Below are 288,358 nucleotides of genomic sequence, written 5' to 3' on the forward strand. Positions count from 1 at the left end.
AACAAGTAAGCTATTCATGCAGTGCGGTGTGTATGATGTAGGGATCATGAAGAAATTAATTTTCTTTCTGACTGTGAATATGTTAATAGTTTAATACATAGTCAACTTATACTACATTTTTTGGGGTAACTGATGACACTACTAGATGTATCTCCAATTCGTAACTAAAAATCTACGTGTATGCGACAGAAAAAATAATTATGTCTGAAATTTATTCATATATTTAGTGCTGTAAGCATTTAGCAAAACGTAACTTGTAATTCTGTCAGAGAAAGAGAATTTCCCTACCCCTTCATGTAGCGGAAGAGTTTTGCCACGATTTCCACGAAGCATCACACGTTTGCATTCACCACATGGCAATATGTAAACATTCTGTTGCAGCAGGCACTGAGGCAATTAATAGTTACTGATTCAAATAAACTTTCAAAACTCGGACGAGGAAGCTCAAGCTCAAATCTAGGCGTGTCCATGTGTAGTTCAGATGGTTCAAATGGTTCTAAGCACTATGGGACTTAACATCTGAAGTCATCAATCCCCTTGACTTAGAACTACTTAAACTTAACTAACCTAAGGACATCACACACATCCATGCGCAGGATTCGAACCTGCGACAGTAGCAACAGCGCGGTTCCGGACTGAGGGGCCTAGAACCGCTCGGCATAAGCGGCCAGCCCATATGTAGTTCAAATTAATACATGTTCCAACTAAAACGTAGTAAACGTACAAAAACAAGACCATTAAATGACGGGTATAAAAGAAGAAATCATACGATACCGAAATAGGGCCGTAACCAATGCTCGACTGCGAAATGATAGTTAAGTCGCAGTTACTGAAATTAATTTTTTATGCCAATATCTACAGCTTATTAAATATACGAAATTTTAAGTAGAAGATTTTAATTATCAAATATCCAGTAAGTTTTTAAGCAAACGAATTAAGAGGGCTTGCCGATAAGTAATGCCTCCACATTTCTTACGTGAAAACTCTTAAGGCCTTTTAAATAAGACAAACGTTACTAACGTTTTACAGCTTTATTCTTCACGTCTTCATATAGTTAAGGCTAACTGGCCATTGACCTTCTTCGTCTGTGCGGATGCACACGTATTGCCCGAACTCTTACGGGACTCGGTAAGATTGTCTGCCGCGGCCGGCCGTGGTGGCCAAGCGGTTAAAGGCGCTACAGTCTGGAACCGCGCGACCGCTACGGTCGCAGGTTCGAATCCTGCCTCGGGCATGGATGTGTGTGATGTCCTTAGGTTAGTTAGGTTTAAGTAGTTCTAAGTTCTAGGGGATTGATGACCTTAGAAATTAAGTCCCATAGTGCTCAGAGCCATTTGAACCATTTGTCTGCCGCGAGTAATGAGTGTAATGGGCAGGGGCACTACGAATGTAATGTGTGGACTTTTAGTTGGGAATGTGGGTCTCAAGGGGAGCGTGCAGGGGAATGTCCCTTCAGTCGCACTATCCTCTGTGTCCTCGGTGGCTCAGATGGATGCCATGTAAGCAGGAGATATCGGGTTCGAGTCCCTGTCGGGGCACACATGTTCAGTTGTCCCCGTTGATGTATATCAACTCCTGTCGGCAGCGTAGGGTCTTGATTTAATTATCATTTCATTCATATTTGCCACCCTCTTCCGCCAGAGGGCTCCGTATTGTTGCCTGTAACATGGCGGTGTGTAATATAACTATGTCGGTGAGTGAGAATCAGCGTGCTGTAAACGAGTTTCGAATTCGAAGAGTTCGTCCACACATGGAGCACCCTCACCTTCAGCATGACAATACCAGACCACACACGAGCACTGTCGTCTATCACCCTCCACATTATCCAGACTAGGCCCCATCCGATTTTCGTCTCTTTTCAAGATTTAAAGAACATCTTAGACGACTTCGTTTTGGTAGTGATGAAGCGGTGCAAGCAGAGATGAGGTGGAGGCTCCGTCAACAGAGTCAGATAGTCTATAACGACGGTATCAACAAACTGCTCTCTTTGTCTGGAGAAATGTGTTCGTCGCAAGGATGTTCAAATGGTTCAAATGGCTCTAAGCACTATGGGACTTAACATCTGAGGTCACCAGTCCCCTAGACTTAGAAGTACTTAAACCTATGGATATCACACACATCCATGCCCGAGGTAGGATTCGAACCTGCGACCGTAGCAGCAGCGTGGTTCTGGACTGAAGCGCCTAGAACCGCTCGTACACAGCGGCCGGCTCAAGGATGTCTATGTTGAAATAAATATATAGACATAAAGAATAAAGATGTAGAATGTGAATAACGTTTGTGTTATTTAAAAAGCTTTAAGTGCTTTCACATAAAAATTTCAGAGGGATACTTTTCAGCACGCCCTAATATTAAACCTCATTCAAAGAGGTTGTGGTGCTTGCACTAGAATCCATAATTTGAACATGAGTTATCAAACAGTTTTCTGTGAGCAGTTCTTGATAACTTCATCTCATGGTATTGGCTTATCGCCTTACAAAAGACACGTCACATTGTCCCACAAAATACAAACTAAGAAAGAGAACGATATTGTGAAACAACTCCTACCCCCATATTTTATTGTCTAATTGTCTAACAGGAGACAATCATAGATCTCTGAAGCTACGAAGCGTTGCATTTGATTGCACGAAGAGACAGGTTGTCCCAGTTCGTTGCAGAACCAAACAAGCAGCTACTTTGCAGTAGTAATCAAAACGGATTCCGCAAGGACTGACCGCGTGTCCACCATATCGTTCTTGTTCGTCTCGATATGAAAAAGGGTAAAGATGGTGAATGTCGGGTGTCTTCCGTATTTCCAGACACTCGGAAAACCTTAGATACGACTCTGTGTTGCAAAAAATAAATAAAAAAAATATCCGAACGGCTACTTCTCACCACTCACCAAACGGAGCACATTATGTCTTTTAGTGGGGAGACATTGTAGGTTCACCACTCATGCCTCAGGAAAGATTAAGAGAGTTGTTATTACTCGTCATATATACAGTATATCACTAGTAAGATAACTTCAGTAGCTTTCCCTATGTAACTGTTCGTTGACGATGCGCTCAGTTATAGAAATATTGCAGCATTAGAGAATCTGCAGATAATCAGCTCTTCTACTAAAGACTACCAGCTGACCCTCAGCACAAGCAACTTCATTCCAATCTAAATGGAACCGAACTGGCTATTGCTTGTTTGATTTTGAAAATTAGCCACAGAATTTGACTTTTCTCTATTAAATCAGAAGTAAAGTAAGGTCAACGAAATAGTGTATTTATAATTAACGTGACAATTATGGATGCTTGAAGAAATGAAACGACGTCAACTCCACTGGTTTATAAACTACTTACAGGTGCTAACACACCGATCTGTGCAATCAGAGTGTCGTAGATTGGATACGTTCATTCGCATTTCGCTCGTGCCCGACTGCGTTTGTTGACCTTAGCTGACCAAAACGAGCGCAGAGGTAGGTACTGGCTTGTTGGGCCATGGCTATACTCTTTAAGAATCATTCCCTAGTAGAGCAGAAGGTTGTAGTGAGTTCTATGTCTTCTGTTACACAGGCTAACGTATTAAACTAACTACAAACGTCTTACAAGCATCTCTCATACCTTACAAAAGCATTACTGCAATACTTAGTTTGTAATAAGTCATAACGTTTCGAAGTTGGACTGACACACAAAATCCTATAAGAATACATAGGAAAATTGTCTCTCTTGGACACACGTATTCAACTTATCTAGCTGGTAAATCAGAGATAGATGAATTTGTGGAAACTAAAACCATTCTAGCTTTTGTGTGTCCATCCTTCTGACTGAACGTTAGAGGGGCTTCGGCCTTTCACTTAGGTAATAAAATGGAACACCTTCAACAGTCCTTACGACGTTATTTATTATGTGACCACCAGTTTCGGTGCTTCAGTATGTCATATTCAAGCCTTAAATGTCGCATAGGGGTTAACTCAGTTTGTAGTTGATAGTTGGAAACGTGCTACATGTAGTCTGCGAAACCGATTCATAGATGTTGGCCGCTGATGAAATCGTATATATGATTTGAGATAAGCCCCTAGGCGTCAGTTAAGGCCTGAAGACTGTATACTGAAGCACAGAAACCGGTAGCCACATAATAAATAATATCGTAAGGACGGCTGTAGGTGTTCCATTTTATTACAAAACTATTCTATGTCATTTTTGTGGTGTTCAGTCCTTAAACTGATTTGGTGTATCTTTCGACGCCAGTCTGCTCTGTGACGCCTCTTCGCCTCTGAGTAACGATTCAAACATACATCCGTTTGAACCTGCTTACTTTATTCATCCTTTAGTATTCCTCTAAAATCTGCACCCATCACACTTCCCTCCATTACCAAATAGACGATTTCTTGATAATCCCGTATGCGTCCTAAGAACCGAACACTTCTTTTCCAAAATAAACGTCGTTATATCGATGAATCACAATTTGAAACTTCCTGGCAGATTAAAACTGTGTACCCGACCAAGACTCGAACTCGGGACCTTTGCCTTTCGCGGGCAAGTGCTCTACCAACTGAGCTACCGAAGCACGACTCACGCCCGCTACTCACAGCTTTATTTCTGCCCGCGAAAGGCAACGGTCCCGAGTTCGAGTCTCGGTCGGGCACACAGTTTTAATCTGCCAGGAAGTTTCATATCAGCGCACACTCCGCTGCAGAGTGAAAATCTCATTCTGGACTCACAATTTGTTATGAAAAATGTAGGCAGTAGCACTAGGTAGAATAATAGGAAATTAACGATTACAGTTAGTGAAGGGGTGGACGTCCTTAAGCCCCCACCCCTTCACTAACTATATTAGTTAATTTCCTGTTTTCCTGCCTCCCTTCATGCAAGTGCTTAAATTTTTCATGATTTGAATTGCTGGTTACATCCATTGCTGAGGGTACAAGAACAAATTGTCGGTTCTCACAGCAACATCAGTATTAAATTATTAGAGACAATCAGTAAGGTCTGTCGATACCTGTTTTTCACACCGTTGTTGTATGGACTGGGTACTAAAACGTACGTTCATAATTTTAAAATACTTCGACTAATTTTTCGATAGGTCATATCAAAATATACTGACATAAGTAGCAGCCTCAAGGCGTGGTGGACGATTGTCGTTAAAATTCAGGAAGTTTTTGACATATGGTTCCCAGGAACTGATATTTTATTATCACACGGAGAAAAAATCACCATATTTTAAATTATTCGAACGGAAAACAGACAAAAAGCGTCCTTGGATGTATCACATTCTGGATCGTGTACAAAAACTGATTGCTCTTTTCATAACTATTAAACTGCTCTCCAAAGTGTCTGTCTGCTAGTAAACTAACTTTGTAGTTGACTTTTCAGCGAGTCGTGTGGTAGCAGCCAGTTGCCAGCCAATAGCCGTTCTTTCACGAGTGCCGTGTGATCACTGTGTCGTCTGTTTTATATGTACATGCTGAGCCTTGTTCACCGTACCTATCTACACACCGATAGCAGTGCCCCCAGCACTGAAACCTGTTGCTTGAAAATTTATTTTATTCGAGCTAAAGCATTGAAATGCGAAAGCTGGTTGAATATCCTCAGAAGTATTTTCAGTCTATATTATAGCAATTGAGAACAAACTTTTCCGTTGTACATGCTGAGCCTTGTTCACCGTACCTATCTACACACCGATAGCAGTGCCCCCAGCACTGAAACCTGTTGCTTGAAAATTTATTTTATTCGAGCTAAAGCATTGAAATGCGAAAGCTGGTTGAATATCCTCAGAAGTATTTTCAGTCTATATTATAGCAATTGAGAACAAACTTTTCCGTTCACGAAGGAGATGAGTCAAGAAATCTGGTGGTGTCACTGTGCGAACTTCATGTAGACCGTTGTTCACGCATCTTGGAATCCTAACGCTTTTCACCTTATAGACACATTATTCCCTCATACAATTTGTGGTTAATAACATTGGCTCCTTCAGAACGAGGTGGAGCATTCATTAAGTGGACGTTGTTCAGAAAACCGTGTATTACTTCGATAAAAGACCCTCTCACCCATTGTACAGATGGGTGTGAACTCTTTTGCAGGTTCAATGTTAAGTAGCCTTTTGATGATAGATTCTAATTTTTACATCTATACTGAATACCAGACAACGGCCTTGCCGCAGTGGTAACACCGGTTCGCGTCAAATCACCGAAGTGAAGCGCTGTGGGCTTACCTAGCACTTGGATGAGTCACCGTCCGGGTCTTCCGAGTGCTGTTGGCAAGTGGGGTGCACTCAGCCCTTGTGAGACCAATTGAAGAGCCACTTGACTGAGAAGCAGCTGCACCGATCGCGAATACTGACAACAGCCAGTAGAGTGCTGAGCTGACCCCATGCCATCCGCATCCGGTAACACCTAAAGGCTGAGGGTGACGTGGCGACCGGTCGGTACACAGTGTTCGTTTATATGTTGAATACCTTTTTTCTAACAAACTCCTTTCACTTTGCTTGGGAGTTCTTCACAACAGTTTATCAGTGTACTGCGTTCAAAAAGGTTATGAAATTGCACTCGAAATCGGGAGGAGTGGTATTCATATAAATGTCTGGGCATCCAGATCTAGGTTTTCCTTAGTTTACCTAAATCGATTAATTCGATTTTCAGGATGATTCCTTTGTAGAAGACACGGCCAACTTTCTTCCCCATCCTTATCTCACTCGATTTTGCACTCTCCTGTTTCGTGTGACTTATGCAGGGGTTTTAAAATATATGTCGCATATTCCTACAGAAAAACTGGCCAAAACTAGAAGAAAAGTTCTTGTAATGATATGTTCGGAAACCAATTCCGGTTGAGATATCGTCCATCGAGGGTCCGCTGTTCACAGCCCGCACTTTATTTAGAAAGTAGCATAGTACTCGGCGTTGCCCGGTTATGTATTTGTTTCAGCATTATATTAGTTCGTCTCCACTTCCCCCCTCTATCTGTCCATCTCCTTCTCTTCCTCTCTCGGTTCATCTCCTCTTCCCTTTCTGTCCATTTCCTCGTCCCCGTTGGCTCTCCATCTCCTCACCCTCCCTATGTGTCTCCGTCTCTGGATCTCCCTCTCTGTCCATCTCCTCCTACCCCCCTTCTCTCTCCACATTGTAACCCCATTCCAATTGGAGGTTGCAAGACCTTACCCCCGCAGTATTTCTTTCTAGGATGAAAGTAATATGTTTAGCAAGTTTGGGTGAAATAGAGTCAGAGCTTTAAGAGGAGCATTTTACCCCTGGTTTTGCCCACGTATGCACGTGTCACGTATGTTGACCATATTTCGCACGTATTTCTACAAATAGTTCACCTGTTTCTCTGGCGAATTTCGGCCAGCAATTACATTTTCCCACATCTTAGTATTTATCACGTCATATCTACTGAACTATGTGTCGTAAAGTGATATATTTTTGCGTGGATACTGATTGAGAAATGCGTTCTAGGATGAAAGTAATATGTTTAGCAAGTTTGGGTGAAATAGAGTCAGAGCTTTAAGAGGAGCATTTTACCCGTGGTTTTGCCCACGTATGCACGTGTCACGTATGTTGACCATATTTCGCACGTATTTCTACAAATAGTTCACCTGTTTCTCTGGCGAATTTCGGCCAGCAATTACATTTTCCCACATCTTAGTATTTATCACGTCATATCTACTGAACTATGTGTCGTAAAGTGATATATTTTTGCGTGGATACTGATTGAGAAATGCGTTCCGAATAGAGTTAGCAGCAACGAAATAATAAATGTAGACGTCATGGACGATGCGACAGCTTTTCAAGCATCTTAGTATTTATTACATCATATCTTCTGAACGATGTGTCGTACAATGATATATTTTTGGAAGTATATTCGGTGGTATATGTGAATACTGTATAAAAATTGTGTGGCAAATAGAGTTTGTAGCAAAATACTACTAAATTGGAAGGTCATGCCTGATGCGGCGGTTTTACAACATGAACAGCGAAAATGTAGTAAACGATAAAATTTTACGCATTCACGATTTTTTAGGTTGTGTCAGCACAAATAATTCTCGAAAAGGTTAGAAATTATGTGTAAAGTCACTAAGTGCTCTCCTTCTCATATACTGGGTGAATAGATTCTGGATGTTTGAGCGCTGTGAGACGCGCTCACGTTTTCGCCACTAACCTCACCACTTCGAGAGATAGGAGGTCGCTACGCCTACTATGGTTCTTTCCAGACAAAAAGTGATATGTATACCAAGTTTCGTATAAAACGATCCAGTGCTTTAGGAGGAGATGTGGAACATACATACATACATACATTTTTATAATACTAACTTATCGAAAATTTAGTTTCGCTAAAGGAGCATGTGACCAATGTAAATGACGCTGTCCAAATAGAGCCAGCTGTATTGGAAAAGACTGTGATTCAGTGTAAAGAAGTGCTACGTAAACTCACACTGTTGCTGTGGTTGTTAGAGACTGCAAATCCTGAAGCTGTCGTATTTGAAAAGATAGGGAGGTAATTGGGTGTTACAAACGAACATTTTGTAATAATTGAGTATAATTTGTCTGTTTTAAAGGAGTAAATTAATTTCAAATTATACATGCAATTCTTGGTTATTATTAGTCAGTTCCGTCGAGAAGCATGTGGTCAGCAGTTAGGCTGCTGGAAACGGAAGCGACTGCTCCATCGGCCCTGAGAAGTTGTGACAGCGTAAACCAAAAACTTTTGCTCATGCAACGTTTCCAAATTGGTTCTAATAAATTTCTTATGTGACCTGTACCCAACCAAATTATTTAAAGCATACTAGACAAAAAAATGGTTCAAATGGCTCTGAGCACTACGGGACTTAACATCTAAGGTCATCAGTCCCCTAGAACTTAGAACTACTTAAACCTAACTAACCTAAGGACATCAGACACATCCATGCCCGAGGCAGGATTCGAACCTGCGACCGTAGTGGTCACGCGGTTCTAGACTGAAGCGCCTAGAACCGCACGGCCGCATCGGCCGGCCATACGAGACAGCTAAGATTTAAGAGTCGTTGCTGTAATGGCTTTTTGTTGTCTCCTAAATTTCGTATCATTTCTGCCCTCTTATTGGAAATACATGTTAATATTTTGATTTACTATGCCTGAGAGTTCTCCGTCTAGATGACTAAATGTTAATCCAGTCAGTCAACATAATGAGGTAACGTAACAGAGATGAGGTCGGCTGTAAATTACTTAGTATATATACAATTAAATTTGATAATACTTCTGATCCAGTACCGAAACATAAATGAAACAAATAGTCGAATACAATTCTGTTACGTTCTCTAGTTATTTTGAATAACGGAAGAAGATATCATTTTTCTGGATGTAAAACTCCCAAAAATTGCATCTCAAATTAATTAACATGTATTTCCTATTAGAGAGTAGAAATTATATCCAATGTACAATAAATGTACAACAAAAATGGTAGAAGACGAACTAGAATATATTGCTAGCATTGAAAGTTGAGGCAAAGAGTAGAAAAATCGTTGTGAATAAAGATATGTACAGTTACGGCTACATTTTTATCTTTCATTAACATTTAAGTTATGGTATTTTTCTGCTTAAAGTCAGAGGGAATGAATGGTGTTAACAATAAGTACACATGTTGTTAAGATACGAATAGTGTTCCACAAATAAAAAATAAATAAAAATTAAAAAAAATTGTAAAACTGCTTGTACTCCCATTTCTTTTCTCTGCTAGCCTTCGCGATTGTAAGATTCTTACAAAATTGACGGTTATAAACTTCGGCTAGTAACCGCATGCGTCTCAGATACAATCCGCCAATCGATTTCGGTAACAGAGCAGTTATTGATCAAGGAAAATCACTCGTTGACGTAGACGGTTGCGTCTACTGCATAGTGATTGGTCAAATAACTTCCTGGTTTCCGTCATAGCCTCGGTCAGTAAGAGAACGTAGGTATGTGTTTTCAGCCCGAACCAGACACTGAAAGCGATACTTGACGTATAGATGCAGACTGTGAATTCCCAGAGCACTTTTACCCGAATGATTGGATACGTTACTAATGATATTAACCAGGATCGAACTGTCACAGTGTACACAAAATGAACTTATAATCGAGAGGAACGCAGATCAAATCAGATCCTACTGAATCCGTTTTTCATGGTTTTCTCTAAATCATTTATGGTTCCTTACCTAGAACACAGCACTTTTCTACCACTGAGCAACTGCATCCGACGTAATATCCCGTCTCTGATGAGAACAACTTCACAACTTTAAAATGTTAATCTGATTTTTTTTCTAAAAAAAGCGAACTCTAAAAACTTGAATGACAGCTTAGTGGACCTCTACGCCACCTTGAGATATACTACTCTGAAACGTCAGCACCTGATTTCCAAAGAGACAACTCTCCATCACTAAACTTAAATGAAACGCCTCCGACCCAGCTTTGCACTGTTTTCATTTAGAGACGCACTGAAGCTTCCATTTGTCGATGAAACGTGAGCGGAAGTACTTAATGCCGTCGGAAAACTAGACAGGCTTTCGAAATGATGTTCTCTAGCAGTGTATGATTTACATTAGCGCACTGTAACACAAGATCTATCAGATTTCTTCACCTCGAATCATAAAGTGAAGTATATTAACAATGGGGGCCGTAGGAAGATTTTGTTCGTGAATGTGTGACGCACTAATAATGTATTATGATGCTGGTAGTGAGTATCTTTCTGATAAACTGTTTTATTACCAAAGTCGTACATCGCCACTGAAAGCGCGACATATTCACACATTGATCTCATTCTTTACTACGATTTAACTTATATTCTCAGTTAACAGATAATGTGTGTCATTTCAGTTGAATTGTGTAAGAGTACACTCCATTCACTTTTTTTCATGTATGTTTTTCATTTTTTTCTTATGTTATTGAGACGTATAAAGTAGCTCTTTCTCGTTAATGAGCAGTTATTACTTCCTGTCTAAGTCCTTTTCAGTAGTTTATTCTTTCCGAGTTATCAGCCTTCCCCTACAAAAATAGGTGTGGATATGATCTAATACCTGACAGGACCCCACAGCCATTAAATAGGGCCCTACAATCACAAGTAATGTGCAACAACGAAAACGCATAGGAAAGTGGTGCAAGTTACATATATAACAGACAAGAATAGACGCCTAAATTATATGCAGGATGTTTCTGACAACATGAGATAAGTTTAACATCAATAATATAGTCTACGTTCTTTATCCTGATCTTGATTCATTGCGCAGTGTTGACTGCAAGGATCTAGTACACAGGTATGTTTAGTTATGAATGAAATACTGTTGAGCTCTACATGGGTTTTTGGTTCACTGTATTGTTATGTGCTTGGTTTTACAGGTATATGAGAAAGGATCTCATACACTGAAATTTTCTCTAGCTACCATAGTTTCTATTCGTTGACCAATGTTTTGTAGACAAAATGTACGTACCCGAAACATATAATTACGGAGCTCCAAGTCCACTGAACTAGATGACCGTGTGATTCGACTTCCTCCTCCGGTTCGACGTCCAGCATATGTACTCTCTTACTACGTAAATAAAAAAGAAAGTGATGCAGGACGTTTTAAATATCGTACTAACCAGAGGTAGATCTAGCTTCTTGTTGCAGAGTGCCTGTTGATCTTCGTTACGGATTTAGCATATCAGAGCTCCTTTACGTTGTTAGATATTTTCTCTGTGTTCCAGACCTTATATGATGTATGCGTTATTTCAGTATGCAGTAAAACTCCTCCCCTCCTAGCCCCCTTCCTCCTTTACTTTCATCAGTTCTGCCACAACTTCATACTCTCCAGGAATCTTGTTTGTCGGCCTGTTGTTGATCATCATGTCTTCTATAGCGAATGCTAATGCCTCATCTCACGTCTCTCCTTCAATTTTCTCGTTTTATCCAACCAATTCTAGTACATCTTCACTAATTTCCTAAGTGCGAAATTATTCTGCTCGTTTTTTAAATATTTTCTCATGTACCCTGACTGTTAGTCCGTCTGTTAGGACCTCTTTCTCTTAGGAACCGGTAGTAGTATCAAGTTGAAATTTGTGTCAAATTCTAAGATCTAAGTCCCTTGGTGGTACAAAAACATAAGCTTCTAAATCAATGCATTCGATAGATACAGCTATTTATGTCACACTTACTGATACCGGCGAACTCACTCAAGAAAACGTATAGCTTCCTTTCCGTTGACGCAGGGTCATAAAATTTGGCAAGACGTAACGTTTTCACAGCACAAGTAGAGGAAAAATTTAAAAACTGTTAATTTTTAATTACATCACTCAAAGCATTTTTTGACATTTGTTGTTCTTCTTCTGTCTGTCCGTCTGTTAAGACCCCTTCTTCGTAAAGAGTAGTGGTATCACGTTGATATTTATGCCACATATTGAGGTCTACCGTCCCTTAGCCGTGTAGAAAATGTGAGCTTCGAAGTCAATGCAATCGAAATATAAGGCCATTTACGTCACATACGATGATACTCGCAAACTCACTAACCTATGGATGAATTTTCTATAGACATAATTGCGTTTGTACGAACCCTGAGAATGCGAGCACTCCTCCCACGTGTTCGTGTTTATTTATTTATTTTTCCTAAATAGCACTTCTTGAGTTTTAGATTGATCGAAAGAATTCTTTCGGTTCGTTGGATTGATTATCGTGAACCAACATTTGCAAGAAGCTGCCACAATCTTCCTCTTTTTCCATAAGTAATAACCTATAGACTTCCTTTACGGGCTCCAGGAAGCATTCTTTCATGTTGACATTCGTTACGTTGGCTAATCGTTTCTCCCTCTTCCCCCTCCTAACTCCAATCTGTATTTTGGTACACTTTTCAGATTTTCGCCCTGTAATGTAAGTTTTATATGTTGTCTTATGCCATTTTTAATCATGGCATTTACTTTTTATGAGCTGCATTGTTTTTCTTGCGGAAAGCAGTTTACAAGTTAACTACATTTTGGATGTGAAGCTTCCAGAAACTAAGAAATATTTCCATGTTCAAGACAGGTAAAATCATTAAGCCATTAAAGAAGGTCAGTTCATCTGCATGTATCACAAGTCCACAGTAAAAATACCTTTTTCTGTTTCAAGGTACAAGATGGTTCACGACCGACAGAGTATGGCGTAACTGTCTACGTATTATATAAATAATTCTAAAATATACAGTATTTTACTCACCATAAAATTGTGTACTGGAAGGATTAACAGTATATTTCACATAGATTTAATATATTATATAGTGCTTAAATGTGTAGAACGCAAAATAATTACAGATGCTGCGCAAAACACGTCAACAAAAACTGTTAAAAATGGCGGGAACTGCTTATGGTGGTCTGTAGAGTGCGTTATTCATGTGATTCTAAAACCAGTCACTAGACTAATATACCGACAATAAATATCGTGTGTTCCTATGTACACTACCCTCTAAGTGCAACACTCTCCCGTCCCCCCTCCATCATTAAATAGACTATTGGCCTTGTGTTTCGTTTTTCCCCAGTACTAATGTTTTGAAAACACGTAGTCACAGAAACAGGTCCACGGGCAAAAAAGAAGAAAAATAAATTGTTTACGTTAAACGTAGACCTTTAATTGCCTCATTAGCCAAGCTCAGGGAGCGAGCTCTCCTCTCATGGGAATACGATTCCCTACTGCAGTCACTTCTTGTATTTTTCTTAACAACCGATTCATTTCCAAAACAGTAATACCTCCCGGTAAAACTTTTCATTGTGATGACTATTTAATTAGCTACTGTCTCCCAGTAAGAACATAAAATACCTATCTGAAGTCTACAGGCGTCCGTTTATAAGAGTCAATAGGCGGCGAGACTGCGCTTAAATTCACAGTGCGTCTTTCGGTAATATCCACTGCACTTTCTCCGAATATAAGTACTGCTACTGCTAAATAATCCAGATAAATTGCTTCTCATAAATTACGTAAATTATGTCCTACACTTCATAAGGCAGCAAAAAGCTATTTGTAGAACGTGCAAACGAGATCGCAGGCAACAGGGTAAAATGTTTTTAGTGTCCCACACACAAATAAGTGAACTTTCTTTTGTTTTAGCACTTTCACCATAGTCACTTCATTCGACTACATAAGCAAAAACTTTACGAAAAGAAGGGGGGGGGGGGAGGAGGGACGAGGATTTGGGTAGAGGACAAATGACGATCACGAAAATGTATAACTGTATTATGACACAAGGTATTTTTAAGAAATACATTATTTGGTGAAGTCATATCCTAGACAGCACATACCAAGTTAGAGAACCAAACGATAGACTTTTTCATATAAAATCTAAAATATATCCTGTTGTCTCCTTACAAGCATGTATGTACATTTCCCTTTCGAGGAGGTCGTCTTTGTATCTTGCAAAGGACACGTCGGTGAGAGCCGCACACAGGTCAGTATACATCATGTACTGCTAGATGCTTTCATATGTAACGTCTGACAGACAGATGGTCAGCTCAGCAGACACTGCGTTCGCAAGGATTCGCTGATGCAATTTTAAATTGCGCTGTGGAAGCAGCAAAATGATGAGACGTTTCTAGAAGCACTCAACATTCGACAGTATTACAGACACATGGAGTTGTATATACGACTTGTTAATTCTTTCTTTTATGGTCAAATTCTCACGTCTGAGAAGTAGTCTTGTATTACACACAGCCTTAATTCGTCTTGTAACGCAGCAAACACACTTTGTAATTAACTGGAGGCCCATAGAAATTTCACAACAACAAAAATATTATATCTTCCACAATATATAATAATGCACTGATAATATACGAGGATCTTTATCCGTTCATCTGCGATTTAAACTGATTGTTATTTATCATTCCATAAAGATAGTGATCTGTAGCAAAATAAGAGCCATTCAAATTTGACGACTTTTTTGTGGGCAGTTTCAGACCACGCTATGTTGTTAGGGATGTAGTAGGCTTGAATTCCAGAACGCTGCAGCTAAAATCGAATGCTCTTGCTCATCTTCATGCCGAAGAATGCCGGTTTTCCACTGTCATATTTACTTGTTTAGCTTACTGCTGATTCAGTCCATAGATGTCTCACAACTCGATGGGCACTTTCAGAAATTTTATGCTTTATCTTGGTAGAAAAGAACGCATTATATGTTATTTTCGACGACTAGTCCTCAGATCACATTATCACTTTCATTATATGGTCTCCCGATATTAGTGTAATCAATGACAAAGAAAAGCTATAACGCATTTTTAGAAGAGTCAAAGTTTCTTAGGAGCCAACAGGACGTCTTACCATTACGACATAGTGTTTCATTTCTTAGGCTGATTCACTAACACCAAATCGACTGCACATAAAATTATAACCACGAAAAATCAGCAGATCATTTACAAATTAGAAATTTATCAGGAACTAGAATTAATTATTCTTAGGGACAGTCATTCGTATCGGTTCTATAGGCATAATAAAGTGTATCTCTAATAATGCAGGCCAATAACGAAATTATTAACACGGCAAAGCAAAATAAATACTGATGCAATTTACATGATCGACCTGTCACTGAGAATCACGTTGCTGGTACCGGTAGTTAACATAGCGCAGATAAATTACTCCTGGTGCGGAAAAATGTTCTCTTTCGGATACTGGTTGTTTTGCACTGTCAGATGTTACAGACGTAACTTCTCCTCCACTGCTATCAAATCATGCCGTTTCAATTGTAGCACACTTTACTTTATCTAGTGAAGATTGTGCACTGTCGGTCGATGTCGCAAACGTTGTAACATCTAGTGTTGAACAGTACATTATCACTGTTTTGTCAGAAGCTGTCCTCTCTGGTGGCAATGAATTTAGGCGCTGCAACGAAACTTATTCTACCTTTTCTAGTACTTACGGCCCCAGATGTTGCATACTCCTTGGCTTAGTGATACACAGCTTGTATTTCGTGGCGCTGCGCACTTGAGCTTAGCGTCATTTCGGATATGGGTGGGAGTGTCGGATATAGTTATGTAATAATTTACAAATGAATTTCCATTGAAACTAATCTTCAAGCAGCTTGAGTTAACTGAATAGCTGAGTAGCCGAATAACCAATTAAAAGACATTTCTAGCGCTCTCTGAGGTAATAGAGTTTATGTTATCTTGTTCAAAATACTTATGCTGTAGCGTTAACGTACTTGCGTCTGTTAAAAAATTACGCTGTTTGTTCTCAGAAAATTTGTCCTCTCTAGTGTCGCGGTGAACTGTATCAGAACGCTTGAAATCATAAATTTCCACTTGAGGGGAAACAGCGGAATCACTAACCCAGAGTGACAGAGCGTCCGAAAAGGACCTTGCCCACATCCCATCTCAGTTAGCAAGAGGTAAAGTAAACCCAATCTTTCGTGAGATTCTTCAAAGTAATGTGGGCTTCATTTATTCAACAAGGGTATAGGTGACAGCTTTCCTTGTATTTGCCCAACTAAGTTACGACTGCGAGTCGAATGACTTCGACGACAACAACACGTTCTGCGTACATTTTTTGTCAATAGTAGTCCTAAGAAAAATGCAGGTTAAATATCTTTTTAGCTTATTCTGATCTGAGTTTAACAGATACGTTAAGTTTCTTCATGTCCCCACCATTTAATTTGGTTCCTTACATATTATAGTGTAATGACAATTCTTTTTCAATAAAAGCATTTCTCTTACTGACCGCAATCACGTTTATTCAGTATAGAATACTTATATTAAGCTTCTGTCGCAATATTTTTCTTTGAGAAATATGTTTTCAGATACTATCGCCAATTGTTTCGTGATGGTGTCGTTCTAATAACCACCGGAAAAAGTGCAACCGTGGCTCAGGTAGTGGACTCATGGTTGGGACCACCCTGTTTAGTTATATTGGTCAGAGAACAGTACAAAACACGTTCCTCTCTTTCGATCACATTTAAGATGTACTAAAAAATGATTGAGTACAACTGGTTTCCCCAATGAAATGAAGTGAATGGTTTATTGACTCCAAACTTATGGAAATAATGACATGATTTTCGCAGCTTAATTGTTTCATTACTACATAAAGGGGATATGTGGACTCCTCCACAATCTTCCGTTGATTGGCGCTATGGTGCTCATGTTCATAATTGAAACAGTCTAAATGGACCCTTGCACCACACTGAATACCATGAAGGTAGTCTTATCGTCTGTTCTCCTTTCTATTCCATCTATTGAAGTACGCGAATGTTTATTGCCAGTACGCTGCTATGTGTCTCCTGAATTCTCTAAGACACACAAACCGACTAATAATCAACCGAATTAGATACGCGTGTTATTAGCTGTGATAGTAGCGTAGGCTCCTAAAGACAGATTAAGGGCGTGGATACGTTCTGATCCACGGCAGCTCAACAGCGGTACTCAGATGTGATCCAGATGACGGTGCATAGCTGCTGCGATCCATTTCAGGCGTGTTCAGTAGCACACAGTTCAGCTGACGTCGAAGACCTAGCGTGCCTCTCTCGTCCGTAGAACGTCCCATAGAACCGCTGATTCAATTAAGGTGTACCACACGAGTTACAGGAGTGCCTGAGTGCCTGAGCCAATCCTAATCCGGTCAGCCTGAAACTGTTTCAGTAGAATGTCGAGGCGATTCGTTCAGTGCGTCAGTGATTGGTTTCGGCCCCATCGTCGCCCATTTGGGCTTATATTCCGTCTGTAATGTTATGATTGGGTGGTTCGATTTTTACTGAATGTATATGTCAACAGGATATTACAAATAAGCAAACCGATACGTATAGCATCATAGCCGACATCGATTCGTTTGTCTGTACTACATGTCAGGAAAAGTACCGAGACTCTCAATTCATTCCATGGCAATATTCCAGCACAACCATGAACTTGAGCTTCACCCTGCAATGTTCCGATCAATAAGGGCCTGTACCAACGTGCACTGCACCTCATCAGTCCAGGAGATCTTCTTCAGAGTTTCTCGAGTATCCAGTGCCGGAATACAATATCTATGCAAATGTGTCTTGCCACTTTTGATGAGGATAGATACATGTTAACCGATGGTTTCGAACTCAGCACCATGAATGTTCCGAGTGCTATGACTGCTGATATATTGCTATTGTTCATTGCAGCCTACACTCCGCTCAAGAGAAGAAAAATGTCATCTCAGTAACATCTCTGAGACTGTAGTTGTTAGGAGCTCTCATATTAATTTTTTTTCAGAGGTGTTAGTCTATCAGCATAGCAGGAAGTCTCTTTGGAGCTCTTAAGTCTGTCTGAGGAGCTTGCGTCGATAGACCATTTGGTAGCGTACTACTCAGGAATAAGAATCAGGATCGTGTCCCGATATGATTCACACTTTTAACTTCTCACGAATGTTCCCACATATGCTAGATAATGTTTAGCACCCCACTGGCAAGTCATCTTCAGCAATGTGGTCAATGTGTCTATTAATACAATCTGTGCTAATCACCAGTGCCCTCTAGCTCCTATAAATTGTTAACATTTCCACTGCCAAGTGAAGTACTCACGGGAAGTGAGGCATTCTTAGCCATTGAAGTACTCATAGAAAAACCTTTGACACGGTCGGCCATAAGAAATATTTGTGTCTGCAGGATTTCAGACATCGATTTCTCCATCAACCTGACAGGAGTAATGTGGCAGCAATCAATCGTGCGTGGATTTAGTGCCTCACCTATCCAGCCCACAGCTGTCATTTGCTAAGGAAACACATGTACTGTCCTGAAAACTTAATAATAAGACCGGTCTAATATCTTTCCAAGAGTTTTTACTATGACAATGTACATTTTGAGTTCACAGTTTAATAATCAGACCTTCAGTTCTTTCGAAGTTGTGGTGCAATATAATACAGAACTGCAACACAACATGTGTATAGATTTTTGTTAAAAATCATTGTACACCTACGATTTTTATTCATTTCTTTTTTACATAACATCACAATGAAGTAACTCCGATACCTTTTTACACAGTTATTATCAACGTACACGGTTTTCAAAGGTGGTATTAAATACGAATATTAGTGTTACAGGAGCTATAAAACATCGGTGTGTTATTTAACAATAATGTGGCTTTCATATAGGAATAAACGCTAGTGTATTGTACGATAGCAAATTCTACAAAGTTTTTATACAATATGCAATAACCGTTCATTAATATGACAAATTAACGGAGTTTATTAACAGTAAATTTAAGTCTAACCAGATTGAGCTTTATGAGAGATACTGACTTGACTTTCTTTGGTGGTAGGGAAGAGCAAAAGGTTGGGAGAGAATAGAGATGAAATGAAACGCTATTGAAAACACAGTAGGCGATATATTAGTATTAAGTTTTCCATTTATTTCACTGTGTCGCTTTTTCCAAGAATAGTCCATATGACGATGATGATGAAGATGATGACGATGACAGAAGTCGAAAAACGAGAAGATAATCATGACAACGATGATGTCTTCTGCCCATTAGACTTGTTCATCATTGCAAGCCCAGCATTCTCCAGTCCTTCCAGTTTTCCGCCATCCTTTCCTTATCTTGATGTTGTCAATTAGATGATATCTTTTCCTTTCTCTGGTCCTCTTCCCAATCAGCATTGCTTCTAGTGCATCCCTTATTATGCAGTGTCTCCTCATCCAGCGTTCTACCCAATTTTTTCTCCTCCGCTTAACTGTTTCCAGAATTTGTGTTTTCTCATTAACCTTTTGCAACACAGATTTCTGTCTTTATTTTATCTGTCCATTTCACATCTTCCATTCTCATCCTCATTCACATCTGAAAAAATCTTTAAACATTTCTACTCTGTCCGCTGCCATGTCCATATTTCGGCACCATACGGGGCAAGACTCCACAAATCCACTTCAGTAGCCTTTTCCTTAATTGTTTACTTAATGGGCCACAGAAACTACTACTTCTTTTGTAAAACATTTCATTTGCAGTAGCCATCATAATTTTTATTTATTGATTACATGTCATCTTACGAGCAATGTTGTGTCATAGGTACCAGAACTTGATCCATTAACTCATGAAAAATTCTCATTTTTATCTTCCTTGATCTTGATTGCTTTATATATATATATATATATATATATATATATATATATATATATATATATATATGTGTGTGTGTGTGTGTGTGTGTGTGTGTGTGTGTGTGTTTGGATCACATGATCACATTGAAAACTCTTTAGAAATTCTCCATAAAAATGGAAAAGGAGGACCGTTTGATTATTTAGAAGAGATCGAAATTTATAGAGCATTAGGTTTCAGATATATATTTTAACGGTTTTTGTGATGATATTTACTATATAAGTGACTTATTAGTGGTTTCTTCATTCACCTTTGCCTTTCTTGTGTTGTGACCTGATATTTGTGAGTGTTTCGTATCGAGCAACTTAACCTCTTACCCGTGTTTACATTCCACGCTGACCAGTTGCAGCTGTAGCGGCGTATCGAAATTTAAGTTCTAATTAATTGTTTGTGTGTAGTAGTGTATTTAGGAACTTTAGTAGTCTTCAACCGGTGTTCTTGGTGTTTTCCGGTGAAATAATTTCAGAAGAAATTTTTGCGAACTGCTTTCAGTTTCGTTACTGTCATTAGACGTTTGATTTTCTTTCTGTGTTAGTATTTTGTTATATTCTCATTTGTTGTTGATTAATACTGTCAATAATAGTAGTTACCTCCCTTGTAGATCAAGTTTGTGATTATTGTAGTCAGTTTATAACATCTTCTTATTGTAGTAGCGGAACTTAGATAAAGTTGTTTTCTTGTTTCAATAACTGTAAAATTTTACCATGAGTGAGAAGTGTTGGCTTTGCCGTAGGTTCGTGAGTAGTGGATTGCGGTGTGAGACTTGTTCGAAGTATTTTCACTGGGGGGAATGCAGTGGGGAAGCCAGTGGGCATTCTGGTGAGATCCTCTCCTGGAACTGCAGGTTATGTAGCAAGAGTAAGTTGATAGAGGAGCAGGAGCGTAAGATCTGTGTCCTTCAGGTGCAGTTGAAAAACGCACAGGAGGAGCTAGATAGGACGAGGAGGGAGAAGGGGGTTGGGGAATGGGAGCTGGCTGTTGGCAAGAGATCTGCTAGGAGAAGGAGATTTTCAGATAGTTTTACTATTGGTGTTTGTAATAGATATGACCAACTGTCAGAGTCTAGTGGAGAGGAATCTCTAGTAGCTGTAGATGTAGGAAGTATGCAGCAGACCTCAGCAGTTACGGTGGCTAGGACAGTTGCAAAGTCGAAGAGAAAGAAGAAGGTTCTGCTGTTAGGTAGTTCTCATGGTAGAGGTGTAGGCCAGCAGTTGCAGGAAATTTTGGGGAGTGAGTACCAGGTCACCAGCATTGTGAATCCTAATGCAGGATTGGCTCAGGTGACTTTTAACATTGGGGGGTTATGTAGGGATTTTACTAAAGAGGATCAGGTAGTGATTGTGGGTGGGGCTGGTAATAGTATTGATAGGGATGGGGAGTATGACATAGATGATGACCTGGAAAAGATAGCCACTCAGACTGGCAACACGAATGTGCATTTCGTGGAACTGTTTCAGCGTCACGATCGGCCTCATCTTAATACAGCCGTCAGGCGTAATAACATGAGACTTGGGGGTGCGCTGATGACAGAAGGCATGAGTCACATTTCAGTGGTGTCGGTGGAGTCTATCAGCAGGACGGGTTTCACTAGACATGGCCTGCACCTCAACAGGTATGGAAAGGGGAGGTTGGCAAAGCTTATAGGTGACAGAATAGGTGGTGGTGGTGGGATCACTCATGGGAAAATTCCGGTAGTTGTGGGTGTTAGAGCTGTACCTTTTTTAGATTGAAGTCAGCTGACAGGTATTCCTGCTTAAGGGAAGTCTCTCTAACAAAGAAACCACTTTCGACAAAGCTTAGGTGTCCGATTAATGAGGGAATTAGTATATTTCTTCAAAATATACAAGGCATTAGAGATAAAGTTAGTAAACTGCTTATAGATGTTGACTCTGAAATTATTGGTATATCTGAACACTTCTTAAATAAGGAAATAATTCAGAGGCTTCCTTTACCAGGATACAGGTTGGCTGGCAGCTTTTCTAGGAGCTCTTTGCGGTGTGGGGGAGTAGCCATGTATGTGAAAAACGGTATCCCATTTGAGTCAATTGATGTTTCAAAGTACTGCACTGAAAAGGTGTTTGAATGTTGTGCAGGTGTGGTTAAATTTAGTGGAGCTAAACTTCTTACTGTTGTTATTTATAGATCCCCAGACTCAGATTTCACAATATTTTTGCTAAAGCTAGAGGAGGTTCTTGGTTCACTTTATAGGAAATACAAAAAGTTAGTTATATGTGGTGACTTCAATATAAATTGTATAAGTGATTGTGCAAGGAAAAGGATGCTGGTAGACCTCCTTAATTCATATAATCTTATGCAAACCGTATTCTTTCCCACGAGAGTGCAAGGGAACAGTAGAACAACCATAGACAATATTTTTGTTCATTCGTCATTACTAGAAGGGCATTCTGTTAGCAAAAAGGTGAATGGCCTTTCAGATCATGATGCACAAATTTTAAGTCTAAAAGATTTTTGTGCTGCAACACATGTTAAACATAGTTACCAATTTTTTAGGAAACCTGATCCAGTTGCTGTAGAGACTTTTGTAAACCTTATCAAGGAACAAGAGTGGCAAGATGTTTATAGTGCTGATACAGTAGACGATAAATATAATGCTTTCCTCAAGATTTTTCTCGTGCTCTTTGAAAGTTGCTTTCCGTTAGAACGTTCAAAACAGGGTACTAGCACAAACAGGCAGCCTGAGTGGCTGACTAAAGGGATAAGAATATCTTGTAGAACAAAGTGGCAATTATATCAAAACGTTAGAAACAGTCACAATCTAAATGCAGTAGCCCATTACAAACAGTATTGTAAGGTACTTAAAAAAGTTATTAGGAAGGCAAAAAGTATGTGGTATGCAGATAGAATAGCTAAGTCTCAGGATAAAATTAAAACCATATGGTCAGTCGTAAAGGAAGTGGCTGGTCTGCAGAGACAGGTCGAGGATATAGAATCAGTGCGTAGTGGGAATGTCCGTGTTACTGATAAGTCGCATATATGTACAGTATTTAATAATAACTTTCTGAATATAGCAGGTGAACTAAATAGAAACCTAGTCCCAATAGGGAATCATATAGCGCTCGTAGAAAAAAGTGTTCCGAGACTGTTACCTGAAATGCTCCTCCATGATACTGACAAGAGGGAGATTGAGTTAATAATTAAATCACTAAAGACCAAGAACTCTCATGGATATGACGGGGTATCTAGCAGAATACTGAAGTATTGTTCCATGTATGTTAGCCCAGTACTTAGCCATATCTGTAACTTTTCCTTTAGGAGTGGTCGGTTTCCTGACCGATTAAAGTACTCGGTAGTGAAGCCACTTTATAAAAAGGGAGACAGGGATAATGTTGACAATTATAGACCTATTTGTATGCCATCGGTGTTTGCTAAAGTTATCGAGAGGGTTGTATATACAAGGTTACTGCAGCATTTAAATTCACATAATTTGCAGTCAAATGTACAGTTTGGTTTTAGAAATGGCTTAACAACTGAAAATGCTATTGTCTCTTTTCTCTGTGAGGTTTTGGACGGATTAAATAAAAGGTTGCGAACGTTAGGTGTTTTCTTTGATTTAACGAAGGCTTTTGACTGTGTTGACCACAAAATATTACTGCAGAAGTTGGAACATTATGGAGTAAGGGGAGTAGCTTACAACTGGTTCGCCTCTTACTTTAAGAACGGAAAGCAGAAGGTAATTCTCCGCAATATTGAGAGTGGTAATGATGTTCAATCCCAATGGAGCACTGTTAAATGGGGCGTTCCCCAAGGGTCGGTGCTGGGGCCACTGCTGTTTCTTATTTATATAAATGATATGCCTTCCAGTATTACAGGTGATTCAAAAATATTTCTGTTTGCTGATGACACCAGCTTGGTAGTGAAGGATCTTGTGTGTAATATTGAAACATTATCAAATAATGTAGTTCATGAAATAAGTTCGTGGCTTGTGGAAAATAATTTGATGCTAAATGACAGTAAAACTCAGTTTTTACAGTCTCTAACTCACAATTCAACAAGAACTGATATTTTAATCAGACAGAATGGGCATGTTATAAGCGAGACGGAACAGTTCAAGTTCCTAGGCGTACGGATAGATAGTAAGCTGTTGTGGAAAGCCCATGTTCAGGATCTTGTTCAGAAACTAAATGCCGCTATATTTACCATTAGAACAGTATCTGAAATAAGTGACATTTCAACACGAAAAGTAGTCTACTTCGCATATTTTCATACGCTTATGTCACATGGTATTATTTTTTGGGGTAATTCTTCTGATTCAAAAAGGGTATTTTTGGCTAAAAAACGGGCTGTTCGAGCTATGTGTGGTGTAAGTTCGAAAACCTCTTGTCGACCCCTATTCAATAGTCTGGGAATTTTGACATTGCCCTCACAGTATACATTTTCTTTAATGTCGTTTGTTGTTAGCAATATTAGCTTATTCCCAAGAGTTAGCAGCTTTCACTCAGTTAATACTGGGCAGAAATCAAATCTGCATGTGGAATGCACTTCCTTGACTCTTGTGCAGAAAGGAGTGCAGTATTCTGCTGCATCCATTTTCAATAAGCTACCACAAGAACTCAAAAATCTTAGCAGTAGCCCAAACACTTTTAAGTCTAAACTGAAGAGTTTCCTCATGGCTCACTCCTTCTATTCTGTCGAGGAGCTCCTGGAAGAGCTAAAAATTTAAGCAAATTCCAGTGTTACATTCTTGATTTTCTTTATTTAAACTAACGACTTGTCGCCTGAATATGTTTCTTATATTTCATTTTATCTGTTTCTACAATCTACAACTGAATATGTTTCTTATATTTCATGTTATCTGTTTCTACAATCGTGTTATAATTTCATGTATTGACTCGTTCCAAGTCCATGGAGACTTCTCCTTAATGTGGTCCCACGGAACAATAAATAAATAAATAAAGCATTTCGAGACCAGCCAGAATACATTTTTAATGACAAGACTGACCTTAAATATACGCAGTTTCTGGGCTGCTTGAGGAACATCTTACAATCCAGTTAATCCTGGCAAATATTGTGGACCATGCTACACTAGTAACTATTTCATACCTTTCCTACATTTATGCATTCTTATGCTTGTTTTACATATGTGAACCGCTACTGTGATCCATATCTGACGTTTTAGACCCTGTCCTACATTTGTTTTATTTTGACCTGAAAGTAACTTCATCTTTTTATCTAATTTTAATCACTATTCTCAGTATCATTTGTAGATTCCGTTTATATTTCACATATATTTCTGTCACTTTTCTACGCGTACATCTCATAAACCACATGATATCGACTTCATATATTAGCATCTTTAGACTCCACAGCTCATACTCTGTGTATGTCTACATCTTTTCCACTTCTGTGATCCAATTACCACGCCTACTACATGAAATTTAAACTTCAGTGTTAACATCATTATTTCACCCGCTCTATAATGTGTATAGTATATGGAGTAGCTGATAAATGTACAACGCCCCACGCAACTGATTTTACACGGCATGTCACAGTTTTATATTATTGTATGGGTTACAACATCACACGTAAATAGCTTCAAAAATTTCACTTTCACTGTTTGTCAGTTTCATAATTACGTGTACTATATTTACGACTGATTGTTTTCAGAATGCTTTAAAATGACAAGAAATTGCAATCACAATAAATAATGTTTTAACAGACAAAAGCGTAACTGATTTCATTTAAAAATTTCACAAAGCTTGTGGAGCCAGTTATCATCAAATTTCCTTCGTATGAGGTCACGGACTGAGGTCGAGCTCTTACATTCTCAACCGTATACTGACCTCAGCGGGAGCACTTCACTGTTGCTGAGAGGGAGTCGTGATCTTCTGGAGCGTATCTCGTACGTCGTTGTTGATTACAACTAGCACTCGCTAACGGATGTGGTATCGATTCGCGTTGATGACTTTGCTGTGTCACTACGATCTCTGGACGATACCACAGACTTTCTTTCCAACATTGCAGGTATGCGTTACTCAGTATCCCGTAAGTATACACTGAGGTGACGCAAGTCATGGCATACCTCTTTTTATCGTGTCGGACCTCCCTTTGCCCGGTGTAGTACAGCATCTCTACGTGTTATGGACTCAACAAGTCGCTGGAAGTCCCGTGCAGGAATATTGAGCTATGCTACCTCTGTAACCTGGCACAATTGCGGAAATTTTCCGGTTCAGGATTTTGTGTAACAACTGAACTCTCCATTACGTCCCAAAAATGTTCTAAAGCTTTCATGTCGGACGATCTTGGTGGCCAAATCATTCGCTCGAATTCTCCAGAATGTTCTTCAAACCTGTGGCACAGAATTTTGGCCCAATGGCATGGCGCATTGTCAACCATAAACATTTAATTGTTCTTTTGGAACATGAAGTCCATAAATGGCTGCGAATGGTCTCCATGTAGCCGAATACAACCATGTCCAGTCAACAATCGGTTCAGTTTAACTAGATCATCCAGTCCATCCCATGTAAACACAACCCACACCATTATGGATCCACTACCAGATTGCACAGTGTCTTATTGACAGCTGGGTCCGTCGCTTCGTGGAGTATGTTCCACTCTCGAACCCTACCATCAGCTCTTAGCAACTGAAATCGGGACTTATTTGACCAGGCCACGGTTTCCAGTCGTCAAGGGTCCAACCGATATGGTCACGAGCCCAGGAGAGACGCTGCAGGCAATGTGCTGTTAGCAAAGGCACTCGAGGCAGTCGTCTGCTGCCATAGCCCAATAACGATAAGTTTCGACGCATTATCCTAACAGATATGTTCCTCGTACGTCCCACATTGATTTCTGCAGTTATTTCACACAAAGATGTTTGTTCAAAACTGGTTCAGATGGCTCTGAGCACTATGGGACTTAACATCTGAGGTCATCAGTCCCCTAGAACTTAGAACTACTTAAACCTAACTAACCTAAGGACATCACACACATCCATGCCCGAGGCAGGATTCGAACATGCGACCGTAGCGGTCACGTGGTTCCAGACTGAAGCGCCTAGAACCACACGGCCACACCGGCCGGCTTGCATTATTTTGCGAGCATGTCTGTGCACTGTGCTGTGCTTTATTCGGAGAATTTAATAGTACAGAGCTCGTCTGCGGATGTTGTGTACTGCATTATTTAAGAGCAGTTTGCTATTGTGTGGTGAAATTATGAGTTGTTTACGTGTTTGTGGCCTGTGTCATATGACCACAGTCGGATCAGTGCGGGTGTTTTGTGACAAATATACTCCACGACTAAATAAAAGGGCTCGAAATAAATAGAGTGCAGTCCTTCCTTACTTCCCTGAGCAACACAGCGCAGTCTGAGCGGTTTTTGCGCAAAAATGGCAATCTGGTCAGACTGTGAGTGAGTCAACAAATTACTGGACAAATTTATCTGTAGAGGAGTTACAGGTCTGGACTGGAATGAATATCATCAATATATTAGACGACTAACTCGTTTCAGCGTGAACGTAAATACTCGAAATTATTACGACACAAACAAAAACTCCCAAACAGATTGTATGGCCTCACTTGTAAGGAAATTTAAAAAGCCAAACAAGCTTTAAAGTGAAAGTCTACTCGAAAAATCAGGAAAGTGTTGTGGGACGTAACTGTACCTCGATATAGTTCTTAGCAGCAACTCCACCGAAAAAATTCGGAGATTGGCCAAGGATAATTTCTGAGTATTTTGGTATAAGTGAGTTGTGGCCTCCGCTGCCTTCTTATAGAGTAATTTGACTTGTTCAAATGGCTCTGAGCACTATGGGACTTAACTGCTGAGGTCATCAGTCCCCTAGAACTTAGAACTACTTAAACCTAACTAATCTAAGGACATCACACACATCCGTGCCCGAGGCAGGATTCGAACCTGCGACCGTAGCAGTCGCGCCGTTCGAGACTGAAGCGCCTAGAAACGCTCGGCCACACTGGCCGGCAATGACGTTTGTCTGCAAGCACTGAAAACACTACGGAAACGCCGCTGCTCTCGGTCGTTAAGTGAAGGCCGTCGGCCACTGCGTTGTCCGTGGTGAGCGGTAATATCTAAAATCTGGTTGACATTCTGGGTCTCAGAATAGTGAATTCCCTAACGATTTCCTAAATGGAATGTCCCACGTGCGTAGCTTCAACTACCATTACGCGTTAAAAGTCTGTTAATTCCCTTGGTACGGAAACCTTTTCACACGAATCACCTGAGTACAAATGACAGCTTTGCCAATGAATTGCCCTTCTATGCCTTATGTGCGCGATACTACCGCGATTTGTACATGTGCATGTCGCTCTCCCTCGACTTTTGTCACCTCAGTGCAGAATGGCTAAGAAAAAGGCTGATAGGGAAAGAGACGATAAACAGTAAGGGCAGAAGTAGTGTCGATGCAGCGTTCTACCGGGACGCCAAACACAGGACGACGACGGCGTGCGTAGCATCCGGCACCCACCCTCGAATCCGTCCGACGCCGAGTGTAGATTCGCCGGCGAAGAAAGGGCTGCGGACGTAGGTGCAAAAAGCAACCTGAATAGCGGCGGCGAGAGGATGGCACGGCTGCGGAGCGCGCCGGCCGGCGTGCGATGGCGGGTGGGGGGCGAGCTATAAGAGGCAGCGCAGCGCGCGCCGCGCTAGTGCTACGACCCGACGCCACGCAGCCAACATGGGCAAAGCCACAGGTGAGTCCGCGCCGACGCCACTCCCACTGCCCCCTGCTCGCGCTCCCATTGTTGCCAACGTCCTCTTCTTCACCACGTATGACCGACTGAATTTCTTCATTCCTTCTCAAGAGATACTCTGTCCGTACCGACACGCTACATCACAAATAAATTAAGAGCCTTCTGTAACTCTCGTACGATATATCTCAGTTATGACGTTCTTTGTTACTCATCATTTGTTACGCGGACAATTTCCGTAGTCAGCACAAAATTGTCACAAACCACGACTTATCTCACATGAAAGATACAAGGTGAACCAGCAAGCCACAGACAAAATTACGGACATCATTTAGGAGTATTTTGCGGTAGATTGATATAAGAGTCGCGTGGACCCCGGTGGCTTCTTACAGAGTAACGACTCATTCGGTTTATTACCCAAATTACCTTTGTTTCTGCTACAAGTACGCCGGCCGTGGTGCCCGAGCGGTTCTAGGCGCTACAGTCTGGAACCGCGCGACCGCTACGGTCGCAGGTTCGAATCCTGCCTCGGGTATGGATGTGTGTGATGTCCTTAGATTAGTTAGATTTATGTAGTTCTAAGTTCTAGGGGACTGATGACCTTAGAAGTTAAGTCCCATAGAGCTCAGAGCCATTTGAACCATTTTTTGTTACAAGTACCTCCACAACAGTGAAAAAACCTGCAATATCCAATCGCCAAAACGTCCAACACAAAACAGTTTTCCGAAGTCAGCACAAAATTGTCACAAACCACGACTTATCTCACATGAAAGATACAAGGTGAACCAGCAAGCCACAGACAAAATTACGGACGTTATTTAGGAGTATTTTGCGGTAGATTGATATAAGAGTCGCGTAGGCCCCGGTGGCTTCTTACAGAGTAACGACTCATTCGGTTTATTACCCAAATTACCTTTGTTTCTGTTACAAGTACGCCTGCCGGGGTGCCCGAGCGGTTCTAGGCGCTACAGTCTGGAACCGCGCGACCGCTACGGTCGCAGGTTCGAATCCTGCCTCGGACATGGATGTGTGTGATGTCCTTAGGTTAGTTAGGTTTATGTAGCTCTAGGTTCTAGGGGACTGATGAGCTTAGAAGTTGAGTACCGTAGAGCTCAGAGCCATTTGAACCATTTTTTTTTTTTTTTTTTTGGTACGTGTACCTTCACAACAGTGAAAAAAACTGCAATACCCAATCACCAAAACGTCCAACACAAAACACATAGCAATACTAGAAGAGTCAGATGCAAAAGTATCGCGATGTGGTTGCCGTCGCTGCGGTAACAGCTCAAAATAGCGCCATTGTTAGGCTCCTCCTCTGCATTCAGTCAACCCATACACGGACGCATATTGCTCGGATCTTCACCAGTAAACCTGTCTATATCGCTGCGATCAAAGTTGACATAAGTCTAACACTCCTGAAAAAAGAAAGCTGAGACAGAACCGAGCAGTGCTCTTTGCAGACTTGAAGTGACTATTACTGTTGTCGCCGGCCGTGGTGGCCGAGCGGTTCTAGGCGCTACAGTCAGGAACCGCGCGACCGCTACGGTCGCAGTTTCGAATCCTGCCTCGGGTATGGATGTGTGTGATGTCCTTAGGTTGGTTAGGTTTAAGTAGTTCTAAGTTCTAGGGGACTGATGACCTCAGAAGTTAACTCCCATAGTGTTCAGAGCCATTTGAACCATTACTGTTGTCAACAACATGTGTATGGAGCAAGTCTGATTTCATCCAAGACACAAAGTATGTTCTGACGTTATTTACACTGTTGTGCACATATTTTCAGGCCAATACAGATACAAACTTTAATTGTGGTAACAAGTCAAAATACTCTATAACAAGACAGCGGAGGCCGCAACTCACTTATACCAAAATACTCAGAAATTATCCTTGGCCAATCTCCGAATTTTTTCGGTGGAGTTGCTGCTAAGAACTATATCGAAGTACCCTTACGTCCCACAACAGTTTCCTTATTTTTCGAGTAGACTTTCACTTCAAAGCTTGTTTTTCTTTATGAATTTCCTTACAAGTGAGGCCATACAATCAGTCTGGGATTTTTTGTTTGTGTCGTAATAATTTCGAGTATTTACGTTCACGTTAAAACGAGTTAGTCGTTTAATATATTCATGATGGCGAATTCATACTTTTAAATGCGGCACGAAGCTAAGTAAATGTTGCCATGTTTGATATCATCTGATTTTCATAAGCACAATCATTTATAAGAAGAAAACATTGGTGCTGCCTATAGTTGTAGTATCTAAACTTTAATGACTCACAAATTTACAAATTTGTGTATATGTAACATCTATATTTCATTTTTCTCGTCGGAGTCACAATGAAACGTAATAAATCTTGTCTTAGTGCTCTCAATAGTCAAATTTACGTTTGTAGTGCAAAAATGGAAATTTCTATCGTCATCTCGTAAAATGTACACGTAATAAGTCAGGTAATTTCTAACTGCCTACCTTGTTTTATTATTAAGCCAAATCCCTAAAAATATTATCAACGATAATGTATAGTAAAAAATATGAAAAATATCAAAAACTTTGTTGGATGATAAAGTACCTATTTGGACTTTACTGATTTCAGACTCTAGTGACACACTGTTCCACGCTGAATGAACTTCTTTTTCTTTGCTTTTCTCGAGCCCCTTGGACACATGATGGCTATAACTGGGAAGTTGAACTATAAAAACGAGATAGACACAATTAACCAGTTAACATAGCACACTGATATCTTGAAGTTAAGTAATTTTGCGATTATAATGAATTTAAGTATCTCTCTTCTGTATCACCTGGACGTATTGTCAGCTTCTAATCTGTTTCACACCGTATCGCGTTTCAGCGTGAGCGAAGCAGGCGTAAGCACCCCTGCGTGTAAGATAACAGAACCGGCTCCAGGCAGCGGGTCCTGCGACGCTGAGGCTGCTACCAGCGTTTTATCAGTTCCCGTACCGCGCAATGCATACGCCTCTTCACTGCGTAAACACGACCGCTCACGTAACTGCTGCCTCTATTTGCAGTGTACGGTAGCTAATGGTCTGCGTGCTATAGTACGTGTTACGGCCGCCAGTGTCGAAATTATGAGAGGACTACTTAGCGTAGTGAATGAAAGATTTAGGTAGAGCTAGAAACCCAATATTTTCTAAGCAAACATCTCGCAGTACCGGCCATCTGTTTCGCTGCCATACTTCGAGAGGCTGCAAGTTATTAGTGGTGGAACCATCTATACGTACGGTTCATTATTTTCGCGTCCAAATGATCCTAAATTTCCTTAAAAGACAAGTAGTTTATCTAGACAGTAAGTGAGACTGCATTTCGGATACATCTTCCGACACGAAATCGTTTGATAATGTTTCGCTGCAAGTTGTGATCAACTGAACACGCTACATTAATAATCACGTAGCTTCATTGCAACCGCAACGTATACTTCAAAGTAGACACATGAAAAAAACTGAGCCATAGTAAACGTTTAGAGCACGTTATAATGTTTCACTGGCGAACCTAGAGACCGGCTTAAGACATTGAAAAAGGAATAAGAGGAGGTCTCGTCAACATCGAGGTCATTAGAGATGGAACACATTCTTGGTTTGGCGAAAGGAGAGGAAACAAATGAACCGTTGCATAATTTTAAGAAGTTTCTTACCACGTCTGGATGAGGACTCTGACAACGTTTGCCCGAATACGAGCCCAGTGATTCATCTCACTCGAAGAGATATAGATTCGTATTTTGAAGGATCGGGTTGAAACCTTGTGAGAGCATACACATTTAGTTGTTCCATAGTTTCCCTAAGACAGTTGTAGAGCATGTCGGGACGGATCTTCCGACAAATCCAAAGCCAATTGCCACCTACCACTTTGTCTCCGACCCTAATGATCTACACTTACAGACGAAGTTAAATTCTAGCCTCCCGATATTTTTTGTAGGGCTGTTGGTATTGTGGAATTACTGGAGCTCTGTCGTTCTAGGACAACGGCAAGAGAGGTGATTACCTCGGGCGTTAATCTGCATGTAAAAAAAACAACCTTTTGTTCGGAAATGAGAACTTGCTGGTGCTTAAAAATAAAATGACTCAGACAGAAAAATTTCGTTTCTTAACGTGTAAATAATCGTCGACGTCAATAGAGACGTTCAGTTCTGACAGACTTCATCACAACGCCACCTCTCTCGGTAGTCTCTTTCGAAGTTGCCAAAAATAAGAACCTATATTTACCAAGCGATAACACGTCGTCATGAGAGGCTGGTAGTATGACTGAAGAATTGAGTTTTTATAAACAATAAACCTACTGAGATCTTATTGAATATCGTTGTGAACAAATTAACGTCGTTCTTGTTTTCCAGAATCTAGCCGGAAGTGCTCCAGATTGTAAAAATACATCCATCACACTCTATCGATGAATCCTGAGAACATTTTCTTCCTGATCTGGTAGTGACAGTTGTAGTAAAATCGGCAGCATGCTGACGATGACGAACGTATAAAGCGCTCTAACAGATCAAAACCACTTTTCCAACCTGGATTCGAAACCAGAGCGCTGCTTTCGCGGCCAAAACATGGAAAGAAAAATTGGCAGACGAAATCTCTAAGATGTGCTTAGATTGTTTAGTTGTTAGGAACATTACTTGCGAAATGTTAGGTACGGGTCTAAGGCAATATTAATATTTCAGGGAATTTCATAAGTGGGAATACTCCTCTACATGTTGAGTTATTTGGTTCAAACAAGATGTAGTTCATAACAAGATTCGGGGGAATAGTCCCGGTTCTTGCATTTGTTTTGGCGTAGGCTATTCATCAAGATATAAGACTTTCATTCATCTCGCTAGCAGACTCCATCAATGATAATTAATGTTAGATTAATCTATAAGTAATTGTCTAGTTATAATGGAAAGTTCAATGGTCAACAGACACTGAGTAGCAATGAGAAAATTAGTATGAACGGCCACATACTCTAGCACCAAAGCGAAGTCAGTAAGAGAACGACATATTCAGTCTTGCCAAAGTGAACATGGCCTCATAGGAACATTGCCTCATTCATAAAACCAAGAAAGTGCATGTCGTCTCTGTAAAATAAAATTAACACATTTCCTCATTCAACATGCATCAGAGTATTACTTTCATATATATTTATTAATTTGCAGATATGAAGGTAAGCAGAGATGAAATTGCGTCTTAAATCTTAGTAAGATATAATGAAGAAATAATTCAAAAATTTACTCACAGAAACAAAACTGCAGTCTAAAAATTTGGTTCGAGTACGACAGAAATGTAACTGAAACTGACTGGAGTACTCGAAACTGGAATTTGAATCGCATTTTTGGGTGCTAAAATTAATGTTTTCCATGTTTATGAACAGTCTTTTTTGTCAGTGTACATGATTTGTCAGGGGTACATGATTCTGGATTAAAATTCTCGAGATTCAATCTTTCATTTGTTCCTTGAGACGCAACTCTTACCATGAATATACTCAAGAAAATAAAAAAATTGTAAGGTGTTCAGGGTATAGCTTACAGATTATGACGCAGGACGGGTCACCTTCTCTACTGACCTGGATGTCTCTTCGAAACTTAACGTTCCTCGTTTCCTGATTACAACGTACTTCTTACGCTCGCAATACAGATGGTAAGGCTAACCTGCTGAATAATACTTAAGATTCGGTGTTTCTCCTTGAAATATTTCATAGAGTACTTTATTGACAGAAATGTTAGCTACAGAGACGAGATGGGTACATTTGAGATTGTTAGACGAGTATACAGCGAGATGTAAGGGTGATTTTGATAATCCTTCTGGACGTTAAGGACAAAAATAATTGTACGATGCAGAAATTTCGAACTGATAGTTACGTAAGATTTTTTTTGCCGTTTGTACAATAAAGGCATCAATAACAATTAACAGCTGTAACGATATGAAATATACTGATTCCGTCAATGCTTTTCATTTGATTTGTGGCTTCTAGTCCATACAGTCAGCACATCAGTGTTGAAATCTCTGTCTTATCGCAAATCGCAACTGTTTATTTTATACACACGACCATACTCAGTAACGTACATGTAATATATAGTTTCATGCCCGATGTTACTCCGAGACTACTCAGATCGTACCCAAACGAGAGTATGTTCAAACACTGCAAATTTCGTTCGACAAAACAGGAACAGGAAAGCGATAAGACACAAACTGGATAAATGAAGTGGTATCGCTAAGATTAGCCATACAATGAACCTCATGGAAATGTATGCAGTTTCTGGAAGGGAAACGTCGAGCTACCGCATATCAGCCTTTGCATTGAGCTAAGTTTCTTAATTTAGTTAACTTCTACTGTACTACTTCTCATATGCGAAAATATTGTAATATATTTCTTTTCTCAGTTTTTACTATATTGGTGTGTATGTCGACAGCCACTTAAAGCATTTAGCAGTAGTAAAATAACCAGTATAACTTGTTATTTTTTCTTCCTATAATCGCGCAAGGTCAAGTTGTTCTTGCTCAAAAATGGAAAAAAATATTTTCATATTTTATGTCGCAATATTTGATATAACGATGGTGGATATTTGATCTATTTGTTCTGTATCTCAGGATTATAAAGCAGTTTTAATGAATTTTCTGACGTTTGGCCCTCTCGTCGTCTGCAAGCATTGCTCAGCTATGAAACTTTGGTGCTATTATTTTCCTACTGTCATAATAACAGCTAGATCGTGAAAAGTACGTTATTGTTGAGCTACGATTCTGCAACAGCTGTGTGCGACAGTACACGCCGCGAAAGGTAACGCTTTGAAATACATTCACCTGCTGCCCCTTTAACTGCCGAATGTCATCTTACGCAATGCGTGTTGTTGAACTTAAGGAGCACGGGAACGTCGAACCGCGTGCAAGCTGAACAAAGAAACACCAGCTCGTTAAACAGGAAAGTGTGCACCTTATTATAACTTGCTGTATTCTCCCCTCGCCGGTATATGTCATCATTCCGTTCGAAAGTTAGTTATAACTGCAGCAGGAAAACTCGTATCAGGGACTGCCCTGCAGAAAACGAAATTAGGCTTGAAATTTGTTAAGGTCACTGACTGGAACAAAAAGGTAGGATTTTTTTCTTTTTAATTTGGCCTAGATATTTTTCAGTTCTTCGTTTACTATATTCGTTATTGGAAGAAGGAGACTATATTGATAACAAATGCATACGTATAAGAAAACATCCATTATTTTCAATGAATTTGTATGATCCCACATAAGTGAATGACGGCGTTGACTGATGCCGGCGTGCGCCTACTACAGCTAGTCATCTGAAATTAATTTTTTTCTGTTTTATTTTGTGTGCAATATCATAAAACTGTGCTTGCAATATATTTAAATTCAACGATAAGATAGTTTTCTACGTGATTTCAAGTAACGTATCTAGACTCACTTCTGCATTTTTTATGCTGACACGATTCAGAAGGGGACGCTGCATCCTTTTCAAAGCTTGTTACATAAGTATTTCTTTTCCCTAGCATTTATCCATCCTAGTACGCGATCTGCTTTATCAGGATCTGGCAAATTTTATTTGCATCTGACTATGTGCCTGGATGCCTTTCCTGACATATAGTCATCAACGTAATCTAAGGGAAGCAAGTCGTGTGCGGCATCTGTTCTGTGAATCGTGCAAACTTTGTTCTGTGTGTCAAACTATTGTAACTGCTTGGGCTTCATGTTATCTGAAGCGAAATTTGTGGATCAGACTAGCATTTGACTAAACGAGTGTGAAAAACCACCTAACAACCACAGTCAGACTGGCCAGAGTATCAGACCCTCACTCGCAGGCTAGCGTGCCGCGCGTCACGCAGTACGAACAGATTGCTTATTACATAATAATCCTTCAAACGTAGTTTTTTCGGATGCAGTCTAATGAAAACTTGGGGAAGACAGGTATTTTGAAAAAGGATGTCCACTCGACACCGAGGAACGAACAATGGCGAGGAAGGGAATCGGTTTTGCTTAAAAAGTTATCTCGCCATTCGCTTCCAGTGATTTACGAAACCAACATACAACCTAAATCAGGAAAATTGATCCTACTGAATACAAGGCATATTCTTGAATCGATGCGCAACTTCTCTGGCTATTACATTTTTTGTAATTACGCGTTTGTTATCTTTCGTACATCACGTCGTCATTTAGAGCGTGTCGATTAACTTACGATTACATTGTGAGAAAGTCTCTTGTTCTGTATCGTCTGTGATCTCTTCTGTTCCTCGTTTTTATTCTCTGTGGGTGTTCTTTGTATTTGGAAAAAGGGACCGATGACCGTAGCAGTCTGGTCCCTTTAATCCCCCAAACCAACCAACCAACCATTGTGAGAAAAATTTTACGCAGCAATACAATTTTACTTAGTATGACACAGGAGTAAGTCGTCTATAGCTTGAGATACCATTTTCAAACATAGCGCAGCAAGAAAACCGAGAAAAATTTTTCAAAGATTGCCGTCGTGGAAAGCCGCAACCGCAATTTCCGCTTCTTTCCTTATAACCTACGGCAGTCTGAACCAAGCTAGATAGTCCAGTGGCCATGGTATTGGTCTCGCATAAGGGGAGGCTTTCAAAACTTCAGCTGGTCATCAAGATCTATTTTCTCGGTGTTTTATCTAAATCTTTTAGGGGTGATGTCGAGATGGTTCCTTTGAAAACAGTATGACCAATTTCCTTTCCCTATTCTTGTCCTACGAGCGTTTGCGGTCCGCCTCTAATGACTTCCTTCTACAAGGAATTCAAGCCCTAATCTTATTCCGCTATCATCTGGAATATCACTAAATTAAATTCAGTAGTTTTCAATACATATCTAAGCGCGAGATTATACATGACGTTGAAACACACATTTGTTTTCAATAAGGTAGTACCGTAGGTTCTAGATCTCATGATCGAAACAAATGGGGCTCGCTGTCCCAGACACGCGGGCTACTTATGGCTAGATATGTTGCCGTATTACTGAACGAGTATTGTACCAGGTTCGTATTTTATCCAAAACGTAATACTTACGTACAATTTCTTTCTCTGATTTTCTTTCCTACTAGGTTAATCAGTTGTGATCGCAAAAACAAGTAACGGCAACCGAAAGATGGCGGGCTCAGTTTACCAATTTCGAAATACCTTTCTTCTCGTAGCAGGTGCCTGTTATACTTGTATTATAATTGTGCACATGGGGTCTCAGTATGGCATTATTGCCCTGTGTTGTCATCAAGCGAGGTGACACAGTGGTGAGACACTGGACACGTATTTGGGAGGTGTAGAGTTCGAATTCCGATATTTACGTTATACATGTCTACCCTAAATACCTTCAGACAAATGCAGGGATAGTAAAAAAAAAAAGCACTCCGTCTTCAGGCGAAGAGTGTCCTCCCGGGACCGGCCGACCGCCGTGTCATCCTCAGTGAAGGATGCGGATAGGAGGGGCGTGGGGTCAGCACACCGCTCTCCTGGTCGTTATGATGGTATTCTTGACCGTAGCCGCTGCTATTCGTCGAGTAGCTCCTCAATTGGCATCACTAGGCTGAGTGCACCCCGAAAAATTGCAACAGCGCATGGCGGCCTGGATGGTCACCCATCCAAGTGCCGACCACAAACGACAGCGCTTAACTTCGGTGATCTCACGGGAACCGGTGTATCCACTATCCACTGCGGCAAGGCCGTTGCCTAATGTAGGGATAATGCTTTCAAATATTCTCAGTCGATTTTCTGCCACTGCATTGTACACTTTGAGATAGTGCTGCATCTCTCATGTCCTCACAGTCCATAGAGCGTTAAAAACTGTCATGTTTATTCTCTTACACGTGGCTCTGAGCGCTATCGAACTTAACATCTGAGGTCATCAGTCCCCTAGAACTTAGAACTACTTAAACCTAACTAACCTAAGGACATCACACACATCCATACCCAAGGCAGAATTCGAACCTGCGACCGTAGCGGTCGCACGGTTCCAGACTGAAGCACCTAGAACCGCTCGGCCACTGCGGCCGGCCTTATTCTCTTACAGTCTGCTCGCCAAACCCGATCAGTTACCTCACGAGAGATGAGAGCATACTGCAAAAATTTTCTTACTGAACTCTCAATATGTGGATTTTTGTCAACCACGCTTTATATTTAAGTCATCTATTTGCAGGTACGGAACAAGTTTGACATATTGCAACAAAAAAATAGAAACATTTTACGGTGTTTGTTAAAGCATCATCTGACCAACCGCTTTGTGCACGTCAGATACATCACACTAGGCAATAAAATTCGACAAAAATCTGAATGGGAAATTGACGGAAAGTATGCGTTTGACGAGACGTAGAGATTTTACTTTTATAGTTCGGCGCTGTTTAGATGCTTAATATATTGAGCTAACGCGGAAGTTACGAGAGTGTGCTGAGAATAATGCCTTCATTATGCTACTGTCAATATCTATTGACGTATTACGTGTTATACATATTACTCGGTCGGCTTTCCCTCTACGCCGGCGCAAGTTGCGATCCTCTGATACTAGAGGGCACCCTGACGTAGTGTGTAAGGTGGTGGTGTGTAATGTAACTGTGTTGGTGCTTGAGGTAGCCCTTAGAAAACTGAAAGCACGAATTCGAAGGGCTCGTCCACACGTGGAGCACCCTCTTCTTCAGCGTGACAATGCCAGACCACACACGAGCGCTGCGAAATTTGCAACAACCCGATGCCTTGGGTTCAGTGTCATCGATCATCTACCATACAGTCCCAACTTGGCCACATCCGATTTTCATCTGTTTCCAACACTTAAAGAACACCTTCGATGTCTTCACTTTGATAATGATGAAGCGGTGCAAGCAGAGATGAGTCTGAGACTTTGTCAACAAATTTGAACATTTTACAGGGTATCAACAAACCAGTCTCTCGTTGGGAGAAATGCGTTCGTCTCCATGCTGGTTATTTTAGGAAACAAATATGTAAACATCAATAGTAAATATGTATAATGTTAATAAAGTTTGTTTCATTTAAAAAGCTTTAAGACTTTCCAGAATGAAATTTTCACTCTGCAGCGGAGTGTGCGCTGTTATGAAACTTCCTGGCAGAGCACTAAAGGCAAAGGTTGGCTCTGAGCACTATGGGACTTAACATCTGAGGTCATCAGTCCCCTAGAACTGAGAACTACTTAAACCTAACTAACCTAAGGACATCACACACATCCATTCCCGAGGCAGGATTCGAACCTGCGAACGTAGCAGTCGCGCCGTTCCGGACTGAAGCGCCTAGAACCGCTCGGCTACTGCGGCCGGCAAAGGCAAAGGTCCCGAGTTCGAGTCTCGGTCCGGCACACAGTTTTAATCTGCCAGTAAGTATCATAACAGCACAAACTTCGCTGCAGAGTGAAAATTTCATTTTGGTAATATCCTCCAGGCTTGGCAAAGCTATGTCTCCGCAATATCCTACTTCTTCAAGTTTTGCAGGAGAGCTTCTGTGAAGTTTGGAAGGTAGGAGACGAGGTACTGACGGAATTGAAGCTAAGAGGACGGGTCGTGAGTCGTGCTTGGGTAGCTCAGTCGGTAGAGCACTTGCTTGCGAAAGGCAAATGTCCCGAATCCCAGTCTCGGTCCGGCACACAGTTTTAATCTGCCAGCAAGTTTCAGCTTTAAGGCTTTCCACATAAAAAATTCTGACGCATTACTTTTCACCACGACGTCGCATATTTTTCTTGGCGCACAGAAATTTTTAATCGAAGTTCTGTAGAAATTTAAATGCATACCTTTTCTAGTTTTGAAGGTAAAGGTTGGTTGGTTGATTTTGGGGAGGGTACCAAACAGCGATCTCATCGGTCCCATCGGGTTACGGAAGGATGGGTAAGGAACTCGGCCGTGCCCTTTCAAGGGAACCATCCCAGAATTTGCCTGAAACGATTTAGGGCAATCACGGAAAAACTAAATCAGGACGGCCGGTCGCGGGTTTGAGCCGTCGTCCTCCCGTGAAGGTAAATGGAAACTGTTTACCCAAGAATAAAATTTACTATTTTTTTATTTAAATTCTTCTGTGGTATGCAGCCCGGTATAATCGTTAAAACAGCACGAACTTACGGCAACGAGACTTGCTACCGTCTTCTAGTGACATTTATTGCCTAAAGTATTTCGAATCCGTCTTTATAACTAGTAAAACATGCGATGACGAACATCTTGGCCACACAAATGAAGGAGTTTGTTACATATTCGCCACGAAAATGTCCGAATGCAAATAAAGCTTACTCTATTTGAACGTTAAGAAAACCAAAAAAACAGAAGGCATTTGAGTGGTAATGCTTGTGTTCGAAGGCAATGCGATGTTCTTGGGTGCGTAACAATTTGTGTAGTCAGGAAATCGTTAGGGATAATGTTACTAGGTCTAGGGTATGCTGCTGTATTTCACTCAAACTATGGGTCCATTCTTCCTTGAAAGAACTGCAACAGTTGAACAGCTCTATATTGTGTTCCAAGGAAGTATTGTGTCAGATGTTGACCAACTCTTTCAAAATGAAGATTCTTTTTTCCGTAAGTCACTGCACCACTACATTACTACTGAAATGCACAGCCATTCATGGATGAAATATTTCTAGATAGTTAGGTGAACGACGGAGGTTACGTTTTTGTCAGTGTGTACTTGAAAGGCGATGAAAAAGTCAAGCATCTACGAGGACCGGATGGTAAGAGAACGGGATTGTGACTTACAGTAAATAGATTCTCGGAGCCATTATTTATCTATTTCTGACCTACACTTGCACACTGTGTATTTATGCTGCTGATGGCTATTTTGATAATTTATCACTGTAGTGGTTGTGAAACTGGGGGTACGTCTTTTACCATTATTTATGATCAAAATACAAATACTAATTTGTTGTTCCGCTGCTTCAGTTGATGGGTCGTTGCTTATGTCAGTTCAGATCAGGCACCAGTACACTGTGATCCGTGTAATGCCCGAATAAAGAACTCCACGATACTTCAGCGCCAGCGTTTAATAATTCAATTCTCAAGATAATTCATGTACCTAGTTTCATCGACTACCTGATCAAAAGTATCACAGCACCTGTTAGTTGACATTAATAAGAGGCGTGTCCATGCTTCGCCGTTATGACGGCTTGAACTGTGCTAGGGCCCTTGTAGTGAGATGTCTGAATGTCTGTAAAATAATGGCAAAAATCAAATGTGTGTGAAATCTTATGGGACTTAACTGCTAAGGTCATCAGTCTCTAAGCTTACACACTACTTAACCTTGCCCGAGGGAGGACTCGAACCTCCGCCGGGATCAGCCACACAGTCCATGACGAAGGAATGGCACCCCTTCCCAGAGAAGGCAGCGATATTCGACGCTCGGTATGGAGCGAAGTCGACGTTCTAACTCGTTGTTGTTGTTGGTTGATTTGGGGAAAGGGGCCAAACAGGGAGGTCATCGGTCTCGTCGGATTTAGGGAAGGATGGGAAAAGAAGTCGACCGTGCCCTTTCAAAGGAACCATCCCGGTATTTGCCTGAAGTCATTTAAGGAAATCACGGAAAACAAGGTGGCCGGACGCGGGTTTGAACCGTCGTCCTCCCGAAAGGGAGTCCGGGGTGTTAACCACCTCGCTCGGTCGTTCTAACTCGTTCCAAACGTGTCCAGTTGGGTTCAGCTGTGAACTCAGGGCGAGCCAATCCACTTCAGGAATGTTATTGTCCACAGACCATGGTCTCGCAGATGTTGCTTTATCGCAGAATGCATTGTTACGCTGATACAAAAAAAAAAAAAAATCTTCACCTACGAACTGTTCCTCTACTGTACACAGTACAGAATGCTGTACCATGCGTTCAAATCCTTCCACATTTAGTGAATTTTTTTTTTAGCGCAATAAGGGAACCACTACCTAACCACGAAAACACCCCTACACTGTAACACCACCTCCTCCATATTTCACTGTTGACACAACACAAGCCGGCCGAAGTGGCCGCGCGGTTCTGGCGCTGCAGTCTGGAACCGTGAGACCGCTACGGTCGCAGGTTCGAATCCTGCCTCGGGCATGGATGTGTGTGATGTCCTTAGGTTAGTTAGGTTTAACTAGTTCTAAGTTCTAGGGGACTAATGACCTCAGCAGTTGAGTCCCATAGTGCTCAGAGCCATTTTTTTGACACAACACATGATGCCATGTATTGTTCGCCGGTCGGAGTGGCCGAGCGGTCCTAGGCGCTTCAGTCTGGAACCGTGCGACCTCTACGGTCGCAGGTTCGAATCCTGCCTGGGGCATGGATGTGTGTGATGTCCTTAGATTAGTTAGGTTTAAGTAGTTCTAAGTTCTAGGTGACTGATGACCTCAGCTGTTAAATCCCATAGTGCTCAGAGCCATTTGAGCCAGATAATGTTCTCCACGCTTTCGCCAAACCCAAACATTTCCACCGGATTGCCACAGGGCATATCCCCGGGTTCCCGGGTTCGATTCCCGGCTGGATCAGGGATTTTCTCTGCCTCGTGATGGCTGGGTGTTGTGTGCTGTCGTTAGGTTAGTTAGGTTTAAGTAGTTCTAAGTTCTAGGGGACTTATGACCACAGCAGTTGAGTCCCATAGTGCTCAGAGCCATTTGAACCACAGGGCATATCGCGATTCATCACTTCAAATTACTCGTTTCTAGTCATTCACTGTCCAGTGGCAGCGCTCTTTAGCTCTTAGCGCTGGCTATAGAAATGTGTGGTCCTTGAGAAGCTGCTCGACCATTTCACCCCATTCTTTTTAACTACTTACTCACTGTTATTGTCCTACCTGACTGCTGGTACCACTTTGAAGCTCACGAGTGATTCCTTCCGCCGATTGTGTGTAATTTTTTGCGACCACCTTCCACGTTTCTCGACGGTCGTTTTCCGTCGGTTCATGAGGGCTGCCTGGTCTCGGTTTAACTGTGGTTCTTTCTTGCGTTTTCACTTCACAATCGCCAGAAATCGACCTAGGCAGCTTCTGAAGGGTTAAGATGCCCTTGACGAATTTGCTCAGGTGGCATCCAGAGACGAGTCCACTTTGACCAACCCATTCTGCTTTTATTCCTCCTCCACCGCCTCCTTTTATATTGGCTAGATCGCCCGTCGTGACAACTAGTGGTCAGTTCCGTATTACACAGAGGCAGTGCTGTTTTTCTGAGGGAATGCTGGGGGATGCGTACCCCTAAACTTTTTCGTCGACAAATTAATTTTTTTACAACGTTGAGATCTTGGATTTATTTCACGGACGTAAATTTTTTGTTTCATCTTCTCGTGTTGGTAATTGCAATATGAACGATGCCAGTGCAGTTTTTGGTGGTAAAAGCGATGTCATTGACTATTTCAAGCATTTCAAAGCTGCGGCAACCGCTGACAACTGAATCGCTGGCAGCCAGTTCGACAAGCATGTAGTGCGCTTGCCGGCTAATAGTGGGCGATGGTAGTGCTAAACGGATATGCGTACGCTCAAACGCCGAGATACCCATACATGTCTCTACGGTCCCGCTACCATGATACTTTGCCATTCATTGCCATCTTAGTTTTGTTGTTCTTTATTCGTTTGCGTTTGCTGTTCCGTTCTTGTCGGTTGTGCCAAATTTTACAGTGTGACCTGTCTTTCATTGCAACTTGTAAGTTAAGTTGGAGGTGAGAGATGAGCAGAAAACTAACAAACTATTTTACTTGTTTTCCTGCATCTGAAAACCAAAAACTGTCAATATTTCCTGTGCAAGTGAAAAGCCAGGAAGTTCAACATCAGTGGATGACGAAAGTGAAACTGTAAACCTGAGCCTGAACCTTCGAGTGAATATGCAGTGAACAAACGTGTGCATGATAGAAAATTAAATGATCATCCAGAGCCGGCCGGAGTGGCCGTGCGGTTCTAGGCGCTGCAGCCTGGAAACGAGCGACCGCTGCGGTCGCAGGTTCGAATCCTGCCTCGGGCATGGATGTGTGTGATGTCCTTAGGTTAGTTAGGTTTAATTAGTTCTAAGTTCTAGGCAACTGATGACCTCAGAAGTTAAGTGGCATCGTGCTCAGAGCCATTTGAACCATTTGATCGTCCAGAATGTTGGACTTTGCAACAAGAAATCGCATTTTTTGAGAAAAATGACTAGTTGATCGTTTCAAACAAAAAACTTGGCGGCAGAATTTGCGAGGAAGTAGGAAGTTTCGTTTAGGTGGTATCCCGTGCTTCAGTTATAATTAATTTTCGCTGCATTATATCCAGTGTCGAAGTATCCTCAAACTTTTTTTTAAAAAAAAAGCACTGCATAGAGGTGTCTGGATACTATTGGTCAGATGGTCCGTATTTAATGGTAATCGTTCGACTCTTGGAATTAAGCCGTGAAAATCATAAAGATCTGAATTACAAATTGACTATAAACTCACGTGGATCACATACAACAACAGGCCAACAATGCTGAACGGAATACAAGACGTTGAAAGACCAAAATTACGCATGAAACATTTACTTATACAGAATCTTCATTAATGGAGGTAGATCGCTAATTTAAGATACCGGGTGATCAAAATGTCAGTATAAATTTGAAAACTTAATAAACCACCGAATAATGTAGATAGAGAGGTAAAAATTGACACACATGCTTGGAATGACATGGGGTTTTATTAGAACCAAAATGCAGGATGGCGCTCCACCCCATATTGCTAGACGCGTCAAAGATCTCTTGCGCGCGTCGTTTGGTAATTAGCGTGTGCTCAGCCGCCACTTTCGTCATGCTTGGCCTCCCAGGTCCCCAGACCTCAGTCCGTGCGATTATTGGCTTTGGGGTTACCTGAAATCGCAAGTGTATCGTTATCGACCGACATCTCTAGGGATGCTGAAAGACAACATCCGACGCCAATGCCTCACCATAACTCCGGACATGCTTTACAGTGTTGTTCACAACATTATTCCTCGACTACAGCTATTGTTGAGGAATGGTGATGGACATATTGAACATTTCCTGTAAATAACATCATCTTTGCTTTGTCTTACTTTGTTATGCTAATTATTGCTATTCTGATCAGATGAAGCGCCATCTGTCGGACATTTTTTTAACTTTTGTATTTTTTTGTTCTAATAAAACCTCCTGTCATTTCAGGCATGTGTGTCAATTTGTACCTCTCTATATACGTTATTCCGTGATTTATTCAGTTTTCAAATTTATACTGACTTTTTGGTCACCCGGTATAAACAAGTGTGAGATGTAAAACCTTGAAAAACTATTGTTTCAGTCTCCACAAGCATTATAAGAAAATCTGTGACAGATTATAGAAGACTCAGCGGAATTTTTAAGGCCACTTTATCGGAATACACAATTCCAGACTGACTTTCCCTCTGAAATAAAAGTTAATAACATCTTTTTACATAAAGTAAGGAGATTTTTCAGAAAATAGATATGACAGGAAAAATGATACGGAACAAAATTGTATTCTAAATTTTATTAGATACTTAACGACATATCGAAAAACCAAGTTTCAGATCTTTTCTTTACAAGAACGTAGGGTCGTTTTCAGCCAGAAAATGAGCAGGTTTTGGAACCATAATGGATTCTAAGTATATTAATTAATTACGTTATTTGCGGTCCTCAGTTGGCTAAAAACTCCAAAATTAAAAAGATACGATAAAAGGTATTCTCGTATCGTACGACACAGAATTGATAATTTCCTTATGTTACTTGCTGGGTGTGCTGGCGAAATGTGTAAAGTCATGTGTGCTCCTGTGAAGAGTGTAAAACACGGACGTTTATCACCTTGCTGGCATCGTTTAGTGGGCGCTAATGCAACGTTATATCTTGTCACGGCACTGTCAAGCAGAGCGGACCCGAGTGGGTGTATTCACCTGCAGCCGGCAGTGGCTCAATATTCGTTTTATGAGAAGTTATTATAACGCGAGCAGACAAATGGGCGGCATTACTTGTCACCGGCGGATTGTCGCTCGACAGCCGTAACGGTCGGGACGGGACAGGCTTCAAACGCGGAAAGAATGAGCAACGTGCCGTACCTGGCCGCTGGCGGCTGGCTGTTGGCCTAAAAATGGCCACTCTCTGTGTTGCGCATGCGCCTTAAGTGCGCCATTTATCGGAAAGGGGAAACGCGACGTGACTTGATTCGAATCTGGAGCGAGCCGGCTACTAAAGAGCTGGTCGTTGTGCGAGCCTCTTTTAAGCGGTTTTTCACATTTACGGGAGCAATTTCGCGAATTATTCAGAGCTGCTGTAACGAAAACATATTTTTTCATAATGCCTCGACAAGCACATATTTTAAAATCATTAATAGGAGCGGATGTGGCGAAGCGCAAGCGGAAAGCATCTTACATACCCTGAAATGAAGGAAGAGCGTACTGTAGACTTACAGCTGATTCACACCAAGTCACTGATTTAGTCCTGTACCGAATAATTTAAAATATTTATGAAATGAGGAAACTGCAAGCAGGGAAGAGTGTTTTCAGATGTGGTTTTGTTGATGGTCTAGTGTCGATTGATGTGAAGTGTGCACCGCAAGTTGATCTGGAAACGGTGTGTGGGTCGTAGTTGAGGACTTTGTACACCTCTGTCACTGCGTGCCGCTGAACAACTTTAAAAGACTTCTTTCTGCTGGGGCAGTCGGATGTTTCTGTATTTAGAGTTTAATCCATTCGCCCTTAACCATTTCCCATTCAACCGATTACGGGCACCTTGACTGTTTTTTATTACAGAACAGACATCCCACATTCCACAAGCACGAAAGCTGCAAGTAAACAATAACTAATTTCACCGTCGTGGTATCACTTCTATCAATAATGTTACCAATACCCAACAAATGGATGCGACTGATGTGAGAGAGCGGAATGATGATCCACTTCTAATGAACGCTACAGAAGTGACGGTAATCACACTTATCAAATGACGTATCATTGGAAAGTGAGTTGGAATGGGGGATACCACCCGATCATCTACGTTTCATGAAACCATTTTAATAAGCTACCTGGTTGAATAATTCTGGTCGACCACATTTAGTTACTACATCATTCTCCACAGGGCTAAATTAGTGACATAGCGTAAGCACCCCTTAGTTCAAACGGTAACTATACTTATCCAATGATGTGTCATTAGAAAGTGAGCTGCAATGGGGATACCATCCTATCGCCTACTTTTCATTGAACCATTTTAATGGTCTACCTGGTTAAAAAAATTCTGTCGGTTACATTTAGTTGCTAAACCATTCCCCACAGGGCTAAAATACTGACATAACGTAAGCACCCCTAAGTTCTGACAAATATCGCACCTTTCCAAGTCGCTGACTTCTAAAGCGCCAGTATTCAATTTTGTGCTCCTCACTCGGAGAGGAAGGAAGTAACCAAGGACAAAACTATTTTCCGTCATTTCTTTTCCATTTCCATAAATAATGACCCTTCTCTCGAAGAACATCGAAGCTTTGCGATCGAAATCTTTCCGGCAAACGGCTTGCAGTAAACTGCTCAAGTATCATACAGGGTGTGAATGGCAAAATGACTCGACGTTTCGGCGGCAAGCCGAGGCGCCATCATCAGGTGATATGATGTACTGATGTGCTATCTCGTTATTTACGCAATATCTTCATCCTCCCTCCGAAAGAGGAACCAATGACTAATATAAAAATCACTGCTATGTTGATAGCAATGACTCTCACATTTTCTTATAGTTGGAAAGTGCACAGCATTAGAAACAACAGGAAAAAAATCATCCGTTTTTGTTAACAAGTATGGAAAGACTATCGGTTATGATTGGATCTTTATATTCCACGCGAGAATATAATCATGGAAAGAATTGAATGATGTTTAGAAGAGTAATGGAAAGCGACAACAGACAGCTTCCGAATTAGTATTCTTGTGATTATTTTCTGTTTACTTGCGTCCACAATGCTGCAGTATTTTACGAACGACAACATATGTCCGCCTGGACTGTTATTAATTTTCTGTTTTTGCGATCGCGATTTTTACTATTGTGCCTTTCCCAAGTAACAGCCTATTATAAAGGGCTTCAATGCATATTCACTACTGTTAAGAGGACATCGTCCTTGTGGGCCCGTATTTACATATTTCCCTTCATATGCATACGAAAACAGGATTTCTCGTCATCTACATAAAAGAACTTAGTGTTTCATATAATAACTCCTATCAAATTTATGTATATACGCACGCTTATTTATCACTGTGCGAGGACCAGTAGTGGCATGTGACAAATCTTAAGAGTAATGAATATGCATTGGCTCACTCGGTGGTGAACTATTACCTGAGAAACGGACAATACTCAGAAACGATATCGTAAATAAGTAAACCAATTCTTCATCCTACCCCCGCCAACCACCCAACGCCTAGTGCAGATAGGCGAGATACCACGGCACCATCCATTCCTCCGGCCAACCCCTTACGAGATCATTTCGTACATATTATCATGATTCAACGATTAATGATGGCTTTGGCCATTTTGTTGAGTAAGTCCCTTAAAAATTCATCTTTTATGAAAATGTTAATGCACAATATATATTAAACGAATGGATGTTAGAGAGATGCTTAGTACTGACGTAATTCATTCCACCACTTTAACAGCGCATTGTTATACATTTACACTGAATACAACATCGATCCTACCATTATAGGTTACCAGAGGTACACGACTTCAAATTTTTACAAAATTCATTTCCAGTTATGGCTTGGAAATTGTAGCAATTCCCCCCATTTTATTATAACGACCTTCAAGGAATATATCATCCAGGTACTGATGATACAATCACAGCACAAGGCTTTCCCTGTAGTTGTCTGACAGTGTACAAGAGTCGTCAGGTTCATTTTGCTCTACGGTTTCTTTGTATATTTGCAGTTTCCTTTTTTGCACTTTTTACCCACAGTTTACTCAAACAAGAACTGCTCATCAAGTCTTTCATGCAATGCCTAGTGTCGGCAGAAAGTTCTGTTTTTCCCCAGTATATACCAAATGATTTGTACATGCTCATTTGATAGTGCTTTATTCGTTTAATCTATGTGTATTGTCAGGGACATTAAAATCCAGACACCTACCAATAACAGTAGCACTATTTTAATGATAGGAGATACATGTTCTTCTTCCGAAAAGTGGAATGTTATTATCATACCATTACCCTGGCATACTTTCTTCCATCGCAATACCTGTGCTGTAGGCATTTTTACATCAGTTGTACTATATTTAAATGAGTAATGATTGCTATGCCATTTTGATTCTGATAGTACACTGCTATAAGTAATTCAACTTTTCTCAACACAACTAATGTGCAATGTGTGTTAAACAATGTTCCTCAGTACAGAACTTCAGAGCACTTCGAAGATACAGGCCCCAGTTAGTCTAGTGCGATATTCGTTCACTCGATGTGCATAACCAGGGACATTAAAATCTGTACCAAGCACCATATATATATATATATATATATATATATATATATATATATATATATATATATATATATATATATGGCAGAGCATTTTTTGTATTTTTGCAGGGACAGTTTATGATACTTTTTACTAACACCTATGGGATAACATGATGTAGTGTCCAGTCCACCACATGCTGATGCGATGTAGCCATCCATTTTTTAAGCAAATAGATGTTTTGTAATATTCTCAATAGCATTTCTATACTACAAACAGATAATCTATAATACCCCTTCTCACCTCCATTTTAGAATATTGTTGTGTGGTACCACTTTTCCTATTATTCCTACCATTAACAAATGTTCCTTTAAAATTACAGTCTTCTGTATACAGCATTTGCATCTCCAACATCCAGCTCCCTGATTCTGAAATGCAATTTGCGTATTGCATCCCCAACTTCCATCTTCCTGATTTTGAAATGCAACCTGTTTATTCTCTTCATGTAGTTTTTACATTGTAATAATTTGGCAATCATCGAACAGTGTTTTAATTTGTCGTTGTTTTTTCTATACCTGTAAACTCATTCCACAAATAGTAAATTGGCTGTTCCTGTGATTGTGCATGACAGTGAAGAGCCGTTATATGTTGCAAAATGTCATTCGCACATGATGCTATCTCCAAAGTACTGGCGTCCCCGGTAACAGATTTAGGGTAGAGCGCTGCATATGTTCTCTCATACAGACAGTGCATATGGACATAGAGGCACTTATTTTAGAAAGAAAACACTTGTTTCCGAAGACAGAAGCAAATTCTGGTTTAGAACTTTTGAGTGACATGTGGATGGGACTCATGTGGTGTACACACAGGTCGTAAATCCATACATGGAGTTCTCAGTCAGGTTCTTAGTTGAATGAAGTTTCTTTAAATTTGTCCAAAAGTGTTTTGAGAAAAATATGCCATTCTTTCTTAGAATGGTGGCATACTAACATAACATGATCATAGCAGAGCTATTGAAGCTTCTGACACTACCTACCCAGTGCATAATTTATGTTGAAGCAGCTGCTTAGCATGTCAGCCACAACCAACCATGTAACACGATTTTATCAGTAGTAGTGTTTTGTAACCGACTTCTTTCTTGGGTTGATTATCTTCCTTAGGACTCCTGCAAATAAATCTGAGTTTGAAATATGCTTTTGCTCTGTGGATCCTGCTTTTGATCGCTCCAGATGATTACGCCTAGATATTTTACTGTAGTTAATGTTTTCTACGACAGTGCCATTACATAGTAGAGGACTCTAGGACGATTAATGTACAGTAGTTACATTTATTTACGTTCACGTCATCTGACAGTCCTTGCACCAGAAATGATCGATCCCCCCAAAGGTCTTCCTGCCTCTACTGCTTTCTTATAGACAACTGCATAATGTGCAAACATTCTACAACCAAACAAATACCCTGCAAGCTGCTGTATATTGCATGGTGAAGGGTACACCGCAGGAGCAGTTGGAACAAAAGAATATTCGGCGCATGGTCTGGCCTGACGATACCCCCGACGTAAATCCCATCGAGTATGTGTGGGACGCGTTGGGGGTACGTATCGCAGTACGTCCACACACTCCGGTGACCAGCGAGCAGTTATCAACCGCGATGGTGGAAGATTTAACCGTCCTACCACAACGACTCATTACCAGTCTTCTGGCCAGCATGGTAACACGTTTCCATCCGTGGTGATTACACAGCCTGTGCCTTTCGTTATGTTCAGCCTATGCCTTTTGTAATGTCCAGTGGATCATCATGAATCGCTGTGACTTCAGTGTAACTATTGTCTTTGAATGAAACTTTCATTTCTGTTCCTCTCTTTGCGTATTACTACAAGTTAGCTTCTGTACTATATTGTATCAGTTCTTTTTATGTATGGTCAAAGCATCATCGAACTATGCTACTTGGCAGTGACACAGACTGCGTAAGTTACTTTTGTCTATAAGTTTTCACACCAGCGTATATTGACATGTGGCAGTTTGTAGACTTACTGGTGAAAAAGTTTTCTCCTTCTATACGTTCATCCAGTCGCACGGGGCCCTCTGCTTTCATTATTTGGCTTTTCTTTTATCTCTGAGGCCGGATCCCCTTCCTATCACCACAGTCTTCAGCTAGCCTAACGGATGACAGTCGTATTTTCGAGTGTAGAATTTCCGAAAAAGCACGCTCTGGGTGCCCTCTATTCGGGACCAACAGTCGGTTATTCCCCCTCGCGAATTCGATCCAGGTCAAGATCATATCCGTGTCTCGATAGCTAGCGCGCTGCGACATATGCTGCTTCCGCAAATCTGTTGGTGACAAAATTTCAATGCAGTGATTGAAGTATTAGTTCATAGTGCAGTTAAGTAATACACTACTGGCCATTAAAATTGCTACACCAAGAAGAAATGCAGATGATATACGGGTATTCATTGGACAAATACACTCCCGTGAATTCATTGTCCCAGGAAGGGGAAACTTTATTGACACATCCCTGGGGTCAGATACATCACATGATCACACTGACAGAACCACAGGCACATAGACACAGGCAACAGAGCATGCACAATGTCGGCACTAGTGCAGTATATATCCACCTTTCGCAGCAATGCAGGCTGCTATTCTCCCATGGAGACGATCGTAGAGATGCTGGATGTAGTCCTGTGGAGCGGCTTGCCATGCCATTTCCACCTGGCGCCTCAGTTGGACCAGCGTTCGTGCTGGACGTGCAGACCGCGTGAGACGACGCTTCATCCAGTCCCAAACATGCTCAATGGGGGACAGATCCGGAGATCTTGCTGGCCAGGGTAGTTGACTTACACCTTCTAGAGCACGTTGGGTGGCACGGGATACATGCGGACGTGCATTGTCCTGTTGGAACAGCAAGTTCCCTTGCCGGTCTAGGAATGGTAGAACGATGGGTTCGATGACGGTTTGGATGTACCGTGCACTATTCAGTGTCCCCTCGACGATCACCAGTGGTGTACGGCCAGTGCAGGAGATCGCTCCCCACACCATGATGCCGGGTGTTGGCCCTGTGTGCCTCGGTCGTATGCAGTCCTGATTGTGGCGCTCACCTGCACGGCGCCAAACACGCATACGACCATCATTGGCACCAAGGAAGAAGCGACTCTCATCGCTGAAGACGACACGTCTCCATTCGTCCCTCCATTCACGCCTGTCGCGACACCACTGGAGGCGGGCTGCACGATGTTGGGGCGTGAGCGAAGACGGCCTAACGGTGTGCGGGACCGTAGCCCAGCTTCATGGAGACGGTTGCGAATGGTCCTCGCCGATACCCCAGGAGCAACAGTGTCCCTAATTTGCTGGGAAGTGGCGGTGCGGTCCCCTACGGCACTGCGTAGGATCCTACGGTCTTGGCGTGCACCCGTGCGTCGCTGCGGTCCGGTCCCAGGTCGACGGGCACGTGCACCTTCCGCCGACCACTGGCGACAACATCGATGTACTATGGAGACTTCACGCCCCACGTGTTGAGCAATTCGGCGGTACGTCCACCCGGCCTCCCGCATGCCCACTATACGCCCTCGCTCAAAGTCCGTCAACTGCACATACGGTTCACGTCCACGCTGTCGCGGCATGCTGCCAGTGTTAAAGACTGCGATGGAGCTCCGTATGCCACGGCAAACTGGCTGACACTGACGGCGGCGGTGCACAAATGCTGCGCAGCTAGCGCCATTCGACGGCCAACACCGCGGTTCCTGGTGTGTCCGCTGTGCCGTGCGTGTGATCATTGCTTGTACAGCCCTCTCGCAGTGTCCGGAGCAAGTATGGTGGGTCTGACACACCGGTGTCAATGTGTTCTTTTTCCCATTTCCAGGAGTGTATATTATACTAGAACTGACATGTGATTACATTTCCACGCAATTAGGGTGCATAGATCCTGAGAAATCATTACCCATAACAACCACCTCTGGCCGTAATAACGGCCTTGATACGCCTGGGCATTGAGTCAAACAGAGCTTGGATGGCGTGTACAGGTACAGCTGCCCATGCAGCTTCAACACGATACCACAGTTCATCAAGAGTAGTGACTGGCGTATTGTGACGAGCCAGTTGCTCGCCCACCATTAACCAGACGTTTTCAATTGGTGACAGATCTGGAGAATGTGCTGGCCAGGTCAGCAATCGAACATTTTCTGTATTCAGAAAGGCCCATACAGGACCTGCAACATGCGGTCGAGCTTAATCCTGCTGAAACGTAGGGTTTCGCAGGGATCGAATGAAGGGTAGAGGCACAGGTCGTAACACATCTGAAATGTAACGTCCACTGTTCAAAGTGCCGTCAATGCAAACAAGATGTGACCGCGACTTGTAACCAATGGCACCCCACACCATCACGCTGGGTGATATGCCAGTATGGCGATGACGAATACACGCTTCCAATGTGCGTTAACTGCGATGTCGCCAAACACGGATGCGACCATCATGATGCTGTAAACAGAACCTGGATTCACCCGAAAAAATGACGTTTTGCCATTCGTGCACCCAGGTTCGTCGTTGGGTACACCATCGCAGGCGCTCCTGTCTGTGATGCAGCGTCAAGGGTAACCGCAGCCATGGTCTCCGAGCTGATAGTCCATGCTGCTGCAAACGTCGTCAAACTGTTCGTGCAGATGGTTGTTGTCTTGCAAACGTTCCCATCTGTTGACTCAGGGATCGAGAGGTGGCTGCAGGATCCGTTACAGCCATGCGGATAAGATACCAGTCATCTCGACTGCTAGTGATACGGGGCCCTTGGGATCCAGCACGGCGTTCCGTATTACCCTCCTGAACCCACCGATTCGATATTCTGCTAACAGTCATTGGATCTCGACCAACGCGAGCAGCAATGTCGTGATACGATAAACCGCAATCGCGATAGGCTACAATCCGACCTTTATCAAAGTCGGAAACGTGATGGTACGCATTCCTCCTCCTTACACGAGGCATCACAACAACGTTTCATCAGGCAAGGCCGGTGAACTGCTGTTTGTGTATGAGAAATCGATTGCGAACTTTCTTCACGTCAGCACGTTGTAGGTTTCGCCACCGGCGCCAACATTGTGTGAATGCTCTGAAAAGCTAATCATTTGCATATCACAGCACCTTCTTCGTGTCGGTTAAATTTCGCATATGTAGCACGTCATCGTCGTGGTGTAGCTATTTTAATGGCCAGTAGTGTAGTTGTTCTTGTTGACAGAGATGCTGTGTGGAAGCAGTTACGTACGCTCCAGTTTCAGAAACAAGAACCAAATGTCTAAAAATAACCTAATGAGACTCGTCGACCGTAATTCTAGTGGTACTGCATAACTACTTCAAAACGATCCTGGAGCACGCTTTCGCATTCAGGTAAAGAGTAGTCCCGAAAGCGCGTCCGTCGACCCTGATTTAGTCTTACCATAGTGAACTAAAATTTTTTCCACCTCTTCCTGCCCCCATCGATCTCCTAATGAGATGGTGTTGCGTTGCTAATGACTTTGATGTCGAGGAGACATTTAACTCAAAATTTCCTTCCTTTTTCCACTTTCAGACGGAGGCCGATATGTGATCGAGCTACTTTTTCTGAAGGTGTGCGTGTGGTTTTTGCAGGTGCTAAGGCGATTATCGGACTTCACGAGGTGACGGACACGCGGACCATCTGGCGGCAACTGGCTGCCGAATTCGTGGGAACTTTCTTCCTGGTGCTCCTGGGTTGCGGCTCGACGACAGCGAAGTGGACGGACGGCTACGCGCCCACCACGGTGCAGATCGCGCTCACGTTCGGCCTGGCAGTCGCCACGATCGCACAGGTGAGCCCCGTCACTCCACGTCTCGCCACATCGCACTGGCCACCGGGTTTCCTCGCGTCATTTCAACCGCCTACTTCTAATTTAAACTCCATCTCACTTCAGTAATTTTTTCCTGGTTGAGAGACAAATGGTATATCGCTCTCAGCCTCCGCTCTTGAGAGATCTCGACATTTCCTGCACACTTCTTATAGACGGGGTGCACCGGTCTCCGGAAAATCGAGCACCTGCCATCATTGACTCGGTCCGTCGTAAGAAGGCCATACAGCCGGGTATCAAAACAGCGAGAGCACTTATCTACGTGAGCTCATCAACTCTACAAGATAACAACGCCGATCAAATGTGCTCTGAAACTGTCCTTTATTTTTCTTGCGATGACACGTTAGCCTGCAGTGGGCATGACGTACATTTGATATTAGTCCGTGCAAGTAGCCAGTTCAAAGGATATGACAGACCCCTCTGATTTTGACAAGCATAAATTGTTGGAACATTTATTTCGAAGACAAGGAGCTCTGGTATTGAGTGCAACATTGTCCGTTGTGGTAACGTTATACACGAATTAGGAAACTTTACCATAGTTGATCACAGGTCCCGAACCATCCCTTGCCGGCCGCGGTGGTCTAGCGGTTCTAGGCGCTCAGTCCGGAACCGCGCGACTGCTACGGTCGCAGGTTCGAATCCTGCCTCGGGCATGGATGTGTGTGATGTCCTTAGGTTAGTTAGGTTTAAGTAGTTCTAAGTTCTAGGGGACTGATGACCACAGATGTTAAGTCCCATAGTGCTCAGAGCCATTTGAACCATCCCTTATGTGGGACTCTAAACTCGGAGGTAATCAGGTGATGTAACAAATTTTAGCCGCCAGTAATTACCGGAAGTGAAGGGGATGAGGGAGCTAACATCATGTTTCACTCTCACCCTTCCTTTCACCCATTATAAAATAGAAACAGCATCACAATGAAATGAAATTATATGGTTCCAGGGAGCTTTCCAAGTCTCAAACGTCTATGATGTTTATATCCTGACTGAAGCGATTGAAGCTGGAGAGCCTATGCAATGCTGTTCCAGTTTAGGGGGAATACCAGGTGGTTCAAATGGTTCAAATGGCTCTGAGCACTATGGGACTTAACTTCTGAGGTCATCAGTCTCCTAGAACTTGGAACTTCTTAAACCTAACTAACCTAAGGACATCACACACATCCATGCCCAAGGCAGGATTCGAACCAGCGGCCGTAGCGAATACCAAGTGGGCTGAAGCGTGAGCGGTAACTTGGATTTGAATTGAGGAGGGAGGCATGCTAGGGTAGTCCGTGCAGTTGAACAAAGCCACTGTGCCAGAGTGGCGTAGTGCTGAGCATATGTTCCTAATGAGCAATAGACCCAAGTTGGAATACTGGCCATGACACAAGTTTTCATTCGTCTCTTCAGTTTGCATATATACATCATCGACGTTTGAGACTTGAAAAGATCTCTGGAACGATATATTTTCATCTGATTAAAGCACCTACGCCTGGATTTCAGGCAGGATCCCCCATTTCGTTCGTTTTTGAGATGCTATTCCCAAACAACTGGAGAACCTCTGCAATGCCGTTCGAATTACTTAGTGGGCTGAGGCGTGAATGGGAATTTGGATTGGGGAGGTATCCGTGGTTGCAGCTTTGCAACGGCACTGTGCCACGGTGGCGTAGTGGTGAATGCATGTGGCTAGTGAACAGGAGACTTGAGTTCGAATCCCGACCTTGGTGCAAATTTTCGTTTTTCACTGCAGTCTTCATTTATATGACACTGCAATGCACAAACATTCAGTAACGAACAAAGGTACATTCATGACACTTCATAACAGGTTAGGTGATGATGATGTCCATTAGGACGTCTTCCCTCAACACTCATTTCCTCAGTATGTTACTAACTATAGCTTCCGAATAGCCAGCTGAATCAAGTTCAGAATATCCGTCGATACTCACTGGTCGCTGCTTCATCCTCAGCGTAAAGTGTCATTTTATTACAATATCTCAGCGTTCGAGGCCGAAAATCAAAAACTTCCTCGGCATCTGGATTGACCTACCTACGAAACTGCAGTCCGCCGCGAGTTTCGCAACTGAAGTTTAATTATCTTTGAACCTCTGATGATCGCCAGCTTTAGCTCGACAAATGGGGACCATCAGGTGAGAGAGGGAGGTACGAATCAATGTGCCACTCATGTCCCTGTTCTCGATATCAACATGATTTATGCATGGGAGAGGTTCAAAGAAGCTTAGGCGTCGCCTTCACAACATTATTTCCTAACGTAGTGAGGTGTGCCGTTCACAGGCCTCGATTTCGTGGTTCAGCGTCACAGGGTTGGTCGAAAGGTGTATCAATTATGTTTGTCCACGTTTCTGTATCCGTTCGAAATGCGTTCTGGCGAGAACTGCTATTGGGTATTAGCGAATTTCAAGTGACTAATATTTAAGGACTTTCTCTTGAACTTTTGAAGACCACTAAGATCGCTGCCCATCACTCAGAGTTGACTTTATTTCGAGTGGCTAAGACAACCATTTAATGTCAGTTTGGGTACCGTTCAGACAAACAGAACTTCCTGCTTGATTTTACCTCATGGAAATATGACGCCGGCCGCGGTGGTCTCGCGGTTCTAGGCGCGCAGTCAGGAACCGTGCGACTGCTACGGTCGCAGGTTCGAATCCTGCCTCGGGCATGGATGTGTGTGATGTCCTTAGGTTAGTTAGGTTTAAGTAGTTCTAAGTTCTAGGGGACTAATGACCACAGCAGTTGAGTCCCATAGTGCTCAGAGCCATTTGAACCATTTTTGAAATATGACGTCATCAAAAGTACTATGACTCATAAAGACTGACCACACGTTTCTGTTGTTGCACACTTTTAATGTATTTGTTATCTGTAGCTAGTATGATATTGGAATATTCTCAAACCGTTATCAAAACTTACATGATGGCTCAAATTTAATTTAAGATAATTTGCTATCAGTTTCGCTTTACCGTAAATGAAAACTTTCTTCTCGCGCTGAGTCCTACGATTTCTAACGACCTTTTCAGCTGTACCTTGGTTTTCCTTAGGTTTTCAAATGTGTCGAAACTTCGTCATTTTCGCATTCTCATCATCGTTCAAGACACAACCCAGTACCTGTCTTGTAATTATCAACAAGGCCTAACGAAAAAGGTTACAAAACGAACACATACGTTTCATCGTCTCGCAGCGCCATCCTTAATCTCATCTCGTCCGAATCTGTTCTTTCTGTTCATGTCGAGAAGAACTTAAGAAGTTTTCGTCTGTGGGGTGGTGATGGAGCAGTTGTAAGTCGAAAATGTGGCGAGCAAGCTTTTCTTGGTTCTAGTAAAACGAACAAATAATAAACAAAAATGTTGATATGTCGCTAGTTGCATTCAAAGTATTCCAATATTGTTCACAAGGACAGACAGTCCTCTGGAAATTCAACCAAGCGAGCTGTAACAGTTTGTAGGACAATTTACTTTTATTCGGGAGAAAGAGTATTTAGTTCCTCATTCTTATTAAACCGAGATGGGTATCGCAGTGGTTAGTACACTGAACTCACATTCGGGTGGACGACTGTTCAAACCCACGTCCTCCCATCCTCATTTAGGTTTTCCGTGATTTCCCTTAATCACTTACGGCAAATTGCGGGGTGATTCCTTCGAAAGGGCACGGCTGATTTCCTTTTCCGTCCTTCCCTAATACGAGCTTGTGCTCCGACTCTAATGACCTCGTTGTCGACGGGACGTTAAACACTAATCTCCTCCTCCTCCTCAACCTGATTAAAACTTTCCCTGGCTTCCGTCAGTAACTTGAGGAAAATGCCGAGCTGTTTTCTTCAGCAAGGCCACGGCCACTTCCGTCATCCCCCCCCCCCCCCCCTTCCGGGCCGGTTGTATTGCGTCTCTAATGATCTCTATGACGACAGGAGGTTACAGTGCAAGCTTCGCGCCTTCTATGTTCCATATCTATTACTCAGATCGCGTTTGATAATTGCATCATGATTTATTTGCAGCATAAGAGCTCATTACTGAAGAGACTAGCACTAAGATATGTCAGTGCAACCAGAACTCTGGCAGTTCCGAACTGTTCTTATGTGATCGTAGAGCCCATAATTCGTAAATTCAGGCACTGGACACGTAATAGGGCACTGTATGGGTTAATCTTTTGTGTGGAAGCAGTCCGTGGTGCATTGATTTAAGGCCACGAGTTGACCGTAGCAGTAGTTATAAGTTACGCTGTTTCTCAAACTTGTGAACATTAACAGGTCTTGATATATTTCTCTTCTTAAAGCGACAACAAATGCGTGGCGTCCTCATGAGTGAAGGTGAAAGAACAGAATTTCTTTGTTTCTCTTTACAGAAGGTAGACGTTACTGCTGCCTATATGCCAGGAAGTGTCCTTGACATTGTTCGAGACGTAGATACACGTGCGTGTCTGGCTTACGAAGTACACATTAGGACAACGAAGTGTATGTTATTATGCTCAGCGGGTCGTGTGGACAGCTCAGTGTGGACTTGCCACTTCCCTGATGTATTTGTCACTCCTTGTAAGTCTAGAGGCCAAAACAGCTACATCCGACAGCGGAAGCTCACGGTCCTCACAATGTGAGGTCATCGAAGAGGCAATTAGAGTAAATTTTATCAAGTATGGCACTCCGACTTCACCTGCAATCCCCAACTAAGGTGCATTTAAAATCATAATGTTCAGTACTGAGCAAAATCTAGGATACCATAAGTAATAGGGAAAGAAACGACTGAAACTGCTATTCAAAGTGCTCCATCTGCTACCAACTCCTTCACCATTCAGGTGCTTCTTTGTATGACATGAGGCTTCCCAAAAGAGCTATACAGTTACTTAAAAGAAGCGAAACGGATCTCCAAATGCATAAAATGACTGCAAACCAGAGGTATGTTGTCGACAGCTGTTGTACTATCCTGAATGCATTTAGTACTTGAACCGGAACTGAATGTTTGATTGACGATTGAGTCAAAATTACACAAGTTAGTCAGCTAAAGTCTTTGGACAACGAAAAATAAATTTACATAGAAAACCTTACCACTTAAATTGACAAATTACTAATCGTACAAAGATAAGTTAGGATTTAGCGTCCCGATGACGACGAGGTGATAAGGAACCAGCATTACTCTTTCGCCAGTACAAACTATCTGTGCGACATAAGGAACATTACGCGCCAGCTGGAGTGGCCGAGCGGTTCTATGCGCTACAGCCTGGAACCGTGCCACCGCTACGGTCGCAGGTTCGAATTCTGGTTCGGGCATGGATGTATGTGATGTCCTCAGGTTAGTTAGGTTTAAGTAGTTCTAAGTTCTAGGGGACTGATGACCTCAGATGTTAAGTCCCATAGTGCACAGAGCCATTTTTGAACATTACACTCGCCATGACGAGAACGTAATAAACGTAAATGACGCGACCTTCATTTTCAAATTGCATTCTGTTGCATAAAATCAGTCGAGTGAACGACAGTACCTATCTATGCTTCTCCATGCGACAAAGACTCCTGTACACGTTTAACGGAACGTGCCACTGCAGTTCTGTACCACGACGGACGTCTATTTTGCTTTCGGCGAACGGTATGTCTCATAATACGAGATTTACGAGGCTTACTGGCACCATAAGCTATGTCCTTATTTCAACACTAAGCCATAGCAAAATATAAATTACGATTCAAACCGGGTGAACAATAAAATTTTTGGAACACAAAACTGTGTCAGTTATGGAAACGACAGATATTAAACACACAATAGTGGTTGAAAACGGAAAGAGCACTACATATTATTAAAATGATTCGTGCACGTTTGCTCTGTGTATTCATCATAACATACATAATTCTTTTTCTACGGGTGAACCAAATTTAATGAAAAACCTAAGTTAAGCGTGTTACTGAAAAAATTGTTCATGAATGGCCTTAAATTTCGGTGAGAAATTAAAGCTGGCTTTTGGAACCATGCACAAACCCAAATTTCCGTCTTTCAGAGTACTAGTCCACCGACTCATCTATTCGGAAAGGCTTTATAGATCGGCACAAAACATACGGACCACAGTGACCCCCTCACTGATCAATATCCCATAGCCTGACTACAGTGTAAGGGTTATTTCAAGTGACACTTCTGGTATACATTGTAAGTGATGTTTCGATACTTAAACACGGCAAATTTAGTGTCTGATGAAACAAGTATTGTACGGTAATTTAATATTTTCGCAGGTGTGAGAGTGTATGAGTGAAATAAATACGAAAACTAGAGTTTTGGACAACCAATGATAGCGTCACAAGTCAAATTTGAGGAAATACTACATTGCCCTTTCAAAATTAAATCTGGCGTCAAACAGGCAGATCCACTTAACTTATGTGGCTCAGTAGGTGATATGAGAGCAACATCAAGAAAACGAAGAATAAGGCAAATACAGTTGGGCTATGCACGATTACTAACAGATTGAAGTGACATGTCGTAGATTTTTAGTGGAATATACGCAGCGATGAATACTTGTGACACCTTAAAAGTTTGTGCCGAACTGGACCTATAAACTGGATTCCTAGCATTTGTGATCAGTGTGTTACAGGTTGATCAATCCGTGCACACCTCACGGAGCGATACGAAGCTTCTGCATGTCACTAGATTCTGTCCATACCTTCCGTGCTCCATCGAGCATGCTGCAGATTATTGAAATGGAAACACTATTGGAAAGACTGCGAACAGAGGAAAAGAAAGAGATAAGAATTAAGATGATGAAAACTAAAGACAGAACCTATATGGCTCCAACGATGTGCTTTGTAATAGTCTCAAACCGTAAAATGGTGACGTCGAAGAAGGAGGAGAAGGAGGAGGAGGAGAAGGATTTGGGGCGGGTGTGGGGGGGGGGGGGGGGAGGGGAGAGAGAAAGAAATACAGGAATCCGAAGATGAACCGTCACTCCATTTGCACAAATACCACATATGCCCAACTGCTGACATAGATCAAGCCACTGTTACCTAGATACGTCAAAAATTCCTCGTTAGCACATATACTTTTGTACGTTAGCGCAATTATTGCTAGTCCGTCTTGATACAATTGTGAACCTCATAGTATATTTAAAAAAACGTTCCCTCTATTTCCATTAACACAAAAAGCGATTTTTAATTAAAGGGAAGGAAACGAATCAAACAGTTTAATGAGATACAACTTTTTTAGCTAGTAACAACATTCGACAAGAGAGCTAGTGCTCTGAACATGATTCTGGACTTGCCTGTCAGAGAAATTTGACATAAGTCACCGTGCGGCCATTAAGATTTAAGTTTTCCACAGTTGCAATAAACCGTTCCAGGAGAAGACCAGCATGGTGCCTTCGAGAAGGCAATGTCAGATTCCTTCCCCATTCTTATTCGGCTGAAGCTACGCTCCTTTTGTTATCACGTCGGTGTCGACATACACTGCTGGCCACCGTATTATGCAACACCAAGAAAGACAAGAGGTAGCACAACAAAATTTATTTTGTAAATAACATGTTGACCAAGTATCAAATGATTACGTTTACAGACGTCTGTGACATGTGGTTCCTGCCAGAATCAGTAGCCAGAGTAGCCGCCATTGTTGGAGATCACCGCTGCCACACGTCTCGGCGTTGAGTCAAAGAGACGTTGGATGTGTTCCTGGGGTACAGCAGCCCAAGCAGCTTCCACACGTTTCCAAAGATCATCTGGTGTGGCAGCTGGGGAATTTAATCTGGGTCACTCGTTGAGCAACCATGGACCACATGTTTTCTATCGGCGAAAGATCCGGAAAGCGAGCCGGCCAGGGAAGCAATTCAATCTGGTTATTGACGAAGAACCTTTGGACAATGCGTGCCACATGTGGTCTCGCATTATCCTGTTGAAATATGGCTGTGGCCGAGCCCTGAAGGTAAGGAAGGAGAACTGGCTCCAGCACCTCGGATATGTAGCGCCGGCTATTTAAAGTACCGGCAATGCGTACTAGAGGCGTGCGAGAGTAATATCCAATACCGCACCATACCATAATACCTGGTGCAAGACCAGTGTGGCGCTGCATAATGCAGCTGTCCAGCATCCTCTCTCCACGGTGTCTCCACACTCGAATCCGACCATCGTGGTGCTGCAGACAGAAGCGTGCCTCGTCAGTAAAGACAACGTCATTCCATTCTGCCGTCCACATCCGTCTGTCATCACACCATTGGCGACGGAGACGTCTGTGGTTCTGCGTCAATGGTACACGAAGCAATGGACGTCTTGCGGACAGACCACTCTGCTGTAAACGGCGTCGAATGGTACGCGCAGACACTGGATGATGCGTTACAGACGCAATGTGCTGTGCTATGGTTCGGGATGTCACTGAGCGATCCGTCACTGCCATGCGCACAATTTGTCTATCAGCACGTGCAGTGGTGCACCGAGGTGAATGCGATCGACCACGTCGGTCCGTCGTACCCTCCTGCACCCAACGGTCACATATCCGCATTACAGTTGTTTGGTTTCGTCCAACACGACTAGCGATTTCTCTGTATGATAATCCACAATCTCGGTAAGCCACTATCCTTCCTCTGTCGAACTCGGATACTTGATCAAACGATGTTCGCTGTTGTCTACGAGGCATAACTGATCGTCTTGTGAAACAACCACAAGGTAAACACACGTGCCGAAAGTACACTCGTCGAAATCGCCAAGCCTTAAATGGCGCTATGAGGTGGCGCCACAGGCGCGCGTGATGTGCGTCTGCGCTGAAATTCTAATCAGTTGCATATCTCATCGCTGCAAACCCATGGTGTAAATTTCACTCGATTCGGATGCTTCCTTCAGGGTGTTGCATTTACGGTGGCCAGCAGTGTAGTATTGAACTCTAACCTCCCTTCATTTGTAGTAGAGTTGACTCCGGGTTTAAGCATACTGATTTTCCACAAAATAGCAGCTTACTTTTATACAAAATTTACAAACATTAGAGTTTCACACAAATATGTATTCATTTCTCTGTATTGGGTACTAGAAATTCGTCGCGTCTGCGAAGTGTGCATTTACCTAATTCAAAAAAGCATCCCTCACCAAAGCAAATGTTTCGGGATTTCACTTGATTTTACGATGTCGAGGACACGCGCAGCACCAACCTTTACAAAGCTCTTGGCAGGAAATTTATGTTCAGTTTCATCTGTGCTGCCACATAAATGTCGACTTGGCGTTAGGCGTTGCCCGTAAATACGCCTTACGTTACTTCAAAACTGCAAACTGTGACGCCGACAGCGAGGTTCTTGAAGAAACTGCTTAGCTGCTATGAGAAGCATTCAACAGCGTTTGTAACTGATATCTGTACAGCAACTAACTAGAAGCTGAGAGAAATTTTGTAAACAGACGGTGCAAGAAATTCGTTAAACGTGTGTTTCATGCAGACAAGCATTTTCTTGCAGCTATGTGCTGTAAGTCGTCTTACGCTTTGCTAGAGATAAGATTCAGTTTCAAGAATCATGTCCAGGTCCTACGCGAAACGTTAAATGACGGTCTTGTTAAAGTCATATCGGCATCTCCGCGGAAAATAGTACATTGTTACTTCAAACGTGTGTGAGTTATAGATGATTATACTGTTAAATTACAATCAGATTCAAAAGTTCTCAGTTGGTGTTAAATTGAAACCTTATAATAAGGATTACAATACGAATCGGAGAAAATGTGGGTAACTTTTTACGTACTCAGTTCCCCGACAGCGAGAGTAAACTGCGAAAACGTTAATCATACATAAATTAGTAAACTGCGCCAATGAACCGAAGAAATATGATCTGGCAGAAAACTTGTAGCTATAATACGAAACAGTAATGAATGTACCGTATCTAACTTACTCAACTCTCGCTGCTAACCGGTTGCACCACAGCGCACTTGCAGTTGCTTTCTGAAATTATACGACAATTACAGACAAGCTAATACGCGACCACCTATTCCATTGCCGTTTGGCACTCTTTTATGTAGTTGTGATTATACTACTGGGAATCTAAAACTGTAGATTACGTCGTTAACTTGTGAATAACAGAGCATCGAGTCGCATTCAGGAATTTCCCATTAACGCAATCGATTCGACATCGTTAAAAGTTTACCGCTGTGTAACACTAATTGCAGAATTACGTAGATGATCAAATGAATCTTACTTACTGAGGATATGAATTAAGATTATTAAATAAACTGAACATCACTAGCGTATACGAAAACATTATACACAAAAGCGATGTATTTTCTTGTGTTATTCGGCGCTGCTAACGAAGTGAAGCCGGCATTAAATTAAATTGGTATTCTCAAGAAGTTTACGATCATCGTTCATGTTTTTAGCACCTACGAGAGGTCATTTATTCCTTAAAATTCATGACGGAATATAGTTCGTTACCAGACATGGTACAGTAGTTGTAAAAGCATTGCTTAGCATATTGCATTGTTGTTTTAAGAAATGTTGATTACTTTGGCGCAAAATGTCCAATATGAAACTCTACACAATAACAAAATTTATGAGAGATTATGCAGAACGTGTACTGTTGTCTGATGATGAATGTTTCACATTAGAAACCGGAAACAGGTTTGCTGCCCTAAAATAAGTGAACTGTAACCGCCAACTTTTGTTTCATTTCAGTAATACGTTATCTGCAAATTCACAACTATCAGTACCTACACTGTCGATGATAGTAGCGGCAGACAATATAATCGGGCGACAAAAACATACCATCTCTGACAATATATGTATGATTAGTTATCCCGCTTGTTTCGTTTTCTCATCCTTTTTCTCATTTAAAACTGATTTAATATTAATGGTATTATAGACGACTTGTTTTTTTAATATCGTGTGAGTTTCACGTTCCTATCATTTTAAGCACCCAATGATTCACGAGTTCTTACAAGACCTCCTTTAATCCGGCCATGGTTTCATACGTACTCTAGGACATACGAAATACCTGATGGTCCTCATCCTCTCAACTGCCACTCCACACTACAGACAGATTTAAAGAAACTAAAGGAAGTGGAGCCTTTGTACGCCCACGCTTACATGGTGACCATCATCAGAAGTTCTACTGTTACCTCTGGAAAGGAGTTTGCTATCTTGGATTCACAGTTTGTGAATCGTCGATGTTGTCCACACGTTTAGTCGCATCTGAGGAACAGTGGACAGAAGCTATTGAAAGGTAACGGTTTAGAGCAGAAGGAAAATAGTATCATGGCAAGTAGTGAGAAGAATCGACAGTTACTGCTAAGATCCAGAAACTTGTTAGATATAGGGAAGTTCCCATTATTTCTGAGCACCGAAGATGCCTCTTAGGCCACGTGAAGCGCCCTCCGTCCTATAACATGCCAAAATAATAATAATAATAATCATCATCAGAGAGGCCAATCTGATTGTAAAATCGAGCACTCCCTGTAGACTATCGTGCGGGTTTTGTTTGTGATTTGCGTATTGTCAACTTAGCTGTGGCAGCGTGATGTTAGGCTGATGGAGCCAGTTTTGTTGAAATACGGAGACTCGCTGACGTAATTGTGTCTGCGTTTTTGGGTTTGAACTTGTCATAGGTGAACAGCTTTCACAATGAAATAGTATTTTTGATCAATTATGTTTCCATCTGTGGTTGTGACCGTAATTTCCCAGATACAGGATGAAGGGGTTATTCGAATGTATCTTTAAACAAGCTGGTGACAGCACATGATATAAAAGCTACAGCGGCAAAGAAGTAGAACATAGCCAACCGTAATAACTCTGTCATTTACTGACATTATAAATAAATAAGTCCAAGTGCAATAGTCCTGAAACAATGAAATGTAAACGAAAATTTTGATGTTGGCAAATAATAGTTGTTCGAAGTGTGTCAAAGATTTCGTTCAGCTCCGACTGGTGTCGTGTCAGAGAAAAAAGTGACAGATTCAGATCACAGTTTATTCTTGTATTCTGTGAAGCGGAGATTGAGGAGACACACATTGTTAAATTGAGAAATGGAAGTAGATTTCAGATATTGTGCGCAGCATGTGACTTATTTTATGCAAGCAAAGTTGATTGTTACGAGGCAGTCCCGAAGCCTGCAGGCGGGATTCAACAGGAGATAAACTATGGGGTCAGAACGCGTCCCCTCAGGGAGACGCAGCCACTAGGCGCTGCGCAGCTTCTTTCAACAAATGTCAAGGCCTGTTTTCTATTGTCCTCAGCAACTGAGCATCTCTTCTACTTCTGGTAGAAAGTGTAGTCGCCTGAGCGACGCCCAAAAGCCGAGCAGCACATTAGTTACACAGAATCAATTGAGAAATAAATTTTCTATAAACACAAACAACTGAAGATGTACCTCGAAAACCACACCTTATTTTGAAACTGTAATTCAAACATTTTTGCAGTTTTGCATCCTCATCTACGCATATACTCCCCAAGCCACTGTACAGTGCATGGCGGGGAGCGTAGCTTACCAATATTATTGATTCTCTTTCCATAGGCGTTTTCAGCGAGGGAAATTAACAATCTTTGTATGCCTATCTACGTGCTCGAATCGCTCCTATCTTATTCTTATGAGCCTACGCGGCGTATGCGATGTTGGGGGCATAATGGTTTGCACAATCTTCCTGGAAGACAGATTCCATAAACTCACCCTGAAGGATTTCGCGAGAACTACGCCATGTTTCTACATTTAAGTTCCCCGAGCATTTCTGTTATACTTTCGTATGAGCTATACAGACCTATTGCGATCCTTGCCTCCTGTTTCTGAACTAGTTCTAGGGCATAAAATACTCGAGTAACTGGTCTCACTGGCGTCTTAAATGCGTTTTCATGTACAGATTCATTACTTTTGCATTGAAACCCTCCAATATATCTAAGTCTTCCATTACCCGACCCTAACACTGATTTTACATGATCGTCCCATTTTATACCGCTTCTCAATATACCCAAATGTTTCAATCGTATGCTATTAATCTCCTAATCGCATACTAAAGCCATCGTGTTATATTTACCAATAGTTTTCAGTGACAGTACTTTCACCAGGATGACCACAGTGAAGGAGAGTCTGTCAATTTTGGTTTATTTTCTTCCGATAGTCTGTGAATCAACATTCACGCATTAAAACTGAATCTTGAAACTGTAGTTTTGTTTCTCGAATATTTTCTCACCTGCAGTAGAATTTAAGAGATTTAAAGGCTCCAATTTTTATATTAAAATTGGGTTAATGTGACACTATGAAATACCACACTACAATCTAGGTATGGAAGGACTAATGAAATGTTAAAAACTAATTACGACATTACACAATATCAGAAAGAATTGACAACATAATCTCTCTCCCCACGGTAAACGTGTCCCAGCAGTGAGCATAGTTTTATCTGAAGAACAAATGGTTCAAATGGCTCTGAGCACTATGCGACTTAACTTCTGAGGTCATCAGTCGCCTACAACTTAGAACTAATTAAACCTAACTAACCTAAGGACATCACCCACATCCATGCCCGAGGCAGTGTTCGAACCTGCGACCGCAGCAGCAGCGCGGTTCCGGACTGAAGCGCCTAGAACCGCTCGGCCACAGCGGCCGGCGACTGAACAAATGTAGTTTGCATATCATACCTGACTTTTGTGATGAAGAGTTTTCTTCGATGAAACATGCATTCTGGTGATCAAATCTTAACCGGCCGTGGTGGCCAAGCGGTTAAAGGCGCTACAGTCTGGAACCGCGGGACCGCTACGGTCGCAGGTTCGAATCCTGCCTCGGGCATGGATGTGTGTGATGTCCTTAGGTTAGTTAGGTTTAAGTAGTTCTAAGTTCTAGGGGACTGATGACCTTAGACGTTAAGTCCCATAGTGCTCAGAGCCATTTGAACCATTTGATCAAATCTTACAGTGAGGGCGGATAAGGTCTGAGGTTCCGTGTGCGACGATATCATTAATGATGGAGAGAACAGGAATACGAAGGAAGGCAGCATCGTCGGTTTCTAAGGATACAAGTACATCCCAGCATTCCCCACATCGACTTAGGGAAACAATGGAAAACCTAAACACGATGGCCGGACGGGCATTTGAACTGTCGGAGGCGAACCCTTATTATACCACTAACATATGCTTAGTTTCTCCTCCTTAGGACATAATTTTAATTACGAAAGAGGAAAGTGTTGAACAGTAAGAAAAAGTAAGAAATCAGATTACTTAACATCAAAATTTAGAGAAGGTAAAAATTTACTTTCGAGTGAAGTAAGCATTTAGGAATTCAATTCCAGCAACCCCTATTTTTCTTTCCTGTTGTTACCATAAGTGAGTTAAGACGCTGCAGGGACGGTCTCAACAATACTACCCCGATTTCATTATCTGTCCTTGTCCAAACGAGCTAGAGCTCCTGAGTCTAAAACAACGATGTAGAAGGGGCGTTAACTTCAATCAATGCTTCCTTCCTAGAAAGCGAAAAATCACGTCATGGTCAAAAAATTGTGATACGGAATCAGACTAACGCAGGCGAAGGAAAAGAACCCTACGTGTACAAAAATTAAGTTGTAATTGGGTAAGATGCTTCTGAGACAGCATACCTGAAGCTTAATAGCGCCTGGAAGTGTAGCGAAGAGAATGAGCAACTGTATGCGTCAGAAAGTGTTATGAAAAATAATTGGAAAGCGAAAAAATGAAATGAAAAGTTACTAAATAAGCGAGGATTGCAGCCTATGAAAAACCTTTAGCAAAAGAATGCAAATAGCAGTTCGACATGTGCTAAGAAATACAACAATAATTACCTCAGATTCGAGGAAACTAGAACAGGGGAAAACTTCAGGGCCAGGAAAAGGTTGGAATATTCCAACAGACGCTTCTTATATTGTACGTAACCACAAAAATTGGCTAAAAAATGAAAAAATCACGATGTGTCGTATAGATCCTACGTTGCAGTTACAGTATCTACGTGCGCGCAGTGGCATTTCATAAGAAAGTGTTCGAAGTCTTCTCATACTTCTCGAAGAGGATATCACGTTAGACGAGAAATGATTGAACATCACGGAGCGCCTTAGGATACCTCGAGATTACGTATTCCAAGAAATCAGAAGTTTAGAGAAATGAGAGCACATTCGTGTCAGCCTCACAGGCGCCTGACAGGAGAAAAGAATAGGATGGAGGTGCGGTAGAGGCGGGATTACCGACGGGGAGAATTTGACCCCGTTCCATTCAGTTTGTTGGGACCATGAGCTACTTCTCAGGGCACGGGCTTTGTTGCGCAGCCTATTCGTTTTAGCCGCAGGCGAGCTGCCAGCTGGAGTCGACGAAAGCGTTGTCGCCGGTCATTGGCTCTAATCACACGTCGAACTGTGCTAAATACTCTCAGCTCTATTCTAACTGCTTACCAGCATGACACTCAAATACAGAGCAACTGGAACCTGTTCTTGCCATTTCAGCACATACAGTCTGACAAATGGCAACTGTTCACTGTGCAAATCTGCGGGTTGCGCTAGAACGTCAAGAATTAAATTTATAAATCTTTTATGAAATCGGTGTATGAAAACGAGAACAAAACTTCTTACAGTCTGGTAAGTATAAAATATGTATTTTCGTGTAAATGTACATATTTTTCATATATTATTTGCTTTTAGGTCATTGTACGTTCTCCAGCATTTACTCATTGAGTCGGTTCCATCCCTGTAGTGCCACCCTGGAGGGTCTGTAAAATATCCACCTACTACTGTCATGCCTCTCCCCGATGTTATTCAATCTATATATTGAGCAAGCAGTAAAGGAAACAAAAGAAAAATTCGGAGTAGGTATTAAAATCCATGGAGAAGAAATAAAAACTTTGAGGTTCGCCGATGACATTGTAATTCTATCAGAGACAGCAAAGGGCTTGGAAGAGCAGTTGAACGGAATGGACAGTGTCTTGAAAGGAGGATATAAGATGAACATCAACAAAAGCAAAACGAGGATAATGGAATGTAGTCGAATTAAGTCGGGTGACGCTGAGGGAATTAGATTAGGAAATGAGACACTTAAAGTAGTAAAGGAGTTTTGCTATTTGGGGAGCAAAACAACTGATGATGGTCGAAGTAGAGAAGATGTAATATGTAGACTGGCAATGGAAAGGAAATCGTTTCTGAAGAAGAGAAATTTGTTAACATCGAGTATAGATTTAAGTGTCAGGAAGTCGTTTCTGAAAGTATTTGTATGGAGTGTAGCCATGTATGGAAGTGAAACATGGACGATAAATAGTTCGTACAAGAAGAGAATAGAAGCTTTCTAAATGTGGTGCTACAGAAGAATGCTGAAGATTAGATGGGTAGATCACATAACTAATGATGAAGCATTGAATACAATTGGGGAGAAGAGGAGTATGTGGCACAACTTGACAAAAAGAAGGGACCGGTTAGTAGGACATGTTCTGAGGCATCAAGGGATCACAAATTTAGCATTGGAGGGCAGTGTGGAGGGTAAAAATCGTAGAGGGAGACTAAGAGACACTAAGTAGATCCAGAAGGATGTGGGTTGCAGTAAGTACTGGGAGATGAAGAAGTTTGCACAGGATAGAGTAGCATGGAGAACTGCATCAAACCAGTCTCGGGACTGAAGACCACAACAACAACAACAACACTACTGTCATTATCTCTTCCTTTTTCCAGTCACAAATATCTTCAAATTGGACACGTCGTTGCATGCTTATACTGTTAAGAAGAACGACTCGATGTTCCTTCTGAAATACATGAAATGTATTCGCAGTTGCGAATGCGAGCAACCATCAGCTGTATGAGGGTATGACGACAATGAAAATTTGCGCCACACCGGAAGTCGGGCCCGGATTTGCCGCTTTACGCGAACGCTAGCCTTAATTGCTTTGGCTATCCGAGCACGACTCACGGCCAGACCAAAAGTTCCATATTCGTTGTTCGTGCGTCACAGCCTGTACGTCTACACATATTATGTAATTCTCATACAGGGGTGGATATTCTAATCGAAAGTTGCTGCCTGGTAGAGGTGGATAAAAACGATATTTCTGTGCCTGTGCTGTTAAGAATAACGATGCAATGTTCCTTCGGACGTGCATGCATGCTGCTTATACAGCAGATGGTTGTTCGTATTCGCAACTGCGAATACATTTCATGTGTCTTTAAACTGGGAGGTTTACAGAGTGTTTCAGTAAGAGCGTGTAAACATTTAACAGGACGTAGAGGATGCTCCACTGAACAATTTGAGATGGAGAACCTGAGGTCGGCGAAGCCAGCTCAAGGAGATAAAAGGATTAAAAAGACACGACTGTGAATGTTTTTATTGATGTTAGTTACAGTTAACTGCAAATACCATCACTGACACAATGAACGTACCATTTGTACTGTATCTTACAAAATGTGCTGAAACTGACGGCCATCAACCTCAATTCAAACATGACATCGGCGAGCCAGATTATGACGCACCCTGAAAAATATCCCTGGTTTGTTTCATCACATCACAGGCAGCTACAATTCTGGCAACTAATACTATGTCCATATATATTCGGGTCTCATACACAAGCGATTTTAGATATCCCCATAGGAAATAATCAAAGGGATTCAGGTCAGGTGACTTCGCAGACCATGGAATAGAATCTCCCCTTCCAATCCAGCGACCAGGAACTACAGCACTGAGATGGTTGCAGACATCCACAGTGAAGTGAGGCGGTGCACCGTCATGTTGTATCCATATCCTCTTCGAACAGCAAAGACTACGTTCCCCGACAACTCAGGTTCTCTTCGCACGAATCTCAAGTACAGGTGGCCATTGAGGCGGTCTCCTGTGTCATGACTTCCTAATAATCAGGCTCTTCCTCCCTGTTTCCTTGCAGGAAATAAGGAATGCACATGTAAATAAACAGCACAGTACGTGTTAACTTGTACGCGTGTTAGTTGTAAGTACACTGGAAAACAGCGATGCTAGACAAATCGGTAAACAAGTTTACTTCCATGTCTCCATAAGCTGGCACCTCGGACCCCAGGTTCCCGACCTTAAATTGTGCAGTGGAGCATTCTCTGTGTCCTGTTACATTTTGGCACGCTCTTACGGAAACACCCTGTCTGTAAATCTCAGCCGGCCGGTGTGACCGAGCGGTTCTAGGCGCTTCAGTCTGGAACCGCGCGACCGCTACGGTTGCAGGTTCGAATCCTGGCCTCGGGCATGGATGTGTGTGATGTCCTTAGGTTAGTTAGGTTTAAGTAGTTCTAAGTTCTAGGGGACTGATGACCTCAGATGTTAAGTCCCATAGTTCTCAGAGCAATTTGAACCATTCGTAAATTTAAGGCTGACATTTGTGTCCAATAGTGTGTGTGCGTCGGTGGGGAGGGGGGAGGGGCATCCAATTATGTGTACTTCAAAGGCGCCAATTTTTCTATTGCCAAGCTCATTTGTGGACAGGTGAATTGTCGTAATGAAGCGAGACTCATTCATTATACACACTAAGGAGACAAAACGTTATAATCATTGACCACTGAGAGAATGAATGCCGCCTCGCGGGCATGTGTGTTTGTATACACGTGATGCGATAAGGAAAGTATATAAGCAGAGCAGAGATAATGGGGAATCGTTCCACTGGTGATACAGTCTGGAAATAGGACATCCACGGTTGGTTGGTTTGGGGGGAGGGGACCAAACAGCGAGATCATCGGATTGGGGAAGGATGGGGAAGGAAATCGGCCGTGCCCTTTCAAAGGAACCGTCCCGGCATTTGCCTGAAGCGATTTAGGGAAATCACGGGAAACCTAAATCAGGATTGCCGGACGAGAGTTTGAACCGTCGTCTTCCCGAACGCGAGATCAGTGTGCTAACCACTGCGCCACCTCGCCCGGTGGATCCACTGACATAAGCGTCCTTGATATGAGCGACCTTGACAAAGCGCAGATTGTTATGGACCGGCGTCTGGGAGTGGTAAGGCTGATCGGGTGTTCACGTGCTATTGTTTGAGCTTCATGGTAAGTGGTTGAAGGATGGTGAAACCATGAGTAGACAACGTGCTGGGTATTGACACCTCATTCCAGAAGGTGAAGGTCGTCGGCATGCCCACTCTGTAAAGCAGAAAAGATGGCTGCCTGTGGGAGATCTGACGGCAGAGTACAATTATGGCGCCGGCACAATTATTTCGGACCATTACGTTCCACGTACATTGTTGAACATGGTGCTCCGCAGCAGATGGCAATAGCGTGTTCTCATGTTGACCCAACGACAACGTCAATCACGATCGCTGTGTGCACGTGATCATCTTGATTGAACCGTGGGTCATTGGGTGTAGCCTGGTTAGTTGAGTCACTTCTGGTTACATTAGGTCAATGGTCGTGCCCGGACACGCTGTCATATAGGCGAACGGCTGCTCGGAACATGCATCGCAAGGAAGCAACCAGTGGGGGTAGTATGATGCAATGGGGGACATTCACTTGGGTTTCCATGGGACCGGTGGTGGTAGTCGAAGGCACCACGGTAGCTGTGGACTACGTGAACATTTTAGCGGACCATTTGTATCCCAGCGCGTTTGATGTATTCCACAATGGAGATAGCATCTTTCAGCAGGCTAACTATCCATGCCTCTAAGCAAGAGTACGACATTGAACGCACGTAGATGTCTTGGCAAACAGAATCGCCTGATCTGAACGCGGCGGAGTACGTCTGGGACGCTATTGGGCCCAGCACTGATTTGTGTTTGTGTGTGCGTATTCATTTCAGCAGTCTTCCTAAGTATACTTCCCACCTATCTGGTGCAGAAGACTTTCGTGGAATTTTCGAGGAAATCATTGGGCAGAATCCCTTTTACATCCCAGAAAAAGCTGCTCATAGTCTACCTGGCAAACGAAAGCAGCTTCTCTTTCTTGCTGCTAGACAAATCCTGAAAAGATATCTCTGTCCACATTCCAATAGTTGGTTTGAACATCACAGTGCTCTACCTGCCATATCCTGCTGGAAGTGGTATGCCGTTTCCTTCCCTCAAATTACGACGTGATGTATCCAGCCAGGTACAAAAAATGGTTCAAATGGCTCTGAGCACTATGGGACTTAACATCTGTGGTCATCAGTCCCCTAGAACTTAGAACTACTTAAACCTAACTAACCTAAGGACATCACACAACACCCAGTCATCAGCCAGTTACAGGGTAGTATACAGTTTACTATAGACTCAGAACCAAAGTGCTATTCGGCATTTTACGCACTTAAGAGGTGAAAGAAGCAATAAGAGACAGAAACAGTCCTTCAACATAACAAGGATTGAATTCTGCACCTTTAGATTTGTTGTCTGAGACATACCCACTGAGCAGCCGTACCAGAACATTGAAATACACACAATGAGCTAAAAAGCCAGGCAAATATACCGTAACCTTTATTCTGACATGCCTATGACATCAGCTAGCTAAGCGTTCAATACCCTATTGGGCACTTTCTCGATGTTTTCAGCCGTGGTTGCAGTTTTATAAGATCATTCTCTCTGATCAGCCACTTTCGACTTCAGCAGCCCATTACTTAACTCTTGGAAATACAGAATAATGCTCACGGGCCTTTCCACATCTGGTTGAATTTCCTTCCATTGTATAAAAAAAAAGCTGTTCAAAATATGACAAACTCCGTCACTATTTCACAGTGACACTTTACCCGTTTCAAACAAACACGCATAACACAGCAAAACTGTTCCGAAGATTAAGTTGACACTCGTTTTTCTGCAAAACGTACCAAGGATTAAAATACTGTGCCTGACAAAAACGTGAAGGACCCAGAAGATATGGTCGACGTCAACGTAACTTCGTACACGTGTCAACCATCGCAGGCATGTAAAGGAATAAGAGCTGCAGGTGGATCAGCCGAGGTAGTGCATTAGCGTTCGTCAGGTTTAGTGTCGTTACCAGGCCTGGTAAGCAATATAAGGGACGTGTACAGCGTCAGATGTGTTGAGTGATCACTGTCAAGGATACGGAGATGCCTTGAACTCTTGTGCTACATCGTTATCAGCACTTGTCTAGTTTTGAAAGGGGCCTCATTTTAGATCTCCCATTTCGACGGCTAGTCAAATCGTGCAATATCCAGATTTGGCGGCATTCGGATGTGAAAATGGCTATATGTTCAACTACAAGAGAACGTGAGAGCAGGCATACTCGTCGCCGAGGTTCCAGTCGACCAGGTCTGACCATGACATGGAAGGATCGCCGTATTGTTCACCAAGCTCACTGTAATCCCTTCACATCTTCGCTTGCCACCCGAGAAGAAATAATGGACTTCCAGCAACAGTTTGTGTCATCCCGCACCACCTGCTCGGAGACAAACAGCAACCAGAGTAGGAAATTACCACCCCATGCGTAGGCTGCCGTTAACACCACAACACAAAAAGCTATATCTGGAAGGATGCGCCGGCCAGAGTGGCCGAGCGGTTCTAGGCGCTACAGTCTGGAACCGCGCGACCGCTACGGTCGCAAGTTCGAATCCTGCCTCGGGCTTGGGTGTTTGTGATGTCCTTAGGTTAGTTAGGTTTAAGTAGTTCTAAGTTCTAGCGGACTGATGACCTCAGAAGTTAAGTCCCATAGTGCTCAGAGCCATTTGAACCATTTTTTGGAGGGATGCCATGACCGTGCAGTTCGGACTGGTCATGGCATTGTGTACGGGGATGAATGGCGGTTACAGTGGGACCATCGTCGGCGAGTATGGTGGTGACTGGGGATAGATCCCATTTTTCCAATGTTTTGGAACGGCTCAGTGATGTTTCTCCTGGCGTCGCAGTGTGGGGTTCCATCGGGTATGGTTTTAGGTCACGGCTTGTAATCATTGAGGGGTCTTCCGCAGCAGAAGGGTACGCCACGAACACCATACGTCCTCATGCGTTACCTGTCATGCGACAGTATCGTGGTGCTATTTTTGAACAAGACAATATTTGTTGACACATGGAGCTTGTCTCTATGAACCGTTTGCGTGATATTGAGGTACTCTAGTGGCCAGCAAAATCCCTCGATAAAACATGTATAGGCCCAGTCAGGTCATCACCTCCCAATAACCAAGCACTAGTTACAAACGTTGCCGGCCGCGTTGGTCTCGCGGTTCTAGGCGCGCAGTCCGGAACCGTGGGACTGCTACGGTCGCAGGTTCGAATCCTGCCTCGGGCATGGATGTGTGTGATGTCCTTAGGTTAGTTAGGTTTAAGTAGTTCTAAGTTCTAGGGGACTGATAACCACAGCAGTTGAGTCCCATAGTGCTCAGAGCCATTTGAACCATTTTTTTACAAACGTTGTTTGCCGGATTGCCTCAGGAATAGATAAAAATGGCTCTAAGCACTATGGGACTTAACATCTGAGGTCATCAGTCCCCTAAACTTAGAACTACTTAAATCTAACTAACTTAAGGACATCACACACATCCATGCCCGAGGCAGGATTCGAACCTGCGACCGTAGCAGCCACACTGTTCAAGAATGGATACAACGGCTTTAAGACACCCTTACCAATCGAATCACTGCATGCATCCGAGATGGAGGGGGTACAGAGCTATAGTAATATGTGGACTCGTACTGCCAAGTTCTTTGTAAATCTGACTGGGCTTTATAATCATTGAAATAACATCACATACTCTCTCAACCCGTGAAGTTACATTTCACGTCTCCCTTTCTGGGTTCTTCACTTTTTAGTCAGGCTGTGCACATACTAAATATAATTAATATCACCACTATTTCTGTGCGACGCTGGGAAATTTTATGGTTGCCAATATCTACTTTTGAAAAATGAACTTCCCGTATAACTGTATCTATGTTACAGTTATATAAAAAAAATTGGATGATCCTTTAAAGTGATGTGTTCATTTAATAACTAGCATCATACAGGTGAAACTGTTTTAAACTGTTCCACTGTTACACCGGAGGTTAATTATTTTAGCCAATCTTTCTCGGAATCAGTTGCATTGCAGAGAAAATACAAAGTTGTACATATATCAACACTCATTTTATTTCCCTTTACCACTCGGCATTCAAGTGTCCTTTGGTACGAGGTACATTGCAGTCTCTAAAAGGAATATCTCCTCGAAACGTTTTCACGCCGCTTTAGCATACCATACGTGCACCTTGCCTCTGCATCCGTTTGTGGTGCATGGTGGCCGTTATGAAAGGCGTGGTTCTTTTTTTTTTTTTTTTTTTTTTTTTTTTTTTTTTTTTTTTGCCGAGCTTTGGCAGATGAAAGAAATGAGGTTGCTGCATAATTCCAGTCAACGTTAAACTGTTGGTCTCCCTAAGCTTTCTAGATGTTTCTGTTGTCAAATTAGGAGACAATGGCACACCCCTTCCAACAGGGCCATACGAGTGTACTGTTTTTCTGAAACCAATCTTCAGATGGAGAAGAGCATTATTTTACTACAGCAGCAACTCACACATTGTACAAACGCCACGAACTACCCATATTGACATTATAAACAAAAGCTGTTAATAACCATATAAGATCGGTAAAACCTTTGCAGTATTGATTCTGCGTCAATCAAATGGCACACAGGTGTAGCCCATTATAATTTGCAGCTCAGACCACGACGTCTTTCTCTCACAGAAATTGGAAATTCGAAAGAAAGCGTGAGAATGAAACAACGCCAATAAGAGAAATAAAAAGGAAGACAAAACATTAGGATCAAGAAGTTATAATTAAGTCTGCAGATTTGAGTGCAGTTCTTACACACAAGTGAAAACCACAGCTGTAGTAGGAGATATAGAGTACTTCAGTTGTTCCAGTGACATTATGTTGCTTTTTTGTAACTATCTCGCCACTGATTTTTCAACGTGTATTTCTGCCTTAAAACTCACGCGTAATAACCGGGACTTAAAACATGCGTGTTAGTTTTATAATGGATGGAGCCAGATGTTAATAGCAATGAAATTCTAAATTCTGATTGGAATGTATATCGCAAAGATGGCTTGAACATTGGTGATGAGGTATGTTTATAGCCATAGAAAAATATGATAATTTCAAGTCAGATATTCCGAATGCGAAAAAAATTGGGCGAAATATGGATCACACGTGGTCATCGCATGTTTCTACAGACCCCGTGGCTTAGGGGCAGATGTCTGCCTATTACACATTACGACCCTCTTCAACTGTCGGTGGTCTCTGTCAGTCAACAGGCGAGGTCGGCCTGTAAGCTTTTGTGATGTTCGTGCGGTTCTAGATGCTTCAGTCTGGAACCGCGTGACCGCTACGGTCGCAGGTTCGAATCCTGCCTCGGGCATGAATGTGTGTGATGTCCTTAGGTTAGTTAAGTTTAAGTAGTTCTAAGTTCTAGGGGACTGATGACCACAGATGTTAAGTCCCACAGTGCTCAGAGCCATTTGAACCATTCTTTCTGCTGTTCGTGTCCCTTCACGTTTCCATTTCACTATCATATCGGAAATAGTGGACCTAGGGATGTTTCGGAGTGTGGAAATCTCGCGTACAGACGTATGACACAAATTAAACCCAATCACCTGACCACGTTCGAAGTCCGTGAGTTCCGCGAAGCGCCCCATTCTGCTCTCTCACGATGTTTAATGACTACTGAGGTCTCTGATATGGAGTACCTGGAAGTAGGTGACAGGGCAATGCACCTAATATGAAAAACGTGTGTTTTTGGGGATGTCCGGATACTTTTTATCACATTGTGTAACTGCAGAACAAAAGCTGTTGTAATACGTGACATACCTTTGGAAAATGAAACTTTTGGAATGTTAGTACAGGCCTCATTATGTTAAATAAACTGTGGCTCACGTGTACGTGGATACAGTTACTGTGAACCTGTAACGAGTTACGAATTGAAATTCGATGTATAGTTTCTCCCACACCTACATTTTCCGGTGTGGAGCATGTTTGCATAAGCAAGATAGCATTCTTTCAGAAATTGAACGGATTTCTAGATGACACAGTTCACCGCTTAGCTGCATTTGTCCGTACGTAAGAGCACCGGTTTCGACATGTAACCAGTTTCGTTGTGAAACATGTCAGGGCCGCAGCGCTGAAGTGAATCACTCGAGTCGGTCTCTCGGCGCACGCGTCTTCCAATGGGCGCCCCGGGCGTCGGTGAACGTCCCGTGTGAGTGAGTAGCCGCCAGCCACCTTGAGGCAACCACTCTGCGCGCGCCGTACGGCGAATTAGCTTGCGGGTTACTTCACTCATTTGAGGCCGATAGCTGCACACTTCAGAGGCGCTCTTTCTAGAGGTTCGAGCTGGGGAAGAAGTGACTGTGTTAAGCCTTTTCTAAGTCTGTGACGACCGCTAGTTCTGTATTTGTGTCTTTGGATCAGGTTTCACCTTAAGTCTACAACGAGGCTGCGAGCAGCGAAAGGTGAAAAGTGAAAAGCTTGGCGGTGAAAGAGTGGGCTTTCAGGTAAAGAAAACTACACATCTCTTTCGACACAGCCCCTTATAGGTCAAAGTAGTCTCTACAACGTTTTTCCACGAATAGATCCCGTCCCTGGGGCTGCTGTTCAATAAGGGTGGTAAAATACCCGTCTTCAGATGTTGTAATCCCTTCAGTGGACTCAGAGCATCATTAAACAACAAATGTTCTAGGCACTTCAGTCCGGAACCGCACTACTGCTACGGTCGCAGGTTCGAATCCTGCCTCGGGCACGGCTGTGTGTGATGTCCTTAGGTTAGTTAGGTTTAAGTAGCTCTAAGTCTAGGGGACTGATGACCTCAGATGTTAAGTCCCATAGTGCTTAGAGCCATTTCAACCATTCAGCCACAAATGTCTGTAACTGGATCAGTAAGTGGAAGTCACAGAGTATCAAATCTAACGCTCACTATAAACTCTTGGGCACATCAGAAATACTTCGAATTGTTAGGTCAAAGACCAGTAGCTTCCACCGGCGTCTCATTAAAAATTATAAACCGGCGAAAAAATCAGCTGAAATCTTTCTAAAACGATCCTAACATCGTCGAGAAATTCGTTCTCACATTTATTGTTGGTTAACATTCACAAATGCTGGATCCACATTGCACGAAGTGTGGTTATAGCTAATTCTTTACGTAAAGTGCACTGTACTCTCTCTTCTGACAGTACTATGAGTTAAGCTATTCCACACACCTTTCATGCGGATCATGCTCACTATATGTACATATTTAAAATTCAGTCATTCATTTCTTAACCACAGAACATGTAGGAACAGACTCCTCCTAAACATTTAACTGCTTCGAATGACAAGGCGTTCAAAATAAATGAATTATGGTGACACAATGTACCACATGTTATATGGCAACGAAACGCACACAACACTAGGCAACTACTCTAAAAAAAAGCCATATAAACAGAATTAGCACTGAGATTACTTTAGTGCTTTGAGCTGGCCGGGGTGGCCGAGCGGTTCTAGGCGCTACAGTCTGGAACCGCGCGACCGCTACGGTCGCAGGTTCGAATCCTGCCCCGGGCATGGATGTGTGTGATGTCCTTAGGTTCGTTAGGTTTAAGTAGTTCTAAGTTCTAGAGAACTGTTGACCACAGCAGTTAAGTCCCATAGTGCTCAGAGCCATTTGAACCATTTAGTGCTTTGTTTACATTATGGCGCAATATGTACCACTACAACAAAAACAACATTTCATTCATATCATACACATCACTGTGGCCAGAGCATGACTTTTTATCTTCCCCTCATACGACGCAGACATTACAGTCTCTCTACAGGTTGTGTTATACACTAGCTCGCGCAGTGTTTCCTATAGCCTCTCCTGAGAGATGGCCGTCTCTACTACAGAGCCTCCGGTATAAGGCCAGTGAATATATGTAAGCCAGGATTCTGACTACGTGATCTCGTCTGGCCAGCTATACCCATGAGCTGGGTTGGACATCTAAATCCTATCCACTTTTAAATTGTCAAGAATATTGGTGCAAAATCGAAATTAACGTTCGGGTAACCCCTAATTTAAAACATTCCGAGTTTCTTCTTAAATCCGTACGAGACAGATGACGTAATACTTAGAGCTAATTTCGTTTTCTGAAGGATCGGGATACAAATTCTCGTCCAGCCATAAATGGTTAGATTTCCTGTAGTTTCCATACATCGGCAGGTAACATTTCTTAACAGGACATAACTAGTATCACGCACATAGCGATCTCAACCCAATCAGAGAGCAGTATGTTCCATAGGAAGAGAGGGTATTCCTGTATATCTGTTTTTTAACAGTAACAAGAAAAGGGGGGGGGGTGACAAACAGGAGTTGAATATAACGATCTGCCCGTTTCCGTAAGAAATGCCTCAACCTTATCAGAATTTGGTAAAGCAAAAGATAAATAAATAAAATTGGCAAAAGTCGTAATAATGACCAATCAAAGAAGCTAGAAGTAAAGTATGATAAGCACTACCTTTATCTATAAATTTATTAATTTAATTTATAGTTATTAATTTATAATCACTGTGATTGGTTTATGCATCTGTTACATTATTCATAAGATAAACATATACATAAAAACAAATACTATATTTGATTGTAAATGGACCTGCTACTACACTGAAGAAGGACTGAATCATATGGTCAAAATGAGGAATATTAAATTAAGGAAAGTCGACTGTGGTGCAAGGCTCGACGTCTATTCCCAGTCTGACCTGTATTCTGTACTAAAGAATTTTAAATCGACATTCGGCCATTCATAATTATGTTTTACGTAGTTTCTATTAATTTCTTACGCCAAATGCTGAGATGGTTCCTTTGAAAAGGACACTGTCGATTTCCTTCCCCAGTAGGAGCTTGACCTCCGTCTCCAATGATCTCCTTGTCGAAGTGACGTTATATCTTAATCTTCCGAAACGGATTTGTATCGACAGATAGGGAGGGGATTAAGTCAAAATTCTTCAACTCACATCCGTCTGTCACTTTTCCCTGTTGGGCATTTGCATAGACGGTGAGACACTTCCTCTTACTCGACAGTAACGCATAATGCTTTTATTCATAAATATCTTTCAACTGCCTAACCCGCCAGGTTAGCTGAGGGCGCTTATGCGCTGCTTCCTGGACTAGTGTAGGCGCGTCGGCACCGAATGCAATCCGCCTGGCGGATTGCCGATGAGGGCCGGTGTGCCGGCCAGCCTGGATGTCTTTTTTAGACGGTTTTCCACATCCCACTCGGTGAATACCAGGCTGGTCCCCACGTCCCTCCTCAGTTACACGACTCGAAGACATCTGAAAACGTTCGCACTTTTTCATGGCTTACACTAGACGCAGACAACTGGGGTACACTAATTCAGTTCCGGGGGTGGGGGGGTGGGGGTACGGGATGGCGACAGGGAAGGGCATCCGGCCACCCTCTGAAACTAGCATCCATAGTAATAAGGTAGACCCCGCGTTTAAGTGGAACGAAGGCCCAAAGAAAATTATGATGATCTTTCAACTGCCTCGATTATATAGTTGTGCTGGAAATACTGATTTTTTACAACCTGCAGAGTTTTCTGGTTCATATTACATACTGTTAAATTTACGAAATGCCATAGCTACTAGACAATGGTGTCGAAGTTGATAAAGAAAAATAACAAATAAAATGGTCTCATTTCACTTCATTCGTATGCTGCAATTGTTCTTGTAATATTGTCTCCTTCCTGTATCATCGTTTTTCACGTAAGGAAGTGCTCCGTCTCTACTGAACCCTACACCGACGACATTTTGAACTCTTAATCATCCTCCCGCTCTCGTAGATATCTGGAGACAGCACTATAGATTGATAGAACACCCCATACTTCTAAAACATACGCCCTTGTTACAATCCACAACATATTTCATCCTCAATTATTACCAACCCCTTTTGTCTGACACTGTCAAACGAGAAAGTTACTAGAGCAAAGGACACCCGAAATGTCTATTATATTGACCTACAATTGTTATCTTACACATAAAAAAATTGAACCTGAATTTTCAGTGTTATCGACAGAACAACGTGCATTTTTTCCATAATGGCTTAAGAAATACCAAGACTATTTTCTATGTTGTAGCTACGAGAAATATAACCATTTCATTAAATTTCTTAATCACTTCCGCGCCCCAAACAGTCCATTAACACAAGCCTTCACAGCACTGATTCTCTAATTTCCCAGTCTCCGAAAACATCCCAAGTTTGACAGTGAATGTCTGGTGCACGATCAAAAACACACTCGCACCTCAGTGTCAAATGTGGAGATAATTTTGATTGTGTTTACCTATTAAAAAACCTCTCAGCTTTTTCACATAGACATAACTACATGAACAAAGTGTATTCTAGCTGAGACCATGCCATGTCAAAATATTATCTGATCCGCAGTTTTCCTATAATTTATCAACGAAATTTACACTGATCAGCGCCCGCATCTCGTGGTCGTGCGGTAGCGTTCTCGCTTCCCACGCCCGGGTTCCCGGGTTCGATTCCCGGCGGGGTCAGGGATTTTCTCTGCCTCGTGATGGCTGGGTGTTGTGTGATGTCCTTAGGTTAGTTAGGTTTAAGTAGTTCTAAGTTCTAGGGGACTGATGACCATAGATGTTAAGTCCCATAGTGCTCAGAGCCATATGAACCATTTGAACCAGTGATCAGCCAGAACATTGTGACCATGTATCTAATAGCCGGTATGTCCACTTTCGGCACGGACAACAGCGGCAACGCGTCATGATGTTGAAGGAATGAGGCCTTGGTAAGTCGCTGGAAGGAGTTGGCACCACTCTGGACACCACGTTCAATTACATTCCAGATGTGTTCGATTGAGTTCAGATCTGGCGGGTTGGAGCCCAGCACATCAATCGTAACTCACCACTGTGTCCCTCGAACCACTTCACCACGCTCCTGGGCTTGTAATATGGTGCATTATCTTGCTGAAAAATGCCACACCCATCGGGAAACATGATGGTCCTGAAGGAGTGTACGTGGTCTAGAACCAGTGTACGATACTCCTCGGTCGTCATGATGCCTTGTACGAGATACAATGGACCCATAGATGCCCATGTGAATGTTGCCCAGAGCATAATGGAGCCACCACCAGATTGTCTCCGTCCCGCCAGTATATGTGTCAAGGGGTTGTTCCCCTGGAAGACGACGGATTCACGCCCTCCCATCGGCATGATGAAGAAGGTATCGGGATTCATCAGACCATGAAACGCTCTGCCACTGCTCCAACGTCCAGTGCCGATGGTCACTTGCCCATTTAAGTTGTAGTTGCCGATGTCGTGGTGGTAAAATTGGAACATACATGGGTAGTCGGCTGCGAAGGCCTATCGTTGGTAGTGTTCGGTGCACTGTGTGTGCAGACACACTTGTACTCCGCCCAAATTTAAAGTCTGCTGTTTGTTCCGCCACAGTTCGCCGTCTGTCCTGTTTTACCAGTTTGCCCACCGTACGACGTCCGACGTCTGTAATGAGGGGTGGCCGCCCACACTCACGACGTCTGGACGTGGTTTCACCACGTGTTTTAAACATTCACCACAGCACTCCTCGAACACCCTACAAGTCGTGCAGTTTCCGAAATGCTCGTGCCGGGCCTCCGGTTCATCCCAATCTACACTCGGTCAAACTGCGATAGATCGCGCACCTTCCTCACTTTACATACGGACAGCACACTCACTGATACTACATGTACCGTTCGTATGTCTGACTAGCAGTCATTTCCCGGCATATGACGCTGCTGTCGTCTGGACGGATGTATGTCGATAGTAGGTCGGTGGTCACAATATTCTGGCTGATCAGTGTGGTTTCTGGATGGTGAATCATAGTTAAGCCGAGTCACGGTACTGTGCACTCGGCACCACGCTTTATACAGGTTATCCCAGGAGGTATGGTCAGTCTTCGGAGACAAGACAGGAACACTGATTTGAAGCAGAGAACTTCATATGGGCACATGCGCTATTCCGAATGGTTTACGAGATAGAACACATTTAATGTACATTTGTTTTTGGGCTAGCAGCGCCCACTTGTGTGTCTTACGCTAATCGCTGGACTCGTCGCAGTAGCGCAATTGTCTGGCCACCAAGATCGCTAGACCTTACGCCACTAGATTTTTATTTGTTGGGTTGGATGAAGTCTGAGGTGTAAAAACGAAAAGTGAATACGCGAGATCAATTGCTTGGTCGTATCATGGACGCTGGTGCCCTCATTGGGAAACGTGCAGAGGCACTCATACAAGCAAACAACATGTTCTCCTAGGAGTGCACAAATGTACTGAAGTTGATGGTGGGATATTCGAACATTTATTGTGAACTGTAAAACATCTGTAATGTGACGCGCATGATAATGCTTAGAGGAAAATATGTTAAAAGGACGTATTTTTCTATTGGTAGTTTGTAAAACGCATGTCGTAATGTTTGCTGCTGTGGATGTGTAAATGTGTAAGCCTGAAAAGTATTGAATAATACATAAAATAAATAACAATATAAATTAAATGTGTTCTATCTCGGAAGCTCTTCAGAATAAGGCATATGTCCATATGAAGGATTTTACTTCAGATGATATTTTCTGTCATATCCCTGAATATTAACCATCCTCCTTGGTTACCCTGTAAACTTGCTTAAATTTGAAATTTTGCACAATTTTAACTTACAAGGTGCAAAAAAAAAAGTTCTCAGTAATCACGAATGCTTCCCAGTACAACGTTAAACACTGATCACCAGTTGGAAGTGTGGTTCAAAGACCTTTCTCTGATGCACAGCCCCTCCTCTCCTTTACTGTAATTTATTAGAAGCTATGCGGCTTACAAACAGTACACCATGAAGGAAAACTCGCAATGGGCAGTTAATGTCAGCCAGTGCACTTTAGTACCTAGTACTCTCATACTCTACGTACTAGCTAGACTGCTTTTGATTCGGGCGATTATTTTACACGGCAAACGGAACAACGGTACACCAGGCATTTGTCGGCGTTTCACTTATGTCGTTACTTAACATCAACCTGTTTCACGTTATTGACTCATCACCTAGGTAGTTTGCATACAAAGACCTACAGCAAAAGCGGCTGGACTACTCCGAACAAAAGGCTGTCGTGTTTACGACATTCGATTATTTGTGCGCAGGCAACGCGTTCGGCAGAGAATGCAGTATATGTATAAATAATGTGACGGTACTTAATTCCTCACATTCGCTCTAAATCAAGATTTCTGCCATTACCAAGCTCAGCTTGTCGTACCCCTATCTCTCATAATCTATCGCTGTTCGAAGACGTAGGTAAGACCGGTACATAATCAGATCAGTAGTAAATGGAAAGCGTATCGCTTGTACCTTAGGGCAAGATATAATTTCCCACCTCGGCCATCTTTTCTTTTCTCCACCTATATTACCTATATCTTCTCATATTAGAAGCATATGTCAGTGTTGCGCTTAATGAAGCCAGACGCTGGTTAGCTGCACGAATCTATCAACTTCTCGCGGGAATCATTCATCTCTTACAATCTCAACGGCGAAAGAACATTAAGCTTCAAAGACGCCGCCATTGCCATTACACCAATGAGTATCCTCAGCGTTTTCGTTGCAGCGAAAGCTCGCCGCCAAAACCGGTCCATTCGGCTGCCGCCACTTATATCTGCTGAAACATGCACACGGAACATTGACTGATGACCTGGTAATGAATGCCGTAACGAACTGTTCATGCAGCAGTCGGCACTTGTTGGTGCTAAAAAGAGCCGTATATTAGCAAAGACTTCAGGTGTTTTCCAAACGGGAACACTACTTCGCCGTTGTCGTTATAATACTCACGTGCTAAGCAAGAAATTTATCTGGGAAAAAGTACAAGGACCTTTACAAATTTAGAGCGATATTAACTGATCCTTAGATCCACCTAATTTGTGTCAGTGGCTAAGTGGGTAAGCATCAAATTTTGGGATTCAACTCTCAATGGTTCCGAGAATTCATCTCTATCTCTTAATACTCTTTCAATGTGTCAGTGGTTTCTTATGTGAAAAATACCAAGATGTGGCGTGAGACGAAGCCGTCACTGAATTGTAGTCCCCCTAGTAACTGACTGTTCAAGACAATTCAAAGATCGGAGGCAGGTCATCTTTAGATTCATGCTTAGTAAAACGCTGCGGTATCAGACTAACGTTCGGATTCCTGACTGTTTGCTATTGTCTTTACTTTAATATGATAACCAGAACGTTGTAGGAAGTCTAAAATGACGTACCGCAATTCTTCGATAGACTTATAATCATTTAAAACCCGTATGATCATATAGTATAGAATCCTATTACACTGGCATAGGAAATGTCGTAGTTTTTTGTATTGTTTATAGTGCTGAAGATGAAAATAAATGGAAACGCCCTATTAACATCAGAGTGTAGGTAGCTAAATTTGATCTCTCAATCCGACACACATCCATTCAGACACACACACACACACACACACACACACACACACACACACACACACACACACAACCTCCGAACTATGTAGAATTAAGACGAGTGTACCGATATCTACTGAACGGTTCTACGTGAATTTGCTGATTACAAGAGTTTCCGTGAGGCCACGAATCATCGCTTGTTTTCGGATAGTAGTTCACGGCCCCCTGGAAACTCTTGCAGTCAGCAAAAGCAATGAGAACTGTTTGGTACATAACGGGACATTCGACTGTATTCTACGTAACTCTCTCTCTCTCTCTCTCTCTCTCTCTCTCTGTGTGTGTGTGTGTGTGTGTGTGTGTGTGTGTGTGTGTGTGTGTGTATGGGTGTGTGGTTGGACTGAGAGATCGTTTTCCACAATTTACGATTGAGATAGCGTAGTCGTGAGAATATTCAACTCGTAGTAACTGTGATGAGGATTCTAAACCCATTCCGACACTTAGTTTCAACACGATATTCAGTAATAATTTTAGGTGAACACTAGAGTACTTCATTCAAGACTCCGGCAATTCTCTTACCCTCCATATCCAACCGACGCAAGACCCGATACCTATGATCTGGAGGCAACATTGGGAGGTAACAAATATGTTCTTGGGCTAATAAAGGAATTAAGTATATGATGTAACGCACATTTATTAGCTGCAGCTACTGCCTAAGTTTTATTACTTACGGTATCTTCGAGGTACTAGTTACAATAAAAAACAGTTTCCTCAAAATGTTTCATAATTTAGCAGAATAACAGATGAAATTGCAGGCTGAAAGATCATCGCTTACAATACTATAATATTCAAAGACTGGCTCCACAAACTTCCACTCTAGGAATTTTTTGTGTGGGTGGAGAAAGTGGAAGAGGTGCGTCGTGAATGAGAAATCTGGTTAGCAGTTCGGAAGGCCATCTGCACCCTTTCATTAGAAATATGGTTACCGAAGCCGTGCGCATACTCGTTCTGTTATGTTGGCAAGAAACACAGAACTGATTAGTAGGTTAACGTTAATAGTGGTACATATGAGGAATCGGCACCACTCTCATTTTATTGGCACAAGTAAGTTACCGCGCTGCAGATGCAAGAACTCCAGTTATTTCGCCAGCCACATTGGAGTACAAAAACTACTGTCCTATACTAAACGCGAAATATGTGTGACTTCCGCACGAAAACACATTTAACTTATATATTTTATTCTTCATTTACTTTATATATTTTTTTCGAGATATTGGTATCAAAACTCGAAACAGTTGTATTGTCTCGTAAAACGCAAACGTTCTCGGCCGGAAATGTTGAAATCAATAAAATTTGCCGCGCCATTATGTAGCTTTCCCTTCGACGTACGGCCATTACACACTGTAGCGAGCTACAGTTCACTTGATATTTTTTGTAATTTTTTTTAATAATTTTCTTTGAATGCGTCAAGCATACTGGCTCTGCCGAATTGTGTTGAGAATCCCTCTATCTCTTATTCGCGAGGAGAGCGCTACCGGTCGCATTACCCGCTGACTGACTCATAACTTGAGCTTGACACAAACGCTCTTCCAAACTCTACGGACCGCCTCTCTCAAGATACTTTGGGACTAAGATCAACATGCAAATGACTTTACGAAGAGTTTGGCTTCTCAAATATATAAGAGTTAATACTATTAAAACAGTTTCTCAGGTGGGAACATCAGTGAAGGTGAAAGTTTGAGCCAGGCTTGGAAGCATCCTTAGATAGACTAATGGTTAAAGCGATTGTTCACAATAAGCAGGTAAACTACGATAGAGTCCCAGTCTATTCACTTTTCACTACTTATTCATTACACTACAGGCTGAGCATACCTTTATAGTCTGAACTAATAGCGTAACAATACGTTTTAATACGTCTATATTGATTTCAGCCCCATCGAGCCACCCATTTCAGAGCATTTATTTTATGGCATAGTCCTTTAAAGAGACCAGAAATTCCATCTCACTTTGAGATGCCGGCTATAATGTCTCAGCAACTGATAGAGATGGTGTTGATATGCGTGAGATTTCGTTTTTGTCAATTTGGTACATGTGGCACAATAACGCAAGTAGAGTATACACTTGACCAGGGGAATAGTTTTGTTTATAAGGCTTATTAAACTATTCTCGTAGTTCGTGTTTCATTCAAATAGCTAAACCCCAATATCCTGTCGTCATTAAATTGTTAGTTTCGGACGATTTATCGCTGACGTAATTTTCTTCAATTTTTGTGCAAAAAAGACGAAGATAATTTTACCTACTGGAATGTTTACACCTGTATCTTTTGACAAACAAAAGGAATCATAGTTATTGATTATCTTAAAAATGCTAAAACATTGATTGTCAAACACTAAAAAAGTCTTTTGAACCAACTGATTAGCTAAATACGTACAAAAGGAAAATGTTATTTTCCAGTAGACAAAGGTGCCCGTAAGGTGCTGCGGCAATAGTACACTGATGGATTTAATGCATGAATTGTTGTAATGTCGACCCTGTCATTAAATTTTGCCCGCTCTTGTATCCATATCCAAGTGTTCACACACTTTGTGGCTGTAAGCTATTTTGAATCTAATGGGAAGGTTACAGAAGCCATAGAGGAGTGTTTCGTATATCCGACACAATCGCACTTTATGAATAGAATCGTCTTACTGGGAAAACGTAGCACAAAGATCACTCTCCTTGTGTGGATCTTGCGTTATCTTGCTGGATTATGTCGAAAGTAAGGAATCGTTAGAAATCTGAGGTTGTAGAGCAACCAGACTCCTAGCTTTATCTATTTCTCCGCAGGATATGTCTGTGATTACTTCTGTAGGTGGTCATGGGGTAGCAAATATAATGACGAAAATGAAAAAATTATACCGTGAAGGACCAGTCCGATTTTTATAACAGAATGTGCAGATGTTCATCATATAATAGGTATTAAAACATTAAGCTTTCTTTTCATTCGGGACTACTGCCCACCGTCAACTTCAATATGGGGTGTGACCCTCACGGACACGAACACACAATTGTATTCGCGTGGCATGAAAACAAGGAGCCCCCGAGAATCATCTTGAGGAATTTATTGCTATGCCTGAAGCGATGATGTGTCAGTTCATGAATATTGGTGGCAGCAGTCTGGTATGGAAATATACGTCTTCACATCGCAAAACAGGCATATTTCTTGGGGGAAAAATCAAGGGACTGGGCAGCTCAGTCAAGAATCCGTTCATTCGTCAAGATGTCTGTGGTCGGAACAGAAGTGTGGATCTTGCGTTATCTTGGTGGAGTATGCTATTTTGTGCCCTGGTCATGAAACGTATGACAACAAGTTTTATCATTCTTGCCACATACTTGCGAGCACCCAGTATCCCTTCAACAATAACGAAATCAGTCCTGTTGTCATAAGACATCCTCCTCTAGCATTACTCTTCCTCAACAGTAGTTGGTGATACTAGTATTATTTTTCGAATTTTAGACTGGTCATTATTATCTCAGCTGCTTTTCTGACACTTTCATATAATTTTATACGCAGTATGTTATATTTCAACCTAAATTTTATGAAAAGGAATTACTTTATTTTGTTTATTTTGGACGTTGTAATCGATAAGTACTAGTTCTGAATGTACAGCTAAAATTACTTTTTTAGAAACATTTGAAATTACGAATTATTTGGCACACTTAATATTTCTATTATTAATTAGGCAATTTAGTACTGTTTACTATGTTTATTTCTGGATTCATTTATGAAATAGTAATCGAAACTAATAGAAATTTATTTGATAAGGAAAACTGTAAACCCTTTGGAATACTGTTTTTTCCACGGAGTGAGATAGTAAGCATGCCTTGGATGTGATCTGACGAATTTTTGTATTTTGTGCGAACAATGTAATTTCGTCTTTGTTAATGTGAAAAATCAAAAGACTGTATGATATACTAAAATGTGACAAAATATACTAACGTAACAACAAAAATTCTGCAACAAAAATCTTCAAATTTATTTAGATCATTTCAACCATGAGGACTTAAAATGCGAGAATTTCAGGTTCAAGAATCAGACCCCTAGACAAGAAGAACTGGAGCCAACTCTGAGTGAAAAGATAAGCAAACTAGAAAGTTTATTGTAATCTACGCTCTTCTCAAATCTTCATAAAAGACTGATGTAGACAATAGCTGCAAGTAGGAAGGAGGGGCAGATTAAAAGAGGAATGGGTCTCGAGAATCATTGCTTTTCATTGCTTTCGATGATGTATCACCAGGTCGTCTACGAACAAGTCGGCGTCGATCTGATCTACTCAAAAAGAAGCAAGAGAGAACACAAAATTACACTCAAAGTTCCAAATGACGCTGGTTCTACACCGTGCCTGTGGTATGGCGTCAGTTGTAAAAGACGTCTGACAACTCGAGATCTCAACTCAGCTTCCGGTAATCCGTTGCCGACATTTCGTGATGACACTCTGCCTGTAAACTCTGTGCAATCGACGGTGAGTACTCACCAGAGACAAGGGTATCGCCAGGAGCGCCACAGGGAAGTGTGATAAGACCGCTGCTATTTTCTATGTACATAAATGATCTGGAGGACAGGGTGAGCAGCAGTCTGTGGTTGTTTGCTGATGATGCTGTGGTGTACGGTAAGGTGTCGAAGTTGAGTGCTGTAGGAAGATACAAGATGATTTAGATTGGTTGCTTGGTTTGTGGGGATGAAGGCACCAGACTACAAAGGCCATCGGTCCCGATGATTTAGACAAAATATCTAATTGGTGTTATGGACGATAACTGGCTCTAAATTTAGAAAAGTGAAAGTTAGTGCGGTTGGGTGCGAAAAACAAACCCTTAGTGTTCAGATACAGCGTTAGTAGTGTCCTGGTTCACATATCACGTTGTTTAAATATCTGATTGTAACGTTGCAAAGCGATACGAAATCGAACGAGCATGTGAGAATTGTGGTAGGAAAGTTGAATGGTGAACTCCAGTTTATCCAGAGGATTTGTGGAAAGTTGGTTCATCTGTAAAAAAGACCGCGTGTAGAACGCCAGCGTGACCTATTCTTGTGTACTGCTACAGTGTTTGGGATCCGTACCAGTTCGGATTAGAGGAAGATATGAAGGAACTTCATAGGCGGGCCGCTGGACTTCTTACTGGTAGGCTCGAACAACACGCACGTGTTAGGAGATGGTTCGACAACTCAAATGGGAATCCCTGGAGGGAAGCTGACGTTCTTTTCGAGAAACGCTATTGATAAAATTTAGAGAATCGGTTCTTGAAGCTGACTGCAGAACGATTCTACTGCCACCAACATACATTTTGCGTAAGGATGACGACGATAAAATACGAGAAATTAGGGTTCATACGGAGACATATAGACAGTCATTACTCCCTCGCATGTTTTGTGAGTATAACAAGAAAAGAAATGAGTAGTAGTGATACAAGGTCCCCTCCGCCACTCACCGTACGGTGGCTTGCTGAGTATATATGTAGACGTAGATTTCAACTGCTGTCATCTGTCTATTCGTCAGAGCCAGTGGAACAATCCTGCTCCTCTTGCCACACTATTGTCCTGGGTCCATCTGTTCATCACACGTTCTGCAATATCGCACCGCAGCCATCTGTGTGACCTGCCCATATGATTCTCCCAAGTCTCTCATGCCCAATATTCGACCTTTCTCAAAGTCCGAAAAAAATGGTTCAAATGGCTCTGAGCAATATGGGACTTAACTTCTGAGGTCATCAGTCCCCTAGAACTTACAACTACTTAAACCTAACTAACCTAAGAACATCACACACATCCATGCCCAAGACAGGATTCGAACCCGCGACCGTAGCGGTAGCGCGGTTCCAGATTGTAGCGCCTAGAACCGCTCGGGCACTTCGGCCGGCTCAGAGTCCGAAAGATGGCGATAAGCTGCACGTGTCATGCTGTGTTGCGATCTCCACCTGAAAGGTTCCATTAAGGTTAGACACCCCCTTTAGCCATCATGTACTCACACCACTGTACACCTGTAGGAATTGCTTTTTTCTTTTGCTGAAAACAGTGAAAATAAGCTCGCACAACGGTGAAGTTTTAACCAACGTATTCCAAAGGCATAGAGAAACTGGAGTACCAGTTTGGTGGCGTTCGGTCAAGGTGTTAATGGTACAACGATCTGCAATTTCGTCAGTGTAATTAGTGCTAAGTAAATCTTCATTCTGCTGGCTAGAGGAGCAGGGCCTTAAAATTGTTGGACACACAGCGATGGCGGTCCTGTGCCATTGAACCGTTTCTAAGTGGCAGATAATCTGAAGAGGCACAGCCGACTGATAATGTGAAGTGGCGAGGTCCGGCTACCGTGGCGGCCGCGTTGAGAGTTCGCCCTGCGTGCGGCGAGCAGCCGGCGAGCATGGCTCGGAGCGCCGGCAGTAAAATGTCGACACACTTCGCCCAATTGCGTGAAGGGAGGCAAGAAACTGCGCACGCCAAGATGCGCGTGCCTGACAGAGCGATGCTCGACACGGTATTACGACAACGCTATTCGCATACAGCAAAGCTCCTACACTCACAAGCGACACACTCTGCTAGATACGGCTGTAAAGGAACCGACAGTGACACGCTTTCGCAATAACGAGTATTATAATATGGGGCCGTTCCCACGAAAGACTAAACTTCTGCGTGTTTGCCGGGTACAATAACTGCAAGGAAGACGTCTCCAGTTACCAACAGGTTAAGGAGGAACTGTTATCTATAGGAGAGTCAGTTGTTAGCGTGCAGTAGAGTTACGTGACTTCTGGTGATCAGTCAATTGAAATATCAAAAGGAGAAATTTCCTTGGACCGCAGTCCAGCCATAGGTTCCTTCTTATGTTGTCTTGTATACACTATCTGATCAAAAGTATCCGGACAGCTATTAGTTAATATAAATATGGGATGTGTCCAGCCTTTACGAAGGCTTCACCTCTGCTGGGAACTCTTTCAGTGAGGTGTCTGTATGCGTGTGGCAGAATGGCCTACTCAAGAACCAAAAAATGGTTCAAATGGCTCTAATCATTATGAGACTTAACATCTGATGTCATCAGTCCCCTAGACTTAGAACTGCTTAAATATAACTAACCTAATGACATCACACACATCCATGACCGAGGCAGGATCCGAGCCTGCGACCGCAGCAGCAGCGCGGTTCCGGACTGAAGCGCCTAGAACCGCTCGGCCACAGCGGCCGGCCCTCAAGAACCGAAACGAGAGAAGGCACTGTTGGAGGCTGTTAGATAGTGGGGCCTGGAGAGAAATCTACATTCTAACTCATCCCAAAGGTATCCGATTGGGTTCGGATCGGGGAATGTGTCCAAGGCAGTTCATTTCAAGAAAGCTACTGTCCACAGCCCATTGCCTTGCACATTCTTCTTTACGGCAGGGTGCATTTCATGCTAATACAAACAGTCACTGTCTCCGAACTGTTCCTCTACTGTAGGCAGTACACAGTTTTCTCATATCCTTCCGCATTTAACATTTTCTTAAGTGCAACAAGGAGACCAAACCATAAACACAAAAAATACTTCCATATCGTAACATGAGCACGTTCGTACTTCATTGTTTGCACTATACATGATGGCAAGTAACGTTCTCCAGGCATTAGCCAAACGCGAACCATTCCATCGGGTTGACACAAGTTACAGGATGATTCATCAATCCATATCACTTGTTTACAGTCATCCACTGTCTATTGGTGGCGCTCTTTACACAACCTTAAGCGACGCTTAGCACTGACTGCACAAATCTGTGGCTAATGAGGTGCTCGACTTCTGTACCACATTCTTTTTAACTCCATACTCGCAGTCATTGTGCTACTGCAATGCTGATATCACTCTGGAACACACGAGTTATTCCTTCCGCTGATTTCATGCGATATTTATATTTACTCTCGGCATTGTTCGACGGTCCCTGACGTCAGTACATGAGGTCTGCCTGGTTTCGGTTTAGCTGTGATTATCTTCTTTCTCTTATCTGCTTCACAGTTATATCACCAACAGTCCACTTGGCAGCTATAGACGGACTGAAATATCCCTGATGGATTTGTTACTCGGATGACATCACCGAGAGAGAGGCGCAGTGATTAGCACACTGGACTCGCATACGGGAAGACGACGGTTCAAATCAGCGTCTGGCCATCCTGAGTATCTTCTGGTAAACCTTCCGGGATGTAAGGTCGTGGTCCATGAAACTCTTCAGCTCCTAACGTTTCGTCCAGAGCTGCGCTGGACATCTTCAGAGGGGTATTTCTCCTCCGGTGAGTCTTGCCGACGTTAGGAGCCGAAGAGTTTCATGGACCACGACCTTACATCCCGGAAGGTTTACCAGAAGATATGTCATCCGGTCGTGAAAGCCTTCATCCTGAGTATATTTTCCGTGATTTCTCTAAACCGTTTCAGGCAAATACCAAGATGGTTCCTTTGAAAGGTCACTGCCGAATTCATTCGCCATCCTCCCTTGATCCAAGCTTGTGATTCGTCTGTAATGACCTCGTTATCGACGGTATGCTAAATACTCTTCCAACCTCCCTTCCTTCAGGAGATATCCAATGGCTGGTTCACGTTCGAGGTCGCTGAACTCTTCTGACTTACTCATTTCGCTTACTGCTTTTCTACTGACAACCCAATACGCCCCGCCTCATTTTATACTGACGTGCAGTGTTTCATGACATCTCATGGTCAGTTACGCATTACATAGGCGTTTAGGATACTTTTCATCAGTGTATATGACCTCAGAAGTATGTTTAGTTTCAAAATTTATTAAGACCATAACCTGTGTCTTAGAAACCAGTGTTACAGCGCATTATTGCTGATATTGAGACCCTGTTCGGTGACCTTCACGTTTAAATTACAACACTTCTAGCCCGCTTTGGGTTTGAGGGGGATATAAGGAGAAGTGAAAAATAAGTTGCTCACTTAGTTCTGGTGCTGTAGACGTCATTAGAGACCGAATAATAGCTCAGTTGTACGAGAATGGGAGACAAGGAAAAAGTCGTGATCTTACTGAAGGAGCAATCGTACAATTCGCCTCATATGACTACAGCAAACCACAGAAAATCTAAATCAGTGAAAATCTCATTCTGGAAACATCCCCCAGACTGTGGCCAATCCATGTCTTCGCAATGTCCTTTCTTCCAGGAGTGTTAGTTCTTCAAGGTTCGCAGAAGAGCTCCTGTGAAGTTTGGAGGGTAGGAGACGAGGCACTGGCAGAATTGAAGCTGTGAGGGCGGGTCGTCAGTCGTGCTTGGGTAGCTCAGATGGTAGAGCACTTGCCTGCGAAAGGCAAAGGTCCCGAGTTCGAGTCTCGGTCCGGCACACAGTTTTGATCTGCCAGGAAGTTAAACATTAGTGCTCAATAAATTTTGTACTACCTGCATATCTGCCGAATATGTACGAGCTTAGATTGAATAGCGAATGAAAGAATAAGTCTTACGAAATTAATAAAATAGCATTACGTTGAAATAAACAGTAAACAATAACCAGAATAAAAACCAGTATATGTTGGAACGTTCACATCTTTACCCATCTGTGAAGTCGAAATCTGCTGCTGGGTAACATGCAATACCGTGTTGCTGCGCCTCGAGCTCAGAACGCGCTTGGATCCTCCTCGGCAAACTGTCCACAAGGTATTCAAAATGTCGCTGATCAATCCTCCCTACTATTCGACGGTGGCCCATTTGAAGTCATTGGGGTGTGAGGGGTGAAGATGTCCTGCAGTGACACACTACAAGTTTCATCTGTTCCCTGTCGTGCTCAGTCGGGTTCATATTAGCAGAGACTGCAAGCCATTGCAATCGACTGATTCCCACCTCCTGCAGAAAGGTATTTGCGAGATGGATGCGGTGCGCTCGTGTATTATCCTCTTCAAAATCTAACTTATCTTTGGAATATTCATTATAGGGCTGGACAATAGATTGGAGGATCATGTCCCGATAACGCACAACTCTCAAATTACTCGTAACAGCTATGTGAGGTGTCCGACATTCGTACATCGTATCTACTCAAAATATGACAGACCCTCCTCCGTGCTGGGACTACATGTCAGAGACTTCCATTGATAGCTGGCCTGCTCCACACTGTTCTACGGAGATCATATAGTGTCAACAAGTACTTATAAGTGAAGAGATCAGTACGTCACTGGCCAGGTTTGATTACAGGTGTTTCCTAGTCCGCCTTCTTCGTGGACACTGGTGCAGGGAGCTTTGTACTATTGCTCGTCACCGATACCCAGAGGCCAAATTGATCCTGTGGGGATGGTTGTCTACTATCTGAATCGACACAGCCTTCCAAGTTGCCTTCAAAAGCTCAGCGCGATATTCTGTTCCATTCTCCTACGAGTACCGATAAACAATAATCTTTAGGTTGTGGTCATCAGCTGATGTCTTTGAGCGCGGGCAATCACATGTTTTGTGTCTCACGATAATGGTTGCATATTCCAATGGTGTGGTTGTGATGTACGCCAATTAGGAGGGCAACTTCCCCTGATGAAGACTCCGTACACGAGACATTCATCTACACCCATGGTAAAGTTTCGGACACGTATTTCCGCCTGTGGTTTCTTTTTTTCCTGTATACCGAGCCCGCATCTCGTGGTCGTGCGGTAGCGTTCTCGCTTCCCACGCCCGGATTCCCGGGTTCGATTCCCGGCGGGGTCAGGGATTTTCTCTGCCTCGTGATGGCTGGGTGTTGTGTGCTGTCCTTAGGTTAGTTAGGTTTAAGTAGTTCTAAGTTCTAGGGGACTTATGACAACAGCAGTTGAGTCCCATAGTGCTCAGAGCCATTTGAACCTGTATACCGAAAAACATTGTAGATTTTAGAGAGTTCCAAGAGATAAAACTACGGATAGAAACCCGTGTCTGAAACCATGATCCACCGAGGCAATAGAGCATTGCATTCATAGGAGACAAGGCCTTTCTATGCACCGGCGGCTATCTCCAGCTTCTCCATTTACTTCACGTAAATAACGAGCCGCTGACTTGCGTGTGCGGTAATGGCGTCCGATACGACCCAGATGGGTTTCATAGGATTTACATCAGGCGAATTTGGCCACCGAGACATCCATGTGAGTTCGCTATAATGCTCCCCAAACCACTGTAGCACGGTTCTGTCTCCAGCACACGGGTAGTTATGTTGCTGAAAGATGACATCGTCGTCAGGGAAGAAATCAAGCATAAAGGGATGCAGGTGGTTCGCAACTGTCAGCGTGTCTTCGATTACCACCACAGGTCCCATGCAAGTGCAGGAGATGTCTGCCATTGCATAACACTAATCCATCCAACCTGCGCCCGTGGCGCGCTGCTCGTTCCTCCGTCCGCCTCGATGACGGCGTCTATGGAGACGACCATCTACATCTACGTAGATACTCCGCAAGCCGCCATACGGTGCGTGGCGGAGGGTACCCTGTACCGCTACTTGTCCTTTTCTAACCTGACCTAATGTATCCAAAATGTGGTTCACCCGAAGAGCCGACACGTTTCCATTGATCGACGGTCGAATCCTGATGGCCCCTTGCTCATTGCAATCGTTATTGACGATGTCGCTGGTTTAAATATTGAAAACCTAGTGGTGGTCTGCTATTGAGCTCCACGTTCAACAATGTACGATGAACGGTGTGCTCCGAAATACTTGTTTGTGCACCAGCATTTTGCTCATTCGGTAGAGATTCCACAGATCACCCTGTGTCCTACTTTACAGTACAGACAAGCCTCCGAACCCCACGTTCTGTGAAGAGTCGTAGACGTCCAACCATTTAGCGCCTAGTGGTACTTTCACTGTGCTTCTGCCTCTTTGCGGAGGAGATGATTACGACAGTAGCACGTGTACATTCGATCAGCCTCACCGTTTTCGAGGTACTCATCACAGGCTCTACGTAATAATTGTCTGCCCTGTGTTAAAGTCGCTTATCTCAATAGATTTTCCTATTTGCAGCTCATATCTGCGATAGGGTGACCCCAGTCCGAGTCCACTCCGCTTACATAATTTTGCTACCGCGTCATGTGCCTGCAACGCCACCAGGTAGCATCCAACGTCGTGGTGGGCTGTGGTCATGATGTTTTGGCTTATCAGTGAGTGTGTGTGTGTGTGTGTGTGTGTGTGTTAGAGGGGGGGCAGAGAGAGAGTGAGAGAGAGAGAGAGAGAGAGAGAGAGTAGGAAATATATAATAGGAGAGTGTATCATCATTAATTCCGTCAGAGTTTTCCTGTAGTATGTTGCCCTCGTATGGTGGTACTTCATGCCAGACACAGCGGGTAACGACGGGCACTTTCCACAACTAACTTTATCACACTAGATAACGCTCAAATGATTCAAATGGCTCTGACCACTATGGGACTTAACTTCTAAGGTCATCAGTCCCCTAGAACTTAGAACTACTTAAACCTAACTAACCTAAGGACATCACACACATCCATGCCCGAGGCAGGATTCGAACCTGCGACCGTAGCGGTCGCGCGGTTCCAGACTGTAGCGCCTTTAACCGCTTGGCCACCCCGGCCGGCAGATAACGCTCCACGTGCTGTTAAAACAAGGGGATAATCTGTGGTGTCACTGCCAGACACCACACTTGCTAGGTGGTAGCTTAAATCGGCCGCGGTCCATTAGTACATGTCGGACCCGCGTGTCGCCACTGTGTGATCGCAGACCGAGCGCCACCACACGGCAGGTCTCGAGAGACGTACGAGAACTCGCCCCAGTTGTACGACGACGTTGCTAGCGACTATACAGACGAAGCCTTTGCTCTCATTTGCCGAGAGACAGTGAGAATAGCCTTCAGCTAAGTTAATGGCTACGACTTAGCAAGGCGCCAATTGTATCAGTGCATGTATCTTACGAGTCTCATTTGTATAGTCAAGAGAGATGTATCACAAGGATTGATTAAAAGTTAAGTATATTCCAAATATACGTATTTTCTTTATAGTATTCAATACGTATCCTGTTCCAGACTTGACGCCAGTCGGCGTGTGTGTACATCTACATCTACATCTATACTCCGCGAGCCACCTTACGGTGTGTGGCGGAGGGTACTTATTGTACCACTATCTGATCCCCCCTTCCCTGTTCCATTCACGAATTGTGCGTGGGAAGAACGACTGCTTGTAAGTCTCCGTATTTGCTCTAATTTCTCGGAATTTTTCGTTGTGATCATTACGCGAGATATATGTGGGCGGTAGTAATATGTTGCCCATCTCTTCCCGGAATGTGCTCTCTCGTAATTTCGATAATAAACCTCTCCGTATTGCGTAACGCCTTTCTTGAAGTGTCCGCCACTGGAGCTTGTTCAGCATCTCCGTAACGCTCTCGCGCTGACTAAATGTCCCCATGACGAATCGCGCTGCTTTTCGCTGGATCATGTCTATCTCTTCTATTAATCCAACCTGGTAAGGGTCCCATACTGATGAGCAATACTCAAGAATCGGACGAACAAGCGTTTTGTAAGCTACTTCTTTCGTCGATGAGTCACATTTTCTTAGAATTCTTCCTATGAATCTCACCCTGGCGCCTGCTTTTCCCACTATTTGTTTTATGTGATCATTCCACTTCAGATCGCTCCGGATAGTAACTCCTAAGTATTTTACGGTCGTTACCGCTTCCAATGATTTACCACCTATGGCATAATCGTACTGGAATGGATTTCTGCCCCTATGTATGCGCATTATATTACATTTATCTACGTTTAGGGAAAGCTGCCAGCTGTCGCACCATTCATTAATCCTCTGCAGGTCTTCCTGGAGTACGTACGAGTCTTCTGATGTTGCTACTTTCTTGTAGACAACCGTGTCATCTGCAAACAGCCTCACGGAGCTACCGATGTTGTCAACTAAGTCATTTATGTATATTGTAAACAATAAAGGTCCTATCACGCTTCCTTGCGGTACTCCCGAAATTACCTCTACATCTGCAGATTTTGAACCGTTAAGAATGACATGTTGTGTTCTTTCTTCTAGGAAATCCTGAATCCAATCACAAACCTGGTCCGATATTCCATAAGCTCGTATTTTTTTCACTAAACGTAAGTGCGGAACCGTATCAAATGCCTTCCTGAAGTCCAGGAATACGGCATCAATCTGCTCGCCAGTGTCTACGGCACTGTGAATTTCTTGGACAAATAGGGCGAGCTGAGTTTCACATGATCTCTGTTTGCGGAATCCATGTTGGTTATGATGAAGGAGATTTGTATTATCTAAGAACGTCATAATACGAGAACATAAAACATGTTCCATTATTCTACAACAGATTGACGTAAGCGAAATAGGCCTATAATTATTCGCATCTGATTTATGACCCTTCTTGAAAATGGGAACGACCTGCGCTTTCTTCCAGTCGCTAGGTACTTTACGTTCTTCCAGAGATCTACGATAAATTGCTGATAGAAAGGGGGCAAGTTCTTTAGCATAATCACTGTAGAATCTTACGGGTATCTCGTCTGGTCCGGATGCTTTTCCGCTACTAAGTGATAGCAGTTGTTTTTCAATTCCGATATCGTTTATTTCAATATTTTCCATTTTGGCGTCCGTGCGACGGCTGAAGTCAGGGACCGTGTTACGATTTTCCGCAGTGAAACAGTTTCGGAACACTGAATTCAGTATTTCTGCCTTTCTTCGGTCGTCCTCTGTTTCGGTGCCATCGTGGTCAACGAGTGACTGAATAGGGGATTTAGATCCGCTTACCGATTTTACATATGACCAAAACTTTTTAGGGTTCTTGTTTAGATTGTTTGCCAATGTTTTATGTTCGAATTCGTTGAATGCTTCTCTCATTGCTCTCTTTACGCTCTTTTTCGCTTCGTTCAGCTTTTCCTTATCAGCTATGATTCGACCACTCTTAAACCTATGATGAAGCTTTCTTTGTTTCCGTAGTACCTTTCGTACATGATTGTTATACCACGGTGGATCTTTCCCCTCGCTTTGGACCTTAGTCGGTACGAACTTATCTAAGGCGTACTGGACGATGTTTCTGAATTTTTTCCATTTTTGTTCCACATCCTCTTCCTCAGAAATGAACGTTTGATGGTGGTCACTCAGATATTCTGCGATTTGTGCCCTATCACTCTTGTTAAGCAAATATATTTTCCTTCCTTTCTTGGCATTTCTTATTACACTTGTAGTCATTGATGCAACCACTGACTTATGATCACTGATACCCTCTTCTACATTCACGGAGTCGAAAAGTTCCGGTCTATTTGTTGCTATGAGGTCTAAAACGTTAGCTTCACGAGTTGGTTCTCTAACTATCTGCTCGAAGTAATTCTCGGATAAGGCAGTCAGGATAATGTCACAAGAGTCTCTGTCCCTGGCTCCAGTTCTGATTGTGTGACTATCCCATTCTATACCTGGTAGATTGAAGTCTCCCCCTATTACAATAGTATGATCACGAAACTTCTTCACGACGTTCTGCAGGTTCTCTCTGAGGCGCTCAACTACTACGGTTGCTGATGCAGGTGGTCTATAGAAGCATCCGACTATCATATCTGACCCACCTTTGATACTTAACTTAACCCAGATTATTTCACATTCGCATTCGCTAATAACTTCACTGGATATTATTGAATTCTTTACTGCTATAAATACTCCTCCACCATTGGCGTTTATCCTATCCTTGCGGTATATATTCCATTCTGTGTCTAGGATTTCGTTACTGTTCACTTCCGGTTTTAACCAACTTTCCATTCCTAATACTATATGCGCACTATTTCCTTCAATAAGCGATACTAATTCAGGAACCTTGCCCTGGATACTCCTGCAGTTTACCAATATTACGTTAACTTTTCCTGTTTTTGGTCTCTGAGGACGGACGTTCTTTATCAACGATGCTGATGTTCTCTCTGGTAAGCCGTCAGGTATTTTATCGTTTCGCCCAAGGGGGGGTCCCTCTAACCTAAAAAACCCCCGTGTGCACGCCACACGTACTCTGCTACCCTAGTAGCTGCTTCCGGTGTGTAGTGCACGCCTGACCTGTCTAGGGGGGCCCTACAGTTCTCCACCCAATAACGGAGGTCGATGAATTTGCAACCATTATAGTCGCAGAGTCGTCTGAGCCTCTGGTTTAGACCCTCCACACGGCTCCAAACCAGAGGACCGCGATCGACTCTGGGCACTATGCTGCAGATATTAAGCTCAGCTTGCACTCCGCGTGCGATGCTGGTTGTCTTCACCAAATCAGCCAGCCGCCGGAAGGAACCAAGGATGGCCTCAGAACCCAAGCGGCAGGCGTCATTCGTTCCGACATGTGCTACTATCTGCAGCCGGTCACACCCAGTGCGTTCAATAGCTGCCGGAAGGGCCTCCTCCACATTACGGACGAGACCCCCCGGCAAGCACACCGAGTGCACACTGGCATTCTTCCCCGACCTACCCGCTATTTTCCTGAGGGGCTCCATAACCCGCCTAACGTTGGAGCTCCCTATAACTAATAGGCCCGCCCTCTGTGACTGTCGGGACCTTGCCGGAGAATCGGCCACTGGCCCAACAGGCGAGGCATCCTGTGGTGGCTCGGAAACGATGTCATCACCACTAGGAAGCACCCCGTACCTGTTGGAAAGGGGTAAGGCAGCTGCCACGCGGCCAGATCCCACCTTCGCCTTTCGGCCAGGCACACGCGAGCCCACCACTGTCCGCCATTCACCCTGGAGTGATGGCTGACCGGTAAGATGCTCACTGCCGGAAGACGCAGCGACATCTGGGGTTCCATGTGATTCCAAGGCCACCGAAGTAGGCATAGGTCTCACCACAGTTGCCCCAACGCCACTACGAGCCGACGCCTGCGCCTCGAGCTCGATGAGCCTAACAGACAAAGCCTCCACCTGCCCCCGAAGAGTGGCCAATTCTCCTTGCGTCCGCTCACAACAACCACAGTCCCTACACATGACTATGTTTACCCTACTCTATACGGTGACAAATTCCCAAGATAATCTTCTGATGAGCTACTCTGATAATCAAGAAACACTCACTGAAATACGAGACGCGAAAACTACGCTAGGTTTTCCCAGAAAAACTATTTAAAAGCTAAGCGCAGCAAATAAGTACAAAATAAATTTCTCTCCTAACGATCAAGAACTGTTAGTTTCTATGCAGAGCAGATAAACACAAATAGAATCCCTTCCTTAGTGGAAGGTCGTAAACAAAATGCAAAATAAACGCTTTATACAAACAGTACTCGCTGCTGCTGGTGCTCTCGCTCTGGCTGTCACAAGACAACTGCCTTTCGGCTTCCTCCTCAGTGTGGCGTGACAAGCTTGTTACGCCACAACATAATCAATATCGCAAGGTATTCTTGACTCTTCAGCAACAGCTCAAGTATCATTTCTGCGCAATAAGTGACACTTCCATCACTAAACAGGCTCAGTCGTCTAACATTCTTAAAGCGGTAGTGAATAGCAACCTGCTTATAAGTTCTGATTCGTCAATAGTGAATTCACTGGCTTTTATTCTTCACCGGCAACAATTCAGTCAATGAGCCATAGGAAGTAGCTTAGCACTGGTGCAGTTGTGCCTTCGCTGTAAACGCCCCGAGATTATACAGGATGTCCCAGAAGGAAGATTCATTCTTCAAGGATATGACAGAAACTTATTATTTTAAGCGAAAAGCAGCATATGGACATATATGCATGTATGCATTACGTCGCTCTTCTTAACAACACAGGCACTGCCTTATCGTACTTATTCGGCGATACCAGGTAGCGACTTTCAATTAAAAATGCCGTCCTCTATACGGGAATTTCACAATGTGTGTACGAGTATGGGTTGTGACGCACGAACGACAACAGAGGGAAGTTTGGACCTGGCCGTCAATCATGCACGGATAATCAAAGCGGTTAAGGCCACCGCCCGCATAGAGCGGGAAACTGGGATTCGATTCCCGGTCCAGCACAAATTTTCAGTGTCATCACGCATGCATGTCCGAAGGGTACTGTATCGTTCTACGTAACACCACAGGCTCCGCAATGTCGTAAAATATTCAGAGACGTTACTTCCCAGCACGCCCTCGTTATTTAGTCGATTTCCAGGATCACATAGTGCCTATTTTTCAGACTCACAATCCATTTCTACATCTAAAAACTCATACGGAGTCATTCAGTTATCTGAAATATGGCTTCACCATATCTCTTCCACAATCTTGCTGGTAGCGCTCCCCCGAGGTTAAGACAATGCAGTCCTATTGACTAGGGATTCAAATATTTGTACACTCCTGGAAATTGAAATAAGAACACCGTGAATTCATTGTCCCAGGAAGGGGAAACTTTATTGACACATTCCTGGGGTCAGATACATCACATGATCACACTGACAGAACCACAGGCACATAGACACAGGCAACAGAGCATGCACAATGTCGGCACTAGTACAGTGTATATCCACCTTTCGCAGCAATGCAGGCTGCTATTCTCCCATGGAGACGATCGTAGAGATGCTGGATGTAGTCCTGTGGAACGGCTTGCCATGCCATTTCCACCTGGCGCCTCAGTTGGACCAGCGTTCGTGCTGGACGTGCAGACCGCGTGAGACGACGCTTCATCCAGTCCCAAACATGCTCAATGGGGGACAGATCCGGAGATCTTGCTGGCCAGGGTAGTTGACTTACACCTTCTAGAGCACGTTGGGTGGCACGGGATACATGCGGACGTGCATTGTCCTGTTGGAACAGCAAGTTCCCTTGCCGGTCTAGGAATGGTAGAACGATGGGTTCGATGACGGTTTGGATGTACCGTGCACTATTCAGTGTCCCCTCGACGATCACCAGTGGTGTACGGCCAGTGTAGGAGATCGCTCCCCACACCATGATGCCGGGTGTTGGCCCTGTGTGCCTCGGTCGTAGGCAGTCCTGATTGTGGCGCTCACCTGCACGGCGCCAAACACGCATATGACCATCATTGGCACCAAGGCAGAAGCGACTCTCATCGCTGAAGACGACACGTCTCCATTCGTCCCTCCATTCACGCCTGTCGCGACACCACTGGAGGCGGGCTGCACGATGTTGGGGCGTGAGCGGAAGACGGCCTAACGGTGTGCGGGACCGTAGCCCAGCTTCATGGAGACGGTTGCGAATGGTCCTCGCCGATACCCCAGGAGCAACAGTGTCCCTAATTTGCTGGGAAGTGGCGGTGCGGTCCCCTACGGCACTGCGTAGGATCCTACGGTCTTGGCGTGCATCCGTGCGTCGCTGCGGTCCGGTCCCAGGTCGACGGGCACGTGCACCTTCCGCCGACCACTGGCGACAACATCGATGTACTGTGGAGACCTCACGCCCCACGTGTTGAGCAATTCGGCGGTACGTCCACCCGGCCTCCCGCATGCCCACTATACGCCCTCGCTCAAAGTCCGTCAACTGCACATACGGATCACGTCCACGCTGTCGCGGCATGCTACCAGTGTTAAAGACTGCGATGGAGCTCCGTATGCCACGGCAAACTGGCTGACACTGACGGCGGCGCGGCGGTGCACTAATGCTGCGCAGCTAGCGCCATTCGACGGCTAACACCGCGGTTCCTGGTGTGTCCGCTGTGCCGTGCGTGTGATCATTGCTTGTACAGCCCTCTCGCAGTGTCCGGAGCAAGTATGGTGGGTCTGACACACCGGTGTCAATGTGTTCTTTTTTCCATTTCCAGGAGTGTATTTTGTCTAAATTTAGGTTTCTTTTTTAATTTCTGGAATCACTTTGAGCGAATTCGAGGACAGTTCGTTAAAATGGCTTCCTTGTCCAACATTCTCTGAGTGCCGGTGCTTCCACATATGGTCCAAGGTTTCATTAGCCTAATAACGTAACCAGTCAGCCCTATCCTGCACTGATAATCTGGTACTTTTATAAAGACTACGATAGATGCTTTTGATGGAGTTGAGGGCCACCTTGCTAGTGTCAAAATTTCTGGCATCCATTCTGATTTATCACGTATATTTAAAATTAAGAAAGATTAGGACAGGACACCCGACTAATCACTAGGTCATAGGAGATGGAGTACACTCGCTGATATTATATGGTTGTGACTTTTGGGAAAGAACGATCGTGGAATTTGCTCAAATAATTTAAGGAATTCCCGGGAAACCTAAAAGCTAAAACTCGACGGTCAGAAAGGGATTCGAACCGTGGTCCTCCGGAATGCGAGTCCTCTTCCTTGGCTATTGCGCTACTTCGTTTCGATACTCTAGTGCACGTCTTATCTGTCACGTAATTCATCAAAACATTGTCATCTTATAATTTACTGATTGATATTTCGTACTTCTCCGGTCAATTTCAATAATATTTGTTTTACTATAGATTTAACCAGACCACCACTCTCTTCGGGAATTTAGGCCAAGGGATCGTATGGCTGGACATGTCCTGCACACTTGTGTTAGGTAAAGACGTAGCCTCGTGTGTGTGTGTGCCACAATGTTACCCGGCGCGTGTGTATCCCGCAAATGAAACGCAGACAGAAGACCAGCAAGCCAAGAGCTTTAATGAAACAGGTTTTCGGAACACTTTGGGATAGTAATGTAAATCACTCGAGTCGCTTTCTGACCGTCCAGAAAGCTATTAGATGACATTCTTTCAAAAGTCGGTTCAGTTGCATGGAACTATTTATTCTCATTTTGAGTATTTCTTTCCTGTTGATTCAGAGCAGAGTCTATTTCGAACTGGCAAAACCCGAAGTTGACAATGACGTGAGCACATGAGGTCGACTATTGTTATGTTACCTTTTGTTTATTTTGTGTCATATTTTATGTCGTGGTGAGTTCTGATATCCATAGAGCCCAGTGTTCAAAGTGAAATTCGTCTGAAATAACAGATTTCTCTATACCGCACGGAATATTTACGTTTAGATGGAAAATCCTTGGGTAGAAACTTTGTCCACTTCAGTTAGAAGATGTCACGAAAACTACACTGACATCCAGTTAGTATCTCTGAGACACTCAGGAGGAGATCAATAACTTATTAAAAAAGACAGTCGTACAACATTAATCTGATCATCAGGTCAGTATTTCATTGGATAAGTGTGGAAAACTGAATGTGACACTTAGCCACGCCGGTATACAAGAGCACTGTGTATCTCTCATCGCAAAGACTTGGAGTTAATCTATACGAAGTAAAACCATAGTCCTGAAGTCAAGAACCCCTAGCTACATGCCAGTGATAAGCGAATGACTAACGAATACGGGTACAGTTGTCGGAAGATCGTCGCTTGAAGGCAACATTCGAGTCAGCTACGGCCCTTTACATGGATCCCTCCTTTTTGACAGATACACCACAGATCTACACTTTCTTACAGTTGGGATATTATTTTTGTTTAATCACAGTATCATTGGAGACATATATGTCCGAAACAGATGAGAATGAATTAAAAACTCTCTTGTCACCTTTCTGAAGGATACAAGCAGCAGTAAAGAGGAGGAATTATGGCATGGTTGTAAAAATAAAATCAGGATAGCTTTACCAGAATTGTACACTATTTCTTCCAACCACACGTTCAATTTTTTCCACTTCTCCTTATACAGTATATGTGATGTGAAATGGAGATTAGCCCCTCACCAAACGCTGCCACATGTTTCCAATTTCGTCAACTCCCGTCTGGTTAGTTAGATACTAAATTATATAATTACTTCCCTGTCACATTGATAAACCTCTTGATGTGTCAGCTGGACGGAATTTATGAGCACAAATAATGTAAATATAAAGGTACATTCCCACCCTTTAGAGATCTGTAATTGTTTACTTATTTTTGTTTCAGATTTTCGCTACTGTTTAAAAGAAATTATTCGGAAGAAAAGATGTAATCTCCATTTGAAAACATCTCTGCTGACCGGCAGATATTCTGTTTTTGTTCACAGAAAGTCAAAAAGTTAAATTTACAAGGGTGGGACGGAGGGGATGTTTGGATACATTTTTACTTCTAGTGTTATATTTGTAAATACCTCTAGTAATATCAAACTCAAAGAAATCTTTGACAACGAATTTCAGCAGCAAATAAATGTATTGTCGTTCTGAGGCTAATACTGAAAACTGCTTGAACAGGAACCTGCAAGGTGTACGCGTATGAATGGAATGATGAAGCCGCCGCTGGAATTTCTGCAATGTCATACAGCATGTAGTGCCCACTGTCGATGCAGTGGTCTGCCACAATCGATTTATGAAGTTGTTAAGAGCTGCGTGTGCCTTCGATGTTCCGTGCACATCTCATGGACGGTACAGGTCGTCTGCCCGGTGTCTAAAAGGCCACACTGTCAGGGGATTTTGTAAACCCTAGCTTTGTATGGCATCAAGCCATCCTTCCCGGAATCGAGAAGTGCTACTGTCTTCGGTGGAGGTGCGAAAGGTGACTTTAACTTCGTTCTTGGCGAGGTCATACCTATTTAAGGCAGGAAAACCACTGATTTACATTTTTCTACTTTACCTTCCCCGTTTATTAAGTCCACCTTAGATTCATCGCTACTGCCTTGCTTTTTGTGTAAATTAGTAATTTGCTTCAGAGCCGGCCGTTGTGACCGAGCGGTTCTAGGCGCTTCAGTCCGGAACTGCGCTGCTGCTACGGTCGCAGATTGGAATCCTGCCTCGGGCATGGATGTGTGTGTTGTCCTTAGATTAGTTAGGTTTAAGTAGTTCTAAGTCTAGGGGACTGATGACCTCGGATGTTAAGTCGCATAGAGCCATTTTTTTAATTTGGTCCAGAAACTCATTTCAAGTGTAAAAGCTCATTCTGTAGTTTGCTTTCGGTCAGCCTTGCAATGTGTCCTATGAACAAAAGTTCTAACAAGTTTTCCGACCACTTTTAATATGCTAAAATAAGGGAGATATTTTTCAACGAGCAACGTGCTCTGTGGTAGAATGCTTGCTCACTGTATGTGGGGAAGGTGGGAGGGGGGGGGGGGGGTAGGGGGAACAGACACCACGTTGGATCAGCAGCTGTGATACATATTGTGTGAACTTCAGGGGGAGGAGGGAGAAAGGAAACAAGAGAGAAAGAACCAATTATATCAGATGCATTGGGACTTTCTGCGGAATCAGCGGCAACGAGAGAAAAATGTGCGCCGGACCGGGAGTCGAACACAGGATCTCCTGCTTACTAGGGGTTGATTTGTGAGACAAGGAGACGAGGTGGAACCGAGTAACTCCACGCCCATAATTAATGAGCGTTGATCGAGCCCATTGACCAGCCTGAGAGTGGTTTCTTCGGCGATTTCCGCAGCGCGTTTAAGTGAATTTCGAACCAGGTCCTCATGTCCACATACACGATGAAGTTACAGTTTAACATCCAATCACATATAAAGTTTATACGATTACAGGCAGAAGGTAGCGCAGTGATGTTGCGAAGGGCATCTGTTATAGAAACAAAAGCCAAACTCACGATGAGCAAAGACTCAATAAGTGCAGTCTTCGCAAGGCAAGATAATGATTCGGAGGGAATTGAGCTTGGGTTCATTGAAAGGATCGTTCCTTGCATACACCTGGAGAAATATAGGTAGACGTATACCATGGAAAAACATTATTTAGGATAGCTGGGCAGGAACTTGAAACACGCTTCTCATGAATACGATTCCAAACGGAACGGGGGACCTCAGCTGGTATTCAAGAGGGAAACAAACTCAGAAGATCCCATCGCGTACACGAGGCCCAGCTCCAGTTGAAGTAAACGAGTTGAAACAAGAAAGAGGATGTATTGCGTAAACAACATACATGGCATGGCAGATCAGTTAGACATTATAAAGATTAATGAACTAGCTAAGACTGCAGTATAAAAACTACACAGGCTAGCGTCGCAGGCAAACTTCCAAATACCGTATCAGAAAACATATTATGTGGAAAATCCATATCAGTATTGCAGTAATGTTTCACTGGTGATGCCAGCCGCTGTGCCCGAGCGGTTCTAGGCGCTTCAGTCCGGAACCGCGCTGCTGCTACGGTCGCAGGTTCGAATCCTGCCTCGGGCATGGATGTGTGTGATGTCCTTAGGTTAGTTAGGTTTAAATAGCTCTAAGTTCTAGGGGACTGATGACCACAGATCTTAAGTCCCATAGTGCTTAAAGCCCTTTCACTGGTGATGGAAAGTGGGATGACTTCAAATACCTTAGCGTGCTCCTACTACCACGAGGATAGAGTAGTGCGGCCAACATAGAAAGGGCCATCAAATTTCAAAAAACGTAATTGCTTACGCGGAGCACTAAAACAGCAAAATAATACAGCGGAATGTATAATTTTAGTTTTGGGAAACAATAGTTTAGTTCACTACTTGCCCGAAACAACAGAAACCATGCATTTATATAATTGATTCGTCTCGATGTATAATGAATCCACAACCTTCAGTACGGATGCACATTTACGTTCGACCTCCAGTAGGAATCTACAATTATCGGACACGGAGGACATGGACAGGGACTGAGGGTAGGTGGTGCTAGGTGGGAATCGGCCGGAATGAGGAGGGGGGGAAGGTGGGGGGGGGGGTCATTCCGATATAGTCTGCACATCGTGACTGCGTAGCGCAGTGATTAAAGCAACTCCGTAATAAGCTGGAGATCCCAGGTTCGAGTCCCACTTCGGCAAACATTTTCACTCGTCACCTCTGATTCCACAGTAAGTCCCAATGCAGCTGATTTCATTACTTCCTTCCTTCTCCTTTCCTTTCTCCCCTCCCCCTTAAATTTACATAATAACTCAGTATTATTCACTATATGAACATCTTTCACGCGGACTTTCAGGAGTCCATAAAAAATCGCGGACTCCTGCATACTATTACTTAAATAAGAACTAAACCAGAATAAAAATGCAGTACCTCGCCGTGATGACTCAGGCCCTGAAGCAACATTCACTTGACAGCACTATGTGCGTTATGTCGTAACCACCGACAGTAGTATTTATCACGGGGCAAAATTTACTGCAGCGGCATTTAAATGGCTGCGGAGTGACTTAAACGGAAGTTATGGCTTTACACAGCAGCGGGGCTACTCCGAAGGGACACATTCGTAGCAGCCCGATTAGGCGCTCCCTTTTCTTTTCTTCGCTTATCTGGCCCGCGGCACGACCTTGTTGCGTGTTTGAGGCGAACGCAGGCGACCCGCGTAGAGATTTAGTGCGGGCGGCCAGATGGGCGGATAGCGCTGGGCCCGTGTCAGAGGTAGAAAGAGCGTAGAAAGTGTAGCGCGACGCCCGCGGCTGCGGCCGGCCCCTTGCCCAACGCCCGGGGCGCTTCTTGCGCATTTGATCCGCCGTCGGCAGCCTTTGTTCATTACGCCACGCCACGGTCTGGGTCCGGCCGCTCTGAGTCACGCCATTGACTTAGCGCAGCCGCAGACCTTTCGTACAGCCCGGCTCTTTTTCTAATGGACCATTTTACATAGGGAACGCGACGGATGGGCCGCCGAGCCGGAGAAAGGCAGCCTGTTGAGCAACAAACACCTCTCCACTCCGCCGGACCGCCCCGTCATTGCGTGCGTTTCGCAGTCTCTCACTCTACGTGGCCTAGACATTCCGGTTCTCATTAAGACCCATCTCGAATATCGCGTCGCCCGTTCCAAAACTGCTTGCAAAACTGCGAAGAACTATTACGCTCCAGTACTCTGCGAATTACTCTTCCATCTTCGTTTCGTTCACTGAAAGAGTGCGCTTCAAACTGATAGCTGCCTTTCTCTGTTTATCCATTCTCAGCCGTTCCTTCTCCTTCTTCGATTATCAGATCTCCCGCGCGACATAAATCTCCCAAGACTTTGACTGTTTTCGTTCTTTTGACCATTTGTTACCAGTTTTATATCTCAGTTACTGCTTCAATCCGTGTCCCCGTCACATGCCGCAAGCCGCACCGTAAGTTTGCTTGTCGAGGCGCATGTCTTTTGGATTATAGGCAACGGGGACGGTTTCCTCTCCTGCCGAAGCTGTCACACAGTGTACACTATTGCCCATTAAAATCGCTACACCACGAAGATGACGTGCTACATACGCGAAATTTAACCGACAGGAAGAAGATGCTGCGATACGCAAATGATTAGCTTTTCAGAGCATTCACACAAGGTAGGCGCCGGTGGCGACACCTACAACGTGCTAGCACGAGGAAAGTTTCCAACCGATTTCTCATACACAAACAGCAGTTGACCGGCGTTGCCTCCTGAAATGTTGTTGTGATGCCTCGTGTAACGAGGAGAAATGCGTACCATCACGTTTCCGACTTTGATAAAGGTCGCATTGTAGCCTATCGCTATTGCGGTTTATCGCATCGCGACATTGCTGCTCGCGTTAGTCGAGATCCAATGACTGTTAGAAGAATATGGAATCGGTGGGTTCAGGAGGGTAATACGGAACGCCGTGCTGGATCCCAACGGCCTCGTACCACTAGCAGTCTAGATGACAGGCATCTTATCCGCATGGCCACGTCTCGATCCCTGAGTGAACAGATGGGGACGTTTGCAAGACAACAACCATCTGCACGAACAGTTCGACGACGTTTGCAGCAGCATAGACTTTCAGCTCGGAGACCATGGCTGCGGTTAACCTTGACGCTGCATCACAGACAGGAGTGCCTGCGATGGTGTACTCAACGACGAACCTGGGTGCACGAATGGCAAAACGTCATTTTTTCGGATGAATCCGGGTTCTGTTTACAGCATCATGAAGGTCGTATCCGTGTTTGGAGACATCGCGGTGAACGCACATTGCAAGCGTGTATTCGTCATCGCCATACTGGCGTATCACCCGGCGTGATGGTATGGGGTACCATTCGTTACACGTCTCGGTCACCTCTTGTTCGCATTGACGGCACTTTGAACAGTGTAAGTTACATTTCAGATATGTTGTGACCCGTGGCTCTACCCTTCATTCGATCCCTGCGAAACCCTACATTTCAGCAGGATAATGCACGACAGCATGTTGCAGGTCCTGTACGGGCCCTTCTGGATACAGAAAATGTTCGACTGCTGCCCTGGCCAGCACATTCTCCAGATCTCTCACCAATTGAAAACGTCTGTTCAATGTTGGCCGAGCAACTGGCTCGTCACAATACGCCAGTCACTACTCTTGATGAACTGTGGTGTCGTGTTGAAGCTGCATGGGTAGCTGTACCTGTACACGCCATCCAAGCTCTGTTTTACTCAATGCCCAGGCGTATCAAGGCCGTTATTACGGCCAGAGGTTGTTGTTCTGGGTACTTATTTCTCAGAAGCTATGCACCCAAATTGCGTGAAAATGTAATCACATGTCAGTTCTAGTATAATATATTTGTCCAATGAATCCCCGTTTATCATCTGCATTTCTTCTTGGTGTAGCAATTTTAATGGCCAGTAGTGTATTAATCAACAACAATATTATTTCACCTCGGAGTGAGAGAGCGTCGGTCGGCTGATCGAGAGTTTTTATCGTGATATTTCACGAGCCCATGCTCAAACACGTAATAGTACACTGAAGTGACAAGAGTCATGGGATACTTCCTAATATGGTGTACGAACTCCTTTTTCTCCACATAGTGCAGCAACTCGACGTGGCGAGGACTCAACAAGTCGTTGGAAGTCCCCTGCTGAATTGTTGAGCCCTGCGACGTTAATAGCTGTCCATTAATGTGAATGTATTGCCGGTGCAGGATGATGTTCAAGAATTGATTTCTCGGTTACGTCCCATAAGTGTTCGATGGTATTCATCTTAGGCGATCTGTGCGGCCAAATCTATCGCTGAAATTATCCATAATGCTCTTCGAACCAATCGCGAACAACTGTGGCAGGCTGACATGACATCGTTGTTTGGGAATATGAAGTCCCTAATTGGCTGGAAGTGGTCTCCAGGTAGCCTAACATAAAATTTACCGTCAAAGATCGGTTCAGTTGAACCAGACGACCCAGTGCATTCTAGATAAATACTGCCCGCACCATTGAGGAACCACCACCAACTTGCACAGTGCCTTGTTGACAGGTTGGGTCGATGGCTCCGTGGGGTGTGCGCCACATTCGAAGCCTACCATCAGTTTTTACCAACTGGTACCGGGACTTATCTGACCAGGCCATGATTTTCCAGTCGCTGAAATTGTCCAGAATGCTCTTCGAACCAATCGCGAACAACTGGGGCAGGCTGACATGACATCATTGTTTGGGAATATGAAGTCCCTGAATGGCTGGAAGTGGTCTCCAGGTAGCCTAACATAAAATTTACCGTCAAAGATCGGTTCAGTTGAACCAGACGATCCAGTCCATTCTAGATAAATACTGCCCGCACCCCTAAGGAACCACCACCAACTTGCACAGTGCCCTGTTGACAGGTTGGGTCGATGGCTCCGTGGGGTGTGCGCCACATTCGAAGCCTACCATCAGTTTTTACCAACTGGTACCGGGACTCATCTGACCAGGCCACGATTTTCCAGTCACTGAAATTATCCAGAATGCTCTTCGAACCAATCGCGAACAACTGTGGCAGGCTGACATGACATCGTTGTTTGGGAATATGAAGTCCCTAATTGGCTGGAAGTGGTCTCCAGGTAGCCTAACATAAAATTTACCGTCAAAGATCGGTTCAGTTGAACCAGACGACCCAGTGCATTCTAGATAAATACTGCCCGCACCATTGAGGAACCACCACCAACTTGCACAGTGCCTTGTTGACAGGTTGGGTCGATGGCTCCGTGGGGTGTGCGCCACATTCGAAGCCTACCATCAGTTTTTACCAACTGGTACCGGGACTTATCTGACCAGGCCATGATTTTCCAGTCGCTGAAATTGTCCAGAATGCTCTTCGAACCAATCGCGAACAACTGGGGCAGGCTGACATGACATCGTTGTTTGGGAATATGAAGTCCCTGAATGGCTGGAAGTGGTCTCCAGGTAGCCTAACATAAAATTTACCGTCAAAGATCGGTTCAGTTGAACCAGACGACCCAGTCCATTCTAGATAAATACTGCCCGCACCATTAAGGAACCACCACCAACTTGCACAGTGCCCTGTTGACAGGTTGGGTCGATGGCTCCATGGGGTGTGCGCCACATTCGAAGCCTACCATCAGTTTTTACCAACTGGTACCGGGACACATCTGACCAGGCCACGATTTTCCAGTCACTGAAATTGTCCAGAATGCTCTTTGAACCAATCGCGAACAACTGTGGCAGGCTGACATGACATCGTTGTTTGGGAATATGAAGTCCCTGAATGGCTGGAAGTGGTCTCCAGGTAGCCTAACATAAAATTTACCGTCAAAGATCGGTTCAGTTGAACCAGACGACCCAGTCCATTCTAGATAAATACTGCCCGCACCATTAAGGAACCACCACCAACTTGCACAGTGCCCTGTTGACAGGTTGGGTCGATGGCTCCGTGGGGTGTGTGCCACATTCGAAGCCTACCATCAGTTTTTACCAACTGGTACCGGGACTCGTCTGACCAGGCCACGATTTTCCAGTCACTGAAATTGTCCAGAATGCTCTTCGAACCAATCGCGAACAACTGGGGCAGGCTGACATGACATCGTTGTTTGGGAATATGAAGTCCCTGAATGGCTGGAAGTGGTCTCCAGGTAGCCTAACATAAAATTTACCGTCAAAGATCGGTTCAGTTGAACCAGACGACCCAGTCCATTCTAGATAAATACTGCCCGCACCATTAAGGAACCACCACCAACTTGCACAGTGCCTTGTTGACAGGTTGGGTCGATGGCTCCGTGGGGTGTGCGCCACATTCGAAGCCTACCATCAGTTTTTACCAACTGGTACCGGGACTTATCTGACCAGGCCATGATTTTCCAGTCGCTGAAATTGTCCAGAATGCTCTTCGAACCAATCGCGAACAACTGGGGCAGGCTGACATGACATCGTTGTTTGGGAATATGAAGTCCCTGAATGGCTGGAAGTGGTCTCCAGGTAGCCTAACATAAAATTTACCGTCAAAGATCGGTTCAGTTGAACCAGACGACCCAGTCCATTCTAGATAAATACTGCCCGCACCATTAAGGAACCACCACCAACTTGCACAGTGCCTTGTTGACAGGTTGTGTCGATGGCTCCGTGGGGTGTGCGCCACATTCGAAGCCTACCATCAGTTTTTACCTACTGGTACCGGGACTTATCTGACAGGCCACGATTTTCCAGTCGCTGAAATTGTCCAGAATGCTCTTTGAACCAATCGCGAACAACTGGGGCAGGCTGACTTGACATCGTTGTTTGGGAATATGAAGTCCCTGAATGGCTGGAAGTGGTCTCCAGGCAGCCTAACATAAAATTTACCGTCAAAGATCGGTTCAGTTGAACCAGACGACCCAGTCCATTCTAAATAAATACTGCCCGCACCATTGAGGAACCACCACCAACTTGCACAGTGCCCTGTTGACAGGTTGGGTCGATGGCTCCGTGGGGTGTGCGCCACATTCGAAGCCTACCATCAGCTTTTACCAACTAGAACCGGGATTCATCTGACCAGGCCACGGTTTTCCAGTCGTCTGGTGTCCAACCGGTATGGTCACGAGCCCAGGAAAAGTGCTGCAGCAGATGTGCTGTTGGGAAGGAATTCCCGTCAATCGTCTGCTGCCATAGCCGTTTAACGCCAAGTTTCGATTCACAGTCCTGACGCATAAGATCGTCGTACATCCCACATTGATTTCTGCGATTATTTCATGCAGTGTTGCTTGTATGTTAGCAAACACCGCTGTTCTCGGTCGTTAAATGAAGGCCGTCGGCCACTGTGTTGTCCGTGGTGAGAGGTAACGCCTGAAATTTGGTATTCTTGACACTGTGGATCTCGGAATACTGAATTCCTTAATGATTGCCGGCTCCTGTGGCCGAACGGTTCTAGGCGCTTCAGTCCGGAACCGCGCGACTGCTACGGTCGCAGGTTCGAATCCTACCTCGGGCATGGATGTGTGTGATGTCCTTAGGTTAGTTAGGTTTAAGTAGTTCTAAGTTCTAGGGAACTGATGACTTCAGACGTTAAGTCCCATAGTGCTCAGAGCCGGAGCCAAACCTTTTCACGTGAGTCAAATGTTCAAATGTGTGTGAATTCCTAAGGGACCAAACTCCTGAGGTCATCGGTCCCTAGACTTACACACTACTTAAACTAAATTATTCTAAGAACAACACACACATCCATGCCCGAGGGAGGAGTCGAACCTCCGGGGGAGTCACGTGAGTCATCTGAGTACAAATCACACCTCCGCCAATGCACTGCCCTTTTATACTTTGCGTACACGATATTGCGGCCATCTGTATATGTGCATATCGCTGACCCGTGACTTGTCACCTCAGTGTCATGCACAACTATCTTGAAATCATTCACAGTGCGACGCGTTTTCCTTAGTCATCACCGTAGTTCTTTACTATGACATCACAGCGTGTTTACGATAACCGCCACGGGAGGTCAAGTTCAATAATACCGTGCCCAGGTACAAGGAAGACAAGGTGTAGTAAGACCAGCGGCCCGTTGTTTGGTGGGAAAATGTATGTTTCCAGTGCGGACGTTTGTTGTAATAATTGGGAGTTGGGAGTTTTCTTAACATAAAGACAAGGCTCTTCCCTATACGCATCAACTAAATAAATAATGGTTTCTTTCCTCCACTGTGGAACCATGCGCGTTAATTAAGAGGAACTGTTAAGTTCCAGCTGAGTGCCTCTCTAGCGCGGTCGCGCCTGAGGTGAGGCCCTGCCTTGTACGTTGTGACGTCAGACGGCGGCAGGTCTCCTAATTGCCGAGCGAAGGTAGCATTTACAGAATCGTACAAGGAAAATAGCACTGGCCCTATCACCCGAAAACATGCGAAGCTCCCTGCAGGCAGACACTCTGGCATTCAACACTGCCTGCCTGAGAGTCGTCGCGCGAGGCATCAAATAAAATTACAGCAATTATTACCCCCTGTGACCCGGGCTTAACATTCCTACACCACTTCTTACGAAGAATGTTTTAAATTTCTCGCCCATGAGTGAAGACTGTATTTTTAGAGCTAAAACGCACTTATTTTTCCGATGTAGTCCGACTTTTGCTTACGGATTTTTTTTTTTTTTTTTTTTTTTTTTTACTGAGTATGTTGTATCCCTGAAGTTCGATTCTGGAATAATAGCATAGTAAATTTCGCGAATAGATGGATGATGATCCAGTTAACTGTAACCCAGAGCCCTCAATATCCCCACTGTCAAAGCACCGTCGTGAGTTAGTACATTCTCGCGAAGGAAATATTATGATCTTAATGTCAAAGGATTCTCTATCCAGGCGACTTGCGTTCTATTAGCCAGTTAATTGTGTGTTTTTTAGGTAATCAATAAGTAGAACCCGTTTTGTGTTTCAGACAATACTGGCCATTACCTTTCGAAAGGCAAAATCGACTTCGTCTCTTGTGGTACAGCGCCACCGGCTTCATCACATTGCTTTGGTTTCTGAGTAGTACTTAGCTTGAAATGGTGAAGCCTAACTTCCTCCTGTGTTATCACTTCTAACTTTTTGTGGAAAACGTACTGTTTCTCATATGCCGATGCCGTCTTCTTCTTTGACACGTTTAATCAGTAACCGTGTTGTGCACTGTCTTCGTGTTTACATTCATGATTGCAATTTAAAATATCCTTTCGGTGGATCACTTTTTAGAGAAGTACGCCTACATGATCTCTGCGGCCCATTTGATAAACGTTGAAAATAAAGGACCATACAGCTTATAACCCGCATTAACTTCAGCTGAACGTTAATTAATGAAAACCGTCCAAAAGGAAGCAAAAATTCGTGGCAGCGCAGTATTTCAGTTTATCGATTCGAACGAAATATATTGTGCTACACCTACCAACATAGAAAAAACTAAATCCGATTCATGTGAACAGTATCTTGTGGCTAAGCCGAGATTATTTCATCTTTACATCCCATATGATGCCTTCCGTGACATTTATATGTTGAACATCCTTTTAGATTCTGTAGTTAACTTGATTTTGACGTTGTTAATCATTAACAGTTAATTTTTGTTTGCTATCCATTCTGTAAGTATATGCATAGGATTTCAAGAGACTCTCAATGACGGTGCCGATGATGTTGTCTGTAGCTTGTTCTTCTCTCTAAGTTCCATGTTCCTGCGTGGGGGCGTACATTGTAATCGAAATTTTCCTATCTCGCTTTTTAAATTTCATCAAATTTAGACTGACTGTCAAAGAAGACGGTTTCTGGTACATGATTCCACCGAAACTATTGTTTTCTAAAACTAAAATAATACTTTGTGCTATATTATTTTGCTGTTTTAGTGCTTTCACTTTAGCACTTATATCTTTTGAAATTTAATGTCTCTTTCCATGTTGGCCGCACTGCTCTGTCCTCATGGTAGTAGGACCACTCTAAGGTATTTGAAGATCCCACTTTCCATCACCAGTGAAACAATGTTGCAGTATTGATATGGATTTTTCACATAATATGTTTTCTGATACGGTATTTGGATGTTTGCCTCCGATGCTACCTTGTGTAGTTTTTATATTGCATTCTTAGCTTCTTTAATCTTTCTAATGTCTAAATTATCTACCAGGGCCATTGTATATTGTTTACGTAATACATCCTCTTTCTTGTTTCAACTCAACTAGTTCGACTGGAGCTGGGCCTGATGTACGCGATGGGCTCATCTGAGTTTGTTTCCCTCTTGAATATCAGCTGAAGTCCCCTGTTCCGTTTGGAATTGTATTCACGCGAATTATGTTTTAATTTTCCGCCCAGCTATCCAAAATAAGATTTTTCCATGGTGTACCTATACCTATATTTCTCCAGGCAGCACAAGGAATGTTCCTTCAGTGAACCCAAGCTCAATTTCCTACGAATAATTATCTTGCTCATCTTGAGTTTGGCGTTTGCTTCTGTCACAGATGCTCTTTGTCACATCGCAGCGCTACCTCCTGCCTGTAAATCGTATAAACTTTATATGTGGTTGCATGTTTAACTGTAACTACATAGCGTGTGTGGACATGAGGACTTGGTTCGAAATTCACTTAAACGTGTGGCGGAAATCTCAGGCTGGCCAGTGTGCTCGATCAACGCTCGTTAATTATGCGCGTGGAATTACTCGGTTCCACCTCGTCCCCTAGTCTCACAAATCACCACCCTTCTCGTTGGGCTATACAAACTGGTTTGCTTCTACTCATATGCTGCTTTTATTACTCCCCAATAAGATCCTGCTGCCTTCATTAACAGACGTGAAACTACACAGAATCTATTTTAATTTTTATGTTCCAATTCCTCCCGCTCCGTAAAAACGAGAAATGATTGTTAGCAACAATATTTTGTTCTTCAATCGTATGACGCTACACAAGTAAGAACGTAAATAGAAACTACTAAAATATGTATCACTACAGAAACCAACGATGATTCGCCTTTACTTTGAGATAATTGGTGTACAACGGTGATACCGATAGTTGATTCTTTGGAGCGATTGTGCCCACTGTTGTGAGTTACAACAATATTACAGGACGTGCAACACAGAAATGGGATGGACGAGAATGGGAATATGAGCTGTGTTATGTTGCGGTAAAATAAGAAGGTACGGATGGGATGTGATATGTTGAGACTGGAAGGGATGTCGTGCAACTGTCTGAATATCGAGGCCAAATTTTTCTATATTAGAAAAATCTGGAGCACCAAACGAGAGGGGGTGGGGAGGAGGAATCTAGAATTCTACAAAAGAGGAGATATATGTCGAGATTGCTTTCGTACTCTGTCAGAAGAACACTCATCTTGTATGACCGAGACTACAATAGCTTCCTATGATATTCACAAAAATGTTTTGAGGTAATTTTTCGAATCTTTGGCTATCAGCTGCCAAATAGGACTGACTTTTGAATTGTGTGTATGTTTTCATATCTCCATTACGAGCGGGAGAAACGAGCACGTAAATTTTTCTGTGCGAGCCCTAATTTCTCCTATTTTATCGTGATCATTTCTCCCTATGTAGGTGGGTGCCAACAGAATGTTTTCGCAATCGGAGGAGAAAACTGGTGACTGCAATTTCATGAAAAGATCCCGTTTCAGCGACAAACGCCTTTGTTTTAATGATTGCCACTCCAATTTTCATATCATGTCTGTGGCACTATCTCCCCTACTTCATGATAATACAAAACCAGCTTTTGTACTTTTTCGAAGTCATCCGTCAGTCCCATCTGATGCGGATTCCACACTGCACAGCAGTACTCCAGAGTAGGACGGACACGCGTGGTGTAAGCAATCTCTTTAGTAGACCTGTTGCACCTTCTAAATGTTCTGCCAATGAATCGCAGTCTTTGGTTGGCTCTACCCACAACATTATCTACGTGATCGTTCCAATGTAGTGTATTTGTAATTGTAATCCCTAAGTATTTATTGAATTTACAGCCTTCAGATTTGTGTGACTTATAGCGTAATCGAAATTTAGCAGATTTCTTTTAGTGGTTCAAATGGCTCTGAGCACTACGGGACTTAACATCTGAGGTCATCAATCCCCTAGAACTTAGAACTACTCAAACCTAACTAACCTAAGAACATCACACACATCCATGCCCGAGGCAGGATTCGAACCTGCGACCGTAGCGGTCGCGCGGTTCCAGACTGTAGTGCCTAGAACCGCTCTGCCACACCGGCCGGCTTTCTTTTAGTACTCATGTGGATGACTTCACACTTTTCCTTATTCAGGGTCAATTTCCACTGTTCGCACCATACAGATATCTTATCTCAATCATTTTGCAATTCTTTTTGGTCATCTGATGACTTTACAAGACGGTAACTGACAGCATCATCTGCAAAGAATCTAAGAGGGCTACTCAGGTTGTCTCTTATGTCGTCAATATAGATCAGGAACAATAGAGGACCGGTAACACTTCCTTAGGGAACGCTGTATATTGTATTGTATTGTATGTTGGCCGGGGACCTAGAAACGACGGAGAGGTTCCGTCCCCGCCGCAACCGCAGTGGTCCACAATCCCACGACGACTACCGCAGTCCACTTCACCCATCCGCCGCCCCACACCGAACCCGGGGTTACTGTGCGGTTCGGCCCCCGGTGGACCCCCCAGGGAACGTCTCACACCAGATGAGTGTAACCCCTACGTTTGCGTGGTAGAGTAATGGTGGTGTACGTGTACGTGGAGAACTTATTTGCGAAGCAATCGCCGACATTGTGTAACTGAGGCGGAACAAGGGGAACCAGACCGCATTCGCCGAGGCAGATGGAAAGCCGCCTAAAAACCATCCACAGACTGGCCGGTTCAGCGGGCCTCGACACAAATCCGCCGGGCGGATTCGTGCTGGGGACCAGGCGCTCCTTCCCGCCTGGAAAGCCGTGCGTTAGACCGCACGGCCCATATATATATATATATATATATATATATATATATATATATATATATCACTTTTATTTTACTTGATGACTTTCCGTCTATTACTACGAACTGTGACTTTCCTGACAGGAAATCACGAATCCAGTCCCACAACTGGCACGCAGTTTGCTAAGAAGACGCTCGTGAGGAACGGTTTCGAAAGCCTTCCGGAAATTTAAAAATATGGAATCAATTTGACAATCGGTAAATGTTGTGTGGTTGGTTCTGAGCACTATGGGACTTAACATCTATGGTCATTAGTCCCCAAGAACTTAGAACTACTTAAACCTAACTAACGTAAGGACATCACACAACACCCAGTCATCACGAGGCAGAGAAAATCCCTGACCCCGCCGGGAATCGAACCCGGGAACGGCAAGCGAGAACGCTACCGCAAGACCACGAGCTGCGGACGGTAAATGTTGTGTACATAGTTCCGCGTAGTCAGCGCGTACACAAATTTCCCACTAGAGCGCGCCCCGCTAAGCACAACAGCGCAGGCGCAGCGCTCGTCCGTCTCCGCACTACGAGATGGCGCTCTCATAGAGACGGACCAAATTCTGCTTCCGCCGATCCGCGTATTAATATGTAACGCAGCCAATGAGATTTCTGCTAACGTAGAACCTTTTCTCCTCGCGGATCACACTCGCGCAGTGATACCTGAACGCGCGAGGTATTATAACGAGTGTACAGACCTCCGATCAGCCAGTCTGCATTAGTCCGCATTTGTCTGCACCAGTCTGTACCAGTCTTCATTTGTGTGTACCAGTCTATAATCAAGTTTTAGTCTGCACCTCATAAGATTATCATATTCCTGTACATAGCCATGAAGAGAAATGTATAGACCCTTTGTCAACTATCAGAGATATGTGAGAATAAGATTAACGTACCAAGACCAAAGGAACTTCAGATTGTCAATTGTAAATAGCATCCAGAATCAAGTTAAGTAAGGTTTATGATTTTTATTATTTTAATAAATGTGTGTGAAAATTAATCAAGTTCTGTTTAAAGTTGGTCACCGTCAATCTGCTACTCTAAGCGTGCAAGTGGCATTTCTATCGTCTGACCTAACGGCAGAAGATAAACACGCCACAATAAGACCACGAGACATATTGCTGACACTCGCCTACTTCGTTAGAGCGACAAGTCAAATAATCTGACTTCATTGCCGTCTACGTGAGAAAAAGAAATAGCGAGAGCAGAAAAAAAGTCAGAAAGATGACAATGTTGTGGGACCTCCCACGAAGTGCTGGGCAATTTGTAGGTCGCCTCGTCCACAAAAGCTGCACGCGGCAAGAAGTTGCAGGAAGGGCCGAGTCAGTCGCCGGCGATTGTAGCCGGTCGGGCGGGCGTGGAGGCAGCGACAGCGTGTGTTACGAGAGCCGGCGATGTGTGAGTGTAGCCGGCAGCGGCGGCGGCGGCGGCGGCGGCAGGCGGCGGGCGCAGCGCAGGCGCTCTCATTCAAGGTAGATGACCCACGCACCGAGTGACCCACTTGCCGAGCGCGCCCGCCCTTTCTTGGCTCACTCTCATTCATGCAACGCTCTCCGCAGCCGCAGCTTCCCAGTTCCACGCCGCCGCTGCCCACGCGGTGCGTGCAGCGCCCAGCCGCCCCAGTAGAGCTGCAACGCTGCCTCTCCTCCAACAGAACGGACACACTGACACATCTGTATCGGAAGATAACGATGCTTCATTTGTTGTTTCAAATCAAAAGAAATTCTATTCTTGCGATCCGTAGTAATCGATACCTTTGAGACAGTTCGAGATTGTCTCACCCCAAAATCACAAACATTCACAACTGGCCATTAAAATTGCTACAACAAGAAGAAATGCAGATGATAAACGGGTATTCATTGGACAAATATATTATACTAGAACTGACATGTGATTACATTTTCACGCAATTTGGGTGCATAGATCTTGAGAAATCAGTACCCAGAACAGCCACCTCTGGCCATAATAACGGCCTTGATACGCCTGGGCATTGAGTCGAACAGAGCTCGGATGGCGTGTACAGGTACAGCCGCGCATACAGCTTCAACACGATACCACAGTTCATCAACAGTATTGACTGGTGTATTGTAACGAGCCAGTTGCTCGGCCACCATTGAACAGACGTTTTCAATTGGTGAGAGATCTGGAGAAGGTACTGGCCAGGGCAGCAGTCGAACATTTTCTGTATCCAGAAAGGCATGCGGTCGTGCATTATCCTGCTGAAATGTAGGGTTTCGCAGGGATCGAATGAAGGGTAGAGCCACGGGTCATAACATATCTGAAATGTAACTTACACTGTTCAAAGTGCCGACAATGCGAACAAGAGGTGATCGACACGTGTAACCAATGGCACCCCATACCATCACGCCGGGTGATACGCCAGTATGGCGATGACGAATACACGCTTGCAATGTGCGTTCACCGCGATGTCTCCAAACACGGATACGACCTTCATGATGCTGTAAACAGAACCTGGATTCATCCGAAAAAATGACGTTTTGCCATTCGTGCACCCAGGTTCGTCGTTGAGTACACCATCACAGGCGCTCCTGTCTGTGATGCAGGGTCAAGGTTAACCGCAGCCATGGTCTCCGAGCTGAAAGTCTATGCTGCTGCAAACGTCGTCGAACTGTTCGTGCAGAAGGTTGTTGTCTTGCAAACGTCCCCATCTGTTGACTCAGGGATCGAGACATGGCTGCACGATCCGTTACAGCCATGCGGATAAGATGGCTGTCATCTCGACTGCTAGTGATACGAGGCCGTTGGGATCCAGCACGGCGTTCCGTATAATCCCTGAACCCACCGATTCCATATTCTGCTAACAGTCATTGGATCTCGACCAACGCGAGCAGCAATGTCGCGATACGATAAACCGCAATCGGGATAGGCTACAATCAGACCTTTATCGAAGTCGGAAACGTGATGGTACGCATTTCTCCTCCTTACACGAGGCATCACATCGACGTTTCACCAGGCAACGCCGGTCAACTGCTGTTTGTGTATGAGAAATCGGTTGGAAACTTTCCACATGTCAGCACGTTGTGGGTGTCGACACCGGCGCTAACCTTGTGTGAATGCTCTGAAACGCTAATCATTTGCATATCACATTATCTTCTTCCTTTCGGTTAAACGTCGCGTCTCTAGCACCTCATCTTCGTGGTGTAGCAATTTTGATGGCCAGTAGTGTAGTTCCAAAGTCAGTTTCACATTTCCTGAAGTTCGAGGTAGTTACAGAAGTACACTATGTGATCAAAAGTGTCCGGACACCCCCAAAAACATACGTTTTCCATATTAGGTGCATTTTGCTACCACCTACTGCTAGTCACTCCATATCAGCGACCTCAGTAGTCAATAGACATCGTGAGAGAGCAGAATGGGTCGCTCCGCGGAACTCACGAACTTCCAACATGGCCAGATGATTGGGTGTCATACGTCAGTACGCAAGATATCCACACTCCTAAACATCTCTAGGTCCTTTGTTTCCGATGTGATAGTGAAGTGGAAACGTGAAGGGACACGTAAAACACAAAAGCGTACAGGCCGACCTCATCTGTTCACTGACAGAGACCGCCGATGTTTGAAGAGGGTCGTAAGGTGTAATAGACATCTATCCAGAACAGCACACAAGAATTCCAAACTGCATCAGGATCCACTGCTGGTACTATTTATCAGTTAGGCCGGAGGTGAGCAGACTTGGATTTCATGGTCGAGCGGCTGCTCATTAGCCACACTTCATGCCAAACGACGTCTCGCTTGGTGTAAGGAGCATAAACATTGGACGACTGAACAGTGGAAAAACGTTGTGTGGAGTCCCGAATCACGGTACGCAAAGTGGCCGTCCGATGGCAGGGTGTGGGTATGGCGAATGCCTGGTGAACGTCATCTGCCAGCGTGTGTAGTGCCAACAGTATAATTCGGAGGCGGTGGTGTTATGGCGTGGTCGTGTTTTTCATGGAGGGGGCTTTCACCCGTTGTTGTTTTGAATGACACTATCACAGCACAGGTCTACATTAATGTTTTAAGCACCTTCTTGTTTCCCGCTGTTGAAGAGCAATTCGGGGATGACGATTGCATCGTTCAACATGATCGAGCACATGTTCATAATGCACGTCCTGTGGCAGAGTGGTTACACGGCAATAACATCCTTGTAATAGACTGGACTGCACAGAATCCTGACCTGAATCCTGTAGGACACCTTTGGGATGTTTTGGAACGCCGACTTGTAAGTCGAACTTGTAAGTCAGTTTCAGCCAGATGTCCGGATGCTTTTGATCACATAGTGTAGCACCAGTAATTTCTAAGAAACGCTGCCTATGCAACGCTCGGGCTCCAAACGTTATATTTCGACCGCGCGACTCTCGTGGAGGCAAAATATGGACAGTGTTTATTGCGGTGCCTAGAGGAACGACAACAGACGCACGTTTACTAAGTTGACATTAATTACAAATTGAAACTAGTAATTTTACTTACTTTACTCGTCATCCCCGTCTTCTTCATGGACTATTCCACGGACTGTATACGCGGTCGGGAGGAATCCTTGTTCTCCGAACCCGGGTACGGTATAAAAATTGTTCAAATGGCTCTGAACACTACGGGACTTAACTTCTGAGGTCATCAGTCCCCTAGAACTTAGAACTGCTTAAACCTAAATAACCTAAGGACATCACACACATCCATGCCCGAGGCAGGATTCGAACCTGCGACGGTAGCGATCGCGCGGTTCCAGACTGTAGCGCCTAGAACCGCTCGGCCACTCCGGCCGGCGGTACGGTATAGATATGTCTCTGAGGAATACTGGGAGAGTTTCGGAAGGTTGAACTTTCCCATGCAACCGCAGACTGTCAAAGTACATGTAGCGGCGTAAAGTCAAGCGCCGGCACACCAGTCGGAAACGAGGGAGCAGAGACGGCTATGAAGAAGACGTCAGCCAACTGCACGCCGAGGCCTACGAGAAAGACAGGCAGCGGCGCGTAGTTCACGAAGGTAGGCCTGACTCTCTCGCTCGCTCAGCTCAGCAGATAAACTACGCTTCTGCACCTGTTTAATCGCAGTTGCATGTTTATCAACAAATGAGAATTGCATCTTCTGCTGTGAATCCGCTATTATGGAGTCTTATTGCTCATTAGAAGTACAACGATCGAAAGTCCATATGCCTACTAATGATTTGTTACTGCTGTACTGGGTATAATAAAATTTTATCGGTTGGATGAGGCACATCTTGTATGAAATGAGCACTGTTAAGCAGTAGAGACTAAATGCTGTTATACCATTTATGCAAAGCATAGATCTTAAATTACAGTCACTGCACAGTCGTGTATTTTGTTGTAGTACTAGTGATCAGTAAGACTCTCTGAAAGCAGATTTCAGTAGAATACGCAATTCTTGTTAGTACATAAACACCCAGTTACGACTTAACACGATTACAAACGCATTTCGTTTGCTGAGCTGAGCGAGTGAGCTACCTCAGGCCTACCCCCGTGACGTACGCGCCGCAGCCTGTGTTTCTCGTAGGCCTCGATTGCACGCTGACCGACCCCTCTCCAGGAGGACAATGCAATGGTAGCGGCCTCTATGCGAAGAGATCATAAGCGCCTCTCCGACTGGTCGCGACCCACTTCTACAGCAGCATCAAAATTAGACCCTTCAACACCAGCGACTTAGGAATTGTATGTACTGATAGACATGGTTTATTTTGTCTGTCGCGCTTTGCTTGTGACATGTCCGTTTAACACAAAGTTAAGTATTGTCATGTACTTTTCGAAATAAAACTCATTAATGGGATTTGCTTGAATTGTTGTCTAGCGATCCGAGAAGCAGGTTTCCTAGACGTACCATCTTTGTCAACTAGGCAGGATTCAACATTTCAAGTACTGGAAGAGGTACAGTTCGTCCCTGTCTCTCGGTCGGCCCTCTCCTTTAATCGACGATTTGGCAGATTTCTGTGTGTGGAAAGATGGATCGTCCAAAGAAACAGAATCGTTTACAAAATCATGTTGCAATCCTTCTTTCTTCAAGGTGCTGCAGGACTTAAATCCGTCTATTATAACTCTTGTCCAAGGAAGATGAAGTGCTTTACGAGAGACAGGTAAGTTTCCTTGCCCATCGAATATACTCTAACTATGAAGCACTTACGGGATTCCCTTTCAATGTCTCCAAAGATCCACATGTTTTCAATTTCTTGTTTTACCGGTCGTTCATTCTTGTATCTCCGAGTGGCTATATGCTATTTCCACGACCTTATTTTGTCTACCGATAGGAACGCTGACATTCGTGACACATAGCAGACTTCTCGACAAAACCCATACTAGTCACAAATGGTGTTCTCGATAACTCGATTTCGGAAGCAGTCGCTTGTAGGGTATACTCTCTTACCCAACACGAGAGTAAAATAATGCTGTTTTAGATGGCCAACCTTCAATTGACTAACCATGTGCTTTTTCTTATCGATGTTCCTTTCTGACGTGGCATGCAGTACAGTTGAAATAGGAAATCAGAATCGGTGGCTTTCTTACGAAGTTTTACACAGCTGTCTCCATGGCAATTCACACAATTACAGAAATAGTCAGTTGGCAGCAATCGATAATCCCAACAGAAATCCGGCCGTGGTGGCCGAGCGGTTCTAGGCGCTTCAGTCTGGAACCGCGCGACCGCTACGGTCGCAGGTTCGAATCCTGCCTCGGGCATGGATGTGTGTGATGTCCTTAGGTTAGTTAGGTTTAAGTAGCTCTAAGTTCTAGGGGACTGATGACCTCAGATGTTAAGTCCCATAGAGCTCAGAGCCAGCCCAACAGAAATCCAAACCAGACTCCACATTACACAATCGAGGAACTGACTTTCACTAGGTAAAAATATCAGGCCTGGAGACTACAACGGCTTCACTCATTCCTATTCATAACACTAAACGTTGTTCGCCTGGCAAAGCACTTAACACTTTCGATATCTCCCGCCACGACAGCCGTACTTTCGATTATTTCGTCGTTCGATATATGTTGTTGGGAGCCCGTGCGTTCTATAAGCAAGGCTTCTAGGAAATTAGCGTAGCATTAGAGATTGCTTCTAAAAACACTTCAGGCGGCGGAGAGTGGGAACGAAGGAAGGTTAGAGTTTGACATCCCGTCTACAGTGACGTCATTAGTCGGAGCACATGTTCGGATTAGAGAAGGAAGAGGAAGGATGTCAGCTGTGCACATTCAACGGAATCATCCCGGAATTTGCCTTAGGCGATTTAGAGAAATCGCGGAAAGCCTAACTATCGATGGTCGGACGCGGATTTGAACAGCCGTCCTCCTGAATGCTTGTCCAGTGTGCTGACCACTCGGAGCGATGGAGCAGAGTGCAGTTCAGAAAGTTTGTAGGATTTTGACAGTCCACGAAGCAGATGTAGTTACAGCCGAAGCCCTGGTTCACCAGAAGTAATATACGAGGAGGAATCACATGCGACTGTGTAATGAACCATCAGAGTATTCTCCCAAACTTGGGAGCCCCTTAATATTTAGCATTGGGATGATGTTACCAAAATTCGTTATGTAACGTTTCGTACTGCGTGGAGTTGCAATACAGGAATTCCTTCCACCAGAGCGGAAGAAATTATACATCTGTAGCATTTCAAGATAATCGATACATGCTATCAGTAGTAATTAAAGCTTTTCAGACAGTTCGAACTTGCCGCACCTCGATCACCCCCCTAAATGACTAACTTACTTCAACGGGAGAGAAGGTCGGGCAAGCACATTTGGGTAATGTGGAAGTCCTTAAATGAGTAGTTTTTAGAGACTGCTTATAGAAACGATGCGGTGTTGCAGCGCCTGTGTTGTTAAGAAGAATGATGCAATTTTCCTTCCGATATGCAAGCATTTTCGAAGGAACATTGCATCTTTCTTCTTAACAACACAGACACTGCAATATGGTATACATCCGCCTATGCCAGACAGCGGCTTTCAATTAAAATGTTCTCCTCTTTACGGAAATTACGTAATATGTGTAAGAGTACTGACTGTGACTCAGGAACAACAACATCTGGACGTTTATGTCTCTTCGTGATTCGTGCACGGATAGTAAAAGCGAATAAGGTGACCGCTCGTGTAAAGCGGAAATCCGGGTTCGAGTCCTGGTCCGGCACAAATTTTCACTGTCGTCATTCCCTTATACAGCTGATGGTTGTCCGTATTCGCAACTGCGAATACATTTCATGAACATGCTTCTAGAAACAGCTGCTCCCACATACGTCCTCAGCGAGAAAATCATAGAAATTAAAGTTCTCATAGCAGTTTTACTGACTATTATTCTACCAATGCACCATTCGCGAATGGAGACGGCACATTAGCTCAATTGGAGAAAATACGCGTAGGTAACATTATTGTATGTTTAGGGGATCATCGGACCATTGTCCGAAAGTTGTAACTTCCCATACTATCAAACAGTGGGGAGATGTTGGCAAAATTAATGTGTAACATTTTGTACTGGCCAGTCAAACGAATTTTCGTGTCTACGAAGTTTGACACTCACTAGGGGTGCACTGTTTTTTACATTAGCTCACTACATTAGACGCAGGGCTTCTCTTGAACAACTCACACTTCTGTTGCCGGTCAACCCCTCCCAGCGCCCCAAGTGCGTCATGTTTTGAGCCATGGAGCAGTTCGCGTCGCAGACCACTCGGCGTCTCAGTTGAAGTCCCGCGTCACTTTGTTTTCTGTGATATTGTTGCTGTATGTTGAATTCTTTTGTAAAAGAAAAACAAATGTGTGACTCCCTCCGTTATGTTGTTATTTCTTAATGATCTGTGCAGACCTTTTGCGAAAAGAAACCAAGTCATTGTAATCAAAATTGCAGCAGTAATACTCAGAACAAGGGTAGGAGTTGGGTATAATGTCCTGTCGATGATAAGGTCATAAGAGACAGAGTACAGGCTCGGAATAGACAAGGATGATGAAAGAAATCGGCCACGTCCAAGGAAGCCATACCCCTATTCCCTTTAGTCTGTTTAGGTAAACAATTGAAAATCGAATCTATATGGACGTATGAGAATCTGAATCCACCCGCTCTCCAGAAAGAGTCCGGTGCCATGAGCACTACACCGTATCAATATACAGGGTGAGTCACTAACTATTGCCATCAAGAATATCTCCGAAAGTATGGTAGGAGCTGAAAAGTTTGTGGCCGCGCGGGATTAGCCGAGCGGTCTTGGCGCTGCAGTCATAGACTGTGCGGCTGGTCCCGGCGGAAGTTCGAGTGCTCCCTCGGGCATGGGTGTGTGTGTTTGTCCTTAGGATAATTTAGGTTAAGTAGTGTGTAAGCTTAGGGACTGATGACCTTAGCAGTTAAGTCCCATAGGATTTCACACACATTTGAACAAAAGTTTGTGGGACAAAAGTTGCATGGGACAACGGGGGCCATAATATGACGATGTTTTTTTGTTGCTAGGAGGGGTCGCTTCAGATATATGAAAGTCAACTTTTTTTTTAATGGGATGCTGTAGTTAAGTTCTTATTTTCTGATAGCGGCAATCGAGACGAATCAAATTATGTGTAACAGTGAGGTCTTTGAAGGTCAACGAAGGTCAGAAAGTTGTCATGAACCTCCATTTACAGAAGGTGTTCGATGTGATGACCATTGGTATCAATGCAGTGCTGCAGTCTTCTTATCATGGATTGAGTGGTAGTCCTTATCACATCGGCACTTCCAGAAGCACATGATCTGACAATTCTCTCTCACATATCTTCAGGTGTAGTTGGAACGTATTTATAAAAAATTGTCTTTTACGAATCCCCACAAGAAAAAATCCAGAGGCGTCAAGTCTGGCGAACGAGCCGGCCACGACACATCTCCTCCGCGTCCAATCCAACAATTTGGGAATTGTCTCTGAAACTCATTTCTAGCCATCAGCGAAAAATGTGCCGAACATCCATCGTGTTGATACCACATTCTGTTCCTTGTTCCTAAAGTTATTTCTTCCAATAACAGACCTAATGTTTCTTGCAGGAATGTGGTGTAGTTCCTACCATTAAGATTTCCTTCTTTGAAATAGGGGCCTATAATTCTGTCCTCCAGAATCCCACACCATACATTCACCAACCACGGTTTTTGATGTGTAACTTGCCGCAGCCAACATGGATTTTCAGTTGCCCGATAATGCATGTTATGCAGATTAAAATTTCCGTGGTTCGTGAATGTAGCCTCGTCAGTAAATAAAATCAAATTATTAAATGTGTCATCGCTCTGAATCTGAAGTTGAGCCCATCGGTAGAATTCAGTGAGGTGCATACAATCCGTAGCAGTTAATTCTTGGTGGAGACTGATATGGTAAGCATGATATTTATGGCGATGGCGAACACGAACAACACCACTCTGGCTCATGCCAGATTCCCTTGCGATATGACGGGAACTAACACAAGGATCCTTTGCCAGATATGTTTCCGATGCGTTAAAGATTCAGTTGTTGTCAGTTTATCATACACATATTTAAATGTACGACGTGGAGGGTGGATAAGTTGAGGATATCTTTAAGCGTATAAGTCTCTAGCTCTCACTGAAATCCGTTGATATTCTCCGTAAATGAGAAGTATATCGACTTGTACTTCGAAGGAATACATCATTCACATTCGCTTGATTCGACGATACTGGTCTTACCGTTCCTATTGTTGTTGTATTGCGAAACCGTCGAATGGTGTTTACCTGTCAATGGCACGTTTGTTGGATACGCCGTATTCGACGAACATATTTATTATATGCACGATATACGAGAGAGAATTGTCAGAGCATATGCTTCGATAAGTGCCGAAGTGATAAGGAATACCACTCTTTAGCAAGAGTAATAGAAGGCAGATTTCAGACTACCTAACAGATCAAAACGAAAATTCCTGTTCCGACACTGACAGTGTTGAGTGTTTATGGAAAAAGTTCAAGGCAGTCGTAAAATGCGTTTTAGACAGGTATGTGCCGAGTAAAACTGTGAGGGACGGGAAAAACCCACCGTGGTACAACAACAATGTTAGGAAACTACTGCGAAAGCAAAGAGAGCTTCATTCCAAGTTTAAACGCAGCCAAAACCTCTCAGACAAACAGAAGCTAAACGATGTCAAAGTTAGCGTAAGGAGGGATATGCGTGAGGCGTTCAGTGAATTCTAAAGTAAAATTCTATCTACCGTCTTTACAGAAAATCCTAGGAAGTTCTGGTCTTACGTTAAATCAGTAAGTGGCTCGAAACAGCATATCCAGACACTCCGGGATGATGATGGCATTGAAACAGAGGATGACACGCGTAAAGCTGAAATACTAAGCACCTTTTTCCAAAGCTGTTTCACAGAGGAAGACCGCACTGCAGTTCCTTCTCTAAATCCTCGCACAAACGAAAAAATGGCTGACATCGAAATAAGTGTCCAAGGAATAGAAAAGCAACTGGAATCACTCAACAGAGGAAAGTCCACTGGACCTGACGGGATACCAATTCGATTCTACACAGAGTACGCGAAAGAACTTGCCCCCCTTCTAACAGCCATGTACCGCAAGTCTCTAGAGGAACGGAGGGTTCCAAATGATTGGAAAAGAGCACAGGTAGTCCCAGTCTTCAAGAAGGGTCGTCGAGCAGATGCGCAAAACTATAGACCTATAACTCTGACGTCGATCTGTTGTAGAATTTTAGAACATGTTTTTTGCTCGAGTATCATGTCGTTTTTGGAAACCCAGAATCTACTATGTAGGAATCAACATGGATTCCGGAAACAGCGATCGTGTGCGACCCAACTCGCTTTATTTGTTCATGAGACCCAGAAAATATTAGATACAGGCTCCCAGGTAGATGCTATTTTCCTTGACTTCTGGAAGGCGTTCGATACAGTTCCGCACTGTCGCCTGATAAACAAAGTAAGAGCCTACGGAATATCAGACCAGCTGTGTGGCTGGATTGAAGATTTTTTTGCAAACAGAACACAGCATGTTGTTATCAATGGAGAGACGTCTACAGACGTTAAGGTAACCTCTGGCGTGCCACAGGGGAGTGTTATGGGACCATTGCTTTTCACAATATATATAAATGACCTAGTAGATAGTGTCGGAAGTTCCATGCGGCTTTTCGCGGATGATGCTGTAGTATACAGAGAAGTTGCAGCATTAGAAAATTGTAGCGAAATGCAGGAAGATCTGCAGCGGATAGGCACTTGGTGCAGGGAGTGGCAACTGTCCCTTAACATAGACAAATGTAATGTATTGCGAATACATAGAAAGAAGGATCCTTTATTGTATGATTATATGATAGCGGAACAAACACTGGTAGCAGTTACTTCTGTAAAATATCTGGGAGTATGCGTGTGGAACTATTTGAAGTGGAATTATCATATAAAATTAATTGTTGGTAAGGCGCGTACCAGGTTGAGATTCATTGGGAGAGTGCTTAGAAAATGTAGTCCGTCAACAAAGGAGGTGGCTTACAAAACACTCGTTCGACCTATACTTGAGTATTGCTCATCAGTGTGGGATCCGTACCAGATCGGGTTGACGGTGGAGATAGAGAAGATCCAAAGAAGAGCGGCGCGTTTCGTCACAGGGTTATTTGGTAACCGTGATAGCGTTACGGAGATGTTTAATAAACTCAAGTGGCAGACTCTGCAAGAGAGGCGCTCTACTTATACCTCCCGAGGAGATGACGAATGTAAAATTAGAGAGATTAGAGCGCGCACGGAGGCTTTCAGACAGTCGTTCTCCCCGCGAACCATACGCGACTGGAACAGGAAAGGGAGGTAATGGCAGTGGCACGTAAAGTGCCCTCCGCCACACACCGTTGGGTGGCTTGCGGAGTATAAATGTAGATGTAGATGTAGAATTCATGATAAGAAGATTGCAGCACTGCATTGATACCAATGATCATCACTTCGAACACCTTCTCTAAATGGACGTTCATGCCACCTTTGTGACCTTCGTTGACCTTGAAAGACCTTACTGTTACACATCATTGGATTCGTCTCGATAGCCGCTATCAGAAAATAAGTACCAAACTATAGCATCTCATTTAAAGAAACAAAGTTGACCTTCATATCTCAGACGCGACCCCACCTAGCAACAAAAAACCAACGTCATATTATGGCCCCCGTTGTCCCATGCAGAATTTGTCCCACAACTTTTCAGCTACTATTATACTTTCAGAATTATTCTAGGTGGCAATAGTTAGTGACTCACTCTGTATTATACCCAAATTAGGAGCGTTCTTCCTATCCTGTAACCTTAACTGCGTGCATCTTCAGGTTCCTTATGCCATTCCAGCTTATAAACACATTTTTCTTTTGGATACACATCTGACAGTTCCTACATTAAAGTGAGTTGCCATGTTAGTCATAGTGGATCGTCATTGCTTCGAACCGTTCTCACTAGTTGTAGGGAAAAAGCTTACAATGTACCCTTGCCAGCAAATGTGTTGTGCTTAGTTATGGTAACGATTACATTTCTGTGTTCCCGGTGTATGCATGAAACCGTAGCTCAAGGAGGGTTGATTGATTCGTCAGATTTGTACACGAAATTTATTCAGTCTTACGCCCATCATCACACGCGACTCGGACCCTTTAAGATTGCAATGCCCTGTAATAGGCGACGTAGTCGGCATTTGCTGGGCGTAAGCAAGCGGTTGAATCCTGTATAGTACATTTGGTGTCGTCATTTTAGGTAACTATGCCACAGCGTTTGACCTGTCAGTACGAATGCAATTGCCTATTTGTTTCGTTGATTTCTTCTGTCAGGTGTTACCATATATCGATTACGCTAAGAAATTAAGAATTTCACATGAGGTCACATTTTTAAATGGACAGTTCTGAGAATAGTTATTTGCACTGTGACAGTAGTAGAGTGTAACCTCCCCCTCACTTATCGACCTTAATGACAGTGAAAAATTAAACCGCGTGTACCTAATGGAAATTTGGGAAAAGCAATCGTCACCGAAGTTAATTTGTTGGTAAAGAGGGAGGAAAGGGTTACATCTAAATGAAAGGAAAAATGCAAATGAAACTGGTGGAAATTAATTTTGAAAAGGGGTAAAGTTAATAAAGAAAGTAAATGTGCGGCCGTTACGTCAACAATTAACCAGCGGTAATTAGATATTTGAGATTTGGGGGAAATTACGGTCGCCAGTCCTAAGGACAATTACTATAGTAACTGAAAAAGAAAGGTTATTACACATATAATTAGCACTAGAAGCGTGGCAACTGAAGGTTGACACGTGTAGTGTGAAAACTGAAAGTTTGTCAGAAGTAATAAATTTCGCTACACTCTGACTTAATTTAGCAAAAGAATTAATAAAAACAGAAAATTGAAAGTTAATTTAGTGACAGAAATTAATAGTGAACTTTGTTTCTGAAACATATTGAAATTCAGTAAAATACAGTTAGTCTTGGGCTACCTCAACAATCATTTCAAAAGCTACTTGAATCTACGCAATTTAGAAATAAGTGATTCAACTTCGAACTTGAATTAAATGATTCTGAACAATTAACAATAGTAAAATTTAGTACGTACCAAGCTGAGCTGCAGTCACAGGTAAGCTAAAATATGCTAACAAAACTCGCACTCTTAATTTGTGCTCGTGTAATCTAAATATTGTAGCCAGCTATGAATAATTTAACTGAACTTTGAAATTAAGGCAGTGAAATTGAATTATATTATTTTAATGCTGGCGTTTGAATTTCAACGACACTCGGGTTCATTTCGGAAAAGGAAGGGACCCTGCTTGGCAATGCAATTGGGACAATGAGCAACAAAGGTTCATGCTACGTTGCTGTAATTTTGTGATTTGAACAGTTTGAAAAGCTGAGGTCTGCCATACAGTTCTGAAACTTTACGTGCTTTTAGTCTTCCTTGTTGGTTGTTTGAAGGTTTGAAGTCGCCGATCGAAGAGGTGGCGACAGTTACTCATTGTCGGCCGTCGCTGTTGCAGAAGCTGGATGCTGGCGCGCCTTCTTCTCGACACGGTCACCAGGCGAAACGGGCTCTTGATGTGTGCCAGCTAATGCTTCCCGTCCGCGGCACCGTGCTAGAAACTACCATAGCCAGTCGATCGCAATTACATGCTGCCAAACCCCGAAAGCCCGGCAACTTGCGGGAGCGTCACACAACACACCTGCTCAATCGCGCTACTCCAACCCCTCGCTGCCCGCGCTCCACGCGGCAGAGTTAACACTACCAAAGATCCTACACACTTTCGTTCTTCACACGACCTATCGATGTATTCGTTCGATAGCATAGTTTTCCCTAGGCAAGACCCAGCGTAAAATACAAATAATATTTACAAAACAAACCAATTATACATCGACATAAATGCATAAAACAATACAATATATAAAGACACAGAAATGTTATATCTTCAGGTAACAAAATAAGGAAAAAATTATGGTACAATAGATGGAAATAGGAGGATATGCATTTCCGGCGTTACAAGAGGTTAAACATATTCATTAAAAGAGCACATTCATGAGGTGCTAGTGGTCTGGATATCTTTCGCCAGGAATGCTCCGTGCAATAACGATAATACTACGGTGACCGTTAGCGCGGAACATTGCCTCGTTAACCTGTTTTTGTGGCACTTGTGCCAGTGAATACCCTCTCATTAATTCTGAGACTGCAGTGAGCTTCTCACCACCTTCTGGTGATGTGTTACTGACGTGGTCTCTCAGAATACCAAGTGGAGTGATAACGAAGCCCCTCTATAAACTCCCTCAGTTGCAATATCTCTCTCTCTCTCTCTCTCTCTCTCTCTCTCTCTCTCTCTCCTGCCGCCCCCCCCCCTCACTCTCTCTCTCTCTCTCGCCCTTCCTCTCCCTCCCCGCTCTTCCCTTACTTCATTTACCTTCTTCTTTTCTCTCCCGTTCTTTCTCTCCGTTTCTTACTTTCTCTCCTACAGTTTTAGATTCGTGAGAACGAACGTGTGAGAAAAATCTTCTACCGTAGCAGCGGATACGATCTTAGCGGTGCATGGAAGCGAGCTCTCGATGCAGAGAAGAGCCAGAGATATTTGTCGCAATGTTTACGCTACGGCGGGAGCGGCAGTACCACCGCTCCAGACGTTAACACCATCTGCGGCAGCATGAAATAATTACCGACCAATCAGAAGCCGTCTTTTGTCTATATAAGGCCACCACAGCAGCAGTTTTGACAGTCAGTGTCTCCTCACGAAGACAATGGAAGTAATCGTCGAAAGCTCGAGGTTTTACCCTGAAAAACTCGAGTATGTTTTATACAGCAGTTTTAGATTGGTCTGTGGGGTACACAGAGTTTTAATATGAATTGGTGAAAACTTCAGTTATTGTGGTTTCTAATCCTGTGCATCAGTCATCTTGAGATCATAAGAGAAAAAACTACCTCTTTAACACTTTTAAATCTTGAGATGATCCATACCTGGGATTGAAACTGGTGATCAATATTCTTTTGCGATCTAGCCGATGTATTCTATAATAAGCAGATCACGCTCACGGCATTCGCACAAGATCATGTCGCTATTAAAGAGGACAAAGAAATTGGTCCAAAAATGGTTCAAATGGCTCTGAGCACTATGGGACTTAACATCTGTGGTCATCAGTCCCCTAGAACTTAGAACTACTTAAACCTAACTAACCTAAGGACATCACACACATCCATGCCCGAGGCAGGATTCGAACCTGCGACCGTAGCAGTCGCGCGGTTCCGGACTGAGCGCCTAGAACCGCATGACCAACCGCGGCCGGCAAAGAAATTGGTCAAATTCTACATCTATATACGGAGAACTATATTTCAACGCTGTTTAATGATGAAAACCGTATATTACTGTACTTATGACTGTTAACCTTATACTACGGACAAAAATTTGAAACACTAGGAAGGAATTACCAGATATATATAAAGCTGGTGCCACATATTAGTAGTAGTCTTTGTTAAATTTCTGACATCGAGCGCCGTGGCGCAGTGGTTAGCACACTGGACTCCCATTCGGGATGACGACGGTTCAAATCCGCGTCCAACCATCCTGATTCAGGTTTTCCGTGATTTCCTTAAATCGCTTAATGCAAATTCCAGGATGGTTCCTTTGAAAGGGCACGGCCGACTTTCTTCCCTATCCATCCCAAATCCGATGGGACCGATGACTTTCCTATTTGGTCCTCTCCCCCAAATCAACCAACCAACCTTAAATTTCTGGCTAAAGAAACTAGTATTACTACCTAAAAGCCTGCCTTACTGCCGCACCTCTTCTAGCTCAAGTAAGAATTACTTTTAATTAAGATACCAAATCAGATGGTCACTTGACGCATCTATGAGGGCTGTTAGGCTTGTTTCGATGCGAAGCCGAGTTCTTTCTCACAGGCATATGGTTTTGAACTGGTGGTGCGTCAGTCAGCTTGGAAGTCAGGAAGGGGGTAACACATGATGTGTTGCGAATAAGAGTTCGCAGTAACATGTGGTTTTGTATTTTAATAACGCACAGAAGAAAAGGATGATTTTCGCCCCTCAAACTTCCCAGACGTAGAGACTAATGTTGGAAACACTCATTAATTTAATGGTCTAGTTCACTGTTGAAACATCAAACACTTATTTCCATTACATCTGCCATCTGTGTAGTATGATGTTCCATACTCTCAAACACGGACTTACTAAACGCACAGGATCCATTTCAAGCCTAGGGAATTGTCCTGTATGATTCCGCAGTACTTTTTGTACATCTGTGTATTTCTCATATAAACCTGTTTTCTTTGACGTTTTTACTCCTATTCCGAAATACAAATTTCATTTTATGTCAATAACTTGCACTCGAAGCTAACAAGACTGGAAAATCTACACACATCAAAAGCTCTTCATAAAGTGTATACAAACGACATAAACTGGGACTTTACAAAGATGGCAATGGATACCGGCAGCATCTTCCTTTCTTTGTTTAACAGACTCATCCCGTCACTTTCCTTAAATGATTTTTGGACATGACGGAAAACCTAAATGTGTGTGACTCTACGGGGATTTTTAACCCACTCTTCTAGAATGCGAGCCCTGGCCTTAACTGCTGCCCCCCCGTGCTCGAGTTGTTAGTTTAGCAACGTGCTAAAATCAAAGAAAACTACAAAGGTACTTACACATGTGAGGTACGATTAAGGGAACGTTCCTGAAAAGAATCAGGTAAGAGACGGTACGTAAATTTCATGCTACTTCATTTGGAAAACGTTATTTAGTTTACCAAAGCACTCCAGTAAATTTTAACTGTCTTATTTATTTCGTTTCCTGGCCATACAGTCGTTGTCTTCCGTTTCCATGAGTGCTCCTGCAACTTCAATTTTTATTTGCATTATTTTGTTTTCGATGAGCTGGTCCTACAATATCTTAGGGTCTATGCAGTAGGTGTTCAGCGTTACTTCCAAAATTTCTCTATTAAGTTCTTCCAACAGTTGCTAAACTTCGTCTGCATTAAAGGTAAACAGTACAGTGTCATTCGTAAAACGTAGATGGTTCGGATATGTACAATTAACACGTATTCCTTCTTCATTTGCTCAATTTCGGGATCTGAAATCTTCTTCTAGAATTGCAGATACTCTTTTTGGTTATACGGAATCTCCTTGTCTGATTCCCCTTTCAATTCATAATTTCCCACTATACTGAGTAGGTCCAATGGAAACTGTCGCTCTGACATATATATTCTTTAACAGGCCAAAATATATTGAATCAATACCTTGTTTTTCAGCCGTTGTTAAAAGAGATTTTGTTGAAATTTAGTCAAAAATATTCTAAAAATATCTTAATCCAAGACACACACACTGCTCCGTTCTGTAATTTCATCCACAAATTGCAAGGACTCCACTGCACTACACCCACTTCTAAATTCTGCTTGGTTCTTTGCTTGATTAAAATCCTATGGTTTTTCTATGCGTTTGGAATAATTTTATTGAATATATCGTACGTTACAGAAAGGACAATAAGGACTTACAGTTTGTTTTATATCTTGCTTATCTCGTTTCTCTTGAAAGATAAAAATTATAGCAATTTAGGATGATACAGTATTTTAAGAGACAACTTGTCAACTACTGTCTCGAATTTTAAATAAAGTATAATTCCATCGACAGTAAACGGGTATCATGTTTCACTTAGTTGTAGCAAACAGCAGACGTCATTGATTAGTAAGCAGAGAGTAACAAGAGAGTAAATGTGATGATATTTTCCTCATTCCTTCAGAAGAAGGATAAAAGTGCCTAGACAAATAGTTGCCGAACTTTCTTCCTTGCAGTCAAATTAGAGCGGTAGAAAGGACTAACATGTTGACACTGTACCAGGTAGCTAAAAACAACTTGTGTAAACACGCAAACATCGAAGACTAGAAAGTAATAAGCGACATTTTTCTTCGGCAATTCGTTGAGATAAGTTGTCAATCGGCTGCTCCATTCCATGTGATTTAAGGAGCCTCAAGAATTTCGGTTCACAAGAACGTTTCACAGGGGTGGTGAAGCTCGCACCACTTCAGCAAAGAACAGGAGGGCAACCCTTGTCTTGAGAATAAAATGAGGTAGATAAAATTTTGACGTATGGTTCATTACAGACGAAATAGTAATTGAAATTGGACACGAATGAGGAAAAGAATCAGGTGTGTTTAACGAACCAAAGTGGCATTCGCAGAAGTGATTTTGGAGAAATGGCAGAAATCTTGTCTCATAATGGCCAGACGTGAATTTAAACCATACTTTCCATAAAAGCGACTCGAGTGCTTTAAACACTGGACCACTCCGCTCGGTTATGGTAAAGAGGATGTAATAACTTAGTACAAGACTTATGAATAGTCCGCTCCATTCAGATAGGGTCGGCTCTGTTACTTCTAGTTGAACGCTTTGCACAGAGTGCAGTTATGCATGGTATTTTACTTTTAACAAACCCGTTACGGAGCTGAGCAAATCCTTGCGTTCTCTGTTATTCAAACTTGCAAGCGCAATGAAATACACTCCTGGAAATTGAAATAAGAACACCGTGAATTCATTGTCCCGGGAAGGGGAAACTTTATTGACACATTCCTGGGGTCAGATACATCACATGATCACACTGACAGAACCACAGGCACATAGACACAGGCAACAGAGCATGCACAATGTCGGCACTAGTACAGTGTATATACACCTTTCGCAGCAATGCAGGCTGCTATTCTCCCATGGAGACGATCGTAGAGATGCTGGATGTAGTCCTGTGGAACGGCTTGCCATGCCATTTCCACCTGGCGCCTCAGTTGGACCAGCGTTCGTGCTGGACGTGCAGACCGCGTGAGACGACGCTTCATCCAGTCCCAAACATGCTCAATGGGGGACAGATCCGGAGATCTTGCTGGCCAGGGTAGTTGACTTACACCTTCTAGAGCACGTTGGGTGGCACGGGATACATGCGGACGTGCATTGTCCTGTTGGAACAGCAAGTTCCCTTGCCGGTCTAGGAATGGTAGAACGATGGGTTCGATGACGGTTTGGATGTACCGTGCACTATTCAGTGTCCCCTCGACGATCACCAGTGGTGTACGGCCAGTGTAGGAGATCGCTCCCCACACCATGATGCCGGGTGTTGGCCCTGTGTGCCTCGGTCGTATGCAGTCCTGATTGTGGCGCTCACCTGCACGGCGCCAAACACGCATACGACCATCATTGGCACCAAGGCAGAAGCGACTCTCATCGCTGAAGACGACACGTCTCCATTCGTCCCTCCATTCACGCCTGTCGCGACACCACTGGAGGCGGGCTGCACGATGTTGGGGCGTGAGCGGAAGACGGCCTAACGGTGTGCGGGACCGTAGCCCAGCTTCATGGAGACGGTTGCGAATGGTCCTCGCCGATACCCCAGGAGCAACAGTGTCCCTAATTTGCTGGGAAGTGGCGGTGCGGTCCCCTACGGCACTGCGTAGGATCCTACGGTCTTGGCGTGCATCCGTGCGTCGCTGCGGTCCGGTCCCAGGTCGACGGGCACGTGCACCTTCCGCCGACCACTGTCGACAACATCGATGTACTGTGGAGACCTCCCACCCCACGTGTTGAGCAATTCGGCGGTACGTCCACCTGGCCTCCCGCATGCCCACTATACGCCCTCGCTCAAAGTCCGTCAACTGCACATACGGTTCACGTCCACGCTGTCGCGGCATGCTACCAGTGTTAAAGACTGCGATGGAGCTCCGTATGCCACGGCAAACTGGCTGACACTGACGGCGGCGGTGCACAAATGCTGCGCAGCTAGCGCCATTCGACGGCCAACACCGCGGTTCCTGGTGTGTCCGCTGTGCCGTGCGTGTGATCATTGCTTGTACAGCCCTCTCGCAGTGTTCGGAGCAAGTATGGTGGGTCTGACACACCGGTGTCAATGTGTTCTTTTTTCCATTTCCAGGAGTGTATTTGGCAAATTGCATACACTTCTAAGAGAAGGTGTGATCGAAAAATAGCGTCTACACAGACTATATCAAAAAAATTCCACGAACTAGTGGCACACATAGATTTTCTTTTAAATAGAGCAAGATATACACTGAGAAGCCAGAACATTATAACCACCGACCTACTATCGATGTAAATCCATGCAGGCGGTAGCAGCGTCACCTGGCGAGGAATGACTGCTTGTCAGACACATGCGTACTGCCCGTGTACAGAACGGGGAAGGCTCACGCTCTATCGGAGTTCGACCGAGGGCAGATTGCGATGGCCCAGAGGCTCAACACGAGCATTTCCGAAACTGCACAAGTGCTGTCTTCAACACGTGGCGAAACCAGACGTCGTGTGGCTGGGTGGCTACCTCTCACTACAGATGTCGGATGTCGTAAGCTGGGCAGACTGGTAAAACAGGAACTGTGACGGAACTAAAATCAGACTTTAATGCTGGGCAGAGTACAAGTGTGTCTGAACACGCAGTGCACCGAACGCTCCTAACGATGGTTCTCTGCAGCTCACGGCCCATGCACGTGCCAATGTTAACACCAGGACATGGCAACTACGACTGAAATGGGCACTGGAGGGTAGCGCAGTGGCAAAGCGTTGCAGGGTCTGATGAATCCCGACACCTTCTTCATCATAGTGAAAGTGATCGCGAATCAGCTATCTTCCGGGGGAACAGTTCCTTGACACCTGTACATAGCGGCGGCTCCATTATGCTCTGGGCAATATTCACGTGGGGATCCAGGAGTCCAGTGGAGCACATGTAAGGCACCATAACGGCCAAGGAGTATCGTACACTGGTTGCATACCATGTACACCCCTTCATGACGATCATGTTTCCCGACGGCAGTGGCATTTTTCAGCAAGATAATGCGCCATGCCACAAGGCAAGCAGTGTGATGGAGTGGTTCGACGAACACAGTGGCGAGTTCCAATTGATGTGCTGGCCCCTTAACTTACCAGATCTGAACCTGATGGAACACATCTGGGACGTGTATGAAGTGACGCCAGAGCTAATCGCCCCCCTCCCTGGAATTTACGGGAATTAGGTGACTTGTGTGTGCAGATGTGGTGCCAACTCGCTCTAGCGGATTCCCAAGGCGTCATTGCTTTTATGCCACGACGCTCTTCCGCTGTTATCCGTGACAGAGGTGGATGTACCGGCTGTTATTTAGGTAGTCGTAATGTTGTGGATGATCAGTGTACATTGATTAGTTTGGATTGACAAAGAATTTGTAGCAACAGAATTTGGGTAATGCCAAGTTCATTTCTCCTGGCGCGTATAGAGAACTGCGCGCACGCATCGGATGCGTGTAAACCTTACAATAATTAAGTAGTAATGCTTAAGTAGTATTTTCACATGCGTTGTAAGCCAAAAACAATATCACGCAACAAATCTTTAATAAGTAAGACAGGACGGCCCGCTTTTTTTAAGTAACTAGAGGTAACAATAAACAATATGTTACGAGTACGAATGGTTTTACTAATAAAACTAAAAGTCAGTTTCATTTTCCGTGTCGTTAATGGCTGTTATCTGTTGGAATACGTAATGATTTATTTTCCTTGTGTTTAAAAACGCAGTTAAACTCAACGGCTGTGTAGCGCACAGTTCTTGTACCGCGCTGTATCTACGTAATAGTACGTCGTGTGACAACGTAATCTCGAAGTAATAAATTTTCGCTGCATACCCCCACATTAGCAGCGTAGCTGTCGTCTCTTGTGTGCTTATTACTTCACTTGCCTCGTTTCCTTCGAGGTCATATGATAGGAAATATGTTTTTAAAAGATATTTAAAAAATAAAACTTCCTTTTAAGTTACTTTATTTTAGAACCACTATTACCAGTTTCCATCTGTAACAGTTCGTCTTCTGACGGCTTACTGGCTTTCAAAGTGGGATCTCACAGTCCGTCTTTTTACGGAGGTAGCTCCCTAAACTAAGCAGAGATTTATACTTGGTAATTGCAAAATTTAAAGGAAATAGAAGAATTTACATTTCAAAAACCAAAAACACTGTTTTTGAATATATTTCACGCGTTATATCTGCCTGAACTACTTAGTTTTCGAGTACTGCAATGGCTGATTCTATCCATATGGAAATTGTGCGAATAATTTAAGGAAAATACAAATGGCTAGATGGCAACATTTAGCCCTGAAATTCTAAAAACACGAAGATACTGCGTTTTATGGTTCATAGTTGAAAATACGTATTTCGAAGATTAATGTTTTGTGCCCGAATTATCTCCTCCCTGCCTAAGCGTTTTATTTAATTACTGTCTTTTACCTTCAGTATGATTAAACTCAGATATTTTTACTTCCAACAACACAAGCGACTGCTACCAAAAACAACCCTTTTCATTCCCTATTCACATTACCGGTTACATTTCTGTAACTATTCCAAAACAAATAATTACTACAGAGTAAGTAAAACAATAAATCAAACGCCAACTTTATGCAAACGTAGGAGGGTTCAAATACCAGTCAGTCCATTAATATTCAGATTTTGCATGGTTTCTCAAAATCAATCCATGCAGATGCTGCCACGTTCTTTAAAGAGTCCACGGCTCATTTATTTGCCAACTTTTTTGTAATGAGCAACTGTCTCCAGACCTAACCTTCCTTTGATCAAAACATATTGTCCTGGAGTCATATTACACACCAACATATTCTTAAGCTTCCATCATTATGTTGAATCAAAGGGATACAATGAATATATAGGTTGCGATAATTGTGCCACTTAGGGTTTTAGCAGCCCGCATCTCGTGGTCGTGCGGTAGCGTTCTCGCTTCCCACGCCCGGGTTCCCGGGTTCGATTCCCGGCGGGGTCAGGGATTTTCTCTGCCTCGTGATGGCTGGGTGTTGTGTGCTGTCCTTAGGTTAGTTAGGTTTAAGTAGTTCTAAGTTCTAGGGGACTTATGACCACAGCAGTTGAGTCCCATAGTGCTCAGAGCCATTTGAACCATTTATTTAGGGTTTTAGCACTAGGTAGCTGAGACACAGTGCAACACCAAACTCGCCAAATCAATCTTCCATGACAACAATGCGCGAGCAGCTACACCATCAAGTATGCGTGGAATAATGTCACCTGTAATTATGCCTCGTGGCATATGTTGGTAACCACTGACGGCAGGAAATGTGCAGGTGAGAGCACATTTCAGGCCAATGGAGAAATCTTCCTAGGGAGAATGTAGAGATAGACTGAAATGAGATCCCCTGATGTGTCTGCCATCGGCCGCCATAGGCAGACGATACATGAGACAATTGCAGTCCATATGAATCAGTATATATGCTCAAGTATCCTACTGGTGCAATATGTTTAATTTTTTTTCTGTCATGTGGTGGCCCGCTACCGCTGGGTGCAAGTCTTTTCAGTTGACGCCCTTTAGGCGAATTGTGTGTCGGTATTGATGAAATGATGGTGAAGACAACACAACATCATATCCTCGAGGTGGAGAAAGTCACCGACCTGGCTGGGGAGCGAACCTGGGCCCCTACGGTTGGTAATGGAACGACCATCGCTCCCACATTGTGTCAGCGTGATTCTGTTAATTCTCAAAGAACATGAGGGTACTTCTGCTAGTCCTTAAGGCCACCTGATTTCTGTACTAGGGCCCATATCTGGGATGGTATTTAGAGGCAGGAGACCTTGCTCTGTAAGAGTAGTACGCTATTGAGTGGACATGGGAGAGCACTGCTAGATTGTTTCAGTGTTCTTCTGACCACCTGACGCAATGAGTCGCTGTTGTCATCAGGGTGACGTAAGCTCACATGACAAAATATTAGTCAGCCCCTTGAAAGAGCACATTGGTCGCAGTGTTGTGGACGATGCAGAACTGGTAACAGGCTGACTTGTAACTTTCCACCACTAGCGTAAATCATTGCAGTGAAATGACATGTATGTGTTCGTCTGTTTATGGAATCCGAGCAGTAAGATAAGTCAACGGGAAAACGTCGCAGAACAGCAGAAAGGAGCTATAGTGTTTGGACGTGCCCATGACCGCACCGTGAATCAAGTTGCCTGATTTGTTCTTGTGTCAACGCAGACTGCCCGTAGTGTCTATGAGGAATAGTGTACCAATCTATAGCATGTACAATGGTGTGAAAACAGTGGCTGTAGAAAGATGCTAAGCGACAGGGAACGAAAGCATGTGTTACGCCTTGCCAATGAGAATCAGTTCTAAGCACGGGCACCGTGAATGCAGGTCCATCTTAATCAATTTTCGAGAAGACATTGCGAAGGGAATAGCATGCAGTGAACAGTTGGACTCCGGTTCCTCACAGAAAGCCATTGCTCACAGCAGCGTATAAAACATGCAAGTCTCCAATGAACAAAAGTTTGGAAGTGCTGATTGTAGTCACAATGTTGCCCCTTTTCAAATGACGCAAGACATCAAGTGTATCGACGGGCCAATAAGCGGTTTAATCTGCAATGTGTGGAGGAGTGTAGTTCTGGCCGTTTGCCAAGATGACAAAAGCTGTGTTCTCAGGGTTCCACATGTACTGTCTTGGTTTGGTGAACATTCAGGCTCCCAGTGGCGACTCAATTGCCACGCTAGAAAACTCCGCCGTTCCTGCCTCAGACGTGACAATCCGGATCGACCGACCGCCGTGCGTGGTGCCAGCAGCGTGATATTTATTCCACAAAACAGGTCTGGGTATATTTAGAACTGTAGGTGAAACGTAGCAGTCAACATCCCCACGCACTGGTAGCTCTACGGGATGAGCTCGAAATGGCATACCTGGTTGAAATGGCTCTGAGCACTATGGGACTTAACATCTGAGGTCATCAGTCCCCTAGACTTAGAACTACTTAAACCTAACTAACCTAAGGACATCACACACATCCATGCCCGAGGCAGGATTCGAACCTGCGACCGTAGTAGTCGCGCTGTTCCGTACTGAAGCGCCTAGAACCATTCGGCCACCACGGTCGGCTGAAATGGCATACCTAAAGAAACTTATAGATTCCCTTCCTCTCCTAACTAACGCTATTATCATAATAACATGATGTCTCCTCGGAGTAACTAACGTTTTCTCCGTTGTGACTATTCCTGACAGTTCAAACCGGAATTCTAAGAATTCCAGTTAATTACCGGTATGTTATCCTAGTTTTCAAAGGCTAACTAGATAGCGTCACTACCTCAGTCGCTCGTTAGGGTCTTTTCAAGGAAAGTTTTTAAATTACTAGATATTTTCACCGACGCTAGCAGTGAACAAACACACCAAGGTGACAAAAGTCATGAGATACCTCCTAATATCGTGTCGGACCTCCTTTTACCCGACGTAGTGCAGCAACTCAACCTGGCATGAACTCAACAGGTCGTTGCAAAAATATTGAGCCACGCTGCCTCTACAGCCGTCCATAATTACGAAGGTGGTGTTGGTACAGGATTTTTTGCACGAACTAACGTCTCGATTATCTCCTATAAATGTTCGATGGGATTCATGTCGGGCGATCCGCATGGCCAAATCATTCGCTCGAAATGTCCAGAAAGATTCTTCAAACCAATTGTGAACAATTGTGGCCCAATGAGATGGCGCATTGTCATTGATAAAAATTCTATCGTTGTTTGTGAACATGAAGTACACGAATGACTGAAAATGGTCTCCAAGTAGCCAAATGTAACCGAGTCCATTCCGTATAAACACAGCCTACACAATTATGGAGACTCCACCAGCTTACACAGTGCCTCGTTGACAACTTGGGTCCACGGCTACGTGTGGTCTGCGTCACACTCGAATCCTATCATCAGCTTTTACCAACTGAAATCAGGATTCATCTGACCAGGCAACGGTTTTCCGGTCGTCTAACGTCCAACCGATGTGGTCACGGGCCCACGAGAGGCGCTGCAGCAAAGGCGCTCTTCTCTGTCCTCTGCTACCATAGCTCATTAAATCCAGATATCGCTGCACTATCCAAACGGATACGTTCGTCGTACCTCCAACATTGTTTTCTGCGGTTATTTCACGCAGTATTGCTTGTCTGTTAGCACTGACAACTCTATGCAAACTCCAGTGCTCTCGGCCGTTAAGTAAAGGCCGCCAGCCACTGCGTTGTCAATGGTGAGAGGATCTTGTCTACTGCCGTTTCTGCATAGTGATTAGTTTTAACTAAGTGAGGTCTTCGCAGGATGTGGGTACTGTGATGTTTGCGTACGTCTGGTTATGGTTAATCATTAATACGCGCCGGCCGCGGTGGTCAAGCGGTTCTAGGCGCTTCAGTCCGGAACCGCGCGACTGCTACGGTCGCAGGTTCGAATCCTGCCTCGGGCATGGATGTGTGTGATGTCCTTCGGTTAGTTAGGTTTAAGTAGTTCTAAGTTCTAGGGGACTTATGACCTCAGATGTTAAGTCCCATAGTGCTCAGAGCCATTTGAACCATTAATATGCGCTCATCTGAGGACTGATTGGGTCAAAAGTTAAACGAAGGATAGCAGTTTGAACGACAGAGGAAAAAAAGTGCCAAGGCAAGAGGCAATGGAAAAAAACCCTCTGCGATAGTCATGTCGGGTAGTAAGAGCATTAGAGGATTACTTGATATATGCGACAGATCATGCAAGGGTTAGGTGGATACCTTAGACGATGTGAGGCGTTGTTACTCGGCGGATGCATCTGGATATTGGCGTTGACTTCTCTGCCTGCGTAAGCATACCTGTAATAGTTGACCTCATCATCGTTTAGTGTCCGATAGGTCATATACCGGATTCACAGTGTAGGGTAGTGTTGGCGGCTTGTTTGTGCTTTAGTGTGCGAGTTTATCGGCTTCCTTGCTGTTGCCTGTTAGTCGGCTGTGATAGCAGCTGGCGTATCCAGCTGACATATGCAGTCAGTATTGCTGATGTGCAGGGAGTCGCCGATGTTGTCGCTTGTGAGTGTATGTTAGCTCGCCATTGTGATTATGCCTTAGCTAGCAGTGTCTTTGATCGGTTATGCTTCCACCAGTGATTGTGTACGCGATTCATCCGCGATTTTTGTAAGTGAATATTGCTGTCCTGTAACTTTTGTCAACTCAATGTATGAATCTTGCAGCTCATTATGTGCCGCTTAGTTACGATGCGGTGTATTTTGCAGGCGCTGGGCCATGTGAGCGGCGGCCACGTAAACCCTGCCGTGACGATTGGTCTGCTGGCCAGTGGAAACATCTCCATCCTCAGGGCGCTCTTCTACATCGTCGTCCAATGCATCGGCGCTGTTGCTGGCTCAGCCGTACTACAGGTAAAATAACTTGCACAATTACTTTATACACATCCTGTTCTGGTCTTAAATAACCCTGCAGTATATTAACATGACGACAATTTACATGCACTATCAAGTAACATTATTACAAACTCCTGCTAGTCCCAAATGCATTCTTTTCCTACGCCAGCATTGCAACTAGCCAAGCTAAAGAGAATCAGTCGGATTCTGAAGCGCCGCCGATGGTGTGTGAAACCAACTTCACGCCTGTGTTTGCCATGGTCGTTAAACGGTGCGTAGTGGAGGATTCACATAGCGGAGACGACGATATAGGTTGTCCTACAGCTATTCACTTGGGTTATGAGATAGGTAATTTGTGAACCGAGGAAGTATTTTGAAGTCTAGACGAGCTCCACCAGCCAATTCTAACACTTCTAGCGTTTTGAAAACGTGACTAATCGAAGGGTGGTACCCATCGTTAATCACCAGCAGCTCATAGTGACGGTTTCGAGCAAATTGAAGATTTTCCAGTCACTGCAGTATCGTTAGCGTCAATTCCGACACCAGATTAAACAATTGCATAGACGTGATTCTAGTTGCGCTTTTTTGTCATAGTTAGCAACTTCGTTGCAATATGCTGCGACTTTAACCTCGGACGTCAGTGGTCTCTGGAACTCTATTGTTAACAATTCGGATATTCATATTGGTTCCATTAGTCTTTTCACGATACACTTTCACTATAGAGACGTGTGGGAGTTCATAACAGTCGCTGTTTCAGAACTACTGCCCCGTAGACTCGAAATCTGAAGTTTGTCTCACATTCTGAAACTTGCATATATCGTTTCCTTCGCCCATGTGAGCAATGAGCGAAATGCGAAACAGCCTTATACAGGGTGAGTCACCTAACGTTATCGCTGGATATATTTCGTAAACCACATCAAATACTGACGAACCGATTCCACAGACCGAACGTGAGGAGAGGGCTAGTGTAATTGGTTAATACAAACCATTAAAAAATGCACGGAAGTATGTTTTTTAACACAAACCTACGTTTTTTTAAATGGAACCCCGTTAGTTTTGTTAGCACATCTGAACATATAAACAAATACGTAATCAGTGCCGTTTGTTGCATTGTAAAATGTTAATTACATCCGGAGATATTGTGACATGAAGTTGACGCTTGAGTACCACTCCTCCGCTGTTCGATCGTGTGTATCGGAGAGCACCGAATTACGTAGGGATCCAAAGGGAACGGTGATGGACCTTAGGTACAGAAGAGACTGGAACAGCACATTACGTCCACATGCTAACACCTTTTTATTGGTCTTTTTCACTGACGCACATCTATATTACCATGAGGGGTGAGGTAAGCGTACACACGTGCTTTCCGTTTTCAATTACGAAGTGGAATAGAGTGTGTCCCACTGGAATCGCGTCGACGTATGTGGTATCAGAATGATGGTGCACCTGCACATTCCGCAATTAACACTAGGCTGACCCTCGACAGGATGTTCGACGTGCGTTTCATAGGACGTGGAGGACGCATAAATTGGCCAGCCCGTTCTCCTGATCTTACACCTCTGGACTTCCTTCTGTGGGGTACGTTAAAGGAGAATGTGTACCGTGATGTGCCTACAACCCCAGAGGATATGAAACAACGTATTGTGGCAGCCTGCGGCGACATTACGCCAAGTGTACTGCGGCGTGTACGACATTCATTACGCCAGAGATTGCAATTGTGTGCAGCAAATGATGGCCACCACATTGAACATCTATTGGCCTGACATGTCGGGACACACTCTATTCCACTCCGTAATTGAAAACGGAAACCACGTGTGTACGTGTACCTCACCCCTCATGGTAATGTACATGTGCGTCAGTGAAAAAAACGAATAAAAAGGTGTTAGCATGCGGACGTAATGTGCTGTTCCAGTCTCTTCTGTACCTAAGGTCCATCACCGTTCCCTTTGGATCCCTACGTAATTCGGTGCTCTCCGATACACACGATCGAACAGCGGAGGAGTGGTACTCAAGCGTCAACTTTATGTCACAATATCTCCGGATGTAATTAACATTTTACAATGCAACAAACGGCACTGATTACGTATTTGTTTATATGTTCAGATGTGCTAACAAAACTAACGGGGTTCCATTTAAAAAAACGTAGGTTTGTGTTAAAAAACATACTTCCGTGCATTTTTTAATGGTTTGTATTAACCAATTACACTAGCCCCTCTCCTCACGTTCGGTCTGTGGAATCGATTCGTCAGTATTTGATGTGGTTTACGAAATATATCCAGCGGTAATGTTAGGTGACTCACCCTGTATATCTACTTTACCAGCGCACGTCACGTCACATACCTCGGAGCTACACGCTGTACGAGGTGGTCGTAATAATCTAGGCGATAGCGAATGTGCACGATATTTCCGTAGCAGTTTTAGTAAATAAGAAAAAACAAATCAAATATCCATACAGGAAATTTTCAAGTTTTTCGTACCTATGACTCCGTGCAGGGCTCTGAATACAAAAGAAATAGGGGTTACGTAGGAGTGGGTCTAATAATGAATAATAATATGACATGTGCAAGTTAATATCAACAGCACAATGAACTCATTATCATAGCGAAGAGAGACACGAAGTTAATGCCTAAAACAGCAGTACAATTTTATACCAAAACTAGTTCCACAGATGATGGTATTGAAAGAATTAGTTAATCTATAAAAGAAATTATCCATATAGTTGAGAGAAGCGAAAATTTAATTGTGATAAGGGGCTGGAATCCGATAGTAGGAGAAGGAAGAGACGGAAAAGCAGGAAGAGAACATGAACAGAGAGAAAGGAATGAAAGAGGAAGCCGCCTAGTAGAATTTTTCACAGAACATAATTTAATCTTTGCTAACACTTGTTTAGAATCAAGTAAGGAGGCTGAACAACCGAAATAGACGGGAAGCACCGGAATATTTCAGACCGATTATATAACGGTAAGACAGTGTTTTTGAAATTATGTTTTAAACTGTAAGACATTTCTAAGGGGAGGTGTGGACTGACCATTATTATTGCTTATGAATTGCAGAATAAAACTGCTGAGATTGCAAAACGATAGGAAATTATGGATATGAGACCAGGATGAACAGAAATATTCAGATGTGGTTGGGAGGTCCAGAAGGGGCATTATGCAACACTTGACTGAAGTACTGGAAAGGAATGCAATAGAAGACGAATGGAGAAAAAAGACATACCGTTTAAGGAGATGGCGATTAACATGTTATAAGGTTTTTTTTAATATTTGAAACAATCTCTTTGTTATGACACGATCATAACCGGTTTCGACCTACAGTGGCCATTTTCAGATGCTAAGGGTGGCATTCGGAGAACAAAAGTTCATGAGTTGTCAAACTCAGAAGACGAATCGGTAACTTTGAAAGAAGAAATTGCAATTGCACAGATAACTAAATATGTAGAAATACTAGATATAGTAGAAATCCTTCGATAAGGCAGGAGATACTGAATTTAAGTGACGAAATGAGATAATATAAAAATGCTTTAATGTAGTAGATGAATTTAAACGTCTAAAAATGAGAATAACAGTAAGTGCAAAATGTCTTCGATGAGTGGCTAGAGGACAAATGCAAGGCTATAGAACAATGCATAACTTGGGGAAAGATAGATGCCGCCTTTATGAATATTAAAGAGACCTTTCGAGAAAAGAGAAGTACCTGTCTGCATATCGAAAGCTCAGACGGAAAGCTAGTACTGAGCTAAGAAGGGAAAGCTGAAAGACGGAGGGAATACATCGAAAGGCTGTGGAAGGAAATTGAACTTGTAGGTGATATTATAGAATGATATGAGATAGTAAATGACGATGAAATGGGAGATCTGATACAGTGGAAAGAATTTCCCACAGCACTGAAAGCCATAAGTCAAAAAGAAAACGCTGGAGCAGACGACATTACTCCAGAACTATTACACCGTTAGGAGAGACGGGCATGACGAAACTATTCCACCTACTGTGCAAGATATATGAGACAGGCGAAATACCCTAGCTCTTCAAAAAGAATGTCCGCAGCTCGTGGTCTAGTGGTCAGCGTAGCTGCCTCTCAATCACGGGTTCCCGGGTTAGATTTCCGGCCGGGTCGGGGATTTTCTCCGCCCGGGGTCTGGGTGTTTGTGTTGTCCTCATCACTTCGTCATCATTCCGGAAAGTGTCGAGACTGGACTGTGTAAAGACTTGAAATTTGTACGGGTGCTGATAACCGCGCAGTTGAGCGCCCCACAAACCAAGTATCATCCTCATAAAAAAGAATAGTAACAATTATAGTTCCAAAGAAGGTAGGTGCGATGGGGTGGGACTACTACCGAACAGTCACTTCAACCCAATCGCGTCAAATGACGAACTGCAGTCACATGTACACTACTGGACATTAAAATTGCTACACCAAGAAGAAATGCAGATGATAGATGGGTATTCATTGGACAAATATATTATACTAGAACTGACATGTGATTACATTTTCACGCAATTTGGGTGCATAGATCCTGAGAAATCAGTACCCAGAACAACCACCTCTGGCCGTAATAACGGCCTTGATACGCCTGAGAATTGAGTCAAACAGAGCTTCGATGGCGTGTACAAGTACAGCTGCCCATGCAGCTTCAACACGACACCACAGTTCATCAAGAGTAGTGACTGGCGTATTGTGACGAGCCAGTTGCTCGGCCACCATTGGCCAGGCGTTTTCAATTGGTGAGAGATCTGGAGAATGTGCTGGCCAGGGCAGCAGTCGAACATTTTCTGTATCCAGAAAGGCCCGTATGGGACCTGCAATATGTGGTCGTGCATCATCCTGCTGAAATGTAGGGTTTCGCAGGGATCGAATGAAGGGTAGAGCCACGGGTCGTAACACATCTGAAATGTAACGTCCCCTGTTCAAAGTGCCGTCAATGCGAACAAGAGGTGACCGAGACGTGTAACCAATGGCACCCCATACCATCACACCAGGTGATACGCCAGTATGGCGATGACGAATACACGCTTCCAATGTGCGTTCACTGGGATTTCGCCAAACACGAATGCGACCATCATGATGCTGTAAACAGAACCTGGATTCATCCGAAAAAATGACGTTTTGCCATTCGTGCGCCCAGGTTCGTCTTTGAGTACACCATCGCAGGCGCTCCTGTTTGTGATGCAGCGTCAAGGGTAACCGCAGCCATGGTCGCCGAGCTGATGGTCCATGCTGCTGCAAACGTCGTCGAACTGTTCGTGCAGATGGTTGTTGTCTTGCAAACGTCCCCATCTGATAACTCAGGGATCGAGACGTGGCTGCACGATCCGTTACAGCCATGCAGATAAGATGCCTGTCATCCCGACTGCTAGTAGTACGAGGCCGCTGGGATCCAGCACGGCGTTCCGTATTACCCTCCTGAACCCACCGATTCCATATTCTGCTAACAGTCATACCGATTCCATATTCTGCTAACAGTCATTGGATCTCGACTAACGCGAGCAGCAATATCGCGATACTTTAAACTGCAATCGCGATAGACTACAATCCTACCTTTATCAAAGTCGGAAACGTAATGGTACACATTTCTCCTTACACGAGGCATCACAACAACGTTTCACCAGGCAACGCCGGTGAACTGCTGTTTGTGTATGAGAAATCGGTTGGAAACTTTCCTCAAGTCAGCACGTTGTAGGTGTCACCACCGGCGCCAACCTTGTGTGAATGCTCTGACAAGTTAATCATTTGCATATCACAGCATCTTCTTCCTGTCGGTTAAAGTACGCGTCTGTAGCACGTCATCTTCGTGGTGTAGCAATTTTAATAGCCAGTAGTGTAGTTGCTGTGGCGATTAAATCTGATGTCTAGTTGCCCTCACAAATGCACACATCACTAAATGAGTGCACAGAGTTCACTTTCCAGCTATGATATGGCTCTTAAATGTATTCAGAAACGAGTCACAGGCCATGAATGTCATGTGGTTGCTGTCTTAGTAAACGAAGTGAAACAGCACGTGGGAGGTGTAAATCTCCAAGACTAGATGACAGTTCTCTTTCCAATGATACGACGCACAGTGAGGAGGTATACAGTGACATATTTTTATCTTCTTGGTAAGTATATTTTAACCGCTTCATTTTGTATCTCATGATCAGTGGAATGTAAAAAAGACCTGCTACAACGACTTCAGGACCAACGCGTTGCTCAGCAACTGCTAGAAAGCGCAGTTACCCGGGCACTCTGATCGCGAGCGATCATCTGCGAGTACCACCCAGAAAAACTTCAGGCAAAAACATGAGCTCATTTCCCCATGCACATACCACCAACTGAGGAAAATAGTCGTAAGAGTGTTCTGTATTACTCAAGAGGAAAAAGATGTGGAATTGCTTCGCAGTGTGAAAAATGTGGTGTCACTCTGCAATTAGAATACTGTCAATCATTCTAGCTGATATGCAAAACAGTCGTACTAGATGATATTCATTATATCTTATTTCACAGCAACCAGTAAAGTATCGAACTACGATCTCAATGAGTAAATAAGTCATGGTTACAAAAAATTGGCATGCATTTTTTATAGAAGAATCGGAAAATTTGTAGAAACGAACCGCTGAAAAGATCAGTTTGGGTTCCAGAGAAATGCAGGAACACGCAAGGCAATACAGACCCTTTGGCGTGTCTTAGACGACAGGTTAAAGACAGGCAAATTTACATTTAGAACATTTGTAGATTTAGAGAATACTTTTGTAATTGTTGACTGGAATATACACTTTGAAATTCTGAAGATGTTGTTGTTGTGGTCTTCAGTCCAGAGACTGGTTTGATGCAGCTCTCCATGCTACTCTAACCCGTGCAAGTTTCTTCATTTCCCAGTACCTGCTGCAACCTACATCCTTCTGAATCTGCTTAGGGTATTCATCTCTTCGTCTCCCTCTACGATTTTTACCCTCTGCGCTGCCCTTCAGTACTAAATTGGTGATTCCTTGGTGCCTCAGAACATGTCCTATCAACCGATCCCTTCTTCTAGTCAAGGTGTGCCACAAATTTCTCTTCTCCCCAGTTCTGTTCAGTACCTCCTCATTATTTATGTGATCTACCCATGTCATCTTCAGCATTCTTCTGTAGCACCACATTTCGAAAGCTTCTATTCTCTTCTTGTCCAAACTGGTTATCGTCCATGTTTCACTTCCATACATGGCTACACTCCATACAAATACTTTCAGAAACGACTTCCTGACACTTAAATATATACTCAATGTTAACAAAATTCTCTTCTTCAGAAACGCTTTCCTTGCCATTGACAGTCTTCATTTTATATCCTCTCTACTTCGACCATCATCAGTTATTTTGCTCCCCAAATACCAAAACTCATTTACTACTTTGTGTCTCATTACCCAATCTAATTCCCTCAGCATCACCCGACTTAATTCGACTCTATTCCATTATCCTCGTTTTGATTTTGTTGATGTTCATCTTATATCCTCCTTTCAAGACACTGTCCATTCCGTTCAGCTGCTCTTCCAGGTCCTTTGCTGTCTCTGACAGAATTACAATGTCATCGGCGAACCTAAAGTTTTTATTTCATCTCCTTGGATTTTAATACATACTCCGAATTTTTCTCTTGTTTCCTTTACTGCTTGCTCAATATACAGATTGAATAACATGGGGGAAAGGCTACCACCGTCTCACTCCCTTCCCAAACACTGTTTCCCTTTCACGCCCTTCGACTCTTATAACTGCCATTTGGTTCCTGTACAAATTGTAAATAGCCTTCCGCTCCCTGTATATTACCCCTGCCACCTTCAGAATTTGAAAGAGAGTATTCCAGTCAACATTGTTAAAAGCTTTCTCTAAGTCTACAAATGCTAGAAACGTAGATTTGCCTTTCCTTAATCTATTTTCTACGATAAGTCGTAGGGCCAGTATTGCCTGACGTGTTCCAACATTTCTACGGAATCCAAACTGATCTACCCTGAGGTCGGCTTCTACCACTTTCTCCATTCGCTTGTAAGGAATTCGCGTTAGTATTGTGCAGCCGTGACTTATTAAACTGATAGTTCGGTAATTTTCACATCTGTCAACGCCTGCTTTCTTTGGGATTGGAATTATTGTATTCTTCTTGAAGTCTGAGGGTATTTCGCTTGTCTCATACATCTTGCTCACCAGATGGTAGAGTTTTGTCAAGGCTGGCTCTCCCAAGGCTGTCAGTAGTTCTAATGAAATGTTGTCTACTCCAGGGGCCTTGTTTCGACTTAGGTCTAGCAGGGCTAAAATACAAACAGCGAAGGGTTATTTAAAACTTGAACAGAATCACGAACGCATCTATAAAAGTCAAATGGCATGAAAAAGAAGAAGTCGCCGAGTAGCGAGTGAGACAGTGCTGTAGCCTATCGCCAATGTTATTCATTCTGCATATTGACCAAGCAGTAAAGGAAAACAAGGAGAAACTGAGAAAGGAAATGAAAGTGGAGGGAGAACAAATAAAATCTGTGAGGCGTGCCGATAACATTGCAATTCTATCAGAGACAGCATGGGACTTTGAAGAATAACTGACTGGAATGGACAGTGTCTTGAAAAGAGGTTATAAAATGAACATCCACAAAAGTAAAATAAAGGAAATGGGGTGTCATCGAAGTAAACCAGGTGATGCTGAAAGGATGAGATTAGAAAATGGAACACTAAAAGCAATAGATGAGTTTTGTTATTTGGGCACCAAGTTTATGACACTCTGGTTCTTCTAATTTCAGTCCCCTGTCATGAGCCAGCAAAAGAAAGCACCCAAGGCTGCAGAAAATAACACGTCCTCTTCATCATAGTAGAAGCAAATCAGGAGCAGAAGCATTTAGCTGTGCGATCATTGGTAGTAGTGAGTATTCTCTGCAGTTTTCATGCAGCATTAAAGAGTCGACTATATGGACTACTGGGATGCATATTACATTACAAAATAGGTTGCATGACAGTTTGGGCATAATCTGCCACTTAACATCATCTCCTCGTCATTTTCAAAATGAGTACTGATGTAGGTGTGCTGAGATTAATCTGTAGCACAAGTTAATTTTTGGAACACAATCTACGACCAGCTTAGAGACAGAAGTGATGACACTTTCTGCAGGACCTGACTATCATTTTACAGGACAATGTTCAAACACGTACAGTGAAAGCTTGTTACTGATTTGTTTGACTGATGGGGCTGCTAAGTGCTATTCCACCTACTGCACTCGCCTGATTTAAGCCCTCATGAGTTCAACTCGATTTCTAAACGGAAGGAAACACTTCACGACATTCACTTCATAACTGCTACAAATTCGTAGGGCAATAGACAGCGCCGCTCGAACTGTCAACACAACTGGCACTGCTAAGAATATTCTACGACTTCCACATCGCTGGCAACGGGTTATACACAATGCTGGCGACTACTTTGAAGGTCAGTAAAACTTTGAAACACGTATCTATTTTGTACGAGCTGTAAATAAATAGTTGCCATTATTAAAGTTCCAACCCTCGTATTTTATAATATGTACAGATGTGTGGCAAGTTAGACATCCTTACTCAGATCCTGTACCAACTCATCCACTACCCACAGCTTTGCTTCCTAGAGTACCGTCACATCTTATATAGTATTCCTAAAACCCAGTTCTGGCACCCAATTTCCCACCCACTAATCACCAATCCAACCGGGCACCCTGCTGCGACAATACGTCCATATTATCACCTTACATGCACCTTCATGCCTTATCCATCCTCTCCATCTGGGATTTCAACAAACCCCCACTCCCCAACAATGAAATCTGCCACGAGATATACTCCTCTTCCCACCCTTAAACTCAACATTCCACTTTACACCATCCTTCCATTTTCTCCTTCCCCCTTCCTCCAGCTTGCTGACTTTTAGTCGCTGCTTTGGTTCTACATAGCCCCATCATCATAGTCATTCCACCATGATCATTGCCATTATCGTTTCTGTGGATCACCAGCACCACCATTTCATTGTAGCACCATTCACATTATCGTAAGTGACTATATTTTAACTGTAATATAAAATCGTTCAAACAAGTTTTACAAAACATCAGTGTTTCCAACTATATGTTTCCTTTTCTCCTTCACTTATTGTCATTTGTTTTTACACACTAAACGTAAATATCCTCCAGCAATGTGGTCTTTTTCTACAAAAATCGTGTTGTTGTCATTTTTATAAATATTTTAACCATCTGTTAAATGTATGTAACCCCTGGCTGAAGAGCGGTTTTCACCCGCTCTGCAATCCCAAACCTTTGTGAAGAATTGAAGTAACTGTGAAAAGGGGGGGGGGGGAGAAATTCTTCATCCTACACTGTCACGGATTTATGGAATAAGAAGTAAAATAGAATAAATAACACAAAGTTAGCAGGGCATATTATACAGCATGCGTCATCGCTTGTGCATCGTGTTGTTAATGGATCACGAATATCCTAATGAATGCGAGTGCCTCGCTTTTTTTCGCCGTAGCAGCTCGAGACGCACTTTTTGTGTACTGCAGGTTCTGACGCCGAAGGCGACGGCGGCGGCGCTGGGGATGACGATGGTGAACCCGTACCTGTCGCTGGCGCAGGCGGTGTTCGTGGAGGCGCTGATCACGTTCGTGCTGGTGCTGACCGTGCACGGCGTGTGCGACGCGGCGCGCAGCGATGTCAAGGGCTCTGCGCCGCTCGCCATCGGGCTCTCCATCTCGACGTGCCACTTGTTCGCCGTAAGTAGCGCCGCCACTCCACACGCCGCCGCAACCGTGCCTGCCTGACGGGCAAGCTGTATTTTGCTGCCTCTCGAGTACTGATAAATAGTGGAATTCGTTATCAGCCTTGCTGTTTGCGAAAAGCTGTGACTGACATGTCGACCCCACTGGACACCCAAAATAGTGCCACCGATGAATCCCATTTTTTTTTTCGTTTATTGCATTTCGATTCCCCCCCCCCTCAGACGGGGTAGGGGAGGGGCTGGCTGTAGTGTAATATGCCGCTCTACAGCCTACAGCAAAGTTAAAAAACATAATGAGAATATAAACAAACAAGAAAAAGGGCGATAAAACGGTGACATTATAAAAAACTGCAAAATGGCGGAAAGTTGTGCAATTTACAATATAAAAACACTGCGGTGACTATGCGGATGAAGACACACAATAAGTAGACAGGTACAATTAAAAAAAACAAAAAAGGCGACAGTCTGGTTTCTGTTCGCACGAGATAAAAAACACAATTAGCGACAGTATGGTGGCTGATATAAGAACGTAGGCTTCCGCGGCCGGCGTCATAGCGATTAAAATTCTTCTGGGTATTATGCCGCGTCATTGCTAAAAACTAACAACAATAATAAACTAAAACTGACGTTTTGGCCGAATTGCAACGGCCTTCCTCAGGGCACGACTGGTTTTGCATGGGGATAGGTGCTTCTTTTTATTACAGACTATCGATGTCTGACGTCACTATTGTAAAACCTTTAATAAGTTTCACAACAGTCACGTCAGACATCGATAGTCTGTAATAAATAGAAGCACCTATCTCCATGCAAAACCAGTCGTGCCCTGAGGAAGGCCGTTGCAATTCGGCCAAAACGTCGGTCTTAGTTTATTATTGTTGTTAGTTTTTAGCAATGACGCGGCATAATACCCAGAAGAACTTTAATCAGTATGGTGGCTGTTCACAACACTGACAGGGGACGCACAACACCGAACACTCACTTAAAATAGCACTATACAGGTGAGACGGTGGCTGATGAAGGGAGCAGGGGGGGGGGGGAGGGGGAGGACCAGGACCGATGAGAGGGAAAAGGGGGGGAGTAGAGGAAAACAAAAACGGGCGTGCCGATTGAGGGAGAGGACATAGAAAGGGGGGGGGGGGGCAGAGCGGACGCGAGAAGGAGTGGGAAAGGCAGTGGAGGGAAAAAGGACTCGGGGCGAGAAGGGAGGCAGAGAGACGGTAGGCGGGGGAAAAACAGGATGGAAGATGGGGAAGAGGGAACCTAGGAAAAGGACAGAAGAAAGGAAGGGGAGGTGGTATCAGAGCTGATAGGAAGGATAAATGGAGGGAAAGACAGAATCATCTGGGAGGGGGAGTTGACGGAAACCACCTTGGGAAAGGAGATGAAGGGTGTAGAGGTGAAGGGTAGGGGGGACAATGGTTAAGGTGCGGCAGAGGATGGGGATTGGAGAGGAGAGGAGCAACCAGGGGATGAGGGGGATCAAGGCGGCGGGAGGTGTAGAGGATGTGCATATGTTCGAGGAAAAGGAGCAGATGGGGGAAAGGAATCAAGTCGTAGAGGATCTGTGTGGGGGAGGGGAGGCGTATACGGAAGGCAAGGTGGAGTGCATGGCGTTCGAGGATCACTCACACTGGGAAAACCTTAGAAATAACATAATGTCCCGACTGGTGAGCGTAGCTTACATAATACACCTCTCGTTTTTATAGTTCCAAAAGCACAACCATTTCTTGAGATGTCGTGTTTTTTTTTTTTTTTTTTTTTTTGCATAATATCGTAATACGAGGGGCGTTCAATAAGAAATGCGGCATTATTTCCCTCGGAAAGTTGCGGAATTTATTGTGAGACATCGTGGAACATTCTCGCTTTAGCCCCTGGAATTACATGAAGTTCCAATAGATGGCGGCACCATACTTAGCCTTCAAATGATGTCTAACAGAGCTATGTTCCAAGCTGAGTACTGTTATTGAGTTTCTGAAAATCAGAGCATAGTAGATATTCATAGGCGCTTGCAGACTGTCTACGGAGACCTGGCAGTGAACAAAAGCACGGTGAGTCGTTGAGCGAGGCGTCTGTCGTCACCGCAGCAATATCGCACAAACCACCCAATCTCCCGCTTGCCGGCCGGCCGGCCGGACACTGCTGTGACTTCCGCACTTGTGTACACTTTCATTCGAGGTGATTTACGGATTACAATGTAACAACTCGCTGCTCAACTGGACGTCCCTGTTGATACTGCTGACACACTCGTCCACCAGTTGGGGTACTCAGAACTGTGTGTCCGTTGGATTCGTCACCGCCTAATGGAAGACCATAAAGAGCAACGATTCCCATCTGTGCGGAATTGCTTGTGCTTTATGAGGCCGATCATGACAATTTTTGTCGAATGTCTTCACAGACGATGATACATGGGTTCATCACTTCGAACCAGAAACAGGAGGAGGATTGGTTGGTTGGTTTGGGGGATTCTACGGACCAGACTGCTCAGGTGGAGGAGATTAGTGTTTAACGTCCCGTCGACAATGAGGTCATTAGAGAGGGAGCACAAGCTCGGGTTAGGGAAGGATGGGGAAGGAAATCGGCCGTGCCCTTGCAAAGGAACCATCCCGGCAATTGCCTGAAAGGATTTAGGGAAATTACAGGAAACCTAAACCAGAATGGCCGGAGACGGGATTGAACCGTCGTCCTCCGGAATGCGAGTCCAGTGTCCTAACCACTGCGCCACCTCGCTCGGTGAACCAGAAACAAAACCGCAATCCATAGAGTGGAACCACATCATCTCGCCTCCGAAGGAAACATTCAAAGCCGCACCCTCAGCCTGTTACGCCATGCCGACGGTCTCCTGGGTCTCGGAAGGGGTTATTCTGTTTGATGTCGTTCTCGTGTTGCAATGATCAACTCGGAAGTGTAATGTGCTACTCTCATTAAATTGAAGAAACGACTTCAGCGTGTTCGTCGCCACAAACATGAAAATGAACTTCTTCTTCAAGACAACGCAAGGGCCGGCCGGATTGGCCAAACGGTTCTAGGGGCTACAGTCTGAAACCGCGCGACCACTACGGTCGCAGGTTCGAATCCTGCCACGGGCATGGATGTGTGTGATGTCCTTAGGTTAGTTAGGTTTAAGTAGTTCTAAGTTCTAGGGGACTGATGACCTGAGAAGTTAAGTCCCACAGTGCTCAGAGCCATTTGACCCATTTGAACAACGAGAGGCCTCACACAAGTCTGCGCACCCGAGAAGAGCTCAAAAAACTTCACTGTACTGTTCTTCCCACCTAGCGAGGTGGCGCAGCTTTTAGCACACTGGACTCGTATTCTGTAGGACGACGGTTCAAACTCGCGTCCGGCCATCCTGATTTAGGTTCTCCGTGGTTTCTCTAAATCGCTTCAGGTCAATGGTGGGATGGTTCTTTTGAAAGAGCAGGGACGACTTCCTTCCCCATTCTTCCCTAATCCGATGGGACAGATGACCTCGCTGTTTGGTCCCCTTCCCCAAACCAACCAACCAACCAACTGTTCTTACTCATCTACCTTACAGCCCGGATCCCGCACATTTCCACTTCCGTCTGTTTGGCCCAATGAAGGATGCACTCCGCGGGAAAAGTACGTGGATGGTGGGGAGGTTAGTGATGCGGAAAGACGTTGCTTCCGACCTCGACCAGTAGAGTGGTACCATGCGAGCATACAAGCCCTCCCTGTATGGTGGCGCGAGACCGTAGCATCGAACGGAGATTATGTTAAAAAACAGGATTTTGTAGCCAAAAGAGTGGGAACTGATATGATGTATTGGAGTCCTGAACAAAGCCAACATTCATTCAGAAAAAAAGTGTTGCATTACTTCTTGAACACCCCTCGTAATGCAGATTATCATTTTCACTGTGTAAATACCTGAAATGTCGAGTAGCTGGGATATTCAACGTATCTAAATTCACATAAAGTGTTTCAACATATCCTTTAAAAATGTACTTTTCATTTCAAACACACTAATATTAAGGACATGGTTAAATGAATTGGAATTTTGCATCTCACTTGCCTCCGCTCTCCTCTAAGGCGGCAACGATTATTTGATGCTTACTTTGTGTTAAACGCTTCTACTTGTTAATAACAACATTTCGGACAAATATGACATAACTGTTTGACACAGTGTTGATCATTTTATAATGATGCGTAGTATTTGGAGAACTTTGAAATTCAGGTATACAGAAAAAAAACATCGATTGTCTTCACGCGCCGGCTTTGCGGGTCATTTGGACGAACGCTTGCAAGCGGTATATATCGAAGGTGCGAGTGTCACGGAGCCAGCTATCGATTTTGTTGACACGATGACAACTACAACGACAAAAAATGAACGATATGGATTTTGTGTACAGGTTGCACTCCGCGGGAAAAGTACGTGGATGGTGGGGAGGTTAGTGATGCGGAAAGACGTTGCTTCCGACCTCCACCAGTAGGTCCATTTCAAATTATCAGTTTTTCAAATGTTTGTTTTAATCATGCAGCTAGATTGGTGGATGGGTGAAGGTCAATGGATCAATTTTTATTCAGTTGCAGCAATATGTCACGATTTTCCAGGATGCAGTTAGGCAGGAACCTAACAGCACAGCTTTAATTGCTGCGACTGAAACGAGCAGTAATTATATTTACAGTCCTGCTTCTCCTCCGAATGTGATGTTACTCTTCACAGTAAAAACTTATCCACTTACCTATACCCAGCCACCTACCTAGACCGATGATTTAATTAAAAAAAGTCATTTCAAACACTGATCATTTGAAACGGTAATTGCTTGGGACGACAGCCGTGTGGTCTTCATTGTGTGTGTGGAGTATAGAAGACTAGGTCAGCTCGTCTTTCGGAGTTAATTATGCCACTGTACTTTTTAGAAGTAATAAAAAATACCTCAAACATTGTAAAAGCCGTGTTTATGTAAGTATATGAAATCGTCCTAGTTATTGTTGTATTTTGATATTAACATAACACGAGATATTAGTTTCATGTATTGGAAAAGTCGCTCACGACGGTGTACTTTGTGTCGATTCTCACAATCGATATATGGGCTCCTTGAAAGTCGCACCTTCGATATATACTGCTTGCAGGCATTCTTCCAAATTACCGCCTTGCGTACTAACTATTTTTATGGGTAGTAATTCCAGGCAGCGGAATCAGCTAATATGTAGCTTGGACAAGAGCTTAATGTACTACGAAATTCAATTCTTCAATTGAGAATACGGGGTGCTGTCAGTTTTAGTTATCTACTGGACTACACATAATTTCGATTCGCCCAGATGTGGAACGTTAAAGGATTTCTCTCTCTCATTTAGGCTAATGATACATTAAACTCTCTACATAAATCTTCGCTGGTTTTATTCACTTGCCCTACATTGTGAATTCATTGATGTTGCGACGACACTAAATCCTAAAGACCAATCTGTGAACTCAGTGAGCGAGGTTAGCGATAATTGATCCTTTACTCTCTTCACATGTGATCATTTCACGTGACGACATTTTTTCCATTTACAACTTTCGATTTGTGGATGAGGATCCAGCCGCGTAGTCTACAGGGTATTGGCTATTAGAACAGAGTGTGTTTTGGATAAAGATAGTAATGAAACGAAGGGAGAGAGTTAAAGCATAGTTCCGGCACAGAGCTGAAGCTCACGAGACACATAAAAGTGAATGCTACACTTATCGTCCCAATGTGACACCTATATGGTACAGTGTCCTAGCACTGGTTCCAAAAATATGATATTGCATAGAGTTTAGGATTTGACCCCTTTCCTCCACGTCTATGAACCTGTGGTGATTGAAGCTATTATCATCACAGGCCTAGAATCGGCTCCTCTCGCTCGAGCAACGCTGTCGTCTTTAACCATAGCAGTAAAAATTAAGCTGTCAATAAAACGCTACATCAAGGAAAAATGTTAACAGATAACAGGATTGAGACGAAAAGCAATGGGAAAATTAGACTACGTCGTTCAACAAAAGTCCTTCTAGATCCCATTAGTCGTGCTTTTACTGGTCGTTGAACATTATATAATGCTCGACTGCATATTCCTGACAAATATGATAAGCCTGCGATCAGATGCAGTTTCTGTACTGTTATGGTGGCTACTGAAATTGAGAAAACAGACTACACTCCTGGAAATGGAAAAAAGAACACATTGACACCGGTGTGTCACACCCACCATACTTGCTCCGGACACTGCGAGAGGGCTGTACAAGCAATGATCACACGCACGGCACAGCGGACACACCAGGACCCGCGGTGTTGGCCGGCGAATGGCGCTAGCTGCGCAGCATTTGTGCACCGCCGCCGTCAGTGTCAGCCAGTTTGCCGTGGCATACGGAGCTCCATCGCAGTCTTTAACACTGGTAGCATGCCGCGACAGCGTGGACGTGAACCGTATGTGCCGTTGACGGACTTTGAACGAGGGCGTATAGTGGGCATGCGGGAGACCGGGTGGACGTACCGCCGAATTGCTCAACACGTGGGGCGTGAGGTCTCCACAGTACATCGATGTTGTCGCCAGTGGTCGGCGGAAGGTGCACGTGCCCGTCGACCTGGGACCGGACCGCAGCGACGCACGGATGCACGCCAAGACCGTAGGATCCTACGCAGTGCCGTAGGGGACCGCACCGCCACTTCCCAGCAAATTAGGGACACTGTTGCTCCTGGGGTATCGGCGAGGACCATTCGCAACCGTCTCCATGAAGCTGGGCTACGGTCCCGCACACCGTTAGGCCGTCTTCCGCTCACGCCCCAACATCGTGCAGCCCGCCTCCAGTGGTGTCGCGACAGGCGTGAATGGAGGGACGAATGGAGACGTGTCGTCTTCAGCGATGAGAGTAGCTTCTGCCTTGGTGCCAATGATGGTCGTATGCGTGTTTGGCGCCGTGCAGGTGAGCGCCACAATCAGGACTGCATACGACCGAGGCACACAGGGCCAACACCCGGCATCATGGTGTGGGGAGCGATCTTCTACACTGGCCGTACACCACTGGTGATCGTCGAGGGGACACTGAATTGTGCACGGTACATCCAAACCGTCATCGAACCCATCGTTCTACCATTCCTAGACCGGTAAGGGAACTTGCTGTTCCAACAGGACAATGCACGTCCGCATGTATCCCGTGCCACCCAACGTGCTCTAGAAGGTGTAAGTCAACTACCCCGATCAGCAAGATCTCCGGATCTGTCCCCCATTGAGCATGTTTGGGACTGGATGAAGCGTCGTCTCACGCGGTCTGCACGTCCATCACGAACGCTGGTCCAACTGAGGCGCCAGGTGGAAATGGCATGGCAAGCCGTTCCACAGGACTACATCCAGCATCTCTACGATCGTCTCCATGGGAGAATAGCAGCCTGCATTGCTGCAAAAGGTGGATATACACTGTACTAGTGCCGACATTGTGCATGCTCTGTTGCCTGTGTCTATGTGCCTGTGGTTCTGTCAGTGTGATCATGTGATGTATCTGACCCCAGGAATGTGTCAATAAAGTTTCCCCTTCCTGGGACAATGAATTCACGGTGTTCTTATTTCAATTTCCAGGAGTGTATTTAGCTCGGACTCGACGCGTACAGTACTCCTGAACAAACCCATTATCGCGGAGGAGTAGCTACTTTGTTTGGTGCCTTCAGTACACAAAGTGTGGTAATCTACGATTTAACTCAGTAGGCTTGCACATAGTCTGGCGGTTAGGTTATCGACGTAGAGTTTCCGTGTACGATTCACGGCGACTTCAGCTTCTTTGGTGAAAAGATGGCTGGCTCTGAGCACTATGGGACTCAACATCTGAGGTCATCAGTCCCCTAGAACTTAGAACTACTTAAACCTAACTAACCTAAGGACATCACACACATCCATGCCAGAGGCAGGATTCGAACCTGCGGCCGTAGCAGTCACGCGGTTCCGGACTGAAGTGCCTAGAACCGCACGGCCACCGCGGCCGGCTGGTGGAATGATCTATACGGTATACGCTCAGCATCGCGAGGCAAACTGAAGAGCTGCTTGAATAAATAAACAGCAATTTTGACACACAAACCGCCATAGTGGTGTCACGTTGAAAGCCGTGTAACAGGCTGTAGGCAGCACGTCAATTTTATTTTACTTCTCGTACTCTAAAGCCCATCTCCCAACAATCAGAAATTTTATACACTACTGGCCATTGAAACTGCTACACCAAGAAGAAATGCAGATGATAAACGGGTATTCATTGGACAAATATATTACACTAGAACTGACATGTGATTACATTTTCACGCAATTTGGGTGCATAGATCCTGAGAAATCAGTACCCAGAACAACCACCGCTGGCGGTAATAACGGCCTTGATACATCTGGGCATTGAGCCAAACAGAGCTTGGATGGCGTGTACAGGTACAGCTGCCCATGCAGCTTCAACACGATACCACAGTTCATCAAGAGTAGTGACTGGCGTATTGTGACGAGCCAGCTGCTCGGCCACCATTGATCAGACGTTTTCAATTGGTGAGAGATCTGGAGAATGTGCTGGCCAGGGCAGCAGTCGAACATTTTCTGTATCCAGAAAGGCCGGTACAGGACCTGCAACATGCGGTCATGCATTATCCTGCTGAAATGTAGGGTTTCGCAGGATCTAATGAAGGATCGAGCCACGGGTCGTAACACATCTGAAATGTAACGTCCACTGTTCAAAGTGCCGTCAATGCGAACAAGAGGTCACCGAGACGTGTAACCAATGGTACCCCATACCATCAGGCCGGGTGATACGCCAGTATGGCGATGACGAATACACGCTTCCAATGCGCGTTTACCGCGATGTCGCCAAACACGGATGCGACCATCATGATGCTGTAAACAGAAGCCGGATTCATCCGAAAAAATGACGTTTTGCCATTCGTGCACCCAGGTTCGTCGTCGAGTACACCATCGCAGGCGCTCCTGTCTGTGATGCAGCGTCAAGGGTAACCGCAGCCATGGTCTCCGAGCTGATAGTCAATGCTGCTGCAGACGTCGTCGAGCTGTTCGTGCAGATGGTTGTTGTCTTGCAAACCTCCCCATCTGTTGAAACTTCCTGGAAGATTAAAACTGTGTGCCCGACCGAGACTCGAACTCGGGACGTTTGCCTTTCGCGGGCAAGTGCTCTACCATCTGAGCTACTGAAGCACGACTCACGCCCGGTACTCACAGCTTCACTTCTGCCAGTATCTCGTCTCCTACATTCAGCGCAAACTCCGTTGCAGAGTGGAAATCTCATTCTGTCCCCATCTGTTGGCTCAGGGATCGAGACGTGGCTGCACGATCCGTTACAGCCATGTGAATAAGATGCCTGTCATCTCAACTGCTAGTGATAAGAGGCCGTTGGGATCCAGTACGGCGTTCCGTGTTACCCTCCTGAACCCACCGATTTCATATTCTGCTAACAGTCATTGGATCTCGAACAACACGAGCAGCAATGTGGCGATACGATAAACCTCAATCGCGATAGGCTACAATCCGATCTTTATCATAGTCGGAAACGTGATGGTACGCATTTCTCCTCCTTACACGAGACATCACTACAACGTTTCACCAGGCAACGCCGGTCAACTGCTGTTTGTGTATGAGAAATCGGTTGGAAACTTTCCTCATGTCAGGACGTTGTAGGTGTCGCCACCGGCGCCAACCTTGTGTGAATGCTCTGAAAAGCTAATCATTTGCATATCACAGCATCTTCTTCCTGTCGGTTAAATTTCGCGTCTGTTCCACGTCATCTTAGTGATGTAGCAATTTTAATTTCCAGTAGTGTAGTATATGTAATACAACGAGCAAAGGTACGGAAGTGAGCCACAGCTTGATTCGTTAAACAGAGAGGCACTGTTCAATCCGTACAAGGGTTCAGAGTAGATATAAAAACAACGTAACTGATCAAACAAGCATTCACCATGTTAAAAGTTAAATTCTTAGGCAAAATATCCAAAACTTTTGAACAGAAAATAATCAAAACCGGGATAATAAGTAAAAGGAATAGTTATTCACCGACTACGCCAAAATAAAATTCATTTGGAGTGCTTAGCCCACGCAAACGACCCAGCAATTGTCTCCAACAATAGAAAAGATGGTATTCACTCCCTAGGAAAAATTAATAAAGTTAATGCCGAAAACTGACTCCGAATCGTGTGCCTAAAAAATAAATACGTGGAAGGAACTCCAATGTACCTTGATGGACAAAGTATAATAATTCGGTGAAAAAAATTAGGAACTTGAATTTAGCTACCAAGAGGAACTCATCCAGTCTTCAGCAGTAAATCGCGAAGTAAACAAAAAAGGTTAAAAAAGGCCTAGAGAAAAGCCTAAACCAGATGTAACGAAAAATCAATATCCGGTAACGCAAAACTGCGATACTGCACAATAATAATTGAACCGAAAGCATTATACGGTTAGAAAATCTTGATAATTCGAGATAGTTCGCCAGTTCAAAACACAGAATAGCAAGAAAGATCCATTCGAAGGACAAGTTTTGGTCCCATCTGCACAGGTAGAGTCTTATGGGAAAACTCTCAGTAGTTATATCTGCATACTGAAAAAATCTGTGATAATTTCAGGAAGAGACGATTAATATATTATGATCACTTTCTCAGAATGATGACAGGCTAACCGAAAGAATTCTCAATTTTATCGTCTCACTGAAATTTGAAAAGGACCCGCCCTTTCCAGTTGAAAAAAAAATCTGTAGGAAAGTGGTTGAAGGACGATGAAATCAGATTAGATAACAAAGTGTTGGACATCCACACCTCGTCACAGAACATGGAGGTCGGAGGAGTGATCGCTCTGTAAAGCACGATAGGCGACACCCTTGGCGGTCTGACGACAGAGTACTACGCTGGTATATGCACAGATCTTTCGACGCAAAACGTTCAGTGTACGTTGTTGAACATGGAACTTCGCAACAGCTGATAGCGACGTGTTGCAGTGGGCAGGGGCTGATGGCGACTGAACATTGAATTAATGGAAACGATCAACCTGGTCGCATGAACCGCGTTTCTGGTTACAGTAGGTCGATGGTCGTGCCCTGTTAGGACGTCATCCAGGCGAACGTCTGCTTCAATCGTGCACCGCGTAACGGACGCAGGACAGTGGGGGTTGGATTATATTATGGGGGACGGTCAAGTGGGCTTCCACGGTACCTGTGGTAGTAATCGAAGAAACCATGACAGTTGTGAACTACGTAAACATTTTTGTTGGTCACCAACATCACATCACACTTGTCGTCTTTCTGGAGGGCGATCGCATCTGCCAGCAGAACAACTGTCCGTGTCAGAAGGCCAGAATCATGCCAAAGATATTGAGGAGCATCACAGTGAACTCGTCTTAATGTCTTGGTCGCCAAATTCGCCTGATCTGATCCTTATGCAACACACCTGGTACGCTAGCGGCTCAGCTCCACGCCTGTAAACTCCGGCCAGCATGCTGAATACTGAGAAAATCTCTGGCGTTGTCAGAAAGAGACGATTAATATTTTATGGTCATATTCGCAGAATGCATAATTATACGATAACTGCAAGAATTCTCAGTTTTGTCATCTCAGTGAAAACTAAAAACCAATTGGCTCTTTGGAACTGAAAAACATCTGAAAACATCTGCAGGAAATTGGCCTCACAGGTGACAGGGTGCAAAATAGATGTATATTCAGATCGCTCGTCGAGAATCGTCACCTTTCAGACCAACCGAGAACTGGAAACAACAGAAATTAACAATACGGAAGTGTTAGATTCCGCCCGTCTGCTTTGACCCGTGACCACATCAATGTGGCGGACACACCTATTCCCAGTGTATTCCGTATGGCAACCACAAAGTCACTAAATACACCCATGGACAAAGATATTTAACCAAGCGAAATATTTCATTTCAGCAACAAAATGAAACTAATGGGGCGGAAAGTAGAGGGTCTTGGGTGGGGACAAGCTAAATATACAATAAGAATGTCACCATTCTAAAACAAAACCGAAAAATAAACTATAAATCCTCGACAATAAACCGAACCAAAAAAACACTAAAATATCCGGAATCGAATATTTCATTTGACATATATAGCTCAAAGGAAATCAACGATGCCAGGCACCCCACTGCCCCCTCTCCCACACACAAACCAAAGAAAACAAAATAACCATTACTGAAACCCACTGTAAACATTACCGCATACAGATGCACTGGGTTTGAGAAGCAGAGATTTGGCTCAATGTTCTAATTTCCGCGCAATCCTGACACTTCGCACATTCCGCCAAGCGGCCATGTAACTGGATAACTTTAATTGTATAAGCCATATTGTCAACCATAGCAACAACCAACCAATGACTAGTAAGTTTTGTTGTAACATCCATAAATAGTACCAAACCAAACTAAAAAATCTTTCAAGCCATTAACAACGCGACGAACTAACTATTTCAAAACCAAAAATAAATCGGTAGCGAATAACTAACGACTCTGAAATAACATACTGCCAAGGCAGCAAAACACAAACTACCACAACATCGAGTAACACGGAGCACTAAGGTCAGTACCGCACTAACACCACTCACAAGTAATTTACAAAAAAACAGCACACACTAGAGTGCGTCACCGCTTACTACAACACGCTCTTTGAAAACACAATCTATTTCTAACACGCTGCGTCTCAATGACTTCACACAACACAAGACAGTTACGTCACGGGTCACAGCAGACGGGTGGACTCGGACTCTCGCATTAACCCCAGGAACTTGGCAGAAGAACGTCACTGAACGTTGGCGAAAAGATAAAGAAAAAATTCATGGGGACTGCGTGGTCTGTTCGTAAACATCTGGTGCCCCATACCTCCGTAAACCTACCAAGGGCTTTTCGAATCCAGGTAACGCAGAATCGCTGCTGTATTGTGCTCTAAAAGTGGACCAGCATGCTCTTAAACAGGTGGCCAGATTGTTTTGTCTCATCAATGTATACATAAGATGTTGGACGTGTCAGATCTTAACTTACAGCATTGGAACAATAAAATATATTTGTAATGAGAAGAGTGGAATTGATGAGTCTAGTGGGTAGCAAACAGAGGATCAACTGATACTGTGTTAATAACGCTTCGCTCATTTGGTCATATCAATTCTAACTGACAACAAGGACTTGAATGATTAAACAACCGAATCTACAGCCGACCGGACTTTTGAGTGTTTATGCTGCGTTGAACCGCATCACAGTAGTAGAAATTCAGCAGGGCTAATGACTTGGCTATATTTTTTGATCTACTTGGAATGGGAATACTTCCTTAATTGTTTAAATCTCATTTAAGCAAGTGTTGCGCTGCAACAGTCATTCTGACAAATTTTTCCTTCTCATCCTGTATTAGGCAGAGCTCTTGTACTGTTTTATAGTAACTGCAAGGAGTCTTAGAGAAACTGCTTCATGAGAGTTCACTGATCACATTTGAGTGAGACATAAGGATCATCTGTTACTTTCTTGAGTTTACTGCGAGGCCCAGATTTTGGAAATCCTGAAACTCTGCATACACACCTTTCAAGCTTGATATGACACAAGCTCATAGGGCTGGTATTTATATACAGCTGTATTTAATCAGCATAAAGCCATAGTTAAAAGAATGTAACGCAAATGCAGCATCTTTGATATATACAGTATATTGAGATAGCTGAATGTCTATTACATATACCAAAACTTAGGTCCTTCTGTGTCGTTCTTCGCAGCATATTAAGCCTTTGGAGTAATCCCAAACCATTTTACATTCCGGCAACCGCAGCTGTTGAATGTTAGGAAGAACTCCGATTACAGCTGGTAAAACTGTTTATTAAAACACGACCGGTTTCGCGGCTTCAAGTCGCATCATCAGGTGAACCAACACGGTAAAAAGCAAAGTACAGTGTTACTGATGTGTTGGCAGAAGAGCCAACACCGTGTTGCTAGAGGAGGCCGAAATGCACGCGTTTAAACTGACGCAGACTGGCGTGAGGTCTGGAACAAGGTAAAGTAATTATCCTATGAAGAAAAGAACGTAGTTGATTGAATACTTAACTTTAATCCATAATTGGAGAACATCGCTCTTGTTGATACATTAATTATAATCTCAATATAAACTGGTAATGGCGCCTTGCTAGGTCGTAGCAAATGACGTAGCTGAAGGCTATGCTAACTATCGTCTCGGCAAATGAGAGCGTATTTGTCAGTATATCATCGCTAGCAAAGTCTGCTGTACAACTGGGGAGAGTGCTAGGAAGTCTCTCTAGACCTGCCGTGTGGCGGCGCTCGGTCTGCAATCACTGACAGTGGCGACACGCGGGTCCGACGTATACTAATGGACCGCGGCCGATTTAAAGGCTACCATCTAGCAAGTGTGGTGTCTGGCGGCGACACCACAGTTACCACATCTTGTGCGTATTAAAATTAATAAAGGGATGTCTGAAATATACTCACAACGTTAAAACATCACAGGCATACTCATTGCTCGTAGTCAGAATTTACTATTCAGAGAATATCGTCGATACTATGGCGAGCGAAAGATAAAGCAGACATGTTCCATTCTTTAAAATTTGCCTGCATCTGAAAAGAAAAAAGAAAATATTTTATAATGAGCGGACGCTATTCTTTTCTTTTAAACGAGGCCAGACTGGCGATAAAGAATTGTCAGTGCTAACATGATTAGTCGCGGCACATGGAAATTTCCATGTGGAAAGTATCAGATGGCAGTGTCTTACCAGTATGACAGCAGGGCACGTCAGCGCAGGACAGGCAAAAACGGCCCGCACGAACGACAAAGAGAGACTAGCTGGCTGGCGGAACGGAAGCTATCCATGTGGACAGTGTGACGTCATATACTGATGAATAGGAGCGCTGGGTCGCTACTTCTACAAGCGAGCATAATACGGAATTTTATTACATGCTAATACGTAATCATAGAAACTATCGAAATTAGCCAGAGTGCTACGCTGTTTTAATTCCAGTTGGTTATTCCACGTGAATTGTGCGTTTCTTTTTATGGCTAAAAGTTTCCACATTCTCTGATATATTCAAAATGTGGCTTTTTTCTTTTTTCTGAAGTACTTTTAAATTTTATGAAGGGCTTGTGATGCTGTGGCCCTAAGTGCGTAAGTGCGCTGTTAAGCAAATCGCGGGTTATTTAAGTTAAGGTGTTCCTGAAATCTTCGCCGAAACGACCTACCGGTTTGTCCTATATATTTCTTAGGACAATGATTGCATGTAGTACAGTATACACCCACTCCATTATATTTATTCATCAAAGCTTTTTCCCTGTGTCTGAGTTTTCTGACTACATCTGAAAATGTAAAATGCACTGGAATAATGTTTTTGGATTTCATACGTCTGCCAGTTTTTTCGGATATTGCATCCAGATATGGTATTCTACAAAAAATATAGTCTTACTTTGTCTGCTCGGCTGGTCTAAGCGTTATAAAAGCTGCCTCTAATCCGCTATGGAAAGGAAGATTTTTCTTTTTCAATATACTTACGTTAACAAATTCTGGATCGTAACCATTTTGTACGCTATATACTGTATAACCTTATATTCAGCCACTTGAGCTTCTCTTGTAAGGAGCACTTCATACATACCATTTAACATGGCTCGGTATGCTGCTGATTTATATTTCATTGGGTGACATGTCTGCCTGTGTATAACAAGATCTGTCGTGGCTCGCTTTCGGTAAATAACGAAGCCCATATTCGCATTTTTTACGGTAACTTGAAGGTTCAAAAACGGTAAAGTGTCATTCTCAGTGCACTGCCCAGTGAACTGTATCCTTTGGTTCAAACTATTTAGATCCCGAAGAAACTGGTCACTTACAACGTTATTATCTTAACAGAATACAAAAACATCATTAACTTATCTATTCCATTAGATTAATCTTGTAGCAACTTGAGGGAATTTTGTCATTAATTCTTGCTCAAAGTTGGTCATAAAAATACTTGCCAAGCAATAGGCGAGTGGAGAGTTCATGGCTAAGCCTTCTTGTTGTGAATAAAAATCATCCCAGAATTTAAAATAATTAAAAGGTAAAACAATTTTTAATACAGCCAGCATTTCTTCCACCTTCTTAGATGATCTCTTCGAAAAGGTACTCAGATTCTCGGCTACAATACTTTGCATCTGAACAGTAGGTATACATGTTACTGGCGTCACATGTGATCATACGTGTGGTTGGCGGTATGATTACATACTGCAAATTGTTTATAAGCTGTTTCATATTTTTTATACTTTGGAATAGTAAATACACAAAAATTTGTGTGTGTAAATAACAGCCAACATTCTGAATTCCACAGGTAGATGGATCTAAGGAAACGTGAATGACGTAATTTAGTGCTTACAAGACCAATTTCGTGGTTCTTGTTTTGCATTTAGATCCCGGTGTTCTGTTAAAGAGAAAAGAGTATAGTTTCTGCTCGAAGCTACGCTAAACAGAGCGATAAACATGTGACAATCCTGACAAGCATGAGCGGCGTGTTGACATGAGTGTGTTTTGTTTGCAGATCCAGTACACCGGCGCCAGCATGAACCCAGCGCGGACGTTCGGCCCGGCAGTCATCACCAGCTACTGGGACAACCATTGGGTACGTATACACTTGTGGAAAACGTATTTCTCCTGTTTCCTAATCCTAGAACTAAGCTCTTGGAAAATAAGAAAAAGAACGAAAAGCGATAATGAAACATTGTACAGATCGACGAACCGGGGTATACACGACACTGAGCACTGAGCCGTGTTTTACTGGCGTGAGAGACAGAGCGACAGGTTACTCACAAGGGAAATTCCCTATTTCAGCACTCCCCCCCCCCCCCCTCCTCACATTTATTGGTAAAATGACCCAATGGATAGTCGGTCAAAAACTGAACACAGATCACGCATGAAGACAGGAAGAAGGTATAGTGAACTGTGAAAAAAGAAGCAAAATAGAAACATTAAAAGGTCCAAACTCAAGATATGCAACATCGTGCAAATTTGAGTAGCCACGGCGTCGTTGTTATGTGGTCACGACGTTGGGTTGTGAAGAGAGAGATCCGTGTTTAAACCTCCATGGTGCCCTTTTTCTCACAAAATTGTGAACTGTCCGTCCCGTCATCGACGTATCTGTTCGCTGTATTCAAATTTCTGTCTGTGTCGTGGTGTAACGTCCGTTTGCAACAGCGAGAGGTAAGGAGGAGACCTGCAGACGTACATAAATCCTATTTTTTCTACACAAGTACCATATGTTATGAACTTTGCGTTCCAATTTGGAAGTTTTGACTCTAGAATTCCTTTGTTGTAACATAGTTCACAGTCTATGCAGCATCTCGCCTGCTTTCACTATTCATCATATTTACTTGCGACGGTAATACATTCTTACCAAATGACTCATATTCTACGAGAACGAATGTATAGTATAACAATTGCCAAGACTACAAAATGAGAACAGATACGTCAATGACAGGATGGGAAATTCATAATTTTGCGAAAAAAAAGGGGGGGGAGGGAGGTTTGAACACGTAAACACGTATCGTCCGCTTTGCAGTCCAACACCCTGACCACGCAGAGGAGGTGCGAATGGGAGATTCCCTTGTCAGAGCGAACTGAAGAGTGGTATAGTCAATATTATTCTCCTTCGTGAAGAGGTAAGTCGAATGTATAAAGAACTATAAGAACAACGACATATATGGAGTGTCGAAGCCTGGAGAGAGAGAGAGAGAGAGAGAGAGAGAGAGAGAGAGAGAGAGAGAGAGAGGAATGAGGGAACACGCAGTTTAATTGAACAACTATATTACAGGTAAAATACGGAACGCTGTTCCTGAACCCGAATAATTTCGTTGGTTTAGAATACCCAACAGTAATGATCGATAGCTCAACCAAAGACAAAAGAAGTGCGCATCGCTGCCGTCTAAGTTCACTGACATCGAACATTCATTCATAAGCATGTAATTGTTAACTACCACAGATGAAGCCTCCCAGCAGTGCTGGTGGTCATTTTCGGATTTCACATAGTCGTAATTTTAATTTTTAGGCATAATTATGCAATAATTACAGTAACATAGTCTATTTCCTTCAAAGTAGTTTGTAATTACGTTTCTAATATTTTCCTATGAATGCAGTTGTCTTGTAAGGTCTTATAAGTGAAGACATTCAGGTTCGTTGCTGAGACATTCATTTGGAAACAAAATTTATAATTGAAAAATAGTTCTGGTTACAACAATAGAAATGCTGTCAGGTTATCACTTACTATATTTTGTGTTAGGATAATTGTATTTCGACAGTGACTTTACATTTACATTAAAATCGAAGATATCACACTGTTGAGACTAAAAATGGACTGTCATTTCTGAGCTGAGGCGCTGAAATGTGCCTCGTTTCCTTGTGCACATAAATCAAGAAGATGGAAAGGAGCTAAAATTATATCAGTGTGACAGCAGAACTGTTTATTATTCTTGAATAACGATGACAAAACCAGCGGCTGTACTTGAATCTAACGTCGTTAATTTTTTTTAAAAGCATGCTATCAGTTTCGTCACCATGTGGCATCTTTAAAAAAGAATAAACGACGTTTGATTCAAATACAGCCGCTGGTTTTGTCATCATTATTCAAGTACTACGTGCTGGCTGCAGTCCCTGCCGGCTGCAGTTCCACTTCATGGAGTACCAGGGGCTGTTTATTATTCCGTCCAGTGAGAAGAACTTACAAGTGGAGCTTAGACAAAACCTCTTCCAGCAATCTCAACACTTGATTGGTGACTTATCTGTCACTGACGGAAGAGTTAACTGGGTGCTAGCTGTTATCTATGGGATATTAGGCCGCTTACTGCATTTAACACCACTTCTGCTAGATTTCCATTCCGCTTATAGCACCATAATATTAGAACAGATAAATCTGCAGCGCAGCTTTTCGTAGATGGGTATATCTGAAGTGAAATCTGTTTGTGAAGAACACGTCTGTCATAAATCTGAAACATTAGTGAGCTAGGGAGAGCTGACGTGAAACTTTTGAAGAAATAGCTGTTTTCCCAATTCTCTATAAACCGCTTTGGCAGCAGCATTGGGAATGTACAGAGAAAGAAACTATCTTCTCGTGGCGTCATGTGGCTGCATCTCAGGGCGTAAGCATAAAGGCTTGGAACGTCTGAGAGAGGGCTAAAGACCTGCAGTGAAATATGTCACCACTTTAAAAGTAGCATTCGTTGTAGAGTTACAGTGTGGGCCTTAGTTTGAAAATTTCCATAATGCTGGTAATATTCATTCACAGTCGTGTAGTAGAACTGTCACAAAGTTGCCAATTTTAATTACCTTATATCGCAGAGTGAGAGAAGAAAAGTGGAAATAATATGAATTGTGACTAAACATACGGCGACGTGCTGCAACTGTTAAACTGAAGCTGTATGGGAAGCCTAGAAATATTCCGTAATATCTCGTCGAAATTTTTATTGTAATAATTGGTTTCATCAGAATAATTAAACGTTAGTGTCTGCCTCCTTAGCAGAGTGGTCAGCTTGTCTAACTGATTTACTCCTGGCCCGGGTTAGATTCTTGGCCGGAGCTTTTCTCCCCTCGGGGACTGGATGTTTTGTTCTTCTCATGATCATTCCATCATCATCGATACACTAGTCGTCCCGGCCATCCTTGCCATACGATCACTTCATTTCGTTAAAAGTTAGTCTTGAAGGACAACGTTTATTATATCCAATTCTTACTGGAACCAGTTTTAGAGTCAGACATTCAGATTTAATGCATGTCCATTAACTGAAGTGACACATGTGTGCAGTAGTTAATGAAAGGAAAGTTAGTGAGCAACACTCCCTCCATGTTGATTAAGATTTTCCATTGTTTCCGTAAATCAAATACGTTGAAAGCTGCGATGAATACTTAACCACGCGATGTTCGAGAGCTGCCTACAACATTCTTCCAACTTAGTACGTACCCGCCTCTAATGACTTCCCTGTCTACCTTCCTCTCCTTTTGGGGGATTTTTCGTAGGTACTAGTAGTCAAGAGTACGATGAAACGAAATTTTGAAAAAGAAAACCACCATGTACCACAGCTCAAGAAGAAACCAAATATATTTATTTCTATTTATTTACTTTTTTATCTTGGGAAATTGAGAACCATCTGGCTCTCTCCAGCATCTAACCAGGCATCCTATATGTTTTGCATAACATTTATCACGACGCACATGTAATAAGAGGTCTTACTTCTTATGTAGAATCCAACACTTGGAAATAATTTGACATAAATAATGGAAACAATAGCAGTTACATAAGGGTAAAACACAGATTATATTCGTTCGTTAAAAGTACAACAAAGATAAATTACAGTCAGATTGGTTTAAACTGTGAGCACTGGTAGGGATGGAAGTGGAAACGGGGTGGGAGAGGGACAGAAGAGGAACTTTATAGAACACAAATAAAGCAAGTAACGTGGATGGCTGACAAACGAAGAGGAATAGGAGTGTAACTGACAGAAAATGAAAACATTTACTGCTTGTCAGAAACAACTGGTCATATACAGGGTGGCCAGAATCAGTCAGAAAAGCTGTAAGGGTGTTGCAGAGTAGGCTGTGCTGATGAATAACTGTTAAGAAAAAAAATCGATGCTTTGCATCGTTTCCGAGATACGAGGATAATCCCAAATCTAATGTCTCCTATTTTAATATAAGTACGTAGACCTGTTTATTTCGGCAATGGTTTATATCAGTTTACACTTTGAACATTTAGCTATTTTACGACATAATCACCATTTCTGTCGATGCATTTTTGTAGACGCTGTGGCGCTTTTTGTATGCCCATGTCATACCAGCTTGCCGCCATGCTGTCCAGAAAGTCATGAACCTCTTCTTTCACCTTGTAGTCGGAGCTAAATCGCTTTTCCGGCCAATTGTTCTTTTAACTTAGGGAACAGGTGATAGTCACTGGGCGCCAAGTCAGGACTATAGGGTGGGTGGGTGATTATGTTCCACTGAAACTGTTGCAGGAGAGCAACGGTTTGCCGAGCGATGTGTGGGCATGCGTTGTCATGGAGAATGTGTACGCCCTTGCTCATCATTCATATTCTCCGGTTCTGAATTGCCCGTTTGAGTTTTTTCAGGGTCCCACAGCACCTGTTAGAGATCATCCAGGGTGATCCGCCGATCTTCGCGCATGCTTTGCTCAACCTTCAACATCGTCTCCTCAGAAATTGACGGTCTCTCGCTCCTATGTTCGTCGTGAATTTCGATCCGACCAGATGCAAACTCTCTACACCACTTACGAATATTTTTGACATCTATGCACGACTCACCTCACACTTCCGTCAATTGGCGATGGATTTCAATTGGTGCAGTGCCCTTTGCGTTCAACAACCGAATAAATGCGCGCAATTCGCACTTGACGGTAACATCCAACGTGAGCTCCATTCTCAACGACTGCCAAGCCAAGACTGAGCGCCTCAGCGCGGGTGTGCATGTTTACACACAGTGCGTGAATCACTCTTCATAACAGTGTGACCAACTGACACACAAACAGAGTTCTATACCTATAAAAAATAGGAGACCTTACTATTGGGATTACTCTCGTAATTAGCATTGAAGTTAACCGATCAGGCCGTTGCCTGCGCAAATTCATGCGCCCCGCCAGAGACGGTGTCAGCAAACGTGTTCTGTGTTTGGTTTCCTAAAACCGAACAAGAGAGCGATGGAAAAATAAGACATGCGACGGTAGTAAGAATCGAACCCGAGCCAAAGTCTGCGCAGTCTCGTGCACAGTCATCAACACTATGAGAACAACTTACACGGATTGTATCTGGTGGGCCGCTTCAATTTGGGCGTTTAACGGCCTCATCGGCTAACTTCAATGCTAATTATCCCGGAAACGGCGAAAAATATAGAATTTTTTCTTAACAATTATTTTTCAGCACAATCTACCGTGCTACACCCTTACAAGCTTTCCGGGCTGTTTCTGACCAGCCTGTATGTTAACTTTTAAGGAAAATTTGACTTTGACAAAAGGAATGCTTCAGATGCTTATTAAACTCAATAAACTATTGTATTGTCAGCAGAGTGCAAGGCAGCAAATTCCAGAGGTGAACAGCAGCAACAGAGAAAGAACTGTTTTATTGATGAGCTCAGCTGGAGTACTAGATAAGTGAGATCGTGTGTTGCGATTATGATGACATAATTGGTACTTCATTTCTGATATGAGATGCATGCGCACTAAACAGCAGGTGAAGTAGACATAGCACATGGTAGTTAGGTAACTTGTCTGAGCACCATGATGTTAACTGGGCGTGTGATGAACTGACATGGTCAAAGAGACGGATGTTGTAGGGGTGACTCACGTAAGCTCTAACCGTGTAGGGCTTTTGCTAGTCGTGCAGTATGGGACTACACCAAAATAGTGGAGGTACACAGAAATAATTCTTGCACAAGCTTACATCACACTCTTCAACTTGGAAACTGTGGAATCACGGAGCGTAATAACTGTAAAGGGAGAATAATTCTTCAAAACAGTAAGCAGTTTCACACGGATGTTGGTTGCAGCAGTCACGCACATATGAAGAAGCTTTCACAGGTTAGACTTGCGTGGAGGACAGCATCAAACTAGTCTTTGGACCTAAGACCACAACAACAACAAACAATAACAACAGCAGTAACAACAACAACATAGAGGCAAGCGGAAATCAACCTACACGTAGCGACATTATTTTCTTTCCAGCTGAGATTCTCATCCAAAGTTACAGACATATTTTTCATTTTTTAGTGACGTTCTCCATGCTTTAGAGAAGATAACAGAACAATGTTGTCGAACTGACGAAAATTCGCCAATTAACTTCCTGATAATTAGTCGTGAAGAGTAATCTTCCACCAGTCAGACTACGACCATCCTTAACCTTTACGTGGCAGGCGTTAGTCCGTGAAATGAATGATTTCACATTTTCAAGTCCATATACGAATACAACCTCATGGCAGCCTATTTCTTTCGTCTTTTTGCACGTTGTCTGAAATAAAATTTATTGTCTATAATTCCTTCCAGATGAAATAGTGTGAGGTGGAAGGCCTCATAGAATGATATCTACATGACCGGTTTAGAGTTCAATGGGTGGACTTGACTTGATATGGTCCAGTTCGTGGTATGCCAGTGCCTTTGTATGGCATTAAATTTACCAGGCCAGTCATATGAGAACGACCCTTAAACAAATGTACACCTTTTAAAGTCTGCACTTCGTGGATCAGACAAGTAGCAGGGGCGTATCACGTATTTATAATGAAATATATAAAACAAGCAAAACATTTTCTTCACACTTTTAGCTGAAGTATTCGAAATGTAATCTAATAAGGCAATCGCAGTTTCAAAAGTATATCTGAATCCTGAACTATTACGTAGTGACAGCATATCGAATCACTTGTTAATTTTCTAAAATGTTCGCGTTAAGTGAAAGTTTATCCATGTAATCTTAGAAACACACAAAAACATTTTTTTCCCAAAAATGCTTACGCACTTGAATCCTAGAAATCCCCACTACCACCGTCCATTCCAAAATCCAACTTGATACCTAGTGAAGGTTTACAGTACTTGTGCTAGACATGAGAAATACCACTTGCATGAACATTATGTTCGTCACTGAACACATTGCGATGACATTCATCAACAGTCCATGCTTCCCAGTCAAGCACTCCAAATGTTTAAAGAGAGCTTACGCTTAGTGCGGGGGTACACATAATGCTAAAGGGAGTCCATTATTTGTTCCCGGTCGGCAGGCGCAGGTGAAGAGGAGTTGCGACGTACTTGGTCCACTTTCGACGGCCATCCCTTGTGGTCGTCAGATGTGGTCGATCGGAATGTTGACAACGAGTTTACCTGCGTTCGCGTTCCCACTGTAACCGTCACCACCCTTCTATAACATGAAGTAGATTCATTAATTCAGGAGCAAGTTGAAGTTTGGGCGGCTGGTCACAATTACACAGTACATGGCACGCTGAGATAATGACGCACTGCACAGAGAGGTAGCAACGGCAGAATTTAAGTAAACAGTTTTCATAGTACTCGTGTGTTATTGTTCTTCGTTGTTGTCGAAATTTGTAAGCTCGTAATACATGTCCATGGTAGATTCTGAAATGCTCGGCTTCATTTTCGTAAATGGTTCAAAATGGCTCTGAGCAATATGGGACTTAATATCCGTGGTCATCAGTCCCTTACAACTTAGAACTACTGAAACCTAACTAACCTAAGGACATCACACACATCCATACCGGAGGCAGGATTCGAACCTGCGACCGTAGCGGTCACGCGGTTCCAGACTAAAGCGCCTAGAACCGCTGGGCCACAACGACCGGCTCATTTTCGTAAATGCTATGAACACTGGTTCAGTTTCTGTTGTGGAATAGATTTATTTATGGTTATTTAACTTCACAGTACAATTAAGTTCACCCTCCATGTTAACGCAACACATACATAACTCGTATTCCACACTCTTACTGAAGAAGAACAGAGATTTACTTATGACAACATGTAGCAAGGAAAATACTATCGCATGTTGATCTATTTATGCAAAATCATATTTGGAACATACATTACAAAAACAGACAACAACTAATTGTTTATCAGTGCCTATCTTTTTAAGAAGTCCATAACAATCATAGTAATTATATAAACTGCTTATATATGTAGACTTTTATACATTTTCGTGTAGCTCTTTGGTAGTGAACTTCTGGGTTTTTATTCTTTAACCTGGGAATCAGTCATTTCATACTATTCAAGACCGGTTAGTGCATTTTATCTCACCATAAACCGTTTTATTACACCATACAGTCCAACATCAGGCTACTGTCACATCCGAAAAAACTATACTTGCAAAGATTTGTTATTGGAATTCATGAGCGTGGTTGTTATTCCGTATGACGTTAAGCTTTTTAATGTCATGTGGTGTCTTCAGGGGACAGTTATGCGCAAAAGTGAAACCCAATTGTAATTATCTTAAGTTTTTTCATTGCCAGATCTGATTGAAAGAGGTACCCGAGTACTCCGTGAGAAACAGAAGGAAACTGGGCAGATTGTGTAGGTATAATATTCAACTAGTCGCTTTTTGAGTTTCTTACGATTTATTGAACCATTAACTAGTTTTCGAGCCAGTGTAGGCTCAGATGGAGCCAGGGTTGTGGCGCTGGAGGAAATAACGGAAATTTCGGTATAAGTTAATGAAATGTTTATGGAACTAAAAGATAGATATATTTGAAGATATACAGGATGGTCAGAAAATGTTTGAAACGCTTGTAGGTACGTTGCGGGGCAGGTAGTACTGAGAAATAAAAAAATTCGACACGTTGCGCCGTTTCCTAGTTATTTAGCATTGAAGTTAGCCAATCAGGTCGTCGCGCGCGCAAATTCAAGTTTCAGCTAACCAAACAAAGTACTCGTTGAGCAACACCGTTCTGGCAGGCCGCTTGACTGTGAGCGCGCGAGGACCCGCTTAGCTAACTAATTCTTAATGTCTTAGTAACACCACCCCTGCAACATCCCTAAAAGCGTTTCACACATTTTCTGACCACCCTGCACACATTGCTCAGACTCACGGTATCTATGAAAAAATCATATTCATAAACATCTGATTTAAATCACAGTTACAGTTCGTCATTCACAATGGATATAACGAGTAGGAGGAAACATCTAGATACATAAAAACCAACTGTTATGCTTCTGTGAATGATGCCGCTGCGTACTTTGAGAGTGAACACGGAAATTCATTTCAAAATTGTGAAAGGAAACGTCTCCACTGCTACTCAAGCAAACGATCTGTGCAAACCACGCACCATACTTCCGTTCTGCGCTGTTCTGTTACTAAACTTGCAGCAGACATCAAAGTCTTCAGTATCACTAATTTTTTTTTCGCTGCACATTAACCACTTAGCGGTTAACCTAGGTTGTCATGACAGACTTTTCACAATTGACGCTGTTGTCTATGAGGAAATGCTTTGAAGCAGTATTCACTCGGTTCGTAATAGATTGTCAGCTTGATGCAATGAATAACTCTAAGTTATGCAACTCACAAACGTGAAAGTGTAAGGATATGTATTCAGTATTAGGTTAGGTAAATAGCAGGCTGCGGTTTATTATTTGATGTTGGGAAACAGTAAATTGTCTACAAAACATCTAGTTTACACCAGTGATCGAAAATAATTAGCTTAATAGCACGTTGGTCCACCTTTGGCACGCAACACAGCTGCGATTCTGTGTGATGTGGATTCCACAAGTCGTTGGTAAGTTTCCGGAGGTATGTTGCACGAGATGCCTACGCACAGGAAACGCAGTCCCCGTAAATTACAGACCGGTGCTTCGTATTCGCAGAGCTGGCACCCGAAAGCGTCCAAGATGTATTCCATCACGGACAGATCAGCTGACTCTGGTGATTGACGTGAGTTCACTATCATGTTCCTCAAACCACGGAAACACGATTCCGGACTTGTGACACGGACAGTTACCCTGCTGCAAGTTGCCTTCGCCATCTGGAAAGTCATCGAGTATGAACGGATGCAAGTGATTCTGCAGTCATGTTCACACAGTCCACATCCGTTATGGTGTCTTCAATTGCCCACACATCCTATTGAAACCAAGGTAAATATCTCCCATATCATAATACTGCTCCTGCTAGCTTTCGTTCATGGAGCGGAGCTTTATTTGGGCAACCTTTCACCTGGATGACAGCGTATTCGGGTGCGATCATCGACCTCGTGTGACAAGAAACATGATTCGCCCAACCAGGTGACATGTTTCCTTTCAATCACTGTTCAATCCCGCTTCCATAACTGAGGTCGCTAATGCACGTCCGTGCGGTTGGGCTCGACTCGGAGGCAAGCTGGTTCGAATCCCGGTGGTAGAAGAAATTTTCGACATCAGCTTCTGGCGGCCGAAGGGAGGAGAGGTAGTGGTGTGATATTTTTGCTCACCAATTAAATAGCAAGCCTCTCCGCAATCTCTCATGTGACACTTTTGATGGTGATCCGTCCGTCTGATGGGGACGTTAAGGTCGGTTGCCCCTTTGGTGCTATTCGAAAGGAGTAGGCTATGAGCTGACACCAGATTTCACCCCGTCCCTTGTCTTATCATCACTATAATACAAGACAGGCATCACATTACACTATACACTCACCTACACTCTGCAACTACTCCGACAGAAAAAAAGTCGCAAGACCAAGAAGGAGTCTTGAGACACAACAGGGTGTCGGTAGGCGTGTTCCTACATCTGAAAGATGTTTATTCACATTTCACACCAGTCACAAAAAACGGGCGCTGTTACTGTCATATGAGCATGCAAATCATGTTTGCTCTAAACACACGTCGTAACGATCGTGAACGTTACTTACCTTTGAGATTGGACGCGGTCAGTTGATGTTAGCCAAGAATGCCTTTAAGGCGACAAAGACGCTATTATCGACGCCTCACTGTAATTAAACGAGGTCGCGTAATAGGACTACGAAAAGCTGGATGTTCCTTCTGCTATACTCCAGGAAGACTTGGCAGTAATGTAGCCACTGCACGTGATTGCTGGCAGGAATGGTCGCGGGAATATGCGGTCGCAAGGAGACCCTGACTGCAAATTTGTACGTCAATCAGGTGATTCGATCTGTTGTGCTGCATTCATGACCAGTACTCCAGGGGGCGTTTTCCAACAGGATAACGCTCGTCCACATACCCCTGTTAGAACCCAATATGCTTTAATGAGGGTCAACATGTTACCCAGGCCTATCTATCACCAGATCTGTCTCCTGTCGAATACAAATGGGACATCATCGATCGCGATGATACCGTGTCCACTGAGATAGTAAATGATCATATCGTTGGGTCAACAAGGAAACACGCAGGGGTCGTATGCTGCGTAGCCTCAGCTTTAGCAGTGTGCACTGAACGGTGTGCTCAGAAACATTTGCTCCTGCTCCAGCACTGTACTCTGTCGTCAGATCTGTGGCAGATGGCCGCCTATTATATTTTATAGGGCAGATACGAAACCGACTTCAACGTTCTCTGATGAATCGTGACACCCAACTCCTTGTTGGCTACTCGTTGTTCCACCGTCCTTCAATAACGTTCCTTATATACGGCAGTAGGAAGCACACAGCCGACAACGTCCGCCGTTTCTGTGATGCTCGTTCCATGGCGCTGGGTTATAACAAACTGATCTTTGTCTTAGTCGCTTATGTCAGCGGATTTCCCCATTTACGGTCCTTATAGCTGTTGGAATGGCTTCCCAGTCGTCTCCGCCCCGCTTGTACAGGGTGAACATTAATAATACCGTCAAACTGCAGGGACGGATTCCTGACTGGAAATGCAGGAAAGAAGGTCCGCTGAATATGTGTCCAGAAATGCATCGTTGCCACGGTAGATGGCGCTGACGAATGAAAGTTCCTTTGACTACGTGCCGTGTGTTCCTTGTGAGTTGCAGGCTGCGTGATTGACGCAGCGTTCTGTAGGCAACAGAATGGTCCAGTATTCATGTCGGGAAAAGGTCGAGATCGTGTTTGTGTGCGACGAAGCAGATGGAAACGGTCGAGAGACAGCACGGGTACACCAAAACAACTACCCTCACAGGCACAAATACGATGTGCATTCAAGTTCTAAGGCCTCCGATTTTTTTTCTAATTAACTACTCACCCGAAATCGATGAAATTGGCGTTACTTCTCGACGTAATCGCCCTGCAGACGTACACATTTTTCTCAACGCTGACGCCATGATTCCATGGTAGCGGCGAAGGCTTCTTTAGGAGTCTGTTTTGATCACTGGAAAATCGCTGAGGCAATAGCAGCATGGCTGGTGAATGTGCGGCCACGGAGAGTGTCTTTCATTGTTGGAAAAAGCCAAAAGTCACTAGGAGCCAGGTCAGGTGAGTAGGGAGCATGAGGAATCTCTTCAAAGTTGTTATCACGAAGAAACTGTTGCGTAACGTTAGCTCGATGTGCGGGTGCGTTGTCTTGGTGAAACAGCACACGCGCAGCCCTTCCCGAACGTTTTTGTTGCAGTGCAGGAAGGAATTTGTTCTTCAAAACATTTTCGTAGGATGCACCTGTTACCGTAGTGCCCTTTGGAACGCAATGGGTAAGGATTACGCCCTCGCTGTCCCAGAACATGGACACCATCATTTTTTCAGCACTGGCGGTTACCCGAAATATTTTTGGTGGCAGTGAATCTGTGTGCTTCCATTGAGCTGACTGGCGCTTTGTTTCTGGATTGAAAAATGGCATCCACGTCTCATCCATTGTCACAACCGACGAAAAGAAAGTCCCATTCATGCTGTCGTTGCGCGTCAACATTGCTTGGCAACATGCCACACGGGCAGCCAAGTGGTCGTCCGTCAGCATTCGTGGCACCCACCTGGATGACACTTCTCGCATTTTCAGGTCGTCATGCAGGATTGTGTGCACAGAACCCACAGAAATTCCAACTCTGAAGGCGATCTGTTCAACAGTCATTCGGCGATCCTCCAAAACAATTCTCTCCACTTTCTCGATCATGTCGTCAGACCGGCTTGTGTGAGCCTGAGGTTGTTTCGGTTTGTTGTCACATGATGTTCTGCCTTCATTAAACTGTCGCACCCACGAACGCACTTTCGACACATCCATAACTCCATCACCACATGTCTCCTTCAACTGTCAATGAATTTCAGTTGGTTTCACACCACGCAAATTCAGAAAACGAATGATTGCACGCTGTTCAGGTAAGGAAAACGTCGCCATTTTAAGTATTTAAAACAGTTCTCATTCTCGCCGCTGGCGGTAAAATTCCATCTGCCGTACAGTGCTGCCATCTCTGGGACGTATTGACAATGAACGCGGCCTCATTTTAAAACAATGTGCATGTATCTATCTCTTTCCAGTCCGGAGAAAAAAAATTGGAGGCCTTAGAACTTGAATGCACCTCGTACATCACACATCCTTTTTGGACGTTTGTATGATCATGTGTCCTTACAAACAGACGTTCGCGTAGGAGGGGTGGCGGACTGTGTTCAAATGTTCAAATGTGTGTGAAATCTTATGGGACCTAACTGCTAAGGTCATCAGTCCCTAAGCTTACACACTACTAAACCTAAATTATCCCAAGGACAAACACACACACCCATGCCTGAGGGAGGTCTCGAACCTCCGCCGGGACCAGCCGTACAGTCCAAGACTGCAGCGCCGGAGACCGCTCGGCTAATCCCGGTCGGGTAATCCCGCGCGGCTATGTCGGACTGTGCGGACTGTACATACACCATATTTGGACGACCGAGTTCCATAGGATATTCAGACGAACCCTAGTACAAGCTCCAGGAAAGTGGCCCGCCAACATGGTGTACGATTATAGGTATCCTGCATGACAACCGCTACTATCTCTATCACCTGCAACGAGTGCGAGGATTATCAGCAGCAGATTTCCCTCTACAGATAAGATTTTGTCTATTGTTTTTGCATTATCACAGTTATTGGTTCTTTGTCGTCAGTCGTCTTTACCGACGAAGCAACCTTTACCAAAACTGCCATCATCAATCCGCATAATCGTCATCTGTGGATTACAGACAATCCTCGGCGAATGGCGAGGAGTCTCATCAGCATCGGTTCAGCATCAGTGTGTGGGCAGGGATTCATGGGCACTAAGTAATTGTTCCGAATATTATTTTACAATGCCTCGACGGAGGAACGTACCTGGACTTCCTCAGAATACTCTGCATGGGCTGCTTGAGAATGAGCCTTTGCAATACGACAGGTTATATGGTTTCTGCATGGCGGAGCACCACCCTACTTCCGCTTTACGTTTCGCCAACACCTCACCAACATCTCCCCCGGACGTAGGACAGGACGCGGAGGCCCTGTAGCATGGTCTGCTACATCACAGGACTTAAAACCCCTGGATTTTTATCTCTAAGGGCATCTGAGAAACGTTGTGTATGCTGAACCGGTTCCTTCAACCGCGTTTTCACGACGCCTGTGACGCTATTCGGGGAGAGGCTGGAACGTGCGAAAGAGTTCAGCAGTCCATGATTCGACGCGTGAACGTGTGCACTGCATCCCATGGAGGCCACTTTGAACATTTGTTGTGACGTTGTTGCGATGAACTCTGTGCTGTGTTCCGGGGCGATTTGTTGTCGTTGCACGCACACCGTCCAGTTCTGGACACATGTTCATAGGACCTGTTTTCCTCAGTTTTCAGTCATGAATCCGTCCCTGAAGTTTGTCGGCTTTATTGATGTGCACCCTGTATAATTTTCGTACCACGTCACGTGCTCGCAGCGCCATCAGGTGGCATTCAATCTCGCTATGGGCAACGGTCATAATGTAACTTTAACAGTTTTTTTAGAAAATTTGAAATATTTCTATTATGCATCCAAACTGTAGATGCCCTCATCGTAAAATTATATGTTCACTTGAAGAAAGATACCTATTATATCGATAAAATTCTAAAACAAATTTTCAGGGACGAATTTATATTACACGGCTTCCGTACATAATGCGAAGATGAAAGTAAACTAGTAGGATGTTATTGATTTACAGAGTATAGGCCTACTTGTAGACATAGTAGTCTGTGCACAACTAAGAACAAGATTTTTTTCTATTATTTATAACACTAATGGTCCTATTAGTGTAACGTGTGAACACGTTCGAGCACATCTTCATCGACAATCATACTCTGGAAGTCACCTTAGCGAGTATGTTGTGTGGCACTATTATCTCCCTACTCTACCTACATTACTCGTGAATGTCGTGCTTTAGGACCTCCTGTCGGTAAGTTTCCGTACAAGCTCGAATTTCTTTTCTTAACAGTTTTGTCACCTCGTGCGATAAAGCAGGAGGAAGTGACGTGTTGCTTGTCTCTTCTTGTAGAGTTCGTCCTCAGACTTTCAACATTAAATCATTCCGTTATGTGCGATGCCTCTCTTGTAATAAATTCCACTAGAGTTATATCCCTGTGACACTCTCGCGCTGTCTGAACCAACACCGGAATGAAACGAAGAGCTCTTGTTTGAATCTGCTATACCTCCTCTATTACTATTAAAGTTAAGGGTCTCAGACTAAATCTCAGTACTTAAGATTCAATCGAACGAGAGTCTCGTAAGCTACCTTCTGCGTGGGTGAATTACATTTACTTATGATTCTTCTGTTGAATGCAACTGCCAACGTTATTCATCACATTATTTCTATCGTATGCATCGCTAACAGTTTCGGACATACGAAACCCGCTATTGGTATACCCAAAACTACAGCCATAGGAATGGTCAGTATTCGGGAATATGATAGGAACGATCATTGAAAGCAAAAAAGTTTAGAAGACATGGGCTCTAAAAAGCATACCTTAAGAGCTAGGATCGCTTCTTCATCTGCGATATTCCGAAACAAATCTGTTGTACTGCAAGCACTTCGCTTTCCAAAATTGGAGACGTGGTAGTATGGACCTAAACAAGAAAAAAATGTTCATTAAACATGGAATGCATACCTTAAGACCTATGAGCATCTCTTCTACTGAACACGTGCTCATAGATCTTACGGTATGAATTCTGGAGCCCATGTTTACTAGACTTTTGTGCTTCGAATGATCGTTGCTGTCATATCCCGGAATATTGATCATCCCTCATGGGACACCACATTTAACAATTTCTCCCCATTGAGTATAACGTACTGAATGCTATTTGCTAAGAAGTATTCAACTCAACCTGTAAAGTGGTCGGTCTAACATTCCGTAAGCACGTAGCTAGGCGACAGTTCGTAACCATACCAAATGCCCTCCGAAAACCAGGGAAAGATGGGCCAGTCTCGTAATCCCTATTTTCGTTTCTCTGAATCTCATGGGCACAGTGAAGGATGCTATAAGGACTATATTTTTGACGTGCCGTCGATGATGAGATTATCACAGCCAGAGCACAAACTGATTATCCGACGATGATTTTAACTCTTCTCCTACTGAAAAGGAGTCCAGTACCTTTAAGCACTATGGCATCTCGCACATTTCAAATACTTAATCTAAAAGTGTGAAGAAAATGTTTTGCTTGTTTTATATTATTCATTGTAAATTCGTGATACGCCGGTAATACTTGTATGATCCACAAAGTGCAGACTTTAAAAGGTGTGCATTTGTTTAAGGGTCGTTCTCATATGACTGGCCAGGTAAATTTAATGCCTTACAAAGGCAATAGCATACCACTAACTGGACCATATCAAGTCAAGTCATCTCATTCAACTCTAAACCGGTCATGTAGATATCGTTCTATGAGGTCTTCCACCTAACACTATTTCATCTGCAAGGAATTGTAGAAAATGAATTTTATGACAGACAACGTACAAAAAGACAAAAGAAATAGGGTGCCATGAGGCTGTATTCGTATATGGACTTGAAAATGTGAAATCATTCATTTCACGGACTAACGCCTGCGTCGTAAAGGTTAAGGATGGTCGTAGTCTGACAGGTGGAAGATTACTTTTCACGACAGGGAGTTAATTGCCGAATTTTCCTAAGTTCAACAACATTGTTCTATTATATTCTCTAAAGCATAGAGAACGTCACGGAACAATGAAAAAGTTGTCTGTAACTTAGGATGGGAATCTCAGCTGGAAAGAAAATAATGTCGCTACGTGTAGGTTGATTTCCGCTTGCCTCCATGTCCTCCAGCTGTTTCGGTTATGAAAATTGTTGATGTTGCTGCTGTTGTTATTGTTTTTTTGTTGTTGTTGTGGTCTTCGGTACAAAGACTAGTTTGATGCTGTCCTCCACGCTAGTCTATCCTGTGAAAGCTTCTTCATATGTGCGTAACTGCTGCAACCAACATCCGTTTCAAACTGCTTACTGTTTTGAAGCATTAATCTCCCTTTACAGTTATTACGCTCCGTGATTCCACAGTTTCCAAGTTGAATATTGTAATGTAAGCTTGTGCAAGAATTATTTCTGTGTACCTCCACTATTTCGGTGTAGTCCCATACTGCACGACTAGCAAAAGCCCTACACGGTTAGAGCTTACGTGAGTCACCCCTACAACATCCGTCTCTTTGACCATGTCAGTTCATCACACGCCCAGTTAACATCATGGTGCTCAGACAAGTTACCTAACTACCATGTGGTTTGTCTACTTCACCTGCTGCTTAGTGCGCATGCACCTCATATCAGAAATGAAGTACCTATTATGTCATCATAATCGCAACACAAGATCTCACTTATCTAGTACTCTAGCTGAGCCCATCGTTAAAACAATTCCCTCTGTGTTGCTGCTGTTCACCTCTGGAACGTGCTGCCTTGCACTCTGCTCACAATACAATGATTTATTGAGTTTAATAAGCATCTGAAGCATTCCTTTTGTCAAAGTCAAATTTTCCTTAAGAGTTCCACCTTCAAAAATATTACAAATCCGAATGTAAACCGTGTTCCATTATTCTACAAAAGATTAGCGGCAGCAGTACAGGGCTGTATTTATGCACATCTCCCTGGCGAACCCGCTTGAAAATGGAAATGACCTGCGCCTTTATCGAATCGCTTACAGTAACTCATTGCTCCTGTCGTCTATTATTAACTGTTCCTACAAAGGACAACGTTATTTCACGTAATCCACACTGAATGAAACAGGTATCCCGTCGGGTACAGTGGACTTTCTTCGAATGAGTGAATTTGGTTGAATTTCAGTTGTGCAGTCACGTATTTTAACGTTGTTCATTTTGTCGTTCATGGGACGATCGAAAGGAACAACTGTATTACGATCTTGTTTCATGAGACGACTTCTGGAAACAGACTTGATCACTGCCACATCCAGTCCGTCCACTTGGCATCAGTATCAGTATGGTCTACGAATGACTACTGTCGCGGTAGACTGGACTTGTACAACTGCAAACTGCTTCAGCAGCATCCATGTTGTACCAGGCTACGTCTTAATGCACCATTAAACGTAAAGTTGTATGTCATTTTTCGATGGCTGACCCCAAGGGATAGATTCAGCTGCATAGTCGGAAATTAATTTTTTTCTTCAGTCACAGTTGCCCCTTTCCTTGCGGATATATGAGATGTTTGTCTTAAGTGCATTTGTGGAGTGTAGGTGAGTGTAATGGATGCGTGTATAGAGTGCTGTTTTGTTTGCGTTTCTGTTGTTGTTGTCGATGATGATGATGATGATGATGATGATGGTGATGGTGAAGAGAGAAAGCAGGGTCGCCGAGCTTAGCGTCCGCATCCGATGGACGGATTACCATCAACTGTCTCCCAGGTCTTCTCTTCATGAGAGACTATGGATAGGTTTTGAATTTAATTCAGGATGTTGGCGCAAAGTGTGGTGACAAGACACTTTCCGTCACCTCCTCTCCTCCACAGTGAAAATTTCATCCACCATCAGGATTCGAACCGGCTCACCTTCGAGTCCAGCACCATTCAACAGCCGGGCGTTAGTTAACTCGGTTGCGAAGGGGGGGGGGAAGTGTACCATTACTTTCAGGTGACGGTACACCCATCACACTTAACAGCGTAAAAGAGGAACAGTGCACTTAAAACTTTCATTTACACTTACTGGACTATTCGTAAAAAGGTCACGACATTTCGTGTCACTTCTCTAAGTCCTCCTAGGTTGCCGCGTGATGTAACTGAATTTGATTGCGAAAGAAGTCGTGGAGGTTATGAATAATGTTGCCATCAGTGTTGACATCCGGCTAAACGAGAAAACATTTCGTTTTGACTTGTCCTCGTATGTCAATGGAGCTAAGCGAATAGGGAGCGACAAACATGTTTTACTGGGTCAAGTACGACACGCACGTGCAGCGCTGCTTTGTCTCTATGCAGCCCCCTTCCTGCTAGAGATCCCTTTATCTCGTTCCGCTAGTCACCTACATTACGACACAATTTCATGCCATAGGAACTGCAGGCGGATAATGCGCATTATGCCGAAGAGGCATCTGACATTTAGTGTATTCTGTGTACCACGAATCGGGGAGAATATAAAGTGCTCTAACGAAATTATTGCATTTTTCGGAAGAAATTGCTGAGTACAGACAACTACACTGGCGGAAAAATTGCAACACCAAAAAATTATTAATATAGAGTAAAGAAATCTCGGGAATTCATTTGTCTAGGTAACATATTTAAGTGATTAACATTGCTAGATCACAGGTTAATGTAAACATTAGATAAGCCATTGCTGGTACGTTAATAACCGGTGTAACCGCCGTGATGGTGAATGCAAGCATGCAAAGGTGCATGCATTATGTTGTACAGCTGCTGGATGTCAATTTGTCAGTTTGTGTTGCACTTGGCCGGTCAATACAGGGACGGTTAATGCTGGTTGTAGATGGCGCTAGAGTTACCGTCCAGTGATGATCCATATGTGCTCTATTGGAGACAGATGTGGTGATCGAGCAGGCCAAGGCATCATGTAGAGCCTGTTGGGTTAAAACAGCGGTATGTGGACGAGCGTTATCTTGCTGGAAAATACCCCATGGAATTCTGTTCATGAATGGCAGCACAACCAGTCGAATCACCAGACTGACGTACAAATTTGCACTCAGGGTTCGTGGGGATAACCAAGAGAGTGCTCCTGCTGTAATACGAAATCGCACCTCAGACTATAACTCCAGATGTACATCCAGTGCGTCTATCACGCATACAGGTTGGTTGCAGGTCCTCGACTGGTCTCCTCCTAACACACGGCCTGCACTGGAACCGAGGCGCCGGCCGATGTGGTCGAGCGATTCTAGGCGCTTCAGTCCGGAACCGGGCGACAGCTGCGGTCGCAGGCTCGAATCCTGCCCCGGGTGTGGATGTGTGTGATGTCCTTAGGTTAGTTAGGTTTAAGTAGTTCTAAGTTCTAGGAGACTGATGACCTCAGATGTTAAGTCCCATAGTACTTAGAGCCATTTGAACCATTTTGGAACCGAGGCACAAACAGCTTTCATCAGAAAACACAACGGACATCCATCCTGCCCTCCAGTGAGCTCTCGCTTAACACCATTGATATAGCAAATGGCAGTGGTTTGCTGTCAATGGAATGGGCGCTACAGGGCGTTTGCCTCGGACCTGTCTTTGAAGTGACCAATTTACAGCAGTACGTTGTGTCTCTGTGGTGCCAACTGCTGCTCGAATTGCTGCTGCAGATGCAGTACGATGCGCCAGAGCCATACGCCCGTCACTATGATCATCCGTCTAGGTAGTGCTTCGTGGCCATCCGGAGCCCGGTCTTGTTGCGACCGTACATTCCCGTGACCACCGCTGCCAGCAATCATGTACAGTGGCTACATTCCTGCCAAGTCTTGCTGGAATATCGCAATGCGAACATCTAGCTTCTCATAGCCCTACTACAAGACTTCGTTCAAACACAGAGAGGTGTTAATAATGGCGTCTATGTCGCCTTAAAGGAATTCTTGACTAACATCAGGTCACCTACGTCGAGTGTCAAAGAGAGCTAACGCTCAAGACCATTACAGAGTGTATTTAAAGCTAACCTGATTTGCTTCCTCATAGTGGCACTGCTGGCCGCACTCTTATGCGACTAACGCGAAATATGAATAGACCTCATCTTTCAGATGTAGAAACATGTCTACCAACTTTCCTTTACGTTACACAACTCTTTCTTTGAGTTGTGATTTTTTACCGTCAGTGTATGTAAAAATCTTTAAATGCGTATGGTATTTCATGGGTATCATTCTCAGATCGTACGTATATTATCCATCCAGACACCTACAATTCCATTGCAAAAAAATACTTGCCGTGAAAGCCTGAATTACTTTATCTACTCAATTTTCCTTTTACAATCCTCTGAGAGTTTACGGTGCCATCGTGACCGACTTTATTTTCAACACAGTCCGCTTCCTGTCAGCGTTGTGTGTGGAACTCGATACATTAGAACCCGAAGTTACAGCAGGTTCCCTGCGTCTTGGGAGTCTCTTTTTCCTTGCATTAATCCAGTTTTCTAGACCGATTGCTCATCCTGTATTTGGCAGTTATATCTGCAGCTGGATACTATTCATTACCGACATAGTAATTTTCCCCAAAACAGGAGGGCAAATTCGTGTATATCATTTGTCAGCGAGTCGTGTAGCTTTTGTTCTGCGTAATTCCGCGTTTCATCTGTTAGTGTTTTTCGTAGACTGTGCCGCGGAAACTGGAAGGTATTTGCCTAGACACATGAGGGAAACAGACAGAAAACAGCCATACTGCTTGTCGCTGTAATGGACCAGCGATCTGTCTGGTACGCGGAACCAACCCTCGCTCCAAAAGCTACTAACGAGGGGAGGCCACGACGCTGGGATCATGGATTTACTTACTTCAAACGCCGTAGATCTTAAGTAGGCCATTAAAACAACATAGTAAGGTGCACTACTCCGGAAATTCCGAGAAAATCGCAGAAGTTTAATGCGTCTATTATGTAACTGATGTGGCCGTGTGAAGGTGTCGACTGTTAGACGTCACTCTGGTGAAGAGGTTAGCGTTCGCGTTAAGCAAGAACATTGTGGGCGAGGCGACGGTTCGAATTGCGAGAACTTCATTTTTTGAAGTTATTTTTTTCCACACTGGTCACATTAATTAAATTACATGACATTTGAGAGGTAAGATAATGAAAAAAACACGTGCATTTTCATGAAGTTTTAGTGAATTTAATACGTTATTTGAGTATTTCCTATTTGTAGTTAAATTTTCAAGGACGACGGACAAGCTTGGATAGCCCAAGTCAAACCTCGACAAATAATGATGCGAATGACGTTATTCACAATCAGTAATATAGTAAGTCACAATGTGCCAGACCACAAGAGTAATGTATAATCACTCGTCAGATGTTCTCTCGATGTCACACGTTGCAGGATGGTATTTGTCACACAGACACAGACGACATAAATTGAAACGTGATGCAAATACTTCATTCAAATTCACGTGGTTTTTTTATTATATTACCTCTCAAATGTCATATAAATTAAATAATATGACCAGTAATGAAAAAATAGATTAGTAATTAAGTTCGAGCGGAAGTCGAACCACTACCTTGTACACATTCGTCTTAGCTCCAACGCTAATCGCTTGACCACCATGAACTCTAACATCCGGCGTCTACTCACAGGTATATAAGCCACATAATAGACACGTGAAACTTCTATTGCGATTTTCTCGGAATTGCCAGTAGTGCACTTGCACATTATGTTGTGCTAATGACCTACTAAAGGTGTACAAAGTCCAAAGTAAATCTGTGATCCCACCGTCGTGGCGTCTCCTTGGAAGCAGTGTTGCAAGCTAAACCGTATACTGCAGTAATTTATGTTACAGTTTTATTAAAGTGGAAGTAAAACTACAGGTTGGACGGTCTACCAAACTAATAATATATACTGCCTGACTAAAAAAGGGAAAGTATCAATAAGGGGAGGAGGACGAAACGAAACGAACTTCACGTGTTGAGAGGGTACATGATGTGATTTCAGTGATTACAAAATCGAGTCAAATACACAAGCTCTTGGCAATATGAGCACATTTCCCTGTATGATGCTGCACCCGCTCTGGCCATTAAAATAGCTACACCAAGAAGAAATGCAGATGATAAACGGGTATTCATTGGACAAACATATTATACTAGAACTGACATGTGATTACATTTTCATGCAGTTTGGGTGCATAGATCCTGAGAAATCAGTACCCAGAACAACCACCTCTCGCCGTAATAACGGCCTTGATACGACTGGGCATTGAGTCAAGCAGAGCTTGGATGGCGTGTACAGCTACAGCTGCCCATGCAGCTTCAACACGATACCACAGTTCATCAAAAGTAGTGATTGGCATATTGTGACGAGCCAGTTGCTCGGCCACCATTAACCAGACGTTTTCAGTTGGTGGGAGATCTGGAGAATGTGCTGGCCAGGGCAGCAGTCGAACATTTTCTGTATCCAGAAAGGCCCGTACAGGACCTGCAACATGCGGTACAGCATTATCCTGCTGAAATGTATGGTTTCGCAGGGATCGAATGAATGGTAGAGCCACGGGACGTAACACATGTGAAACGTAACGTCTACTGTTCAAAGTGCCGTCAATGCGAACAAGAGGTGACCGAGACGTGTAACCAATGGCACCCCATAGCATCACGCCAGGTGATACGTCAGTATGGTGATCACCAATACACACTTTCAATGTGCGTTCACCGCAATGTCGCCAAACACGGATGCGAGCATCATGAGGCTGTACACAGAACCTGGATTCATCCGAAAAAATGACGTTGAGTACACCATCGCAGGCACTCCTATCTGTGATGCAGCGTCGAGGGTAACCGCAGCCATGGTCTCCGAGCTGATAGTCCATGCTGCTGCAAACGTCGTCGAACTGTTCGTGCAGATGGTTGTGATCTTGTAAACGTCCCCATCTGTTGACTCAGGGATCGAGACGTGGCTGCACGATCCGTTACAGCCCTGCGGATAAGGTGCCTGTCATCTCGACTTCTAGTGATACGAGGCCGTTGAGATTCAGCACGGCGTTCCGTATTACCCCCCTGAACCCACCGATTCCATATTCTGCTAACAGTAATTGGATTTCGACCAACGCGAGCAGCAATGTCGCGATTCGATAGACCGCAATCGCGATAGGCTACAATCCGACGTTTATCAAAGTCGGAAACGTGATGGTACGCATTTCTCCTCCATACACTAGGCATCACAACAACGTTTCACCAGGCTACGCCGGTCAGCTGCTGTTTGTGTATGAGAAAGCGGTTGGAAATTTTCCTCATGTCAGCACGTTGTAGGTGTCGTCACCGGCTCCAACCGTGTGTGAATGCTCTGAAAAGCATATCACAGCACCTTCTTTCTGTCGGTTAAATTTCGCGTCTGTAGCACGTCATGTTCGTGGTGTAGCAATTTTAATGGCCATTAGTGTACTTATTCGGCTGGGAACGGTGCCATAATGCCGTTCTATCCTTTCCCCAGGAAAGTTGGCCCACAGCTCCTGTAACTAGTATCCGATATCCTGGATACTGGTACAAGGACTGATTTGACTTCCGAGCTGGTCCCTCAAAAGTTCTGTTTGGGACAGATCTTGCTGCCCACGAAGCACCTCAGCATAACGCAGACAGTTCATAGAGACACATACCATGTGTGAACGAGTATTGTTGAAAAATGTCACCACGATACTATCGCATAAGACGTAACACGTGAAGACGTAGGATGTCCGTGACCTGTCGTTATGTTGTCAAAGTTTCCTCAGTCGGTACCAGCCATGGCATGAGTCATACCCGATGGCGTCTTGCATCATGAAGCCAGGTGCAACAGCGCTGTGCCTCTTCGAAGCATTCCAAGAATGTGACGTCTCGCCAGGACGCCGCCATACTCGCCTATGATGGTCATCAGGGGTAGTGCCGAATCGCGATTTGTCGCTGAACACAGTCCACGCCATAATACATGCTTCCCGATCACGACACCAATCCAAACGCAGACGTTTGTATTGTTGTGCTAGCAGATGCATACGCATCCACATCTGCATAGATACTCCGCAAGCCACCGTACGGTGCGTGGCGGAGGGCACCTTGTACCACTACTTGTCATTTACTTTCCTGTTCCACTCGCAAATAAAGCAAGGTAAAAACGACTATCTAAATGCCTCCATATGAGCCCTAATTTCTTGTATCTTATTTTCGTGGTCCCTACGTGCAAAGTATGTTGGCGGTAGTAGGATCATTCGGCAATCAGCTTCAAATGCCGATTCTCTAAATGTTCTCAGTAGTGTTTCTCGAAAAGAACGTCACCTTCCCTCCAGGGATTTCCATTTTATTTCCCAAAGCATCTCCGTAACACCTCGCGTGTTGTTCGAACCTACCGGTAATAAATCTAGAAGCCAGCCTCTGAATTGTTTCGTTGCCCTCCTTCAACCCGACCAGGTGCGGATCCCAAACACTAGAGCAATACTCAAGAATAGGTAGCATCACCGTCCTATATGCAGGCTTTCCTAAAATTCTGCCATAAAAGCGAAGTCAACGATTCGTCTTTCTTACCACAGTTCTCACGTGCTCGTTCCACCTCACATCGCTTTGCAACGTCATGCCCGACTTGACTATGTCAAGCAGGACACTACTAATACTGCATCCAAACGTTACGGGTTTGATCTTCCTACCCATACGCATTAACTTACATTTTCCCACATTTAGTGCTAGCTGCTATTCATCGCACCAATTGGAAATTTTGTCTAAGTCTTCTTGTACCTTACTACAGTCACTCAACTTCGACACCTTACCGTATACCGGGACATCATCAGCAAACAACCGTCGATTTCTGCCTATGCTGTCCGCCAAATCATTTATGTATGCAGATAACAACAGCGGTCCTATCACACTTGCCTGGGGCACTGCTGACGAAACCCTTGTAGCTGATGAACACTCGCCGTCGAAGACAACATACTAGGTTCAATTATTTAAGAATCTTCGAGCGACTCACATATCTGTGAACTTATTCCATACGCTCGTACCTTCGTTAACAGCCTTCGATGGGGAACCGTGTCAAATGCTTTTCAGAAATCTATAAATATAGAATCTGTCTGTTGCCCTTCATGCATAGTTCGCAGTATATCATGTGAGAAAAGGAAAAACTGAGTATCGCGCGAGAGATGCTTTCTAAGACCATGCTGATTCGTGGACACAAGTATCTCAGTGTCAAAAAAGTTTAATATATTCGAACTGAGAATATGTTCAAGGATTCTGCAGTACACAGAAGTTAGGGATCTTGGTCTGTAATTTTGCGGGTCCTTACTTTTTACGCTTCTTATGTACTGGAGTCACCTGCACTTTTTTCCAGTCGCTTGGGACCTGGTGCTGGGCGAGAGATTCACGATAAATGCAAGATAGGTACGGGGCCAATGCCGTAGAGTACTCTTTGTAAAATCGAACTCATGGGATGGTATTTCCCAGTCTGGCAACTGCTAGTCTTCAACTTACGATACGGGATGACAGAACGTTGCGGTGTGTCCATTACTTGTTCCGACACAGCAGGCGCAGATGAGAAGGAGTTACAAAGTGCGTGGCACACCATACACCGATCCTCCCTTGTGGTGGCAGACGTGGTGACCGGAACTTTGGTGCGAATATGCCTGCCTCAGTTCCTATGCAGTCCATCATCGGGCCACTGTCACATCCGAATGCCCCACTAAGCTGTATACTGCATTATACGGCCAACCGGCCTAATGAAGAACCAGAATGAGGCCACTTTCAAACTCTGTCAGGTACCGATAAGGCTGTCTCATAGGAGTATGCGGCATCCTGTGTCCTTCCCAGACATCACTGAAAATCTGACACTGTTCACGCCTTTTATATACTCTACCTGGCCTGGTAACAACGCTAAGCACAAACAACACTAATGTAATCTTCCGGTTCTAGGTCCGCAGCTCGTGGTCGTGCAGTAGCGTTCTCGCTTCCCGCGCCCGGGTTCACGGGTTCGATTCCCGGCGGGGTCAGGGATTTTCTCTGCCTCATGATGACTGGGTGTTGTGTGATGTCCTTAGGTTAGTTAGGTTTAAGTAGTTCTAAGTTCTAGGGGACTGATGACCATAGATGTTAAGTCCCATAGTGCTCAGAGCCATTTGAACCATTTTTCTGGTTTTAGGCGCTACAGTCTGGAACAGCGCGACCGCTACGGTCGCAGGTTCGAATCCTGCTTCGGGCATGGTTGTGTGTGATGTCCTTAGGTTAGTTAGGTTTATGTAGTTGTAAGTCTAGGGGACTGATGACCTCAGATGTTAAGTCCCATAGTGCTCAGAGCCATTTGAACCATTTTTAATCTTCTGATGGCGCTTCTTATTACAGAGAATTGTGACTCTAACCATTTACATATTCACCGATGGTGTGTACGCGTTGGAAGTTACGCTGACATCCGACTATGTCTTCTGGGTGCTTCACTTTTTCGTTTAATTTGCGGTAAGATCTTATGGCACCAAACTGCTTAGGTCATCGGTCCCTAAGCTTACACAATACGTAATCTAACTTAAATTAACTTACGCTTTGGACAACACACACACACACACATGCCCGAGGGAGGACTCGAAACTCCGACGGGGGGAGCCGCGCGGGCCGTTAAAGACGCCCGAGACCGGGCGGCTACCCCGCGCGGCCACTTTTTGGTCAGGCAGTATATATACGAGGGGCGTTCAGAAAGTAAGCTCCGATCGGTCGCGAAATGGAAACGACTATGAAAATCCGATAAAGCTTTGCACAGATGTGTTGGGTAGTGTCTCTAGTATAACCCCAGTTAGCATCACGTCGCTCTTCTCATTTCTGAGCTCGCAGTGAGTGCGTAAAGATGTCTAGAAAATAGTGTCTGCCGCCAAGTACGAGGGCCTGGTGAGAAATTTCGCCTGAAGCTATGCAGCTAACATTACATAACTGTCGTGCTGTTTCTTCTTCAAGACAATTCTCAGCCGCATTCTGCAGGGGCAATGAAGATGCTCCTGCATCGTTTTCAAATGGAAATGTGAGATTACCCACAATACAGTCCGCAATTGTCTCCCCCTGAGTTTCATCTCTGGTCACATGAACCGCTGTCTTTGAAGACAACATTTTGACACAGACAACGAGGTGTAGGCCAGCGTGGAGAATTGGCGGAAAGCACTGGCGGCTGCCTTCTATGATGAGGCTATTGAAAAGTTGGTACAACGCTATGACAAAAGTCTAAGTCAGAACGGCGACTACGTAGAAAAGTAGCTGAAAGGTGTAGATAATTGTTACAAGTAAAACATTTCTGATGTTCACTGTGGTTTCAATTTGGCAATCAATCGGAGCTTACTTTCTGAACAGGCCTCGTATATAATATGGTGTACGAAGTCTAATGAGCGTAATATGAAAATGACATCCCGCTGACGGCAGAAAGAACAAAAAAGATACCGCACATCCAGCAAGGACCGGCGTTATAAGAGTGGCCACAAAATCCTTAAAAACATGGATATAACATAATTTATGTTGATTGATCATGTGATTAAGACTTATTTTCGCGTAGAATTCGACTAATGATGTGCACAAAGGCGCACTCACACACACACACACACACACACACACACACACACACACACACACACACTGTGGCTCTACTGATGATATTCGGTGGCTTTATGGCAGCCTTCATGGTATGCGCACACGCACGCACGCACACACCCACACACTATATATATAGTGTGTGTGGGTGTGTGCGTGCGTGCGTGTGCGCATACCATGAAGGCTGCCATAAAGCCACCGAATATCATTAGTAGAGCCACAGTGTGTGTGTGTGCCGGCCGCGGTGGTCTAGCGGTTCTAGGCGCTCAGTCCGGAACCGCGTGACTGCTACGGTCGCAGGTTCGAATCCTGCCTCGGGCATGGATGTTTGTGATGTCCTTAGGTTAGTTAGGTTTAAGTAGTTCTAAGTTCTAGGGGACTGATGACCACAGATGTTAAGTCCCATAGTGCTCAGAGCCATTTGAACCATTTTTTGTGTGTGTGTGTGTGTGTGTGTGTGTGTGTGTGAGAGAGAGAGAGAGAGAGAGAGTGAGTGAGTGCGCCTTTGTGCACATCATTAGTCGAATTCACGAATCCCGTACGCGAAAATAAGTCTGAATCACATGATCAAGCAACACAAATTATGTTACATCCCTGTTCTTAAGGATTTTGTGGCCACTCTTATAAGGCCGGTCCTTGCTGGATGTGCAGTATCTTTTTTGTTCTTTCCGCCGTCAACGGGATGTCATTTTCATATTACGCTCATTTGACTTCGTACACCATATCATTAGCAGCAGGTGGTGTTAGATTTCAGTGTACAATGCCCTTAGAATGATAACGCTGGTAGTATGGTCAACATCTTTCGCTGTTCCAGTACTGAAGGGCGTCCATGTTGGATAAAGGTGTTAACCAAATAGGTGGAAAAATTGGCAACTAGCTCTAAATGACTTTCGATAAGAGGATCACTAATGTCTGGGGTAGTCAGTTATGTCACAGAGCTGAAGTTCACGACGGTGGGAAGTGATTAGGCTCCTGGTGATGGTACAGCTCATTTGTCATTACCATGAAACTGAAATTAATCTGCGAAATTGACTTCATAGTGTGGAGAACCGTATCAGGCTGGAGTAGCGGACTACGATGCACGCATACAAAGTAGGGCAGTACGAGTGGTTACAGGTTTGACGGACTCGCTTGAGTGCTTCATTGCACTGGCAGACACCCGCAGGAACACTCTAAAGAGCATGTTATGAAATTTCAGAAACGGGTTTACTGACATGAATATGGCAGTATCTCATTCCGAAGGTATTACGGTTATTACATTAGGATGTGGTGTGATGAATGGCAAATTGCTCTAAATGTAGAGAAATGCAAGTTACTGCAGATGAACAGGAAAAACAAACCTTTAACGTTCGAATTCAGTATCAGTGGTGTGCTACTTGACGGTGACTTCGATAATATGTTTAGACGTAAGGTTGTGAAGCGATATGGGATGGAACGAGCACGTAAGGACGGTAGCAGGAAAGACGAAAGATCGATTTTGGTTTATTGGGAGAACTCTAGGCAAGTGTGGCTCATATATAAAGAAGACCTTCTATGCAATATTACCTCACCTAACATAGAAGACCTTCTATGCAATATTATATAACTATGTCAAAATAATATCGGAAATTGTTGGGAAATAACGACGTGCAGTGACGTACGTGGCTTTCCAGGTGTCTAGGTGAGTTGACGTTCCTTTTTCATGAACTGTATTTTGACGACTGACATATTCTACTTCGTAAGTTACTGTGGACAATCGTCTAGAATGTAATATGTTTGAGGTAATGTGTTTCTTGTAACATTGTCCACATGTAGGAGAGCGAAACAGATGTTTTTGCTGTTGAAATTAAAATTCCTAAAAGTGTATTTCTGTACCATTATATAATACTCCACAGTTTTATACTAAAAAATGAATCTGCCGCATCGCGCTAGCATAAAAACATTCTTACCATACCATCAGATGCAAGTTAATGCAGATGAACAGGAAAAACAAACCTGTAACGTTCGAATTCAGTTTTAGTGTTGTGCTACTTGATGGTGACTTCGATGAAATATTTAGGCGTAAGGTTTTGAAGCGATATGGGATGGAACGAGCGCGTAAGGACGGTAGCTGGGAAGACGAAAGATCCCTTAACAGCCATACAGTAGGTACATTCCATTACCATACGTATTTCTTTTCCCCTTTACACAGATATCTCACTTCCGACCACGAAATATTGTGTTATTTAATCTATTTATTCTTCTGAATTCTCCTCAGATAACGTATTTCTCTGTACCACAGGCAAAGCTTTACCTCTTACCGATTCATAATTTGAAATGTTAGACGACTATGAAAAATTTGTCGGACGAAAAATAACTGTTTCTTTCGCTCGACAGAGCAGTCTCCATCCTGCTCGTAAGCAATGCTTTTGAAATACCTTTCTTGTAATTCCACTTGTTTTTATACATTTGTCCATTGCTTCCTCGTCAGACCACACATTGTTACGCTTTATACTGTTTAGTGTTTCCCAGTATTCCTTGCCTCTGCAGGCTCCTTAAATTTCTTTTCCCCGGAAATCGCTGTATCAGAAAATATCTATTTTTTACATGTATAAATTCGTTTTATATCTGCAACTATCATTATTGTTGTTATTATGGTCATCATTATTTGTGGCAGCAGCAGCAGTAGTAATGCCTGTATTAGCTTTATTAATAGACACTAAAACCATTTTAACGCTCTATCTCATATGAAACGTTATTTCTTGTTACGATGTAAAAAACTTACTATGCTGACAGCCCTAATCAGATCAGGTTAAAAATAAATAAATAAAACTCACTCACCTCATGTTCACCGAAATCAAAGGCATGAAAACTAAAACTTTAGCACAACGATTTGCCATCAAATCAGTATGTGATAACCTGCAGAATTTCTTCACTGATTAGGATATACTTCGGCAGTAGATGTATTACACAAATGTGTCATGCATGAAAAATATTCATTGGAAGTTATCTTTCATGTTTGTAAACAGTTTTGATCATTTAAACCTGTAGTTTAGTGTTCTTCCAGCCTCATAGTATACTGACATACTTCTTCTTTTGCAGGTTTACTGGGCTGGACCTCTTGGAGGAGGCATCGTGGCTGGAGTCATTTACAGGTTCCTGTTCCAGGCTCGGAAACCTGAAGACGAAGCCAGCTCCTATGACTTCTGAACGCATCATTTCTCTTGCCGCAGGCAGGGACACATCTTCGCGGAGTGGCTGAGAACGGATCAGAGACAATATATCGTGAAAATTTAGTGTATACCGTAGTGATATTGAACTGTCCAGCCAAACGTCTCCTGCGCTGACTTATTTTGTGGCGTTTCCTGAAGAGTACAATGGGATTATTATACTTATTTATTTGTAAGTGGACTATGCTTGGCACACCTTGTAGTTATTCCTATCTAACGTATAGGTTTCTTTCTCTGCAAGGCAACTGTAGTCAAACAGGGAATTTTGAAGTGTCTGTGTGGTCTTTGGGACTGAAAACAGTTACGTCATGAAGATGAAGGTTCTGTCATGTTACTACATGGCTTGAGATCTTCTATACACCCTGACACTTCTCATATTTCGGCAACAGATCACTTTCGGCTCGAAAGTGTGACGGGTTTCACTGTTGTCTAAATTGTTTTGAATAGAATCTCGTTCACTGATTCTGCGTTCAATAACACTATGTTTAATTTTCTCTTGCTACTTGCTTCAGTTGTACAGAATAAAGTTTTACTATATTAAAACTTTTAGCCGTGTTTTATTTCTAATATTACATCCAGTTGCTAACAGGCCAGCCATCCAAACAGAAACTGTTCAGTTACGTTCATTGTTTTCAGCATAGCCTTACAAAGGAAAACATTTTCTTCCTTGGTGTTCACAATTAATTCGCACACTGAAAAAAAATCTTAGTTGACTTAGCCTAAATTTTCATTAAGGGAGAAAGTGATCATAATGCAATCTATTACTGATTTATGTAAGCTCTTTACAAATGCAAAACTAGTTCCCCTATGGAAAGACGAGTTAATGAAGAAAATAGTGACTACGAAAATTGTCATGATAATATCCCAAGATGTCGCTAATCCGAGTAACGACCACTACATGAATGATCTTATGAAATTGAGTACTTTCGTGGTTTTCATCACTCGTACACCTAAGATACTTCATTTGCCTCATTGGACATCAACAATTAAGAACGTCTCTCGTGGAATATATGTTGATAAAGAATTCGATTACATACACATCCCTGACATCTTACACTACCTGTTACCCTCATCTCGCTCTGTTGGACATCTCGTGGCTTTAACTCCACAAGGTGCAAGAAATGGTAGAGAGTGATCTAACCCATCATCGCACAACAACCGCCCACAACACACGAATTCGAGAACGATGAAATCCTGTATTTTACTGTTAAACGTACATGTTTCCTATGTATATGACGAAACAATCCTACGTAATCTGTCAGCAGATTTCTGTAGCATTAGTATGTATCGAGCTATGGTAGAAGTACAAAAAGTTTCATTTCTTCATAAATGTTATATAAATGGAAGAGGACGTAGATGAACATGAGAGAGGAGATACGATACTGCGAGAAGAATTTCGCCAAACACTGAAAGACCTAAGTCGAAACAAGGTCCAGGGAGTAGACGACATACCATAGGAACCGTGGGAGAGCCAACCACGACCAAATTCTTCCATTTGGTGAGCAAGATGTATGAGACAGGCGAAATGCCCTCATACTTCTAGAAGAGTATATTAATCCCGAATCCAAAGAAAGCAGGTACTGACAGATGTGAATATCATCGAACTATAAGTTTAATAACTCATGATTCCAGAATATTAACACGAATTATTTACAGAAGATTGGATAAATTGGTAGAAACCCACCTTGAGAAGTCCAATTTGGATTCCAGAGAAGTTTAGAAGTATGTGAGGCAACACTGACACTACGACTTACCTTAGAAGATAGATTAAGGAAAGACAAACCTACGTTCATCTATTTGGACACTTAGAGAAAACTTTTGACACTGTCGACTGCAATCCTCTCTTCGAAATTATGAAGCTAGCAGGGTAAAATACAGGGAGCGAAAAGCTGTCTACAACTTGTACAGAAACCAGACGGCAGTTACATGAGTTGAAGGGCATGAAAAGATGGGGGTGAGACAGGCGTGAAGCCTATCACAATTTTATTCAATCTTTATATTGAGCGAGCAGTAAAGGAAACAAATGAAAATTTGGAGTAGGAATTGAAGTTCAGGGAGAAAACCTAAAAACTTTAAGGTTTGCCGATGATACTGTAATTCTGTCAGAGACAGCAAAGTAGTTAAAGGAGCAGTTGAAAGCAATGGACAACTTCTTGAAAAGAAGATATAAGATGAACATCAACAAAAGCAAAACAAGGGTCGTGGAATGTTGTCTAATTAAATCAGAAGATGCTGAGGGAACTAGATTAGGAAATGATACACTAAAAGTAGTAGATGAGTTTTGCTATTTGGGAAGTGAAATAACAGACGATGGCCGAAGTAGAGAGGATATAATATGTACAATGACAATGGCAAAAAAAGCGTTTCTGAAGAGGGGAAATCAGTTAACACTGAATATAGATTTAAGTGTTAGGAAGTCCTTCACGAAGGTATTTGTCTGGAATATAGGCTTGTACAGAATTATAACATGGGCGATAAACAATTCAAAGAAGAAGAGGGTAGAAGCTTTTGAAATGTGATACTGCACAAAAATGCTCAAATTAAGATGAGTAGATCATACAACTAACGATGAGGTATTGAATAGAATTGGGGAGAAACGAAATTTGTGGCATAACTGGAGAGAGACCAAGAGATAAATACAGTACGTAGATTCAGAAGGATGTAGGTTGCAGTTGTTATTCAGAGATGTGGAGGCTTTCACAGGATTGGATTAACATGGAGAGCTGCATCAAACCAGTCTTTGGACTCAAGATCAACACACACATGTATTCACCATGCAAAGACACCTCGATCGGATTGCATTACACCTTTTTTTGGGTATAGTTGTACCCTGATATTACGCAATGGATCACTCGAAGCTACTTCTGTTTCATGGTTCTGGAGTCTGCAATGACAATTCCTAAGCTCCTAAATTTGTGTTTAACATAGGCACACTTGTGGCACAACGGAACTGTTCTGTGCCATATGTCTGCTCAAATAGGACAGACATCAAGCTGCCGGAATTCATATTTTTATGAACAAGACAGTCAGCTGTGACGGCAGAAGTTTCATTCAAACTGAAGTACTCATAACACATCCTCGATGCAAAGGCCTATGGACAATATCGGCGATGGCGAACGTCATAGGTCGGACCTTTTGTTTTACCTTAAGCAATATAAAGAAAAGCTATTGACCATCTGTGAATTGTGCTACTTATAATAATAAATCTATGTGGAGTGCAAAAAGGGAAACGACTTTGCTTTATACTCGTTCAGATTTCCGAATAAATTCTGACCTTTATTTGAATTATTCAATGAAGAAATGAGTATTTACGATAATGATATGTTTTTTTTTCCTTTATTGTAATTTCATCCTGCTGACAGCGGCACAGTCCGCCGCTCTTCAGCCGAGTGGCTTTACAAAAAAAATTTTAAAAAAATGGGAACTCATACATAAAAAGGGCGATGAATTGGGATAAAAAACACAGCAAATGGAGATAATGAAAGTTAAAATATACACTAACACAGGGAAATTCACTGGAGGACAGTTAAAAAGGTCGACAGAAAGTTTAAAGAACGCAGCTGGCACTTAAAAGTCGGCCACAGTAAAAAAATACACAGGGTGAGAGACACTTAAAAAAACTCTATAAACGACAGAGCACACACGAAGAATAAAAACCGCTGGTAGGGACCAGCCGAGGAACGAGGGACAGGAGGCCTGAGAGGATGGAAAAAGAGGGGAGGAAGGTGCAGTGGGTGGGGCTAGGGGGGTGGGAGGAAGAGGATAAAGTGGGGCTAATTTGAGGTAAGATCATATGGGACCAAACTAATTAGGTCATCGGTCCCTAAGCTTACACCCTACGTAATCTACTCAATCTAACTTACACACACCCATGCCCGAGGGAGGACTCGAACGTCCGACAGGGGGAACCGTGCGGACCATTACAAGACACATCAGACCAGACGACTACCCTGCGCGGCTTGGGGAGCTAATGATATGCCAGTTACGCTATTCTTTATATGAATTTTGTTGCGTAAATCATAATGAGCTCATTTCGGCGTATTGCCATCGTCATGTGCTCTTACGTGTAATATCGATGCTGTCATATACTGCCTTTGTTGGAATTTGTATTTAGACATTACTTGGATATTCATTGCAGATGTACTGTTATATCTGTTACACGTAATATACACTGCATCCAAGCAGTAAAGAAGGAAACTAAGGACTGTGCGACCCCTCCCACCACATGTTCGAGGCCTCTCTCGGGCATGGGTGTGTGTGTTGTTCTTAGCACAAGTTAGTTTAAGTAGTGTGTAACTCTAGGGATCGATGACCTCAGCAGTTTGGTCCCTTAGAAATTCACACACATTTGAACAGGGAAACTAACACAAAAACTGACTAATGTATATCTGAAAGTTAGATATAACAGTACATCTACAACTGACGTTCAAGTAAAGTCTAAATACAAATTCCAGCAATGACAGCATACGGCAGCAGCCATGTTACAAGTAAGAACACCTCACGATGGCAACATGGCGAAATGAGATTACTTTGACTTACGCAGTGAAACTCATATAAATAGCGCGCGTAACTGGTACGTCATTTTTGTACTCACGTCACTACAAGATATATTTTGCACTGTGGACCCCAAAGAACAAAAAGTAAGTATTTATCTATGAACCAGCTTGATTTCCAACAGAAAATGTTAACGATGCCAACACTAGTCAATTTAAATAGCGTACACGTTTCTTTCTTTCTTTTTTAAGAAAAATAAAAGGGAGAAATATCTCTTCGAGAGAGCATACTGTCAAAGTATTTTGAGCTCCAAAGAGTATGCTTAGATTTTAACGGTTTATACACTGTCTGATCATAAGTATCCGAACATCCCTATGTAATGCGGATTTGACCGCCAGATGTCACGGGAGGCAGGCCGCTTGTATAAAAGGGTGTGGGGATATTGTGTTGTCAGTATAGATGCCGTAACAGCAGAATGGGTCGGTCTGGAGAAGTCAATGACTTCGAATGTGGATTAGTCATTGGGTGTCACCTGAACAACAGATCAATCAGGGACATTTCAGTCAGTCTAAAGCTGCCCAAGTCGACTGTTGGTGATGTGGATGTGAACTGGAAACGAGAAGGAGGAACCACATCTGAACCGAGACCACGTAGACATCCTGTACAGACTGACAGGGACCATCTACAGCTACATCTGCATCTACACTCATACTCCACAAGCCACCGTACGGTGCGTGGAGGAGGGTACCCTTTACCATGCGACCGGGTATTGCGGAGGACAGTTGTAAAATATCGATTCACATCAGAGGAAAGAATCACTCGTGAGTTCCAAAGTGCTGCCAGTAGTCGAGCTAGCACAATGACTATGCGTATGGAGTTAAAAGAATAGGGTACAATGGTCGAACAGATCCTCATCAGAAACACATTTCTGTAAAAAATGCAAAGCGACGCATGAGGTGGAGTAAAGAGCGACACCACTGGACAATGGTTGACTGGAAACGAGTGATTTGGATTGATGAAGCAAGCTGTACGCTGTAGCAATCCTTGGAAGTGTTTGGGTTTGGCAAATGCCTGGTCCGGGCGGAGGTTCGAGTCCTCCCTCGGGCATGGGTGTGTGTCTGTTTGTCCTTAGGATAATTTAGGTTAAGTAGTGTGTAAGCTTAGGGACTGATGACCTTAGCAGTTAAGTCCCATAAGATTTCACACACATTTGAACATTTTTGCAAATGCCTGGAGGAAGTTACCTGACATCATGTATAGTGTCATAGTGAAGTACAGAGGAGGCTGTGTTACCCTATGGGATGTTTTTCGTGGTTAGTATGTGGTCCACTTATTGCGACTAATAAAACGCTACATGCGGAAGGATATGAATACATTTTACAGCACTGTGAACTTCGGTTCAGTAGAGCAACAGTTCGCAGAGGATGGTTGACTGTATCAGCATCAGAATGCATTGTGTCATAGAGTAATATCTGTGGAGAAATAGTATGTGGATAATTATATTCCTAAAATGGACTAGCCTGCCCAGAATGTCGACATGAACCCAGTGAACCATCTTTGGGATGGGTTAGAACGTCATCTTCGCTCCAGACCCCAACGTCCGACGTCAGTACCTTCTCTGTTTACGGCTCTTGAGCAATAATGGGCTACCATTTCTCCGCAAAGATTCAGACGACTCATTTCAAGTGTCCCCAGCACGGTTCAGGCCGTCTCAAAGGCGAAGGGTGGACACGCGTGATATCATTGTCCACTAATAGGTGTCCTTATTAAAGGTCGATGCCTTGAGTTTTGTACATATGGGATTTACAATTAGTTATTCGTTACAAATAAACAGGAATACAATTACAAGTTTGTTGACTGGTTTTCAACGTTATTCGGGCAGAAAAGGGATCGTGGTGTACTGGTGCCCGTTGTGTACGTAGCCACATCTGAACTGACCTAAGAAACGGCCCGTCAATTGAAATAGCTGAACACCAAAATAATATTTGTATTTTGATCATAAATAACGGGAAAAGAAATAGTCAGGATCTGGTTAACACATGCAACAACCATTACAGTGACAAATTCTCAAAATAGCTACCAGCAGCAAAGTATACAGTGCACAACTGTACGCCAGAAATAAACATTGGCTACGAGTATCTATTTACAGTCAGTCACAACCCCGTTTCTTATACCATCCGGCTGCCGTAGAAGTGTTACGTTTTCATGATCTTCACCACGCCACACTGACAAAATTGTAACATTTGTCGTTCACCTATCTTTCTAGCAATATCCCACGCAAGAACGACAACGCAGCCGGCCGTTGTGGCCGAGCGGTTCTAGGCGCTTCAGACCGAAACCGCGCTGCTGCTACGGTCGCAGGTTCGAATCCTGCCTCGGGCATGGATGTGTGTGATGTCCTAAGGTTAGTTAGATTTTTAAATGAAACAGACTTTATTAACATTCTACATCTTTATTCTGCATGTCTACATATTTATTTCTCAACGTACTCACCCTGGCGACGAACACATATCCCCCAACGAGAGACTGGTTTGTTGATATTGTCACTGTGGGATGTCTGCTTTGTTGACCGAGCCATAACCTCATCTCCGCTTGCACCGCTCCATCACTATCAAAGTGAAGTCCCCGAAGATGTTCTTTAAGTATTTGAAATAGATGAAAACCGGAGGAGCCAAGTCGGGACTGTATGGATGATAACTGATAACTGTTAACCCAAGGCGTCGGATTGCTGCAGATGTCGAAGCGCTCGTGTGTGGTCTGGCATTGTCATGCTGAAGGAAAGCGTACCGCCTATATGAACGACCTGTTCGAGTTCAAAACTCGATGTCTATCATAGACTGACATAGTCACGTTACACACTGCCATCTTACACGCTACAATTCGGAGCCCTCTAGCAGCAGAGGGTAGCGACTTGCGTCAGCGAAACAGGAACGTCACAAAGTTATATGTATGGCACGTAATACTTCAACAGATATTAACAATAGCATAAAAAATTCGAAGACATTATTGTCAGCACACCCTCGTAACTTCCGTGTTAGGTCAATATACACAACACAACAAAAGTTTCGAATATCATACAGTTTACCACAATGACTTCTTATAGTGCACCCACTGACGTTTGTATAATACTTTATTAACACAATAAACATATTTCCTTCTGAAAACACGAACGATTTTTGTTGTATTGTATGGAACTGAGGACCTAGAAACGACGGAGAAGCTTCGTCCCCGCTGTAACCAGCAGTGGTTAACAACCCCAGAACAGGCTACAGCAGTCCACTCATCCCACTGCCGCCCCACACCGAACCCAGGGCTACTGTGCGGTCCGGTCCCAGTGGACCCCCTCTCCATTCTACGATGGTCTAATATGGACGTGTAAAAGCCCAGATCCCTCGATTATGTCGGTTCAGTGCAAAACTTCTCATTAGTCCTCTGGCCCGCATCTCGTAGTCGTGCGGTAGCGCTCTCGCTTCCCACGCCCGGGTTCCCGGGTTCGATTCCCGGCGGGGTCAGGGATTTTCTCTGCCTCGTGATGGCTGGGTGTTGTGTGCTGTCCTTAGGTTAGTTCGGTTTAAGTAGTTCTAAGTTCTAGGGGACTTATGACCACAGCAGTTGAGTCCCATAGTGCTCAGAGCCATTTGAACCATTAGTCTTCTGGAATAAAGACCACTTTCATGCAATCTTCTAGGAACTGTTTGGTCTGAGACATGAATCCCTGTTACCCGGGAGAAGTCTTTTCCAATATTTCTGGCAGTTGATGTTGTGCGCCTGCGAGCCGACAGTTGGAGGAAACGATGCTGCATTGTTGTTGTCGTACTAGGACGACCACTGCGAGGTCTATCGTTCACATTTCCCGTCTCTCTGTACTTTCTCCACACCTCAGACACACTACTTTGAGTGGCATGTAACTGATCGCCAGCGTCTTGCTGTGTATGACCTTCTGAAAGTAAAGCCACTGATACTGGACTGCTCGTGGTGTGCCGCCGTGGCAGCATTATGTTTACATCACTGGAGAACGGCGTCGAAGCATTCCATTAGTCAACACCGTCTAGTATATAGTCTCAAACTACACTGAAGCGCCAAAAAATTGGTATAGGCATGCGTCTTCAAATGCAGAGATATGTAAACACGCAGAATACGTCGGCAACGCCTATACAAGACAACAAGTGTCTGGCACAGTTGTTAGATCGGTTAGTGCTGCTACAGTGGCAGGTTATCAAGATGTAAGTGAATCTGGACGTGGTGTTATAATCGGCGCACGAGCAATGGGACACACCTTCTCCGAGGTAACGATGAAGTGGATATTTTCCCGTACGACCGTTTCAAGAGTGCACCGTGAATATCAGGAATCCGGTAAAACATCAATATTCCGACATCGGTGCAGCCGGATAAAGATCCTTCAAAATCGGGACCAGTGACGGCTGAAGAGAATCGTTCAGCATGACATATGTGCAATCCTTCCGTAGATTGCTGCAGATTTCAATGCTGGGCCATCAACAAGCGTTAGTGTGCGAGCCATTCAACGGGAAATCGTCGATATGTGCTTTCGGAGCTGAAGACCCACTCCTGTTCTCTTGACGACTGCACGACACAAAGCTTTACGCCTTGCCTGAGCCCGTCAACCGACGTTGGACTGTTGATGACTGGAAACATGTTGCCTGGTCGCACGAGTTTCGTTTAAAATTGTATCGAGCGAATGGATATGTACGGGTATGGAGAAAACCTCACGAATCCATGGACCCTACACGTCAGCAGGAGACTGTTCGAGCTGGTGGAGGCTATGTAATGGTGTGGGACGTGTGCAGTTGGGGTGATATGGGACGCCTGTTGCGTCTACATACGACTATGACAGGTTACACGTACGTAAGTGTCCTGTCTGATCACTTGCTTCCATTCATGTCTACTGTGCATTCCGACTGATTTGGACAATTTCAGCAGGACAATGTGCCACCCCACAAGTCCAGAATAGCTACAGAGTGGCTCCAGAAACTCTTATCTGAGTTTAAACACTTCCGCTGGCCGCCAAACTCGCCGGACATGAACATTATTGAGCATATCTGGGATGCCTTGCAACGTGTTGTTCAGAAGAGATCTCCACGCTCTAGTACTCTTACGGATTTATGGACAGCCTGCAGGATTCATGGTGTCAGTTCCCTCCAGCACTACTTCAGACATTAGAGGAGTCCATGGCACGTCGTGTTGCGGCACTTCTGCGTGCTCGGGGGCCCTACACGATGTTAGACAGGTGTACCAGTTTCTTTGGCTCATCAGTGTAGGTAATGCATGAAGTGCCTAGGCCAATGAGTCCTCTATTATCGTAGACTACATTTGCAATAGTATTCCAAACTTTTGTTGAGCAGTGTAGTAGGTATCCAAACATCTAAAAATTATAAAAGTAAAATCTCGCTGACTCGTTAAAATTATACTTTCCGTCAGCTATGTATTTCGATTTTTATCGAATTTTGTTGACTGGTGATTGACAGAAATCCACTTATTGATGGTTCAATAGCAAACTTTTTGTTGCATCCTCTTATCTCTCGCGACATAACTTATTGGATTTGGAGACCAGACTGTAGGAGAATAAACATGAGCAGTTTTAACACCCTGTCAATGGTGAGATTATGAAAGGTGGAACCCTACCCCAGATTGAACAATAATGTGGCAGGAAATCTAATGGTGATTTTTGAAGGTATTTCTGGAAGCCACATTTGACCTAAATGTGGGGATTCGAACTCTGTTCCTCCAAAATATGTGTCCAGTGTCTTACCACTGTGTCATCGTACTTGGTAACCACAATGTGCACTGATGACACAGTGAGGCCCCATATTCCCAACTATGATAGACGTTTGCCACGAGAAGAAAGGCATTTCAAAACTGGTAAATTGAGCCCGTAATCTTTCGGTTGCCTGAAATTATCTAATGAAAAATATTTAATGACGGGTAATTGCGGAAACTACCTAATAAAATAAAAATTATTTTGTGTGGAAATTTCTAATGAAAGAAATTTTGAACATTAACAGTATTAAATGAAACAAAACTTGTCGCGGACATGAGCATTCGCAGTGGCTATACATTATGTGTCGACGTTGTGTTCACGTCTAATTTATGTCACTACATGCAACAACGAAATCTTCTTCCAAATGAGTTCTGCAATTAGACCCTGCTAATGACTTACCTTCAATGGACACCCTACTCATAATAATATAATTTACTGCTTGTCAATAAACACAGCACCCCATCCACTAGTCACAAAGGTGAAGCCCTTGCCTTTTGTGGGCACAACTCTTGCCGATTGAGTTTTCTGTCACCTCTCACTACCGTCCTCACACCTTTACTTTACTTTCAATATGTCTCTACTACCTTCAAAACTTCACAGGAATTTCCATACATACTTTGTGACTGGGTCGTTACGTGCGCCTGGATACCTCAGTCAGTAAGACTGTGCAAGACATGGTTCTGGGTTCGAGTCCCAGTCCAGCAGAAATTTTTAATCTGCAAGGCAGTTTCGGAATGCATGTGTTAGAATGGGCATACATTAACTGCATTTACGTATAGCCTCAGTCTGAAGCATGCTGAACAGAAGGCTTTTTCATCTGCTGCAGTTGAGCAAGTATAGGTATGTGATTGTAGTCCACTGAGCTATTCGTTGGCATTTGCCAGTTGTTCTGCTAGTGGTGAAAACCATTCGTCACAGGTGTCGCCAGTATGAAGATACAGGATGTCTCTACAAGACTCCAGTCGACCTCTGATTTCTCATATGAAAGGAGAGCGTTTTTTAATCGTTTGGATGCAGCTCATGAAAGTCTAGTAGCTGCATACATGGGAGCTCCAAAATAGGTCAGGCCGACGTTGATCACGAAGACGATTCACTTGGGGAAACCATGTTGTATAGCCGGCCGCGGTGGTCTAGCGGTTCTGGCGCTGCAGTCCGGAACCGCGGGACTGCTACGGTCGCAGGTTCGAATCCTGCCTCGGGCATGGGTGTGTGTGATGTCCTTAGGTTAATTAGGTTTAAGTAGTTCTAAGTTCTAGGGGACTTATGACCTAAGATGTTGAGTCCCATAGTGCTCAGAGCCATTTGAACCAAACCATGTTGTGTGCCATTTCTTATGAAAACATGTATTGCCCATTCCTTTTTTAGGACAGCTCAAGGACTGAAATGAGCTATTTGGAAATGCTACAAACGTTGCATTCTCCACAACTTTATGAGGACTTTGTTGATTTCATATTCCAACAGAATAAAGCGTAACCACACTGGCACAACAACGTAGGACAATTTCTCATTGAGACACTGCCTCATCGCTGGATACGGTGCACAGAACCCCAAGACACTGCCGTACATTTTTGGCCTTTGAAATCTCCAGATACGCAACTTTTTCTTCTAAGGATGAGCGAAGGGATGTGTCTTCGTTCTCCCTTTATCTCTAACACAAATTTGCTCAAATTACAATTTGTTATTCTATACCGTCGGAATCTCCGATCTCATTGTTTGGAAGGAATTTCTGTTGAAATGGATAATGTTTCTGCAGCTGCGGTTCATATTTACTGCAACTAACTGTCATCACCATGGACAGTTAGGTTAATGTGTTTCGTGAAAGTGACGGCGAAGACAAAAATCTTTTTTCTGCGTTCCCATTCTGAACATCAATTACCTCCATCAGTAACTAGTTTAGCTTTATTTTCGTTTGATGTGATGACCAGATCTCCGTTCTGTTAAGTTCTTATTGATTTGACGAAAAAGTATCACTGATATTATCAATTATTAGCAAATAAATGGTCCATACAAAATTTTCTGAAGGTTCGACAAATCTTGAAACTGCAGTAGGAACCTTACAACCAACTACAAGACTCCTGTTTCGTCAAGACTGCTCCTATGGCCGTATAAATAACGTGTTTGATTAGCTAATACTGTAATGTCCGAACAGTGGACGTAGAAACAGTTTGCTTCGCAGTACACTGAACTGATCTGTTATTTTACACACAGGGTGCATGACTAATGAAACATAAATTTGTGCCCAAAGCCCACAAATATCGTAGTGGTGAGCAGATTATATGGATTAGGGATCTTCATGAGCCGTTCATTGTGGCCGAGCGGTTCTAGGCGCTTCAGTCTGGAACCGCGCGACCGCTACGGTCGCAGGTTCGAATCCTGCCTCGGCCATGGATGTGTGTGTGATGTCCTTAGGTTAGTTAGGTTTAAGTAGTTCTAAGTTCTAGGGGACTGATGACCTCCGATGTTAAGTCCCATAGTACTCAGAGCCATTTGAACCATTTTTGATCTTCATGAACGGCAGTTTGGATCTCGATGTCATCAAATATAAATTTGTCTCTCTGTCTTTGAATTAAGATAACACACACACACACACACACACACACACACACACACTCACACACACACACACACACACACACACACACACACACACACACACATGACACAAAGGGAAATTCGAGTCTTATTCTCACCAAAATGTAAATGAAAGAAAGCAGAAGGGGAGAATCGGGGTAGCTGGCAACACTACAGGCAGAATAATGCGCATTTACTAACATATTCGTAAAGCGTATAGTGAAAAAATACTTTAAATATGGAGATAAATATTAATGATAGAATATACTGAATCTTACGGGGCAACAAAATACAGCTCCACCGTGACAAAGATGTGAAGAATGATTTGTAGAAACTCGTAAGAGAAACCAAAAATTGTTCGAACTCTCAGCATCAAAAGCATCAACGTTTATTTTAACCTCATAACACGAGGTTAACGCTTCTGTTTTTTGTGGTCTTTGGTATAGGGAACATGTGGTCTCCAATGACTCGTTACAGAGTAATAATGAAATTATCATGTATTCGGCTTGTTACCCAGTTACTTTTGTTTCTGTGAAAATATTCTCACAACAATGCAAAATCTTGTAATGTATAATTATTGAAACGGAAAATATAAAACATAGGTTGATACAACGCTTCACAGATTCGTAAGCATTCTAGTGTGGTTGTCATCTCTGTATGAACAACTCAGCATAGCACCGTCGGTTCTTCCAGTGCACTCAGAGAACCCTACACGAGGTGCGTATAAACCAGCTCGTCATCAGTAAACTTATCCAAACTGCCATATGTGACTGTTAATGTACAGGTAACACTGCCGGAAAAATAAACCAGAGAAGTACTGAATGCAATTTTGAGGGCGAAGCGGAAAGTCGGCATTCCTATTTTCACCAAGTACTGTGAGCGAATGGAACGGATTTCTTTCGAAACAAGACACACAGTGCATACTGTCGCCATTTGCACTGTTGTGCGCACATTTTCACTGTAAAATAGAACCAAAGGTAAATACAATTATCTGTAACAAGGTACCGGAGACCACGGGTCCCATATAACAAAATACTCAGAAAATATCCCTGAACAACCTCCTAGCCGCGAGGGTAGCCGCGCGGTCGGGGGCACGTTGTTACACATCGCGCAGCTCCCCGCGGCGGAAGTTCGGGTCCTCACTCGAGCATGAGTGTGAATGTTGTCCTTAGCGTAAGTTAGTTTAAGTTAGATTAAATAGTGTGTAAGCCTAGGGACCGATGACCTCAGCAGTTTGCGCCCATAGGAACTTACAACCGCCAACAACCTCCAAAAAATGTATTACAGGTCGCTGATGATACATCATAAGTAAAGGAAGTGAAACACATATGGCAGTTAAGTAAAACTTTTTTTTATTAACTCAAAGAGAAGAAGCAGAGACCCGCAGAATAAAATCGTTATAAACGCAGTTGTCGTGTGGTTTTCCCATTTACACTACTGGCCATTAAAATTGCTACACCAAGAAGAAATGCAGATGACAAACGAGTATTCATTCGACAAATATATTATACTAGAACTGACATGTGATTACATTTTCACGCAATTTGGGTGCATAGATCCTGGGTACCCAGAACAACTACAGCTGCCCATGCAGCTTCAACACGAAACCACAGTTCATCAAGAGTAGTGACTGGTGTATTGTGACGAGCCAGTTGCTCGGCCACCATTGACCAGACATTTTCAATTGGTGAGAGATCTTGAGAATGTGCTGGCCAGGGCAGCAGTCCGACATTTTCTGTATCCAGAAAGGCGTGTGCAGGACCTGCAACATGCGGTCGTGCATTATCCTGCTGAAATGTAGGGTTTCGCAGGGATCGAATGAAGGGTAGAGCCACGGGCCGTAACACATCTGAAATGTAACGTCCACTGTTCAAATTGCCGTCAATGCGAACAAGAGGTGACCGAGATGTGTAACCAATGGCACCCCGTACCATCACGCCGGGTGACACGCCAGTATGGCGATGACGAATACACGCTTCCAATGTGCGTTCACCGCGATGGCGCCAAACACGGATGCAACCATCATGATGCTGTAAACAGAACCTGGATTCATCCGAAAAAATGACGTTTTGCCATTCGTGTACCCAGGTTCGTCGTTGAGTACACCATCGCAGGCGCTCCTGTCTGTGATGCAGCGTCAAGAGTAACCGCAGCCATGGTCTCCGAGCTGATAGTCCATGCTGCTGCAAACGTCGTCGAACTGTTCGTGCAGATGGTTGTTGTCTTGCAAACGTCCCCATCTGTTGACTCAGGGATCGAGACGTGGCTGTACGATCCGTTACAGCCATGCGGATAAGATGCCTGTCATCTCGACTGCTAGTGATAAGAGGCCGTTGGGATCCAGCCCGGCGTTCCGTATTACCCTCCTGAACCCACCGATTCCATATTCTGCTAGCAGTCCTTGGATCTCGACCAACTCGAGCAGCAATGTCGCGATACGATAAACCGCAATCGCGATAGGCTACAATCCGACGTTTATCAAAGTCGGAAACGTGATGGTACGCATTTCTCCTCCTTACACGAGGCATCACAACAACGTTTCACCAGGCAACGCCGGTCAACTGCTGTTTGTGTATGAGAAATCGGTTGGAAACTTTCCTCATGTCAGCATTTTGTAGGTGTCGCCACCGGCGCTAACCTTGTGTGAACGCTCTGAAAAGCTAATCATTTGCATATCACAGCATCTTCTTCCTGTTGGTTAAATTTCGCGCCTGTAGCACGTCATCTTCGTGGTGTAGATTTTCTAATGGTGTAGTACAGTTAGTATTCGTCGGAGAGAGTTGCAAGGAAATGATCGTGTTGAAGTCGTAGCGTATAAATCAAGAGTTCAACTGTAAAACATTCTAAGTGCCAAATCTCAAATCTATCAAGAGAATAAAAAAACCAATGTATCTCTGTTTGTACATAACTTATTTGTATCAAAATATTGAGAAGGTATTTTGATATTACAGAATTATATTGGCCACTTCATCACTGCAAAAAATAATGAGACAAATCCATACATATTATTAAAATGTACGTATGTATGTTCCACAACCCCTCCTATACCACTGGGCCGATTTCAACCAAGCTTGGTACACATATAACTTGCTGTATGGAAAGAATCGCTGCCTATCAGTGGGGTGGGGGTTAAAAATCGTAGCCCACGACGCCCGATTACTTAGATTTTGTTCATCCAGTATATGAGAATGAGAGCACTTAGAGAATTTCAACCATCTTTACACATTGTTTCAAACTTTTAATAAACTTTTTCTCACTGACAACTCCCACATATGACGAACAGAAGTAAGTTTACCGTTTACTACCTTTCTGCTGTTCATGCAGTAAAACTGCCTAATCAGGCATAGCATTTTAATTTATTACTTCTGTACTATGAACTGTATTCGCAACACATTTTGTAGATAATATCCGCACACACCACTGAATGTACTGTACCTACAAAATTATTTCATTGTACGTTACATAATTCAGGAGATATGGCATCATAAATATTTATCTGTGCGAAAACGGAACTGCAGGGCGAAATTCGCTAGATAGAGGTGTAACATGCGCACAAATAGGAGTAAAATACACTGGAAGTATGAATTAAAAAACTACTTCAGTCAAAACTTTTCGTGTTTTATTAAGTACACGATCCATTTCGCACCCTGTGTGTCTATCATCAGATGTAATTTGTCTTAATGAGCTTTATTGTTTCACTTGAATGAGGGGAAGTAGATAGTCCTGTCATGAAGAAGGTCTGATTTTAGGTTAGGAATGTCGTAAATCAAACGCGGAAAACATGTGCGAAATAGTGGAAAAGGTGAACAGTGTAAATTATCACATAATCCAAGAAAAGCTTTTCTAGCTTTTTAGCACCAGCATACATACTTTTCGACATCATTTTCGTACACATCACTTCATTCAAAAGGCACATTTGGATACACATGTTTGTAAATACTTCACAGATGTTTTTGTATATAGTGTGATCAAAGATGAATTTATTCGTAGTGCTAAAGATATAATTATTAAAAACGCTTTTCTTGGATTATGTGGTAAGTTTACACTGTTCATCTATTCCACTGTTTCGCACATATCTTCCGCGTTTGACTTACGAAATTCATAACCTAAAGCCATACCTTTTCATGACAGGAATATCCATTTCACCTCATTCAAGAGAAAAAATAACGCATGTATCAAGACAAATTAAACCTGATGATGGACGAAATGCATCGTGTACTTAATAAAATATGAAAAGTTGTGATTGAAGTTGTTTTTTAATACAGTCACGTTTGAATCTGCAAAATATGGATAAAATTAAAACGATTGAAATATGTCCAATGTGCGTACACAGACAAAGATACGAGTAAAAACTTCTCCTAAACAACTGGATCGATTTCAGCCAAATTTGGTACACAGATTATTTACTACCTGGAAAGAAATACTGTGAGGGAAAAGAACGAGCAACCTCCTATTGGGAGCAGGGGGTGATAATGTGGAGAGAGAAGAGATAGGTGGAAATGGGCAGACAGAGAAGGGATAGAAGGATATGAACGCAGACAGGGGGAGGAGGAGATGGACAGAGATGGAGGAGGGGGAAGAAAAAATGGACAGAGATGGGGAAGGAGGAGCTGGGCAGAGAGAGGGGAAAGAAGAGGTGGACAGAGACAGGGAAGGAGGAGATGGGCAGAGAGGGGGGGAAGAAGAGATGGACAGGAAGAGATGGAGGAGGATATAGACAGAGATGGTGGAGGAGGAGATGGGCAGAGAGAGGGGGAAGAAGGAGATGGACATGGAAAGGAGAAGGGGGTATGGACTGAGGCAAGGGAGGAGGAGATGGACAGAGAGAGGGGGAAGAGGAGATGGACAGAGATGGAGGAGGAGGAGATGGGCAGAGAGAGGGAGAAGGAGGAGATGGGTAGGGGAGGGAGAAGGAGATATGTGGAAAGAGGGGGAAGAAGAGATGAACAGGGAGAGAGGGGGGGGAGATGGGCAGAGAGAGGGAGAAAGAGGAGATGGGCAAGAAGAAGGGGAGAGGAAGATGGACACAGATGGGGGAGGAGGAGATGGTCAGAGAGAGGGAGATGGAGATGGACAGGGAGAGGGCGAGGGGAGATGGACAGAGATGGGGGAGGAAGAGCTGGGCAGAGAGAGGGAGAGGGAAGAGTCTGACAGGAAGAGGGGGAGGGAGAGATGGACAGAGTTGGGGAGGAGGAGCTGGATAGAGATAGGAGGAAGAAGAGATGGGTAGGGAGAAGAGGAGGAGGAGATGGACAGAGACAAGGGAGGAGGAGATGAGCAGAGAGAGGGGGAAGAAGGAGATGGACAGGCAGAGGGAGGAATGGAGATGGGCACAGAGATGAGGGAGGAGGAGCTAGGGAAGAGATGGAGAAGGAAGATATGAACTAATAGAAGACTGGAATAAATACATTCCTGGACAACGCCAGGCGTTCAGCTAGTTATAAGATAAATAACTTATGAAGTACGTTCAAAGTGTCATATCAGGAAACTGGCTGGCGCTGAGTGCCAATAAGAAAGATTTTGTTTCCGGTGCCATCAGTACTAAGACACTAAGTTTTATTTGTGACAATAAAAGTACAGAAATGCAGTAGTACTATTTTAACTAGCACAAATGTAACTAACAAAAAGCATTTCTCATTTCTTTTACATTTTTTGCAAGAGGATAACAACATTAAATTCACGAAAAATCGCTCAGTGTTTTCTTCCCTTTCTTTCACAACTACAGTAGATTCTTGAGACCAGATGTTACAAAGTTTACTGAAAAACTCCCCGTGCTTTTGAGGGAGGAATGGCAACATTATCAACAGTTCTTTCTGTTTTGCAACTGATAAACATAGCTAGTCTTTCAAATGAAGTAGGGATTATCATACATCGGTCATGGTCTTTCCTCTCTTGAATACGTTGATCTTATTTCCCGTTGTCTCTTTGAGAGTAAGGAGCTTTAATAGCTATTTGAGACAAATGAATATGAGACATTTTTATCACACTGCATTTTGAGATCTTGCACTTCTGCATTGACAAAAATCTTTCAGAAGCATCTTTAAAATCAAAGAAGTCAGGTGTATGTATTGGAATTAAATGGAATTGGTTCATAGCTTTAGATTACACAATAATGTGTAAATCATGCCGAACAAAGAACGTATCTTTCTACGTTTCTCTGTAACAGCAAAATCTCTGTCACAGTTGAAAAAGCTGTTCCCACTCACCAAGAACGTGTGTGTTATCTCCTCAAACTATCTCACGGTAAATGGAGGAGACTTTGAGGCGTGGCACTTGAAACTGCAGAGGAATTGCGTGGCACAAAGTCCATGCACCATCTAGTAATGAATGATCAAAACATTTTCTCCGTAATTTGACATTTCGCACAAGTACATACAACAGAATACCGAGAACACAGTAGATCTGAAAACGACCTTTGTGAAAACGTGGCACATACAACGTTTTGCATTTCTGTTCATCAGTTAGTTTCCACATAGATGCAGTATTGATTCTGCAGCGTCACTTGCACCATCTTCGAGACGGAGGAGCGGCTCAATTTGTCAAGCAATGGGAAGAATCGCAAGTCATTCCTGATATCGTTCGAAATGCATGTACAAGATTATGGGCCAGTATAACTGATGGCTGCTTGTAGCACGAGTCGTTGTTCACGGCAACAAATTAAAAATCATTGATGTATTCTACAACGCCCATAGTGTAAAAAAGGCAACTCAGTGTTAGATACAGGCTGCAGCATACCATAATTCATATAAATGAAATGTTTTTTTTTTTCCCCTTTATTATATTAGCTTCATTCATGTCCCACAATGACATTTAATTTACTTGGGTTCTGTCCGTAGATGAACAGAATCTGACGACATGTTCTGTATTTTTCTTTGATGTAGATACTTCGTAATGTATGCGGCTAATTCTGTGAGTGTCTCAGTTGAGTTGTGAAAAACCAGATATTAGTTATTGGGCCGTTATCTGCAGATCATTGCGTAGTCTACAGTGAGATGGAAAAATCCATGTAGCTGGGAAAAAGGCATTATTGCAAAATGCAAGCTCCCCTTAAAATACAATCGTCTTCAAGGAATTAAAAAAATTCTTTTTCAGTAAGTGTGATAGATTCATTTAAGATAACGATGATCCACTATCAGATTATCCAGTCACTTCCCGTCAACCGAGAGGAGTAGTAGGGTTCACATCCGTGTCTGCCCTTAGATTTAGGTTTTCTGTAGTTTCCCTAGGTCAAACATTCGGATGGCTCTTTTGTAAAGGACACAGCCGATTTCCTTTCCCGTCCACGCCTAGTCAGGTTGAACACTCTCCCTAACGGTTTCGTCGTAGGCTGGACTTTAAACCTTCGTTTTTTCTGCTTTTTGTGTAGGAGGATCTAATGAAACATACATTCGAACATTCATCGTTTGTTATCCCGTGCTACTGATATTAATTCTTATTGTAAAATGTGTTCGAAGTAATAATTTGTAGGAAACTGACTGCTGCCACTACCATGCTATCAGTAGGCAACGTGGGAGATTATAACGTGAAGCTTGGATTGTATTACATATCTGCTGTGATGGCCATTTATCCATAAAAAAACTAAAGATGGTGAATCATCGTATTCTAGAATTCCACGATTTTGTAATCTGCAACTCAGAAAATGAAAGAGTTGGATGATGAAATGTTAAGTGTTAATGTGAGAGCGCGCAGCGGCTGTCAGTATGACAGACTTCCCAGTGCGAGGAATTAAATGTAAAGTGACGCTAGATAAAGTTCAGGCATATCATGCATGCCTTAGGTATCTCTATGGCAGTCAATATTCGGTGATTGTTTGTGGCTATCTTCAAAATTGAAATTCATTACTCTCAACACAGACTGAGCATGGTTTCGCGTGTATCGTGCATGCGTACCGCCGTTGAAGTACACCCAGCGAACATTTTGCTGGTTCTTTTCAAAACACAGACACGCTGTGACACTGTCATAAAAATTTGTTCATTGCACACTAAATAAAAGCCCATTGTCTGCAATTATGCCACAATCTTTGTTACCGAACCATCTCTTATTAATTATAAAGAGCAGTGAAATGGAAAAGAGATACATGGAAAAAATTAAGTAAATTGTTTATTATTTCAAAAATAATCGTCATTGCTGTTAATGCATTTGTCCTAATGTGAGACAAGACAGTCATTGTCTTCATGAAAAATGTTTTCGGCTACCTACGGAACACTGAATGTACCCAGGCGTGTACTCCTTCGTCAGAAGCAATTCAATGGCAAGGGCTCCAAAAATATGGAAATCACACGGTGAGAGATCTGGAGGATGTGTAAGGACTTCCAAGTTAAAATTCTGCAGCCTCCATACACTCTCTGCCTCTCCTTATGCCATTTCCATGCTTTTGCAGCTCTGAAGAAAGACATTTGTGGCTGTAGATTTGCTTCGGACGAAGAGGAACACACCTTGCTATAATTATGGTTCCGTAGTGCGGCGTTACAGCCTCTGGTTCCAAAGTATAAGTATAGCAGAAGTTAATCATTCAATTAATCAGCCTTGCACTGAACTAAATATTTGATTTAATCTTTCTTAACGGTGTTCGGATTTCTATTACCATTTTTTTTTTAAGTTTTCTTATAAGCATTCACAGATTCGTGAGTCGAGAGACTATCTTGGGCGAAAGAAGTTTCAGCTACCCTGGCAAAAATGTTAACTTCACAGAAAACTGTAAATGATAAAGCCTGTCTCTGAAATGGGCAGCGTCTTAAGTAATTTGTGGATGAACTGGCAAATTTTCATAATTCACAAATTTCACCCTATTTCACTTTCTGCAGTAAGCAGCAGCCAAAACAGGAAAATAATTTTCAATAAACTCTGTTAAAATAAGTAAACACCCTATGCTTCTTAAACGAGAAGTCTAACAAAATAATTTTCACTTCCTGTCACGTTTATTACCACGTAGTAACATCGCACAGGTACTGGCAGTTGACGATAGCAAGAATACTGTTAGATATTCTTTTTACACTTACTCAATTCACACAATGATATTTATTTATTTTTCAGTTACAATTAATCTTTTAAAGAATGCAGTTGAGGGCAGAGAACAGCAACAGTCTTCGACAGCACTATCATCTTCGCGCTGGCCGTCGGTTACTGTATGGCAGTGGTCAACTTATTATCTCTGGCGGAAGCGATGAATATGTTGCCATCGGCGCGTTGCATCACTGTTCCCCATGACATGAAACAAATAGTAACATACATTTATGTACAAGAATTATCCAACGACTAATTTAAATAAGAAAACAAATTCAGAATTGAGTAACTTAATAGCTATCGTACCATTGTCATCTGCACACACTGGGGCAGTAAGAATCCTGTTGTAACTTACGCAAAATCCATTCCACCACAGTAGGCAAGCGAAAACATTTTTTCCATGGGGGCGTAGATCGTCTTGTCTCACAGTGGGATAAATGTATTAACACTTACGGCGACTACATTTGGAATGATAATCAGTTTAAATACTTTTTCTCCATCTGTCTCGTTTGCATTTGACTGCCCATTATGTTTTAACCGGTTTAAAAGTAGTACTCGAAAAAAAGAAAATTGATGCAGGAGGAATTTCTGCGCGTATTGATTATTCTAAAGATCGTTAAGGTCCAAACTGGACTGTCGGTTTCAAGACAGGAATATTTAGAGAATTAGTTGTCTTGCGGATATAGCAAATCACTTTCAAGCGAGAGATTTTACAATAAAGTTGCCATAATTTAGTGACAAAACTGTTCTACAGATTCGGAAGAACTCTTCGCAGTGACTCTATGTTATTTTTCTACGAACCTCTCACACAGATGTCTCAGTCATAACATCATAGAAACTGGGACATAGCTTTCTCCCTGCTCCATGTGTGGTAGGACTGAGAGAGACAAGTATTACTAGATCGTGAACAATCAGCCACACAGTGGACAGTGAGTGACTTACACAGCCTATAAGAAAGCGTAGGTGAGACTGTTAACCTATCGACGATGAGAAGAGTAAGCCTCATTATTCAAACCATTTATGGTCCTCGGCGTGGCATCCATGTCTGATAGAGCAGCTCTGAACGTGAAACTCGTTACAGAGATTACTCACGAACGTATACATTCCACAAGCTCGGAAACCAAAGGAGCTTGGCTCTTACTTTCTCCAACAACCATAAACATTTTGACTAAAATTTCTACATCGTCATAGCTTTATTGTTCAGTTATTTATTTCTTTTTATGTAGACTGGCTTGCATTTCTAGGGTATTTGAACTACTCGCTCCATAACCTCACCGAAATAACTGTAGCAAGTGGAAAAGTTGAGTATACCTTTTAACTAAACTTTCATTTTAATCGAATAAAATACGCACAAACTGATTTCTTTGATACACTGTAGTTATTAATGCAAATATTCTAGACAGTATCCAGAATGACGTTTTCTCTCTGCAGCGGACCGAACGCTATTTTGAAAATTCCTGGGGTATTTGAACTACTCGCTCCCTAACCTCACCGAAATAACTGTAGCAAGTGGAAAAGTTGAATATACCTTTTAACTAAACTTTCATTTTAATCGAATAAAATACGCACAAACTGATTTCTTTGATACACTGTAGTTATTAATGCAAATATTCTAGACAGTATCCAGAATGACGTTTTCTCTCTGCAGCGGACCGAACGCTATTTTGAAAATTCCTGGCAAATTAAAACTGTTGGCCGGGTCAGGACGCGAACTGGGAAACTTGTTTTACGCGGTAGAGGTTCTTACCCGGGGGGGGGGGACTCAAGACAAATCCTCACAGCTTCGATACTGCCACTGCCTCCTTTGTATTTTACAAACTTCACAGAAATTCTGCTCCACGTTTGACTGGACGATGGTGCAGACAGCTTTTGTATAATTTTGAAAGCAGACGAGAAGTACTGACAATAATGAAACTATGAGTACGGGTAGTTTATCGTGACTGGACAGCTAGCCTGAATCTGTTAACGATTGTAATTGCAAAATGCCAATCATCTAAAGTTCACAACTGCTCCTGTGAACGATTGTGATGATAACACGTCTGGTTAACGTTTATAAGTTATGCAAAACTCTTTAGCCTTAGACGAGCTGGTTTGGCAGTATGAAGGGGAAAGTAAGTTATATCATCATCCTGTGAAGTTATATTCACTAATGAAATATTGTTAAACCGTTTATCTACTCGTATTATTAAGCTCCTAAGATCCCACTGGTTACTTGCATCCTTTGCACACGGTTATACTGCACCGTTGTCATTTACATTGTATGTATTTTGCGAATAATCTTTGCCTTGGATCTGAAGACCAACTGAATTAGAGACTGAAATAAAGAAGTAATTGATTATTATGATTCTTTATGTAAACTGTACGCGTCCCATAATTATTCTCGAAGACACCTTATGATGCGTAGCTACTCTTCGTATTTTTTTTTGTTTATTCTCATTTTGTCCTGTTAACGGAATATTTTAAGAAATATCAAATTTTTGTGTAAATCAACGAAAGTGCCCCGTTATTTTGCAAGTAATCGTTAAATCACAGCAAGTGTACGGATGGATTCGAGGAACTACAGTAGATTGTTGAAAGTCCACATTTGATTTCTGACAAGAGTGTGGAGGGGAATAAGAAAAGTATTTAACAGTCATTAATTGATAGGAAAGTAGTTCATAATATGGTAAAATAGTGGCCTATCTGATACACACAAGGCTTCGGGAAAATTAAGGAACAGTGGCAAAATACATATGAGCTATGACCAGAAAATTATTCAGGACTGACTAGACGTGAACGAACCTTTCTTAGCTGAAATCAGCGTGAGGAGACTTTGTGGTAGTTACAAAGATACGAGAATTAAGAAATATATATATTACGTTAATGTTAGTAAAACAGGGGAAGTGTACAACGCATTTGTATTCGTGAGATCATTTGGTGGAACAGGTATATTATAAAGTAGTGTTCCTGGTTGTTTACAGCGTAAAAACTTATGTACTACTATAATGATTTACTTCGGCAAGTGAAGGAATCTTTAGTGGCAAACCTGCATTAAACCCATTATAGCTATCACGAACAACCGATACTGTAATGAAACTGATACTCAGTGATTTTAGAAGCTCAGTAAAACTAGACGAAAGGAAAAATTTTACCTTACTCCAGGCCTGGTACAGTTAGTTTATATGTATTATAGTCTGGAACTGGAGGTGGAGGGGGGAGAGAAGAAGGGAAAGAAAAGGAACTAACGATATCAGCTGCATCGGGACATCATGGGGAATCAGCCGCAACGAGTGAGAATATGTGCCAATCCAGGACTCGAATCCAGGATCAACTGCTTACTAGGAAATTGCATCAACCAGTGCGCTATCCGGACGCAGTCATTATCACGGTATGCTCCCTGGCTGACCCACACTCCCAGCCAATGCCACCTATCTGTAGTCTCCATCCATGTCCCCTATGTTCGCTAATTTTTAGATTCCCATTGGAGGTCGAACTTACGTGAATGTGCACCTACACTGCAGGTTGTGGATTAATTGCCCATGGAAGAGAATCAGTTATATGTATGTTCGAAAGAACCCACAACTATAATATGCGTTATGTAATTGAAGGTGGAGTCGGAGAAAGGAAGGGAAAGGGAAAGAACTGATGATACCAGCTGCATCAGGACTTCATGCGTGATCAGCGGCGACGAGTGAAAATGCGTGCCGGACCAGGACTCGAACCTGCGATCTCCTGCTTGTTAGGCAGTTGTGATAACCACTGTGCCACCTGGATACAGTGTTTATCTCAACCGTGCAGGCTATATCGGTATGCTCCCAGGCTTACCTACACTCCCACCGATTCATATAATTCATATAATTTATGTATTTATTAACTATTTAATTGTATTTGAAGCTCACAGGCGTGTAGCAGTAATGTAAATATTTATACATTCACCCGACAAAACATTAGACTCATCCTTAAAAGAACACACTGGTCGCCTTGGAGTGCTGTAAAACTGGTTCAAATGGTTCTGAGCAAAAAAATGGTTCAAATGGCTCTGAGCACTATGGGACTAGGCGCTTCAGTCTGGAACTGCGCGACTGCTACGGTCGCAGGTTCGAATCCTGCCTCAGGCATGGATGTGTGTGATGTCCTTAGGTTAGTTAGGTTTAAGTAGTTCTAAGTTCTAGGGGACTGATGGCCTCAAATGTTAAGTCCCATAGTGCTCAGAGCCATTTGAACCGTTTTTCTCTTGTAAGGAATAAACACAGTTAAGATGGGTCGACATGGAGACGTGACCAGGCGCGGCTCGTAAATAAAGGTGCTGAGGCGGAGCCGCCTCAAAATATATATTACAATAAATTTTCAATAACATATTACGGAATTTAAGTTATCTAAAAACATTTCGCATATTTCCGACACGGACTTAAATAATGCCGATCAACATTTTGGAACTGTTGTTATGTGATGTCACGCAATGTTTTTCGAACAGTTAGTAGGTAGTCTTAAGGCTGCGCCTCGAAATGCCGCTTAGCTCTGTGTGGCAGAGGTCTGGGGACGTGGTTTCCTCGGTTTACTGCTCTTACGGGCGCCCTGAAGGCTCTGGTGTTTTGCCCTAAGGTTGTCCTACCAATCTGCACACAATTTTCACATTCCACTACTTACACCAAAAGAAAACTAACAGAGTTTCTGAATCTTCGCGATCGAACCTCTGTCTCTGTACATCTCTATTACGCTTTGATCCGCCTTTAATCAACCTTTAGTATTATTGTTTTGCTATTGTTTTAGAGACTTTTTTGGTTTCTGCCGCCGGCAACTCAATTCACCGCTGGAATAAGTTTTCAAATGTCTCGTCAGAGTGCACTAGAGTACGGTAACATAATAATCACCATCTAGCGAAAGTTTCACAGATGATTAGAAGCAAAGAGCGTGCGGAATATGTCCCGATACTTTAGTTTCCTTGTCTGCTGACTGCGGGTAACGTGCATTATTAGGAAGTTTCTTTTGTGAGTGTATTGTGCGTGAGTTTAGTGAGTTCTACCTTCTTGGGAGTAGCACCAGCAGCCGGCCGAAGTGGCCGTGCGGTTAAAGGCGCTGCAGTCTGGAACCGCAAGACCGCTACGGTCGCAGGTTCGAATCCTGCCTCGGGCATGGATGTTTGTGATGTCCTTAGGTTAGTTGGGTTTAACTAGTTCTAAGTTCTAGGGGACTAATGACCTCAGCAGTTGAGTCCCATAGTGCTCAGAGCCATTTAGTAACACCAGCATACCACGAGTTTGAAAACAAAACAATGTGTATGCAGTGTGCAATTTATCAGGTAAAATTTTGGAACATGCGGTTAAGATAAAAGTGAAGTTACTTGGTGCCCCCAGATTTCGATGTAAACATGGATCAAGAATGAAAACAGTGCAAATCCAGGAAAGGGTACGTACAACATTTTAACAGAGTAATGTACAGTTCAGCTGAATGGTCGTGTGCACTACATCACTTAAAATGCATATTTTTGTAGTACACAAGTGTAAATACGACACGCACGATGTGTTCCATGGCCATTGCTCAGGTTGCTCATGTCAGCCAATCACATCACAAGACCCGTGACGTCATGGAAATATCACTGTTTGATCACGTGAAATGATAAACAACGCCGTGTTAGCGCACAAGCTGACATATACCGCATTAAATATCTCTCCAAAATGCGCCTTCTAGTGCGATTTTTTGTGGTAAACTGTTGGGAACTGTGACGTTGGGAGATAAATAAGCTACCTATAGATTTTATCATCCAGTTAGCTTTTGATGTCATTTAGTAATTGATTATGAAGTGGAAAGACGATACAGTAGGTAAACGTGTGGCTAGAGCGTGATATTGCCCCCCCCCCCCCTTCCTGAAATGTAGGTTATGGTGATAAACTGATCTGCAGCGTAGCCTGAGCTCTAAGTTAGTTCCGACTGATAAATGTCTTAGCCTTCCCCAGTATGAAAACCACGAGCTGCGCCTTGACGTGAGAAAACGGCAGAAAAGAGCTATCGCTTTTGGATGTGCCCACAACCACACCATTAATGAACTTTCCCGATTTGTTGTTGTATCAATGCGAATGCCATTCTGTCTACAGGGAATGGTGTACCATTGGCAGCCATGTAACAAGAGATAGAACAGTGATCGTAAAAATATCGTAAACGACAGGGACCTGAGATGACTATCATGCCTTGTCTATGACAGTGGTTTGAAATCTAGCAGGAATTGTTGCTGTCAATGAGCACAGGTCCATTTCAACCTGTTTCCGAGCAAACATTGCGATGGGAACTGCATGCAGTGGACACTTGGGATAGGATACCTCACAAAAAGGCATTGCCCACAGTGACATATGAAGCTTCAGTGGGCCAGACTATTCAGAAACTGGGAGTAGCTGACTGGAGACTTTCAGTGTGAGTCGACGAGTCGCAGTCGGTTACGTCGAGTCCAGCGAAGGCCTACTGAGGAGCTTAGCCGCAAACTGTGGAGAGTTTAGTTCAGGTCGGATATGATTCTGTGATGCTTTGCACGTGTTTCTCGTACCATGACTTGGGCACACTCATTCAGCGTGCTGTGAACATGAACCAGAATGTTTATTTCAACATTCTCGGTGACTGAGTGTTGCCCTTTCTTCTATATCTTTATGGCTGTTGTTCTATGGACACTCCCGTCTTCCAGAATGAGAAGAGCCGAATTCGCAAGTCCCGACGAATATGTTCCTTGTTCGACGAATACTTGGTCAGTTTCTCCACTCAACTGACCAGTTACATTATCCGATCTTAATACTACCTAAAATGTATGAGTCTATTTGGTAAAACCCGTGAAACGTGGCAGTAAACATCCCAGCAGTTTGATAGCTCTACGGTATCTGATCGCCAATGAATGGTTGATGCGGCATACCTGAGGAAACTTGTGGTCTCTCTTCCTCGTTGAACTGAAACCAGCAACTACGAAAAGTAATGACTATGAAATTTTTATATGAACACTCTTAAAGTTTTTAAATGTATCAAACGTTATTAACATTCTACATCTTTATTCTTCACGTCTACATATTTATCCCTCAACATAGCCACCCTAGTGACGAGCACATTTTTCCCAACAAGAGCCCATTTTGCTGATTCAGTCACAGTAGAATGTTTGAATATGTACACAAACCCACAAACTGACCTCTGCTTGCATAGCTTCATCACTATCAAATTGAAGTCCTTGGAGGTGTGCTTTCAGTTTTCGAAACAGAAGAAATCGGATGGCGCGGGATTTTATGGAGCATGATCGATGACAGTGAACCAAAGGCGTCAGACTGTTGCAGGTGTAGTGCTCGTGTGTGGTCTGGCATTGTCATTCTGAAGGAGAGGGTACTCCATATGTGTACGAACTCTTCGAATTAGAAACTCTATTACAGTATTCTGTTTTCCACCAGCCCCGGATCTACGACATTTCCGAAACGGGACAAAAACTTGATAGTGGCGCCCTCCCCCCCCCCCCCCCCTCCCCAATCGAGCGTTTCAGATAGGATTTAAAAAGATATGGATTTTTCAAAAATATGTTTAATTTGTAGAGCACATCTTTCTGAAGACTTTGACGTACAAAACATATATCTTCGTGGAAATGTAAGTGTACTAGAGTGCAGCGTCACGCCTCTCCACACAGCATTCTTCTATCACACGTCACTGTATTTCTCTCTGTGGAATTCAAACGTAAATATTTTGTAATGGAAGATATCAAATTTATATTCAGGACAGTCGGAATTAAAATGTCCTGTGGTGCCTCTCCTGCTTCCAGTCGGCGGGTTTGACATCCCACCCCCCCTTAAAAAGCTCGTAATTACTACTAGGTGGGGTTATTTGTGACTGGAAGAATAATATCTCTTTAGAAAATTTGCACTCCTTATTGCCTATTAGCTGATAACTTTCTCTTTTGTGTGACATAAAATTAAATATCTGAACCATTATAGTAGCAAAGACAAGAAGCAAGCGAAACAGTACACATTTCTTCTGTCATTAGGACCCAGTATTTATTTCTCTATAACCTTGCTACAACTTTACACGGTGTGCTTTCCTTTCTGCAAAAAAGTCTATTATATCATCAAAGTTCGTCAAACGTTTTGCTATATGAAAAATCAAAATGTCATTATCTAATACTGTAAAAGCTGTTAATACGAGTAGTACCCAAGACTGGAGTGGTTTCTCGATTTTATTACGTCTAATTTGTCACTGTCTGCTAGATAAAACGAAATAGGCCGTTCTAATACTGCAGCAATTGTAACACACGCCGAATAAGCGAGACTGTTTTGGCATAAATGGTAATTTTTAACTTCCTCATTTACATAAATAATGCGACAGAATATAATCCTCGAAGTACCTATATCTAATGCTTATTAAGTCTATTACAAGGAAAAAGTTTTATGTTAGGAAATAGTTTCACATTTCATTCATATGCTCCAGTTCCTCAAGCATGACATCGAAAAGTAGTAGTAGTAGTAATACGAAAATTTTATATAGATTAGGAATCGTCATATTCTTCCATATTATTTGTGTAATGTTCCCGTTTCTTCTCCTTCACCCTTCTAACAATCTTGTCATCACTAATTCTATAACTATTCCTATTGTTGTTGTGGTCTTCAGTCCTGAGACTGGTTTGATGCAGCTCTCCATGCTACTCTATCCTGTGCAAGCTTCTTCATCTTCCAGTACCTACTGCAACCTACATCCTTGTGAATCTGCTTAGTGTATTGATCTCTTGGTCTCCCTCTACGATTTTTACCCTCCACGCTGCCCTCCGATGCTAAATTTGTGATCCCTTGATGCCTCAAAACATGTCCTACCAACTGATCCCTTCTTCTAGTCAAGTTGTGCCACAAACTTCTCTTCTGCCCAATCCTATTCAGTACCTCCTCATTAGTTACGTGATCTACCCACCTTATCTTCAGCATTCTTCTGTAGCACCACATTTCGAAAGCTTCTATTCTCTTCTTGTCCAAACTGGTTATCGTCCATGTTTCACTTCCATACATGGCTACACTCCATACAAATACTTTCAGAAACGACTTCCTGACACTTAAATCTATATTAGATGTTAACAAATTTCTCTTCTTCAGAAACGATTTCCTTGCCATTGCCAGTCTACATTTTATATCCTCTCTACTTCGACCATCATCAGTTATTTTGCTCCCTAAATAGCAAAACTCCTTTACTACTTTAAGTGTCTCATTTCCTAATCTAATCCCCTCAGCATCACCCGATTTAATTTGACTACATTCCATCATCCTCGTTTTGCTTTTGTTGATGTTCATCTTATATCCTCCTTTCAAGACACTGTCCATTCCGTTCAACTGCTCTTCCAAGTCCTTTGCTGTCTCTGACAGAATTACAATGTCATCGGCGAACCTCAAAGTTTTTACTTCTTCTCCATGAATTTTAATACCTACTCCGAATTTTCTTTTGTTTCCTTTACTGCTTGCTCAATATACAGATTGAATAACATCGGGGAGAGGCTACAACCCTGTCTCACTCCTTTACCAACCACTGCTTCCCTTTCATGCCCCTCGACTCTTATAACTGCCATCTGGTTTCTGTACAAATTGTAAATAGCCTTTCGCTCCCTGTATTTTACCCCTGCCACCTTCAGAATTTTAAAGGGAGTGTTCCAGTTAACGTTATCAAAAGCTTTCTCTAAGTCTACAAATGCTAGAAACGTAGGTTTGCCTTTTCTTAATCTTTCTTCTAAGATAAGTCGTAAGGTTAGTATTGCCTCACGTGTTCCAACATTTCTACGAAATCCAAACTGATCTTCCCCGAGGTCCGCTTCTACCAGTTTTTCCATTCATCTGTAAAGAATTCGCGTTATTATTTTGCAGCTGTGACTTATTAAACTGATAGTTCGGTAATTTTCACATCTGTCAACACCTGCTTTCTTTGGTATTGGAATTATTATATTCTTCTTGAAGTCTGTGGGTATTTCGCCTGTCTCATACAGCTTGCTCACCAGATGGTACAGTTTTGTCATGACTGGCTCTCCCAAGGCCATCAGTAGTTCTAATGGAATGTTGTCTACTCCCGGGGCCTTGTTTCGACTCAGGTCCTTCAGTGCTCTGTCAAACTCTTCACGCAGTATCTTATCTCCCATTTCATCTTCATCTACATCCTCTTCCATTTCCATAATATTGTCCTCAAGTACATCGCCCTTGTATAAACGCTCTATATACTCCTTCCACCTTTCTGCCTTCCCTTCTTTGCTTAGAACTGGGTTGCCATCTGAGCTCTTGATATTCATACAAGTGGTTCTCTTCTCTCCAAAGGTCTCTTTAATTTTCCTGTAGGCAGTATCTATCTTACCCCTAGTGAGACAAACCTCTACATCCTTACTTTTGTCCTCTAGCCATCCCTGCTTAGCCATTTTGCACTTCCTGTCGATCTCATTTTTGAGACGTTTGTATTCCTTTTTGCCTGCTTCATTTACTGCATTTTTATATTTTCTCCTTTCATCAATTAAATTCAATATTTCTTCTGTTACCCAAGGTTTTCTATTAGCCCTCGTCTTTTTACCTACTTCATCCTCTGCTGCCTTCACTACTTCATTCCTCAGAGCTACCCATTCTTCTTCTACTGTATTTCTTTCCCCCATTCCTGTCAATTGTTCCCTTATGCTCTCCCTGAAACTCTGTACAACCTCTGGTTCTTTCAGTTTATCCAGGTCCCATCTCCTTAAATTCCCACCTTTTTGCAGTTTCTTCAGTTTCAATCTGCAGTTCATAACCAATAGATTGTGGTCAGAATCCACATCTGCCCCTGGAAATGTCTTACAATTTAAAACCTGGTTCCTAAATCTCTCTTACCATTATATAATCTATCGGACACCTTTTAGTATCTCCAGGATTCTTCCAGGTATACAACCTTCTTTTATGATTCTTGAACCAAGTGTTAGCTATGATTAAGTTATGCTCTGTGCAAAATTCTACAAGGCGGCTTCCTCTTTCATTTCTTCCCCCCAATCCATATTCACCTACTATGTTTCCTTCTCTCCCTTTTCCTACTGACGAATTCCAGTCACCCATGACTATTAAATTTTCGTCTCCCTTCACTACCTGAATAATTTCTTTTATCTCGTCATAAATTTCATCAATTTCTTCGTCATCTGCGGAGCTAGTTGGCATATAAACTTGTACTACTGTAGCAGGCATGGGCTTTGTGTCTATCTTGGCCACAATAATGCGTTCACTATGCTGTTTGTAGTAGCTAACCCGCACTCCTATTTTTTTATTCATTATTGAACCTACTCCTGCATTACCCCTATTTGATTTTGTATTTATAACCCTGTAATCACCTGACCAAAAGTCTTGTTCCTCCTGCCACTGTCAAAACCTATTCTCCAGTGAACTTCACTACCGGTTCAGTTATTCCGCGTTTATTCTCCGGTTAGACGTTATTACATGTTCGTACAACGTGTTTTCTGCGCTGTTCCGAGAACAAAATTAAGTGACTGCTAACAGGGGACTGTGCTACTGGCCCTTAGTAGTGTAGCGATCTGGCAAAAATTTTCTGTGAAAATTTCATTTTCTTAGCTACACCGAGGAGTTAATATGTAATCTTTCTTACCTACCATTCCTGTGAGTCGTTTACTTCCACTATGGCAGTCTGAATCTATGGATTTCGCTGATAATTGTAACAACGCTTATCATTCGCTCTCGCAAACAACAGATAAATAAATAGCAGTTGGTGTTCACCCGCTCAGGTTTATTCGACTCAGCTCGTACAGCCCCATCCACTTTTGTCTGCGGGAAAGTTTTTTTATTTCTAGATGCAACGGGGATACCCTGACAGAGACATCAAGTACACTATGCACGCATTCAAAAATCAACTTATAATTCATTCAGAATGCAATTTAGGATGTGTTCAAACATATTCAAAAACCAATAGGGATGCGTTTCAAAATCATATGAACAATCGATAGATCAACTTACGCTGGAAGCTAGGCGCTTTGTGAAACAAGGTTTTTTTTTTCCTTCAAGAATGTGAACTGGGGGCCCCCTGAAATTGCCGACCGGGGCAGATACCCCGGTTTGCTCCCCCACCCCCACCCGCACTCCCTAGATTCCCCCACCCCCTCCCCCACTCCCTAGATCTGGGTCTGTTTTTCACGCACGGACATAGTGACGTTACAGACTGGCATGTTACACGCTTCAGTTCATAGACCTCTGGTCGCTGAATGCTGCAAATACTTAGACATGAAAAATAAAGATTTAGAACGTCAACAGCGTTTGTTTTATTTAAAAAGCTTTAAGAGTTTTCACATGCATTACTTCTCATCATTGCCTCGTAAGTTAGATCGGGAGTTGCACGGTATTATCGTGATGTCTCCTAGGGGGTGTGTAATTTTTTGTCAGGAGTGCTTATTTTTGCGTAAATTAACCTCGTAAAGGTTATCAAGCAATAACTTGTTCCTAGCCATTTTTAATACCGCAGATCGATGTTACAATCTACATTTAACAGTTTCATACTAGGCAATTAGAATCTTGCGTGATCTTAGGGCTAGATGAAAGTTTGTCGTCCTAGCAGAGAATTTATCCACAGAAATCCATTATAAGTCAATACATTTTGGAAATTTTCTTCCTAGCAAGTGCATTCCATCCCTGAAGTGCTGTCTCGGAAGATATGCAAAATAGCAATCTACAGCTGACATAATCTTTTGATTGAGCACAAAACATATTTCACCCTCAAAGTTATTTATGTTTTTTAAAGAGGGGGAATAACACGGTTAAATTTAATGTGCATGGTACCTCTATACATCGCGTAACAAACAAAATTTCTAGGAATAATTGGTTCAAATGGTTCAAATGGCTCTGAGCACTATGGGACTCAACTGCTGAGGTCATTAGTCCCCTAGAACTTAGAACTAGTTAAACCTAACCAACCTAAGGACATCACACACATCCATGCCCGAGGCAGGATTCGAACCTGCGACCGTAGCAGTCCCGCGGTTCCGGACTGCAGCGCCTATAACCGCACGGCCACCGCGGCCCGCTTAGGGATAATTACTGATTTTCAGTTATTGTGGTGTGAACACACAAAGATACCTGCAAACAATGTCGTCAGTATGTTATGCCCTTGGAGTCTTTTTTTTTTTTTTTTTTTTTTTTTTTTTTTGTAATAGCCAGTGTCTTTCAGTTACATTAGTTCATATGTTCACTCAATTCTTAGCTATAGAGTTCTGTTCTGCGCAGCACATGCACAAAATACAAACACAGTCTCAAACTACAGACAAGAGTCATAAGAATAATATCCAAAAACTGTAGCCGAGTTCATTGTAAAAAATATTGAAAACACGGGAGAGTTTAACTACAACATGTCAGTACATTCACCAGTCAACTGCGCACGCGAAAAATAACATTGATATTTACTGCACAATCAGCTCTATCCGTTACCATGAAGCAAAATACACAGGGTTATCAGAAACAGACTGGAAAGCTGTTACAGGATATGTTGTGCTGAGAAATAAGTTTAAAGAAAAAGTTAGATACATTACGCCGTTTCCAAGTTAATTATCACTGAAGTTAGCCATCACGCTTTTGCTCGCGCATATTCAAACGGCCCGACAGACACAGGTAGTGTCAGATGTTCTCATAGCGTAGATGATAGTGCAATAGACTGCTCACCCTTTGGCTCGGATTTCATCCTTACTACTGTCTCATATCCCATTTCTGTATCACTTTCTTGATCGGTATTAGGAAACCAAACGAAGAATACTCGTTCGTTTGGCGACACCATCTCTGGTGGGTCACCTGATTTTGCGCATGCAACGGCCGCATTGACTAACTTCAATACTAATTAACTCTGAAACAGCGAAACGTATAAATTTTTTTCATAACAATTATTTCTCATCACAACCTACCCCTCAACATCCTTACAAGCGTTCTGATCACACTGTATGCTGAATTTACATATACCAAGAAAAAATAAACATAAAGCCGAAAACAGCTTTTTCTACGAAAAGAATAAAACTATACAATACACTGGCCAAGGAAATTAAAGATATTACTAAAACGATCTTCTTTAAAATGATAGTACATAAATACGTGTTAAGCGATACATTCTTTTCAGTGACAGAGTACTTACATAACACAGAGTATTTTGTAAAAATGTAACACAAGGAAATAATAACGGTAATAATAAAAAATCTATCAATTCACGTAACACTTCCCCAATATTTTTTTCGCATTCCTTTTTATTTTTGTTTCTTTTCTGGAAGATACGACTTCCAGAGTTATGCAACGGAGTATTCTACCACCTTATCCTCTTTCTGAGCTCAACTTCTAACTCGTTGTGGAGAGGTGCTGACTCAATATTTCAGGCTAGTAAGTGGGGAGTTACGGTGCACGAAGTGGACACCAAATATCGTCACCTTTCTCCTGATGTGAGGTGATAGTGTATATATTGTTACGTCGTAAAATAATATGTGAATAATGTTCGCAGTGTATGCAGTGACTGGGAGTCCGACACGAATGAGCAGTGTAGCAAAAAATAAGTTCTTTATAAAACAGTGTTGTGCACTAAGGATAAACCGAATGAGGTAGCACTGTTTAAAACAGACTGGGCTTGTATTCGGGTCTGTGGAGGTTCCAGCCTTTGTTCAGCCATCCTAATTTAGGTTCTCCCTGGTTTCCCTAAATCACTTCAGTCAAATACCGGGATGATTCCTACCATACAGCCAAACCCGCCAAATTATAATGCCTGCATATGTGGCTTTAAATTATTTTCGTTGTCCTTGAATTGTAATAGCGTGATATGTCCAGTATTCTCGTAAAAGCGATCCACTGGTGAATAAAACTACTACAGCTACTACTACTCCTATTGCTATGTGGGAATATGTGGACGTTAGGGGTTGTCAAGTGTGGTGAACAGGAATACATCGAATGTTTCAACAAATTACACTTTCAGTTTTACCATTACGGAAGCATATTTTTGAGCAGGTATATTGCCATGTTGAAACGTACACGCTACCATGAATTACTGAAGGGTTAGACTTTCATTTGACGTAAAGGTTTTTCCAAGAAGTAATTATTAATTTTCTTGTTACAGAACTAGCGAAACAAACGAAAACATACATAAGAAACTAGAGACAACTATGTGAGGGTGTTCAAATGTTCAACTGTGTGTGAATTCCTAAGGGAGCAAACTGCTGAGGTCATCGGTCCCTAAACTTACGCACTACTTAAACTAACTTATGCTAAGAACAACACACACACCCATGCCCGAGGGAGGACTCGAACCTCCAGCGGGAGGATGTGAGGGTGTTTGTCCTGTAATGTGTCTGAATATCAACACTTACGGCGCAATTTTCTGTATAGTTACACAGCATGCAGTAGACCCTGATACTGAGAAAAAAGTGCTTCTCTCAGGAAGAGGCAGAATATTTGTCGTAATAAGAAGCACACGACTGTCTGTGTTTCATTGCCAAAAGAGTAACTTCTATGCAGCTGAAGTTTTGTAGGAAATCCAGTACTACACTTGTAAGTTTTACCCACAGTTAACGTCTTCTCGTTTTTCTCTTCCCCTCACAAAGTCCGTAAGTTGCGGAGAGAGTTGTATAGTGACACATTTGTCACATTTTCGAGTCTATACAGCCTTGTAACAGAAATTTAATAGACTTCCTGATTACATTTTTAAATGATGGCATTCACTTTTTATGTTCTGCAGTCTGTTTCTGAACTTATAAAAATGGCTCCGAAAAATTAATGTTTCTCCTAATGTGAAACACGTCCCAAGGTACAACATGATCAGGTACCTAAAAATAAATATTCAATTGAAATTTGAATGCATTGTAATCGAGAAAATTTTTTCACTACTGTGTTCGACAGTCTATCTGTTACGTTACTACTCTGCTACATACCATTTATCAATAAGTGAAATCAAATTAATCAGACGTATTGTCAAAAACCAGTTATAAGTTAATATGTTTTGAAATAGAAGCTATTTGAAACTAACGCAAATTTCTGTTCTCAAGAAGGGTGAAACTGATAAGAGATTAAAGAAAGTCAGTTCATTTGCAAATATCACGTGTTCCTTGGTAAAAGTGTTTCTTCTGTTTCAAGTTACAAGATAGTGCACGACAGAGAAAGTATGGCTGAACTGTCCCCATGTTATATAAATAGTTCTAAAATATGTAGGGTTTAATTGGTATAAGTGCAGATATTTTTGCACGTGGTACAGTAATTTGTACACTCAGTGTGTTGGTTGTTTGTCTCTGAGTCTAATAGCCCCCCACAAACACGTCACATAATGTACTACCTGGTGTTTTCTGCATGGTCGTAACTACACCACTAATTGGACTACACCTGTCAGCATAGACTAAACTTTTTGCGTCCACACTTCAGCACCAGACCTGCAGCCCAACGGAAAATAAGCATTAGTGGCTTACTCTTGCCACATGTAGCTGGAGGTACTATCCAACCTAAAAATATACGACGCGTAATAGCTATAAGTCTGCAAATGACGTAAATACTGATGCAGCGTTGTTCAGTACACCATTCTAAGCCACCAACAGAAATATTTGCACTTGTACCCATTACACCTTGTATACAGTATTTTAGTCTCCATAAAAATCTATACCTGCAGAATTAGCATCATATTCCAAATAGCGTTAATTTTTGTACACCACTTAAATGTGTATAACACACATGTACAAATATAGCACCAAACACAACCTCATGTCTAGCAACAACAAAAACGGTAGAACTTGGAGTGTTAGGAACTGCTTATGGCGGTCTCTGGTGCCCATTCCTTCATACACTTCCAAAATCGGGCGCTAGACTGAAGTAGCGACTAAAATACAGTGTATGCTCCTAGGTGTACTATTCTCTAGGTACAACACGTTCTAGCTTCTTCGTAATGCATAGCATTCTACAGAACAGAAGTTTCTAACTTAGGTGCAGTAGTAAAACTGGAAATGGGTCAGAAATGCGGAGTCTCTCTCTTCGAAAGTGAAATTTAAATACGATAGTCTTAGGAAGACATGGATTGCCTATACATTTGTAAAAGAAAGCACAGACGCTGCATCTTCCTTTTATTTCGCGGTACGTAACTACAATCGCAAAAGCACATTGGTGTAAAATGTTTCCAGAGTAATATAACATTTTTCAAGTCATTTTGATCAGAATGCAAAGAAATCCAACGTTTATCTTCAACTGATGTATCAGCTACCTTGATTTTTAAATACTCTGTCAGAATATTTACAATGATCATTGTCATTATTTATCTACCTATTATCTTTACTCCCACGGATGTTAACAGGAACAAAATACAGACCACCCACGTATTCCTTCTAAACCTGTAGCTCCCGCTGTCCGTTACACATCATGAAACCCTTAGAAGAGGTTTGTCCACGCTTTCCTTCACTCTGTACTCGAAGCCTATTCACAACTCCTCGTAGAACATGCCCTAATATTCGACTTGCAAAAGATCGAATACTGAAAGAAACTCGTAACCAGCCTCCGAACGCTGTGAGAGAACCCACTGGGATCATATACAAAGCCACACTTGCAAATTAACGACCATCTTTTGTGGTTCGCACACCGTATCTGATACTGCAGCCTCCAACATGAAATCTTTAGTTCCTTAGGCAGTAGAGTAATGCACTCAGATCAAATGAAGATAGACTGCAGAGAGGGAAGTTCGGGAGAACAGACTGAACTAACAAGAACACTACACAGCAACCGGATTTTGTAATTTTCTTATATTTACGGTACGTGAAGTTCAGAACTCAAGTATTAGTGACACAAAGCGTTCAATGCAACTATCAACAACTCTCGAGAAAATCGACTTCGAAGTTTCGACATTATCCGAGTCTCCTTAGTACAATACAGTAAGATCAATTTTTCGACAGGCAATTTGGCTATGTGGTACAGTGCTCGTATGCCACCTCCGCGGTATGGGTTCGATTATTTGCTAATGCTAATTTTTTAAACGGGGGAGTATGATCATTTCTGTGGGGTTAAAATGCATAAAGATGAAAAAAATCAGTACCTCTCGAGAGAGGTAATCACTGGTTCGAGTTCCGTTTTATCATGATTTTTTTTCTTTTTCGTTGTGTTCAATATAAATATAAAATTCGTCAAATGTATGCTAGTTAACACATACAGGATGAGCGTAAATAAAATCGACAAACTGCAGGAAAGGATTCCTGACTGGAAATGGAAGAAAAAAGGTTATATGAACATGTGTTCGGAAATGCATCTTTGCCACTGTAGAGGGACCTCAAGAATGAAAGTTCCTGTGACCACGTGCAGTGTGTTCCTTGTGTGTTGCAGGCTGTGTGATTGACGTACCGTACTGTAAGCAGTAGAATGGTCCGGTATTCACGTCGGAGACAAACCAAGATAGTGTTCGTGTACGTCCAAGCAGATGGAAACGGTCGAGAGGCAGTACGGCTACAGACTATACCAAAGTAAGTACCCTCACAGAGACCAACCACATCACACAACATTTCAAGCCCTTTCTAGGCGGCTGTGTGATCATGTGTCCTTCCAGACAGACAAACGCAGGGAGGCGGTGGACTGTGCGTACAACAGATTTGGAGGACCGGGTTCTACAGGAGATTGAGACAAGTCCTAGTACAAGCTCCAGGAAAGTGGCCTGCCAACATAGTGAAAGCCAATTTTTTTTTTCTTTATTGTGATTTTAAACACCTTATACAAAGGCGGGCTGTCAGCAGCACAATACGCCGCTCTTCAGCCTTGAGGTTGACAACAAGTAGTACATAAAGGTGGCACAGAGTAGACAGTAAAAACGGCGGGCAAAAAATGTAGACACTAAAAATCGAAAAAACATGGAGCCGTTCACGCTGGACGAGAAACATCACTAACACTAGGCGACACGGTGCACAAAACATGGATGATGGCGACGGCACGTGAACGGTGGTGACGTGACGGCGAACAACACTACACACAAACGAAGGCACACACACGAAACACTGACGGCGATGATCTCCGGCGTGCGAATGTTCACTGAGCGTGTACGAGTCCGGGGACCTGCCAAGAGAGGTGGAGGAGGAAGGGGAGTGGGAGAGCGAGAGGGGAGAGCAGAGATGCCACGGGCAGGGGAGAGAGGGGGAGGGAGGAAGGGGGAGGGGAAGCCCGGGGGAAGAGGGGTCGAGGGAGGGGACGGGGGAAAAGGAAAGAGAAGGGAAGGGAAGAGAAGGGAGGGAGGGTGCCGAAAGGAAAGGACACCGGAAGTGGGGGTGGGGCAGGGTCAAAGTTGATAGGAGGGGTAGATGGAGGGGAGGAGGACATCATCAGGGAGGGGGAGCTGGTGGAAGCCACCTTGGGAGAAGGTAAGGAGGGTTGAGAGATGGAGACCAGGTGGGACGTGGGAGTACAGGCGCGGCAGCGGGCGGGGGCGGGAGAGGATCGGGGAGACTAGTGGGTGAGGAGGATCGAGTTTATGGGAGGTGTACAGGATCCGTATCCTTTCAAGGAAAATGAGGAGATGGGTGATGAGATCGTACAGGATCCGCGTGGGAGAGGGGAGACGGATGCGATAGGCGAAGCGGAGAGCATGGCGTTCAAGGATTTGGAGGGATTTGTAAAAGGTAGGGGGGGGGGCGGAGATCCAAGCTGGATGGGCATAACAAAGGATAGGGCGGATGAGGGATTTATAGGTGTGGAGGATGGTGGAGGGGTCCAGACCCCACGTACGGCCGGAGAGGAGCTTGAGGAGACTGAGTCGGGAGCGTGCCTTGGCTTGGATTGTCCGGAGGTGGGGAGTCCAGGAGAGGCAACGGTCGAGGGTGACGCCAAGGTACTTAAGGGTGGGAGTGAGGGCGATAGGACGGTCATAGATGGTGAGATAGAAATCAAGGAGGCGGAAGGAAGGGGTGGTTTTGCCTACAATGATCACCTGGGTTTTGGAGGGATTGACCTTGAGCAACCACTGGTTGCACCAAGTGGTGTACCGGTCAAGATGGGATTGGAGAAGGTGTTGGGAGCGCTGTAGGGTGGGAGCAAGGGCAAGGAAGGCGGTGTCATCGGCAAACTGGAGAAGGTGGACGGGGGGTGACGGCGGCGGCATGTTCGCCGTGTACAAAAGGTACAGAAGGGGGGAGAGGACGGAGCCTTGGGGCACACCGGCGGAGGGGAAAAAGGTGTAGGAATCTGTGTTATGGATGGTGGCATAGGAAGGACGGCGGGAGAGAAAGGAGCCGATCAGACGGACGTAGTTAATGGGAAGGGCGAAGGTTTGGAGCTTGAAGAGGAGAGCGGAATACCATACGCGGTCATAAGCACATTCGAGGTCCAGGGAGAGGAAGATCGTGGAGCGACGGGAATTAAGCTGGTCGGAAAGAAGATGAGTGAGGTGAAGGAGAAGGTCGTCGGAAGAGAAGGACGGCCGAAAGCCACACTGGGTAACGGGAAGGAGGCGGTGTTGGCTGAGATGCTGGTGGATGCGTTGGGTGAGGATAGATTCCAGGACCTTGCTGAAGACCGAAGTAAGGCTGATGGGACGGTAGGAGGAGATGGCGGACGGCGGTTTGCCAGGTTCAAGGAACATGAGGATACAGGAGGTTTTCCACAGGTCGGGGTAGTAACCGGTGGACAGGACTACATTGTAGAGCCTGGCCGGGGTGGAGAGGAAAGAGACAGGAGCTTCACGAAGGTGACGGTAGGTGACACAATCGTGACCAGGAGCGGTGTTGCGTTTTGTGCGGAGTGTAGCAATGAGATCCTGTGTAGTGATAGGGCCATTGAGTTCCGTGTGTGCAATGTTGTCCAAGTACTGGAAACCAGGTGCGAGGGGAGGGACAGAGGTGTCAGTTCGATTGCGGATATCCGGGAAGAGGGAGTAATCGAACTGGGGATCATCGGGGATGGAAAATACATCGGAGAGGCAGGAGGCAAAGTGATTGGCCTTACTAAGGGCGTCAGGGAAAGGGTGATCATCACGGAGAAGAGGATAGTAGGGGGAGGGTTTAGTTCCGGTAAGGCGACGGAAGGCTGACCAGAACTTGGACGAGTTGATAGGTAGGGTAGCAGCTAAATGGGTGCATGTCTTTCGCCAGTCCCGGCGTTTCTTAGCCGCGAGCAAATTACGAATGTGTCGCTGGAGTTGCCGGTGGCGTCGTAGTGTGTCCACGTCACGCGTGCGGAGGAAGGCATGGTAGAGACGGCGGGATTCACGGAGGAGGAGGACAGCCTGTGGGGGTAAGGTAGGACGGTGGGGGTGGATGGCGACAGTAGGGACGTGGGCCTCCATGGCCTCAGACAAGGTCTGCTGGAGAAAGGAGGCGGCATGGGTGACATCATCGGGGTGGTGGTAGGTGAAAGGGTGGCTATCGACCTGGGTGGAGAGGGTATCCCGGTAGGCATTCCAGTTGGCACGGGAATAGTCATGGACGTACTTAGGGGGAGGATCATTTCGAGGGTCGGGGCGGGGGCGACGACCGTGTGAAACGGTGAGGAGGACAGGGAGATGGTCGCTACCAATAGGCTTCAGGACATCCACCGTTATGCGGCCAAGGAGGTTGGGGGAGGAGAGGATAACATCGGGAGTGGAGTTGGATTCGGGACGGGTGTGCTGGGGGATGGGGATGAGGTCGCCTTGAAGGGAGGAGAGGAACCGATGCCACCGCCGTAACTGGGCAGCGGAACGACTATGGATGTTGAGGTCGGCGGCGATCACGTAGGAGGAGAAGGTACGGTTGATGTGGGAGAGGAAGTCGAAGGGAATAGGGGCGTTGGGGCGGACATAGATGGTGGCGCAGGTAACGGTAGGGCCGGGGAAGAAGAGACTAAGGATCAGGTGTTCGGTGGGTGTAAGCCAAATTTCTATTATATGTATCCTGCATGACAGCCCTATCACCTGCAACGAGTGTAAAGATTATCAGCAGCAGATTCCCCTTTACGGGAAGATTTTTGTCAATGCTTTTTGCACCAGGCCATCACAGATATGGGATTTCTGTCATTAGTCGTCTTTACAGACGAAGCAACCTTTACCAGAACTGGCATCATCAATCTGCACAATCGTCATTGGTGGCCATAGACAGGCACGTTGTCAGAGGAACTTCCATGCGTCAGCGCCATCTACCATGACAACGACGCATTTGACGTATTTCCGGATACATGTTCATACGACATTTTTTCCTCCACTTCCCTGTAGTTTTTCTGTATATTAATGTACACCCTGTATAATGATTGTCTTTTTATGACAAATTTAGGTCTTCTCATTTATAATTACATATCGCGCACAAAAATCCAGTTTTCGTCGCAGATATAATTTCTGAATTGTCGTACTTTAATAAAAGATTTTTAATAAGTTCGCTTCAATTAAGGAAAAACATTACAGATTAAATTTGTTCGTCTTCATGTGTCTTACTCTTCACGAAAATACATGTAGACCACGTATTTATGTTTAAAATTTTACCGTGCCCGGGAATACAGCCTAACCCCCGTCGCCCACCTGGCGGCAAGTACTCCACCACACCGCCATGAAGCCTGTCGAAAAATCGGTCTTACTTTACGGTAAGACGCTCGGACAAACTTCAAAGACGATTTTCTCGAGAGTTTTACTCCGTTGCACCGAAGTTCTTTGTGGTATTGATGAACAGCAAGTATCACAAATATAAAAAATTACAAAAGAGCGATTGCTATGTGGTCTCGTTGTAAATTAAGTACGTTGTTCGCTTCATAATCCTAGAGGGAGTATATCCTTGTAGCTGTGGAACATGTACAAAACAAAAAAATAAAACATTGACCACATACAGAGGTTGGACAATAGCATGGAAACACTGCGAGTAATGGACGGTTGATCATAAAAACAGATGCTAGCCAAGCTTGCAGGTTGGACTGTTTAATCTGACCACGAACGGCACGTGCGCAAGTTCCTCGGTGCGTCACAAGTGTCAATCGTGGTCACAACAAGGTTCTGTGCAGTTGTGAGTACGCTATATCAGAGCTAAGTGTATCGAAAGCGGCCAAATTGTTGGTGCTCGTTTGGTTGGTTCTTCCCTGATCAACGGAGCAGAAGTGTGTGATGTTTCAGGAGGCACGATATCAAAGATTTATACCACATACGGGGAAAGCGGATAAACATCATCCGCTAAGACAAAACACGGACAAAACTGTGTGTTCAGAGATCGTGACAGACGGTGACTGAAGAGGACTGTGACAAAAATAAGAGCATGGCAACGGTAAATGGAACTTCAGAATTGAATGGCGCACTCGCGAACCGTGTCAGCACCTAAACAACACGAAAGGCTCTCCATAAGTAGGGAATTACAGAGCGAGCTCAAATTGCAAAATCAGTCATCACTGACGCAAATGCCCGTAACAGGGAAACGTCGTGCCAAACCCAGAAAACCTAGGCCATGGAGAAATGGTAGAAAGTCATTTATTCCAATGAGTCTTCTTTCATACTGTTTACAGCTTCTGGCCGAATTTAGTTCCTAAGAGTGTAACATGGCGGGGGTTCGATGATAATTTGGGCAGTCACATCTTGGCATCCCATAGGCCCCATGGTTACTTTACGACGTCGCATTACTACCATTTCGGCTGATCTGGTCCATCCTGTAGTATACTGTTTGTTCCCCAGTGGTGATGATGTGTTCCAACACAACAGGGCCCCTGTTGACACAGCTCACATTGTCCAGGTCTGGTTCTGTGCGCACGAGGATGAATTGTCGCGTCTCCTTTGTCCACCACAGTCGCCAGATCTCAGTATCTACTTTGGAGAGAAGGCTGGTTCTGTGCGCACGAGAATGAATTGTCGCGTCTCCTCTGTCCACCACAGTCGCCAGATCTCAGTATCTACTTTGGAGAGAAGGCTGGTTCTGTGCGCACGAGAATGAATTGTCGCGTCTCCTCTGTCCACCACAGTCGCCAGATCTCAGTATCTACTTTGGAGAGAAGGCTGGTTCTGTGCGCACGAGAATGAATTGTCGCGTCTCCTCTGTCCACCACATTCGCCAGATCTCAGTATCTACTTTGGAGAGAAGGCTGGTTCTGTGCGCACGAGAATGAATTGTCGCGTCTCCTCTGTCCACCACAGTCGCCAGATCTCAGTATCTACTTTGGAGAGAAGGCTGGTTCTGTGTGCACGAGAATGAATTGTCGCGTCTCCTCTGTCCACCACAGTCGCCAGATCTCAGTATCTACTTTGGAGAGAAGGCTGGTTCTGTGCGCACGAGAATGAATTGTCGCGTCTCCTCTGTCCACCACATTCGCCAGATCTCAGTATCTACTTTGGAGAGAAGGCTGGTTCTGTGCGCACGAGAATGAATTGTCGCGTCTCCTCTGTCCACCACAGTCGCCAGATCTCAGTATCTACTTTGGAGAGAAGGCTGGTTCTGTGTGCACGAGAATGAATTGTCGCGTCTCCTCTGTCCACCACAGTCGCCAGATCTCAGTATCTACTTTGGAGAGAAGGCTGGTTCTGTGCGCACGAGAATGAATTGTCGCGTCTCCTCTGTCCACCACAGCCGCCAGATCTCAGTATCTACTTTGGAGAGAAGGCTGGTTCTGTGCGCACGAGAATGAATTGTCGCGTCTCCTCTGTCCACCACAGTCGCCAGATCTCAGTATCTACTTTGGAGAGAAGGCTGGTTCTGTGTGCACGAGAATGAATTGTCGCGTCTCCTCTGTCCACCACAGTCGCCAGATCTCAGTATCTACTTTGGAGAGAAGGCTAGTTCTGTGCGCACGAGAATGAACTGCCGCATCTCCTCTGTCCACCACAGTCGCCAGATCTCAGTATCTACTTTGGAGGGAAGGCTGGTTCTGTGTGCACGAGAATGAATTGTCGCGTCTCCTCTGTCCACCACAGTCGCCAGATCTCAGTATCTACTTTGGAGAGAAGGCTGGTTCTGTGCCCACGAGAATGAATTGTCGTGTCTCCTCTGTCCACCACAGTCGCCAGATCTCAGTATCTACTTTGGAGAGAAGGCTGGTTCTGTGCGCACGAGAATAAATTGTCGCGTCTCCTCTGTCCACCACAGTCGCCAGATCTCAGTATCTACTTTGGAGAGAAGGCTGGTTCTGTGCGCATGAGAATGAATTGTCGCGTCTCCTCTGTCCACCACAGTCGCCAGATCTCAGTATCTACTTTGGAGAGAAGGCTGGTTCTGTGCGCACGAGAATAAATTGTCGCGTCTCCTCTGTCCACCACAGTCGCCAGATCTCAGTATCTACTTTGGAGAGAAGGCTGGTTCTGTGTGCACGAGAATGAATTGTTGCGTCTCCTCTGTCTACCACAGTCGCCAGATCTCAGTATCTACTTTGGAGAGAAGGCTGGTTCTGTGCGCACGAGAATGAATTGTCGCGTCTCCTCTGTCCACCACAGTCGCCAGATCTCAGTATTTACTACTTTGGAGAGAAGGCTGGTTCTGTGCGCACGAGAATGAATTGTCGCGTCTCCTCTGTCCACCACAGTCGCCAGATCTCAGTATCTACTTTGGAGAGAAGGCTGGTTCTGTGTGCACGAGAATGACTTGTCGCGTCTCCTCTGTCCACCACAGTCGCCAGATCTCAGTATCTACTTTGGAGAGAAGGCTGGTTCTGTGCGCACGAGAATAAATTGTCGCGTCTCCTCTGTCCACCACAGTCGCCAGATCTCAGTATCTACTTTGGAGAGAAGGCTGGTTCTGTGCGCACGAGAATGAATTGTCGCGTCTCCTCTGTCCACCACAGTCGCCAGATCTCAGTATCTACTTTGGAGAGAAGGCTGGTTCTGTGCGCACGAGAATGAATTGTCGCGTCTCCTCTGTCCACCACAGTCGCCAGATCTCAGTATCAACTTTGGAGAGAAGGCTGGTTCTGTGTGCACGAGAATGAATTGTCGCGTCTACTCTGTCCACCACAGTCGCCAGATCTCAGTATCTACTTTGGAGAGAAGGCTGGTTCTGTGCGCACGAGAATGAATTGTCGCGTCTCCTCTGTCCACCACAGTCGCCAGATCTCAGTATCTACTTTGGAGAGAAGGCTGGTTCTGTGCGCACGAGAATGAATTGTCGCGTCTCCTCTGTCCACCACAGTCGCCAGATCTCAGTATCTACTTTGGAGAGAAGGCTGGTTCTGTGCGCACGAGAATGAATTGTCGCGTCTCCTCTGTCCACCACAGTCGCCAGATCTCAGTATTTACTACTTTGGAGAGAAGGCTGGTTCTGTGCGCACGAGAATGAATTGTCGCGTCTCCTCTGTTCACCACAGTCGCCAGATCTCAGTATCTACTTTGGTGAGAAGGGTGCACGATAGCTCTCCATCTCCATCAATACTGCCTTAAATTGCCAGTATTTTACGGGAAGAATGACATGAGATTCCCTTGAAAACCATAAAGGACCTGTACTTATCCATTCCGAGACGAAAGCTTGACAAGGCGTCTTTAGATTCTTAATTTGTGTGGCCATATTGTCCGTAGTTGCTTTACAATTCTTGAGAGTATTTTTGTTCTGTCGTTGCAACTACAAAAATGATGGTTCCTTCATCTTCGGAATCAAATAAAAGTCACAATGACTTAAGTCGTATTATTGTTCGTTTGTGGAGCATGAGCTGCGACCAGCTTTGCGAAAGAAGCGGCGACACTTTCTGCGCAAACCACCCATTATTTTGCACGACAATGCGCGGGCACAAGCTGTGGCTGCTCTGTTCGGTCGATGGGACTGGGAAGTACTGTAACATTCACCATACTGCCCGGACTTAAGTCCTTGTGACTTTGATTTGATTCCGGAGATGAAGGAACCACTTCGTGACGTTCGCCTCAGAACTGTTCCAGAGATTCGACAGGTAGTAGACGGCCTCGTTCGCACCATCAACACAACAGACTCTGCTAACGGTATATACGCCTTCCACATCGCTGGCAACGGGTTCAACATAACGCTGGTGACTACATTGAAGGACAGTAACAGGTGCAAACATGCAGCTCTTTTGTATCGGTTGTGAAAAATAGTTGCCACTATATAAGTTCCAACCCTCGTATATACAGTCCGCTACTACCAACACCTGGCCGTACAGACAACACAACAATACAGAACTGTAACCAGTATACCCACCACAAAAAATTCATTTAAGCAAAGGCCCAATAACACGAAACACAAGTAAGCAAAAAACACAATAATTTACTGCTAGTACACTATCATCGAACAACGGCCTCAGCATAGTTACAATTTCAGAATCAAGGGGCCATTCGCATCGGTAATCGCGTTCTGCAAGCGACCTCTTGCGGCTTGCGCCACCACAAACTGCCAGGAAACTCGGATCCAGCTGTGAGAAGTTCAAATGTGTCACAACACATGCCTCACTAGGAACCTGAAGGTTGTTTATTGTATCTTACTGCACTAGCATCACAAGCACACTGAGTCACCGAAGTTGCATTTTACAAGCACACTACTTTCCCTCCGTGGCATTCTGACTTAAAATTAACTTACTACGGGTTAGCGATTATCCATAAAAACGAAATCATAAGAGAGAAAGGTGGAATGTATGTATCAGATTGTTCTTGTTTATCCTGTATGCACACACAGCTTGAAAATCGTGTACGTTACTAAAGTCAGTACAATGTAAGCACCGTATCCAGGATAGGGCACAGTGAGGTGAAAGGTGGCGCAACGTAGTATGTGAGCACATATTCGGTAAATCATCGTCTACTTATCCATCACCGCAAGTAGCCTGTTGTGTAGCACAATAATCATATTAAAACAAAAAGGAAAGGAAACAACAGCTAAAGTGAAATATTCACAAAAATGAAATACATTTTCAGTGCATTGAATAGCAATATGAGTTACAGGAATGTACATAGAAGAAAAATATAAAAGAAATTTGTGGTACAAGGAAGAAGTATAGTGTCACCACTAAAAAAGTTCGAAGTAGAATAACGAAACGTTAGCCAAATGTTATATGCGTGTGGGTCAAGGGTGAGACAAAATGCCAAATGTCATATGCGTGTCGTTCAAGGGTGAGACAAAATAGACATACTTCAGAAGGCTAACAAATGATCAAAGTCGGTCGAATCGCAGACATCGAGAGTTAGGACAGGCTGATATTCCACAGTGCCGTCCAGAGAAAGGTCCACGTGAAGGTGGTTTGTCTTTACGTTTTTACATGCCCTAATATGAACTTGACTAGAAAAGAGGAATGGGTTGATGGGACATTTCCTGTGGGACCAATGAAGGTCAGTTTGGTAATGGATGGAAGTGTGTGGCATAATGTGGCGTGGGGATGCACCAACAACGCTGGCCGCCAAGAAGCGAATCCTGTAGTATTTATGTTTACTGTTTAAATATTAATATACCGCTACAACCGTGTCGATGACGTTACTTTCACAGAGAAAATGTTAATAATAATTGCACTGTCCCACAAATCATCAGGAAATAATAATTATAAATTTTGGTTACTGTCATGGAAAGGATGGACCAGTTACACGCGTGACCTGAGAGGGCAGGCGTCAAACTGGTAAGACAGCTCACTACTAGTCTACAATGGGTTTGCGAGGAGGTATTACACGAATCTGTGTATAAAATCTGACCTCATGTAAAAACGAGCCGGCCGAAGTGGCCGTGCGGTTAAAGGCGCTGCAGTCTGGAACCGCAAGACCGCTACGGTCGCAGGTTCGAATCCTGCCTCGGGCATGGATGTTTGTGATGTCCTTAGGTTAGTTAGGTTTAACTAGTTCTAAGTTCTAGGGGACTAATGACCTCAGCAGTTGAGTCCCATAGTGCTCAGAGCCATTTGAACCATTTTTTTTCAACCATGTAAAAACGAAACATCTTGTTGAAAAATTACCTCGGATGACGCATTTGTGCGATGTTTTGCTCATCCAAAGCAGTCTGCGATCGGTTTTCGAGGTGGCAACATGCGAACTAGCGAGTGAAGTGCAACTCCACGTAAAGACTTTATTAATTTTTAAAGATACCTCAGAAAAATATTTGTGCGATCTCATGTGAATTCTAAGATCGTGCGAAGCATCTTGCGTCTTTTGCAGTGGTCAGGTACTAATGATTAATGACCGGGAATCTTGTATGAATATTACTAGTTTTGCACTGGACAAATAAAATAAATTAGTTGGCATCCTAACATTTTACGATTCTCATTATGCTGAGCATTTAAACCCACCACTTGCCACATTATTATGGACTGTCTATTGCACAAGCGTTAGTTAGATCTCGCGATTGACGGAGAATAAACCAATTGGGGGCAACGTGTACGAGGACACGAGGTAAGCAAGTTGATTACAATTCACTTACGTGAATCCAGAATGAGATTTTCACTCTGCAGCTGAGCGTGCGCTGATATGAAACTTCCTGGCTGACTAAAACTGGGTGCCGGACCGAGACTCGAACTCAGGACCTCCGCCTTTCGCGGGCAAGTGTGCTACCGACTGAGCTACCCAGGCACGCTTCGCAACCCGTCCCCACAGCTTCAATTCTGCCAATACCACGTCTCCTACTTTCCAAACTTCACAGTTTCATATCTCCGCACGCTCCGCAATATCCTTTCTTCCAGGAGTGCTAGTTCTGCACGTTAGCAGAAGAGCTTCTATGAAGTTTGAAAGGTAGGAGACGAGCTACCGACAGAATTGAAGCTGTGAGGAGAGATCGTGAGGCGTGTTTGGGTAGCTCAGTCGGTAGATCAGTCACCCGCAAAAGGCAGTGATCCTGAGTTCGAGTCTCAGGCCAGCACACTGTTTTAATCTGCCAGGTAGTTCCATATCAGTTAGGAGTAGTGGGGCTAGGGGGAGAAGCGGTCTCACTGAAATTTCATATGGGAATCACACGTACCATCACTATGCGTACTCGTGTACGTATTGTTGCAGACGATATTTCGAACATTCATTTCCCCGCTTGCTGTGATATGGTGTTGCAATAAATGTAGAGAAATACCAAGGCTTGACTATAGTAGGCAGGTTCGAACGGATATTGGTTGCGGAAGTTATACAGAGATGAAGAGACTTGCACAGGATAAGCTAGCACGGACAGCTGCTTTAAACCAGTTCTCGCGCCAAAAACCACAACAACAACAATATGAAGTGTCAATTACGTATCTGGATCGTGTGCATAACGTGAATTCTTGTAATATAGCGTCTGTTATTTAATGGAGGACTAAGAAATACGATAGCGTGCTGAAAAGTGACGTCCCCGTATTTTTTAATCTCAAAACTTCCAGCCGGCCGCGGTGGTCTAGCGGTTCTAGGCGCGCAGTCCGGAACCGCGCGACTGCTACGGTCGCAGGTTCGAATCCTGCCTCGGGCATGGATGTGTGTGATGTCCTTAGGTTAGTTAGGTTTAAGTAGTTCTAAGTTCTAGGGGACTGATGACCACAGATGTTAAGTCCCATAGTGCTCAGAGCCATTTTTGAAAACTTCCAAAACATTTTTAACAAAACAAATTTTATTAACATTCTACATCTTTATTATTCATGTCTACGTATTTTCAGCCCTTTGCCGCTAGAGGGTTCCGAATTGTAACGTGTAACGTGGCAGTGTGTAATGTAACTATGTCGGTGCGTGAGAAACGGCGCGCTGTAATCGCGTTTCGAATTCGAAAATTTCGTCTACACATGAAGCACCGCGCGTATACCATGACAATTCCAGACCATATACGAAAGCTGCCACATCTACCTTGGGTTCACTCTCATCGAACATCCTCCATACAGTCCCAACTTGGCCCCATCCAATTTTCACCGGTTTCCAAAAGTTACAGAACACCTTCGAGGGCTTCACGATAACGCAGTGCAACCAGGGGTGAGGTTATGGCTGCGTCAACGAAGTAAAACATTCCACAATGATGGTATCAACAATTCAGTCTCTCGCCGCGCGGGATTAGCCGAGCGGTCTTAAGCGCTGCAGTCATGTACTGTGCGGCTGGTACCGGCGGAGGTTCGAGTCCTCCCTCGGGCTTGGGTGTGTGTGTTTGTCCTTAGGATAATTTAGGTTAAGTAGTGTGTAAGCTTAGGGACTGATGACCTTAGCAGTTAAGTCCCATACGATTTCACACACACACACAATTCAGTCTCTCGTTGGGAGAAATATGTTCGCCGCCAGGGTGACTACGTTGAGAAATAAGTATGTAGACATGATGAATAAAGATGTAGAATGTTAATAACGTTTGTTTTATTTAAGAAGCACTAAGAGATTTCACATAAAAAAAATTCGGAGGCACTAATTTTCAGCACGCCCTAATAGAAATGAAAAATGAAAATGAAACTCGGTGTCGGCATAGAGCTTCGTCCTCTCGAAGAGAATTGAGGTGGGCCCCTGAACTCTAACTATTCCATTCGATGAATGTATCACCGTCAACAATGTGACATGGTCTCACTCTATGTCACAATACGAAGACGTTTCAAAATTAACCGAGGACTTTGGCGCACTAAATGCTGAACAGAAGCTTACGTTGCCATCCCTATATCATTTACAAACTAAAGATCGAGTTCCTTGCATTCGGGTGGGGAACACTTTGGTAGCTTGCATTAGCGGCCCCGGCTACTGACTAAAATGCACTCTCAGACACATAAAAAAACACTAAGTAATTGTCCAAATGGGGCGGAAATCGGTAGATGTGATGTGCATGTGGGGACAAACAAATGTTTACAGTTTCAGAATTCAAGAGAAAGAGCTTCACAAACGAACCAAGTCAATAATCCGTTGGTCCATCTGTGGCCCTTATAGAAGCGCCTATTCGGCTTGGCATTAATTGACGTAGTTGTTCGCTGTCCTCCTGAGGTAAATCGTGCCAAATTCTGTCCAACAGGTGTGTTAGATCGTCAAATTCCTGAGCTGAGTGCAGAGGCCTGCCCATAATGCTCCAAACGTTCTCAATTCTAGAGAGATACGGCAACCTTTCTGGCCAAAGTAGGATGTGGTAAGCATGAAGACAATCAGTAGAAACTCTCGCCACGTGAGAGCTGCCATAATCTTGCTAAAATGCAAGGCCAGGATGGCTTGCGACGAAGGGCAAAACTCGGGGTGCGGAATTTCGTTGACGTACCGATGTGCTGTAAGAGCGTTGCGTATGACAACGAAAGGGGTTCTGCTGTCAAAGCAATTGCCACCCCACACCATGACTCCCGGTTGCCGGGCCGTATGGCGGACGGCAGTCAGGTTAGGATCCCACTGCTATCCACGGCGTCTCCATACACGTCTCAGACCTGGAATCTCATTGCCTGGAGCACAACTGTTTTCCGTGGTGAGTCCGCTTAGAACTGAGCCCCGATGACAGCGAAGACCTGTCTCGAGATCCCGTGGACAGCAGTGGGGTGACTGTAGCCTGTCATAGGGCTCGACAACCAGGGGCCATAGTCTGCAGTGCAATTTCATTTCACAGCACAGCCCCTTCGATTGTCATCCGTGGCACTCTTACAGCACAGCGGTACACTGACGATGTTCAATGCTCCGTTTTGTTGCCCTTCATGGCAAGACATCCTAGCTTACGTTTCAACAAGATAATCCCTGCCCCGACAGGATGAGAGGTGCTTGCTACCCTGCTTTCCAATCCCTACCTTGACCAGCAAGTTTGATGTATCTCTCCCCAACTGAGATTTTTTGATGCATTATTATCAGGACTTTCCAACCATTTCGGGATTTTGACGATCGAATGCGCCTATTGGACACAATTTGGCACGATATCCATCAGGAGAACGTTCAGCAAATCCATCAATCAGTGCCAAGCCGAATAACTGCTTGTATAAAGGGAATACGTGGACCAACGCATTATTGATATGCTCAATTTCTGAAGCTCATTCTCTTGGGTAAATCATCCACATTTTATGAAATTGTAATCATTTATTTGTCTGTACATGTAAATCACTTCTACCGATTTCCGTCCTATTTCGATAATCTCTTCGTGGTGCGTCGTTTGTTTTTGTTTCAGAGTGTATTAAGTACCCTACAAGAACTGCGCAATTTCAAGATCACTCAGTATACGTGAATACCATCTATGAGTACGTTGTTGTTGTTGTTGTGGTCTTCAGTCCTGAGACTGGTTTGATGCAGCTCTCCATGCTACTCTATCCTGTGCAAGCTTCTTCATCTCCCAGTACCTACTGCAACCTATATCCTTCTTAATCTGTTTCGTGTATTCATCCTTTGGTCTCCCTCTACGATTTTTACCCTCCACGCTGCCCTCCAATGCTAAATTTGTGATCCCTTGATGCCTCAGAATATGTCCTACCAACCGATCCCTTCTTCTAGTCAAATTGTGCCACAAATTTCCCTTCTCCCCAATCATATTCAATACCTTCTCATTAGTTATATGATCTACCCACCTAATCTTCAGCATTCTTCTGTAGCACCACATTTCGAAAGCTTCTATTCTCTTCTTGTACAAACTATTTATCGTCCATGTTTCACTTCCATACATGGCTACACTCCATACAAATACTTTCAGAAACGACTTCCTGACACTTAAATCTATACTCGATGTTAACAAATTTCTCTTCTTCAGAAACGATTTCCTTGCCATTGCCAGTCTACATTTTATATCCTCTCTACTTCGACCATCATCAGTTATTTTGCTCCCCAAATAGCAAAACTCCTTTACTACTTTAAGTGTCTCATTTCCTAATCTACACTCCTGGAAATGGAAAAAAGAACACATTGACACCGGTGTGTCAGACCCACCATACTTGCTCCGGACACTGCGAGAGGGCTGTACAAGCAATGATCACACGCACGGCACAGCGGACACACCAGGAACCGCGGTGTTGGCCGTCGAATGGCGCTAGCTGCGCAGCATTTGTGCACCGCCGCCGTCAGTGTCAGCCAGTTTGCCGTGGCATACGGAGCTCCATCGCAGTCTTTAACACTGGTAGCATGCCGCGACAGCGTGGACGTGAACCGTATGTGCAGTTGACGGACTTTGAGCGAGGACGTATAGTGGGCATGCGGGAGGCCGGGTGGACGTACCGCCGAATTGCTCAACACGTGGGGCGTGAGGTCTCCACAGTACATCGATGTTGTCGCCAGTGGTCGGCGGAAGGTGCACGTGCCCGTCGACCTGGGACCGGACCGCAGCGACGCACGGATGCACGCCAAGACCGTAGGATCCTACGCAGTGCCGTAGGGGACCGCACCGCCACTTCCCAGCAAATTAGGGACACTGTTGCTCCTGGGGTATCGGCGAGGACCATTCGCAACCGTCTCCATGAAGCTGGGCTACGGTCCCGCACACCGTTAGGCCGTCTTCCGCTCACGCCCCAACATCGTGCAGCCCGCCTCCAGTGGTGTCGCGTCAGGCGTGAATGGAGGGACGAATGGAGACGTGTCGTCTTCAGCGATGAGAGTCGCTTCTGCCTTGGTGCCAATGATGGTCGTATGCGTGTTTGGCGCCGTGCAGGTGAGCGCCACAATCAGGACTGCATACGACCGAGGCACACAGGGCCAACACCCGGCATCATGGTGTGGGGAGCGATCTCCTACACTGGCCGTACACCACTGGTGATCGTCGAGGGGACACTGAATAGTGCACGGTACATCCAAACCGTCATCGAACCCATCGTTCTACCATTCCTAGACCGGCAAGGGAACTTGCTGTTCCAACAGGACAATGCACGTCCGCATGTATCCCGTGCCACCCAACGTGCTCTAGAAGGTGTAAGTCAACTACCCTGGCCAGCAAGATCTCCGGATCTGTCCCCCATTGAGCATGTTTGGGACTGGATGAAGCGTCGTCTCACGCGGTCTGCACGTCCAGCACGAACGCTGGTCCAACTGAGGCGCCAGGTGGAAATGGCATGGCAAGCCGTTCCACAGGACTACATCCAGCATCTCTACGATCGTCTCCATGGGAGAATAGCAGCCTGCATTGCTGCGAAAGGTGGATATACACTGTACTAGTGCCGACATAGTGCATGCTCTGTTGCCTGTGTCTATGTGCCTGTGGTTCTGTCAGTGTGATCATGTGATGTATCTGACCCCAGGAATGTGTCAATAAAGTTTCCCCTTCCTGGGACAATGAATTCACGGTGTTCTTATTTCAATTTCCAGGAGTGTAATTCCCTCAGCATCACCCGACTTAATTCGACTACATTCCATTATCCTCGTTTTGCTTTTGTTGATGTTCATCTTATATCCTACTTTCAAGACACTGTCCATTCCGTTCAACTGCTCTTCCAAGTCCTTTGCTGTCTCTGACAGAATTACAATGTCATCGGCGAACCTCAAAGTTTTTACTTCTTCTCCATGAATTTTAATACCTACTCCGAATTTTTCTTTTGTTTCCTTTACTGCTTGCTCAATATACAGATTGAATAACATCGGGGAGAGGCTACAACCCTGTCTCACTCCTTTCCCAACCACTGCTTCCCTTTCATGCCCCTCGACTCTTATAACTGCCATCTGGTTTCTGTACAAATTGTAAACAGATTTCGCTCCCTGTATTTTACCCCTGCCACCTTCAGAATTTGAAAGAGAGTATTCGAGTCAACATTGTCAAAATCTTTCTCTAAGTCTACAAATTCTAGAAACGTGTTGTTGTTGTTGTTGTGGTCTTCAGTCCTGAGACTGGTTTGATGCAGCTCTCCATGCTACTCTATCCTGTGCAAGCTTCTTCATCTCCCAGTACCTACTGCAACCTACATCCTTCTGAATCTGCTTAGTGTATTGATCTCTTGGTCTCCCTCTACGATTTTTACCCTCCACGCTGCCCTCCAATGCTATATTTGTGATCCCTTGATGCCTCGAAACATGTCCTACCAACCGATACCTTCTTCTAGTCAAGTTGTGCCACAACCTTCTCTTCTCCCCAATCCTATTCAATACCTCCTCATTAGTTACGTGATCTACCCACCTTATCTTCAGCATTCTTCTGTAGCACCACATTTCGAAAGCTTCTATTCTCTTCTTGTCCAAACTGGTTATCGTCCATGTTTCACTTCCATACATGGCTACACTCCATACAAATACTTTCAGAAACGACTTCCTGACACTTAAATCTATACTCGATGTTAACAAATTTCTCTTCTTCAGAAACGATTTCCTTGCCATTGCCAGTCTACATTTTATATCCTCTCTACTTCGACCATCATCAGTTATTTTGCTCCCCAAATAGCAAAACTCCTTTACTACTTTAAGTGTCTCATTTCCTAATCTAATTCCCTCAGCATCACCCGACTTAATTTGACTACATTCCATTATCCTCGTTTTGCTTTTGTTGATGTTCATCTTATATCCTCCTTTCAAGACACTGTCCATTCCGTTCAACTGCTCTTCCGAGTCCTTTGCTGTCTCTGACAGAATTACAATGTCATCGGCGATCTCAAAGTTTTTACTTCTTCTCCATGAATTTTAATACCTACTCCGAATTTTTCTTTTGTTTCCTTTACTGCTTGCTCAATATACAGATTGAATAACATCGGGGAGAGGCTACAACCCTGTCTCACTCCTTTCCCAACCACTGCTTCCCTTTCATGCCCCTCGACTCTTATAACTGCCATCTGGTTTCTGTACAAATTGTAAACAGATTTCGCTCCCTGTATTTTACCCCTGCCACCTTCAGAATTTGAAAGAGAGTATTCCAGTTAACGTTGCCAAAAGCTTTCTCTAAGACTACAAATGCTAGGAACGTAGGTTTGCATTTTCTTAATCTTTCTTCTAAGATAAGTCGTAAGGTTAGTATTGCCTCACGTGTTCCAACATTTCTACGGAATCCAAACTGATCTTCCCCGAGGTCAGCTTCTACCAGTTTTTCCATTCGCCTGTAAAGAATACGCGTTAGTATTTTGCATCCGTGACTTATTAAACTGATTGTTCGGTAATTTTCACATCTGTCAGCACCTGCTTTCTTTGGGATCGGAATTATTATATTCTTCTAGAAATCTGAGGGTATTTCGCCCGTCTCATACATATTGCTCACCCGATGGTAGAGTTTTGTCAGGACTGGCTCTCCCAAGGCCGTCAGTAGTTCTAATGGAATGTTGTCTGCTCCGGCGGCCTTGTTTCGACTCAGGTCTTTCAGTGCTCTGTCAAACTCTTCACGCAGTATCGTATCTCCCATTTCATCTTCATCTACATCCTCTTCCATTTCCATAATATTGTCCTCATGTACATTGTCCTTGTATAGGCCCTCTATATACTCCTTCCACCTTTCTGCCTTCCCTTCTTTGCTTAGAACTGGGTTTCCATCTGAGCTCTTGATATTCATACAAGTGGTTGTCTTTTCTCCAAACGTCTCTTTAATTTTCCTGTAGGCAGTATCTATCTTACCCCTAGTGAGATAAGCCTCTACATACTTACATTTGTCCTCTAGCCATCCCTGCTTAGCCAATTTGCACTTCCTGTCGATCTCGTTTTTGAGACGTTTGTATTTCTTTTTGCCTGCTTCATTTACTGCGTTTTTATATTTTCTCCTTTCATCAATTAAATTCAGTATTTCTTGTGTTACCCAAGGATTTCTACTAGCCCTCGTCTTTTTACTTACTAGGTCCTCTGCTGCCTTCACTACTTCATCTCTCAAAGCTACCTATTCTTCTTCTACTGCATTTCTTTCCCCCATTCCTGTCAATTGTTCCCTAATGCTGTTCCTGAAACTCTGTACAACCTCTGGTTAGTTCAGCTTATCCAGGTCCCATCTCCTTATATTCCCACCTTTTTGCAGTTTCTTCAGTTTTAATCTACAGTTCATAACCAACAGATTGTGATCAGAGTCCACATCTGCCCCTGGAAATGTCTTACAATTTAAAACCTGGTTCCTAAATCTCTGTCTTACCATTATGTAAGCTATCTGTAATCTGTCAGTATCTCCAGGCTTCGTCCATGTATACAACCTTCTTTTATGATTCTTGAACCAAGTATTAGCTATGATTAAGTTTTGCTCTGTGCAAAATTCTATCAGGCGGCTTCCTCTTTCATTTCTTAGACCCAATCCATATTCACCTACTACGTTTCCTTCTCTCCCTTTTCCTACTACCAAATTCCAGTCACCCATGACTATTAAATTTTCGTATCCCTTCACTATCTGAATAACTTCTTTTATTTCATCATACCTTTTTTCAATTTCTTCATCTGCAGAGCTAGTTGGCATATAAACTTGTACTAATGTAGTAGGCGTGGGCTTCGTGTCTATCTTGGCCACAAGAATGCGTTCACTATGCTGTTTGTAGTAGCTTACCCGCACTCCTATTTTTTTATTCATTATTAAACCTACTCCTGCATTACCCCTATTTGATTTTGTATTTATAACACTGTATTCACCTGACCAAAAGTTTTGTTCCTCCTGCCACCGAACTTCACTAATTCCCACTTTAACCTATCCATTTCCCTTTTTAAATTTTCTAACCTACGTGCCCGATTAAGGGATCTGACTTTCCACGCTCCGATCCGTAGAACGCCAGTTTTCTTTCTCCTGATAACGACGTCCTCCTGAGTAGTCCCCGCCCGGAGATCCGAATGGAGGACTATTTTACCTCCGGAATATTTTACCCAAGAGGACGCCATCATCATTTAATCATACAGTAAAGCTGAACAGCATGGCGGCGAGCTGGTATGACATGGACATACAAAAACTGCCACAACGTCTACAAAAAATGCTTCGACAGAAATGGTGATTATGTCGAAAAATAGCTAAATGTTCAAGCTGTAAACTGATGTAAACCATTGTAGAAATAAACAGGTTTATGTACTTATAAAAAATAGGAGATCTTACTTTTGGGATTACCCTCGTAATTAAAAAATGTAGTACGATTGTTACGGGGCGATTGTGGTACCGTCATTGCTACTGCATTATTAGGGCTGGTAGTATGGTTAACACGTCGGTATGGTTTCAGAAGTTCACTCAGTATAAAGGAAGAAATTCCACGAGTACCATTTAGACACAATACACAGCAGTAAATTAGCATTTTGCAAGGGCATCAGTGATTGTTTGCATGTGGATGGACAGCCGCACGTGCAGCTGGCACGCTCATTTTGCATTCTGGTATCGTCAGGGCTCGACCTTTGATCCGATAGGTACGTGAAGGCACGAAATACGCTGTAAATATTCCGGTAGACTAACTCTGGTCACACAAAGGGACGTGTGCCGTATCGTGCGCATGGACTATGCATTCAGATCAATTCCACATTTGCCAACCAGAACTATGTATTGGCCACACATACCGCAATCGTGGTTCGGAAACTGGCAGCAAACAGATCAGTTGCTCATATCTCTTAGCATTTGCATTATCTCGTAACCTGGAGACACGAGCATTATTTTTGTCGTTAATTGATGTTCTACGCGGGGCATTCAATAAGTTATGCAACACACTTTCTTCTCGTCTAATTTCGCCTGAAGAAAATGTAGAATTTGTTGTGGGACGTCGCGGAATATTCGCGCTTCAGTCCATATAGTTTCATGAAGTTCCGATAGGTGGCGCTTCTATACGTAGCCTTCAAATTGGCGTCTATAACGTAGGTGCGTTCCGAGCAGAGAGCTGTCATAGAGTTTCCTTCGGCGGAAAGACAGAGCATCGCAGATATTCATAGGCGCTTGCAGAATGTCTACGAAGACCTGGTAGTGAACAAAAGCACGGCGAGTTGTTGAGCGAGGCGTCTGACATCACCGCAACAAGGCCGCGCGAACCTGCCCGATCTCCCGATGTCGACCACCGCACACGGCCCTGACTTTGGGGTACTCAAAAGCGCGTGCCCTCTAAATTCCTCGCCACCTAACAGAAGACTTCCATCTGTTTGGCTCCATGGAGGATGAACTCCACGGGAAGCAGTACGTGGATGATAAGGAGGTTATTGATGCAGTAAGACGTTTGCTCCAATATAGACTAATAGTTTGTAGCTTGCAGGCATACAGGCTTTCCCGTAAAGTGGCGTAAAGCAGCCTCATTGAACGGATATTATGTTGAAAAATAGGATTTTCTAGCCAAAAGATTGGGGAATAATATGGTGTATTGGAATCCTGAATAAAACCAACCTACTTTCAGAAAAAAAATTGTTGCATTATCTATTGAACGCCCCTCGTACTGTCCGATAGTTCGTTGACTGAAGTGTGTCACTACCGGTCAACATTAACATTTTTAGGCCGGTTGAACGCACTGATGAACTGAAACAATATAATTAGTGCCCATTGTGAGACTGAATGCCGCTAGAGTCGTTGCGGGCACTTCACGCGGTATGAAAAGCGACTTTAATGGAAGGCAGATTGTTACGGTCTGGCGTCTGAGAAAGAGCATTCCGAAAACGGCGAAGTTAGTCAGCAGCCCGCTTGCTATGTCATAGGCACCTGTAAATAGTGATCCAAGAATGGTGAAAACACGAGTAAGCGACAAGGTGATGGACGTCCAAGCTCCATCACACAACGTTGAGGTCAGAGGTTTACTCGCTCTGTGAAGCAGAACAGATGGCCACCTGTGTCAGATGTGATGACAGTGTGCACTGCTGGTGCCGACGCAAGTACAGTGTTGACCACAAGACTCCGCTGCAGACGGCTCCTGTGTGTTCGCATTTTGACCCTACGACATTGTCAGTTACGATTGTGATTGGTGCAGAATGATGGAGAAGGGCCGTAGGTCACTGGAAACGTGTCAGCTGATGGGATGATTCATTTTCTTGTGTCCAGATGCAGCGTCATGCAGGCGATTGGCTGCTCGGAACATGCACCATTCCACCAACACAGGCCGGTAGAGGCAGTATTGTGCGAAGAGGGGCCTTTACCTGGTCTTCCATGAGACCTGCGTTTGTAATCCAATGACAGCTGATACGCTACAGAAACGCTACTGTGGACCACCTGCATCCCTTCAGACTTAATATCTCCCCCGACGGCGACGGCGTCATCCAGCATAACTGCCAGTATCACAAGGGCAGAAAGGTGCTACAGTGGTTTTAGGGGCGTTATTGTTAACTCACGTCTTGTCCACCAAATACGTCTGACCTGAACCCGATGGAACACATCTGTGACGTTATTGGTCACCAGCTTTGCACCCACGAACAAGTGGCCTGTAATTTACGGAAACTGACTGACCTGAGCCTAAACAACTGGTACCACATACCACCTGAAACCTACCAAAAAATTGTCGAATCCATGACGGAGAATCGCTGTTGTACTGCGATCCGAAAGTGGATGAACATGCTATTAAGCGGATGGTCTTGATGTTTTGGCTCAACAGTGTACGTTTCTAATCATACTGCTGCCGACCTAGTGTTACCCCATCTACAACTGTTGCGTCAGTCTGTGTGTAAATTCACTGTCTGCCTTAGCCACTAATACAATAATGGACGAATGTTCACTTTTTGATGCCTCAATAGCTGTGTGCTGTTGCAAATGTACTGTGCAAGTGGTCACTTGTTTTAATCATAAATATATGTCCAAGTGATGGTAAATGTTATTGTCTTTACATAAAGAAAAGTATTATCCCCCCAACAATCTTCAAATTTTGAGCTACATCCTTAATTTTTATACACGAAATTAGTGAATTTACTCATGGCACTTTTGTTGCCTGTGTCTCCTGTCTGAACTCAAATTAATAATCTAATTCATTAATTTAATAAGATTGTATCTTGAATTGCTGGTGTACCTATGTATTACAACAAAAGAAAATAAAATGGTGAATAGTTGAGGGAGTATGAACGAGAACAGTGGGGTATTTAAGTTTATAAAAATCATGACAAGATTTTATTAATCCTTTTGTAGTCACAATGAACTGATACATCATACAAAAAAATTACAAGCACGAATCAGAAAAAGGCATGGTCTTACATTGGCAAAGCATTCATTGCGGTGGAAACTACATAAATTCTCCCTTGAATTAATCCCGCTTACAAATAAATCTGACTTTGTTTACATGAAATCACTGTGAGGCCAAATTCTATTCAAATGGAACCGACTACGACCAATTGCACCACAAATTATGGTTCACGGAGAACAGGGAGCTGTGAATATCATTTAACAACCCTGCGCCTGTACAGCAATACTTTCCCCTTCCTTTTACCTTGATTCAGGCGGCAGCAAAAATGGCCCACTGTGGACGATGAGCGGCGCGCTGCAGCAACTGTAACGTTCTGACGCGTCCATGAAAAGTTGCAAACTATGCGGATTGGCCTTCTGATTGTTAGAACGCGGGAAACTTCCCTATCAGAGCCCTGAAATCTCGGCAGATTCCAGTGTGAGGTACACCCGTTCGCTGGTCTGGCCAAACCAATTTGACTCACAGGCACGATGGCGCGTGCTGAAATTGTCAAATGTCAGACAGCCGACTCAGGACGAATAAGTTCACCCTTGTGACACACGATATGTCCGAGAGGATATGCAGTTCCACTGTCGGTACAGCTGGAAACTGTCACTGGCTCTTAGTCCACCACAAGTTGCAGACCACAAGTCTCACCCACTAGGGAAAGACCTGGTTCTCCACCACGGGAGGACCAGAAGACGAAGAAGACAAAGAATCACAATCACTTTCCACCAAGCCTTGGTACAGGAGCCGAATAAGCAGAAAAAATCCTCCTCCACGTTGTAAAAACCAGTCGAACTATCCTCCACTTATTGAATCTCCCCTCTTCACTGTTCTGCTGGCCTGGTAACCAATCCAGAAACAGCACCAGGGTTCCCACGCTGGAGGAGCAAGCCTCTGCTTTGCACATCGTGAGGGAACCAATCAGTGACTCACAATCTCTGTTGTCTGAAAAAAATAAGATATTAGAGCAGAGAGGCGTCGTTCTCAGGGTAAGCATGGACATGTTTCGGCAAAAAACGTCTACCTAGACGGGACTACAGCCCCTCATTTATGGAGAGATCTAATCTTTCCTGGCCAACCATTTACAATTTCTGAAAGAAGGTTGTTAGCTTCCCAGACAGTCGTGCCCATTGTTTTATATCAGTAGGGCATACAACACTTGCTGGAGGCACACTATTCTCAGTCAGCTACACCTATGAGTCGTTGGTAGCCACCTTCCCATCTTCATTCGATCCTTCCTCTCAAGACGCCTTTTTAGGAGCAGAGTCGGTGACGTACTGTCAGATAGTTTTGTGCAGGAGAATAATGTTCTCCAGGGCAGTATTTTAAGTGTCATCCTTTTTGTCATAGCCATTAACACTATAACGTCCACAGTAAGGAGTCCTGCCCAATGCCCCTTGTTTGTAAACGATTTTGCGGTCTTGTGCTCTTCCTCCACTACTGCAGCAACGAGTCATCAATTGCAACATACAGTGAAAAGGTTGGAGGAGTGGGCTACAAAGACTGGTTTCACATTTTCTGCAAAGAAGTGTGTCCGTGTTAATTTTAATAGTTCTCTTGTCTTTTTAATTTACCAGAATTGCGTATGTGGGACACCATTTTCCCTTTTAAAGATTCTGTGAGGTTTCTGGGCCTCATTTCTTACACCAAATTGTCGTGATTACCGCACCTATAGGATCTGAAGGCAAGGATACAGAAGGCACTTTACATCTTGGAGTGCCTTAACCAAAGGGCCTGGGAAGTGGACAGGACACATCTGCTCCAGTTTTATAGGGCCTTACTGCGATTGCGGCTGGACTATGGGTGCACAGTGTACAGGTCAGCAAGGACTTCTTACCTGAAGATCACTGACGCTATACACCATGAAGGGATCAGGCTGGCCGCAGGCATTTACAGGACCAGCGCCATACCCAGTCTCTGTGCTGAGGCTGGTGAACCATCACTTATCATCTTGCGTCAACTGCTCGTGGTATGTTAAGCATTTAAATTCCTTGCTACTCCCACTTCCCCAGCATACGATAACGTTACTCGCCCACCTATGGAACGCCTCCTTATCTATCTTCCATGGGCAATGAGGCCGTTTCAGATCTATGCAAAATGTGTGCTGGAGTCCCTTGGTATGGAGCCTGTCCAGGCTCAAATCCGAGGTTTTAACTAACTGCCACTGTGGTTGCTGCGAAGCCCCAAAGTGATTTTAGATTTATTGCACTACAGGAGAGATTGCACTTCTCCTTATGTTTTTGGCCACGATATTTTCCGGCATTTAAATTAACACCACAACTATTTAGGATCATTCACGGATGGGTCTAAACAGAGGTATCCCATTGACTTCTCTGTTGTTTTACCCGTTCGTGTCCTCAAGATTAGGTTGCCTCCAGTATCCACTATCTTCGTTGTCGAATCATCCGCTGTCTTGAGGACGCCGAAGCAGCTGAGATGTACCGTGCCTGCTAAATTCCTCGTCTGTTCCGACTCCTCCAGTGCCCTTCAGTCTCTACAAATCCTGTATCCAGCCGTTAAATGTAACCGGGATATCTAGGACGCCCTTCTCCACTTAAAAAGGCTGGGAAAGGATGTATTTTTCTTAATTTTATCCATTGTTTTTCAGTGTTTCGTCCGCGACTGTTTTACTTTCGTAAAATATCTTTCTCCACAAACAGCAAACTTGGATACCACTTACCTCACACAGTGAAGACAAACAAGCCAATAACAAAACACAGTGTAATATATAAATTACAATGTAACAGTTGCCCTGAATTTTACATAGGAAAAACTGGAAGAACCTTCCACACACGGTATAAAGAACACGCCGACGCCTTTCGACTAAACCATTTTGAAAAATCTACAATAGCAAACCACATGTATATTAATAAACACAGACTTGACGACATCCACAACAGCCTAACTGTACTTCACACAGAACCCAACAAAAAAATGGCTCTGAGCACTATGGGACTCAACTGCTGAGGTCATAAGTCCCCTAGAACTTAGAACTACTTAAACCTAACTAACCTAAGGACAACACACACATCCATGCCCGAGGCAGGATTCGAACCTGCGACCGTAGCGGTCGCGCGGTTCCAGACTGTAGCGCCAGAACCGCTCGGCCACCAGCGGCCGGCCAGAACCCACCAGTAAAAAACTTAATCTACTAGAACAGTTAGAAAATATGCTACACAAAGAAAAATATTCCGAAACTTGTTGAATGAACAAACAGAGTTCAACAGCCACAATTTTTTCTACACCTTTAAAAGTTTATTTTTCCTGGGGAATCAAATCTATAATAAAACAAACAGCTGACAACCTACAACATGGTGCCAAATAATTATTTTAATAATACCTGTGTACTAGTAATACTATACCGTATTATCTTCTGTGAAACAAGAAAATCGATTATATTTAGAAGTAGAACATCTGAATGAACGAGAATCTTTGGACTCTGCCTCGTGATGACTGGGTGTTGTGTGATGTCCTTAGGTTAGTTAGGTTTAAGTAGTTCTAAGTTCCAGGGGACTGATGACCATAGATGTTAAGTCCCATAGTGCTAAGAGTCATTTTTGAATCTTTGGCGTGTTTACGTTCTGCTACTACAATGTGCGAAAAAATGTGTGACTATGTATATATTCCAGTATGTACTGCAAAATTAATGATGTGTATTGTGTATACCAACTGCACAATAGAAGCAGACATCATACAATGTTAAACTGTAAGTTAGTTTCATATTATTAACGCTGTTAAACTTATATCTACAATATACCACGTTGTAACACAAAAATGTAATGTCAACAGGCAAACAACTAAAAAACCTGATGTAAATCACTAAAAAGCACCTGAAGATGAGCCTCCAGGGCTCGAAATGCATAGTGCAGTAAACAGACGCAACTTGTGACTGAAGGCGGTTTGTATTTTTCTGCTGGGTGCCGGGGAACATGGGTATTGCGGGGAACAAGAGGGCGAATGTAGCAGCCCAGGAGGCGTGTCGTGACCCTCAGTTAGTTCATTATGCCATTCCCCTACATGCTACCACCTCGCTGTTGAGGTACAAAGTCATGTGTCGATGGGAAGAGGAATGCATGGAAGAAACAGACAATAAGCTACATATAATAATGTCCTCAACGCGGCTATGGCATATCTCATTCCAGTCACGCAAGCGGGATGATGCCTCCTTACTCATCTTCACATAGGCCGCATCCCTATGATGCATGGATTCTTGCTCCAGACTCAGTTTTATTTTCAAATCAGACGGCAGCGGCAGATATCCCGACAGATATGCCTTTTGTCTCTTCTGTCTCATTCAAAGGAATTTGGTTACCGTTTGAAAGTTTCGTAACATGTCCAACTTGTTTCCTAAAGTCTTAGGAAGATATTTTTAATGTATTAACAGGCTGACTGGCTCACCCATGTTTCTTGTAAGAGGTCAGTCGGTCGTATTTCCCTATACTGTCATTTTAGAACCTCTGTCGTTTTCTTTATGGTTTAATCGCAAGTCTGATACCTTCCTCCGTTGTCGTACAACGTGTGGAATGGAGTGACAGTCTGTGCCAATGTGAGTGAGGTGGGACTGAGTGAGTAATCGTCTTTTTGTTGGTTTGCTCTTGAGGGAGTGACAACTTTTTAGTCCTTTTATCCACATTCGTTTGCTTAAATATTTGTGAGGGCCCTCGTTTTAATCTGTTTTCTATCTTTTCCTTTAGTTGCTCTAAATTCGTGGAGGTATGTACCGTCCATGCAACTAAATGAAGGCAGTTTGTTTCTTGCCATACGCGTGACGCTTCTTTTATTTGGGAAGTTTAATCAGTGGCCTGGAATACATGTTTCTTTTTATAGATACAATAAACGTATTATGTGGCAAATATAATATGCTGCTATATTACATTTTGTCGTGTTTTTCTCTTGCTTTTTAGGTTATAAGCAACTTTTGTAGCACAAGTTCCGTATTGTGAATGTATCGGTCGGTGTTACTTAAGAATGAATGAATATGTGTGAAATTTTATGGGACTTAACTGCTAAGGTCATCAGTCCCTAAGCTTACACACTACTTAACCTAAATTATCCTAAGGACAAACACACGCATCCATGTCCGATGGAGGACTCGAACCTCCGCCGGGACCAGCTGCACAGTCGTTACTTAAGATTTCCAGTGCTGTTAACACGTGTGTGTGGTCTTTCAGATGAATTTGTTAGTCTTCATACTCCAGTTGGCCGATTTCTGGTGTTGTTTCATCCTCATTTGTCACATCGCGTGTATCACTTTCACTTCCATTTGATGATCAACATATGTGTGTTTTCGGTGTGTAGTGATGCCAACTGTTGTTGTGTGCTTGTCTGTCTTTTGTTTCTGTTGTGTTTGATGTTTTTCATCTGTTATGTGTGTGTGTGTGTGTGTGTGTGTGTGTGTGTGTGTGTGTGCACGCGCGCGTGTGTGTATTCTACGGAACTTGTACTACAAAAGTTGCTTCTAACCTAAAAAGCAAGAGAAAAACACGACAAAATGTAATATAGCAGCATATTATATGTATCACATAATACGTTTATTGTATGTACAAGAAGAAACATGTATTTCAGGCCACTGATGATGCTTCCCAAATAAAAGAAGCGAAACGCATATGGCAAGAAACAAACTGCCTTCATTTAGTTGCATAGACGATACGTATCTCCACGAATTTGTAAGGGCGCTGATAACCTCGCCCCGTTGAGCGCCCGTAAAGGCCACACACACACACACACACACACACACACACACACACGCATTATCTAAAACAGGCCCACGGTGCTTAGATATTTTACCCATCTCACACTTATAGAATCCTACTGTTCCTGAGTTAATGATGCTGTCAAACCTGGTTTGGTCAGGAAAAGAATTTTCTCCGCAGTTCGATTAGGAATGGAAAAGGTGAACATATGACGGCACAAGATCAGAAGAATAAGTGAATGAGGGATCACTCACCAAACATACTCCTGTATAGTTTTCTTTGTGAAATAAGGAGAGTGAGTTATCATGTAGCATGTAGTAGCAACATTTGATGCAGTTTTCTGACTCAGAGGTGTCTCAGTTGTTAGAAACAAACGCCAGCTGAGATGAGCTAAACCCTGCATATAAGTTCGTAGTACACAACACACTTTTTGACGCCCCAGATGCAAAATATTATATTCACACTGCCCATTGCTCGGTCATTCGTTAGGGATCAGCCATTAATTTCATTTTAAGAAGTTAATATAAACGAATCATAACTCATCACCAGTAACAATACTGCATAGGAATGCTCAATGAGCGAACTGACGATGTTCAAGCAAAACTGCAGTAATAATCACCCTTTCAATTTTTGTTGCTTTGTATTAGATCATTAAATACTCCTACAGCCGACTTCCGAAGCTTATTGAGCCATATTGAATGCAAATGGCATGCAAAAGTGTAATGGATGCAGTTCAACATATGTGTCACATATCGATTTTTCTTGAATGTGGATAATTATACATGCCAGAACGGACTTCCTCGAAACAAGGAAATCCTTTTCCGACCTGTTTTGCCGAAAAGCGCTCGCCCACCCACAGAGGCTTCGAGTTCCTCCAGTGCCTTCACCCCTCCGTTAAAACCAAAGCGAACAATATGTCGCAAATGTTACTTGTTGAAGTAACTTCAGGATAAATACTAGAAATCGAAATAAGAAAATGACAATTGATAAATACACTCATTGCAGCACGTCTTGTCGGACGGAGCTTGATGTCGGTGTTTGGCTGATGGCTGGTAGCTGGTGGCAACTGTAAAGCGAGGAAACACTCGAGACAAACTGTTCCGATCTTGGCGCAGACACGAACTATTTTTCGGAATTCCTTCTGGCAGTTTTTGCTATTGCTGGTGAGTTAGAAAGTGAAGCGAATTATCTTTGAGGTTCCATCAGAGTAATACTAATACCTTCAGCAGACGGCCGTAGTACTGTTTAAAAAATAAAGCAAGGAGTGGACTCGAAGTTTCAGCTTTACATCTACATTGCGTGACATTTAGCACTCGATATTGAGCTGACTGTGAAACCTCGAGAAGAAGAAAACGCTTGTCCCTGGCACTTCTGCATTCTCCACTGTTGCCAGATCGAGCCAAAAGTCATTGGATAGTGATGTGCACATATACAGATGACGATAGCATCACGTATACAAGGTATAAAAGGTCTGTGCACTGATGGAGCTATCATTTGTATTAGGGAGTTAACAGATGGCTCAAATGGCTCTGAGCACTATGGGACTTAACTACTGACGTCATCAGTCCCCTAGAACTTAGAACTACTTAAACCTAACCAACCTAAGGACATCACACACATCCATGCCCGAGGCAGGATTCGAATCTGCAGCCGTAGCGGTCGCGCGGTTCCAGACTCAATCGCCTAGAACCGCTCGGCCACTCCGGCCGGCCGTGCAATGGTGTTTGCATTGAGTTATCAGTACTAACACACAATCAACACCGCGTGAAATAACCGCAGAAATAAATGTGGACGTACGATGAACGTATCTGTTAGGACTGTGCTGCGAAATTTAGCGTTAATGGGCTGTGGCAGAGGACGATCAACGCGAGTGACTTTGCTAACAGCACCACATCGGCTGCAGCGCCTCTCTTTGGCTCGTGCCCATATCAGTTGGACCCTAGACCCCTGGAAAATCTGTTGCTGGTCAAACGAGTTCCGATTTCCGTTGATAAGAGTTGATTTTAGGGTTCGAGTGTTACTCATACCCCACGAAACAACGGACTCATGTTGGCTAAGAGGTGTGCAAGACGGTGGTGGTTCCATAATGGTGTTGTCCGTTCATGGACTTTTTATGCATGATAATGCGCCATGTCATCGGAGCAGCATTGTTCACGATTGGTTTGAAGAAGATTCTGGACGATTCGAGTGAATGATTTGGCCATCCAGATCGCCCAGCATGAATCCTGTCGAACAAATGGTTCAAATAGCTCTGAGCACTATGGAACTTAACATACGAGGTCGTCAGTCCCCTAGAACTTAAAACTACTTAAACCTAACTAACCTAAGGACAACACACACATCCATGCCCGAGGCAGGATTCGAATCTGCGGCCGTGGCAGTCGCGCAGTTCCAAACTAAATCGCCTAGAATCGCTCGGCCACCGCGGCCGGCCCCATGGAACATTTAGGGGACATAATTGAGAGGTCAGTTCGTGCACAAAGGCCTGCACTGGCAACACTTTAGCAATTATAGACGACTATAGAGGAAGAATGTCACCTCAGTGTTTGTCTGGAGTTAGAATGAGGGGCGGCCAGTTTTACTGGCGCCTTAAATGCGCGACTCGGGCTTACTCTGAGGCGGCGGGCTGTTGGCCAGATTTTATGTCTTTGAGTATATCATGGATCAAAATACTGTTTTCCTGTCATCGATGTACTCGGATGTACGATCGGGACTGCGGCTATACGCGTACTCGTCCGTGGAAGCAGGCACTCGACACTGAGAGACAGCAGACGAATATGACGAGTTGTTTACTTTCCAGCTAGATCAAAAATCGTTCAATTGGCTCTGAGCACGATGCGACTTAACTTCTGAGGTCATCAGTCGCCTAGAACTTAGAACTACTTAAACCTAACTAACCTAAGGACGTCACACACATCCATGCCCGAGGCAGGATTCGAACCTGCCACCGTAGCGGTCGCTCGGCCCCAGACTGTAGCGCCTAGAACCGCACGGCCACTCCGGCCGGCCCCAACTAGATCTCCGGGGCTCGTGAGAACTTCGGACGTTGCATAACCACTAAGTAATTCATCAGACTGTTGTGCATAAAATCCCACCGCTTTATACAGAACGTCATTGTTTTTCTATTGCCGATGACGGAAGCAGTGGAAAGCTCGAGTTATCGTCAAAAATTAACATGCCAGAAAACCAGAAGAATTTTATTCAAGTGTGCAATCGCTAAAAACTACCTTCCCATGTGTCAAAATTCTAAAAGAAGAATAAATATTAAGGTTTAACGTCTCATTGACAACGAGACACTTGCAAAATCTTGGATTGGAGGAGTGTGGAGAAGGAAAACAGCTGCGGACACTTTTTATGTTATTCAAAGGAACTATACCGGCATTTGCCTTTAGTGATTCCGTGGGAACCAGAAAAAACCTAGATCACCAAGCAACACATGGCGCTCGGCTTATCACTCCTTCCTTAATTCGACAATTACACGTACTCCCACATCCACATCAAGGGTGCTAGGCTTCATTAGGAAGTGACCGGAGGTTACCCCACACACTAGGAGGTACTGTGTCTAGCAGAGGGATAAGTGTAGTTTGTAGAAACTGATGGGACGCTGCTCCAGTTAAGTATGCTGTCAGAAGCACAGGCGTTAAAAGATTATTAACAACTCACCCCAAAAGCTTACGGAAAACTCTTTGTTACTGAAAGCAAACAGCAATCTGGGGTGCGTGTTCGTATTCTCAGTTGTGGCTAGCCTGACTGTTTAAAAAAAAAATGTCACACATAAAGTAGGCTTCACCAGAGAATAAAACATATTTGCAAAAGGAAATACAGTAGGGTGAGGACGTCTCGTTCTAGGAATCCTATGCTCGTAGATTATATGACCGTTTCTTCAATTATGAATACGTACCATTTACCAGCGCATCCTACTCATACACGTGATTCATAAACGTCTGGTTAAAAACGATATGTACCTAGACTTAAAAATACCCTCTACGTGTGGCATGTCTTTCGGTAAAGTTTATAGCCGGGGTAATGAAACACCTGTAATCAATAGTCCAATATAGTAATACTGCTCAGTGCTAAGGTAGACAAGGAACGTACCGTATTTTCCATTAATTGCCAACATGTAGACTAATACTTCATCAGCGTTTACTACTGGGTATTGTTTCTACATTAGTTAATTGGTTAAAATATAATATTTACCAGAACCACTGTACATTACTATCGGTCTTTCACCCAGCAGAAACGGGAGTGTAAACGAAACTCCGTTTGTAAGAGCGGTCATATCAGAGTTCTTTGGAACTCCGCTCAAATTACCTAGGTTTATGATGCACACTCGTCGTAGCAGATAACGTACTAGATTCTATCACTAAAAGCCTCTTAGAACCAATCAGACATTTTTTTAATACCATCTATCTTTGTTATGGCAACGGCATTGCCGCAATGGATACATCGGTTCCCGTCATATCACCGAAGTTAAGCGCTGTCGGGCGTGGCCGGCACTTGGATGGGTGACCCTCCAGGCCGCCATGCGCTGTTGCCATTTTACGGGGTGCACTCAGTCTCGTGATCCCAACTGAGGAGCTACTCGACCGAATAGTAGCGGCTCCGGTCACAGAAAACGACCGAGAGAGCGGTGTACTGACCACACGTCCCTCCTATCGCCATCCTCATCTGAGGATGACACGGCGGTCGGATGGTCACGATGGGCCACTTGTGGTCTGCAGACGGCGTGCTTTATCTTTGTTATAAATAGGCAACGTGGTACAGGATCGAATGCGAATCGACAAACTGGTGATGATTTCCAGGACATCGAGCTCTATTTGAAACAGCTGTGGACTGTCTGGTTGAGAACAGCATACACGAGATAGGAATAGTACCAGGGCTTGTGACCTGTCCGACCTCGTCCACGAGCCCCACCAAGCGCCCGTTATATGCCAGTTCTAAAGCCTGTTTTATGTGATTTCGTAGCCATTAAACTACGGATGGAATTCTGACGTTCATATAACTTTAATACCGATATAGTCCGACCTACACTGATAAGCCAGAACATTATGACCACAGCCCGCCGCGACGTTGGATGCTGCCTGGTGGCGTTGTGGGCACCTGACGCGGTAACAACAGTATGTAAGCGGAGCGGACACGGACGGGGGATCACCCTAGCGAAGATATGGACTGCAAATGGGCAAATCCTTTAAGATAAGCGACTTTTACAGAGGACAGATTATTATTACGCAGAGCCTGTGAACGAGTATGTCGAAAACGGCGAAGCTGGTCGAATGTTAACGTGGTACTGTCTCGAGCATCTACGGAAAGAGGTAGAAGGACAGTGAAACTGCCGCTAAGTGCTAAAGGGTTGGGCGTCCACGACTCTTCACAGAACGTGGGGTTCGGAGGCTTGCCTGCTCTGTAAAGTATGATAGATGGTGATCTGTGGCATCTCTGCCGAAATAGCACAACGGTGGTGCACGCACAAGAGTTTCAGAGCACAGCGTTGAACGTACATTGTCGAACATGGAGGTCCGTAGCAAAAAGCCCCTACGCGTTCACATGTTGATGCAACGACATCGTCAATTACTGTTGCAATGGGCACGAAATCATCGGCATACAACTGTCGATCAACGGGAACGTGTCGGCTCTTCCGGCGAATCACATTTTTGCTAAATTAGGTGACTGGTCGTCTTCACAAACGCCGTCATCGAGGTGACCAGCGGCTCGAAACGTGCAGCGTGCCACGGTCGGAGGTTGGTGAGAGCAGTATTATGAGAGACATTCTTCCGCGCTTCCATGGGAACTGTGGTAGTAATCGAAGACACGCTGACAGCTGCGAATCACCTGTATCCAGTCATGCTTGATGTCTTCCCCGACGTCGATGTCATCTTTCAGCAGTATAATTGCCTGTATGTCGGAGCCAGAACCGCGCTACAGTGGTTTCAGGAGTATTATAGTGAACTCATGTTGATGCCTCGGCGACCAAATTCCTTTGATGTAAATCCAATGAAACCCATCTGGGTCGCTATAGGGCACCATCACCGCGTACGCAAATCAGCTGCCCGTTATATACGCGAATTACATGAACTGGACGTGGGCATCTAATGCCACATACCTCCACAGACCTACCAGCGAACTGTTGGATTCCTGATACGCAGAATCAGTGATATATTTCGTTCCAAACACGGACAAACAAGCTATTAAGCAGGTGGTCATAATGTTTTGGCTCGTCGGTGTATTAGATTTAGCTCTCTCGTACCTTAATGAAAACTTGAGCATCACAAAGATCATTAAGCAGTGGACGAATACATGACGATTAGGAGGGCGAGCTTTTCGCCCATGGTTGATTTAGAAATCAAACGTTCCAGATTTGAAAACCTAAACAAATCTGGTAACGTGATCCTCTGGCTTAAACAAAAACAGGTGCAACAGAAATTATACGTGTTCCTAAAAATGAAATTACATATATGAAACATTTTTTTTTTTCTTGAAGTTTGTCTACAAAGCCACCGAATAAAAATGGCTCTGAGCACTATGGGACTCAACTGCTGAGGTCATTAGTCCCCTAGAACTTAGAACTAGTTAAACCTAACTAACCTAAGGACATCACAAACATCCATGCCCGAGGCAGGATTCGAACCTGCGACCGTAGCGGTCTTGCGGTTCCAGACTGCAGCGCCTTTAACCGCACGGCCACTTCGGCCGGCCCACCGAATAAAATAAGTTAAAGTGGCTTAGCGTAATGTTTTTCACGCTCGAAAAACGTTGTCTGGT

The 288,358-nt window shown here is 43.5% G+C and overlaps 1 protein-coding gene across 1 annotated transcript; it reads left to right on the forward strand.

The window, feature by feature from the left end:
• The first annotated feature begins 28,543 nt into the window (after window positions 1-28,543).
• LOC126248217 (aquaporin AQPAn.G) lies at window positions 28,544-213,020 on the forward strand. Its single transcript, XM_049949040.1, has 6 exons — window positions 28,544-28,662; window positions 55,547-55,746; window positions 153,560-153,703; window positions 164,181-164,390; window positions 180,869-180,949; window positions 212,344-213,020. Exons 1-6 carry the CDS (start codon window positions 28,647-28,649, stop codon window positions 212,449-212,451), a joined length of 759 nt encoding a protein of 252 aa, XP_049804997.1. The 5' UTR covers window positions 28,544-28,646; the 3' UTR covers window positions 212,452-213,020.
• Window positions 213,021-288,358: the final 75,338 nt, after the last annotated feature.

This window comes from Schistocerca nitens, chromosome 3, assembly GCF_023898315.1.
Source record: "Schistocerca nitens isolate TAMUIC-IGC-003100 chromosome 3, iqSchNite1.1, whole genome shotgun sequence".
Taxonomy (NCBI): domain Eukaryota; kingdom Metazoa; phylum Arthropoda; class Insecta; order Orthoptera; family Acrididae; genus Schistocerca; species Schistocerca nitens.

What these genes read in the sequence shown, in the direction of transcription:
- LOC126248217 (XM_049949040.1), top strand. An exon ending in CAGTCGCCACGATCGCACAG is followed by an intron (nt 55,747 to 153,559) that starts GTGAGCCCCGTC and finishes TGTATTTTGCAG; the next exon opens with GCGCTGGGCCATGTGAGCGG. An exon ending in CGACGTGCCACTTGTTCGCC is followed by an intron (nt 164,391 to 180,868) that starts GTAAGTAGCGCC and finishes TTTTGTTTGCAG; the next exon opens with ATCCAGTACACCGGCGCCAG.